The following is a 286,244-nucleotide window of genomic DNA, read 5'->3' as shown; positions in this document are numbered from 1 at the left end:
AAGACACACACACACACACACACACACAAATACTGCCGTGAGCAAGAAAGGCCCTGCTGCAGAACACTTGGCCAGTTTTTAAAAATAAAAAGAGATAGATATTCCTATTCTCACGGTCTACCCTGGTTGCAGCAATGTGCATCAGCCACGCACTGATAAAGCAGAACACGAATCCTCAGTGCCACACCATGCAAACCAAAAGGGTCTGGGCCCCACGAACAGTGGTGCCGTTTGGATTCAAAACCAGACGCGTTCAGAGTTTGACTCAGACGCCTCCGCCATTTCAGAGGCATGTTCCGGCGGTGGAAGCCCATCCGAGGGCGGCTGCCGCTTTAATTGGAACAGCCCCGTTGTGGGCTCCCCTTCCATTAGGAGGTGCTAAGTGCAGGCGCACACGTTTTCCCACGGCACGTCTCCCGAGGAACGGCCTGAAACATTTCAAGGCTCCGTGAAATTTCCAGGTCAGCCTTTGCAAAGAGACTCGGGCTTGCCGTGCTGCATCTCCCCCAACCCTTTGACTGTTTCACACTGTAGAGAGGGAAGCTTTGGAGAGGAGATGCCGAGTTTCAGCAGGGCGGATAAGCAGGGATGCTGCAGCTGAGAAAGAACCCCTGGGCAGGCATCCATTGCTAAGGTCAAGTTTCCCCTTCAGTCGTGTCCGACCCTGGGGTAATGATTTCATAGGCAAGCCTCTTTTGTGAGGTAGTTTGCCATTGCTTTCCCCGGCTATTCTTTACCCCCTAGCGATGAGCTAGGTGCTCATTTACTGACCAAGGAATGGATGGATGGCTGAGTTGACCATGAGCCAGCTGCCAGGATATCTGACCCACAGAGGGCTCGAACTCCTGACTGTGTGATTGGCAGTGCAAGCACTTAACCACTACACCACACGGCTCCTTGCATTTTTTTCCCCGCAGCAACCCCCTTGAAACTGGCAGTGTGCTCCTTCTTAACCCTGTGAACATCCAATCAGGCACACACACACACCGTTCCCTGATTCAGGCTGCTGGCCAACCCTCCGAACACCACCTGCGTACCTGGGTATGGGACGGACAAGAGGGTGAAGTCGGCATAGCGCTGAGCTTTATCCACCTTCTCGGAAGATGTCACGCTGAGGAAGGGAGACAGAGAAGTGATGCACCACACGGGTGTGGAGGTTTGATGGCACCAGAGGGCAAAGTGGGGGGGGGGGGGAAACCTAGCCTCCGTCCTGCACCAACCAGGATGTGTCCCTAAACACCCCTCCGGACTCCTCCCACATAAAACAAGCCTGCACATTTTAGGAGCTCCTAACAAACAGGTCAGGCATGACATCAGCTGGGCCCAGAGATCCCAAGTCTGCCCAGATCACTTTCCTGGCTCAAGAAAAACACTGTTTGCCCACACATGCTGGTTAGCCATTGGGTGTGGCCCACTGCCAGTGCACCAATCTACCTTCCGCCCTCCGCTGTGCTGTAGAGCCACAGCAGGAAGCTGGCTCACCTGCAACAGGCACCTTAGAGAATCCAGCTTCCAGTGGAACCACCCCAGGTCTGATCACTAGTCCATTCCGTTCCTCTCCTCTTTTACCACTTCGGAGGCTTCTCTTTCATTGGTGGGGAGGTGGGGAGAGCTCCTCTCTGGCTTCCAAGTTACTTTGCCCTTTTTCTTCCACACCCGCCCTTTTCAGCACCTTTCCTTTCACCCTACCCTCGCAACTCTCACATCAAGCCATCCCCCCACCTCCAGCCCTACACACACAGTTCTCTTAATCATCTCTCTGTTCCACTGATCTTGAGTCAACAGCTCCTCCGGGGAAAGTATACAGTCGCCCCTGGGCCTTGTTAAGCAGCTAGCACTGCCAGAGTTAATCAACAGAAACAGCAATGAGACAGATATCCCAAGTTACACACCGAGAGCGGCAGGAAAACCAGGACGGTGTGCGTTCTGCAATCCCACACAAGCATTCGGAGGGGGGGACCCCTCCCCATAGGATAATATGCTGCCACAGGAGGTGGTGATGGCCACTAACCTGGATAGCTTTAAAAGGGGCTTGGATAGATTTATGGAGGAGAAGTCGATCTATGGCTACTAATCTTGATCCTCTTTGATCTGAGATTGCAAATGCCTTAACAGACCAGGTGCTCGGGAGCAACAGCCGCAGAAGGCCATTGCTTTTACATCCTGCATGTGAGCTCCCAATAGCACCTGGTGGGCCACTGCGAGTAGCAGAGTGCTGGATTAAATGAACTCTGGTCTGATCCAGCTGGCTTGTTCTTATGTTCTTATATGTTACTGTCACAGGATTTCACTTCTTAAGAAGCTCACTTTCTTTGGTTTTCTAGTGAAATTCTAGCCTATAAAGGCATATTGTGAAAGTATAAGTGAAGTGTTTGGTGAAGGCCCATTATTTCAATGCCTTGAAGGAGCAGCCGTGGTGTAGTGGTTAAGAGCAGGTGCACTCTGATCGGGAGGAACCGGGCTTGATTCCCCGCTCTGCCGCTTGAGCTGTGGAGGCTTATCTGGGGAATTCAGATTAGCCTGTGCACTCCCACACACGCCAGCTGGGTGACCTTGGGCGAGTCACAGGTCTTCTGAACTCTCTCAGCCCCACCCACCTCACAGGGTGTTTGTTGTGAGGGGCAAAGGGAAAGGATTTTGTAAGCCCCTTTGAGTCTCCTAGAGGAGAGAAAGGGGGGATATTCATCCAACTCTTCTTGCTTCAAACCTGCATGACCCTTATAGATTCTCTTTCATTGCCTTCCCCTCTGCCGCATCAGGACACCCAAACTGTTACTAGTCAATTGGAATAAGTCACACCACTTAGACCCCTTCCACACATACAGAATAATGGACTTTCAATCCACTTTAAGTGCCCTTTGCAGCTGGATTTTACTGTGCAGAATAGCAAAATCCACTTGCAAACAATTGTAAAGGTGGATGGAAAGTGCATTATTCTGCATGTGCGGAAGGGCCTTACATTCAGGAAGAAAAGGAGTTATTCTGTCCTTAAAAGCACATTAAGTAGCACACACAACGAGCCTTGGCTGTGGCCTGTTAGCAGCTGCCCTTCAACCCTCACCCCTGCAATCAAAACCAGTTTGTATCTTGTATGGCTGTGATGCAGTGGGGTATAGTGGTTGGATCTGAGAGACTCAAGTCTGAATCCCTACTCAGTCGCAAAGCCCACTAAAGGACTTTGGAGCAGCCTTCCTCTCAGCCTCCCCTTGCTCACTGGTGTCGGGAAAATGCTAGGGAAGGAAGGACCACATGTGCAACCCCTGGGCTTCCTGGAGAAAGCGGAGGTGGGCTTAAAAGGTACTGGACAGATAAATGGCTTTTGGGGGGGGGGGGGTGGCAGGAAGGCCTACTTCATCCCTATACAATATCTAGAACTGCATATAATCCAAGAACCTTGTCTTCATCCACCCACACAACCAAATTTTCAGCTCACAGTTACCAAGCAGTAGGATGCCCATCAGTTTGTGTGAAATGCTTTACAAGAAAGCTCTCCTTCTCTAGGGAACGGTTTTACAGCACTACAAATGACGATCAAAACGTCAGGTGATATGACATGGCAGGTCATGGGTCTCAGTCCTTTAATGCTCCCTTGTGTTAAAAAAAACCCCTCCCTGCATGTGGTAAGCTAGTACATCAAAAAGGCTCAGTGTAGCTTTCTTACTCCTTCGTTATACTCAGACACTGTTCTCTGGGAGGGGGCATTAATGACCCTTTTCCCATTCTTTTGCAGTCAGGAGTGGAACAATCCAAAAATCCAACTGCATCAATTCCATGCTGAGGGCAGAATACAGCATGCACCCACAAGGTTCTAATTTCCCTATAAAACAAAAATCCCATGGAGAGCCAAAGACATAAGAACAAGCCAGCTGGATCAGACCAGAGTCCATCTAGTCCAGCACTCTGTTACTCGCAGTGGCCCACCAGGTGCCATTGGGAGCTCACATGCAGGATGTGAAAGCAGTGGCCTTCTGCGGCTGTTGCTCCCGAGCACCTGGTCTGTGCGTCCCATCAAGACGCATAGCAGCAGTGGTGTAGTGGTTAAGAGCAGGTGCGTTCTAATCTGGAGGAACCGGGTTTGATTCCCCGCTCTGCCGCCTGCGCTGTGGGGGCTTATCTGGGGAATTCACACGCGCCAGCTGGGTGACCTTGGGCTAGTCACAGCTTTTCAGAGCTCTCTCAGCCCCACCTACCTCACAGGGTGTCTGTTGTGAGGGGGGAAGGGCAAGGAGATTGTCAGCCCCTTTGAGTCTCCTACAGAAGAGAAAGGGGGGATATAAATCCAAACTCCTACTCCTCCTCTTCTTCTTCTTCTCCTCCAAGGACCTTCATCTTGTTGGGAAGAGCAGAGCTAAGGAACCACCCTAGAACTGCCTTTCTAAAAGCATCAATACAAACAATTCTGAGCAGCAGCACCCAGTCCATGATACTAAATGGGCCTTCCTCTACGTAACCCAATAGCACATCAAACATGAATGCACCTAGACTTACTTCAGGCCAAACTTGACTTTCTTGTTCTCCACCATCAGGTCACAGATGTACTTGACCGACAGGTATCGCAACAGCTTGATGTCGTGGCCCCGGACCTTGTCGAACAGCTGCGAGTCGGCGTTTCTGAAACACAAGACAAGAAGAGTCATCCTCCCAGAAACAAAACGGGGAATGGCGTCAACCCAGATGATGAATTTCCAGAATCAGACACACAGGCCCTCGGTGCCAAAGCCAATCCCCACACGCGGCAGCTGTGCAACTGAACACAGGCCGAGGCCAAAGTGAGAGACCCGATGGGAAGCTCTCCTGTGTGAGCTCTGGTCATTTTCACTAGACTTGCTTCAGAGAGCTTCCCAATGGACAGTATCCCAAGCTGGAAGAACCTCTCCCGGAAGTGACTGGCAGGAGGCTGCGCTGGACAACTGGCAAGGGACGCACTCATCCCGTCAACAAGCACAAACTCTCCTGGTTCCTCATCTCATCCCCAATCCCAGAGACAAGTTATGCAGGCCCCACTGATCTCAGCCCTTTGCAAAAACCACCCCCTCTGAAGATACCTGAACTTGAGACAGTGTAAAGCAGCAGCAGTGGCGTAGTGGTTAAGAGCAGGTGCATTCTAATCTGGAGGAACCGGGTTTGATGCCCCGCTCTGCTGCTTGAGCTGTGGAGGCTTATCTGGGGAATTCAGATGAGCCTGTGCACTCCCAACACACGCCAGCTGGGTGACCTTGGGCTAGTCACAGCTTTTGGGAGGTTTCTCAGCCCCACCCACCTCACAGGGTGGTTGTTGTGAGGGGGGAAGGGCAAGGAGTTAGTAGGCCCCTTTAAGTCTCCTACAGGAGAGAAAGGGGGGATATAAAACCAAACACCACTTCTTCTTTAAAGCATGCCCACTGATCTATCAGCAGGCAACATGCAAACCCGTGAAGGCTGATTTAACACGCCTAGATCTGGCCAAAAGGAACAGCTCTGCAAGCTACAACTGTGCTCCCCAGTACTGACAAGAATCAGGCTGGTCCTAAGACCAGCTTCCATACAAGGCTTGCTTTACTCCACCCACTCAAGCACTCTAGAACCCCAATTCTTTCTTCTTCACCCACAGCCACAGAGCGTGGCTCAATCCAACTCCTTAGATCTGAGGACCACTTCGTTTGTAGGACAGGCAGATCCTGTTCTTTGGCACAGGCCCCCTGTGCCAGGGGTGCAGAAGAGACACTCGCAAAGTCCAGCCTTCCTCATCACTGCAGAAGCCTTGAAGGAAAAAGTTATCCACCTTCAACCTCTCCCATCAAGCCAAAGAGGCCTCCTTGGGAAAGAAGTTAAGGGTTGCATCTGCCCAGCTATGTGTCAAACACAGACCTAAAGGCCGAATCCTCTTCTGACAGGTCCTCGGTATCCGCCCAGGCATCATCTGAGCCCCCTGCAGAGAAGCCACCAAGAGAGACAACAAGTTAGCAGGTAAGGCAACCACCACACCAAAAATTTTTCACCCCAAAGCAGACGCTGCTTTGCCAGATCTCCGCGTCATTCTTGCACAGGACACCAGTCAGTGTTCTACACTGAAAGAGTGGTTTCCTCAGCACAAGTGTCAGATACTTTTAAAAGGAACGGGGCATAAAAAAAGCCAAGGCTGATGAGGAGAGGGGAAGATCAAGGCAATCATCCTGACCCCAGAATCAATGAGAAGACAGGGCTCCTTGGAGAACACCCACCCTCCTGCTCACAGCAAGACTTCCTTCTCCAGCCCCAGAAGGGATTCTCCATGAGCTTCAATATGGAGACAGCACTGCACACACAAAGGAGATGGGCCACAGAACTGCACATACACACACACCCCCAACATGGTACCAGGCAGCCTTTGTTGAACGGCACCAGTATGGCCGCCGGCCTAGACAGCCCCAGGCTAGCCCGATCTCGTCAAATCTCAGGAGATAAGCACAGTCAGCCCCAGTTAGAATTTGGACCGATGATCTCCAAGGACTAACAAGGTTGTGACACGGAGGCAGGCAATGGCAAAACACTTCCCAACGTCTCTTGCCTTAAAAACCCCACAGGGTTGCCGTAAGTCAACTGTGACTTGATGGCTGCCAGGACCAAAGCCTGAAGGGTCTGATCCAGCTCTGGTCTCTGGTCTGATCCAGCAGGCTAGTTCTTATGTTCTTATGTTCTTAAGGGTACTCTGCATTCAAATGCACTTTGTTTGACGTCTGTTCTGATTGATATACAGAAGGGGCTCTTCCTTTCCTCCCTGTACCTGTCTCCTTGACCTTCACAGCTTTCACACCGATTGTAGGTAAGTAGGCAAATGATCCTGGGAAGCCGGACAACAGGATGTCCGTTGAACCGCAGGTGGGGAGGATCAGCAGGTGTCATATCTTTCTCCCTTGCGTCCTTGAGGTGCCTCTGCCTCTTCAAACAACTCTTTCACACTTTTGATGGGCAAGTGGGGTTTCAGTAGAGCAGGAGTCTGCAACATGCGTCTCTCCAGATGTTTGTGGACTACAATTCCCATCAGCCCCTGGCCATGCTGGCAGGGGCTGATGGGGTTTGTAGTCCATGAACATCTGGAGAGACGCGGGTTGCAGACCCCTGGAGTGGAGATATAACAACCTAGGAAAGCCAGGTTCCCTTAGACCCGGCTTCCTCTAGCTAGGGGCTTGTTGCCTTCAATAAATGCTTCTGATAAAAATCCAGAGTCCATTTGTTGGGTCTGAGGTCCAAGACCTAACAACGGCACATGAACACACATATGCATGGCCACGGTTCTTGCTATGTGACACCTAAGGAATCTTGCATTTCAGACCCGGAGAGGCTCCACGTACAAAATCCCTCCTTTGCATGGCTGGTGCACAGTCTTCAAACAGGGTACGTCTCCCAGCAGGAACCGCCAGGTGCAGCTTTCCATACAAGTCACCAACCCCAAGTACAAGTGGAGGCTGCTGCTCTTATCAGTCCTCAAGAAGACCCGTTTGCCTTTCGGCTGGCACTACCAAAAGGCAAGGGGGAGATAACGCTCACCTTCGCCTCCTCTCCTCTCCCTGGCCTTACCTGAGAAAATGTAGTTGTACCCCGTGCGCCCGTACAGTTCGCCCCATCCTGCCAAAGTGGCCGAACGGCAGATGTGCTGCGGAGAAAGGGACAGAAGAAATGTCCAGGAGAGCCGCTACAGAGGAATGAGACGGCGGCAAAAGTTGGACCACTTCACCAGACAGCACGCAGGGACAGGGGTATCTCCCTCAAGCTGCCCTGCACTGATCATTCCTTGCAAGCAGAAAACTAGCACGGAACGCAGAGGGCAAGGTTGCAACGCCTGTCCTTGCCGTGCTCCATTTTTACCTGCAAAGAATCACCGCGCAAGGGAGCACTAAGAACCTGCAGCCTGAAATGGTACAGCCCGTTCTACCACCCCAGAATTCTATCGGACATATAGATCCAACCTCAGAGAAGACTCTTCGAGACTTTCCACTGACAAAATGGAAAGGTCTCGCCTTGCAGTTGTGGTTTCCGTCATGCCTTCCAGACCACTGCTTGTGAGCCAGACTTCCATTACTTCCCAACTGCAATGCTAAGTGGCCCCCTTGCAGGACTGCTGACCTGTAAAGGCAGTCCCCTGGGGAAGTATCACTGACCCATGGGGTGAGATCATATCACATGTTTGCAGGAAGGGGGTCCCTAGGATCTCCAGGGAAGTGTTGATGTTAGGCAGCAAGTGTTGTGAAATACTTTTTTTTTCTGGCTTGAAGAGCTCCTACAACAGTGGTTCTCAACCTTCCTAACGCCGAAACCTTTTAATACGGTTCCTCATGTTGTGGTGACCCCCCAACCCTAACATTTATCCATTTTACGGATGGAGAACACTGATGCAGAGAGTCTTAGGCAACCCCTGTGAAAGGGTCATTCCACCCCCAAAGGGGTCCTGACCCACAGGTTGAGAACCGCTGTTCTACTAGGTGACGTAGTGTCAGGCCTGCGCCATTCTGGGCCTAGCAGTTCGCACGTCCACACCTCAGCTGCAGATGGCCCAGCCATTATCATCGTTCAAGGCTACGGGGGGGGAGGGGGGGGCTCCTCCCTGCTTGCACATAACTAGTCAATAGAGCTTAGCCGTTCATCCTTATCTGCCTTCCCGAAGGAGTGAACGGTCTGTCCTAAACCGTGCCGCTGTTCCCACCACCCTTTCACATGCTGATATTATGGGAATGCGAGGGTAGGGGGATTATGGGTTGAACCTTTCTGTATTTTACAGGTATATACCAGAGGCCAGAGAGCCAAAACTTCAGTTTCGACTATCTGAGCCTTGGGCTGGCACGGTTCCAATAAAGGTCTTGAACTGTTCCTGAGTCTAGTTCAGGGGTGGGCAATTATTTTTTCCATGGGGCCGCATAAGAAACAGAAAATATTGTGGAGGGCCGGGCCAAAAGGCAGGGGGGCGAGGTGCTTTTGAAAGCCCCGCAGAAGCCGGCAGCCAAGGCAACCGGCTTCTGCGGGGCTTTCAAAGATGCCTCGCTCCCCAGCACGGCAGGGGGGCCAGTCAGGGTCATCAGGCGGGCTGGATGTGGCCCACGGGCCGTATAATGGCCAGGTCTGGTCTAGTTGATGACTGGAGTAACAGACCCTTACATGTAGCTAGATCAGGGGTCTGCAACCTGCGGCTCTCCAGATGTTCATGGACTACAATTCCCATCAGCCCCTGCCACCATGGCCAATTGGCCATGGTGGCAGGGGCTGGTGGGAATTGTAGTCCACGAACGTCTGGAGAGCCGCAGGTTGCAGACCCTTGAGCTAGATGGACCACACTCCTGATCCCAAAAAGCAAAGAATGTTATAGGAAGAACATTTCAGTGCTCCCCTAGATTTTCATATTTTCCACACAAAAAAAATGGTGGGTGGAGGTCCTCTGTAAGAGCAGGAAAACACTCTTCTCCAGTCATTCACATCTTCAGGTCCAACTCTGCTCTAACACTGGACCCAGACGTCGGGTCCGTCCAATCCAAACCAAGCAGAGGTGCTAAGGGAGAGCTGTTTCACACGCGTAGACGCACCCACGTGAAGGGATGAAAAGGACAAACCGTCAGGCACAGGTGCACAGCTTTACCTTTCCCTTGTAGAGGATGACAGGGCAGACGAACCTCCCTCTGCACCGGGCCATTTTACTGCGATGGATGAGGTCTTGCAGCTTGCCGACTTGGACGGTGCTCTCGTACCTGTTGGGGTGGAGGGAAGCAGTCAGTGACTGGCAGGCGCATCACCCAGACGCCCAGCAGGACTCCAAGCAAATGAGCAGGCCCTTCTGAGCACCCAATGAGCAGTCGACCCTCCCCCGGAAGGTTAGGCCATTCTGATCTGAGGCCGGGAGACTGCCTGTGATTGGAGCAGGGAGGGGGAGAAGGTTTTCTGCAGAGGGGAAAAAAGCGAATTATTTTAGGCTTCTGCTCTTCTCTCTCTCTTGGGCACCCTGGCAAGAAGGCTTGGTTTGTGTTAAACCCATCAAGAATGACATTTCGCAAAGGATGGGCCCAAACTAGCCAACAACAAGAAGCCAATCTTTTAAAACTCTCTCCCCACCCACAAAGCTCCGCAAGGTTGGCTTCCCAGGGTTGGCTGACGAGCTTCATGGCCGAGTCGAGATCTGAACTCGGTCTCGCCAGACTCAGCATAACACCAGCTTGAAAGCAAGTCCGTTTGAGCCAGTTCTTTCCTTTCCCTCACTTGAAGGATGCCTCTTCCCCAGACCTACAAGAGCAATCAGTATGAAGAAAACCATTATAAATGGAAGAGGAAGGAGGAGGAAGAGGAGTTTGGATTTATACCCCACCTTTCTCTCCTGTAAGGAGACTCAAGGTGGCTTACAAGCTCCTTTCCTTTCCTCTCCCCACAACAGACATCTTGTGAGGTAGGTGGGGCTGAGAGAGCTCCGAGACAGCTGTGATTGGCCCAAGGTCACCCAGCAGGAGTGTAGCAGTGCAGAAACACATCTGGTTCACCAGATCAGCCTCTGCCACTCAGGTGGAAGAGTGGGGAATCAAATCCGGCTCTCCAGATTAGAATCCACCTGCTCTTAACCTCTACACCATGCTGGAAGGTGATGTTTGGAGGAACAGAAGCCACTCAAAAGCTGTCAGTAAAAACCAGAGGAGTAAAGCAGCAGAGGGGAGGCGGCAGAATCTACCACCACCACCACCACCCCCGACTGCTTTTTATGCTACTTCCTGCCCCAACACTGTCTGCTTCAGCGGAGTTTTGTGCACATGCACATTCTGGATGAAGAAAAGGGGACATGAGACTAGAGGAAAACATCACCTATGACACCAAGGGATACCCAACAGCGCCAACTACAGGAACTTCATCTGGCATTTATAAAACACAACAACACTCTAAGGTAGACCAATGCCGTCATACTGATGTTAGAGGCCAGAACTGGCAGAGACCAGCATGGTTACGGCAGATGTGAGATTTTATCTTGAGACTTTGTCGGTCTCTGCCTACTGGCAACCTTGCTGAGACCCCTGGGAGCATCCAACCCAAACCGTCCGAACGCTCCCAGGCCGTGTGAGTTAGCAACACTCTTCCTGAAAAGGTGCTCTTGACGTCTGAATGTTGGCGTTCGCAGAAGCCTGCAGTGCCTTTCACATTCAACGACAGAGGACCAGCGCTGAATACTCCAGTCCATGATTGCGGTGATGCCTATTTCGAGACGCCCCGCTGAAATCTTTTCGTGATGGACGAAAAAGGAATTTTTCACGGCATTAGGAGGAAACACAAGACGGTTCTCGCACAAAAAGCAGGAGCGGAGAGAGACAGCTCCCTCCTGAGGAAGCACACCAATGTTTTCCATTAAGGCCGCAATTAAGGCGGCAGGCATCGGGGAATCCAGAAAGCAGGCCTGAACGCGCTCGCCTGACCCTAATCCCAGGCTTTTGTGCCCGTTCCCTTTCTACGGCGTAATTAAAGACCTGTGTGTGAATTCCTGCAAAGGCCAGTGGCCAATTTGGGAGCCTGGGAATTCAGCTCCTGAGCGCTCCAACCGCAGCCAAGTATTCATCGCTCTCCGCCAGCCTCACAAACACACGCTGTGAAGCAGCGGAACTGCCTTTCATGGGGCCGTTTGAAAGCATCTGGGGGAAATGGGAACGGGGACATAACAGAGTCCAAAGGGCCAATGGGCTTAAACTTACCCTAATCAAAGCAACTTCAGAACAAAACCAGCGACCGGGATGAGCTCCTAATGGACTCGGGAGGGCTTGTCCAGGGTGGGAAACCTCCCTTTCTGAATGTCAGCAGCAAGCAAGCTAAAGAGTAACATTCCAGTTGTAGCTTGTGTGCCAAACTCCAGACATGGGTTGGGGAGCCCTCATCTCCTTTGAATCAAGGAATGGAAGGTAAAGTTTCCCCTTCAGTCGTGTCCAGCCCTGGGGCACCACTGCGAGCAGTGATTTCATAGGCAAGCCTCTTTTGTGGGGTAGTTTGCCATTGCTTTCCCCTGCTATTCTTTACCCTCTAGCTATGTGCTAGGTCAGTGATGGCGAATTTTTTCGAGATTGAGTGCCCAAATTGCAACCCAAAACCCGCTTATTTATCGCAAAGTGCCAACATGGCAATTTAACCTGAATACTGAGGTTTTACTTTAGAAAAAAAGGGTTGCTCCGAGGCGCGCGTTACTCGGGAGTAAGCTTTGTGAAGCAACCGTGCGACGCTTCGAACAGGTGAATCACGACCCTAGGAGGGTTTACTCAGAAGCAAGGTCAGCCTAGATGTGGGGGGGGGGGATTTTCTGCTCCCCACATGACGAACTTCTGTGCGCGCGTGCCCACAGAGAGGGCTCTGAGTGCCACCTCTGGCATGCGTGCCATAGGTTCGCCACCACTGTGCTAGGTACTCATTTACTGACCAAGGAATGGATGGATGGCTGAGTTGACCATGAGCCAGCTGCCAGGATATCTGACTCACAGGGGGCTCGAACTCCTGACCGTGTGAGCGGCAGTGCAAGCACTTAACCACTACGCCACGTGGAATGGAAACCATGCCTCAAAAAGGAAAAGGGGGGAGTGTGTGTGTGCGTGCGTAGTGCTGCCAAGTCCATGGCTGAGGAAGCAATGGTTTTCCATCCTGCCGGCCTCCCTTTCTTCTCTTTCCCTCTCTCGACACAACTGATGAAGATAGTAAGTGGAGGATGCTGGTCTTGATGGACTTGATCCTTGAATTTAACAGTGCCAGGGAATTACAAAAAAAGAGTATTGTAATTTTATGGGTTTTATTACATGATTGTTCGTGATGTTGCAAATTCTGCGTGGGAAGCCACCCCGAGCCTGCTTGGGTAAGGGCAGCCTAGAAGACAGACAAACAAATGAAAGCCCAGCTGACTTGTGGTGACCCCAGATAGGGGCTTTCAAGGAAAGTGAATGAGCAGAGGTGGTTTACTGTTGCTTTCCTCTGCAGAGCCTTTCAAGTTCTGACCCAGCTTAGAATCCAAGATCTAGCAAGGTGGAGCTGTACCCGGCCACCTTCCGCCCTCCCTTTTAGACCATATGGAATGAGAACGGTAAGAGCCAAGAGAAAAGGACCAGCTCAAGGTGAGCCAGTGAGTCCACTAGTTGTGGCCCAAGACTGGCACACTCAATGCTTCCTTGCGCTCTAAATGGCTGCACAGGAGTCTGGAAGATCATTCCCAAGAGGGACAGCCATATTGGATGAAGGAACAAGAGGAAGATGGGGATGGGAGGAGGGAGTTCGGAGTGGGAAACTTGAGGAAGAGTTTAGCTCAGCGGTTCTCACGCTTTTTCTAGTGGGACCCACTTCTAAACTTGCTGCAGTTTTCAGGGCCCACTTGCAAAGTAGCTCCTGGTTACTTTCCCCCTGCCTGACACGAAATCTCACTGGACAAGGGGACATTTCATTCTCCTTTTTTGGTATATTTGAGTGTGTTGCATGGATTAGCAAAAGGCTGCATTTCGTGGCCACCTTGCACATTCCATGGGGACAAACCCAAACTCGCCTAGAGTCTTTTCTCCCAGCTCGCCCTGCTTCACCTCTTCCCTGCTGGACTTGTGAACCACCTGCAAGGGAGCCGGAACTCACTCTGGAGGCCCATAGGTTGAGTTGATAAAGGGGGTTCTTGGGAAGAGAACATGAGTGAGATGCAAAGAAGATGGAAGGACCTGACATATTTTAAGGGGGAAGGAGAAGTGAATGCTTAGGGGGTCCCAATTAGCCCAGCCGCCAGCTTCATTCCAGGCAAGGGGTTTAAAAGCAGGCACTCCCCCTGTTTTTCCTAATGAGACACCTCATTATCCAGAGATTCCAATGGTTTGACCAAGGTAGCAGACAGCAGGACTATGACATTATATGCCTCCCTTGATGTGCCCTAAGATTGCAACTGCCTTTTCTGCCACTGAATTAAACAGCCTGCTTATATTTAACTTACGGTCCACCCACACCCCAAGATCTGTCCACCTATATTGCTATCCAGAGAGTATACCTATCCAGTACGGGTATTCATATTTTGTTACCCAGATGTGGAACTCAGCACTTATCTCTGTTGAACTGCATCTTGTTCACCTCCACTCACTTTTCTAGTATGTTCAATCTGGTTGAATTCTGTCTTTTGATGTGTTCACTGTGTTTCTCTGCTCCTCCCAATTTGGTGTCATCTGCAAATTTAACAAGTAGTCCCTCTGCTCCCTCATCCAGATTGTCAATCCCCCACAGAGGCTTTTGTTAGTTCCCCATTAAGCTTCAGTTTCCCCATAGTTAGCATGGTTTTACTTCATTGTTAAGTCTTCTAAGGGAGGGTATTTTAGTTAGCCCCGGTCCCTTTAAGACATTTCCCAAGAGGCCGTTTCCCTCTTTACCCAGCAATCCCCTGTTTTAGTTCTACCCAGTCAGGGTGAGGTGCTAAGGGTAGTTGGAGACTGGAATATTTGTGACATACATATTAGTATATGGTGGTCCATAGAGCACAAGTTAAGTTTTACAGCAGTTAGAACTAGACAAAGCCTGAAAGAACTGAAAGGAAGCAAGACACAGTGGACTTTCTTGAAAGCAACCAAGAGAAGACACAGTCTACAGCTTGCTCAAGACAAGCAAGTACTCTGACTTAGATAGACCCAAGGGAGGAGTTAGGGTCTTGATTCTCTCCAGTAATAAACCTATTCTAAGATCTGTTGAACCTGGCTTGCGTCTCCCCCACTCTGTCCTAGCCAAGTACAGGGCACAAAAATAGATTCGCTTGGGGGGCAGAACACAGATCAATGATAAAAATACTGGAAAACATCAGGCCCAGAATTGATCCCTGTGGCACCCCATTGGTCATCTCCCTCCACCTTCAGATGAAATGAAACTGACAACTACTCTTCGAGTGCAGCGCTCCAACCAATTCCCCATCCACCAAATTATCCTAAAGTCCATTCCACAGTCTTCCAGTTTATTCCTCAGAATTCGCAAGGAACCCTGTCGAAAGCTTTACTGAAATCCACGTGAACAACACTGACAGCGTTCCCTCAATCAAAAGAAGAAGACGAGATCGGTCTGCTGGGGGCAACTCTGTGCTGAGTTCGGCAAATCACCAAGCTGTCCTTCGGATGCTTACAGACCGATCCCTTTAAAATCTGCTCCAGCATCTTTCCAGGGACAGAGGTCAGACTCACTGGCCTGGGGAATTGTTTCAGGATCAAGAATCTGGATCATCTGAGTCTGGAATGTCCTAGTGCTTGCAAGTGTCTGTGAGGCATGTGTATGTGCAACGGTAGTATCACTGAGGCAAATGATCAAGGATTCCCCCCCCCCCTTCCTGGTCTTGAAACAGACTGTCCTGTGCCATCTTGTTACATGAAATGCGCACTTGAACGTAAGCCTCTCCCTTCACCCCTCCCCAACAGCTGCCGGGACTGAAGGGAAGTGACCCTGAAAAGTAGAAACAGCTGGAGACAAGGAGCCCAGCAGAAGGGAAACAAACAAGTCAAGAAGGATGGAGGGAGGGAGAACTGGGGGCAACGGCATTCTGAAGAGTCAGGGCAGGAAGGAAGCTGAGAAAGGGCAGGGAAGGACCAGAGGCACCGCAACATCATCAGCCTGACAGAAGAGAAAATCCAGTCCTGCAGGGGTGGCGTTCTTTGGCAATTAAGCTCTCCTGCTCAGGCAGCCCTTGCATGCAACTAACAGGTTTGGCCAACCTGGCCTGAATGATGCACCAGCAGCTGGGGATGCTTTCAACAAAGCTTGGTTTAATTCAAGGGATCCTTGATTGGGACTCTCAATTTGCTCACTGCTGGAACAGTAACCCTCAGCCCCAAGGTCTGATCAAACCTGGGATAAAGAGGGATGCAATACGGGGGGAGAGGGCTACACTCTTCCCACACCTTCCCAGCACTTATTCCTATGCATGTTAACCAGAAGCAAAGAGCCTTGTAAGCCCCAGATGGCACCAGAGTGTTATGAAAGGTTTATCAAGCACGGAACATTTCACACGCTGTAGCATTCTTACTTTTTCCAAAGCAAACCTGCCCCTGGGACTGGCAAAAGAAGCCTGCCCGGCCAGAGCCTAGCGGAGCAGCCAGAACATTTTACGAAGGAGTGACTGCTCTGTCCTCAGATACAGAGAAACTCTTTATAACAGGACAGCTTGTGACCCTGCGGAGAAGAGGCACCCAAAACGCAACGATTTCATGCCACCTCATTAAACTTTCCACTTTTTAAAAAAACCCTCTGAAAGCCCGGAAGTTGCCATAGCAACCCAGACCCCTGCTTTTGAAAAATACATGAAGTACAATATGCTTCCAGTGAGCAACAGAAAGTTTCGCCAGCTGAGGTACTTTCCCATAGAATATTCTATTATCCTGTACAGTTCACCTAACTGAACCGAAATACAGCCTAATTAGGAATAACCTCATCTGAGCAGGTAGCCACTGTAGGACCAGTTCCTGCTATAAGAGGGAAGGGGGGAGTTGTGTGAAAAGCATAGCAAGCGTCACTCCTTTAGACAAAGGTTTTTTTTAAAAAAAAAAACAGAAAGGTTGCATGCCAAAAACAAGGGACAAATGTGAGGCACATCTGTAAGCCTCTTGGCCTTATTGTGAGAATGTGCAGCGGAAAGTTTGGTTCCTAGAGGTGTGTGACTCCACTGGTCAATGTTGGAATCGGTAACCCGCAAAGCCAGGATTCAGTCTGGCCCCAGCAAAACCCAAAGCCTTTTTATTCTACCACCCCATTTCTGATGCAAAGGAAGCCAAACCCCACTGTGCATCCTCACGGTGCTAACAGCAGAGTGTGTTCCCAAAATGTACTTCAGCCAGCTTCCCAGGAGCAGCAGTGGCGTAAGAGGTTAAGAGCTCGTGTATCTACTTTGGAGGAACCGGGTTTGATTCCCAGCTCTGCCGCTTGAGCTGTGGAGGCTTCTCTGGGGAATTCAGATTAGCCTGTACACTCCCACACACACCAGCTGGGTGACCTTGGGCTAGTCACAGCTTTTCAGAGATCTCTCAGCCCCACCCACCTCACAGGGTGTTTGTTGTGAGGGGGGAAGGGCAAGGAGATTGTAAGCCCCTTTGAGTCTCCTGCAGGAGAGAAAGGGGGGGTATAAATCCAAACTCCTCCTCCTCAATCAGCCAGGCATGGGGGGGAGAGAGGGGAAGTAATCTCTGCCACAGCTTCCAATGCCGTTCACACTGAAGGAGGAGGGCCAATTTCTTAAGAGCGGTCAACAGACTGAGCCAACATTGCACAACCCCGGCTCAATTCTAAAAAAAGGCCCCCTACAAAAACTAGCTGCCAACTAGGCTGAAGTGCATCTGCCATGATGTTCCACATTAGATTCCTTTTGCTTTCCCTTTTTCCTATTAAAAATATATGTATATATATGGTTGAATTTTTCCAAACAAGGCAATGGGGAGGGGGGACTACAAAATTAAGGCATAAAAGCTGGAAATAGGGCCCTGGGTCTCAAATCATTTCAACTCAATCTTCATCTCCTCCTAAACACATGTGACCCCCATGAATGGTCCCCAAATAGTTCCAACAGTGTACGGTTTCAAGGACTAGAGCAGTGATGGCGAACCTTTTCGAGACCGAGTGCCCGAATTGCAACCCAAAACCCGCTTATTTATCGCAAAGGTTTTACTTTAGAAAAAACGGGTTGCTCCGAGGCGCGCGTTTCTCGGGAGTAAGCTTTGTGAAGCAACCGTGCAATGCTTCGAACAGGTGAATCACAACCCTAGGAGGGTTTAATCACTCTAGAAGCAAGTTAGTCACGCTCTTAGATGGGGGAGATTTTCTGCTCCCCCCACATTACGACCTAATCAACTAACCCCAGTTATCGCAGCTACCACAGAGAGGGCTCTGAATGCCACCTCTGGCACGCGTGCCATTGGTTCGCCACCACTGGACTAGAGCCTGCTTCAGAGATGAGGTACTCAGTAGGTAGACAGACACAGGACAAAGAGGGTAAACAACGGCTCAAAATGCAATGAAATGCAAATTGTAGAGGCCACCCTCTTTGTGCATAGCTTGACTGCACACACAGCAGCTACTCACCACAGCAGTTACAGGAGACAAACTTTTCTTCTTAGATATGCAAGTGTTACCCTGTTGCTTTGGTTGCCTACAAGAGTTCTTAATGACTGTTTTATTCTAGCATGAGTTTCTGCAAACTACAGGCCACTTCCTTAAACATGAGCACAACCTCTAAGGCTATGGTCAGGGATGGGTGGGGCATAAATACAATAAAACAAGTAAAAAATGAATTACTGTTGGTTGAAGAACAGAAGAATGTCCTGGTAAGGCAAACAGGCTCTGAGCAGCTTGTGGATTTTTGGCATCCAATTTCTGTCCATTCGTGTTTTTGCATGTATGTCTTGTGCAAGCAGCAGAAGGGCATTCCTAAAGATGATCGGGGATATCCTTCGCAACTGAAGATAGTGTCAGAGGGTAGTTGTTTTGGTTTGCAGTAGAATGGTCAGATTCAAGTCCAGTAGCACCTTAGGGACCAACACTGTTTTCGGTTTGAGCGGGGACTCTTGAAAGTCGTCCCCCCCCCCCCCCGGATCTCGTTTAAGGTGGACTCAAATCAAACTATGCAACCGAGGCGTGACTTGTTTTTTGCTGAGCAAATTCCAGAGTGATTGTCTGATCGCCTGTCCAAAGACCAACGCAAGATTCACCCATGCAGAGCTACTTCCATAGGCACTGCCATGGTGCAAGAGGAACCCCAGCCCCTGCATAGGTCAATGTGTCAGGAAGTTTATGACATATCTAGAATGGGTCTAAGCCCTTTTCAGATGCCCTTAAGCATGGGGGGGGGGTTGGGGGGAGGAGGCAGGGAGGAGCAAACTCCACCCAAACCTACATTGGCTCATTGCAAGGTATATGGAGAGAACTAATCAGGCACAAGGGTCTACATCATAGGTGTCAAACTTGCGCCCCTCCAGATGTTATGGACTACAGTTCCCATCATCCCCTGCCAGCATCAAGCTGGCAGGGGATGTTGGGAACTGTAGTCCATAACATCTGGAGGGCCGCAAGTTTGATACCTGTGGTCTACATGAAGGCCTCTCACATTTCAATGACTAGCAGTAAGAGGGAGGGAAGAGATTGCGGCCACAATCCCCACTCCCGCCCCAGTGTTCACTCAGCCCCCTTACAACACCTCAGAAAGGCGACCAAAGCAGCACTTGCATTTTTTGACGCGCTGTGCAATTTGTACACCATTCATCACACCGTTTCCCATTGTCCTCCCTGTCTCCAATACACTCACCTTTGATTTATTATAACTGGAAACGTAGCATTGGGCGAATGTAGCTTTTCACTAGAAAGAGGAACCGTCCTGGGGTGGGGGGAGGGAACCCGATGAAAACATCAATCCTAATTCTCATTTTGTGCCTTGTGGGGCTTAAGGTTCAGAGCATTGCTATCGTTTCCCCAAGAATAAAAACAGGCCTATCAGAGGCCACGGGAAAACAGACTGTGGCTGGAGAGAAGTCAACAGCAGGCCCTTTAGAAACATACGCAACATAATGATGACTAGAGCCTCCCCCCCTCTATTTAAAGACTGCCTAAACCTCACGTGACCATGAAGGCCCAAAATGTCATCTTGACTCAGCCACCCTCCCACTGAACACATACCTGTCATGAGCCAGCTTGTGGGCAGCTACCTGGACTCAGATGCAGAACCTGCTAATGCCGGGCACTCAGAAGTGCCTCCTCACGAGGAAGCAGAAGCTGACCACACTGTTCAGCCAGAGCAGGCAGCTCATGTGGAAGTTCAGGCAGCAGAGTCAGCTACCAGCCCTTCCTCACCTGATACCACGCAGCTGAGGGAACCTGCACAGTCCTCCATTGAGCCCTTTGATAAGCCAGATGTGCAAAGGGGGCGGAGACAGCGGCAGCAGCTACAGAGCCGAAGGAAGAGTGCTCGTTTCTCTGCCAGGCGTGGCACAATAGCAGAGCCTGCATCAGAGGAAGACTAACTCCTTGCAGGACCTCTGCTGCAGCAATGAAGCCTCTCCATATAAGCCCTGCTTTGAGCTTGACTGTGCCTGGATGCAATGAGTGCACTTGTGGGTTAGGAGGTTAAGAGCTCGTGTATCTAATCTGGAGGAACCGGGTTTGATTCCCAGCTCTGCCGCTTGAGCTGTGGAGGCTTCTCTGGAAAATTCAGATTAGCCTGTGCACTCCCACACACGCCAGCTGGGTGACCTTGGGCTAGTCACAGCTTCTGGGAGCTCTCTCAGCCCCACCCACCTCACAGGGTGTTTGTTGTGAGGAGGGAAGGGCAAGGAGATTGTAAGCCCCTTTGAGTCTCCTGCAGGAGAGAAAGGGGGGATATAAATCCAAACTACTCCTCCTCCTCCTCCTCCTCCTCCTCGATCTTCCAGTGCTTGCTATAGCTCCTAGTCTGCCTGCCTGGATTCCTGTGCTTTGGACCTGGGGCTGTCTGCCCACGCCTGCATAGGTGACACCTGCCTGCAGCACAATACCCCAGCATAGCAGAAGCATGGTGGTGGCACTAGGCAGCAACCAGACTCTTGGAACAGACTCGGTGTTTCAGGGAAGCACACGGAATCCTCAGTAGGGAAATGAGCCCCACTTCGTGATGATTCACTGACCTAACCAGAGAAAAAGTGAACGGCTGTCACCAAGCAGCCCTTGAATGTGAACACCCAGAAAAATATACATGTGCGTACATGCAGCTCCATGACTCCCTCTCTCACCATGAAACTTACTTCATTACCTTTCAACCCCACGCAAGCTGGCTGAAAGTTTGAGAGAGAGCACTGGCCTTCGTTCAGTATAGGGCAGGGGTCTGCAACCTGTGGCTCTCTAGATCAGGGGTCTGCAACCTGCGGCTCCAGAGCCGCATGCAGCTCTTTCAGCCTTATGCTGCGGCTCCACGTGGCCTGGAGGTCGGAGGGTAGCGTGGGCGTGTCCCTGCAGCCCTCCAGACCAGCGCTGAAAGGGAAGGTGAGTGGACGGGCCGAACCAGAGGCGGCTCCATGCGGAGCCGCCTCTCTGGCTCAGTAGATCTTTGGGGCCGTGGAAAACAGGTCAAAATGGCTCTTTGGGTGGCAAAGGTTGCCGACCCCTGCTCTAGATGTTCATGGACTACAACTGGCCGTGGCAGGGGCTGATGGGAATTGTAGTCCATGAACATCTGGAGAGCAGCAGGTTGCAGACCCCTGGTATATGGTTTCTCCGACTTAGCAAAGCGTCTTCCGGGTCACACACCAAGAGGGGGCTGTTGTCCAGTTGGAGATGCCAAGTTGCCTCCTCCGTACCAAGAAGGCATCCTGCCACTGAGCCACGGCCCATCTCCTACCAATCCAGCAGGCTAGCTATAGCCTTAGCTACACTATATAGTATAAAGACCCCTCCAAGTCAATTCAATCACAGTTCAAAGACTTCTGTCAGCTACTTGACACTCTCATTTGTGATGTGGGAGACCAGAAGAGATGGGCCTCACAGCCTTCCTAGAACTGAAGAGAAGCAAAAAAAAGCCAGGATCCCAGAGTCACACCAACATCTGGCTACTTTGGCCTCACACAGAGATCCTCAGCATTTCATTAGCTGAAAAGCAGGCCCCGTGGGTACCCCGCTCCCCTCCAACAAAAGAAAAGGAGAAATGTTCTAAACAAGTAAGCAGCAGGCTCTGACAACAATTCTGGAGCACTGACGGCCCAGCCAGCGGCAACCTATCTGAAGGTGGGTCTCTTGCCTTAGGCTACAGGAACGTCTTTCTCCACTGGCAGAAGACTTCTGCATAAAAGTGATATAGAAAGTGACAGTATCAAAAAGGAGAAGGATACTATCCTAGGCAGCACAATTGCTCTAATGTGTGCAGGCGTTAAGTGCTGTCGAGTCACTTCCGACTCATGATTGTTTTATCACCACTGCACGTCGCTAATTCCATCCCTGTACTTAGGGTGTCCTGGGTTATGTAGTTGACTGTTCTTAAATGTTTATTGACTTGTGTTGTCGGAAGCCACCCTGAGCCCGTGTGGGGAAGGGCAGCATAGAAATCAAATGATAGGGAGGAAGTATTTGTACACCCTGCAGAAAGATGAATTAATATTTTTAAATAATTTTTTCTTTGTTTTATAACTTTGTTCCTCGACAATAATATTACAGGGGAGGGTACAGTATAAGGAGAAATAGTTGATCTATAAACTGAATGTAGTAACAGTTAAAGATATGATACAATATTGTTTTGGTTTCTATATACTGTTTACCTCTCCTTTTGAAAAAGAGAGGGACTTATGGTGATTTTTGTATTTCTTTTTTATTATGTTTTTGTTATTTCTTTGTATGCTTTCTCCTATACAGTTGATATTATTTACACTTTGTAATAAGTACAATTTTATATATTGGTTGAAAACTAATAATAATAATAAAAGAAATCAAATGATAAATAAAGAAAAAAGGTGACTCTATGAATCAATGGCCCTTTCCCCACTTGCCTTAAGCCCTGCACTACTCTCCTCAAGTAGCGCGGGGTGCCGGGGCACTCCCCACTACAGGGGCGGCGACAGTGCAGCCGCCCCGACGCTGCCACTCTCGCGCCCCCTCAGCACGCAGCATCCCTGGCGCTCCTCAAAATGGGGAACCCTGGGAGCGCGCCAGAGATGCCGCGCGCTGAGAGCAGCACGCAGCAAAGGGTGGTCAAAGGTAAGTGGGGAAGGGGCCAAAGTCTTCCAAAAAGCTCTCTCTTTAACAGCCTTGCTCGGGTCTTGAAAACTGAGGGCCGTGGCTTCCTTGATTGAGGCAAGCCATCTCATGATGGGGCTTCCTCTCTCCCTGCTGCCTTCAACCTTTCCAGCGACTCTTGTCTTCTCATAATGTGGCCAAAGCACAGCAGCCTTACTTCAGTCATTTTTAGCTTCTAGGGACAATTCAAGCTTGATCTGATACAGAACCCACTTATTTGGCTATTTGGTGGTCCACAGCATCCCTAATGCTCTAGACAGTTGTAAACAAATATGTGTCAGTGGCTGAATTAAATAATTTTAGGAAGCAAATCAGTTATTCCAGTTGGCTTTTTGTGAACTGAATGCTGCTCTTGATTTAATTCGTTCTACACTGCTCCAGCCTACGTCCTTCAACTGTACTTCAAGAGATGCGAAGAAAAGGCTTGGCAGATGACGGGGCCCAGAGTGCCCCTCAGTTCCACCTCTGCAACATCAGTTGCCAACTCCTGGGTAAGGTGTGTCACTGGCTCCACTTTCTATTTTGTCTGTTTTATAATAACTGTCCACCTCCCCTATAGGTTCTCTCTGCAAACATACAGGCAAGAAACTTCTAAAAACCACCGCCTGTTGATCCCACATTCCTGGTAAAATTCCACAATTCAGCCTCAGACAAGGCTTCGGGCCACCTGCAAGTACCCAACTGCCCAACTTAATGTTTTAGCATGACTATCTTCAGCTTTCCAAGCAGCTAATATTGAAGTGAGGGGAATTAACATTTAGGAAAGTCACTAAGTAATGCAAACATCACATGAGGGTCAGCCCGCAACTAATAAGCACATAAAAAGGAAACACAGGCTATGCGCCGCTGCATTCCAAAAGCATGTGCGTGAAGGAGGCCACACATGACAGGCAAAAAGGAGAAAAATAGCACGCAACTCATATTCAGTCCAAATGTACATGGAAAGCAGAAGGGAATTATTAGTGAAGTACAGGAATAGATGGTAGACAGAAGACCACATCTTCCCTGAGAGAAAAACAGAGCAGTAGGCAGAGCACCGGAGCATAATTTTAGAGATCCAAGTTCAAACTGCTGCTCAGTTGTGAACTCTTTAAGCAACCTTGCCCAGTTGCTCTTTCATCTCAATATTCCCATGAGGAACATCAGCAACACACCTCACAGTAACATTGAACAAATGTAAAGATGTCGGTACATTTATTGTGGAGATTTTGTTAGGTACAGTTAGATCATATTACAAAATCACACGTAGCAAAAAACGGCATGAAAGCAGAGACCATGATCACGAAGCCCTATTTCACATGTGGCCCAATTCCCACGTGGAAATTACTCCTATGTAGGGACTTCAGTAACACAAAATGTAAACCCTGGAGAGATGCAAAACGCAGCAGCACCATCCAGCAACCCAGAGGGCAATTATGTCCTCCCTACTCTTTGACATCTCCAGCTCTAGAGCTGCTTCATACGACTGGATTTCCATGCAACTATCACCTTCCCCATAACTCGGAGAGGGTCTTCGGCTCAGTGGCAGATAAAAAGGAGTTGGTGGTGCGAAAGACCTCTTTCCACGACCCTGAAAAACCACTGCTAGAACAGACAATATTGATGGTGACAAATGAAGGACCTAAGTCTGCATACATCTGACGTGTTCCCTACAAGAGACAGCATGTATACTTGAGTCCAAACCCAGGTAATTGAATGACTAATCAAGTTACAAGCAATAATCTTATCCCAGTGATCAGGGCAAAGAAGGTTTTGTAAGCTGAAAGACAGAATCCTCCCTTTCAAGATAATGATGTGCAGCAAACAAGTAGGTGGAGTCAAAAGCTGTCTAGTGACCCTCTTAAACGAGACACCAACAGTGCAATCTTGAAGAGAGTGGCCCAAGTCTAAGTCTGCTCATTTCAATGTTCAGATGTTCACTAGGACTTCTTGTCACACGTACACAGCAAAAGATAGGCATCTGTCATGTGCCCAAGGTACAGGTGGTGATTTACCAGTAATGCCACATCCAAAAGGAAGGGTTATGCTCTTCACAGTACGATTCAGAACAGACGCAGTCATGACTTACGTGTGCCTCTCCTGATCAGTGCTCTCATATTCCAAGAAGACAATCTGCCGGGGATAGTGGCTGCAGATTTCACCGTTCACGTTGTGGATCAGGCTGTAGCAATAGTCCTTGGTGAACAGTTCAAGGCAGCATTTTTCAATGCGCTCGACCTGAACAAGTCAAAAAGCACAGCAACAGTTCTTATGTGGCTATTTCCAATCCAATCCAAAAACCTTTATTAGGCATAAACCAGAAGTACCATACATTCCAAGTACAAAAACAGGATCATTGTTATATATCATGTAGAACATGGATTAAAAATGTAGCAACTGCTTCAGAAATTTCTACATTAGGGCTGTTCAATAGCTTAGACATTTTTAGTTTGTCTGAGAGAAACATAAATTCTAGAGGTAGCAAAGCTCCCAGATCGGTTCTAATATCATTATACCTCGAACAGTAAAGCAGGATATGAGGGATTGAGTCCATAGTGTTGGGACAGTACCGACAACAACGCTCACTTTGTGGGATGTTAAGGAAACGACCTTGAAGATAGACAGAGGGGAATGAGTTGCACCTTGCTCTTGTCATGACCCATCCGCACTTATAATTAACAAGCTATTCTAAATATACAGCAGGGCTAGATTTCGGGGGTGTGATCCCAAAGTGGCTATTTATATTTGCAGCAACCCTAACAGAAAACCATAAAGCAGTCTTCATTGCGCAAAAACAAAATGCATTGATACATCAGATAACCTGTGGATAATGAAAGAATCGAGGCAAGGAATCAGAATCTAGGAAGGGTGCCACATCAAATATAAGACCCTCCACACAGATGACATTAATTGCAACAAAAGTTATAGGGCTTAAAAACAAGAGGCAGCCATGTATATTCTGCAAGATGTTAAGATACTAGGTTACACATTCAAGGGTGGAAGGACTGCATTCATAATACTGGGTTATCTGGCAACCGCTGACCATTTCAAACACATAACCAGCAATGTTTATCATTGGGACAGCATCATTAAGTTCATATATGACAGCCACTTCACTGGTTTCAGGACTATACTCAGATCATTTAAGGGTGAACGGACGTGTCATCTTAGGACTTATCTATCATTTCTGTAATACTGACTGTACAAAGAACACTGCGGCCACTATTTTATTAATCCCCACCTATCTGTAGAGCAGGCCTTGATTTGTGGTTTTGCTTGTTTTAAAACAGGTAGGCAAACTAAAGCAACAGCATCAACAAGCTGGAACTACCATCCAGCATTACTGTTTCACGTTTACGGTGAGAAGCTGCACAGAATGGGACAGGGAAGGTTTAAATCAGTACTACAATGAAAAAGATACAATGAAACTCCAATAGCCATGGAAAGCCTTATTGAAGTATTAAAAAATCTGATTTAATGGTGAAAAAAGCAAAGGTCAAATGACAGCAAAGGTCAAATGACATTTGTCTGGATTGGGAGGAAGAGACAAGGACAGTGGCTGGTTGATAACCAGCAACCTTGAACAGATGGCACAAGACAAGAAAGTGCAAAAAGAAAACACACTTGGGGGAACAATAGTTACTGCCTTAGGATATTTAAGCAAGCTTCAGTCAGCTGGTTGTTGTGGATTTTCCGGGCTGTGGCCCGGACAACCCATAACAACCAGTTCAATCTGGAAGTGAAAGTTTTTGACAAAGCTTCAGTCAACTAACACAGAGCATCTGCAGTTCAACACATTCTGTCAGCACAAGTCACGCCCAATTACAGATGACACACATAAAGTATGCACAGCAGCCAGGGCTTCCACTCAGCAATAACTAACTGCACAAGAGACGAGAAGCATGCACACCGTTCATTCCAACACAGTGTCATCTTCCACTTCAGTCCTTACTTGAAAATGAGTCTATAACGTGCCAAACAAGGAACACAATGCTTGTAGTAAGTGTCTTAACTACGAGGAAATGTGGGCTTATTCTTCAAAAATGGTCTAATTCTCCTGGGCATATTCTAAAATAAGCAAATGGCCATTAAAGTTGCTCATTGGACATACACAATGAGAAATATCCAGGTGTGGGCTACCCCTCCCTCCCCGCCAAAACAATGTGAGAAGTTTTATGGGAGAGAAGACAAGAGCAGGCTGACTAATAACTACACACAAGGAAAAAATATTTAGGTGGTACACAATTCCCTATTTCAGCAAGTGTTATGTGAAAGTACTTCTGGACGGATTGTTGTACTAGTGGGTAGTAGGAAAATAAATCTGAAAGGCAGGAGCACCTTTAAGACAAAGGTTGTTCCAGTGTAAGCGTCCGTAAATCAGAGTTCACCCCAAAAGCTGCACCTGCTGAGTTCAGCCTGTCGGGCAGCAGAAAAAAAGTGAAATCAGCCATGCCGCAAAGTAAGTAGCAACCCAAGCGGTAAATCTGTGGCAGGATCTTAAACTAATCCTCGCCGAGCGGTAATGCTTCAGGTCACCAGGGCGGGAGGAGTCTCGTCTTCCACTTTACCCCGGACTCACCTTCGTGTTGCTCCCGGTTCCTCCGCCGCCGCCACCTCCCGTGCCTCCTGCCGAGATACCACCGCTTCCCCCACCACCATCCCGGGCTCGGTACTGCGCCCTCGAAAACTCCAGCAACAGCTCGGCCAAGGCGCGCTCCCAAGCTCCGCCACCCTGGAGTTGGGAGGGGCCGCCCCGGGCACCCGCCATCCCCACCCCACAAGCACGGGCGCAGCCCCGCACTTCTCACCCGCGGAGCTCCTTCCCCATCCCAATCACCTTCCGCTTCCGGGAAAAGAGAAATGCCGTCATCACGGCGCGACAGGGAACGCCCGGGGCACCCACCCTATTGGCCTGAAGGCAGCACGCAAAACAAGCGGGTGGGGGGGAGAGAACCCCTTCTACCGAGGGGGCGGGACTAAAGCCCTGGAGAGGGGGCGTGTCATGGGCGGGGCGATGCTTGTCGGGACTGGAAGCTGGACTCGCCTTGGGATACTGGAGAGGGGGCGTGTCGTGGGCGGGGCAATATTTGCGGGACTGGAAGCTGCGGGCTCGCTCGCGCCAAGGGCAGATGGGGTCTTCCCGGAGAAAGCGCCCGTGTTATATTCACATTTCAGTATACGCAGTTTGTTCGTCGCAAGGCCTCTTGAGCGTCGCATCCCACAGAAAGTTTTCACCCCGCACCGCCTGCATAACAGATCTCCATAGTGAGGAACATTCGAGCTAGTCCACAAAAATTTATGCTGGAATAAAGTTTTTGTCTTGTCAGTTTTTCAAGTGCCGCGAGAAACCCGTACATTTTTGTGGAAAAGTGTTGAGAAACGTTCAAAGCTGTCCTAAGTATAGGATAAATACTAACGTTAAGATCCATTTCATTTATAATGTGCGCATGTATTTTTCTCTGTGTTAATTATGAAAATAATACTAAAAAACCAAACCCAACAAGGGGAGACTGCAGTCCACAAAAGCTCATGCTGGGATAAAGCTTTTGTCATTTTTTAAAGTGCTACAGACGCCTGTTTTAGTTTTGCAACTCAGGAAATACATCCACTAAGTGATGCTTTTGGTTTTAACACGGCTGATACTGACTCCACACATGCCCGTCTGCCAAAGAATTCACTTTACACAGCTCTCTATTACCCCCTTTTCATCTCCGCAACAGCCCTGTGGAGTTAGTTAGGCAAAGCTGAGAGACTGACTTGCAAACTTCAGGGCAGAGTAGAGATTTGAACTTTGGTCTTTGCCATCCTGCTCCAGCCCTCCAACCACAATACAATGCGTCCTAACCTATGTAACAACATAACCCCTATTTCTCTGCTCTGTATTCTTTGGTTCTGCTTCATCCAAGGTGGTGTTTCTTTTTCTGGTTGGTGAGTAAGGAAAAATCCTGCTGCAAACCCCACCACAACCTCCCAAAAATGATGCTTGAAATAGGCATATCTTGGCACTATCATGAAAATTAATTCATTTATACCTTGCCTTTTCCCCCAGTGGGGACCCAAAGCAACTGATATCGTTCTCCATTTTATGCCATCCCATTATTTCAGTAAATGGCATTTATCCTTGTTTGGCACTAGAAACATCAAAATACAAGAAACTTTATCTACATTAAGTGGACTGTTATAGAATCCAATATCTTCTGCCTATGTTTCTGAAGCATACTTAGGATGCCAGAGGGTCCAGAGAAAATGAAAGGATACCATGGAGGGCGCTGATTCACAGGAGCAGCAGTGGCGTAGGAAGTTAAGAGCTCGTGTATCTAATCTGGAGGAACCAGGTTTGATTCCCAGCTCTGCCGCCTGAGCAGTGGAGGCTTATCTGGGGAATTCAGATTAGCCTATGCACTCCCACACACGCCAGCTGGGTGACCTTGGGCTAGTTGTAACCCCCATGCCCAGAATGGGTTGGCCCAGAATGGGTTGACCCAGTAAGGGGTGGAGACTCGGAGCAGCAGAGAGGCTGAAAGAGCTCTTTTGCAGAAGAACAAGGCTACCAGACTCGGACCTTGATTTCTATAAGCCCTTAACACCTTGTTAAGGTAATTTCAATATTGTTGGGAACTACTGGGAAGGTAGTTGTTGTTTTGCTGTGTTGTAAATGTTGGAGTTTATTGTTTCAGGGTTTCTTTTGTGGTTGTAATGGGTGAGAGTTCTCCTGGAGACCTTCATCATGTTGCAACCTGTTCATCAAGCCCTTGGAGTCTTCAGGAGCCAGCCAACTTGCAAAGAAGATTTGGACTTGGCAATATCAGTAGACTGTAAATAGAAGGACTTGAAATGCAACCTGAACAGGACCTTGAATTGTAACGTTAAATGTTGATGTTTTAAAAGTGTTAATTGTAAAGAAAAGTAAACCATTTTGTTGTTTAAATTTGGTTCTTTGCAACTCATTCCAAGTTCTGCCCCACAGAACCCACAGAAGGAGGTTACATAGTCACAGCTTCTCAGAGCTCTCTCAGCCCCACCTACCTCACAGGTTGTTTGTTGTGAGGGGGGAAGGGCGAGGAGATTGTAAGCCCCTTTGAGTCTCCTGCAGGAGAGAAAGGGCGGATATAAATCCAAACTCTTCTTCTTCTTCTTTTACATGAGTCAGAAGTATTTTGACAGCACTTAACACAGCATTTAACACATGTTGACAACACTACATGCGAAAGGGATCTGGGAGTCTTAGTAGACCATAAACTAAACATGAGTCAGCAGTGTGACGAAGTGGCCAAGGAAGCCAATGCAATTTTGGCCTGTATCAATAGGAGTATAGTGTCAAGATCGAGGGATGTAATTTGTGCCTCTCTATTCTGCATTGGTTAGACCTCACCTGGAATATTGTGTACAGTTCTGGGCATCACAATTCAAGAAGGATATTGACAAACTAGAACTGGTCCAGAGGAGGGCAACACAAATGTTAAAAGGTCTGGAATCCATGCACTACAAAGAGAGGCTTAGGGAGCTGGGGATGTTTAGTCTGGAGAGGGTAGGTTAAGGGGTGACATGATAGCCATAGTTAAATATTTGAAGGGATGTCATGTCGAAGAGGGAGCAAGCTTGTTTTCTGCTGCCTCAGAGACTAGGACACGGAGTAATGGATTCAAGGTGAAGGAAAAGAGATTCCACCTGAATATTAGGAAAAACTTCCTGACTGTCAGGGCTGTTGGATAGTGCAATATACTGCCTCGGAGAGTGATGGAGTCTCCTTCTTTGGAGGTTTTTAAACAGAAGCTGGATGAACATATGTCGAAAGTGCTTTGATTGTGTGTTCCTGCATTGCAGGGGGTTGGACTTGATGGTCTTTGTAGTCTCTTTCAACCCTATTATTCTATGACTCTATGAATACAAAATCTTTTCCAGCAGGGCTTATGGAAGTGGGTTTCCGCAAGAAATCTGCAGAAACCTAGAATACAATTTAACAAGCTTTATTTAGAAAAATTAAGAAAATAATAAACATACAAGCACACAAATGATAAAAGCATACAGAGAATTCACACAGATATAGAATTGAGGGTAAAGACCTGGAATAGGTCAGGGATTGGGGGAATAAGGCAATAATTACCTATACTAGAAGAGGAGTAGTCCAAGGAGCAGAGTTCAACAACCCACACTGAGCTCCTATAGAGAGATGTGGTAAAAAGGAGTGCTGGGAATAGTAGAAGCAGACAAGAGCACAGTCCAGGAAATACCAAACACTAACTGCAAGGTGGGAAATGTAGTTATGTGGAAAATCAGACCCTTGGGTTATGCTAAGAGAGCTAATCTTCCCAGGACAAAGGTAGCTTTAGTTCTCCAGAGGAGAACAAGAGGTGGACATTTTGGCTTAATGGCTCAAGCCCAGGGAGTGCACAGCAATGGTTAGTTTGAAGGTGGAACTGATTCAGTCACAATCCCATGATAATGCAAATGCAGATTAAGGTGGTTAGTCAGGAAAGGGAGTTGGGATCAGTGTGTTGGAAGAATAATTGAAAGGACGTTCTGATTGTGTCTAGTCATTGGCTATCTGCATACCCTTTATTTCTGGAGACAGGTGTGCCACGGTCAGGTGGGAGCCGGCTTTTCCCTGGCTGTCTTTCCTAATTGCATTAGGAAAGGTGAGGCTAGCTGTTTTGAAAGTCAATGTTGGCAGAAGGCTTGTCCAGGCAGATTATTTTCCTTGTTGGTATAATTGAGCCAATACAGAGAATGGCATCCATCTCGGCACTGCATTGCTAGGTACCTCTGAGGTTGGTGAGATAGGTACAGACACTGTTGCTTTAAAAATAGCCCCCATCCACCATGCGGATTATCATATGAACTTCCTAGGCCCAGGGCAAGCATCTAGCTGGCCTCAACAGGACCTCGTACATCCTTTGAGTTTTTAGGGTTGCCAACTTCTAAACTGGTCCCTCCAAAATCAGCTTGAGCTGCAAGCAGTTACCGCGGGATGTTATCTATCTCCATCCTATAAAATTGTCACCTGCCCATTCCTGCTCATTAAACTACCATTACAGAGACAGAGAGGACATTTTTTGCTGTCAAGTTGGCAATCGAATTGACTTCATTCTCAGGGATCTCAACTAGCAAAGGCTGAGCCTGCCCTCCCACTTGGGGGGGGGCGGGGAGACCACATGACTCAGCAGATGATCTCCTCTTCCTGTCAACAGTGCTGGCTTGAAGCCCAAGCTGGTGCAGGGCACTGCTGGCTAAGCAACGGGCAACTTGTGTTGTGCTCTCCAGCTCCCAAGCAAGCCCAACCTTGGTGCTACTGTTCAGGTCACACAAATGGCTGCCACCAGCCTTTGTCACACTGCATCCCAGGCTGGATTCTCCATGACCTGACAGCCCCAGCTGTTTCCTCCACCAGTGAAATGCAGAAGTCCCCCCTTGCCCTGCAACAGAATGTCCTGCAGAGTGAATGAAATCAGACAGGCTATTTTGTTGGAGCTTTGCATGCCTCACCAGGCTTCCGTTCCGGTGAGAAGTTCTGAGTCACCAGCAACTTGGTGCCTGGCCTAAGCTGAGGAAGCAGCAGCAGTAGCAGCAAGCCCTTGTGCTACAGCAGCAGAGACTGGTCCTCCAGCGGCAGCAAATCAGCCATTGCTGGGGATGTCCCCTTGTTTTCACTGTGCACCACATGGAGCCTGAGGCTGTGGATGTCAGGGGCTGAAATCTCATGGCCGGAAAATTTGCTTCCCTCACTTGGAATAAATAATTCATATTAAACATATAAGCTATTTGGATTCCTTCCTTCCATGCGTTCAGACCTGTGCACACCATAACATCTTGTTTCATTCATTCATTCATTCATTCATTCATTCATTCATTCATTCATTCATTCATTCATTCATTCATTCATTCATTCATTCACTCACTCACTCACTCACTCACTCACTCACCCACTCACTCACTCACTCACTCACTCACTCACTCACTCACTCATTCATTCATTCATTCATTCATTCATTCATTCATTCATTCATTCATTCATAGTGGCCCTAGGATGAAGCCCAAAAGAGACTTGAGAGGATGGAATCTGTGTGTTGCCACATCTGTTTGGGATGCTGAGTTAGAACACTGGCCTATACAGCCAGAATTTTTTTGGTAGCTTATAAGAGTCTCTTCCAGTGGAGCATACTTATTAAGGACCTCTCTTCCACTGTGAGCTGGTGGCTCATGCCAGCTAAGAACACTGGCTTGGATCCACCAGAGCATTTTTGGCTGTAGAGTGCTACCTTCTCACCTCCCTGATCACACTGAAGCCCCAAATGCATTTCAGGGGCATTTTCAATGGCCGCAGGGGAGAGGGGGAAAATCATGTTCTACGGGCAGAGACATTTTTATTTGTGGAAATGCTCTAGAGCAGGGGTCAGCGACCTTTACCACCCAAAGAGCCATTTGGACCCATTTTCCAGGACCCCGAAGATCTGCCAAGCCGGAGAGGTGGCTCTGCACGGAGTCGCTTCCAGTTTGGCCCCTCCACTCACCTTTCCTGGAGGGACACGCCCATGTTACCCTCCGACCTCCAGGCCACGCGGAGCCGCAGTATAAGGCTGAAAGAGCCGCATGCGGCTCCAGAGCCGCGGATTGCAGACCCCTGCTCTAGAGGGTCCAAGTCATTATCTGCGATCCCCAAGATCTCACCTCTGCAACAAACTCACTAGAAGCTCTTAAAGTTGCTTTTCTCTCAGTGATTGTCCAGAAATAATCTAGTCAGCTTTGTGGAAAGGCAGGAATTTGAATCCAGGACTCTCCATTCTTTGTCTGACATTATCCCATACCAAGATGTCATACAATGGACACGTTCCACCAGTGAGTTTAGATCTGCCTCTGCTCTCAACTTCTTCTATCTTTGAGGACCCTTCAGTCTATCTGAGAAGCCCAATGAAGATTAGACTGCAAAGGGCAGGGAAATGATTTTGAAACAGCAAACCCTGCCCTAGAAGCAAAGTCTGTACACAGTGAGTGCACCAGCTGTCAATAAAAGCATGTGTTTAATCGTGGGGCAATAACAACCAAGCTCCATCTCCGTTTAGGCAGAGTTGTGTGGTTACCTACAAAGCCAAATTCATCAGTGGAAACAAAGGACTTCTGCATTGACCATCCACCAGGGGTTGCTACACACCTGATATTCTTTACCTGAACATGGATACAATTCCTGCATTAGAAAAAAAACAACAGTGTGAAATAGCCATGAGGCTGATGCCAGTGGAAGAAACTTCATTGGTCATATTCAAAGACTTTAATGCGCATCCTACCGTGTTTCCCCGAATATAAGACAGTGTCTTATATTAATTTTTGCTCCCAAAGATGCGCTATGTCTTATTTTCGGGGGATGTCTTATTTTTCCTGTGTTCTGTTTGTCGGGCATGCTTCCAAACAAAAACTTTGCTATGTCTTACTTTCGGGGGATGCCTTATATTTCACACTTCAGCAAAACCTCTACTATGTCTTATTTTTCGGGGATGTCTTATATTAGGGGAAACAGGGTAGCTGGACTGATCCTGACTACCGACGACGGATTGCCATTCATTCTCTTAAATATTTCTGAATTCAGCCACCAGATGGCAGTAGTGCTCTGCTTCCTTCTCACAGGGTTTCTCAAGTCTCTGCCCCTTCAGAAAAGGTGTGGAGGGATAGAGCAAGCATGTGCTATAGCCAGCCATGAGGACACCGTTTCCATGAATATATGGGAAACCCTTGATTGGTATCTCATTGATCAAGCTTCTATCCTCTCAATCTGAACCGGCCATCTGAAATTTGGCGGGGTGAGGGAGGAATAACAATAATGGCTTTGCAGGGCGTATATTAAGGCTTTGCAGGGTATTTATTAAGGCTTTGCAGGGCGTACATTAAGGTTTGCTGAGATAATGGATGTGGAGTACTTTGAACACTTGCAATATCCTATATCAGTGTTCACTGAAAGCTGCATGGTTCATAAATACCAGATCCTTATGTTTTGCACGGTCTCTTACCACCTGACAGCACAGAAGACTTATATCAGTATCAAGTGCATTATTATCTAAGGGCAAGGTGGTATTCCTGTTCCCCTTCTGCACTGTACCCTCACAACAACCCTGCAAGCTGGGTAAGGTTGAGAGAGAGTGACCACCCCAAAATCACCCAAAAGACCACTTCATGGCGAAAGTGGGTTCTGAAACCAGAGCTTCCAGATCCCAGATAAACCTCACCATATCTTACTTACTTGTCACCCATCTATGGCTGGAGGCAGTTAGATTTTATCAGAGTTGAAAATGGTATGATAGAGATATTGCCTTTATCATTCCACCTGTTGGTTTTTCTTTTTCTCACAAACCGTTCTTTCAGTCTCTAGCCCCTACTGTCTGTCAATATAATCAACAGGATGAGACATTCAGCAAACAATCAAATGGGATTTGGGTTGTAGAAACAACAAGAAATCTAAAAGGCATTACTGAAGGAAAGCATAGGTGTGAACATGACACATAAAATGATGCAAGATTACACAGTAAGATCAAACTTACAGCAAACGATACATAGTAGTATAGACCACAGTCCTCAGGGGAGATTTTTCAACCTCTAAAAAGGAGTATTGCCGAAGGCTTTCATGGCTGGATTCAGCTGGTTGTGGTGGGTTTTGGCAGATCCACCAGACCACGGCCACACAGCCCGGGAAACCCACCACAGCCAGTCTAAAAAGGAGGCTATTTAATCAGGAACATCAGAATCTAATTGGGAAAGGATCTCAGTCTTGTTCCCCAATATAGCCAGGAGGTTCTGGAAGCTAAATTTAGGATGCTAGGAAACAGGTTGAAGTCCAGGACCTCCAAGGTGGCATTCTCAGAAATGCTACCCTTTCCACGCGCAGGGCAAGCTAGGCAAGCGGAGATACAGGGTCTTAATGCGTGGATGAGAAGGTGGTGTAAGGCAGAGGGTTTCAGATTTGTCAGGAACTGGGGAACCTTTTGGGACAAGGCAGGCCTGTACAAACGGGACGGGCTTCATCTTAACCAAAGAGGAACCAGGCTGCTGGCACTCAACATTAAAAAGGTGGCAGAACAGCTTTTAAACTGATCACTGGGGGAAAGCCGACAGGAGCTGAGGTGACTTCGGTTCGGAATACAGTATCTATGGGGATGCAGACAGAGAGGGAGGTTTTTCTAAATCAACCACATACAAGCGAGGAACATAGCAATGTGCACGTGACAAGGGATAGTGTCTACAAAAGACTTGAGGGTAAAGCACATAAATCCCAGGTTAAGGACAGAGACAGGGTATACAGGTGTCTCTATGCTAATAGTAGAAGCATTCGACCTAAAATGGGGGAGCTAGAGTACAGAGTTTTGAAGGAGGACTTTGATATAGTGGGCATTACAGAGACATGGTGGAATGAGGAGAACCAGTGGGATGCTGTTATACCAGGCTACAGGCTCTATAGGAAGGATAGGACAGGGCGCATTGGGGGTGGAGTTGCCCTTTACATCAAAGAGAGCATAGTATCACATAAAATAGACAATGCAAGGGGAGCTGGTTCCCCTGGATATCAATACCAGGTGTGAAGGACAGTTTAATATTAGGAATATATTATCGTCCCCCTGACCAAAGTGCACAAGAGGATTCTGAGATGGAAAAAGAAATTAGAGAGGCCAACAAAAACAAAAATGTAGTGGTAATGGGTGATTTTAACTATCCCCATATAAACTGGAAAAATGCATGTTCAGGTCATAGTAAGGAGAGAGCATTCCTGGATATGCTAAATGACTGTGGCTTAGAGCAGATGGTTGTGGAACCAACCAGGGGAGAGGTGATCCTAGATCTAATTCTATGTGGGACCCAGGACCTGGTGCAGGAAGTCAGTGTTGTTGAGCCGATAGAGAACAGTGACCACAATGCTGTCAGATTCAGTATCTCAGCATGCGAACAAGTGGCAACTACTAATGTAGTTACATTCGCCTTCAGAAAGGGAAATTTCTCAAAGATGAGGGGGATAGTGCGCAGGAAGCTGAAAGGGAAAATCAAGAGAGTCAAAACTGTCCAGGATGCTTGGAGGTTATTTAAAAACACAGTAATAAAAGCACAGCTGGAATGTGTTCCACAGGTTAGAAAAGGCAGCACCCAGTCCAAAAGAAAGCCACCATGGTTAACAAGAGAGGTTGAGGAAATTATCAGAAAAAAGAAAATGTCTTTTAGAAAATGGAAGTCCAGTTTGACTTATGAAGAATATGAGAGGGAACACAAATGGTGGCAAAAGAGAAGCAAGTTAGCTGTAAGGGAGGCAAAAAAGGATTATGAGGAACGCATGGCTGCGAACATCAAGACCAGCAACAAACAGTTCTTCAAGTACATCAAAAGCAGGAAGCCAGCAAGGGAAGCGGTAGGCCCGTTAGATGACAAAGGAACAAAGGGTGTGCTAAAAGATGGCAGGGAGATTGCAGAGAAGCTGAATGAATTCTTTGCATCTGTCTTCACCCAAGAGGAGGTGAGGAACATTCCTGCACCTGAACCAAGCTTCTTAGGAGGCGAATCCGAGGAACTAGCGAAGATAGTGGTAGACAAGGAAGAAGTTCTGGCAGCCATTGATAAACTAAATGTTATCAAATCCCCTGGCCCAGATTGCATTCATCCAAGAGTTCTTAAAGAGCTCAAGCATGAAATTGCTGATCTTCTCACTTTAATATGCAACTTATCCCTGAAATCAGGCTCCATCCCTGAAGACTGGAAGATGGCCAATGTCACACCAATCTTTAAGAAAGGATCTAGGGGGGACCCGGGGAATTACAGGCCAGTCAGTTTGACATCTGTTCCTGGTAAATTAGTAGAATCTATCATTAAAGATAAAATTATAAAACATGTAGAAAAGCAAGACCTGCTGAGAAAGAGTCAGCATGGCTTTTGCAGAGGCAAATCCTGTCTTACAAACTTACTAGAGTTCTTTGAGGGTGTAAACAGGCATGTGGACAGGGATGAACCGGTGGACATTGTCTACTTGGATTTCCAAAAGGCTTTTGACAAAGTTCCTCACCAGAGACTGTTGAGAAAACTCAGCAATGAAGGAATAAGAGGGGAAGTCCTCCTATGGATTAAAAACTGGTTGAGAAACAGGAAACAAAGAGTGGGTGTAAATGGGAAATTCTCACAATGGAGAGATGTCGGGAGTGGTGTCCCCCAAGGATCCGTTTTGGGACCAGTGCTCTTTAACCTATTCATAAATGACCTGGAAGTAGGGGTGGGTAGCATGGTGGCCAAGTTTGCAGATGATACCAAATTATGTAGGGTGGTGAGAACCACAAAGGATGGCGAAGAGCTCCAAGCGGACCTTGATAAATTAGGTGAGTGGGCTCAGAAATGGCAAATGCAGTTCAATGTAGCAAAATGTAAAGTGATGCACATAGGGGCAAAAAATCCAAACTTCACATACACGCTACAGGGGTCAGTGCTATCAGTCACAGACCAGGAAAGGGATTTAGGCGTCTTAGTTGATAGTTCCATGGGAATGTCAACTCAATGCATGGCAGCTGTGAAAAAGGCAAACTCTATGCTGGGGATCATTAGAAAAGGAATTGAGAATAAAACTGCAAAGATTGTCATGCCCTTATATAAAGCAGTGGTGCGACCGCATTTGGAGTACTGTGTCCAGTTCTGGTCGCCGCATCTCAAAAAGGATATTGAGGAGATAGAAAAAGTGCAGAGAAGGGCAACAAGGATGATTGAGGGACTGGAGCACCTTCCCTATGAGGAGAGGCTGCAGCGTTTGGGACTCTTTAGTTTGGACAGGAGGCGGCTGAGGGGGGATATGATTGAAGTCTACAAAATTATGCATGGGGTAGAAAATGTTGACAGAGAGAAATTTTTCTCTCTTTCTCACAATACTAGAACCAGGGGGCATTCATTGAAAATGCTGGGGGGAAGAATTAGGACTAATAAAAGGAAACAATTCTTCACGCAACGTGTGATTGGTGTTTGGAATATGCTGCCACAGGAGGTGGTGATGGCCACTAACCTGGATAGCTTTAAAAGGGGCTTGGACAGATTTATGGAGGAGAAGTTGATTTATGGCTACCAATCTTGATCCTCTTTGATCTGAGATTGCAAATGCCTTAACAGACCAGGTGATCGGGAGCAACAGCCGCAGAAGGCCATTACATTCACATCCTACATGTGAGCTCCCAAAGGCACCCGGTGGGCCACTGCGAGTAGCAGAGAGCTGGACTATATGGACTGATCCAGCTGGCTTGTTCTTATGTTCTTATGTTCTCTGGGAATTCCACTTCCCTTGATCAGCGGGGCTAAGTACCTTTATCATTTAACCTAGTTTTCGAAGATCAATTTCACTTACTAGGTGTAATGCTCTGCCTTTGGCAATAACGGTGGGGAGACATCTAAAAATTCCCTATCAACAATGATTATGTGCATGCAATCTGAAATCCGTAGAGCCTGTTGATCATATATTATTTTATTGCCCTTTCTATAATGCAAGCAGGACAAAGTTATTGCTCCCTTTGTGAGACAAAAGGGAGAATAATTCTGACCAAGATAAAATACTTTTTCTATTGAACTGGTTGAGAAACATTGGTGCTATAAACAGAGTCAGTGGCTAAATTCCTATATCATGTTGTTAAGCTGCACTCCTAAATGAATGGGACTCTATTTTCCCCTTTGGCTGTAGTTCTTTTTATATTTCTGTCTAGTTTATTGCTGATATGCCAATAAAGGTTTGATGATGATGACGGCCACAGTTCCTAATAATTTGTTCAAGTAGCTTTATACATCTTTTCATGCTGTGCTACTGTATTGCTTGCCTAGAGAAGCCTTATTGAATAATTAAGGTTTGCATTGTATTGTCAAAGGCTTTCACGGCCAGAATCACTGGGGTGCTGTGTGGCTTCCGGGCTGTATGGCGGTGTTCTAGCAGCATTCTCTCCTGGCGTTTTGCCTGCATCTGTGGCTGGTGAAACGTCAGCAACTTCAGATGATCCTCTGAAGATGCCAGCCACAGATGCAGGCGAAAGGTCAGGAGAGAATGCTGCTAGAACACGGCCATACAGCCCGGAAGCCACGCAGCACCCAAGTTTTGCATTGTTTGTGGGAAACCAGGTGGGTGGGAGCAGTGGTGGGATTCAGCAGGTTCTCACTGCTTCGGCAGAACCGGTTGCTAAAATGGTGCTTGTAAACAACCAGTTGTTAAAGTATTTGAATCCCACCATTGCGTGGGAGCCTTCCTGACTTCCTCAGGCACATCATCCCACAATACTCAATAGAGCGGGGGTCATGATAACACAATGGCAAATCAAAGAATTTTTGCACTGTGAAAGGCACACAGCCAGAGGCTCACCATGGGTAAATGGTGCCCGGAGACAAATTGTCTCCAGGATGCCCCGCCAGGCTCTGCCCCACCACCACCCGGCTCCGCCCCCTGATGCCCCCAGGCTCCACCCCCCACTGACCTTGACCCCGCCCATGTCACCATGGACATGGGCAAGGTCTAGGTTGCCCACCTCCCCTCCCCCTGCCAGCTGGGCTCCCAGCCGGCAGCCTGCAGTCTCTTCTGACTGGGGAGGGGAGGAAGGAAGGGAGGGAGGGGGGAGTCCAGGGGAGTTGAGGGTGCTTGGAGTTTTTGCGTGCCTCGACTGACACAGATAGGTTGAGGCACACGAAAACGACGAGGCAGCAGGACTTCCTGGTCACGTGGGGGGCCAATTTTGCGCCCCCCACGTGACCAGAAGAGTGGCGCCCGGGGACAAGGGGTACCCCTTGTCCCTAGGTAGATACGCCACTGCACACAGCAAAGACTGTTTAACAGGAACCAGTTTACAGGGCATGTACCCCAAGATCATGCTGAAGCAGTTAACCCAGACAGATGTTCCGGTGTTATTCTTAATGAATTCTACATGCACAAACTCCACTTGAAGGTGATACATCGCACGCTGCACACAAAAGGGCTGCATAGGACATTCAGAGGCAGCTAGACAATCCGAAGCAGCCTGTGGTCCCAAACGGATTTGGCGGTTGATTCCTTGACATCTACTTTCAAAGGAAGTGTTATCCTGTGAAGAATTTTGTACGTACCACTAGCCACTGAAGTGGACGCGGGGTTTGTTATCATCTGGACCCTGACTAGCTTAGTGGTTTCAATGCCTATTTTTGAATGCACTAAGATGATAACTGCATGCCAGCTGTAAAAGACCATCCCACAAGACAGGGGGCTCAACAGAAAAGACACCTGTACAGGCAGTTGCTGATATTTTTTAGTACCTGCACAAGGCCATATCCAGATGACCAAAGCAGTTGTGGTGAAGCACAGTCTCACAGATAGGAGGGTCCAAGGCCATGAAAGGCTTCGTATGTGAGAGCCAATGCCTTAAATTAAACCTGGTAACTGATGGACAGCCAGTAGACCAGGGGTAGGGAACCTGCGGCTCTCCAGATGTTCAGGAACTACAATTCCCATCAGCCTCTGTCAGCATGGCCAATTGGCCATGCTGGTAGGGGCTGAGGGGAATTGTAGTTCCTGAACATCTGGAGAGCCGCAGGTTCCCTACCCCTGCAGTAGACTGACTGCAGAATGGAAGTAAAATGCATGCACCATCTAGCTCCCACTAATAGCTGAGCTGCAGCATTCTGCACCAGCTGGAATTGCTGGATTGATTTTGAGGGGAGACCAATGTACAGCAATCCAGTTTCGATGTCACCATGGCACAGATCCAGGTGGCCAGATCAGTCAGATAAACGTAAGAGGCCATTTCTCGAGCTAGGCTGATAGAAAGCCTTTTTTTGTAACTGCATTAACTTGCTTCTCCAGCAATACTGTTAGGGCCAGTATAACCCGAGGTTCTTAACTGAATCCGCAAGAGTCAGATGAACCTCCAACCTGAAAGACTTCCACCATCCCAACCAGCATGACTTCTGTCTTTCCGGGGTTTCATTTCAACTTGTTTACTCGTAGTTATTTAACCACAGTAGCCAGGCAGCAATTTAGAACCTCTACCGCATCTCTAGGGGACTTGGATAAGGATCTATGATCTTGGTGGTGAACCTTTGGCACTCCGGATGTTATGGACTACAATTCCCATCAGCCCCTTCCAGCATGGCCAATTGGCCATTGATTATAGCTGGTCCTGACTTGGATAGCCCCAAGCTGGCCTGATCCCATCAGATCTTAGAAGCTAAGCAGGGTCAACCCTGGCATGTATCTGGACAGGAGACTTCCAGGGAATACTAGAGCAAGCAATGACAAACCACCTCCAAAGGTCTCTTGCCTTGAAAACCCCACGGGGTTTCCATAAATCTGCAATGACTTGATGGCAGACAGACAGACAGACAGACAGACAGACAGACAGACAGACAGACAGACAGACAGACAGACAGACAGACAGACAGACAGACAGACAGACAGACAGACAGACAGACGTGTATCATCTGCATACTGATGACAGTCAACCACCAAACTATGAATGATTTGGCCTTAGGACTTCACATAAAAATTAGACAGCATGGGAGCTAGGATTGCATCCTGCGGAGCCCCACAGGATAGGTCCCAAACTGAGGATATGATTCACAATGGCAATTTTTGGGGTCTAGTCCAAGAGGAGGAGGAGGAGGAGGAGGAAGAGGAAGAAGAGGAAGAAGAGGAAGAAGAAGAAGGAGGAGGAGGAGGAGGAGGAGGAGGAGGAGGAGTTTGGATTTATGTCCCCCCTTTCTCTCCTGTAGGAGACTCAAAGGGGTTTACAATCTCCTTGCCCTTCCCCCCTCACAACAAACACCCTGTGAGGTAGGTGGGGCTGAGAGAGCTCCGAGAAGCTGTGACTAGCCCAAGGTTACCCAGCTGGCGTGTGTGGGAGTGCACAGGCTAATCTGAATTCCCCAGATAAGCCTCCACTGCTCAGGTGGCAGAGTGGGGAATCAAACCCGGTTCCTCCAGATTAGAGTGCACCTGCTCTTAACTACTACGCCACTGCTGCTCCTGAGTTGAACCAGTCCAAAGCATACTGACACCTATAGGCCCCACAACAAGATGGTATGGTCCACTATGTCAAAGGCCACAGATAAATCCAGTCAGGGCAACCAGGAGGCCTGACCTTTGCTTATATCCAGAAGTGGTCATCTAAAGCCCCAATAGCCCTCTCCACCCCATAGCCTGGTTTGAAACCAGACTGAAAAGGGTTCAGGGTAGATAAGTTATCCAAGTAGACCTGGAGTTGGTCTGCTTGTGCTTTCTCAATCACTTTGCTTTGCAAGGGCAGATTACAGAAAAGGCAATAACTAGCTTCATCATTTTTCAGCATGGATTTGGGTTAGTAACACATGGAGAATTGCCTCTGTGAGTGACTGAGGGAAGATGTCCAGAGTTAAGTCATTGATTTACAATAGATACTAAGGACATAGTCTTTATGTGGTTTTACAAGGCCGGGTGGGCACGGGTCCAGGGCACAAGTAGCAGCCTTCCTTCACCTATTCCAGGAGACTGTCAACACCCATTACAGAAACTGGGTCAAAGTGGTCCATAAACAGAACCGGTGATGAATTAGGCAGTTCTTCCAATGGACCTCGGTTACAGTCAGCATCGAGGTCGGAGCGTATTCTTGCTATTTTACCAGCACAACACTTTTGCAAGAAAACATCACAGCAAATTGGTCCTGAAGGCCCAATTTCAGAAGTCAGCACATCCGGGATGGCCGGGATCCAGTGCAGGGGTCTGCAACCTGCGGCTCTCCAGATGTTCCTAGACTACAAATCCCATCAGCCCCTGCCAGCATGGCCAATTGGAAGGCATGAACATCTGGAGAGCTGCAGGTTGCAGACCCCTTGATGCAATAGCAGCAGAGGAATCACAGCCTTCCTCACCACAACTATATAGGCTTTCATTTTTGGATCTTTGTATTTTACATCTTACTATGGACCAACTTGCAGTTTGCTTCCCAAATATGCGGGATGAAGCACCGAGTCTTCCCGCTTAGGACGCAAACTCCCCCCCCCCCCCGAAAGGAGCATCCCCAAAGTGTGTGAGAGCAGGACAGGCTCCTCCCCTTTCTTTCCCATTCAGCCCAGGGACCTCCCCCTTCCCACCCGCGGGCTTCTCCAAGGCTGGCGTTTAGATATGGGTGGCAGACTCCCAATTACACGCCAAAATAGGGTACGGTGCCAAAAGCAACAGGGGAGGGGATTGGCGGAAGATTGCAGCTCGCTATGTCTCTGCTGTGGTGATTGGTTAAGCTGCTGGCAAGCTTTTTTAAGGTGATTTTTCCCTCCTAAGCTTTGCGCAGGTTGGGGAAGAGGCGCCTCCTCGGGCTCCACGCTCCCCCTTCACCTGGATCAACCCCGCTCGCTCCGCAAACTGGCGGGAAGGGTTTCCCTCGTCTCCGGCTGTCCTTGGCCCCCTCTGCTTCTCTTGGTTTCGTTTTCATGCCCCCCCCCCCCTTCCCGGCTAGTCTCCCTCCATGCGCGGGAAAGGGACGATCCACCTTGCAAACGCTCCACAAATCCAAAACAAGCGCACAGAGGAGAAGGGTTTGCGAGGTGAAACGCGAACACAATTGGCTCGGTGCAAACTGAAGAACAGTTTGGAGGGAGCCAGCTCTTTGGAGTAGACCTTCTGCGAGTCTGGGGAGGTTTAGGATTGCTAAGGGAGTAATCCTAAAGGGGCCTACTCAGGAGCAAGCCTTGTTTATTCCAGCAAAGTGTTTTTGAAGATGCCGCCTAGGGTGCTTCCTACCCTTACAATAGTTGGAAGGCAAATCTCTTTGTTACCCCCCCCCCTTGGTTTTCTCCCCTTCCTCAGGGGACTTCCAGGGGCCGCTTTTTGCCTTCTTCCCCCAACCATTCTTTGCATTCTTTATAACGCATTCCCAAGGCTTCCAATCAACCAAAACACCTGCCTCAGGAAAACTGAGACCATCACAAATGGATTGTCCTTGTGGGTGTCACAAGGTGCTCTTTTTTTATTTAAAGACACACACTCTGGGGCTCTTTTTTATTGTAACTGTCTTGTAGGGACCTGGGTGGCTTCCAGACTTCCCCCTTCTTCCATGTTGCACTCCGACCGTAATGCTGCAGAGAGTCCGTCTCCTGTTTTCTACTCTTCTGAGCTTGCAGTAAAGGCCACAGCTGAATAGGCAGAGAGCAGCGGCAGCATCATCCCTGTATTTAGAGCTGCAAATACTCTGTGCAATACATCAACAAAGAAGCAGACCCAAACTTTGTGCTAAGCTGACCCAAATTCTGGCTCACGAAGAGCTGGATCCTGTGTCCAGCATACATCCTGTACATGAAGAATGTATTGCTTATTTGGCAGAATGTATTCCTCTCCTGTTGGTCACCAGAAGGGGCAAGGAACCATCTTTGGCTCTACATCTGGACTTCTGGAGGTCACTCGGCTCCTCCTTCAGCTTCTGGGATTTCCCCTGGCATTGCCTAATTCCGTGGTGGCGAACCTTTGGCACTCCAGATGTTATGGACTACAATTCCAATTGGCCTTGCTGGAAGGGGCTGATGGGAATTGTAGTCCATAACATCTGGAGTGCCAAAGGTTCGCCACCACTGGGCCCTAATTACACTGAAGCTTGTCCTTTCAGTCTTAAGAACGAGACTGAAACTTGCTTTTCAAAACAAGGAGCGCCGGGGCAGAGTGAGGAGGAACTGTGCCCAGGGCACGCGCGCTCCCTGCACCCCTGCCATGGTTCCCACCACCACCACCCAGAATGCCCCCACCACACCCCCTCTGCAGCGGTGCCTGGGGCATCACGCCCCCTCCTGTCCCATTGGCGCTACGCCACTGAGGAACACTGCAGCTCTCTGGATGCTTCTGTAGAGGGATGAAAGATGCCCAGTTTTGCTATGTACAGTAGTGCAAAACGGGAAGATATGAAGCACATGTCTATTTCCATTCACATTCTTCAACCTGCAGACTTGCTTCCAGAAGGGGGTTTCTTTTTCATATGCACATCCTTTCCTTGGTGAGGAGTCAATACGTTCCTCTTACCATGCATCTTGAGACAGAGTGTCTCCTCCAAAGAGCCCATTTGAAGCAAGCAAAAGACAGCTAAGGTAGCTGATCCAAGACACCAGCTTAAAAAGAAATAATGGGCACACTGAGAGTGGATTCACACAGCTGTTAGGGGGAGTTCCAACTCCCGAATGACTCTCTGTGGTCATTGATGTGCATCCCTGTAGCCACATGTGCTTCTGTTGCTAGTCAGTTTGAATGCATCAGATCTCAGTGTTTGTTGTTGGCAGCTTGAGCCATGAATGTTGGAGGTTGGATGGTGCACAGGACCAGGTCAGCAGGACAGGAGTGAAGCAGTTCTTATGCTTCATGAAGTCTTTTTGAACATAGAGATACACACGTTGCACTCTGGCTGTATATATATATATAAAGGACAAAAGGAAGGTAGAGATGGGAGCGGGCAACTCATAATGGAGAGCCAATATACCCATTAGAAGCCTCAAAGAAATGTTGGAAGTGTGATTGAACATACTGACATACTGAGAAAGATGCATGAAAAACGTTCTATACGTGCGAAACGTTTTTATGTGGATATGTAGAACTTATAAAATTGGAATATGGACTATATGAAACTGAAGCTTTATTTCTGAAAGAAGAATTGGCAGGAATTGAATGGACTGTGTGGATCTTTATGTTTAGTTATAAGTGTTGGAAGACTTATACTGTTTCTTTAAGAACTTTGTAAGAGAAACGGATGAAATGTAAAACAAATAGAAGTGTTAAGTTGATTAATTATATGCAAAATCAATATATAAGGTTGGATATACAGCCAGAGCGCAACGTGTGTATCTCTTTGTTTATTTAGGCTATTGTTGGCGTTGCACTCTTAAGAGATAGTGGTGATTGTCTTTTTGAACATGCCAGCCAATTGACTGAAATGGACCTAGAAGGATCGCACTTAAAATCCATCAATTGCCTGCTTTTTCACTGAATCACTGGAGATTCTGGGGTGTAAGAGAGCAGCCATATATTTCCATCCTGAGCCCAATTTGAACAAGGACCTGTTTCACACCTGGGTTCAGAAATCGGATTTGAGAGCTCTTAGTTCAGGCAGATAGGAGCCGCATGGCGTAGTGGCTAAGTGCTTGCACTGCCACTCACATGGTCAGGAGTTTGAGCCCCGTGTGGGTCAGATATCCTGGCAGCTGGCTCATGGTCAACTCAGCCATCCATCCGTTCCTTGGTCGGTAAAGAATAGCCAGGGAAAGCAATGGCAAACTTCCCCACAAAAACAGCTTGTCTATGAAATCATTGCTTGCAGTGGTACCCCAGGGTTGGATACGACTGAAGGGGAAACTTCACCTTTATATCAGGCAGATCCAAAGTCTAATATGTTGGAAGTGAAGTATTTTCTTGTCTGCTAGATCAGTTTTTGCCTGTTTTGGGCACTGATGCAGTGCATGAGCTTGGGGCTTTCGTAGAGACATAATGTGTGGAAATAGGCAACTTTTTTGGTGCAAATAACATTACCTGGTAAACAACAGTTAACCTGGTAAATAGCATCCCATTCAGTCTCTATTAAAAGAGGACATTTTTCTCCAAGTTGTTGACAACCCTGCCTGCTGACAGCTATCTGTGAGGATGTTGATTCTTGCCTTTTCTGAACAATCCACAATCCATTTCCCTTCCCTTTACCCCAGAGAATATTATTGATAAGATACATTCCCAGCTTCAGATACACTCTGAGATTCTGGGCTTTTGCTAAATTAGCGACTTTCCCCCTTTAACCTTTCAGACACTTCCTGCTTTCCTATGAGAACTAGACAAGTAGGAGGCATTCTATTGTCAAAGGCTTTCACGGCCGGAATCACTTGGGTGCTGTGTGGTTTCCGGGCTGTATGGCCGTGTTCTAGCAGCATTCTCTCCTGACATTTTGCCTGCATCTGTGACTGATCCTCTGAAGACGCCAGCCACAGATGCAGGCGAAACGTCAGGAGAGAATGCTGCTAGAACACGGCCATACAGCCCGGAAACCACACAGCACCCAGGAGGCATTCTATTTCCCCCCTCCCATTCACCATTAGAGTGGATTTTCTCAGAGGCCACCATTTTGTGCCAGTAAGTAAGTAAGTAAGTAAGTAAGTGTGTGTGTGGGATGGGGGATTCTTGGGTGGGGAGATTCTCAGGTGGGGGCATTCTCGGGGTGGGAGGGGATTCTCACACGAGCAGTTTTCAAGGAAACACAGTGTTTCCTGTGCGAACCATGCTACATTCTGATGCGAGGATGCCAGCAATCCTGGATGGCCCCTGCACCCAGTGGGAAAACGTCGACAAAACCAACAGAGGTTCATTTAACCCATTTGTGTTGCCTGTGGAGAAAAGGTCACTGTGACATTGTGGAACCCATCCCCAGCCACAATGAAGTAAATGTTAGATTGCTGTCTGTGAAACAGAAAGGATGCTAGCGGGAGGCTTAAAAGACTATGGCCGTTTCCGCACGGACAAACGGAGCGACGCGATGACGTCGTAAATAGCAACGCATCCGCGAAAAAGCGTTTGCACAGACAGGCAGAGCTGCGTGTGTCAGGAGCCCCGCAGAAATGTGACGGTTCGCACGGAAGCGCTGCGGAAGCGGCGTCTCGCCATGCTCCGTTGCGGCTGCGCACTCGCGAAGCTGCGCGATTGGCTGACGTGACTGCCCTGATGTCCTGCCCATCCCCCATCTGTCATTGCCTCCCCTCCCAGCTACTGTCAGTCCCATTTCATGTTACCTGTGAGACCAGAGTATGTTTGGGCAGCTACCATCTGCACAGGCGACATGGATCTGGGAAAGGTGCTTGACCATGCAGGGAAATCACCAGGGACAGATGTGTGTTGGTGGGGGGGGGGGCGGTGACCAAGCTTGGCCTTTTGGCAGTCGCCATTGTTGAGAACGGCTCCATGGCGGCGGTTCGCACGACTGCGGCGTCAGTGCGTCACATGTGGAAAAAGAGTGCTTCGAAGTGTTTTTTGAATACGGCGTCTTCGCGCCGATTAAGCGTTTTCGCGACGGCGCGACTGCGCACCTCCGCCACTATGCATGCGAACGCTCTCGCTCTGACGTTTCTTTTCCCGTTTCCACGACGTCATATTTCGCCCGTGCGGAAACGGCCTATGTAAAGCATTGGGCAGCATACAATGTAGAGCCAGGTAAATGAATGGTTTTCACTCCTTGGGTCAAACTTAAGTTGATTATAAAATACACTCTGCAAAAGTTGGGCAGGAGGGACCAGCTGGGACTGCACCCTAAAGGTAAGGCAATTTAAACCAACCGTTATGTCTAAATAGCAATAAAGTCAGTTAGAAGGAGTGTGAATGGCTCTAATCCAGTGGTGGCAAACCAATGGCACAGGTGCCAGAGGTGGCACTCAGAGCCCTGTCTGTGGGCATGCGCAGAGTTCATCGTGTGGGGGGGAAATCCCCCCCACATCTAGGCTGGCCTGGGCCGCTGGGCTTGATTATTAGCATTAAACCTGACCAAGTTTTGGGGAAGCAGTGTAGGTAACCCTGTAAAGTGCTGTTAAACCCCACTGATTTTCATGTGGAGAACTAAAGCGCGATCCTTTACCTGGGAGTAAGCTCAGTTGCTGGCAATGGGGCTTGCTTCTGAGTAAACCCTCCTAGGGTTGTGATTCACCCATTCAAAGAATTGCACGGTTGCTTCAAAGCAAAGCCACCGACTACCACCAAGCTTACTCCCGAGTAACGCCTGCCTTGGAGCCAACCGTTTTTTCCAAACTGAAACCTCAGTATTCAGGTTACATTGCCGTGTTGGCACTTTGTGATGAATAAGTGGGTTTTGGGTTGCAATTTGGGCACTCGGCCTCGAAAAGGTTCGCCATCACTGCTCTAACCGATTAGCCCTGCTTGTAGTGCTCGTTGCTGATGATATCTTGCTTCAGGAGCACACGAATCTGCCTTTTACTGAGCCAGATCTTTGGTCCATCAAAGTCAGTATTGTCTACTGTAGCAACAGCAGAAAAAAGTTTAAGTCCAGGGACCCCTTTAAAACCAATGAAGTTTTATTCTTGGTACGAGCTCTCGTGTGCCTGCTCACCTCTTCATGCACATACACAGGATAAAACTTTGCAAGTCTTAAAGGTGCCACTGGACTCAAACTTTTTTCCACTGCTTCATAAGAACATAAGAACTAGCCAGCTGGATCAGACGAGAGTCCATCTAGTCCAGCACTCTGCTACTCGCAGTGGCCCGCCAGGTGCCTTTGGGAGCTCACATGCAGGAGGTGAAAGCAATGGCCTTCTGCTGCTGCTGCTGCTCCTGAGCACCTGGTCTGCTAAGGCATTTGCAATCTGAGATCAAGGAGGATCAAGATTGGTAGCCATAGATTGACGTCTCCTCCATAAATCTGTCCAAGCCCTTTTTAAAGCTATCCAGGTTAGTGGCCATCACCACCTCCTGTGGCAGCATATTCCAAACACCAGTCACACGTTGCGTGAAGAAGTGTTTCCTTTTATTAGACCTAATTCTTCCCCCCAGCATTTTCAACGAATGCCCCCTGGTTCTAGTACTGTGAGAAAGAGAGAAAAATTTCTCTCTGCCAACATTTTCTACCCCATGCATAATTTTATAGATTTTGTTGGACTTCATGTTGGACTTCAGTCCAACATGGCTACCTACCTGAATCTGGCTGCAGCTGTTCCGGGTCTCAGGTAGAAGAAGACGAGTCTGAATTTATACCCCACTTTTCTCAACCACAAAGAGTCTCAAAGAGGCTTACACATGTCTTCGTTTCCCCTTCCCACAACAGACGCCTTGTGAGGCAGGTGGGGCTGAGAGAGCCCAGCCTAACTCAGCTTCTGAAGCAAACTTTCTTTGCCTGGCCATAGTTGCTAGAGAAAAAAAACAGGGGGGACCCCACGTGTTCCCAGTGCAAGGAGATGCCTGCCAGAGCATGGTCTGCAAGTGTGAGAGAACTCATCTCATTCCACAGCTTTGTGCACCCATGGGTGGTTTGCTTTTGGAGGCACCAGCAGCGCGCCCAACATCAAGCTGGCTCGAGTAGTGCAGTTACTCATAAACTAGAATCTACAAGACTTAGGTTCAAATTCCCACTCAGCTCACCGGGTGACCTGGGGCCAGTGCGTTTCTTTTAGCCTAATCTACCTCACTGGGTTGTTGTGAGGATAACAATGGTGAATAGAGCCACGTGTGCCACCCTGAATGACTTGGAGGAAGGACGGGATGGATGCAGAGGATCCTCGGTGGCTATTCCAAAAGGCACTCCACGCCTACACTCATAAGTGCTCTTGTTCTTAGTTTGGGCTGCTATCTTCCAGGGCTGGTCCCGAGAGCCCAGCCTCAGGAAGGGATCGATCCTTCTCTAACTCATTCTTTGCAAGGGGAGGGGGGATTAGAGGGAAGGGAGAGGGGGGGCAGGGACCCAGTCTCGCTTCCATCCTCAGACGCATGCGGAAAGCCGCTCGCCTCCCTCTCCCCTGACCTGCACGCCCGGGCGCATGTGCGTGGCGATCCCTCCCGTCCCTCCCCGCCTCCCTCCCCTTTGGGTAGCTGCCCGGGCGCTTCCTCGCCACCTTCCCCCTCCCCACCCTCCCCCTCCCCTTTCTCGCCATCAGCTCGTGCCCGCGCCTCCCGCCGCGTGCCCGCGCTCCGGCCAGGCAGGAGCAAAGAGACGGCAGCCAAGATGGAGTCGCGGCTGGCGCGCCTGCAGCCGCAGCGGCAGGGAGCCGGCGAGCGCGTCTAGGGCCAGCCCTCCCCGCAGCCCCCCGCCCCATGGCCTGGCCCCTCGGCGGCCACCCGCTGGGCTCTCCCTCCGCCGGCGCCGCCGCGGGGCTCCCGAGGCCCCCAGCCGCGTGCCCGTGAGACGGTGGTGGTGCCGCCGCCCGTGCCGGTGCGCCCTTCGCTGCGTCTCTGCGGGGGGCTGCGCGCCCCGACCCGCCGGCCAGGATGCTGCCGTCGCAGGAGGCCTCCAAGCTGTACCATGACAACTACATGCGCAACTCGCGGGCCATCGGCGTGCTGTGGGCCATCTTCACCATCTGCTTCGCCATCATCAACGTGGTGGTCTTCATCCAGCCCTACTGGATCGGCGACAGCGTCAGCACGCCCAAGCCGGGCTACTTCGGCCTCTTCCAGTACTGCACGGGCGACGACGGCAGCAACCGCGAGATCAAGTGCCACGGCTCCTTCGCCGAGTTCGCCCACATCCCCTCGGGCGCCTTCAAGGCGGCCTCCTTCTTCGTGCTGCTCTCCATGGTGCTGATCCTGGGCTGCATCACCTGCTTCGCCCTCTTCTTCTTCTGCAACACGGCCACCGTCTACAAGATCTGCGCCTGGATGCAGCTGCTGGCAGGTAGGGCCGGCACCCCCCACTCCACCCCTTTTACAACCACTCCGGCGACCCCAGAACTAAAGAAGCAGGAAGGGGAATCCGGTTCAAGGAGGGAGGGAGAAGGAGCGGAGGAAGAGCGGCTGCTTAGGAGTCTATCCAGACCAGTTCACTCTGACATCTCATGTTTTGAAAGTGAGAACTGGTCGGGATAGACCCGAAGTTTGGATGGATGGGTTACTTTTCCAAATGGGAATGGCTGTGTTTACAGGGATGATTTTGTCTGTATGGCGAGGGGAGGGAATGCATGCACGGTGAACTGTACAGGCTGTGATGACTGAAACACTCTGAAGTAAGAGGAGGCCTCGAGAATGTGAACTCTCTCTTAGATCCCCGGGCACGTACGTGATGTCTTTATTGGCACCAGTTAGGGGCGGTGGAATGAACCCCGTAGAGTAACAGCTCCATAAGGTTGGTGACGGGATTGGGCAAGACAGGGCCAAATTGGTGCAAAACGAAAGGAGCAACAGCTTTCCCTGGGAAGAGAGGGGTAAGTTTGGAGGGATGGCTTTGCTATCTCGTGGAATGTTTGTGACTCCAGAGAGCCAGGAGGTTCAGTGAGGTGAGATATTGCTCTCCTTAATGGTGTCCCCAACGACTTCACCACGTGCATTTTGTTTTAATTTCGTGTGGGGTAGGGGGCTGGGGGGATGCCGGACCTGTCACATCCGTTCCTTTCTGACAAAATTGTTGAATTCCAAAGCTGCAAAAGACAATGGCTACATCTTACATCTGAAATGTTTTGAAAAGTGTTGTGACTTGAAACTGTTGCCTCTGTGTCCATTTTAAACTGATGTGTTCTGAAAGTGTCATGATTTTAAATCGAAATCTTCGCCACAGTTAGGCAGCTACCGTATGTCACCATGGAGGGACAAGAGAAACTTCTTCCTGGCTCTGTGATCCTGTCCAAGGTGCTGAAAGGCCTTACAGAGGACACATTGGGAACGGTGATTGATTGTAATTGTCTAGGAAGGGTGTGAAGCAGAATTGATTGGACTGCCAGACTTTGAGTCATCTCAGATAGACATGGAAAGACTTGCTGGTCTTAGACTCAATTCAGAAGACCTGGAGTCAGGTCTGAAGGAAAATGGAATGGATCGGGGGCTGGGTGAGGAAAAGGGCTCTCCCCAGCTGGGAAGGAATCTCAGTGGGCATATGATGGACGCAGAGGCCAAAGAATGCATTCCCTTTAGAACTGAGGACTATTCCCTCTCAAACAAGGCTAATGAAGTCTCTTAAGTCCTGCCTCTCACCACCACTCATTCTGACTTGTATCCATATCGTTGTGGCTCCATCCTGGCTGCCAGGCCTTGCCTAGGGGGAAAAGAGCCCAATCGGAAATGAGCCAGATTGCCAGTGTGTAACAGACTTCCCTCTGTGATACACCTCTGAAGATGCCGGCCACAGATGCAGGCGAAACGTTAGGAACAAGAACCACCAGACCATGGTCACACAGCCCGGAAAACCCACCACTACCAGATTGCCTAACTCAGCATGGAGGGAAGGGAGAGTGAATATCTTATGGGTAGGAAACTGACTGCTTAAAGAGAGGGTTGGAGGAGAGATTGGGGTCCGGGTGTCTACAGCTTGGCTAAAACTGGGGGAATGGGGCTCTGGTGGGTAGGGTCCCGGTCTGCTCCTTGTGGGGGGCAATTTTGAGGGAAGGGGAGGGGCATTCTCTTTAGTCTGCCCACCCAAGTGCCCCAGCACCCATGCCTTCAGTTAGTTCCTCTAAGGGGTTCTGAACAGACATGCAGATGAGAGTCAGTAAGTAAGGTGAATTGGTTACAGACCCATGGTCCCGTTCATTTATTTAAGGTGTTTGTTTTACCACCACTTCCCAAGTTCTCAAGATGGCTATACTTAGTGCTGTCTAGACAAAATAGAGAAGCAGCTGATCAGCACTGATCCCCTTCCCCCACTGTTTCAGGGAGGGGGGGATGTTGGAAGATGTTGCACCTGAAGACACACATTGAATAACTACTTCCTTTGTAAACAGAGAGGAGATCCTAGGCTCTTTCACACTAGCCCTTCCAGTTGTTATTCCTCTTTGAACTCGGAATAAACTTTGCTACAGTTTAAGGTACCCGCCCCTTCCCAGCTTCTGTGCCCCCTTTCTAAGGGGATCTCATCTGCTGTGATGAGAGGATTGGCCTGGAAATGTGACTAGAGGTCCTAGAGGAGAGAGGCGGCCTGCCTTGATGCCTTCTCCATAATAATGTTGTTCTGGTTGCCCTTGGTGGGCAGGGAGGAGACAATGTTGAAGTTAGAGCCCAGAGTGGCTTCCACATGGGGACTTCCTGTCCTGAAACCGCTTCTGGCAAAACAAACAGCATCCAGGTTCCCTGTAGATTCTTTCCAGCATCAGTTCAGGAAATAGAGGTATCCCAGATTGTTGTGGTAAATAGTCCAGAATAAAATGCTGCTGGGGAAAACGACTGATTCAGCTGCCTGTGAAGGAGCAGGGGAGGGCTGGGAACGGCTGTGGGTTTGGGAGAGGCATAGATCAGAGAATCAAAAGGTAAGGTGGCACACGAGCATCCCAGAAGTGCTGATTATGGTTCCTTTTCAGCCCATTAGCTGTCTTCTTACAACCAATTAAGAGATTAATGAGCCAATTCCAGTAAATAAAACCGTTTCACGACGAGATGATATTTACCCAGATATTTAATGAAGGTAACAGTTCCTCTTGGAAGTCAATTCATTGGGCGGGGGGGGGGGGTTGAGGGAGGGGGAAACGTTTTCTGGAGTGCATTACTGGAACTATCTCACACTGATTGTTTGCAATAATGACAGTGGTATTGAACAGTCATTTTACACAGCGCCGTTTTATTTTCAAGGAATTAGTCAACTAACCGCACTGATATAACTGGTTGATCAGTTAATTAGACAGATAATTGTAAGGAAAACACAGCCTGAGAATATTGGGGGCTGAGAATCTGCATCGCCTCTGTAGCGTATGCATAAATAAGGGAAAGGAAGGGTGAGAACAGGATGGTATGACTGTGGAGTTGGCAGCAGAAGGCAGAAATATTGATATAAATTAAGTCAAGACTGGGATAAATCAAAGTGATGGGGGGCGGAGACAAAACGATTACTCTTTTTACATGTGTATGTATTATGTGGCATCAAGTTGCTTCTGATCTGTCATGACCCTTGGAATGAATGAAGTCAAAACATCCTTTCATCAACAGCCTTTTTAAGATCTTGCAAGCAGAGGGCCGTGGCTTCCTTTATAGGGTCAATCTATCTCATACTCTTCCTCTTTTCCTCTTGTCATTTCAGCTTCTAGTTCAGACTTGATTTGATCTGGAACTCACTTGTTTCTCTCTCTCTCTCTCTTTTGGTCATCTGTGATGATTGCAAAACTGTCCTCCAACACCACTTTTAAAATGAATAAATTTTATTCTGTCAGATTTCTTCATTGTGCAATTTCCACAACCATGTATAGTAATGGGGGATACCACAGTGTGAATGATCTTGGTGTGAGTTATTTTGGTCTTAGCCACCAGTGACACGTCCTTACACACGAGAGTCTTTTCTAACTCCTTCATGGCTGCCAGTCTCAATCTCCTCCTAGTTTCTTGGCTGCAGTCTCCGTTTTGGCTGATAAACTCTTTTGTACCCTCTTTCACACATTCATATTCCACTCCAACACAACATGACAACACTGTCTGGTGACAGTGCATGAAAATTAGCTGGTTTTTGCATAAAGTTGCTCCATTAAACTAGGAATTGGGAACCAAAACCATCCACAAAGGTGGTTACTGACGCAGACTTTATCCAGCAAAAGCTGTGTTACCAAGGCAGGCTAAGTGCAGCTGCAACAGGTTAGGCACAGCAGACGGAACCACCACACCACAAAGTAGCTTTACTTTCAAGAAGACTTTATCTTAGGTGCAGGTATTTACAGTGTAGACAAATATCAGTGAACAATTGGACAGCATGCTCCGCAGAAACTCCCAAACTCCCTAGACCTGTGGTGGTGAACCTTCGGCACTCCAGATGTTATGGACTACAATTCCCATCAGCCCCTGCCAGCATGGCCAATTGGTCATGCTGGCAGGGGCTGATGGGAGTTGTGGTCCATAACATCTGGAGTGCCGAAGGTTCGCCACCACTGCCCTAGACCAGTGATGGTGAACCTTTTTGAGTCCGAGTGCCCAAACTGCAACCCAAACCCCACTTATTTATTGCAAAGTGCCAACCCGACAATTTAACCTGAATGCTGAGGTTTTAGTTTAGAAAAAACCAGTTGGCTCCCTCTTCCTCCGCCCCACCCACTTGACCAGGGGCCAGCCTGTCCCTCCAGCAAGTCCTGCGCACACAGCTCTGTGCCTCTTTAGCATCTCTGCCTCCTCTGCGCCCCCTTCAGGCAGCAGCCACCCAGAGCACAGGCACCAGGCCCGCCAGACAAGTCCTCCCTGCTCACCGCGGTGTGCGCACATCGTACTCAGTGGCAAAGGCCAGCCTAGATGTGTGTGTGTGTGTGTGGGGGGGTGATTTTCCGCCCCCACATGACGAACTCTGTGTGTGCGTGCCCACAGAGAGGGCTCCGAGTACCACCTCTGGCACCCGTGCCATAGGTTCGCCATCACTGCCCTAGACCCAGTACCAGTGAACAGGCTTTACATTTGTACATCTGTTATCCTATCACAGTGAAGGTCAGTGATCTGGTTTGTACTGGTTCTGCACAGTTACATCTGGCTTTTGACAGGTGCTTCATTTGAAAGGAGCTGTCAACTAGATCCCTTTGATCTGCCTGCTCACAAGATGCACACCACTTTTTCTATATTCCCTGACAGTTACATCCAAATCCCTACTCTTACTAACCGAGATGTGAAAGAGGGATGCAGAGGGACGTTGAAGGGATACGGGATGAAGTCTTGTACATACCCTGTTTCCCCGAATATAAGACATCCCCTAAAAATAAGACATAGTAGAGGTTTTGCGAAATATAAGGCATCTTCCAAAAGTAAGACATAGCAATGTTTTTGTTTGGAAGCATGCCCGACGAACAGAACACAGAAAAATAAGACATCCCCTGATATAGCGCATCTTTGGGAGCAAAAATTAATATAAGACACTGTCTTATATTCGGGGAAACACGGTATCCACCTTTTGCTTCAGTCTCAAAACGGCCCTCATGGAAAAAAACTAATCAGGAATTTAAATGACTTTTAAAAAAGAAGAAGAATGTGTATTGACAAAATGTACAACACTGAATACAAACTATGGATGTTGGAAAGGCGTCCTGTGCATTGTATCAAAATGAGAGTCCAAATGGCATAGCAGAGAAGTTGTAAGGATGTTGTATTTGGACGTGCACATTTTACAAGCAATTATTTCCCCGTCTGATTGCACAATCACAGTAATATCACAGCTATTTCACACACACGGTTGCTTTTTACACCTGCGCAACAGGAAGCCAGGATGAATCCTGTTTCAATCCCTTTCTTGAACAGATGAATACAAAAACAGAGACAGATGCATTTCCTATATGGTTGACACAAAACATATAACTTACGCTACTCCTTGCATGAACAGTTACAAACCACAGAAACCTTTCTTACAGCAGCTGCATTAAACCATTTAATTGCTGCATATTTAACCTTTCCCTTCCGCCAAGGAGTCTTGGGGTGACATACGTGGTTCTGCCCTCTTCCAGTTTATTCCCACAACAATCCCGCAAAGCAGGTTAGGCTAAGAGGAGGGGAAGCAGTTGTGGCTCAGTGATAGAGCATCTGCTTGGGATGTGGAATATCCCAGGTTCGATCCTCGGCATCTTCAGTTAAAAGGATCAGACAGTAGGTCTCGAATTGAGAAACTAAAACTGCGGTTCTTAGGAACATAAATTCTGTACCAGATTCCTTGCAGAGTTCTGTAGATATGCCACTGCAGAAAATGAAAGTCCCTATTAATTATGTGTGTGGAGGTGAGAAGTAGAGGATAGTGAATGAATGAGAATATTGTGGCTTCTTCTTCAAGGATCCCCAGGTGTTTGCACCTGATGTTGGTGGAGTGAGACAAGTTTTTTTCCCTACCAGGCAAAGGGATGCTGGGGCTGGGGAGGGATTCCTATATAGGACATTTCATTGGGGGTGACAAGCAAACCCCTTTCTACCCCATGCCACAATTCTGATCCAAATCCCCTCACTACATCAAATGAAAATTAAAAGCATCCGAAGGTCTGTTCACAAGTCAGCGGATGTTGTCTAGTGAAGCCCTGAGTATAAAGGAGATGTTCTAATTCCGATTAAGGAGCTGCAGTCATTCACTGGCTGTTGTGGGTTTTCTGGGCTATGTGACCACGGTCTGGTAGTTTTAGCTCCTAACATTTTGCCCGCATCCATGGCTGGCATCTTCAGAGGGATGTCACGGTAAGATGTGTTTCTCTTCATGCTACACTGTGGAGTGGTTTGTGTAAACAGTCTGGAGTGTTTTGTGAGCCATGGAGAGAAACACATCTTACTGTGACTTGTCTCTGAAGACGATAGTCATAGATGCAGGCAAAATGTTCAGAATGAAAACTCCCAGACCATGGCCGCGCAACCTGAAAAACCCACAACAACCAGTTAATTCTGGCCATGAAAGCTTTTGACAATACGCCATTGTTGTTCAGATGCTAAAGGGGACCCATGCCTTGCTTCATTTATGAAATTCCCAAAGACAGATAAGAGAGTTTGTGAGTAACATCTGTCCAAAGAAAGGAAAGAGTAACCAAAAGGCGCCTGTCTTTTACAGATGCACCATTTGGAATTCGCTGATCTGGATGGTCAGAAACTTAGCAGGTAAATTCTGGTTCGTTCTTGGATGGGAGATCAACAAGGAAGTCCGGGATTGCTCCATAGAGGAAGGCAATGGCAATCCACCTCTATTCATCACTTGCCTGGAAAACCTTAGAAGATTGCCATTAGCCAACTGCATACACACACTTCATTGAGAATTCTGATGAAGGGAAGGGAGAACGTAAGGATCTTTCAAGAAAGCCACCAAGAGTCCCAAAATTGCTTCAATTTGGGATTAAAGGATAGGATCCCATTCTTGAGTGAAATCCCGCGTCAAGACATCAGACGTTTCTGTTTGGAAACACTGCGATGTCTAATTAGTGGCTAACAAATCAGAGGAGGCTCTAATTAGCGCTTCCCAGACAGTCCAGCATGACTGTTTTCCCACACCCCCAAAGGAAGCCGAATCTAATTAAGAGGAAAGATGCTCTTCTCTTTCCAGCTGAAACCCAGCCATCTGCCCTTTCCGAAACCTCAGTCCCTTGGAAACGAGGGGGCAAACTGTGTTGGTTTGCAACAGCCAAAGAGTCTTGTGGCACCGCAAAGGGCAACAAATTTACAATGCAGTCCTACACAGAGTTGCTTTAGTCCAGTGGTGGTGAACCTTTGGCACTCCAGATGTTATGGACTACAATTCCCATCAGCCCCAATTGGCCATGCTGGCAGGGGCTGATGGGAATTGTAGTCCATAACATCTGGAGTGCCAAAGGTTCGCCACCACGGCTTTAGTCTAAGGCCATTGAAATCCATGGGTTTAGAATGGAGTAACTCTGTGTAGGATTGCCCAGTTGTAGCCCCTGCTTCCGTGTCAAACTCGCGGCCCTTCAGATGTTATGGACTACAGTTCCCATCATCCCTTGCCAGCATCATGATGGGAACTGTAGTCCATAACATCTGGAGGGCCGCGAGTTTGACACCTGTGGATTAGAAGGTGCCACAAATCTTTTTCAGAGCTGGAGCATTTCCCCCCCTTTCACTAACTCCCCCCTTTAAAAAATAATCTCTGTTCCTATTTTTCCAAGAGAGTAAATAAAAAAAATTCAACACAGAGACCTCTTCCGCACATGCAGAATAATGCACTTTCAATCCACTTTCACAATGGCTTGCGAGTGGATTTTGCTATTCCGCACAGTAAAATCCCGCTGCAAAGTGCATTGGAAGTGAATTGAAAGCACATTATTCGGCATGTGCGGAAGGGGCCACAGAGATGACTGCATGCCAAGTTCACTCCCAAATCCTGAGTCCTCTCCAGATGACCAGATGGGAAACCCAAAACCAGAGTCTTGTAAGAGTCAGAACCGTGGAGCCTTCCCTTTACCTGTCCCCATTCATGCCTGAGTAGCATGTTGCAAACCCTTGAGGACAAGCACATACGTGTACCAGGTAAAGGTGGATCCAGCGGCAGGCAGCAGTGAAAAAGGAGCAGCAATTTGACCATGGGAACGGGCATATCGTTTATACCTTGATGGTTATATTGTAAGCCCTCTTGAATCAAGAAAAAAGGCAAGATAGACATTATTTTTCTCTCAAGCTGCAACTGGGGTTCTTTCTCCCAAAGATTCCTGTTATATGCTTTCCAAGTAAGTGGTGGGAGTGTTCATAAAATGGTTAAACCCCCCCCCATTACATGTCCGACTTGCTCGAAACAATGCATGGAATGGAACAGCCGGAAAGTCAGCTCAGTCACCGAACTCACCCCATTAAAAAATCTATACCTACGTCACTGCAGGGATTTGGTGAATGAGAGGAAGGCGCTCTGCACATGATCAGAGGTGCTTTTCTTGCTTTCCGTGATCCAAGCTTAAATTCCGGTACTGAATGCTGATTTTTTGAGGCTCTGCTTTTCAAAAGGCCGTTAAAGGAGTTTCAGGAAGATGATCTGGTGTCATGTTTCACTAATGTTGCCTGGCGATTTGGAGGTGGAATCTGGGGAGGGTGGGGTTTGGAGAGAGGAGGGACCTCAGTGGGATCCAGTACCACAGAGTCCACCCTCCAAACCAGCCATTTTATCCAGGGGAACTGATTGGTCAGCCTTTGGGGCCCTGGAGTCAGAATTCTCAAGGGGCAAGAGTGCAAAAAGATGCCTGCCTCAAACAATGTGGGCTTGTTGTAATTCCCAGTAAGTACTGAGTTAGATGGGCCAAGAAAGTTAGATTTGGAGGTCTGGTTCAATCTCTAGTTAAAAAGATCAGGTAGCCGCAGGTGATCTGAAAGACATCTTCCTGAGACCCTGGAGAGCCACGGCCAGTCTAAACAGAAAGGATGCTGACTTTGATGGTCCAGTCATCTCTTTCAGGATAAGGCAGCTCCATTGGTCCATATTTACCTGACCCAGTGAAAGGTTTGTCTCTGTATTAAAGGGAAGGCTCCTCCCTCCCCTTCCCTTCCATGCTACCCCTCCCTCCCCTCCCCTTCCATTGCATGCCACTGCTCCCTCCCCTCCCTCTCCCTCTGCTAGGGTGGGTGGGCCATGTCCAGATGCCGGGTCTCCTCCCCCTCCCTCCCCTTCCCTTCCATGCTACCCCCCCCTCCCCTTCCCTTACATGCCACCGCTCCCTCCCCTCCCTCTCCCTCTGCTAGGGTGGGTGGGCCATGTCCAGATGCCGGGTCTCCTCCCCCTCCCTCCCCTTCGCTTGCATGCTACCCCTCCCTCCCCTTCCCTTACATGCCACCGCTCCCTCCCCTCCCTCTCCCTCTGCTAGGGTGGGTGGGCCATGTCCAGATGCCTGGTCTCCTTCCCTCCCTCCCCTTCCCTTGCATGCTTCCCCTCCCTCCCTCCCTTGCATGCCACACTTTCCTCCCTCCCTCCCTCCCTCCCACCCCTTCCCTTGCATGTCACCCCTCCCTCCCCTCCCTCTTCCTCTGCTAGGGTGGGTGGGCCATGTCCAGGTGCCAGGTCTCTTCCCCCTCCCTCTCCTTTCCTTCCATGCCACCCACCCACCCCTCCCCTCTCCTACCTTGAAGAAATGCTGTAACCTCCAGTTGAGTCATGCTTAAAGTACCATTGAAATCAATAAAATGTGTCTACGGATTGATTTCAGTAAGACTTAAATGTGTCTTACTTTTTCCAGGTTGGGGTCAATGGATGCAACCCTGTGGCTGCTTGACCTGGGAATATGTCCACTTGAACTCTGCGGAGCATACTATTGGTTGGTGTGTCACTTTGTTGCGGGGAGGGTCCGTAAGTCAGTAGTGAAACATGTCCTTTGTCTACAGAAGACCCCAGATTCGATCCCTTAGTCCAGTGGTGGCAAACCTATGGCACGGTGGCACTCAGAGCCCTCTCTGTGGGCACACGCAAACAGAATCGCGCGCGCGCACACACACACACACACACACCCCCACACCCACCCCCTCTAGGCTGGCCTGGGCCGCTGGGCTCAATTATTAGCATTAAACCTAAGAGTTTTGGGGAAGCAGTATAGGTAACCCTGTTAAGAGCTGTTAAACCCCACTGATTTTCATGTGAAGAACTAAAGACCCTGGAGAACTAAAGACCCTATTACCCATCTCCTCCCACTTATGACTGTATGACTATAGCCTGTGCTGACATTTTATTTTATTTTATTTTATGATTTTACATTTTATGTTTTCATTACTACTGATTGTTTCCTGATTGCTTACTAGACCTATATGACAATCATTAAGTGCTGTACCTTATGATTAAGTGCTGTACCTTATGATTCTTGACAAATGTATTTTTCTTTTATGTACACTGAGAGCATATGCACCGGAGACAAATTCCTTGTGTGTCCAATCACACTTGGCCAATAAAGATTCTATTCTATTCTATTCTATTCTAAAGCGCGATCCTTTACCTGGGAGTAAGCTTGGTTGCTGGCAATGGGGCTTGCTTCTGAGTAAACCCTCTTAGGGTTGTGATTCACCCGTTGGAAGTGTTGCACGGTTGCTTCAAAGCAAAGCCACCGACTACCACCAAGCTTACTCCCAAGTAACGCACACCTCAGAGCCAACCGTTTTTTCTAAACTAAAACCTCAGTATTCAGGTTAAATTGCTGTGTTGGCACCTTGCAATAGATGTGGGTTTTGGGTTGCAATTTGGGCACTTGGACTCGAAAAGGTTCGCTATCACTGCCTTAGTCTGATCCAGAAGAGCTCTTGCTTTGCTTTTGTTTATTTATGTTATTTGTAGTCCATCTTTCTCGCAGGGTCTCAAGGCAGGCTACATAGAGTGAGTCAGAGCAGTCAACAGAGTGGGACTCTGAATAACCAACGTATTAGGGTTTCAGAAGCCGGAAAGCATGGCATAAGTATCCGCATGACAGATTAAACAGTACAGAAATTACATAATAGAATCCTGCTTACAATAAGCTCTCCACAGTAGCGCAGACCACAGTCCCTAATCATTTATCCAAGCAAGCTTATAAATCACTTAGTATAGTAGTGCAACCTTATTACCTCTGCAGGAAAGTCCTTTGGAATCGCTCACTTTTGCACAGTTTGCAGAAAGTGGAAGTTTTCCTGACCTCCTCGGTCAGGCCATTCCAGGAGCCACAACAGAGAAAGCACGTGTATGGGCAGTTGTTGATTTTTCCACATTTGCAGGCTGTCCCTTGCAGAAGTCCCAGCTGACTTGAGCCTAGTTGTCATGGTGGAATGTAGGGAGAGAGCCGGTCCTGCAAATAAGACGGGTCAAGGCCATGAAGGGCTCTGTAGGTTATGTATTTCCAATAGCAAAACTTTCAGTCTGATCCATGAAGAATGAGTTGTACCAGCTCAACGAACTCTGATACCTACTTCTGTCTCCAGATGGCTGAACACCATGGCACGATAATAAATCCAGCAAGTGCAACAGAAGAAGAGAGAAGAGTTTGGATTTAGAAGAAGAAGAAGAAGAGTTTGGATTTATATCCCCCCTTTCTCTCCTGCAGGAGACTCAAAGGGGCTTACAATCTCCTTGCCCTTCCCCCCTCACAACAAACACCCTGTGAGGTAGGTGGGGCTGAGAGAGCTCCAAGAAGCTGTGACGCCAGCTGGCATGTGTGGGAGTGCACAGGCTAATCTGAATTCCCCAGATAAGCCTCCACAGCTCAGGCGGCAGAGCTGGGAATCAAACCCGGTTCCTCCAGATTAGATACACGAGCTCTTAACCTCAACCTCTCTGTTGTATTTTAAACTCATGCCAATAAAAGGTTGATGATGATGGTGATGATGATACATGAGCTCTTAACCTCCTATGCCACTGCTGCTCCATTTACACCCCCCTTTCTGTCCTGTAAAAAGACTCAAGGTGGCTTACGAGCTCCTTTCCCTTCCTCTCCCCACAACAGACACCTTGTGAGGTAGGTGGGGCTGAGAGAGTCCTGAGAGAATCGTGACTAGCCCAAGGTCACCCAGCAGGAATGTAGGAGTGTGGAAACACATCTGGTTCACGAGATAAGCCTCCGCCACTCACGTGGAGGAGTGAGGAATCAAACCTGGTTATCCAGATTAGGATCCACCTGCTCTTAACCACTACACCACACTGGCTCTCGGAGAGTCTTGGCCTTTGTCTGCACTCAGACAAAGGCCATCAGCTAAAGCTAAGCAGAGCCCTCTCCATCCCATAACCTGGCCTGAAGCCAGGATGAAAAGGGTGTAGAGCAGATGAATTGGGAGTCATTACCCCTCCCTCAATTACTCTGCCCAGAAAAGGTAGGTTAGCGGCCATGTGATAACTGGCTACACTATTTTTCTGTAGGGATGATGGCTGGCAGACATCAGAGCAGACAAGCAGGAGGCTTTGGAGGGTTGGAGACAGGGGCCAAGGAGTAAATGAGCCAGTGAATCTGAAGAGACTGAGCAGCTTTCTGGAGGTTTGGATTCCATTTCCATCACCTTCGCCCCGTGGCTTCCTGTGCGCTTTGGTGGTGGAGCTCAGGTGTCTTTCTCACCCGTTGGTTTTCCTTCATCAAATATTTCAAACTCATGCTAATTTCTTGACTTACGTGGTCTTCCTTTTAATGTTTGGACACTTTTTAAATTTAAATTTTATTTTTACCAAGAAAAAAAAGAAAAAGAGAGAAGTAGGGGGAAAACACAAAAAGAGTAGTCATTACAAAATTTCAAAACCAACAAGAACAAGAGTTTGGATTTATGCCCCACCTTTCTCTCCAGTAGGGAGACTCAGGGCGACTTAAAAACTCCTTTCCCTTCCTCTCCCCACCACAGCTGTCACCTTGTGAGGTAGGTGGGGCTGAGAGAGTTCTGAGAGAACTGTGACTAGCCCAAGGCCACCCAGCAGGAATGTAGGAGTGGGGAAACAAATCTGGTTCACTAGATAAGAGTCCACCACTCAGGTGGAAGAGTGCAGAATCAAACGCAGTTCTCCAGATTAGAGTCCACCTGCTCTTAACCACTACACCACACGCGCTCTCAAACAAAATGAGAGAAACTATTTTTAACTTTATCATTCCATGGCGTTATAAACAAAGCCCATCTTTCTGCAAACTTATCAGCCCTTACATTTTCTTGAGCTGTTCTTCTCCTTGAAGAGGCCATTTTAGATACGGGAGCAATTTCCCATACTCTTATAACACTGTCATTAACATGAGGGGTGACAGAGGATTTCCAGTAATCTTGCACTGGTTAACAAGCTTGAAATAAGTTCTCTATCTGAGGCAGACACACCACATTTATCATACTAACACAACCGCAAGATCAAATGGTAAATTGTGGCCCATTAACTCTGAAAAATAAGTCTGGGGCCAAAAACATGCCCGACTTGAGTGACATCTCCAACATAAGTCTTGGTATCCAGGGTATAGACAAGACAATCTGTTGCCAGCCCTATGAAGTTTTTACAAAGGTTTCTCTCAAGTCAGCTGACCAACTCCCTTCATCCGCCAGCCAGGGCTGGAGTCCACAGGGAGAGAATTTGTTACGGTTAGAAGCTTCGAGATGCCTCACTAGTTGCTACAACTCTAAACTCCTGTTATTAGGAAGAGAGCATGTCTGGATCTGTGTGTGGCCTCTCCCGTGGCTTTCACGCGCACAGACAAATCAGAAAATGCTTGAAACGAAAGGAAGTCTGCCAAACACATTTGCAAAAAGCATTTGGAGGGGCTCTGGGAAGTTGCCTTCACCAAAACGTGGGCCCCGGGAATGCCGTGGATTTGCAGCTGAAGATCAGTCATAAAATGTGAGTTTCTGCCCACACACTCTGCTACAGCTGGAGAGGGAGGAACAGAATGCCTAGCAGCTTATGGGGAATTTTTGCTAAACATTGGGAGTGCGTCTGTGTTACAGACTTCAGCTATTTTTAGTAACCCTGAACCCTGGAAATTGTGGTTCTATGAGGCAGCAGGGCAGTGGTGGGATCCAAAAAATTTAGTGACAGGTTCCCATAGTGGTGGGATTCAAACTGTGGCGTAGCACCAATGGGGCTGGGAAGGCCACGATGGGGGTGTGGCCGGACATTCCGGGGGCGGGGCATTCCTAAGCGGGGCTGTGGCAAGGACACAGCTGCTGCGCCGGTCCTTGGGCGGGAAACGAATGCACGCAGGCGCAGGCTGCCACGCACGCCAGTGCACCTCCTGCTAGACTGCTTCAAGTTCTTCGTGCTACTGCTGAGAGGAGGGCGTAAGTAAGGCAAAAATCACGTGGCAAAATCTCCAATTAGTAACTCCCTCTCGGCACACACAAATAATTAGTAACCTACTCTCGGGAACCTGTGAGAACCTGCTGGATCCCACCTCTGCAGCAGGGGCTGGGATCCTCAACAGAAATTCTTGACACTTTATTGGATTTCAGTTCCAAGGCTGGGTTGCCAAATGATCCCAGGCTTTGGTTCGGAAATTTAAGTTCTGGGATTTCCTTTCTGGGCCCTAAAGGGTGGGTAGATATCTCAGGACCATTTGCTTGCCCACACACAAGAAGATGGCTTCTTTTAGGACTTATATGTGTGCTATTTTGTAGTAAAGCTGGATCTGGGCGGGGGGCAAGGGAGCACCTGCCCTAGGTAGCATGCAGAGGGGGCAGGAGGAACAGCAGATATTATAAAGAAAAAAATATGTATATAATATATGGGGGTCATCAATTTGCACTTTTGCCTTCCTTTAAAAAAAAGATCCAATCCTGGCTTGGGGCAGCTGCTGTAAATAAGGCAATAAGCTCAACGGCATCTTACATCTATTGCATCATTCATTTTTGTGTTACTTTCATTTTTAAACCAATTTTTATGTGTGCGAGTCCATTTCTTTAAAGCCAGATAATTACGACCCTGTATATTCACAGATACAGTTCCAAATGGGTTATGAAATTATAGGTATTCAATGTGATGTCGCTGGGCCCTGTCTCATGAGACAACCTGACCCCACGTATAACAGAAATTAGGGTACTTTGAAGCCTTGGCCATTAAAATACGGTCCTGTGTAGAGCTGCTCTAGCCTAAGGAGCAGCAGTGGCGTAGGAGGTTAAGAGGTCATGTATCTAATCTGGAGGAACCGGGTTTGATTCTCCGCTCTGCCGCCTGAGCTGTGGAGGCTTATCTGGAGAATTCAGATTAGCCTGTGCACTCCCACACACGCCAGCTGGGTGACCTTGGGCTAGTCACAGTTCTTCGGAGCTCTCTCAGCCCCACCTGCCTCACAGGGTGTTTGTTGTGAGGGGGGAAGGGCAAGGAGATTGTCAGCCCCTTTGAGTCTCCTACAGGAGAGAAAGGGGAGATATAAATTCAAACTCCTTTTCTTCTTCTTCTTCTTCTTCTTCTTCTTCTTCTTCTTCTTCTTCTTCTTCTTCTTCTTCTTCTTCTTCGTACATGGATTTCAGTGGGCTTAGACTGCAGCAACTCTGCACAGACTTGCACTATCAATTGGTAGGTCCCCAGCCCTTACCTGGAGGTTGGGAACCTCATCCCTCCCCATTGTCCCACTTCCATCCTTTCCTTGGTTCTGTCCTCCCAACAACCCTGTGAGGCAGATGGGTTAAATTGAAATAAAATGTGACTAAGCCAAGGTCGCCCAGCAAAAGTCATGGTGGAGTGGTGAATTGCACCCAGCTCTCCTTCCTCTTTGTCTAACTCTTACACCTAATTGGCCTTCTGCACCATTGGGCAGACTTTATTCTCTTGTCCTGTTTATGGAAAGGGGCTGCTTGAGGCAGAGAAGAGGGGGGAGGTCAGGCATTTTGTTCCACTGCAGACTGGAAGAATGTGATCAATGTGACCAGCAACTGGGCCTCAGAAGAGGGGATGGGTGGGGCCAGCCTGCTAAAGATGCCAGCATAGATGTCTCAGGTTTTCCTTTGATGCTGCTGCGCTTGCAATTGGCACGACTTCCTAATGTGGCTGATGGATCGCAGCCACCGGAGAGGGAATTCAGGGAGGGGGAGAAGGAGCGACACTCCCAAAACTGGCATGAAATTCTCCAGACAAACCCAACAGCCCCAGCTCTGGGTTAGCGCAAAGCCTTCACCAGCCTGTGCCTGGGCTATATTCCCAGCAGCTGCTTCAACAAAGAAGTGGGGGGTGGGAAATAGAGGCATGTTGCCCCCCGGGGAAGCAAGAGTGGGGAGCAGAGAGGAAAAAGGGGAGCTGCCATGTGGCAGACTTTTCAAATGTTGCCATTGCTGTCAGAAAGGGGCTTTCCCGTCTTTGGACCCCAAAAGACACCACAGACTCATCTTCCTGTTTCCATGAGAATTCAGAGCAAACTCTTGGGCAGGAGCAACGAGAGGTGCTTGAAACAGTATTTGCTGTTTGCCAACTGCCTCCTGGCTGCCTTTGCAACTACCTCTGCTTGTCAGAGCGCCCACTCAAAACACTGTGTGTGAAGTCCTTTGCCCTCATCACAGCAGTCCCAGGTGCACAAGGGGGTCCCACCAGAGGGACTGCTCCAAGCAACTTCTCCCAGGGCGAAGGCCGACACAGTTTATAAGGGAACGTGAAGGGTTAATGGACAGAATGCATGAAACACTCTTGAGAGGGCAACAGCAGGAGGCTGCGGAGGGAAAATTACCTCAGGAAATGGAAGTGCACCCAACACAGGAGGAGGGCGCGTCAAAGAACTGTTCAGCTCTTCCTTTTCCTCAATCTCCTCTTGTGAGGGAAATGGTGCTCAACGTGGCAGAAACAAAACGTGTAATAAGGGAAGGGAGTTGCAGCCTAGGATCAGCAAAGGGGTGGTACATGGACACCTAGCCTCTTTAAATAAAATGAAATCCTCAGGGCCAGACGAATTGTTGGTCTGGAAACCAAGTCCTATGAGGAAAAAGTTGAAGGAGCTGGATATGTTTTGTCTGAAGAGGAAGTATATGATCACCAGATCCTCTGAAGATGCCAGCCACAGATGCAGGCGAAACGTCAGGAGAGAATGCTGCTAGAACATGGCCATACAGCCCGGAAACCACACAGCACCCTATATGATAACCATCTTCAATTACTTCAGTGGCTACCATAATGTCATGATCAGCTCCTGTTTGATCCTGTGATGTCTCCTGTCTCTTGCCTGGGATGTGGGAACCTTTCTTATTCCTCTTCCCTTCTGTGCTTACGTGTTTTTTTTCCACTTTGCTTCTCAGGCAATGTCTTATCAGCTCATTAGACACCTGCTATTGTAGTTCTGTTCGTATCATGGAACGTAGGTTGTTTTGACCCTGAGGGATGCTTCTTCATCTCTGGACCGTAGGACTGGAAGGATACCATCCCACCCTTGGGAACTGGGAGTCAGAGATGTGGTGACTTGACCTGGGGGGGTGACGTGGGGTATCATGGAGGCTGCATTGCTGGCAATGCTTAGTTCTGGCAATAGAAGTCTGAATGCTTGTCCCTGATGCTGTTTCATAACAAAGAAATCAACGGAATATGGTCTTGTTATTGAACCGTCCAGGGGCACAACACATATTGGTTTCTGTGGCTGCAGAAGGCCAGACCAGAACCAACAGGTTGAAATTAAATCAAAAGAATTTTTGGCTGAACCTTAGAAAGAACTTCCTGAAACCTAGAACAGTTCCTTGGTGGTACAGGCTTCCTCAGAAGGAGCTGGGGTCCTCTTCTCCTTTGGAGGTGTCTAAGCAGAAGCCCAGTGGCCATTTGACACCAATGCTGATTCTGTAAACTTACACAGATTGTGAGCAGGAGGGCAGGAAGGGTTGCATCGGTGTTCCTTCGCTCTTACTTCACCAGTGGGCGGAGGAGAGCAGAGGCGTAGCTGGGCTGCGCAGTCTGTATTTTCCACCCCCCATGGCCCCCCGTGGCACCCCCCCTTTCCCCCCTTCCCCAACTTACCTTAGTTCCTTTCCCTTTCCTAGAACTTTTTCAGGCTGAAAAAAAGGCCTGTTCACAGTTCAGGCTTAAAAATGGCCTGATGGGAACTATACTTCCCAGGAGACCTTGTTAGCCCCAAGGTCTCCTGGGAACTGTAGTTCCTCAGGCCATTTTTACTGCGAACAGGCCTTTTGCAGCCTGAAAAAGTTCTCAAAAAGGAAAGGAACTAAGGTAAGTGTGGGAAGGGGGGAAGGAGGGCGCCGCAGGGAGTGGTGAGGGAAAGGGGGAGGGGCCTCAGGGAGATTTTCTGCACCCTCCAGGTGTGCGCCTGGTGCACGGTGCACCCCCCATCCCCTTGTAGCTTCGCCACTGGTGGAATAGCAAAATCCACTTTCAAACAATTGTGAAAATGGATTGAATGTGCATTATTCTACATGTGCGGAAGGGGCCTCAGATAAGATGAAAGGGCAGGCAGGATGGAGGGTCAGGCAAGGGATGAGAGTAGCCCAGACAGTGGCTCAGGTGGCTTGCCCTGGCCCCAGGTTGCTGTTCCCTGGAGGGGTTCCAAGCCCTCCCTGCTCCTGTGTATTTGGGTTTGCCAAAGAGGTGTGCAATCCAAGCCTTGCGTTTCCAGGGGAACCAAGTGCTGCACTTGGAAGGGGAAGAAGGCCAGAGCGTAATGGCTTTCATTTCTTTTAGCATGTGATTCAGAAGTTGTTTACTTGGCCGGGGGTGGGGGTGGGGCGCTTTGGGCCTTCTCTGGACAGGACTTCCGGGGAGGGTGACTAGCAGAAGCCAAAGTGCCAGTAGAAATGTGGTATAAGAGGGAAATTCTGCAGGTGAGGCTTCCGATGTAAAGAAAGGGGGAGGAGAGAAAGAGGTTGCCAACATTTCAACCAGCCACCATCTGTGGTATCCCCTGGGCTACAGTATTCACTTGGGAACTGGTTCTCAGGTCCATTCGGCAGAGACAGGCTGTTTATTTGCAGGGAGGGCAACGCTTGCAACCATCAGCTTGAGCCAGTGTGCTGGAACTGGGAACTGAAACCAAGATCACCCTCCAATGGGGTCAAACTAAACCACCCAGATAATAGGTGAGGATAGACTGTCCCATTGCAAACATACGTGCACAGTGAATATACCACACTGTAGTTATGTTGTTAAGTGGCCACAGACAGCGAATAATGAAAAGCTTCATCGGTATATTTCTGCACACCAAACTTGTTACAGACTCCAGAGCAGGTCACTCTGTCCTGTTCTCCCCCCTCCCCCCCCCCGGGTCCCCATCAATTTACTGAGAAAAGCTGTACTCAATTGCTTCGCTTTGCATTTTTACACCAGGAAAACATCTGCAGGGGAACTCCTGGAAGGGTGTTTTGATTATTGTCCTTACATCCCTCCCTCGGGTGCAAAAAGCACATCCTCCCCCCCCCCCAAACATGTAAATTCTTCCCTAGAGAACTGCACATGATGCCTGGGGCGGCTCCTGATTGGCTGGATTCTCTGGCTCTCTAGTTGCCCTTGAAGAGGACTCCCAATGGGTTCCCAGACTCCAGATAGAACCTGGTGATCTCCCAGTATCACAACTGAACTCCAGAGATCAGTTCCCCTGAATGGGTGCTTAGGAGGGTAGATTTTGGGGCTTTCCCCACTACAGAAGGGAGCTAAGGTTGACTCTGTTCCCTTCAGTGGAGGGCGATTCCAGGCTGTCCCCAAAGCAACTGAGTTGGCCCCCTGGAACCGAGCTAAGTGGGCAGGATCATCTTGGTGCCTGTTTCGCTCCTCGATCATGATTGGCGCTTGTGTTACTGCGGGAAACGGGAGCGTTCTTTTTTTTTTTACAGTTTTCGTATGTCGCAGCTACATATCACTAACGCGCCGAACTGCTTCAGTCGGAGCTGTGAAGCATTGGTAGCAGTCATATGATCGTAGCTTCGAAGCGTCAGAGGAAGTTATTAAAAAAGGCGCTCTTTCTGCCCGCCACGACTCTCCCGTTCTGCGCATGCCACAAAAGCAGCTCATGATTGGTTGAACGGATGAGGTGTCGTTTCGATGCTTCCCCACTTCGAAGCGGTATCGACCTTGTTCCGGCAGAAAAGTGTCGCAGTTCTGCAGGGCTGGAGACAAAACAATGTTGATCTTGTTGGCAGTGGGGATTCACTGAGGCGAACTTAGGTAGAAACCAGTTCAACTCTGTCAGTGGGGAAAGCCCCTTTGTAACATCTCATACCCACCGAGCTTTCTCCTCTTCCCTGACTCTGTCCTTTCCAGGCTGTTCCCCCAAACCCTCAGGAATTTCCCAATTGGCAGCCCTAGATGAGATGTGGAGGGAGGCTTTGACTAGCCACCTGACATCTGGCCAGCTGTCTTTCCTCTACTCCTGTTGCGCAGGCCGGAGCCAAGACACACCTGCTGAATCTCCTCTCACCGCAACTAAAAACAGAAGACGAGCCACTAGTTTGGGGTCAGCGGTTGGGAAATACTCCTTGGCAGGCTGCCTGTTCCTGGCCGCAGTGTTCTTTCTGGCTGGCTGTGTGGGGACTTTCCTCCCCACTGCTCTGCTTCCGCCCACTGGGCCCACGTGGCTTCTTCTTAGCTTTAAAAAGGGATTGGACAGATTTATGGAGGAGAAGTCGATCTATGGCTACCCATCTTGATCCTCCTTGATCTGAGATTACAAACGCCTTAGCAGACCAGGTGCTCGGGAGCAGCAGCAGCAGAAGGCCATTGCTTTCACCTCCTGCAGGTGAACTCCCAAAGGCACCTGGTGGGCCACTGCGAGTAGCAGAGAGCTGGACTAGATGGACTCTGGTCTGATCCAGCAGGCTCGTTCTGATGTTCTTATGTTCCCTGCTCATTTCTCATTCGTTCAGAATTCGTTCTGACACCTCCTTCTATGACAGCCTCACCCTCAGCACCTGAGAGGGGGATTCCGTATCTTTTTCTTTCAACATCCTCAGTGGCTCAGGGCAAAACAGAAACTCTCAAATGCATACATGCTTGCCCTCAGCCGCTCCCTTGTGTCCTAAATAACCCCCCCGGTGCACTGATTCGCGTCTAATAATCCTGCTTTACTATTTCCCTCTGTCTTGGGTACACAAATTGATTTTCTGCACTGTGCTTACAGCACAGTTCTACTGTACAAGGTGTGGACTTCTCTATGGTTTCCCAGGACCCCCCATCCTCTCTCATGAACACCTGAAACAGCTTTATACTGAGTCAGGCAACTGTTCCAGCAAAGTCAGCATTGTCAGTATCTCTCCAGGGTCTCGGGCAGAGGTCTTTCACATCACCTAGTACCGTGGTGGCGAACCTTTGGCACTCTAGATGTTATGGACTACAATTTCCATCAGCCCCTGCCAGCATGGCCAATTGGCCTGGACCCTCCAAAGGCCCGTCCGCCGGGCCTTTGGAGGGTCCAGCCGCTGAAACTGTGCCCCCAGTTGGCCCCCAGTTGGCTCTTATACCTGGGCCTATCATCTAACGTGACTCGCCACCTCCCCCTCTCTTTTCCTGGGGAGAATTTTAAAATTGGGGTTGGCGGACGCCTCTTTTATTGCTATCGCTGTTTTAATGGTTTTAGTAATTTAATTAATCGTATTTATATTTTTGTGTTGTACACCGCCCAGAGCCCTTCGGGGATGGGGCGGTATAAAAGTTTAAGCAATAAATAAATAAATAAATACATAAATAAAGCTTCGCCACCACGGACCTAGTACAGTGATGGCGAACCTTTTCAAGACCGAGTGCCCAAATTGCAAATCAAAACTCACTTATTTATCACAAAGTGCCAACATGGCAATTTAACCTGAATACTGAGGTTTTAGTTTAGAAAAAACAGTTGGCTCCGAGGCGTGCGTTACTCGGGAGTAAGCTTGGTGTTAGTCGGTGGCTTTGCTTTGAAGCAACCATGCAACTCTTCCAACGGGTGAATCACGACCCTAGGAGGATTTACTCAAAAGCAAGCCCCATCGCCAGCAACCGAGCTTACTCCCAGGTAAAGGATCACGCTTTAGTTCTTCGCATGAAAATCAGTGGGGTTTAACAGCGTTTAACAGGGTTACCTACACTGCTTCCCCAAAACTAGGTCTTAGGTTTAATGCTATTAATCGAGCCCAGCGGCCCAGGCCAGCCTAGATGTGTGGGGGGTGGACTCTATTTGCATGTGCCCACAGAGAGGGCTCTGAGTGCCACCTCTGGCACCCGTGCCATAGGTTCACCACCACTGACCTAGTACCTCGAACCTTGGACCTTCTGCACGCCAAATGGATGTTCTGCCCCTCCCTTGGCATTTCTGCTCCGTTTTGGCATCCATGCCACACCTCCCATCTCAATGTGCCAGTGTGGTTAAAACTGTGACGTTCATGGTGGAAAAATCCATCACACAGATCTCTGCCTCCAACTCCATGTGTGTACCAAAGCAAGATAGATGCCTCAGCACCCCAGCCCAGCCTGTTACACGGGAGTAAGGCTGGCTGGCTCTACAAGGTTGTTGCAAGGATTACGGAAGCAATGGATGTGAAACACTCTCAGCGTTCAGGATTAATTGTCTCCAGGCCTTTAAGCTCTGGCACTTTGCTTCTCCTTGGATGCCTCTGAGAGTAAAGTTGGCCCTGGCAGCAAAAGTAGTTCCAGCATCTTTCCCACCCATTGCTGAGAAGGCTCATATTTCTTGTGGTTAGTGGAGGAAGGTAGTAGTGGCTTTATGGAATTGCGGCCAAGAGCCGCCAGGGGAGAGCTTGGATCCAGGAGAAATTGCTAGATTTCTATCGGTGGGATTTCTTACCTCCACCTTTCCGTTGCTGCCCACAATGTCCCCTGAATGGTGATTCTTGGGGACAAGAGAGATCACAGAAACAGCATGAGGAGGACATAGGCACTGGCACCCTGGAAGGCAAGGCCAGGGTGGAAGCTCCACCCCCAGCCACGGCTGCACAGTATCCTGCACCGAAGGGGCTGGGAAATGGCAGCTACTACTGGGGTCAGGCGCTGCAGAGCTGTGCTGCTCCCAGGCACACGCATATCTGGCCCTTCCATCAGTGCACTTGCTCCTTGCGCATGGCATGGCATGGTGGCATGGTGTGGGAACCCATGCCACCACAAGGCTGTGCCAACGCCTGAGGTGAATCTAACCTCTCATCTCCCCCCCCAAAAAATTGGGATTTAATTCATGTTGTTTGCTCTCAGGCCCTTCTGAACATCAGAACATCCCATGGGTATAGAAGGGAGGGGGATGTCGCCATCTGTTGTCTCTTCGTGGTTTTATGACAATTGGTGTTTTTATGCTGTTTTTATGTTGTTCACCACCCTGAGCCCAAAGGAGAGGGTGGGATATAAATTGAAAAATGAACGAAAGAAAGCTATCTATCGTCTGTCTGTCTGTCTGTCTGTCGGTCTGTCTGTCTGGACGGACGGACGGACGGACGGACACGGGGTGAGTGGGGAAATTCATCCCACTGTCCACTTACATAAATGGAGAGAAGCCTTTGGTGTGATCCATCAAATATGGGCATCAAAGGGCATACTGAAAAAGCGAATGGGTATTATTCTCGAATACCAAAGAAGAGGGCCAAGGAGGATCTGAGCCTGTAATGTAAAAGCCTGTAATGTAAAATCGACAATGTGACACAGATCTCTTATACAAAGAACATGAGTATGAAACTCCAGAGTCTCAATTCATATCTTCCTCAGATGTACACAAAGAACGTTCCAGAAGAAACACACTGCAGAGTAAGCTTTGGGGAGGCAGATAAATCCCTCTCACAATCCAAAATCTAAAATGCTTAAAAATATATACGTATTGCTCCCTGACACCAAATCCACCTTTATATAAAATACCCCAGCAACTAACCAGTGTGGAATTTCTATAGGGCAGAGCAGGGGCAAAACCTGGAATTAAGTAGCCAGGTTGGTTTGAACCTCCAAGATGATAATTGACACCTTATTAACAACCAATGCCAGAAATCACATCCACTTATTGTTCCTTAAGATCCTACTTTTTACCCTCCTCTTGGGGTACGTCTGTCTACAGGGGGCATATCTGGCTTGGGTTAGCATGGGAAGTGTGTGATTGACAGTGGTGTCCTAAGGGACTTGGATGGGTGTGTTTGGGATGGCACTGCTAGCTGATCTGCATCATTCACGCATACATTTTAGGCAAGTTATCTTTCTGCCATCTGTCTTGCTGTTCCTGGCAGATTGCAGCTGTAATTGTACTGAGAATCTGGTCCTACCCTTGTGCTTATTTTGCACCCATGATTGGCTCCACATATGCAGGTATGTTTATTAGAAATAATGTTGTTACAATTCCGTGTTCCACACTCAGTTGCACAAAAATGCCTGATCTGGCGAAGGCTGTCCTGAATTTCCCCTTGATGAAATGTGTGTGCGTGTGTTGAGGGTGGGGGATGACATGAAAAAAATAAACAAAAGCAACCGCTCCTTCTTGTATTCGGATCACATTCCTCGAAAGAACTTATCTCTTGATTACGGTGAGTCATAAGAAGTACCCACAGTTAAATGCGGTTAAAATAAATTCCTTTTTGTCACTTAATACAGATTAGGTAGGGAATCCTCAAAGATCTCTTGGTGGAGGGAAAATCCCACCACCCTGGTCCTTGGTTCCTCCTTTCCCCACCGTCTTATCACCACATTAACCCTGTCCCCCAATGTCTTCTTGTAGCCGCAATTCTTCCCCTTCCCAGCCCACCACCCTCGGCTTCCCTCCTTGCCCACCCTGATCGTGTTTTTTAACAGTGTTGCTAGAAAATTTCAAAATGGCGGCCAAGATCTTGCAACGTTCAGTTGTGAGATCTCTTTTGTTTTTCCACTTTTAAGTTGCACTGTCAGACATCATCTCAGCACTTTAAAAAGCCCCCCCCCTTTTCCTTGTCAGATTTTTTTCGATGAGGGGGTAGTGGATGCCCAGGTTTGTGGGAGAAACTAGGCACCTCCTTGTCCGAATTTTGAGGGGAAGGAAATATATTCAGAATGAGGGCTGTAGATGCTCGAAGGGAATTTCGCTCCCCAATGTTGCTAGAAGCAGAATTAACAAACATGTTTTTAAAAGGGCTAAAGCTTCCACGTGATCCACTTTAACTCCATCCTAATAGAGAAAAGATTAAAAAGCCAGTTTGGCAGTGTGTACAAATTGCAAAGGAGGGGGCCGATGGGGGAGAGGGAGGGAGGGAGCAGGCCAGATTGTCAAGGCCCTGGAGGGGCTGGAAGATTGCTCTGACATGACCTTCTTTTAGTAATCACAGCATCTTCCTTAACTGGCTGAGCCCGGCTTGGTGGAATAGCAGATCTCTCTCTCTCCCCCGTACCCATTTAATAGCTGTAGTTTGGCAGCATTCCCTCACCAGGTGCATGGAACTTGGATACCTGGGGAATTGGTCTCTAATATCAGAACCCTCTTCTGACCGGATCGGCTTGTCTAGGAAAAGGCTGCTTATTTCACTTAACATGGACATTTTACTGATTAAAAGACCGATCAGCTTTAATAATAAGGGTGGGAAGGGCAACGTTTTCATCTAGCACAGTGCCATGAAAATTGGAAGCAGGCTTCTGCCCCACTGCTCTCTCTTTCCAATGGCCAAATACTTCTTCAGAGAGGTGGTACCTAGCAAATGATCAGTCCCAGGAGGCAAACTAAACCCTTTCCAGATGCCAGAGCTGGGAACCTCCAGACGTTTTTTTAGTATTTGATCCAGAGAAGTAGAGCAGAAGAAAAGTTTAGATTTATGACCCTGCTTTCTCTCCTGTAAGGAGACTCAAAGGGGCTTACAAAGTCCTTTCCCTTCCTCTCCCCACGCCTTGTGAGGCAGGTGGGGCTGAGAGTGTTCTGAGGGAACTGCAACTAGCCCAAAGTCACCCAGCAGGAATGTAGGAGTGGGGAAATTAATCTGGCACACCAGATAAGAGTCTGCCACTTATGAGGAGGAGTGGGGAATCAAACCCAGTTCTCCAGATTAGAGTCCACTGTTCTTAACCACTACACCACGCTGGCTGATCCATGCCTGCACAGTCCACAGCTGGTCTGCACATGCACAGTCATTTGTGATGACATGTGGTGACTGGCAGGTAAATATCTGGCCGATTACACAGAAAATGCTTACCTTGGGACTCTGCTTGGTGGACTTGCAGAGGGCTCTCCTTATATTTCTCTGGCTACATATGAAGAGGCAGTCCAATGCCTGCCATGCAGCTTCTTCCTGAAGTCTCAACCAGTCTCTTCTTTTGCTGCTTCTCTTAACTCCAGCTATCAACAGCCTTAATGGAACAGATCTCACTGATATTCTCTTCCCCTCCCTTCCCCTACACACACACACACACACACACACACACACACACACACACACACACACACACACACACACACACACACACACACACACACACACTTCCACTCAATCACTCTCTCTTGCTGCTGCTGCTGCTGTAGCAGCAGAAAGAGAGAGGCTTGTTTTTAAAATAGAAGCTTGTCTGAAAGAAAGTTTTTTAAATGCCTTTCAGATAATTGGGAAGGGTAGAAGCAGAGCTTGATATCAGTGTATTGATACCATCATTTAGAGAAGTGGGAAGGAGTTGGCAACGGGGAGGAGGGTGAGGGAGAACCATGCAAAGCAGCCCGTGGGAGAGGGAGAGACTAGGTGTGTTGATTGTGGGCAGAGGGAAGAGGACCAAGGCAAACCTATCAAATCTGCCCGCCCTGGCTGTGAAGCAAAATTAAATTTATGCTAGAAGTGGTCTTCCTTGCCACGGGGAGAATAGAAAGTGAAAGTGGGGCTTGAGGAAATACATCCATCCAAGAAATATTCTGGCAACGCACATTTGACCCCATTGCGCAGCTGATGCCTTGTGCGTAATCAGCCTCTATAATGTATGTCTTGATTTGAAATAGTCATGTCTCGCTTTTCTGTTGTGGAATCTAAGTAGTTTCTCAACATACAGGTTATACTGTAATTTTTTTTAAAAAAAAATCCACAGCAATATTTAGACAGACCATGTAGCAGCAGGTCACTTTCCAAAGACCCTTTAACGCTGTTCAGCCTTAATGTAATAAATTCAGTGAGGTCCCATCACAACCAACTTAATAGTGTGCCCTTCAAAACGAGAGATGCCCAGAAGTGGTTTGCCACTGTTTTCAATCTCAGTCTTCCTTGATTGCCTCCTATTAAAATACTAACCACGGCCAACCCTGCTTCGCTTCCAGGCTAGTCTGGGCTATCCATGATAGTTTTTCCATTAAGTCCAACCTTACCTTCTTTCTCTCTAAAGACCAACAGAGAGGACAGCCCTCACACTCCTCTAGGCAAGCCATTCCAAAGGGTTTGAACTGCTGCAGAAATGCTCCTAACCTCTCTTAGCATTGGAAATGCAAACCGCTCCTGTGGTGTGTAGAGCACAGTGGTCTCAGGGGCTCATAAAGGGAAGAGATAGTCCTGCGAGAAAGTCGGCCCAGGACCATTAAGGGCATTAATGATTAAAACCAGCACTTTGAATTGAACTCGGAAACAACCTGGCAGTCAACAGAGATGTATCAAGATCTCAGTGAGATGGCCAAGTCTACTATCTCCCATCAGCAATCAAGCGGCAGCATTGAAGAGCGACTGCTGCTCAGCGGGACGGGGTCGAAAGTGGCCGGAAGCAAGCCGGAAAAGCCACACATTTTCCAAAAGGCCACTTTCAGAATGCTAATTTTTGTTACCAGGCAGAGCAAATGTTGCTGTATTTAGGTCAGAGCCGAGTGTCACAGAAATGCTTCAAAAAGCACCAATGCACAGGTTTTCCAGGTTGGTTCTCTCTTTAGAGCTCTAGCAGCAAGACGTCTCTCTTCTGTTTGAAGCAGGTCTGTGAGTTTTCAGGCAAGGGAAGAACAAGTGAACTGGAAAGTGAGGCTGGACTGAATTACATTTGAGAGGAGGAAGAAGAAGAAGGAGGAGGAGGAAGAGGAGGAGGAGGAGGAGGAGGAGTTTGGATCTATATCCCCCCTTTCTCTCCTGTAGGAGACTCAAAAGGGCTTACAATCTCTTTGCCCTTCCCCCCTCACGACAAACACCCTGTTAGGTAGGTGGGGCTGAGAGAGCTCAGAAGAACTGTGACTAGCCCAAGGTCACCCAGCTGGCGTGTGTGGGAGTGTACAGGCTAATCTGAATTCCCCAGATAAGCCTCCACAGCTCAGGCGGCAGAGCGGGGAATCAAACGCAGTTCCTCCAGATTAAAATGCACCTGCTCTTAACTACTACGCCACTGCTGAAAGGAAGAAGAGCTGAACTCTGAGGGGTTGGGTCTTGAAATGCTGAAAAAGATGAGGAGGAAGAAAGCGGGGCACAAACTCAACCATCATTTAGTTTCCCGTCCATCAAGAACAAATACCCAATTGCTTGCAAAGTGGGAATAACAATGACTCGTCGCAGCTGTTATGAAGGCAAAAAAAAAAATTCCTAACCCCAATGATGATTGTCAAGTCCTTTGCACACCAAAAAAGTGCCATATAGAGTAGAACAGAACTGCATTTAGTACTCTGTTAATCTACAGGGCAATTGAAGCACTTAGGAATTACTCAAGTCTACAGAAGAAAAATATTAGGTCAATCCCTAAACATCTGGGGAAGGATATAGAGGGAAATGTGTTCAGAATTTTGAAGGAAAACAGCTGTATGGGAAAGGCCTGGTTTGTGTTAGGCTACCAATTGTCAAGCAGGATTGCATACTTTTTTTAAAATTTACCAATCCCTAATGAAGGGCCATTCATGGCCTCAAACAAGCTGGACCAGCTAGGTTTTGGTGTGTATGTGTTCCTTTAAAAAATGGATAACCGTGTCCACCTGCCTCTCTGGACTCTTTCCACGTTATGCTCTTCAGAGCTTTCTTTCTAGCAAGTAGACAGGTTTATTTTACGTATTTATTTATTTATTTTATAGGATTAAGAGCAAAAAAAAAATCCTGTTAACGTCAACGGGATGTACTTCCTGCCACGATGCATAGGACATGCTGAGATGCATAGGGCAGCAACTCAAACTGGACAGTGTGTGAAGTTGCACCCTGGGACTCTTTGACCTGCCTGTTGCGTGGCATGCACGGCGAGGCGAGGCACGTCTCCAGGGCTGTCAGTGTCCCCCTCGCAGCTTTCCAGGGATGCCAGGCGGCTCTCCGGGTTGCCAGGTGCCTCTGCCACTCCTGCCACGCAGCCCTGCCAGAGACGTGCAGCTGCTTCTCGTCTCTGGCATCCCGCTGAGATTCTCCAAACGCAGACAGGGCCCCTTTAGAGGCTCCAAATTAGCAAAATGCACCTTCCGCCACCAGGATTGGCGTCTTGTCGCACAGAACCTCCCCGGTCTTAATTTGCTGGAATCCGGCTCCCATTGTTTGCGCCTGACTCATAACCGCTCGGTTCCCTCCTATTAATTTATTTTGCCAAGCAGGGAGAGAGAGAGAGAGAGAGAGAGATGCGCTTCCCATTGCCAAGGGGACCCTGAGGAGGTGGCAGCGAAAGGGTGGGGAAAGCAGAGTCAGCAGCCAAGAGATTCCCGCTCCGAAGCAGCCTAGTCAAGTGCTGAAGGACAAGCAGAGGCTGGCGCAGGGAAGGCCGTCTGCTGTCGCCTTGAGGGCTTTCAGGGCCACAACCTCCATCAAAGCTTCTCCGAGGCAGCTCTGGGCTGTGGCTGCTGCTGAGCCCCAGGCAGTGGAAAGTATGCTAGGCCTGGATGGGGAGAAGGCTGGTCCTAATACCCACTGCACTTACTTATTTACTGGGAACCTAGTTCTATGCCCTCTCTCCACAGGTCCTGCCCAAGGTGGCTCGCAAAGGAGAATATGAAAAAGAAAATCACAGAACTGTATGAAGTCACTGCCGTTTAGCAAACTGGCTGTGGTTGTGGTCTAGTCGTTTTTGCTGCTAGCGTTTCGGCCACATTTATGGCTGGCACCTTCAGAGGCACGGTGAGACAGAGCCACAGAAAGAAGCACATCTCACTGGGACTGGGAGCAGCAGTGGCGTAGTGGCTAAGAGCAGGTGCACTCTGATCTGGAGGAACCGGGTTTGATTCCCCGCTCTGCCGCCTGAGCTGTGGAGACTTATCTGGGAAATTCAGATTAGCCTGTACACTCCCACACACGCCAGCTGGGTGACCTTGGGCTAGTCACAGCTCTATGGAGCTGTCTCAGCCCCACCTACCTCACAGGGTGTTTGTTGTGAGGGGGAAGGGAAAGGAGATTGTGAGTCCCTTTGAGTCTCCTACAGGAGAGAAAGGGACGGATATAAGACAGGAGAGAAAGGGGGGGGGGATATAAGTCCAAACTCCTCCTCCTCCTCCTCCTCCTCCTCCTCCTCCTCCTCCTCCTTCTCCTTCTTCTTCTTCTTCTTCTTCTTCTTCATACTTCTGAAGATGCCAGCCATAAATGCAGGCGAAATATCAGGAGCAAAAACTACCAGGCCCTGGCCACGCAGCCGGGAAAAGCTATAGCAGCCGGTTGATCCGGCCTGTGAAAGACTTCGACAAGCCACTAGCAAACTTTAAAAATCCCAGGATACAACATTTAGCAGCCTAATCTCCTGAAAGAGTCCTCCAGCTGGAATCAGATCATGAAAACAACTGAAAAAGATCAAAGCCCTCATGTGAAAGGTTTGGATCAAAAGAGAGCAGGATAGGCACCAGGCAGGAAGCCTTGAGGGTCGGGGCATCCCACAGATGAGGGGCCAACTCTGAAAAACGTTGTTTCTAGTTGCCAGAACTTTTTTTGTTTTCAAAAGTGCCAGTACTTACCTTCCAAACAAGTAGGGCTGCCAAGCATCGCCAGTTAAAATGATCGGGTTGTAATGAATGAAAAAATCCTCTACCCCAAAACCCATGAGAGCTGCTTCCTGTCAGAGTAGGCAATACTGATCTTGGAAGACCAATAGTCCGACTCAGTAGAAGGCAGCTTATAAGTTCATGTGTGAAGTACGATACTTAGCGCAGAATGTACTTAACTAAATAAGATGCTGGGAAACTTGTAACTGGATCTTCTCTCTCTCTCTCTCTCTCTCTCTCTCTCTCTCTCTCTCTCTCTCTCTCTCTCTCTCTCTCTCTCTCTGTGTGTGTGTGTGTGTGTGTGTGTGTGTGTGTGTGTGTGTGTGTTTTAAAGCAAATAGCTATGCAGAGTTCCTGACTCAAATCAGAACAACAGTACATGGGAGGAGAAGAAGCATGGAAGAGTTTGGATTTATACCCCACTTTTCTCTCCTGTAAAGAGCCTCAAAGCTGCTTACAAATTCCTTCCCTTCTTCTCCCCACAACCACTGCTCTGAATCATTATGCCATGCTTAACAACTATACTTTTGTACCTTTGCACTGAAACTGGCCTCTTGCAACTTGCCTTTTCCCCATAATGCCAGTCTTGTGGCATTGTCTTTCCCCACAATGCCAGGACTAACAACATGGGGAGGGGGAGAGAGGAGGGTTGCCAGCCTTTTAGCTTTGATTGGTAAATCTCCCCCCCACCGCCCTTTCCCAGTTCTGATCTGAATAGGAGACTCCCAACAGCTAAGATTTATGGCTACCAATCTTGATCCTCTTTGATCTGAGATTGCAAATGCCTTAACAGACCAGGTGCTCGGGAGCAACAGCCGCAGAAGGCCATTGCTTTCACGTCCTGCATGTGAGCTCCCAACGGCACCTGGTGGGCCACTGCGAGTAGCAGAGAGCTGGGCTAGATGGACTCTGGTCTGATCCAGCTGGCTTGTTCTTATGTTCTTATGTTCTTATGATTTGCCGTTAAGAAGTGCTGGAAAGATATGGTCCTGTTTGGCCCCACATTCGGAAAGGGATCTCCGAGCTGCCAGCTTGGGCTGGATCCAGATGTTGGGAGAGGCAGAAGCCCTGCCTGCTCCCCCAGAAAGAGTTTGCTCAGTTCTGTGATCTTTCATCCACCCCCTCCCTGCTGATCTTGCAGATTCTGGAAAACAGGAAGAAAGGAGCGTCTTCAGAGCCCGAGGCTTGCCTTGGAACTAGTCCCTTGTAGCATCCGTGGGCCCAGGAAGCTGCTTGATTATCCTTTTGCACTGCCCAGGATGTCTGAAGACTGGGGGAGAAAGGAGGGAGAAATACCTGGAAGGGAGGAGGGGGAAAGCAGACCGTGCTGCGCACATGCCGTTGTCATGGAGAGCAGGATTAAGAGTCATCTCGCCTGAAGAGACTGTTGTAGCTTTCTGAGGACCCAAACCCTGCTTCTCGCTTCTCATCCTGGGGATCAGGGTGGCCAGATCACATTTTGCAAGATTGGGGGAGGGGGCAGGGAGGAGGGAGGAGGGGGCCTGCCTTTGTTTTCTGTTTCCCTCATTGGTGGGCAGCACATCCGTCTCTGCAAAGAAGCATTCAACACCCTCCTCTTGCTACAGGGTAAGGCCGCCCTTTCCAGAAGCATCTGCTAAGGCCCCATGAGTTAGATGCTCCCATTTGCTGGCTCTTAAGAGCAAGTTGCATACACCCACCCACAGCCCTGCTTGCTCCATTCCTGACCTCAGTCTGATGACCAAGAGGGACCTTAGGTGGCTGTCCTGCTTCCATCCAAAAAGTTCAGCTCTGTGACCACCTTTCTTTCCTTTCCTTGGGCTTCTTGGTTTGTCAGTTCTCCTTCTGTGAGCAGCAGTGGCATAGGAGGTTAAGAGCAGGTGTACTCTAATCTGGAGGAACCGGGTTTGATTCCCTGCTCTGCTGCTTGAGTTGTGGAGGCTTATCTGGGGAATTCAGATTAGCCTGTGCACTCCCAACACACGCCAGCTGGGTGACCTTGGGATAGTCACAGCTCTTTGGAGCTCTCTCAGCCCCACCCACCTCACAGGGTGTTTGTTGTGAGGAGGGAAGGGCAAGGAAATTGTAAGCCCCTTTGAGTCTCCTTCAGTAGAAAAAGGGAGGATATAAATCCACTCCTCCTCCTCTTCTTCTTCTTTGTCTTCTTTGTCTTCATCTTCTTTGTCTTCTCCTTCTCCTCCTCCTCCTCCCCCCCCCCCAATGGCTTTTTGGTTTATCAGCCTGAGGACAAAGCGCATCTCTGTTGAGGAGAGCTGCTTTGGGAGACAGCAGCCTAAAAAGCAAGACATAAATATAATTAATTAATGCCTAATAGCACACTGGGAACTCTGCCGATCCAACTAAATGAGCTTTGGTGTGCAAACTGTATTGCTTGCACCCCAACCTTGTTACTCTAAAGTGATTTCCCCTTTGTTCAACAGGATGCGCTGGGTGGAAGGCAGGGCGGGGTGGCCAAACTGGTCAGATCTCAAAAGCTGAGCAGCATCAGTGTTTGGAAGGGAGACCCCCAAGGAAGGCTCTGCAGAGGAAGGCAACGGCAAACCGCCTCTGCTTCTCACTTGCCCTGAATGCGGCTTGCTGAGGTCACCAGTCGGTTGTGACTTAATACCGTAACAGTGCACTTGTAACTGGATGAGCAGTGCTATCAGTCACAGACCAGGAAAGGGATTTGGGCGTCTTAGTTGATAGTTCCATGGGAATGTCAACTCAATGCATGGCAGCTGTGAAAAAGGCAAACTCTATGCTGGGGATCATTAGGAAAGGAGTTGATAATAAAACTGCAAAGATTGTCATGCCCTTATATAAAGCAGTGGTGCGAACGCACTTGGAGTGCTGTGTTCAGTTCTGGTCACCACATCTCAAAAAGGATATTGAAGAGATAGAAAAAGTGCAGAGAAGGGCAATGAGGGTGATTGAAGGACTGGAACACCTTCCTTATGAGGAGAGGCTGCAGCGTTTGGGACTCTTTAGTTTGGAGAGGAGACGTCTGAGGGGGGATATGATTGAAGTCTATAAAATTATGCATGGGAGTAGGAAAAGAAATGTTTGACATGCCAGAGCAATTTTTCTCCCTCTTTTCTCACAATACTAGAACCAGGGGGCATACATTGAAAATGCTGGGGGGGGGGGGGAATTAGGACTAATAAAAGGAAACACTTCTTCACGCAGCGTGTGATTGGTGTTTGGAATATGCTGCCACAGGAGGTGGTGATGGCCACTAACCTGGATAGCTTTCAAAGGGGCTTGGACAGATTGATGGAGGAGAAGTCGATTTATGGCTACCAATCTTGATCCTCTTTGATCTGAGATTGCAAATGCCTTAACAGTCCAGGTGCTCGGGAGCAACAGCCGGAGAAGGCCATTGCTTTCACATCTTGCATGTGAGCTCCCAAAGGCACCTGGTGGGCCACTGCGAGTAGCAGAGAGCTGGACTAGATGGACTCTGGTCTGATCCAGCTGGCTTGTTCTTATGTTCTTATGAGCAGGATTGTCCCCAGGCTGCTAGATCCTAAATACGCAGTTGCAGAGTTGCCCAGCCAATTTGTGCTTACTCGGAAGTAAGCCTACCTGACTTCAGTGGGATTTATTCCCAAGTAAGTGTACTTAAGTTTGCAACCTTAGGATTCTTTGGATGCTTTAAAACATCAGATAATTTCCAGCCTGTTTCCCTGTCCCTTTCAGCTTCTTTTCCTTGAGCTCCTGTTTTTTCCCTCATCCGATTTTTCTCGTAGACCTTTTATCTGCCCTAAGTTATTTGGAGCCATTTGCCCAGCGGGCGCCTTTCCTGCGGTGCATCTTTTCTGTGCTTGTGGCAGGCCGCACAATGCTCGACTGAATTCCCCACCAGCCCGTGAGTCAGTGGCCCTTAGCTTCAGATGGTTTTCAAAAGGGATTAGAGACGTTCCCGGAGGAGAGGGCGATCTGTGGCTGTTAGCGACGATAGCGACATGAAACGCCCGTGCACAAAGGGAGCGCGTATTGCGCACCAGGTGTTGTGGGACGGACAACCAACCAAAGAAGGCTGCCTCCTCTGTGTCCTGCAGCTGCACTGCCCAAAGGTATCTGGCTGACCATTAGTGGATTAGACAGGCTTGGGTTTGTGATTCATACTGTGTTGCATTTATGAGCATGCCTAAGATGTATTGTAGAGGGTTGACAACAACCCAGAGGGGGGAAAAATGCTCCTTTAATAGAGGCTTAATGGGATGTTATTTGTTTGCCGTCAAGCCACGGCCAAGTTGCAGCAACCCCGTAGGGCTTTGAAGGCAAGAGACGGACAGGTGGTTTGCCATGACCCGTGTAGCAGCCCAGGACTCTTGATGGCCTACCGTATGAATGTCCTAACCAGGACCAACCCTGATGAGTTGGGGCTAGCCTAGTCAGTGGTGGAGAACCTTTGGCACTCCAGATGTTATGGACTACGATTCCCATCAGCCTCTGCCACCACGGCCAATTGGCAGCATGGCAGGGGCTGATGGGAATTGTAGTCCATAACATCTGGAGTGCCAAAGGTTCGCCACCACGGGCTAAGCCATCCAGTTCATGGCAGGATGTCATTTGCCGGGTGTTCTTTCAGCTGTTCATTTCCACTGAGTAGGCCCCTGTTAAAGGGGCAGGGCAGTGAAGGAGACTTCGGGACATTGGTGACCCTATGTGGAAGGGTGACTGATGTGTTTACAGAACATAGTAAAGGAGCAAACTCATGCAATAGAGGTGCTCTGCTGGTCAAGGAGCTGAGTGTAGCTGGTATTTCCTGTCGAATTTATTCTGAAGGGCAAACCGGCCTCGGCCTCTGAGTGTAAAATGGCCCTCGTTACAGATAGTTTCTGGTGTAGTCTGTTGTGGGATAAATTCGCCGGGGAGGAAAGCATATTGGGGATCTATGGGGTCTTTTCTGTTGACTTGTAATTGTATAGGCAATTCAAATTCCAAAGAGGCAACAAGAACACACACACACAGCAGCAGCAGCAGCAGCAGCAGGCCTGCTTCATGCCAACCAGCTGCAAACACTCAAATGTCCTTCTCTGGCCAAATTCAAATTTTCCTCCAGGTCTCTTGGCTCGGTGCCACCCGGCATGCTCGTTTCAGCCCCCTCCCCCACTCATGTAGATGCTTCCTGTATCCCTAGCTGACCTTGGCAACCAGGGCTAGCATCAGCATACCTAGAGTTAGGGCAGCTGTCAGGACCCAAAACCCAATAAGAACATAAGAAAGAGTCTGCTAGATCAGATCAGAGTCCATCTAGTCCAGTACTCTGCTACTCGCAGTGGCCCGCCAGATGCCTTTGGGAGCTCACATGCAGGATGTGAAAGCAATGGCCTTCTGCTGCTGCTGCTGCTGCTGCTCCCGAGCACCTGGTCTGCTAAGGCATTTGCAATCTCAGATCAAGGAGGATCAAGATTGGTAGCCATAGATCGACTTCTCCTCCATAAATCTATCCAAGCCCCTTTTAAAGCTATCCAGGTTAGTGGCCATCACCACCTCCTGTGGCAGCATATTCCAAACACCAATCACGCGTTGCGTGAAAAAAATGTTTCCTTCTTCTTAGTCCTAATTCTTCTCCCCAGCATTTTCAATGTATGCCCCCTGGTTCTAGTATTGTGAGAAAGAGAGAAAAATTTCTCTCTGTCAACATTTTCTACCCCATGCATAATTTTATAGACTTCAATCAGACGTCTCCTCTCCAAACTAAAGAGTCCCAAACGCTGCAGCCTCTCCTCATAAGGAAGGTGCTCCAATCCCTCAATAATCCTCGTTGCCCTTCTCTGCACTTTTTCTATCTCTTCGATATCCTTTTTGAGATGTGGCGACCAGAACTGAACACAGTACTCCAAGCTTTCTCATTTAGCGAAACGATGCTGATTAGCATGTTCTTAAGTGAAGTGACATCTTTCAAAGCCCATTGATTCAACAGGGTTTAGAAAGGTTTGCCTTTGCTAAGGATGGCACCAAAAGATTCCTGAATGCAGAGAGCCAATCATGCAGATAAATGTTGTAAGAATAATAGACTGCTGTGTTTCATGAGGGTCTTGTCTGTATTTGCCAGTGTATTTGCTTGATCTCATTCTAGTTAGAAGGGTACCGTATAACTCTTCTTAGGAGTACACTGAAAGAGAGGACATGGTGGAGGTTTCTAAAACTATGCACGGATCACAGAAAGTAGGTCCAGAGAGCTTCTTCTCCTGCTCCCAAAATACCAGAGCTTGTAGTCACCCAAAAAGCTGGTTGGAAGACATGAGAAAGAAGTCTTTCATATATAATTAACTTGTGGACCAAACCAACAGAACAAAATACTTACCAAAGAAACAAGGAAAATGGATAACATTTGCTCTACATCAATGATGGCGAACCTTTTCAAGACCGAGTGCCCAAATTGCAACCCAAAACCCACTTATTTATTGCAAAGTGCCAACACGGCCATTTAACCCGAATACTAAGGTTTTGGTTTAGAAAAACGGTTGGCTCCAAGGCACGCGTTACTCAGGAGTTAGCTTGGTGAAGCAACCATGCAATACTTTGAAAGGGTGAATCATGACCCTAGGAGGCAACCAATCTTACTCCCAGGTAAAGGATCGTGCCCAGGGCAGCCTAGATGTGTGTGTGTGTGTGTGTGATTTTCTGCCACCCCACATGACAAACTCTGTGCACGTGTGCCCACAGAAAGGGCTCTGAGTGCCACCTCTGGCACCCATGCCAAAGGTTCGCCACCACTGCTCTAGATTATACTAGCCAAGCCATTATATTAAATGTATAGTTCTTAAGCAATGGCACATTGTATCAGTTATTCCAGGTTACAATCTGCCTCTGCATGTTGCTTTCCAATGTGTACAAAACTTTAGACAGGAACTACTGCAGTCTAATTTTTTGTATGATTCTGTACTTGAAGTTACCAGAAGCCACTGTCCCTGTGGCCACTGTGTGAATTGTGTATCCTACAAAACAGCTGGAGTGGGAACTTAGATCTTTCTCTATGTGTCAAACCAAGATGTGCTTGTTGAAGCTGCGGATTTACTCGGAGTAGACCACCTTGTAGGACACAATGTAGACAAGAACTGATAGACACACAGTCACCAGTGCAGTTCTATTTATTGCTATCTACTAACAAAGTTCTTCGCCACACACATGTAGGCACACATCACACTGCTGTCTGTGCTAGCTATATACAAAAGTGGTACCAATCAGGTGCCCTCACCTTATCAGGTTTTGCATACAGTACAAGCTGTGCACTCGGTACTAATCTGCACACGGTACCTGTTAGAAGGAGGGTCCAGCTGTCATTTAGATTTTGCTCATCTAAACATTTATACATGTTCTGACAGTGCTTCTACCTTTTACAGTGGGTGTGTCCCAAGCTTTATATCAGAATGTGCACTAGGTCCTTGAAATTAAGAATTTCATAGATCAAAAATGAAGCACAAACATCTACATGCCCCCATATTCTAGCACTTCATTGACTGTCAACAATCAGAAAGCGATTTCTCCTTTTATGTTCTTAATAAATTCAAAGCCAAGCCTCATACACACATTGGTATTAGAAGGGCTTTATTACAAATGGAAACTAGACTAATTTTTAAGTTTCAGACCTATGAACCATATGGTTTAAATCAAAATTGTGATTTCTCTTGTTTTCTGTAATATATTTTTATTCAGTTTTAAACAAGCTCTAGTCCTTTAAATGGATTGTTAACCAATAGGATGGTTATTGCACGGTCACTTTTAAATGGTTTGCGAACATACAGCATGTTGGTCTAGGGCTAGGCGGGGTTCTTTAACAGCTTCAGTCATTTTTAGGAATGGCTGGCTCATTTAGATCCAGCTTCTCTGTTCACTAGCCATAGTTGACTGTTAACTGAATTTGTATATAAGAGGGTACTGAGTGTTGTTCATATATATGCAATGTAATTTTTTCAAGCTTAGCTGCAAGAGGCAGCATATTTATTGAGACCTGGATTTTTCCTTATGGCTTTTATGATGTTTTTGCGCAAGAGCTCTTTAAATATTAAATATTTGGTGTTTCATGAGATGTCTAGAGCACAAATTGTGATCCCAGCCACACCGGTTGGCAGTGAAGTTTTACATCAGGAAGACAGTTTGACAGCAAACAGTCCTTCTGAATGATATTTTTTTCTGCAGCTTTTGTACAACTCTTTTGTGGCTGAGTCTATTTTTCAGGGACTTTTTCTATTACAGTTCTTGGTATTGCTGAAAAAAAGGAGGGAATCTGGTTTCCCAATGAAGCAGGCTTAAATGTATCCGGAAATCCTGTTCAATGTCTGTGAACAGTTTACAATGATTTATCCATTTATGCCGTACCCATACCTAATTTTAGGATTAGGTTTCTTTAAAAGTAATATAAGGGCGTCTTAGTTGATAGTTCCATGGGAATGTCAACTCAATGCATGGCAGCTGTGAAAAAGGCAAACTCTATGCTGGGGATCATTAGGAAAGGAATTGATAATAAAAATGCAAGGATTGTCATGCCCTTATATAAACCCGTGGTGCGACCACACTTGGAGTACTGTGTTCAGTTCTGGTCGCCACATCTCAAAAAGGATATTGAGGAGATAGAAAAAGTGCTGCGAAGGGCAACGAGGATGATTGAGGGACTGGAGCACCTTCCTTATGAGGAGAGGCTGCAGCGTTTGGGACTCTTTAGTTTGGAGAGGAGACGTCTGAGGGGGGATATGATTGAAGTCTATAAAATTATGTATGGGGTAGAAAATGTTGACAGAGATAAATTTTTCTCTCTTTCTCACAATACTAGAACTAGGGGGCATTCATTGAAAATGCTGGGGGGAAGAATTAGGACTAATCAAAGGAAACACTTCTTCACACAACATGTGATTGGTGTTTGGAATATGCTGCCACAGGAGGTGGTGATGGCCACTAACCTGGATAGCTTTAAAAGGGGCTTGGACAGATTTATGGAGGAGAAGTCGATTTATCTGAGATTGAAAATGCCTTAACAGTCCAGGTGCTTGGGAGCAGCAGCAGCAGAAGGCCATTGCTTTCACATCCTGCATGTGAGCTCCCAAAGGCACCTGGTGGGCCACAGCGAGTAGCAGAGTGCTGGACGAGATGGACTCTGGTCTGATCCAGCTGGCTTGTTCTTATGTTCTTATGTTCTAATATATATTAGATTATTTGTATCTATATCTATTGGGATGCTTATTGAATAATTATTACTTTGTGAGTCTTCCTTTAAGCATAAGCATAAGCATAAGCATAAGCATTTTTATTGTCATTGTGCACGCACAACGAAATTTACAGCAGCATTCCTCGATGCACACAATTTCAGACTCATACATCATCATCCTCCACCCATCCCTACACAGCCCCAAATACATCAATATGAAGCAGTGGAGTTTAGCATAGCCACAGCTCTAGAGTAGAAGCTGTCTCTAAGCCTCTTTGTCCTAGTTCTGAGGGCCCTGTATCGTCTGCCAGATGGTAGCAGTTTAAAAAGAGAGTGTGCTGGATGGGGAGGATCCCTTAGAATATTTTGAAGGCTTTATTTGGGCTTCGGGGCATTATAGATTTCTTCAAAGGAGGGGAGAGGGCGGCCGATAATCCTTTGTGCAGCATTGATCCTTTGGGCCTTCCCTGGTCGCCACTGTGCAGCTGGAGAACCATACACAGATGCAATTGGGTTGGGACACTCTCTATAGCACAGTGGGACACCAAGAGTTTTCCATCTAGTTGTTGCTTCCTTAACAGTCTCAGAAAGTACAGTGCTTTGCTGGGCTTTCTTAACCACTGTGACAGTCTGTACTCCCCCAGGTCCAAATCCTCTTTAATCCTGCGTAAGGAAATTTAAAACTAATACCAGCTCCACTTGATCTCCATTTATAGTCAAGGGCTGAATTTCCTGAGCTATTCCTATAGTCCACTATGAGCTTCTTTGTCTTGTTAGTGTTAAGAACCAGGTTATTTTCACACTTCCATGAGAGCAGTCGGTCCACTTCATTCCGATAGGCAGACTCATCCCCTCCAGAGATGAGCCCCACCACCGTTGTGTCATCAGCAAATTTGATAATGGTGTTACTATGATAGACAGGAGTACAATCATATGTATAAAGGGTGAACAGTAAAGGGCTCAACACACAGCCCTGTGGCGTTCCCATATTTAGAGTAAGAACTGAGGAAACCCGATTTCCCAGTCTAACCCTCTGGGAACGTCCAGACAAGAAGTCCCTAATCCACAAACAGATTGAATGTGAGAGTCCAAGATCCACAAGTTTTGTCACCAGTCTTTGTGCGGTCATTTCTGATGCAGTTAAGATTAGGTGTTTTACTACCTGATGCATTTTGTCGTTTGTCTTAGACTTGGTACCTTCTGTTTATATTCAAATACTGTTCACTTTATCTTTTCTTTTCTTTTTTGCAGCCTTGAGTGTAGCGTTTTGTTTTGTTGGTTTTGGGTGTTAACGATTTATTTAACTTGTGGGACAAACCATCATAGCTTGTGGTCCTGACTGCTAATTGTCAACAGATTCGTGGAAGGTAGGTATGTCAGTGGCTATTAGCCAAGATAGCTGAATAGAACCTCCACGTTCGGGGGCATGCGGCTAGTAACTGTGTATGCTGTTGTCAGCCTCCAGGTGGGACTTGGGAGTTCTCTCAGAATCACAACTGATCAGTTCTCCTGGAGCAGGGGTCTGCAACCAATTGGCCATGCTGGCAGGGGCTGATGGGAACTGTAGTCCATGAACATCTGGAGAGCCGCAGGTTGCAGACCCCTGACTGGAGGAATTGGCAGTTTTCAAGGGCAAACTCCATAATACGTAGGGGTGCCAGGTCTCCCACTGGGACAAGGGTGTGCCTAGAAACTGGTGGAAGCTTTGAAGGCAGGGACATAAGAAGACCATGTGATCATCTGTGCCATGATGCAATTTCTAGGAAAACTTGGAAGTGACATCAGGATTGCTGAAAATTCTGGGGGATTCCTAGAGTTCCTAAACATCACGTCCAGGCTTTCCCAAGGAATGATGCCGCAGCATAAATGCAGCCAACATTGGGGGGTGGGCAGTGAGGTGTATTGGTGAGAGACCTTTCCCGGTAGCAGGAGGCCTGGCAGCCCGGTGCTAAAGGGAGAGACTTTGTACCAGCAATTTTTGTGGCCTGCCATCACTCCAAGTGGAAGTGGGAGAAAACAGGCATCCTTGTCGCATGTCATGTGACATCACTCCCAAGGAACACTGGAAGTCACTCTAGGAATTGCTGGAAACACTGTGGGAATTCTGTGGTTACAATAGACTTTCTGGTGATTTCGGAAAGGGCTGGGGCTCCATGGTAGAACATCTACTTGGCAACCAGAATGTCCTGGGTTCAATTCCTGAGATCTCTATTCGAATCTGGCAGTAGACGATGTAAAAGATGTCTGCATAAGACTCTGGAGAGCCCCTGCCATCCTGAACAGACAATACTGTGATGGACCGGGGATCTGATTCGGCATAAGGCAGCTTCATCTGCGCCTAAGTGTTCGTAAGTGCTAAAGCCAGTGTGGTGTAGTGAGTAAGACTGGTGAACTCTGATCTGGAGAGCCAAGTTCAATCCCCCACTCCTCCACATGAGCTGCGTGCTCTTATCTGATGAACTGGATTTGTTTCCCCACTCCTACACATGAAGCCTGCTGGGTGGCCTTGGGCCAGGCACAGTTCTCCCTGAATTTTCACAGCCCCACCTACCTCACAGCAGCAGTGGCGTGGTGGTTAAGAGCAGGTGCATTCTAATCTGGAGGAACCGGGTTTGATTCCCCATTCTCCCGCCTGACCTGTGGAGGCTTATCTGGGGAATTCAGAGCAGTGCTGGAAGGAAAGGTGAGTCAAGGGGCCGAACCAGAGGCGGCTCCATGCGTGAGGGCGCCGCTTTTCGCGTCCCCTCCACTCACCTCTCCTTCCAGCACTACTCTGGAGGGCTGCCATGTCCCTCCAGAGCAGCTGCCACCCCCCCCCCCGCTATCCCCGCAGCCACCATTCCCCCTCTGCCCCACAGAGCAGGCAACTGCCTGCTCCATCGGGCAGAGGGGGTTTCCCTGCCCAGTGCCTACTTTGCCTCCCCACAGCCCCATCTTTGAGAGAGTGGCGAGCGCAGACCGGGAGCGAAACGCATGGCGCATCCATCACCCCTGTGCCCCTTTCGGGCAGAAAGGGTTTCCCTGCCCGGTGTCTCTGCCTCCCAGCACTGGAAAGAAAGGGGAGTGGAGGGGCTGAACCAGAGGCCGCTCCGTAGATCTTCGGGGCTGTGGAAAACGGGTTCAAATGACCTTTTTGGGTGGTAAAGGTTGCTGACCCCTGTTCTAGCCTTACCCAGCCAGCCTCCCGCTCTTGCCTTCTCTCTCCTCTCCCCTCCCAGTGTCTATATTTTGCCATGTAGCTTCTAAGATGGAAAGTTATACTGCTTTACATCAAGTGTCTGCCGCCAGCCCTGCACTTTCCATTTTAACGGATGGGAGCTGATTTGCGAGACTTTTTTTTTGTATGAGAAGCAGGATAAAAATAGAAGGGAGAGAATTCTGAAACAGGCCAGACTGGAAGTGGATTCGAGTGGATTTGAGTGGTGTCTGTGATTTAATACGTGTGGGTGTTTCTATAGGAATTCTGACACCATTGAGGATTCTTTAGGCTAGCAAGTGAGAAGGGGTTAGAATTTATCCAGCATGCTGTTTATCCTGCGCTTCTTCCAATGAATTCACGACACCGTATATTTTTCTCCACTCCTCTGGGGTTTTTTAAATCAGTACCTTGCTCAGTAAGATAGATTAGGCTGAGAGAGATGGACAGGGTTACTGGATTTGGGTTGAAAAATACCTCGAGATTTTGGATGTGGAGCCGTGGAGGGTGGGGTGTGAGAAGAGGAGAGCCCATAGCAGGGAATAATGCTATCGAATCAGCCATTCGCGGCAGTCTTTTTCTCTGGAAATCAACTGCAATACCAGAAGGTCTCCAGGTGTCACCTGGAGGTTGGCAACTCTGAAGATGGACTGGCCAAAGGTACCCAGCAAGCCATATTTGCACAGTGGGATTTGAACCTGGATCTCCCAAATCTTAGCCTGACACTCTTAACCAGTGGTGTATCTACCTAGGGACAAGGGGTACTCCTTGTCCCTGGGCGCCACTCTTCTGGTCCCGTGGAGGGCGCAAAATCAGCCCCCCACGTGTCCTGCTGCCTCGTCGTTTTCGTGTGCCTCAACCCCGTCCGAGGCACGCAAAAACGTGGCAGCAGGACTTCCTACTGCCTCCAAGCGCCTTCAACCCCACCCTGGACTCCTCCCTCCCTTCCTCCCCCCCTGCCGGCTGGGGTCCCAGCTGGCAGCCTGCAGCCTCTTCTGATTGCAGGCTGCCAGATGGGAGTCCAGCCGGCGGTGGGCACCCGAGACCTTGCCCATGTCCCTGGTGACATGGGTGGGGTTGAGGGCAGTGGGTGTGGCGGAGCTGGGGGCATCAGAGGCGGAGCTAGGGTGGTGAGGGGGCAGAGCCTGGGGGGCGTCCTGGAGACAATTTGTCTCCGGGCGCCATTTACCCCGGTACGCCTCTGCTCTTAACCGCTGCAAAAAAGGGGGGTGGGGAGGAGAGAAACCTCTGAAAACTGAAGGGGAAACGGTGCACGGCATCACAGGTTGCAAGATGTTTCTATAACAATCAGCGGCTAATTTAAAAATGCATGATATAATTAGTGCAAAAGATGCAAAATTAAACAGATAATAGGGACATTAAAATTCCTAAGTGGCTGGCCAAAAAAATTCAAGAGCACCTAGTATATTTACCGTGAGTAGTAACATACAATTGTAAGCCATATAATGCAGTACAGTTATAACGAACAGAAACCAAACATCAGTTGTAGTACACAAAAACAGCAGTACAGTGATGGTATACTGGCCGCTTTTCCGTATCAACGTCTCTTCTTCAAACTGTGACCTTGTTATTGTGGCTATCAGCCAAATTGAAGACATTATCCTGTATGAACCTCAAATAGTGTAAATCAATAGAGCCACAAGTTCAAATGAGCGTATGCAATGGCAAACCACCTCTGAATACCTCATGCCTTAAAGATCCTACCGGGCCACAGTGAGTCAGTTGTGACTTGACACCCCCCCCCCCAACACACACACATGCACTCTGTTTGAATATCATACAGCTTGGTCTGCCCCATAGAGTCAGAATCTTCCATGCAACACACCACTCCTTAATCCCTTTAAGGCACACACGTGCATGATTCCCACCTCAAACGCAGGATGCCACAAGAAGAGTGCATGAGCAAATTTGTGCTCTGACAAAGACAAATTTATGGAAACCATCTGGCATGTTCGATTCATGTCTCCCAGGCTGCTGCTCCAGGGGTCTCCTAACTCCCTAGTTTAGGAGTTAGTACAAGAGAGCAGCATCTGTAGCACGTTCCAAGCTTTCCAAGCCCATTGCGCACATGTCATCACAAATTCTGGACTGGAATCTGTTACTGGCAGGACCGGACAGAAAGCTTGACAGTGCTGCAGAGGATTAGGCCACAGATCAATTAGTCCAGCCCTAATAGCTTGGCGTAGCCTGATCTTGTCAGAGCCTGAAAGCTAGGAAGGGTCAGTACTTGGATGGTAGACCATCATGGAAGACAAGGGCTGCTGTGCAGAGGCAGACAAAAGTAAACCACCTCTGCTCATCTCTGGCCTTGAAAACCCCATGAGGCAGAACTTCATGGAGTCGCCATGAGCGGGTTGTGACTCGATGCCACATTTTATCTTTAACTAGAACCAGGGGGCATCCATTGAAAATGCTGGGGGAAAGAATTAGGACTAATAAAAGGAAACACCTCTTCACGCAACGTGTGATTGGTGTTTGGAATATGCTGCCACAGGAGGTGGTGATGGCCACTAACCTGGATAGCTTTCAAAGGGGCTTGGACAGATTGATGGAGGAGAAGTCGATTTATGGCTACCAATCTTGATCCTCTTTGATCTGAGGTTGCAAATGCCTTACCAGACCAGGTGCTCAGGAGCAGCAGCAGCAGAAGGCCATTGCTTTCACATCCTGCAGGTGAGCTCCCAAAGGCACCTGGTGGGCCACTGCGAGTAGCAGAGAGCTGGACTAGATGGACTCTGGTCTGATCCAGCTGGCTTGTTCTTATGTTCTTACCATTAGTACAGCCAATCAGATGTGCTGGTAGGACCTTCAGCTCCAACGTCCATCCCTCTGAGAATGGAGGTTCTATGTAGTCATTGTGATTAACAACATCCATTCATGGACCTCTCTGAGAATTGATTGGAACCCATATGTCACTGATTTGCTGCCCACGGGTGCAAATTTCCTGACGCCTACTTCCTCCTTTCCTAAAGCTAATAGCCAGTCCTGGCTTTCCTCCCTTTCATTGCTGCAGGTGGTGCTTCAAAAAATGCCCGGGAAGCTTCATCCCTGGCTGTACAAGAAGCACCTGTTCAGAAACAGCTGCCTCCATCGCAGGAGGATGCATAGCGAGGAACCTTAAAACATAAGACCTTAGAACATAGCCTGCTGGATCAGACCAGAGTCCATCTAGCCCAGCACTCTGCTACTCGCAGTGGCCCACCAGGTGCCTTTGGAAGCTCACATGCAGGATGTGAAAGCAATGGCTTTCTGCTGCTACTGCTCCTGAGCACCTGGTCTGCTAAGGCATTTGCAATCTCAGATCAAGGAGGATCAAGATTGGGAGCCATAGATTGACTTCTCCTCCATAAATCTGTCCAAGCCCTTTTTAAAGCTATCCAGGTTAGTGGCCATCACCACCTCCTGTGGCAGCATATTCCAAACACCAATCACACGTTATATGAAGAAAATGTTTCCTTTTATTAGTCCTAATTCTTCCCCCCAGCATTTTCAATGGATGCCCCCTGGTTCTAGTATTGTGAGAAAGAGAGAAAAATTTCTCCCTGTCAACATTTTCTACCCCATGCATAATTTTATAGACTTCAATCATATCCCCCCTCAGACGTCTCCTCTCCAAACTAAAGAGTCCCAAACGCTGCAGCCTCTCCTCATAAGGAAGGTGCTCCAGTCCCTCAATCATCCTCGTTGCCCTTCTCTGCACTTTTTCTATCTCTTCAATATCCTTTTTGAGATGTGGCGACCAGAACTGAACACAGTACTCCAAGTGCGGTCGCACCACGGCTTGCTGCTGCTCATGTGGAGTCTGCTGCTCATGTGGAGGAGTGGGGAATCAAACCCAGTTCTCCAGATTAAATTACACCACTCTTCACCGGCAAACCATGCTTGCAGGATACAAGTCCAATAAATAACCAAACGATCTCTACCATAGCCCTGCTAGGTAAGCCAGAGTTAATATTGCCATATTGCAAATTATCTATTTGCTTGTTTGATTTTCAAACCGCCCTCCCCCAAAGGGCTCGGGGCAGTGTACAACATAAAACTATAAAAGCATTAAAATTACTTAGTTTTAATCATTTCGGATTAAAACAATTTATGACAAATGAAGTGGGGGCCCCCCCTGTGGCCCAGTGGCCATGATGTGATTTTGACCAGGGGTTTTACGGCTCAGAGGCTTTGCTGGAGCAGGGTAGGGAGAAAGGGGGGATTCACAATCTGCACAGGGCTGCGAAAGACAGTATGTGCAGGAGTGGGTGGATGCGGGAGAAATCCTTAATTCCATGCCTGCCCTTCTCTCTGTATCATTACCCATTCTAAGCAGCCATCAGTACAGAGGTCCCCACCTGCCTCAGGGACAGCTCAACCTTGGTACATGGGGCAATTTGAATGCAAATGAGGTTTTTGCAACTCCAGGAGTGGAGTTGAATTTTGAACGAGGCCAATGAGGGGAAGGCAGGTGTGGGCGGGGAGGGGGGGTGACCCTGAAGTGCACATGCTGGAGAACAGAAAAACGGGGCTTTTCTCCTTTGCGCCGCTTGCTAGCGATGCCTTCCTAGAGAACAATTCCTGTATTTGCCAGTGGGTTATATCAAGCGCCAGTGACAATATGTTTGTATATGAAAGGCACTTTTGGTCGTCTCTTCCCAATGGCTCATTACGCATTTGCCTTGCCTTTAGAGAAAGGAGGGGCGATAGCTATTTGAGAGAGCGTTTGTTGTGCATTATGTAGATCTCTGAGGATTCGCTTCCTGGCATCTCGAGTAACGGGTCTGGGAAAGGTGTCTCCCCGAGACCCTGGGGATTTCCTCCCAATCAGGAGTGACAACATATCAGCAGAGTTTAAAGCGGAGTCACTCTGGTAAGATGAGAAGGTCTTTAGTCTTCTTGTACTCACTCCAGCCTTCTATCACACTTGGAAAAGAATACTCTCCACACAAGATGTTCTTTCCATAGGAAGGCTTTTACTTTAGCAGTTGCAAGGTTACACAAGTCTATTCTATACAAGACTATAATACTATACAGAACTCTTTAGCTATAACAAAGTTCAACACACACAGAACTTAACTCTATCTATCTCAGGGGTCGGCAACCTTTACCACCCAAAGAGCCATTTGGACCCGTTTTCCACGACCCCGAAGATCTACCGAGCCGGAGAGGCGGCTCCACATGGAGCTACCTCCAGTTTGGCCCCTCCACTCACCTTTCCTTCCAGCGCTGCTCTGGAGGGACACGCCCACGCTACCCTCTGACCTCCAGGCCATGTGGAGCCACAGTATAAGGCTGAAAGAGCTGCATGCGGCTCCGGAGCCGCGGGTTGCAGACCCCTGGTCTATCTCTATCTGAACTTAGCATATACAATGCATTGCTTATACATCCAACTGGATACTTTTCCCCGCCCAGGCATCAGCCTCTCATTGGTCTAGAGTCACAGTTGAACTAACCAAAGGTTAACTGCTCCTTTGCCCCTAGACTGACTGTCTCCGGCCTCTGGGGTTGCAAACTTCTGCTAACTTAGAAGATGACCTTTTTGTGAACCTTTTACTCTCTTTTTTAATATATCATGACACAACGCAGATGAATTAATGGTCTAATTTGGTACAAAATGCCTCTTCTCGTCCTTCTGTGGCTTGGTGGGTGAGTGCTTGCTTTGCATGCAGAAAGTCCACGGTTCAATCCCTGCCATCTCCATTTGGAAAACTCAGGGGTCAAGTGTTGGGGATGATTTTTTAGCTGCCAGTCATAAGCAACGCCAGTCTGGGTGGACCAAGGGTTTGATCCAGTATAAAGCAGTGTCACCTCCTCTTCTGAAGCCATATAGTGAGATCCCAACAGCTGGTGCCTCTTGCTTGAAATTCTGAATGTATTTCCTTGAAGCTGATTAGGTGAGATAGACTTGCATTGCAATCTGGAGCAAAGTTATGCCTTCAGTGGACTGAGAAGGTTATAACTTTGCATAGGCTGACGCTGCCACCATCTCTGTTAATGTGGGATAGGGTGGATTTGCACTGATAATAGTTCATTAAACAGAGCAACTTCTGAGTATCCTCGTGAGGTGGTAATTAGGGGCTGATCAAAATTGCATATTCCATTTGATTGGAGATTCTTGATGGCTTCATACCTTCACCCCTCCTTTGCTGGGGGCTATCTCTTACTTATGATAACTCCTGGTGGGGTTTTCAAGGCAAGATACATTTAGAGCCAGTTTGCCATTGCCTGCCTCCACATCCTTGGGGGTTTCCCGTCCAAATACTTGCCAGGGCTAGCCCTGCTTCAGAAATCTGATGAGATTGGGTCACAAATGGGTACAATCATTAGCCCCATACTTTCATGGAAGATCTAGTTATCAAGAGCTACTGGTTGTACAGCGGAACCTTGGTTTTCGCCAGTAATCCGTCCGGCGACTCTCGGCAAAAACTGAAACTGGCGAAAACCAAGGCTACGCCATTTGTGCATGTGCTACGCAAACAACGTAGCAAATTTACGCAAAAAGCGTAAATTTGTGCAAATGGCGTAGGCAAAAACCAAGGCGCTGGCAAAAAATGAAGTCAAAAAACAGCCAGGGGCGACTGGCGAAAACCGAAACCGGCGAAAACCGAAGGCAACGATAACCTATGTTCCACTGTATTAACTAAGATTGGAACCTCCTGTGTTGAAAAACAAGCAACTCTCGGTGTCAGCCATTGGGGTTGGGGGCCCACTACCCTTCTTATGAGCATCCCTGAAGCACCTGTCCAGATACAGTTAGAAATGAGAAAGCTGGGCATGAGTTGACATTTGCCCTGATGCAGGCAGGCAATATTTGGGGCCTTATGGTTGAATCCTGCCAAGGTTTGGAGAAGCAGGGCTTGCTTCTGTAGCTTGTTGTGTGGTGGCATGATCGCATGACGGCTAGTGCCAGCTGCCCTGACGTTACAGAAAGTCCCAGTGTCCATATCTATACACTCATTTGACTGCCCTCTACTGAAATAGACCATTGATCTGCCATGATCAGTGTTTACTCTGACTGGCAGCCATTCTTCATGGTCTTCGGTGGAGATGTTTCTCACATCCTTTACTGCCCGAAACCTTTTTTTAAATAACTAGGGAGGTTGGAGGTTGGACCTGGGACGTTGCGTGTGCAAAACCCAGAAGTCCTGCCACTGACTTGTGGTGCATTCCTAATTTGACATAAATACATTAGAAATAAATGCATTGCTTGATGTCTCTGCTCCCTTTCTCCTCATGCTAGTCTGTATCTCAAAATGTCAAGAGGCAGGAAGCCAAGGAAAACCTTGCTTTATACCAAAGTAGTACAGATCTCTAAGGCAGATACTGAGGCCAAAGGGCGGGGGGGAGGCTGTTACTTCCCAAAAGTACTAGACCAACCAATTCTGGACACAGGATGCTGGACTAGGTGGCTCTTTCCAAATACTTCAACCCAGCAGGGTTCTTGGCTTTTGCTTCACATCGCTTCCTTTGTATGTGAGTGGGGGAGGTGGGGGGAGATTTGTAAACCCTCTAAGGGACAGCTGTATAGAGGAGTGATGGGGGGGGCTACACTATGGCTTCTTTAAGGCCGAACATTGTTGCAAGGAGTTTGGTCACTGTGGCGGAACGGGCTTGCTTTGCCTGGCAGGCCCTATCCCGCTCTCTGCACTCTCCCAGGAGTTGCCAACTTTTCCTGGGGAGGGCTGGCTTTCTCTCTGGGTCATCTGCTGCTACCACCTGATCATTTGAGGACTGCCCGCTGGGGAAGATCAGGATTTCCCAGCTTCCTGTCCAACTGTGAGGTCTCTGCTTCAGTTTCTCCTTGGTTTCCCTCTCCTGGGTTCCAAAGGGTAGATTGGAGGTCCTAGTGGAAAAGCTCCTCAGCCTTCCTCTCTCTCCTGTTTAGATAGCACATCCAAGACAGTGGGGCATTCATGGCCCAGAGAACTGTCCTCCACATCTAAGGTTTAAAAGTGTTTATTAAAAATAAAAGTCACAATTATCTTTTAGCAGAGCACCAGATGGAGCAAGGGTTTCCAAAGCAAAGGCGATATAAACGCAAATCCCCTGCCCCTATCTCTTAACATACCCTAGCTAGGAGTTGTTGAACATAGGGTAGGCATCTAAAACTTAGAAAGTTGCAATTCTCAAAGCGCTCTCATCACCTGGTCGGCTGGGTGTGCTCCCTGCAAGAGCCCATGGTCCAAAAATGGCTGCCACTTTCACAGCCCAGGCAAGAGGTCTGCTCCCCAGCAGAAGGAAGAAGAAGAAGAAGAGTTTGGATTTATAACCCCCTTTCTCTCCTGCAGGAGACTCAAAGGGGCTGACAATCTCCTTGCCCTTCCCCCCTCACAACAAACACCCTGTGAGGTAGGTGGGGCTGAGAGAGCTCCGAGAAGCTGTGACTAGCCCAAGGTCACCCAGCTGGCGTGTGTGGGAGTGCAAAGGCTAATCTGAATTCCACAGGCAAGCCTCCACAGCTCAAGCGGCAGAGCTGGGAATCAAACCCGGTTCCTCCAGATTAGATACACAAGCTCTTAACCTCCTACGCCACAAGCTCTTAACCTCCTACGCCACAGATCTCAGACACCACCCTCCTTTGACCTGGTCAGGCTGGGTCAGGATATCTTTTCCCCCTAGGTCAGGTAGCATTTCCTGATGGTTCATCTGGAATCTCTAAAGTCCTCCAAATCCTCCATACCTGATGGGAGGGGGAAAAAGGGGGGGGGAGTCATTTCTCCACAGTCACCAGTCCCATATTCTTTTAGAAAAGCAACATTTGGCATTCGTTGCCATTGTGTATTATTTCCCACAGCCCCCAAAGAGTTGCCAAGTACCGTACAAAAATAAAATACAGGACAACCCCTGCCTGTAGACACAGCACCCCATGTTGATAAAGCGCACACAGGAGAGAAACAGCTTGTTTTACAGCCTGGACATGCTTTAGGATTCGTGCCAAATCCCTCTGGCTAGCTAATGATTTGTGGCGATCAGGCCAGCCTCCTTGGCCACCGGTGAATTTTTTATCATGGAGGGAGGGGGCTCCAGCCCTCCTCAGGCTCGTCGCTGTCCCCCTGTTACCTGTGCCAAGGGCAAGGCAACGGTTCTACATCGGTTCTGTGGTATGTGTGTGTGTAAATGTCATTTGTTACTGCAGGGAACTGAGGAAGTGTTTTCCAGGACGCTGCACTCGCTGCAGCCAGTCTGCATTAGTTTCCCCCTTTTCTCTCTCCCCCTCCCCGCCCCATTCTCCCCTCACCCCCACTGTGAACCAAGCCTGAGAAGAAACTCGAAACGAGGGATCTGTGAAGTGATGCACCCTGGGAAAAAATAACTCTAGTTACAGTTACGCTGGGCTGGATTCTAAATTGGCGACTGCCACTCAAAACAAGACAAATGAGAGAGAGAGTCTTTTTTCTGCCTTGCTCTCGGCAAGCAGCTCAGCGTGCTGAATCATCAGGAAGTCAAAGCCGAAGGTGTGTGTGTGTGGGAAATATCACAACACCTCCTTGGGATATGTCACAGAAGCTGTCAAATTATAACTTTTGTCAGGACCAACCAAAATTCACAGTGCAGAACATGAGCTTTTTAATGACACAGAACTTTCCTCCGGCGGCATGTTCAAGAAATATATATATATATATATATATATATATATATATATATATATATATATATATATATATATATATATATATATATATATATATATATATATATATATATATATATATATATACATGTTGGTTATTATTATATATATATATATATATATACATATATATATATATATATATATATATATATATATATATATATATATATATATAGAATATATATATATATATATATATATATATATATATATATATATATATATATATATATATATATATATATATATATATATATATATATATATATATATATATATGCACATTAAATATAAATGACAGCTTTTGAACAAGAGCCGAGTGCTCAGTCCTGGACGACAGTTCGCCGTGGTCAGTTGGCTACTGGGGGAAGCTCTTGCCAACTATCTAGGCCACAGCTGCAGGCTTGCATTTAAGGTTTTGCGGAACTGAGTGCCAAGCGAGAAGGCACCGCCGGTGGAAAGAGAGACGGTGCCTCTGCCCGCCCCCCCGGAGCCAAGAAATGGGAGGCAGGAGGACGCTGAGAGCTTCAACCCCAGAAGAATCTCTTTTCAGTTCTATGGCGCAGCTCGGAACTATATGGAATTTGACAGATGAAAAGAGATCCTCTGAGTATGTGCAGGGTGCATTTTGTTCACACTGAATTAACTATAGCCTGGCTGGAATTAGGAAGTGGGGCTTAAGAACAAGAAGGGAAGCCCAAGGGGTAGGCTTGTCAAGAACCTGGGGGGAAAATACTGTGACCTTAATGAAGGCTAAAGTGTATATTGTTCACCTGGCAATGTTAACAACATAAGAACATAAGAACAAGCCAGCTGGATCAGACCAGAGTCCATCTAGTCCAGCTCTCTGCTACTTGCAGTGGCCCCCCAGGTGCCTCTGGGAGCTCACATGCAGGAGGTGAAAGCAATGGCTTTCTGCAGCTGTTGCTCCCGAGCACCTGGTCTGTTAAGGCATTTGCAATCTCAGATCAAGGAGGATCAAGATTGGTAGCCATAAATCGACTTCTCCTCCATAAATCTTCTCCTCCATAAATCTGTCCAAGCCCCTTCTAAAGCTATCCAGGTTAGTGGCCATCACCACCTCCTGTGGCAAGGAGGTGCTGATGTTATTTGCATCCATATGTTACTTGCATCCATACTATGTAAAGCTTGAACTGTCCATTTCCACTCATGAAATCTCTATTAAAGGGGCCGCATGTTTTTTCCTCTGGGTTGTGCGCCACCTTACTAAAGGTCTATCCTAAAAATTACAGAAGGCTAGTCAGTGTTAGTCTGTTGCAGCCAAGTCTGTGAATGAATAGCTTCCAAAAACATCCCACTGTTAACAGCCTTGCTCAGCTCTCGCAAACTGAGGGCCGTAGCTTCTTTTATAGCGTTAGTTCATCTCATTCCTATAATATAGTGGGTGAAAATAAAAAACAAGGGCATTATTCAACCCTAGTGGGGAAAGAGTGTGATGAATTCCAATTCAGCACTTTCATGCTGGATTCTCCCTTTGAAGTTCCTCTGTCGGAGAACGCTAACCTTTAAATCAGCCTCAGTGTATGCCGAAAGATTAACAAGTTCTCCCACTGCTTTCTGAATATTGCTATGCTTAATGTCAGACTTGGGTTGAATGAGTCTTCTATGTATTCCAACCTGGGTGGTCCAGGCTGGCCCAGCCTTATCAGATCTCAGAAGCTGAGCAGAGTTGGCCCTGGTTTGTACTTGGATGGGAGACCACCAAGGATGTCCAGGGTTGCCACACAATGGCAAACCAACTCTGTTTGTCTCTTGCCCTGGAAACCTATCAGGGTCGCCACAGGTCATCTGTGACTTGACAATTCTTTTGGCCACCAGTCTTTTACATAGAGACTGTCCTGTTTGTTCAGTGCAGACAGCCAAAGGGCACTGCTGATATGGGATGACATATATCATATAGGACAGTGGCGGTGAACCTTTGGCACTCCAGATGTTATGGACTACATTTTCCATCAGCCCCTGCCAATTGGCCATGCTGGGAGGGGCTGATGGGAATTGTAGTCCATACCATCTGGAGTACCAAAGGTTCGCCACCACGGATATAGGAGGATGGGCTGCTGGATGAGTCTGAGTTACGTCACTATGTCCTGTCATAGAATACTATTGTCTGCATGCCTGTGGGAACAAAGATGGCACCTAGGTTTGGTTCCTGGGTTTGAATCTTTGTTAGATGCCCCCAACCTGGGTTTGAATCTTTGTTAGGTGCCCCCAACCTGGGTTTGAATCTTTGTTAGGTGCCCCCAACCTGGGTTTGAATCTTTGTTAGGTGCCCCCAACCTGGGTTTGAATCTTTGTTAGGTGCCCCCAACCTGGGTTTGAAACAGTTTCTCACCAAGTCAACAAGGATACTACTGCTTTGAATCTGGGTTATGTTGTCTCAGAAAGGCTGCATAAATAACAACAATGATGTTCTGACCAAGACTGATTGTTTCTATATGAGAAATGGCTAAGAAGGGTTAGTTAAGGACTCCAGAAGGTAAGCACTGGTGCAGTCATACATTTGGCCATTTGCTACTGATCCTGCTTGCTTCTGGAACTTACCCCCTCTAGAATCTGCTAAAGGCAACATGCGTTTTATCCCTGTGACTTTAAAGAACCGGCTGTCTTGTAGACATTTAACAGGTGGTTGGCTTTTGACTGTTGAATCTCCATTCCTGGGAAATGTTGCAGCTGTTGAATTTGCATATTTAGCAAAGGCTCATGGGTATGTTGTTGAAATAATCACCATAACTGGAAAAGATAGTCCAAGGCAGGACTGGGCCTGCTAAAAGAAGGGAGGTGGTGCCATGCCCCTGACCTCCATGCAGACCAGGGGGCAGGGCTCGGGAGCGGGGCGGGAGCTTTTGAAAGCTAGCTGTTGCAGGGGCGGGGACACCCGGAGAAGGAGTTGTCCCTGGGTGCCATTTCCTACCCATTTGCCTCTGGGCTCATGCCACAGAGATCTTTATTGAAGAATGCTGTGATGTATGGTATCAAGTTAGTTGTTTGCATTCAGTCCTTAAAGAGGCATTAATAAGATGTAAGGTTTATTACAGTTGCAAAATCCAGGAAGCAAAATGGGTTTCTCCCACCCAGGCCTTGAGCGTTCCTTGGATCGTGTAAGCTTTCAGGACCTTGAATGGGATAGTTTCCACTCCACCATTTCTCTGTTTAGCCCATTCCAAGCCTCCTGGAGCACATTTGGTTCTCATCAGACCATTTTTTACATGTGGTATATTTTCTTCTTTTTCCTGTTTGTTGATTTTCAAAGAAAAAAATTCTGCATCTCTGAGAAGTCCCCTGAGAAACCCCAGTTCATCTCTGGATGACCTGTTGCGTTGCTTTCAAGATAATAATGAGGAGCAGCCGCTTCACTATCTACACTGTAGCTTTATATCAATTTTACACTAATTTAAATGTCATGGCTTCACCACCGTACTCTTGGAAACTATGACTTAGAGACAATGCACGGAATTCGTCTTAAGGATTTCTGCCAATGTATTGTCGAAGGCTTTCATGGCCGCCCGGATTCAACTGGTTTTTTCCGGGCTGCGTGACCGTGGTCTGGTAGATCTTGTTCCTAACGTTTCGCCTGCATCTGTGGCTGGCATTAAGATGCAGGTGAAACGTTAGGAACAAGACCTACTAGACCACAGCCATGCAGCCCGGAAAAACCACAACCAGATTTCTGCCAACTTCTCAGAAAACTACAATCCCCAGAGATCTCTGGGGAAGAACGTCTGTTGAACCAGGACTTATATCAGTGGTGACAAACCTTTGGCACTCCAGATGTTATGGACTACAATTCCCATCAGCCCCTGCCCGCATGGAACAGGGGCTGATGGAAATTGTAGTCCATAACATCTGGAGTGCCAAAGGTTCGCCACCACGGACTTATATAGTCAGAACTGACTGTTTCCCCTGGGTTAGGCTACATTACATGGGAGATTGCCGATCAATGCTTCTGGTGGAACAGATATTGAGTCCAGCACTACCTTAAAGACCAACAAAATTTTCAAGGGCACAAGTTTTTGTAAATCAAAGCTTACTTTGTCAGATACTGGCAAAGTGAGCTTTAACTTACAAAAGCTTATACCTTGGGGGAAAGTTGTTCGTCTTTAAGGGATGACTGAGTTTGAATTTTTTTTTTCTACTGCTACCGACTAACATGGCGGCCCTCCTGCCAAAATCTTCTGCTGCTTTCCTTAACATCAAAAAGCGGCCGTGTGTATGTGTTTTAATCTTTCCTCTCTTGTGCTATTCCTTATACAGACAGAATTCCTCACACAGTCAGCAAGCTAAAAGTGGTGGTTGTCTCCTTTCCAAATTGTGGGCCTGATTCAAATTCCTCCCCTTGCTTGCAACGAAAGAATGAGGAGAGACCATCATTTGTAGTTTGGCGTCCCTACCATAGCAAAGGACGAGTAATACCTGTCGTAAGACTGTAGTAGTGAAGGCTAAGTTAAACACAGAATTGGGAATCGCCCTCTCTTGGGCAAGGTAGGTATTAATTCATGTAGGAAAGACCTCCGGTGTTTGCCTGCCAATCCACTTGTCCTTGCATGAATAGCGCCCAGTTAAGAAATTCAAGTGATTGCAGGCACTCATTTGACTATTAGTGACTGAGAGGCACTGAAATAATACAGGAGACTGAGGAGAGTTAAGCCTTTCGTTCTCAGCTCTGTGACGAAGAGTCTGAAACAGATGAGACTATGACAAATTCACCACTGGATTTTCCTCAGAAATGCTCCTCAGAAATGTTCAGAGAATTTATTTATTTCAAAGAATTTGAATGTTCAAAGAACTGTTCAAAGGATTTATTTATTTATTTACTTGTAATTAATTTTATATACCGCCCCTCCCCCGAAAGGGCTCTGGGCGGTGCACAACATAAATACAGCAACAAACAGATGGAGCACACAGACAAAATATAAATTATAAAATCAGATCAGGGCTCGGGAGGAAGCGGTCTCTGTAGTCCGCCTGCAGTTTCTTTCATCCAAACTGCCTCCCTTCCCTATTCTTTCGGGGGGAGGGGGAGGATGAGTGAAATATCGGTGCCGATCTTTTTGCAAAGGGCACGACGTCTAAGCAGTTTTGGGTAGCAGAACCACGTGTAGACGGAAGGGTGAAATCTGCCGCCTCCTTTCCACATCGCTGTGGTCCAAACTGGGGCCTTGCGCAGCTGAAATTGCTCTTTTAGAGACAGGGACTTCATGATCTCCACCCACCTCTTCTCCGACCTTCAGCTAAGTGCCCGCGAGCGGAATCAGTGCCTTTCTCTCCCAGTCTTTGTTGACGTTCTTGTGCCAAATTTTAGATTATAAGGACCTCGGGACAGAGACCTTTTCAAACCTCTGCCAAGCAGCACGACTTGTGCAGACAGCATTGTGGATAAACAAGTCCCAGGTGTAGTGAATGTTGATGCGTAACTGTGTTGGCTACCTCACTCCGTGCTATTTATTATTCCTACTTATTTGGAAAACACGTCTCGTGCCCCTCCAGAGGCCTGACCAAGGTGGCTGTGTCTCTCCTGCCCCCGTTGCTCTGGCCGACTGGGGACGTTATGATTGCGTGCCCCTTCTAGGCAAGGGTTCATCTTTTTCCTTGCCTGTGAAACTCTGCAAGGGACAACACTGGCATAATAATTTGAGGGAAGGAGCAATGCCCCCTCCTCTGAGTCTGTATCTCAGGTAATCCACTGGGGAAAGAGGAGAACAGAGTAGCTCATTTGCTGTTATTGTCTGTGGCAAAAAGCAAAAAAACCCACAGAAGGTTTGAGGAGCCAGTAGCTGAAGGGTGGGGGGGAGGGAGATATTGAGCATTGACAGCCGTCTTGCCTGCACTGCCTTTACCCGATATTCCGCCGCGGCAGAAATCTTCCTCCCCTCTGTTGTACCTGAGTGTATATATAAGCATCTGCTGCAAGGTAAGAATAGCTGGAGATGACTCATAGGCCTGTCTGCTTCTAATGGAGTGTTTCTTCTCCCCTAATGTGGTTTTAATCAGTACCTAGCCTTCCCCTCCCTGCCTATTCAGACCAGGCAGAGTTTCCCCAGCCAAAGGTGTGCCTGAGAGCAGAGGAGAGCCAGAAATCCAGGGGCCAAAGCCGTGCAAATACCGTTTATCGAGACCAACCGTCGACTGTCAATTTCGGAATATCCGAACGGCCTCCAAGGAGAGAGAACGACAACCTGTCAATCCTTGAAGGTTTCGAATTAGCGAGAAACCGTACCTGTTATTTCAAAACTCTGCGTTTCCCTTCCCCGGTTTTCCTTCGTTTGTCTATTTGTGGGAGATTAGCAGAAACCGTAAAAAAAAACATTGAATGGTTGTCTTGAGACTTCCTGGGTTTCCTCCCCCGCAGTCAGCTGCTCAACTCATGCTGCTCTACACACAGGGAGATCTGGGGAGGGGGGGGGAAGTTATTGCCTTGCTGGAGGCAAGAAACATGATTGCAAAAATGTAGCTTTGCTAGTCAGTCGTATCAAAATAAAATGAAAATCTAAGAGCACCTTAACGACTAGCAACGTTTATTTCAATAGGAGCTTTCCTGGGTCACAGCCGATTTTGTCAGGTAGCCCACTGAAAGGAGGCTGTGAGGTTCTCTGTGGCTGTTTCCTCTTTTCTGAAAGCCCCCCTAGCAGGGGTGCAGCACCGTGGGCGGGGGGGCAATGCACCGGGGGCACGCGCTGTGGGGGTGTGGCGAGGGCGTTCCGGGGCGAGGCGGGGGTGGAGAACACACCAGTGCACCGGGCGCTCCCCCCTTGCTACGCCTCTGCCCCCTAGTCTTTCCCCTTTCCCTGCTTCCTTCTTTCATTTCCATCCACCAGCTGATCTGTCTTTATCCACCACCGCGATTCCCTGTCTTTAGCAGTGCTTCATTTTCTTGCCCTGGCAGCCAGCCTTTCCCTGGGGAAACTGTGGCCTAATTGCATAGTGTCAGCTACTGGGCCCGGCTGCACAGCGTAGGGCTCCAGCCCCAGCTGCAAAGTGGGGGAACCCACAAGAACTTTCAGGGGCACCCCACTTTACTCTGTATTTCCCTCTCCACACTCCTCTTTCTCTCCTCATGGCAACTCTCATGTTCTCACCTTCCCCTGCTTCCTTCTTCCCCGCTACCCTCCAGCCATCTTAACTTTTATCTTCCTCTGCCTTCAGCTATCTTAGCTTCAGAATGTTGTGGGGTTTCCAGGCTGTATGGCCGTGTCCCAGTAGCATTTTCTCCTGACGTTTGGCCTGCATCTAGATGCCAGCCACAGATGCAGGCAAAACGTCAGGAGAAAATGCTGCTGGAACACGGCTGTGCAGCCCAGAAACCCCACAACACTCCAGTGGTTCTGGCCGTGAAAGCCTTCGACAATATTGTCGAAGCTTCATTTTATACCACACCTTTCTCCCCAGTGGGGATGCAGACAGTGGTGGGATCCAAAAATTTTAGTAACAGGTTCCCATGGTGGTGGGATTCAAACTGTGGCGTAGCACCAATGGGGCTGGGCAGGGCACGATGGGGGCATGGCTGGGCATTCTGGGGGCGGGGCATTCCTGGGTGGGCTGTGGCAAGGATGCAGCCACTGCGCTGGTCCTTGGGCGGGAAATGAATGCATGCAGGCGCAGGCTGCCACGCACGCCGGTGCACCTCTTGCTAGACTGCTTCAAGCTCTGCGCGCTACTGCTGAGAGGAGGGGTGTAACTAAGGCAAAAATCATGTGGCAAAATCACCAATTAGTAATCCCCTGTCGGCACACACAAATAATTAGTAACCTACTCTCGGGAACCTGTGAGAACCTGCTGGATCCCACCTCTGGATGCAGATCAGGTAACAGATCAGCTTGCCTGTTCACGGCTCCAGTTTCTAGATTTCAGTATTTGCAGATTTGACAGTGTTGAAAATTAGATATATAGAAACACACACAGACACTCCATCAGCAGAGATCTGGGGCTGTTTGAGGGCAGTCCGTTAATGTCATAAAAAGCCCTCCCTCCAAATGACGGCAGTTCTGCTAAAAGCATAAAGGTGTTGGGGGCTGTGATGAAAGCCTCTTTAAACACAATCCCACAGATGATCCATTATACAGCTTCTGAGTTTTGTTATGGGCCTTCTTTTGTCTTTCGTTAAACAGCCTGGGTGGTGTCAGCCACGAGGCAGCAGTCTGAATCTTCTTGGGGTTTTTTTCAGCTCTGCTAAACCTTTATTGGTCTCGTGGCCCTTCTGAATTCTTCCCAGTGCAAGGGGGCACAACGGGCAGGCAGGCAGACGAGCTAGCCCCGTTGCTAATCACGACTCCTGCCTTATCCCTCCCTGTTTTCTTTGTCTCTCCAGCTCTCTGCCTGGTGCTGGGCTGCATGATATTCCCAGATGGCTGGGATTCAGAGAAGGTCAGGGACATGTGTGGGGAGAAGACGGGGAAGTACTCGCTGGGCGACTGCTCCGTGCGCTGGGCTTACATCCTGGCCATCATCGGCATCTTGAACGCCCTCATCCTCTCCTTCCTGGCCTTTGTCCTGGGCAACCGGCAGAACGACCTGCTTCTCGAGGAGCTCAAAACAGAGAACAAAGGTGAGTGCTGTCCCTTTCCCTGCTTCTGCCTTCAGCTCCCACTCCACACCTTTGTTGAGCTTGAAGCAAGCAACTCATAGAGCATCACAGGCCAAGGTGGAGATTCCTGTCAGAGAAGTGGCACCACCAGAAGTATCTTTTCTTTCCAGAAGAAAAATGGCCGGGGAGAAGGAGGGATGCGGGAAAAACATAGGCAGGCAAAGGACTGTCAGCACCCTCGTGCGATTCCAGTGCTGCCGTCCAAATCTTCCAGTGCCCAATTTATAAACATTTGGCACAACTCGCTTTCCAGCATATGGGTTGGGCTGCTAGAAATTTGTTCCTAACTCACTAAGCAGCCATTGTGTGGTTCCCACCACCACCCCCAGTGGGTAAAATGGAACACAGTGCAGCTGTGTGCATGGGCAGCGTGCCCAACAGTAGCAACACTGTGCTTAATCTTGTCCTGTCAGGGGCAGGAGTGGGGCTTGGTACATCTCAGATCCCATCTCCTCTAGCAGCTGCTTTGGCACTTCCCAGAAGTAGATAGTGCCTTAGGGCAGCTCTTTCAAGCTTCTGTCGTGGTTGTGTATCCATGTGCATCCTGGTCTTGCCAACAGCAGGTCAAATTTAGGCTTTCAATAATTGAAAGTCCCGGTAGGAATAGAGCGTATCCTGGCTGCTGCGGATTTTTCAGGCTGAGTAGCTGTGATCTGGTCGTTTTAACTCCTCGTGTTTTACCCACATCTGTGGCTGGCATCTTCATAAGCATGTCCTGGTAAGAGGCAAATGCATCTCATCCCCCTCCCACCTGGGAGATGGATGAAACAGATACCCAGCTATACACAAAACACTCTACAGTGAGCCACGGAGGAGGAGGAGGAGGAGGAGGAGGAGGAGGAGGAGGAGGAGGAGGAGAGGAGTTTGGATTTCTATCCTTCCTTTCTCTCCTGTAGGAGGACTCAAAGGGGCTTACAATCTCCTTTCCCCTTGCCCAGTGGTGGGATCCAAAAATTTTAGTAACAGGTTCCCATGGTGGTGAGATTCAAACTGTGGCGTAGCACCAATGGGGCTGGGCGGGGCACAACAGGGGTGTGGCCGAGCATTCCAGGGGCGGGGCATTCCTGGGCGGGGCTGTGGCAAGGACGCAGCCGCTGTGCCAGTCCTTGGGCGGGAAACGAATGCACGCAGGTGCAGGCTGCCACGCACGCCGTGCACCTCCTGCTAGACTGCTTCAAGTTCTTCGCGCTACTGCTGAGAGGAGGGGCGTAACTAAGGCAAAAATCACGTGGCAAAATCACCAATTAGTAACCCCCTCTCGGCACACACAAATAATTAGTAACCTACTCTCGGGAACCTGTGAGAACCTGCTGGATCCCACCTCTGCCCTCGCCCCTCACAACAAACACCCTGTGAGGTGGATGGGGCTGAGAGAGCTCAGAAGAACTGTGACTCGCCCAAGGTCACCCAGCTGGCATGTGCTGGAGTACACAAGCTAATCTAGTTTACCAGATAAGCCTCCGCAGCTCAAGTGGCCGCAGAGGGGGAATCAAACCCGGCTCTCCAGGTTAGAGTGCACCTGCTCTTAACCACTACACCACGCTGAGAAACACATGTTACCGTGGCATGTCTCTGAAGATGCCTAAGAAACCGTAGGAGCTGAAACTACCAGATCACAGCTACACAGCAGGGGGAAACCACAACAGTCAGTTAATTCTGGCTGTGAAAGCCTCCCATAATACATAAACATGTACTGTGCAGTACTCGTGATAAAACCAAACTTTTCAATACAGGAGAAGCTGAAGCACCTGCCTGCTTATAAGTCACGCAGCCCTGGGTGCTCTCTTGTTCCAAATGGGTGGCAGCCCGCTGCAGTTATTCAGGGCAAAGGCACCCTTCCTTGGTTCATGATTTCACAAGTCCCAAAGCTAAGAGCAGGGGTGTTCCTGGTCCTTGGCAGAACTGAAGACCAGGAACAAAGTTGTCTTCCAGTTTCGTACTAGACCCACAACCTGAATGCATATTAGAATCATTTACAAATCCAGGATCCGCAGAGATTTCCCTCAGGCAGGAACTGTGAAAAAAATTAAAGCCAAACAATTCAAATGACTTCAAGAAGCATTAAAGGCTGAACGGCTCAGACTCATTCCCCGTTGGCCTATCCCCCACCTCCAACAAATCCAAATCTTGGTTAGCATCCCTTCTAATTAGCATAACTCAGCTATTAGCAAAATGCAAGTAGCAGTTTCACTAGGAACCAATACAGTTTCCCTCAGGAACCAGTCGTGTTTCCCAAAGAGTGATTTTTGAAAAACTCACTGAGATATCAGAAAGGAAGTTGGCTCCACAGAGTGTTTTGGCATCCAAGTTTGCCCACCTGAACTCAGTCACTCCGCACAAAGAGAGATTCTAAGCCAGGATTCAACTGTGGCTTGGCATGAAAATAAACATTTGTGTTCAGACTGAGATATCACCGCAAATCGTGGTTAACCCTGAACCAGAGTCATCCGTATTAATTCAGGTAAGTATTTAGTTCATACTCTCCCATCAGTTCAGCATCCTTAAGGTAAGTATTCAATCAATGCGAAAACATGTATGTACATAAATATATTCAGTCCATCTTGGACGGAATATATTTATGTATATACGTGTTTTCGCATTGATTGAATACTTACCTTAAGGATGCTGAACTGATGGGAGAGTATGAACTAAGTACTTACCTGAATTAATACAGATGACTCTGAATCTATTTGTTATAATTGATAAAAATAAGTTGAACTTACCTGTTGGATGTAGTCAACAAGAAATGATTGTATTTACAACTAATGAAATATAAAAAATATGAACAATGATATAAACTCATGTATATAGATATACGTATTTGAAATATTAGTTATAGCCCGAGTGCAACAGTAGTGGTAGTTCTATTATTATTAATATTGACTGTTGCACCCCCTTTTCTTATGTAACCCTGAATCAGAAAATCCTCAGTCTTTCTTTTGGAGACATCGGGGGCCGGAGGGAGACATGACACGCAAGCCAGCTTTTTGGTTCTCCGCGGGTGAGCCTGGTAGAAAGTCACAAGTCTAATGGCAACCCTATAGGGCAGGGGTCCCTGACATGGTGTCCACGGGCACCACAATGCCTACTGATGCCTTTCCTGGTACCCACCAGGTGTTTTTAGAAAGTAGCAGGGAAAAGTGGGGCTTTTGCCCAGCAGGGCTTCTGGTTGCCATTCCGGTCTTGATTGGCTGTGCAGATTTTTTTTTTAACGTTGCTCAGGTAGCAGCTGCACAAAAAAAAAATCAAGGGCACTTCCTTTATTCCCATCTAACCTACTCTGAAGAACAATACACCCAGCTTGCATAATGCCCATTCTTTCAAATATGCACTGTAGACTGTGCGTATAGACCAGTGGTGGCGAACCTATGGCACTCCAGATGTTCACGGACTACAATTCCCATCAGCCCCCACTCATGGACTACAATTCCCAATTGGCCATGCTGGCAGGGGCTGATGGGAATTGTAGTCCATGAACATCTGGAGTGCCATAGGTTCGCCACCACTGGGGTAGATTTTGTTTTACATACCACCTTATGTCACCTCTCCCCCAGCTATTGATCCTACCAAAGCAGGGCCATGGACTACTGCCCAAGCAGCCCCATGTGTAGGATCACTCTCTGAGAATATACTGTATCCTGTCGTAGCCATGAGGGCTAGAAGCTTGCTAGCTATGATTCCCGAGCTATAAACCCCACGCATAAATGTTCCTAACTCACACAGTCAAACTGAAAAAGCCCAGAAGCCACTCAAGTCTGTTCAATCGTTATTCAGGACCAGGAGGATCCCAATGGGGTCCCAGTCCCATTGTAATCCTTAAGGACACTGATGACAGACAGCTGCATTCAATTTGCCATTGTCAAACAAACAGGGCTTATGCTGCAGAGCTGCTAAACAATCCTCTTGCTTCCTCACGATCCTATATCCCACTTCATACCTGGTGCTCTCAAAACTTTGTATGTTAAAAGGCCAGCAAAACAGTTACCAGATTCATCTGTCCACCAACATGGGACAGCTCCAGGTTGGGAAACTCCTGGGAAATTTGGGGTGGGGCCCAGGCAGGATTGGGATCTCAGAGCCAGTGTGGTGTAGTGGTTAAGAGCAGTGGACTCTAATCTGGAGAACTGGGTTGGATTCCCCACTCCTCCACATGAGTGGCGGACTCTTATCTGGTGAACTGGATCCCCCCCCCTGTTCCTACATATGAAGCCTGCTGGGTAAACTTGATCTGAGATTGCAAATGCCTTAACAGACCAGGTGATCAGGAGCAACAGCCGCAGAAGGCCACTGTTTTCGCATCCTGCATGTGAGCTCCCAAAGGCACCTGGTGGGCCACTGCGAGTAGCAGAGAGCTGGACTAGATGGACTCTGGTCTGATCCAGCTGGCTTGTTCTTATGTTCTACCTCACAAGGTGTCTGTTGTGGGGAGAGGAAGGGAAAGAAGAAGAAGAGTTTGAATTTAAGGAGATTCAAGGCGGTTTACAAGCTCCTTTCCCTTCCTCTCCTCACAACAGACACCTTGTGAGGTAGGTGGGGCTGAGGGAGTTCCAAAGAACCGTGACTAGCCCAAGGTCACCCAGCAGGAATGTAGGAGTGTGGAAACAAATCTGGTTCACCACATAATACTCTGCCACTCAGGTGGAGGAGTGAGGAATCAAACCGGGTTCTCCAGATTATAACCCACCTGTTCTTAACCACGACACCACATTTGCTCTCTAAGGCAGGGGTAGGGAACCTGCGGCTCTCCAGATGTTCAGGAACTACAATTCCCATCAGCCCCTACCAGCATGGCCAATTGGCCATGCTGACAGAGGCTGATGGGAATTGTAGTTCCTGAACATCTGGAGAGCCGCAGGTTCCCTACCCCTGCTCTAAGGAATTTGCAAGTCACCTTGACTCTTCTTACAGGATAGAAAGGCAGGGTAGAAATCCAAACTCTTCTTCTCCTCACCCAGGGCCTTTGATAATGGGTAGGCAATAAACAATAAATGAATGAACAGATTTCACCTTGCAAAGCAGCCATGATTTCCTCCAGGGAAAATGATCTCTGTAGCTTGGAGATGAGCTGTAAATCTGGGGGATCTCCAGATCCCACCTGGAGGTTGGTATCCCTACCTGCACACTCCTTTTGCTCTTCACATCAGAGTCTTCTAAATACGATTAGGGCAAAGCTGCGCTCACAGAAGAGCCTCGGGTCCCGCGGGAGGGGGATTCAGCCGCGTTCCGCCTTTGCCGGAGCTGCTCCTGGCTTTGCTGAGGCCTTGGACGGGAGCCAGGGAAGCCTAAGGTGCGTAATTGGAAATGTAATTAATCAGAATAAATCTCCTGGCCTGTGAGTTTGGGCCATCTGTTTAAATTAGGAAGGCGGCAGCCTCGCCAGCAGGAACCAGGATGCTGGAGCAGCAATAAATGGTTCTGAGAGGGAACCGAGAGCCAATAGAGCCCTTTGTGGATTTCTTTTTTTGGCTGTCAAGATGCAGCCGCCTTATGGCGATCCCGTAGGGTTTTCCAGGAAAGAGCCATTCGGGGGAGGTTTGCCACTGCACCTGCCTCTGTGTAGCAACCCTGGTGTTCCTTGGGGGTCACCCAGCCACATACTGACCAGGCCTGACCCTGCTTAGCAGCCAAGATATGGCAAGGCTGGGCTATCTTGGTCAGGGCTCCTTTGCTGATGCTCAGAAAGAAACAGAGATGCCTGGGCTGGCCTACACCGAACCTGAGGAAGGTGCAGTGAGCAAGGACCACTCCTGGGCTGCCAACCTCCAGGGCGTGGCTGGAGATCTCCTGCTTTTACAACTGATCTGAACACGGCAGAGATTAGTTTGCTTGGACAAAATGGCAGCTTCTGTTCTAATAGATCAGCAAAAAATTAGCAGACTAAAGGGGGTCATCCAGTGGTGGGATCCAAAAATTTTAGTAACAGGTTCCCTTGGTGGTGGGATTCAAACAGTGGCGTACCGCCAGTGGGGATGGGCGGGGCACGAGGGGGGCGTGGCCGGGCATTCCGGGGGTGGGGCATTAATAATTTCTCTGTTACTGACAAAACCTCTTACTGTAAAAAAAAGTTCCTAATTTCCAGCTGGTATAAGCATAAGCATGAGCATTTTTATTGTCATTGTGCACGCACAACGAAATTTACAGCAACATTCCTCGATGCACACAATTTCAGACTCATACATCATCCTCACTTTCCCCTTCCTCCACCCATCCCTACACAGCCCCAAACACATCAACACGAAGCCGCGGAGTTTAGCATAGCCACAGCTCTAGAGTAGAAGCTGTCTCTAAGCCTCTTTGTCCTAGTTTTGATAGACCTGTATCGTGTATCTTTCTGTCCATAATTTAAACTCACTATAGCAAGTCCTATCGTCTACTGCCAACAGAAACAACCACTTCTCCTCTAATTGACTGCCTGTCAAATACTTAATACTTTCAAATACTTAATTTTGTTTCTAGAAATCAAAAGGAGGATACTTACCTTAAACAAAGAACTTTACCATATTTCTAAAGCATGTTTTTAAAACAGCCCAACAGGGAGAATTATCCCGTTTTCTACCTTCGCTAACCAGCCACATAGGAAACAACAGGACTTTATGATTTTTGGACCTAATGGAATTTCTAACGGGAAAGCAGACCCAATTAGTAACCCCCTCTCGGCACACACAAATAATTAGTAACCCACTCTCGGGAACTAGTGAGAACCTTCTGGATCCCACCTCTGGGGTCATCCCCAGGTTGGTCAGAGCCTTGTTCATTCATCAAGCTTCTATGAAAAAGCACAGCTGCAGAGGTTGGTTAGAAAGTTAGCAACCCCCTGCTCAGTTGGGGGTGGGGGAGTGAAAGGAAGAGCTGCGTTCTCATTTGTCCCTGTTTAAAAACAGGTGGGGTTCAAGTGCTGGAGAGGAAGAGTGCCCAATCTTCAAAGAACTTAAGAACATTTGTTTCTTTTAAAGCATCAACATAAATAAATAAGTGATGAAGCAGGAGTCCTTCACAGCCAGGAAAAGGAATAATTTTGTTCCTCTTCCTCCCACCTCTCCAGTCCAAGGCTATTGATTTAAATGGGGTGAGACTGGAGCGAAGGTGCGTAGCATTGCACAATCAAGGAACACTTCCATGCTGGAGTTTTAAAGCTAATGAGAATCTATAAACGCATTGAAGAAACCAAAAATTGGAGAGAGCTGCAGTCCTCAGGTCACAGAATCAGAAGGAAATCCTGAAGCACTCCACAGTATCTGCTTTTGATTAATAATAAGAGTGCACAGGATTAGGCCAGAAGTCCCTCGGTGTGACAAGCGCAGAAGTGGTGTGGGGCCTCTTGCTGCCATTCTGGTCACAGACACATCAAGAGCAGAGGACCAGCGTTGCATTTCAAACACCCCATGAAACTTTTCAGTGGGGAATTACACTGAGCTAAAAAGCTAGAGAACCTCTTGAAGCCGGCCGGCTCGACCCTAATTTTCTCTTTTTTTATATTTTCAACAGATTTTGTTGGCACCGCGGTAAGTTCTGTGTGTTGGTGTGGCCTCTGTTAGTGTGGGCCTCGTCTAGGTCCGTTTACGTTCACCTGTGTCTTGTGCAAAAAGGGGATTGTGGCTCGGAGCATTTCCACAAACCAAATTATTTTTGTCTGTGAGGGCATGAGTTTCTCACATCTTCCAACTCCCCCTGTGGCCCAAAATGCCCTCTGAAAAGCTGTTCCTAACGCTGTCCCTCTGGAGAAGCGTTTCACGGCGCCATTTCGGTCTGCAGGGGAAAGGATGGAGTGAGACCGACATGCCGTAGGTTGAAGCCCTGTTTGTGGAAATGTTCAAGTAGAGATGCAAACCTGTTCTCCTTTTTTTTGTCTAGTCTTTTCTAATGTTTGTGCATAAATGTTTGTCTCAGGTTGTTTTACCCCTGTCTGTCCCTCCTCTTTGTCTGAGAAAAATGGAGTTCTGAATAACCAGAATTATTGGCCACAGCCCTTGGTTCTTCCAGCACTGTTCATCTGAAGCTCCTGAGGCCCGGTTCTACATTGCTGCAGTTTCCAGTCTTTTCCCAAAATTTCCTTCTCAAAAAGTGCCAATAATCACTTGGGGTTTGGGGGAGGCAGGGGAAGGACAAACCCACCAACCACATTATCTCTCCCCCCCCCCCCCACCCCGGCCATGGCTTTCCAAAGTCTTCTGTTTTTACATCCACACAACTGTGGTACTAAATTTTTTATTTCTCTTTTCTCAAAAAGTGCCAATAATCACTTGGGGGTTTTGGGGGGGGGGGCAGGGGAAGGACAAACCCACCATATTATATCTCCCGCCCGCCATGGCTTTCCAAAGTCTTCTGTTTTTACATCCACACAACTGTGGTACTAAATTTTTTATTTCTCTTTTCTCAAAAAGTGCCAATAATCACTTGGGGTTTTTTTTGGGGGGGGGGCAGGGGAAGGACAAACCCACCAACCATATTATATCTCCCCCCCCGCCATGGCTTTCCAAAGTCTTCTGTTTTTACATCCACACAACTGTGGTACTAAATTTTTTATTTCTCTTTTCTCAAAAAGTGCCAATAATCACTTGGGGTTTTTTTTGGGGGGGGGGGCAGGGGAAGGACAAACCCACCAACCATATTATATCTCCCGCCCGCCATGGCTTTCCAAAGTCTTCTGTTTTTACATCCACACAACTGTGGTACTAAATTTTTTATTTCTGCTTTTCTCAACTGTAAGGAGTCTCAAAGCAACTTATAAACTTCTTCCTTTCCTCTCCCCACAACAGACACCTTGTGAGGTAGGTGGGATCAGTTTCATATCTACAGAAAATGGAGCCTGGGGCAAGAACTGATTTTGCCCCATCCCCCCCGGCTTTCTTAACCCCCACATCCTCTTTGGCCAAGGTTCCTTGCCTCAAACAACCCTAAAAAAGCCTGACTCTCCCCTTAAATTTGCTGTTGGTTCTGCGTATTCCTAACTGCTACACCCCAGCGGTGTATATGTGTGGTTTGAACCCTTCTTAAATGCCTCTTAAGGGTTTAGCACAGAGAATTCAAAGAGAGATGCTGGGATTCTTTGCAGCACAGCACCTGCGGAAAAGCAAAGCAGTACAACTGCCAAATCAAGGCTTACCTTTATTTATTAGGTATTTATTTATTATTGGAACATTCGGCTAATATAGCAGAGTTTGCCCAATCACAGAAGCGTGATATTGAGGACAGTCACTAAATCTTCCAAGAAGCATATTGCAAAAAGTTAAACTTGCATCTGTTCAAGTAGATTCTGTTCACGTCCAGGTTGCAGTTGACAGGAAGAGAGAGAATCCTGATTGAAAATGTGCTTCTCCTGTCACAAGCAGCCAGCTGATCTGGCGTCTTGTGTGTAGAAGAACGAGGCCTTGTTTCTACATACATGTGACTCCAAGAAAAACCATGTGGGGAGTGGGAAGAACAAAGGAACCAGAGGAGGGGTGAGGAGCAGGTCCCAGGTTAAGACAAAAAGATGGACACCCCATTCAAGAAGATAACACTTATACCCACTTAAAATGATGTCTGCTCCCCAATGTCCAGGCATGCGGAGTCACTGACTCCAACATTTATTCCCTGCTTTTCTTCCTAAAGGGGTTTACTGCATCGTTCTCCCAGCCTCCATTTTTATTCTCCCAGCAACAAACCTGTGAGGCAGGCTAAAATGAAAGGGAGTGACTTGTGTAACCCAACTTAGGGTTTAAGAGGGATATTACCATTGATGGAAAGGGAGTTCAAGTCTCTGACAGTGTGATCCCACCTTGTGACCCATACCATTCACCAGGCTTGCAACAAAAGAAGACTTTAAATCTGTGCTCGGTTCATTATAACAATAATGTGCAATACAACCATGAAACGTGGTAAAGCAGTGCAGAAACAATGATCAACATGTAATAGTTCTGGCCTGTTGTGCAAAACAGGCTAGCAGGGTCTCAGTCCTTTGCAATTTTCTCTAGCTGTGTCCTTTGGCACTGCTGGTGGACTTGCAGCTTTGCTGTGCCCTCTCTCTTGGTTATCAAGCCTTCGAGGGAAGCCCTGAAATATGCAAATATAGTTCATAATAACAGAACTCTGTGAAGTAGGCTGGCTCCAGTCACAGACCTCTAACAGATCTGAGGGAATTGGAGCTCTTTCTTCCTTATATGGAAAATATGAGCTCTTTAGCCCCCCCGCCCCCCCCGCCCCCCACCACAGTGGACCTGGGTTACACTTGCACAAGGTAACCCTGCAATTTTCCATGCAGAGTGGGGATCCCTTCTGATGGGGGGGGGGGGGTTGAGCAATTTGTGCAGGACTCCCGTTCTGCAAAAATGGTCAGAACACGTGAGGCTCCATGCAGCCCCCATTGGCGTGGCCTGTCTTAGAGGAAGAAGAGGTGGGAAATGAAGGGGGAGATCATAGCACTGGCAAGGAGGAACAGACAGAGGCTGGTATGGGGAAAAGCGGGAAAGCACGGTGGCACAATTACATTAAGAAGAAGAGCTTGGATTTATATCCCCCCTTTCTCTCCTGTAAGGAGACTCAAAGGGGCTTACAAACTCCTTTCCCTTCTCCCCCTATAACAGTGATGGCAAACCTTTTTGAGACTGAGTGCCCAAATTGCAACCCAAACCGCACTTATTTATCACAAAGTGCCAACCTGGCAATTTAACCTGAATGCTGAGGTTTTAGTTTAGAAAAAACCGGTTGGTTCCCTCTTCCTCCACCCCACCTGCTCGAGCAGGGGCCAGCCTGCTCTAGCCTCCAGCAAGTCCGGTGCGCACCACTCTGTGTTTCTCTAGCACTGTGGTGGCGAACCTTTGGCACTCCAGATGTTATGGACTACAATTCCCATCAGCCCCTGCCAGCATGGCCAATTGGCCATGCTGGCGGGGCTGATGGGAATTGTAGTCCATAACATCTGGAGTGCCAAAGGTTCGCCACCATGGCTAGCATCTCTGTCTCCTCTGAGACCCACCCCCCCGGGCAGCAGCCACCCAGAGCACAGGCACCAGGCCCGCCAGCCGAGTCCTCCTTCCTCACCGCAGTGCGCACATGTCATGCTCAGTAGCCCAGGCCAGCCTAGATGTGTGTGTGTGGGGGGGGTAATTTTCCGCCCCCCACATGACAAATTCTGTGTGCGCGTGCCCACAGAGAGGGCTCCGAGTGCCACCTCTGGCACTTGTGCCATAGGTTCGCCATCACTGCCCTATGAGGTTGGTGGGGCTGAGAGAGCTCCAAAGAACTGTGACTAGCCCAAAGTCACCCAGCTGGCATGTGTTGGAGTGCACAGACTAATCTGAATTCCCCACAGAAGCCTCCACAGCTCAGGCAGCAGAGCAGGGAGTCAAACCCGGTTCCTCCAGTTTAAAGTACACCTGCTCTTAACCACTATGCCGCAGCCAAGGTGGGTATGAAGCACCTAGCTCCATTCATGATCTCATACTGCCTTGAAGACGCATTGTCTTCCCCAGAAAGGAAACCTGAGGAATAGACTGTCAGAGGACTTCAGACTCTGAGCTTGCACTGACAAGAGATAAAGCCAAGCGTAGACACAGGACAGGCCAAAATCAGAGGTCAAGGAAGACCCAAGAATATTCTGTCTCTTTTGACAGCCATTAAGCTGTCTGAAAAAGACTGGCTGTTTCCCAGGAGCAAAATCCCAGCACAAGGTCAAATACTCCTTTTTTCAGCTAGTGTTGATGAGACGCTCTGGAAGAGTGCCCCTCCTAGATAATTCAGTCCTTTGATCTCTTAATTCAGGGATCATATCCTTAAATGTAGGATAAAACAGGAGTTCCTATGAGCCAAGGTTGCTGATAAACAGGCTTATAATAAAATCGTAATAATGAGTCTTTTTTAAAAAAAAACAACTATGCTTTTGTCACCAGAATCCTGTAACTACTTGTAGTCGAGTTTCATAGTTCTTTATTCTGTTCAAGGCAGCTCAGCAGTCTTAGAGCGTTTTCCCACTTACCAGTAGCTGCGCGCTACTGCAGCCAAGTAGTGCGGGATCCCCCGGCACTCCCCACTACAGGGGCGGCAACAACGCAGCCGCCCTGACGCTGCCGCTGTCATGCCCCCTCAGCACGCATCATTCCTGGCACTCTTCAAAACGGAGCCTTTTGATGACCCTGCGCAGAGCGCGGGGTCGTGGGGAAGCCCGGGCGCGCGCCTGAAATGACGCGTGCTGAGAGCAGCGCACAGCATAAGGGGGTCGTGGCAAGTGGCGAAACGCCCTTACAATCCTTTAATCTTATCCAAAGCAATTCAAACGGAATGCCAGTCCAGTTCTGTTTCAGTCACCTTCATCGGGGCATATGATTCTCTACTAAACAAACCTTGCCATCACTATTCTTTTCAATAACACAAAACCACTTGATCTGCCAAACTACCAACATAAATTGACTCCCCACTACAGGCCCCTATAAGCTTTTCGGCAATCTCATTGTATAAAGAAGATCTGCTTCAAGAACTCGCACTTTCCCTGGAACAATCAATGTGGCAATAATTGCTCATCTGATGTTCAATCCCAGTAAGGATTGAACAAAGTTATAAAGAGCGAATTGCTAACAGCTGAGCCCAGCTTGTTAGTCCTACTGATTAGAGGTAAATTTACTCTTTGTAACTATTCAATACTTACTTGGGTTTTTCTTGAGGAATCAGTGCACGGAGGAAAATTAAACCAAACTCCTTTCTGTGTATGCCCAGTGTATGAGCATACCCTGCAGTCATGGGTGATTATTTGTTAGACATTCCAGTTCCCAAGAACTTCAGTATCTCATGCAGTTTGGCCCTCTGTTCTGGTTATGAAAATGTGTTTTATATGTGCTTGGGGCTCCTTGTGGGTGCAAAAGTGAGTTTGAAATCACGTGGTGGAAATGAAGCCTCAGATGAAGAGTAGCATTTTCCAGTCACCGGAAGTATAGACTGATGGGTGTACCTCTTTGCACTCCCTCAGGACTGTCACTAGCAGAAGCAGATACCACTAATACTATTCTGCTGTATAATGCCCTCTTTACAGATCTTTGTATTTTCTGGTTGTTGTGGGTTTTTCCGGGCTGTGTGGCCGTGGTCTGGTGGATCTCGTTCCTAACGTTTCACCTGCATCTGTGGCTGGCATCTTCAGAGGTGTATCACAGAGGGAAGTGTGTTACTTCTCTCTGTGATACACCTCTGAAGATGCCAGCGACAGTTGCAGGTGAAACATTAGGAATGAGATCTCCCAGACCACGGCCACGCAGCCCGGAAAAACCCACAACCACCAGTTGAGTCCTGCCTCGAAAGCCTACAAAAATACTTTGTATTTTCTGCCTTTCGTTGCATGTTTTAATTTTATACAAATTCAACAAAGAGAGCAAGTAGCAATCTGTAAACATTTAAATCTAGTCAAATGTTACATATCTAGTCCCGGCCTGGAATTTGGTGGCGCAGAGCATAATGAACAAGTGTCTGTTTCTCCACAGATTGATCAGGAGCATTACTAAATAGTTCCTCGCAATGGTGGAATCCAAAAATTTTAGTAACAGGTTCCCATGGTGGTGGGATTCAAACTGTGGCGTAGCGCCAATGGGGCTGGGTGGGGCACGACGGGGGCGTGGCCGGGCATTCCAGGTCGGGGCATTCCTGGGCGGGGCTGTGGCAAGGACGCAGCCGCTGCGCCAGTCCTTGGACGAGAAACGAATGCACGCAGGCGCAGGCTGCCACGCACGCCGGTGCACCTCCTGCTAGACTGCTTCAAGTTCTGCGCGCTACTGCTGAGAGGAGGGGCATAACTAAGGCAAAAATCACGTGGCAAAATCTCCAATTAGTAACCCCCTCTCGGCACACGCAAATAATTAGTAACCTACTCTCAGGAACCTGTGAGAACCTGCTGGATCCCACCTCTGGTTCCTCGGACCTGGCGCCATGCTAATTTTCATCATTAATACAATTCTCTTTGTTTTAGATTTTCATAGCGCTGACATCAATTAACATTGATGCAGGATGTTAGTGGGTCTTTTTCTCTTTTTTTGTGTGCATGAGTCTACGCCGCACTGCTCACGGCTGATGGTTGTGAAGCCTCGCCTGGAGCGCGTCTTGCTGACACTGTGCATTTTCTCCACAGAGGATATAATGTAGAAGAGGCAGGAGCCCCTCCCCCCATCGGTATCTGGATCGGACTCTTTCTCTCCTCCTCCTCCTCCCCCCGTCCCACATCTCCCACCGCCTTTCTTTCGCTGCCGCCAGCTGGAAAAAGATCATCAGACTCCAAAGCCTCAGAATCTGCCAACCGTCTCACCTGCGTGCCACGTCCGGCCCTCATGATTCGCCAGCTTCGGCCCCCCGCACTTCTGCTGACTGGTTGCCGACGGAGGGGAAGGTCAACACAGACACCCTCAGCTCATCTTGAACTTGCCGCTTTTGGGGGCGGGGGGGGGGGGAAGAAACACACAACTGCAATTTCGTGTTTAAAGGAACGACGTCCCTCAAATTTTTCACATTCGTCCGAAGGGAGTCAGCCCTTTTTACGAAAAGCTGCCACGATAACCCCCCCCCCGCCCGTGCCCGTCTTTCTCAAGACCTGGTGCCAGCGTTGCAACAGACTGTGTTGGGGGCCCACCTCTCTGCCTCATCTGTCCCCCATTTCTGACCTTCCGTCAACTTAGCGCACTCCCATCCCCATAATGGGGCCAAACCAGCACCTGAGACTGGCCCATTTGATACTTTTGTGAGTAAACTGAATTGTCTCTGAACAGGGTATGGTGAGCCCAAATCCTCTTTACCTTTGGGGGTTGCTGCCACCAGAACTTCTCATTCTCCACGCATCCTGCCCAGGCGGTGCAGCCATACTTTGAAATGTGCAGAAAAGCCGACTAGGGAGGGGGTGGTCAGCTAGCTTCTCTCTGCTTATCGTGGGGGCCCCACACAGTCTCAACCTGGAGGGTGACTCCTCTACCACTGAATGTAACCCTCGGTCAAGGCCCCCCACCCATAGAGAGAGAGCCAGCTGTGGAAGGAGGCCTCACACTTTCTTCTTGCCTGCTTCAAAGCATCAACACTCTCCCAGGCTGTGGCCACGGTTCAGTTCTGAGCCTGGTGTCAAAATGCTATTTTGTAGTGCTTCAGCTACTCGTGTGAAAGCAGCATTGCAGCTCCAGGTAGCCTAAGGATCTGGGGCAGATCGAGGTTCCACCACCACTATTACAAACAGAAAAATGTTCCAATTTTAGTATATGCGCTGCCGAAGCGAGCACTATTTCGAACAAAGATCATCCGGGTAAGAGAGTGTAGGCCGGAGTCTCCCCTTCTGCAGGAATGTGCTTCCTGAGTATATCCTGTGTCAGATTAAAGTATGACAACATGCTAACTTCAGTGAGGACTTGAGCCTCCCAGAAATGTGTCCTGATTCATATTTCCCATGCTCTCAGTGACCACCAACCAGGACACATTGCCTGGAGGCGTTTGGACAGCATTGTCCTCTCTGGACAGCATCTGACCAGACCCTCACGAGATGACTAGGTTCTGTACATGCAACTGTGTTGTCCATCCAACATAGTGTCTCTGGCTACCAATGCACGCCCCCCCTTGTCATTTGAACTAGGCTTCAGGCCAAGACTAGGCTTCAAACCCTCCCCAAGAGGGGCTCCCAAGCTAAGGTGAGGGCAAACCTCCTCTTGTGCCAAAATAGGCCCAACTGGGTGACGCTTCACACAGTGTCAAGCGCCCCTTCATTTCTCTCAGCTCTCAACAGGCAGCTGCTAAGCCAATATGACCACGAAGCAAGCAATAGTAGTGTTGGCAGCAGCCACCAGTGTCCCTTTTTAACAAAGCTAACCAAGACCTGGTGATGCAGAGAGAATCTGTTTCACAGACCGACATAGCCCCAGGTAAGTGGCAAGGAACGCGGGGAGGCAACGACAGAAGAAAAAGGTAAGAGGGAGCGGAGAAAAGGTCTAAGATGGAGGTCTGCGACTGAAAACCCAAGGGATACCTCGCATGATGGTAACAATCAAACAGCAAGCTAAATAATTTACTTCTAATGGTATCCAAAATATCTGTTGCCTGAGGCAGGCTCACCACACATGGTGAGAGGAACAGGGCTTGTCCTGAGGGAATGATATGAAGGCCTAGTTCTGGGCCTGCAGAAAGAATGTGTAAGTGAAGAAGAACATAAAGACATTGGGCAAAAAAAAAATGTCTGTCGGGGCTGTACGGCTTCTGGGAATGTGATGCTCTCGAAAAGGAAGCTCGAAGAATGTGGAGACCTTGTGCATTACAGTGACTTTCATGTGGACTGTGTTCACCAAGTAGTAGTAGCGCTAGGAAGACGTCAAGCAGTTGTCAGTGGAGCTAAGGGAAAGATGCGATAACCCCTAGGTCCAGCTTTACTAGAACCAGCCACGTGTGCTGTGCCACTGAAAAGCGCCAAGGGAATTGGCCGGTTCACAGGGGGAAAAAAAATCACTGTGGGGAGTGATCCTCCCTCCATCTCAAAACCCAGAGTAAAATTACGAGGAGACAGGCATATGTCAAGCGTTCAGTCCACTCATTAAAGCTGCAGTTCTAAACATACTTACTTGGGAGTAGTTTTCATTGAACCTTAGAAGGACTGAGTCGACACGCAGAAGATTTGGCTGCAAATCTCTTAATTCAGGCGCCACAACAGAAAGTGGTTCTTTGCCAAGGAGGGGTGGGCAGAAACTTTGTAAGCGCAAGGCACATGGCCCTGCCTTCCTGTTTCCAGGTCGTTTCCTCCAAGTCAGCCATTTTAGCAAAGTCCAAAACATAATGATAAAGGATTTGAGAGCTCAGAATGAAGGTGTGGAGTTACCCCCTGCAATTCCAGAAGGATACAGGAGCCACCGGATATAGATTACCCTGTAGTGGTGGGGGGTGGGGGGTGGGGGGTGGGGGGAGGACAAGGTGCACAGGATGGAACCACAGTGGATGAAAACAGCAAGATTGGTGGAGAAGGGAATACAATAGCTGTAATATATATCTGTATTTTAGTACAAAAAAAGTTTGATACAGTGTTTCACAAAAACTTATTGGAAAACATAAAATTCAAAATGGATGGATTGGAACAGAACCTCGGTTGCATCAATGAAAAGCTTTGAGACTGGCTTGAGGTCTGGGGATGGGAAATGTGGGTAACATGAAATTACAAGAGTTCATGGGAAGTAGAGGGGAACATTTGGAATTGGGTTTAGTGTTCATGCATATGAGCCTTCAAGAAAGAAAGTTGCTTAGAGCTGGCAGCGTAACTCCTTTGAAAGGCAAACCAACCCAAAGACCTGTGGGACTGAATCGTGTGACAAAGGGGGCATTGTCTTGTATGGGGGAGAGGATGCATACATCACACGACTCATAAGTCAAATCCATGCTGTCACTCAACCTATATCCATCCACTTCGCATTAACACTGTGAGAGGGTATCAAATTGTACCTGCAACCTGGCTATTTCATCATTTTGTCTATTGGTCCATACTCTTTTCCGCTGCAAGATAAAAGTGTGTTCAGCAGTGTTGTAGGAGAAGAGAAAGTAGCGTGCTTCTGCAGTAGAAAATAGTCCTGAATGTAAGAGCATAAGTAAAGGCTCCTGAACACGTGCAGAGTGCCAGCCCACAAAGCTCATGTCTTGCGGGAGGATTCTGAAGGGAATTGGAGGTAGGGTAAGGAAGGGGAGAGCGACCCCTCTACCAGCCAACAGTCCTGATCTCACCTAGGCGGAGTCTTGCTGCGCCAAACAGTTCCAATGTAGTGGCAGGTGCTGAGCTCCCGTCTCGGCATCTGCATTCATGACCCGGAGCCCTTGCAGAGCTGCTGCGTTCAGATCCCCATCCCTTTGCGGCCAAATCCAGAACAGAGAAGTACCTTACACTACACAAGTCGCTTACTTAGTGATGGAGCAACTCCCCTGTCCCATTTTGGCTGCTGTACCTCACACTTCCATCCCTTCCCCGGAGACAAGAGCCATTTTATTTAAAAAAATAAAATGGTTCAATCAGATTGGAGTTTTTAATAAATGGAGGCCGGCAGCTTCTGCAGGTACCCCTGCTACAAATAAGGTCCAGGATATGGTGGATTGATGTACTATTGTATTTTTATCTTTTGGTGGAAACGAGTATGGGGCGTTTTAATTCTTCTGGAGCTGAGGGCAATATAGAGAGTTCTCCTTTCCCCATTTTATCCTGATACCCCACCTGTGAGGTACGTTAGGCTGAGAGAGAGCGAGTGGTGGTCCAAGGTCACCTAGCAGGCTTCCGTGGCAGACTGGGGATCTGAACCGGGCCCTCCCAGGTCCAAGGTTCTAGCAACTGCACCACAATGACACACGAACAATTCTACATAGATCCGCTCAGCCTACATTCTTGTCCTGGCAATTACATTGTGCAAATCAACCCTGGTCAATCATTTTTATCCATGGCATCTGTAAGTGTTGAAACCCCCCACCCCCCGTTTGATTCCCCGTAGGTTTTATTGATGAGCAGGGGTATGGAGGGAGCACCTACTTGTTGCTGCTGCCCCGCACCACTGTGCATAGGCTTACACACCCCACTTCTCCAGATCCCTGTTTTTGGAAGCTAGGCCACCACCACCAAGAGCAGTGATTCACTCCACCCCCCCACCCCCCTTGGGGGAGAGAATTAAACAGACCCTTGAGCCTCGGTGAGAATGACAGGGTGCAAGTGATGCAAAATAAACCCCTTTTCTTAACCAATGGCAGCCTTTCGCTTTGTCTTGTAAGCTGAATGGAAAGCCGCTGAAAATGGAGATGGCCTTTATCTCGATGCCCCCTGCCCGGCCCTGCATTTCATTTCATTTCATGCCATTAGGAAATCACAGCATGGAAACTGGCAGACAAAATATGGGAACTTCTGCTCCCTGTGGGAGTGGGATAGAGGGGAAGACAGACACAAGATTGTCCCTTCTGGATCAACCCTGCAAACGTGAAGCACGGTCACACAAGGAGTGTGTTACTTTCACCTCACAATGACACTGGGAATCTCGGTGTGAGTGGGGAATCCTCACCTAAGCTAGAACATCTGCATCTTTATAGTTTCAGAAGGTAGCCGTGTTCGTCTGCAGCAGAACATCTAGATCAGGGGTCTGCAACCTGCAGTTCTCCAGATGTTCATGGACTACAATTCCCATTAGCCCCTGCCAGCATGGCCAATTGGCCATGTTGGCAGGGACTGATGGGAATTGTAGTCCATGAACATCTGGAGAACCGCAGGTTGCAGACCCCTGATCTAGATTGACCTTCGAGTCCCATATGAGTACCTTTTCTTGTGGCTCAAGATGAGACACAAATCACAGACAACACAAGGGTGGCCTACAGCCGCTTACAATATCTCCATCTTAGCCTAACACCTTGGAAGGTAACCCAGGCCAAGCCCAAAGTTACCGATGTAGCTTCCATGGACCAGTGAAGGTTTAAAGCTGGATCTCCTGGGTTTCGCCCCAGTACTTTACCTACCATACCAGATTGGCTCTCAACCTATTGCCGAAGTCAGGAGCAGGGCTTCATTCCTTTAAACCTGTGTACAAGATACTGGAGTAAGGATGTTTAGCATTTATTTTATTTAGGGTTTCTTCTCCTTTGACCCTATAGCCGTGGTGGCGAACCTTTGGCACTCCAGATGTCATGGACTACATTTCCCATCAGCCCCAACCAGCATGGCCATGCTGGCTGGGGCTGATGGGAATTGTAGTCCATAACATCTGGAGTGCTAAAGGTTCGCCACCACTGCCGTATAAGGTCAAATTAAGCTTAAAGGCTGCAGTCTTAGGACAGATCTATGAAAAGGGCCCCATGGGGCAGAGCGGTAAGCGGCAGTACTGCAGTCAAAACTGCTCACGACCTGAGTTTGCTCCTGACACAAGTCAGTTTCAGGTAGTCGGCTCAAGGTTGACTCAGCCTTCCATCTTTCCCAGGTCAGTAAATGAATACCCAGCTTCCTGGGGGTAAAGTGTACATGATCAAGGAAGGCAATGGCAAACCATCCCATAAACATAGTCTGCCTAGTAAATGGTGTGATATGACACCACCCCATAGGTTAGGAATGACTTGCTGCTTGCACTGGGTACTACCTTTACCTATGAAAAGAGCCTCTGAGGGCCAAACCAGGCATGAGGTTTTCCCAGGAGCTGGATTTGGGTTCCTCTGACCCAACTTCCCTGTTCTTAAAATCAGATGGCAGCAACAAAGACTTTCCATGACTTTTGGAGTCAGGAGGCCAACAGCGTATGACTGAAAGGCTACGGGACTCAGATTATGGGAACCCGGATCTAATCCAAGGAAAAAACCATGAATACTTTGACCCTCGAACAAGGAGATGGTAATTAAGGAAGCCCCTACAGCAACATGGTAGAGAGCTACCATCTGGTCTTGAGTCTGGTGGTAGACTGTGCCTATTTGAGGGACTGCAGCACCTTCCTTATGAGGAGAGGCTGCAGCGTTTGGGACTCTTTAGTTTGGAGAGGAGATGTCTGAGTGGGGATATGATTGAAGCTTATAAAATTATGCATGGGGTAGAAAATGTTGGCAGAGAGAAATTTTTCTCTCTTTCTCACAATACTAGAATCAGGGGGCATCCATTGAAAATGCTGGGGGGGGGGGGAGAATTAGGACTAATAAAAGGAAACATTTTTTCACGCAACGTGTGATTGGTGTTTGGAATATGCTGCCACAGGAGGTGGTGATGGCCACTAACCCGGATAGCTTTTAAAAGGGGCTAGGACAGATTTATGGAGAAGTCGATCTATGGCTACCCATCTTGATCCTCCTTGATCTGAGATTGCAAATGCCTTAGCAGACCAGGTGCTCGGGGGCAGCAGCAGCATTGCTTTCACATCCTGCATGCGAGCTCTTAAAGGCACCTGGTGGGCCACTGCGAGTAGCAGAGAGCTGGAGTAGATGGACTCTGGTCTGATCCAGCTGCCTCTTTCTTATGTTCTTATTTGCAGCCTTTGGTACTTTCAAACTCCTCACCATAGTCAGAACATGGTTTAGAACACGGGTCAACCATGAAGCCCAGGGGCCAGATCTGACTCCTTGAGAGGGCTTATGAGGCCTGCAAGCCAGCTGAGGCAACCCCTGCCCCCACTCCCAATCTGGCCATGACAATTCCAGAGCCATGACAGACTTGAGTATGCCCAGCAGGATTGTCAGTCTCCTCTGACCACTGGCAGGGGAGGCAGTTTGGTGGGGAAACCAGGTTGGGAAACCCCTGGAGATTTGGGGATGGAGCCCTCCACAGCAGCCATTTTCTCCATTACAGACCTCTGTAGTCTGGAGATAAGCAGTAATTCTGGGGGATCCTCAAGTCCCAACTGAAACCAACTTCTGTTGAGATCAGCCTCGAGTCATGAGCAGAGCTTTGACTGCAGGGACACCTTCGGGCTTACACAGAACAAAATGGCCGACAAGCTTTGAGAGAATTCCACTCATACTGCAGAGTGTGTCTCATTTCTGAAGGCTCCCTGAGTAGTGGTGGTGGTGGTGGTGGTGGTGGTGGTGGTGGTGGAGGAGGAGGAGGAGGAGGAGGAGGAGGAGTTTGAATTTATATCCTTTCTTTCTCTCCTGCAGGAGACTCAAAGGGGCTTACAATCTCTTTGCCCTTCCCCCCTCACAACAAACACCCTGTGAGGTAGGTGGGACTGAGAGAGCTCCAAAGAACTGTGACTAGCCCAAGGTCACCCAGCTGGCATGTGTGGGAGTGCACAGGCCAATCTGAATTCCCCAGATAAGCCTCCACAGCTCAGGCGGCAGAGCGGGGAATCAAACCCGGTTCCTCCAGATTAGATACACGAGCTCTTAACCTCCTACGCCACTGCTGCTCCTGGGGGTGTACCAAAGACACCCCCAGGAATAACCCTCAGCTTCTCCCTATATGCAGCAGATGAGAACATGGTGCGTGTGGGAGCTTTAACATGCTAATTTACTATGCGTAAAAAGTGAAACAAAAAAAAAAACAACCACCACCCAAAGCCCACAGGTCTTCAAAAATACAAAGCTCATTTGAAGTAGTACAGTTCTGGATTCAGAGGCTACCAACCAGTCATCTAACTCGGTGCAAGGCAGTTTTGTGGGTTGTGTCAATGCACAATGGAACGACACACTTGCTGTCAGCATGGCAGTTGTCTGGCCAAGGGTATAAGGAAGAGAAACCACTCGCTTGCAAACCAAAGCTCCTGTGTGGGAGCTCCCTGGAGCCCTCCCCTGCTCTGAATCAAAAAGGACTCTGGTTAAATCGAGCCGGTGGGTTTAGCCAGCATGCTGCGTTTTCCCAGGGATCCTCCTGGTGCTGCTCGCTGTAGTGACTCACTGATACACCTTGAGCTGGTGCCTGCTGCTGGCTTTCTCCAGCTGTTTCCATGGCAACACAGTTGGGGTAACTATGGAGACCGCTGCTCCCGACGCTGCTGATTCCAAGGGCGGACTTGTGGAAGGAGCGCGGGCAGCAGGTGAAGATGATCCTGGCCTCAGTTCCACAAAGGTAGTCTGCACCCTCACAGAGGGACGGACAGGTAAATAAGACCTGTAAATATGCTCAAGCTGAAGAAGAGATCCCTCTCATAACACAGGAGGCACCGGCAGGCTTGCACAGTCGAAAAGCTGACGGGCGTGCCGCGTAATTCAGAGCTCCGAGGCTGAACGACCCCTGGAGATTGTGGAACACACCATTCAGCCACAGTGGCGACGCTCTTGATGAACGTGCTTTCCCGTCAGGACATTAAACATGCAGTGGCCATATTAAGCGAAGCTTTCGAGGTTTCGTTCAGGTGGCAGGCACGGGCTTGTCACTTCTGGCGTACCTCCAGGGTGTTGAGCAGACCCGCTGTCGCAATTCTAAGCTGCTGAGCGGCTTCTCACCCAGTGATTCCCAAACTGCACACAAGGTCACTCTAGCATGCTGCAGGAGAGGGTGAAAAACAAGTATCCTGAAAAATAAAGAGCTTGAAGTCCAGTAGCACGTTAGAGACTAAGACGATTTGGGGGACCCTTGAAAGCTGACACCCTGGAAATCTCGCTTTGTCTCTAAGGTGCTAGTGGATTTGAATCCAGATCTTCCACTGTAGGCCAACATGGCTACTCTTCTGAAACAATCCTCATGCAAATCAAGCCGCTGACCGATGCATACCCTTGACTATACCGCAGGAGGGAGACCTGATCCAGCAGTGGGTTACAGATAGGAACATTGTTTCAGTGGAGCAGGAATGCACTGAGATCTCAAAAAGATGCTTTACTAAATAATCCTAAATTGGGAGGGTATACATGGATAGAAAACAACTTTTCTAACTAAGCCACATTTTAACTGCATCATGACTAGACCCAGAGAAGGTAAAAGAGAGAGTGAGACATGCACACTAGGGAGAATAAAGGACACACAACTTTTTATCCAAAGCTCCCCTTGGGCTCATGTCACTCAAGGGAAATCTCCATTGACACCCAATGGTCATACAATTATAATTATACCAAAGACACCCCCATTTTAGAAATGACCGTAAACTTGATGGCTCTGTTTGTTACAAGGTAATTTAACAGATCTGGTTACAGCAAACAAACAGCAAGTTAACTGGTTGTGTGGGTTTTTCCGGGCTGTGTGGCTGTGGTCTGGTAGATCTTGTTCCTATTGTTTTGCCTGCATCTGCATCTGGCATCTTCAGAGATGTATCACAGAGGGAAGTCTGTTACACACACTGTCTGTTACACCTCTGAAGATGCCAGCCACAGATGCAGGCAAAACATTAGGAACAAGATCTACCAGACCATGGCCACACAGCCCGGAAAAACCCACAACAACCAGTTGAATCTGGCGGTGAATGCCTTCGATAGCAAGTTAACTGTTTCATGACTGAGGGGGGCACACATGCAAAAGCCAACACTATGAACCTCAAACAAGTGGTATTCCAGCATACGCAGCCTTTCCATTCCACCCGGTCCTTCTCCACTATTTCCTCCAATCCAGTGGCGGGATTCAAATAATTTAACAACTGATTGCTTACAAACACCATTTTAACAACCGGTTCTGCCGCAGTGGTGTGGACCGGCTGAATCCCACCACTGCTCCAGTCCCCCCTAAGATTCAAAGCAACTCAACTCTAGCAACCATCAAAATCGACATGCATCTGCCCTGAAGAAAAAACACCCATTACTGAATGACCCGGAAGGTACTGCTGCAGGGTCAGCCCTTGGTCTCAAATATACAGGCCAAAGCCTGGCCTCTGGTTAAGAACCCAAGTTGGTTCTTCTAGGACAGTGGTTCTCAACCTGTGGCTCTCCAGATGTTGATGAACTACAATTCCCATCAGCCCCTGTCAGCATGGCCAGTTGGCCATGCTGGCAGGGGCTGATGGGAATTGTAGTTCATCAACATCTGGAGAGCCACAGGTTGCAGACCCCTGTTCTAGGAGCTACCTTCACACCAGGTGATTTTCCGAGAGAGATTATTCAACATAGGAAATGGTGTTAGGTCTACTGCAAATTCAAAATAACAATGAGGAGAGTGGAGCTGCTTTTCCTTTAAAACTCACCACGTGGCAAAGATGGAAGGACAAGACCTTTTCCTCCATCAGCTGAACCAGGAATCGCTGCTCCCCCCCCCCCCTTGATGTTTCCATGCCCTCCAGGGGGGCAGTACCACACACTTTGGGAATCTCTACCATAGACCATGTACTCTTAAGTTGTCCTGAATTCTTAAAACTTAGTCAGCTGCTGTCCCCCCCCCCCTTAGTATGATTCAACGTCTCTCACTGCTGAGACTATTAGGGCTACTGCGAAGCGAAGATGGATGGGCTACATACAGAGTTGCTAGATTCTTGGCTGCTGTAGAAAATACAGGAACATTCAAAGGCAAATGCATAAACCTGTTTACAAAATAGGCAGGTTTCCATCAAAAATATTAGTAGCTGCCCCTTCTTGATGCCCATGTCCCATCTGCTGGTCCCCTCCCAGGTTGGGACTGGGCGGCACCTACCAAGTGGAAGATGGGTCACACTGCTGCTATTTTAATTAATGGATTCCCTGGTTTTAATGATTGTTCGATTGTCTTTGTGCACTGGGTTTTATTGTTCTATTATTTTGTTTACATGTACACTGCTCTGAGCCCTTTGGGGGTAGAGCGGTTAAGAAATTGAATAAATAACAATAGCTTGTACATAATCTCATAGTGGTTGTTCTTAACCCCTTGGTTGAGTGAACAGTAAAAGAAAGATGATTTTCTGGGTAGGGAGGCTAAGGGTCTCCGTTACAACAAGAAGGGGCTGTAACAAGAAATCTTTTCTTCTGAGTGGAGAGTTTACAAAGCTCACCCCAGCCAAGTCATATTCCTGAGAGTGGAGGGCTCCCTCTTTTTTTTGGGGGGGGGGGGCAAAGTTGGTGTCTGAGGAGGCGTGCGGAGTGGGGCAGGCTGAGGAGATGAGCAAAGCTAGCAGTGAAGGGGCAAGCGGCGAGCGGTTTGGCGCAGTACATCTTCCACGGCAGGTAGAAGGTATTTGAAATACTGCAGGGAGTGGAGTAATAGGTTAGGTTATTGAAGGAGCAACACCAAAACAGAGTCCACATTCACACACCCCTTTTGGGGGGGGCGGGAGGCTGAATAGCCCTTGGCCATTCCCAGCTTTTCCCCTTCCAGGTGCTACTGGAAAATTACCCATCAGCCATTGGCCTTTCTCCACTTATTATTGTTGCTAAAGGAGGGGAGACTGTGAGGGTATCATAGAATCATAGAGTTGGAAGAGACCCCAAGGGCCATCAAGTCCAACCCCCTGCAATGCAGGGACACACAATCAGAGCACTCCTGACAGATGGCCATCCAGCCTCTGTTTAAAAACATCCAAAGGAGGAGACTCCACCACACTCCAAGGCAGTACATTCCACTGTCGAACAGCCCTTAGGAAGGTTTTCCTGATGTTTAGGTGGAATCTCTTTTCCTTCACCTTGAACCCATGATTCCTGGTCCTAGTCTCTGGAGCAGCAGAAAACAAGCTTGCTCCCTCACCAACATGACATCCCTTCAAATATCTAAACATGGCTCTCGTCACCTCTTAACTTCACTGTACCCAGGATGCTGGATTTGAATGAATGACCTTCCTGGTCAGAAATATGGCCAGCTGAATTAGAAGAATAAGGATTTATGCCCCCTCTCCCTCCACCTTTAAGGAGTCTCAAAGTGGCGTACAATTGTCCTCCCTTTCCTCTCTCCACAACAGACACCTTGCAAGGGTAGTGGGGCTGAGAGTGTCCTGAGACAACTGTGACTAGCCCAAGGTCACCCAGCAGGAGTGGGGAACAAACTCTATGCTGGGGATCATTAGGAAAAGAATTGAGAATAAAACTGCAAAGATTGTCGTGCCCTTATATAAAGCAGTGGTGCGACCGCACTTGGAGTACTGTGTCCAGTTCTGGTCGCCGCATCTCAAAAAGGATATTGAGGAGATAGAAAAAGTGCAGAGAAGGGCAACAAGGATGATTGAGGGACTGGAGCACCTTCCCTATGAGGAGAGGCTGCAGCGTTTGGGACTCTTTAGTTTGGAGAGGAGACGTCTGAGGGGGGATATGATTGAAGTCTATAAAATTATGGATGGGGTAGAAAATGTTGACAGAGAGAAAATTTTCTCTCTTTCTCACAATACTAGAACCAGGGGGCATTCATTGAAAATGCTGGGGGGAAGAATTAGGACTAATAAAAGGAAACACTTCTTCACGCAGCGTTTGGAATATGCTGCCACAGGAGATGGTGATGGCCACTAACCTGGATAGCTTTAAAAGGGCCTTGGATTTATGAAGGAGAAGTCGATTTATGGCTACCAATCTTGATCCTCTTTGATCTGAGATTACAAATGCCTTAACAGACCAGGTGATCGGGAGCAACAGCCGCAGCAGGCCATTGCTTTCACATCCTGCATGTGAGCTCCCAGTGGCACCTGGTGGGCCACTGCGAGTAGCAGAGAGCTGGACTAGATGGACTCTGGTCTGATCCAGCTGGCTTGTTCTTATGTTATTACCAGGTAAGGCTCCCAACACTCGTGTGCAAGAGAGGGGAATCAAACCCAATTCTCCAGATTAGAGTTCACCTGCTCTTAACCACCAGGGACTGGTGCTTACGGCCAACAAGCCAGACAAGGGGAACATCCAGGCAAGGCACCTCCTGCTGCCTCTGAGAGTGGGCTTTTTTCAGGGGGCTTCCTGTTGCCCGCCAGGCCCGTCCGTTCATCTTCATCACCCACTGGAGCCCCAGCAGCAGAGTTGAGCCAGATAAAACCTTAAGTGGGCCAGACGTGACCGGTGGGCCGTGGCTCAACCTGAAACGTACGTTCTCGTTCCACCTTCGCAGGAAACCACGGAAGAGCATAAAGGGTCGGCGACTTTCAAGTTAAGCAGTTTTATTATCAAAATTATTACATCTCTTGTGAAAGTTCAAATGTTACAGCACAGTGTACAACTCCACTCGAGGGCGGTGCTGCAGCCCCCTCCCGCCCCCCCTTCCTGGTGGCTCCTCCCCAGCATCTTGCGCAGGCAGAAGTGCTTCGGGTTTGCCTGCTGGCCCTCCGAAATCTCTTGCAGCCATTCACTCCACGAGACACGCTTCGGCGTCACTGAAAGGGAGGCTGCACAGCCCGGTGAAGTTGTCACCCTTTTATACAGTATATAGGACACCCATTTTCTGGGTGACAAGTTCCATCCCCCAACATGCTCACAGCCAGACACTTTTGAGGAAAGGTAATATTTCTCTTCTTCTCTGCTTTCATAATTTTTTTTTAAAGAGTCTCCCCCTAAGTCAAATGAACACCTGATTTCATTTGTGAGCGAGAGAATCTTGTAACAGTCCTAATTTTTAAAAAGAAAAAGGCCAAAAAAAAAAAAAAAAAGGGAAACCAAAGAGAGATCTGTGCATTTGAGAAATGAGGGAAGACACGCTCACAGCATCATCTTGACCGAGAGAGAAGAAGTCCATGGCGGCGCCGGGGGTTAGACCTGCCTGATATCTGCTAACCTACTATGGTTATAACTGAATATAAAATTAGATAAATAAAAACACACGCTTGATAGTACAGTAAACGAGTGAGAAAAGCTGGCAACTGTATGGAATTGGACTCCAGAGCATCCAGGGGGTCCGGCCCGGCTCCTGGACCTCGGGGGGCGGTCGGGGGGCTCCCCCATCCATTCGCGTATACTTTCAGGAACAGCAGCAGCACCACCAGATGGGGCACTTCTTCACCGTCATTCAAACAAGCCGCCACGCCCACCCTCCCCACCACGCCCACAGCACTGCCTGCTTCAAAGCTACGGCCACGCTGGCAGTGTAGTGGAGATGCTTGCCCCAGGCCCTCTGCAGCCACATGTTAGCACACTCTTTACCATTCGCCAAGTGACTCTGTGGCCATCCCCATGCGCACGCCCCTGCCCCACCACGCCTTATCGCCACACAGACATGCGCCCCACACCACCGGGCCGCCCCACCGCTCTTTGCTCAGACCCTACGGATGCTCTTGCTTGCAACTGGAATGATCAGAGTGGACTACAACCCCCCCACCCTCCCCTGCCCCAGAGGATTCTGGGAACCCAACCCTGCAGAGAGCACTTTGGGATTTAGATGAACGCCCCCCCTCCCCCCATTTCCCCTCCCCTATTTTCTTCTGATTTTGCACTGATTTCGTATTCAAGCTTTCCCACCTGCTGCCCAGATGACTACAGCTACGGGCAGGCAGGCAGAAGAAAGAGGCCATCATGCCATTCAGCACCATTAGCTTTCTACAACGTACCCAGACATCAGGGAGAGGTTTCTTTGCTACAGGCTCCGTTGCCGCCGCCACCCTCTTCCCAGGCCAGAGAAGGCTCGCGGTCCTCTCTCGCGCATGTACTCCCCCCCACCCCCAGCCCCCGGTCCTCTGCCGTTCCAGCATCGCTCCCCCGTGACCGGCAGCTGGAAGGAATGCTGGGCTCGTTTCTGTCCTGCCCTAAGAAAGTCCCGTCTGAGTCTTCACACCTGACCCCGGGAGCTGCTGCAGTCTGTACTGGTGGATGCCGCCGCCTCCCCCTCGGTGTGAGTAGTGCTGTGAGTTGGAAAGTGCTGCCGCTCTGGAGCTGGGATAGAGAGCTGTCTGCCCAGAGCTGGGAGGGTTGATAGTCCGCAAGTCCGACTGTGAGGGCCTAGATGAAGAAGTGCAGCTGGCAGTTCCCGCGCAGGGCTGAGGCCCTGGTTCGGAGGGGGGCAAACAGTCTGCAGCAGCAGCCGCCTGGGTAGAAGAACTGGGGGCGGCAACCGCCGGACAGCTCTTCTTCAGGACGCCGCCGCTCGAGTGCTGCTGGCTGCCGTAATACCCAGAGTTCCCTGTACACAGAGCCGAGGAGTCCGTGGAGGCCAAAGGAGCGGAGGAAACGGAGGATTCCGAGGAGGCGTGAGAAGGGAGGTGTCCTGTTCGCTGTGACTGAGACCGGTAACTGTACCCAGGTGACGCAATGGGATGTCCTCGGTACGGGGAGGAGCTCTGAAGGGCAGCCTGAGACTCTGCTCGCGGACTATCGGATTGCAAGAGCTGGAGAGGGAAGAGAAAGGGAACAGGTGCCACAAATCATTACAATTCCACCATCAGATGCCCCACAACCCTTCTGTTGAAGCAGACTGTCAGATCCAGAGACAGTGAGCTGCCAGCGGACTGTGACATAAAAGGAACTTGGCCTCCGTACCTGGTAATTATACCGAGAAGGACTGTAAACGGCTGGTCCCTTGAGGGCAGAGCTGGGGGAATCGGTTGTGTCTCCTTCCAATGTATCTAGAAGGCAGGACAGAGACACGTGAGAAAGGCATGGCTCCTGGAACAAGAGGGCAAGTGAGTGGGAGACACCCAAACCCTCCAAAAGCGATTTAGGAAACCAAAGACTGGAGCAAATATTGGAAAACCGGCCAGCGCCAACAGCTTAAAGGGAAAAGCTGAGGAGAAACAGTTTTCTTCCACTGCCCCACTTTTAATATAAAGATCTTCAATAAACCAACAGAATAGGCTGAGTGCTGCAGAAGCAGAAAACGATGCAACCAAAAATCTGACCATGACAACAAAGAGCAAGGCACGGAATATTATAATGAAAGGAAGGGGCTTACGAAGGCAGAGGACTTTGCCGTGAAAAGAGACATGGGACATGCAATAAACACTGCAACAGACTGCAATACTGTCCTCTTACAGAAGTGGCCTCTTCAGCTGATCCTGTTATACTACAGTTCAAATCCGTTTACAATAATGCCTCGCTTGACTATTTCTGTTTTGCACTTTCTCCACAATGACGGAAGCCTGGGAGCCTTCCTGGCCCCCTCTTGGCAGACTGTTCCACAAGGTGGGAAGCCACGACAGAGAATACGGTCTTGCCTGTTTGCAGCGTGGTACTTTCCGGAGGCTTCGCTCATAGAAAGAGGGGGTTTCTAAGAAGAACAGAGAACCAATGCTCCTCAGGGGAGCCAGAAGACTTTGCCTTCCCAAGGATGGCCACTTGTTCGCCACTGTCCCATTCCACTTACCTGCTTCTCTCTCCCCAAGGCTTTCACGAGTGGGCGAGGGCTCTCCTCTCTGACACATCTTAGCGCTGCTACGTAAAACCTTCTCCAGAATGCCACGGCCTTCACGGAGCCGCTCCACCGAGGTAGGCACCATCCTGTACAGTAAGAATGGGAATCAAGCAGAGGACAGCGACCTGATCTCCCCCGTCCCCTCTACATATTCAAAAAGAGGCTGTTGTAGGTTTTCCAGGCTGTGTGGCCTTGGTCTGGTAGTTTTTGCTTCTAATGTTTTCACCAGCTCTGTGACTGGAATTTTCAGATACAGAGGCGGGCAGAACATTAGGAACAAAAACTACTTAAAGCACGGCCACGCAACCCGGAAAACCCACAACAGCCAGCTGATTCTGGCTGCGAAAGCCTTTAATGATACATCGGATCCAAGAATCAAATCCTTTCCAGGACACTTTGAGCAGCGGCAGCCAAAAAGCAACAATTCCAGAAGGCCTCTTCTAGTCCGCCGAGGACAGTTTCTAGTTCTTCCCATGGAGATGATACATATTCTACCGTTTGCTCAATAGAAAACCTTATTACGATTTGGGCACGTGCTACTCTTTGTCCCTTAGCTGTGGTCCGAGAGACAAGCGCCTGGTTTATTTTTAGGGCAGAAGGGAGCCTACCTCTTGACTAGCCAGAGATTTCTTAGAGCAGGAATACATTGAAAGGGTAAGGCTGCAGCCTACCTCGAGCATCGCTGGGAGAACAGATGGCAATTACTCTGAAATAAAAGTCCCAGCATGTGCACAAGCGCCTGTCAGCAGAACTCCGATTAGGCCTGTCCAACTAAATCACAGCCCTTTTGAGGAAATAAAATCATGAAAACTATTCCAGTGGCCGTCTGCGGGGCGGTAGAGAGGCAAGGAAGGGGAGAGTCTGTTCTGGCTGCAGAGTCCCTGTGTGGGAATTCTCTGGCACGGAAAGAGACGTGACAGGCTCAGACTGCACACGGTGGACTCAAGTTCACATACGAACGGCAGGGGCAGAAAAGGTTCTGCATCTGCAATTCACCACAGTCACCAGTGCAACGTCAGATGAGAAATGACTTATTTCTTCTTAGATACAATACAGATTTTGCAGTTGACCAATTAAAGCACACTGAAGCGACTCTGGTCTCACTATCCTTCATCTATAGTGGTGGTTCTCAACCTGGGGGTCAGGACCCCTTTGGGGGTCGAACGACCCTTTCACAGGAGTTGCCTAAGACTCTCTGCATCAGTGTTCGCCATCTGTAAAATGGATAAATGTTAGGGTTGGGGGTCACCACAACATAAGGAACTGTATTAAAGGAAGGTTGGGAACCACTGAGCCATATGTTTATGCTGCCAATTTCCAGGTAACTCTCCCAGGATTACAACTGATGCTCAGACTATAGAGATCAGTTCCCCAGACCAAATCTCTTCAGGCTACAGATAAAGGGATGAAACGGGAACAAATGGGACCCGCTTCTCACAGCTGCTGCAGAAATGATGAAGATGCAGACTGCCCAGCAGTCTGTGCCCATTACAAATGCCACATCGCTTACAAAAATACAGTTCCAGTAAAGATGAACAATGACATCTCTGATCCAACTGCCCAAATCAAAGCTTGATCCTTGCGTTTGGTACTTTTGAGCCCACCTGTGTGGCAGAATTCCATATTTCATCACCAGATTAGACGCTCCATCCTTCCCCACACTAAATTGTCAACATTAGCCTTTAACAACAGGGCTGACCGGACCAAGGCCCATATCCAACTGAAGTGCGAGGGAAGAAAGGGCAGGACCCACAGCTCACAGAGGTGTGCAGGGCTGTGGCAGGGGCGGAGCTTTGGTCCTGTGGACGCTCAAAGCAGCTACTAGTGCTACTGTCAGGCTGGAGAATCAGTTTTGTGCAAGTCGGCATTAACAGGGCAGCAGCACATCTATTTAGCCCAGGGGTCTGCAATTTGTGGCTCTCCAGATGTTCATGGACTACAATTCCCATCACCCCCTGCCAGCATGGTCAATTGGTCATGATGGCAGGGGCTGGTGGGAATTGTAGTCCATGAACATCTGGAGAGCAGCAAATTGCAGACCCTGAATTAGCCTGTCATGGTAGTTTTGCGGCAACTGAATGAGATAGAAACTTTTTTTAAAAAGCTAACTGGGTACACGGTGCAGAATGTAGCACAGTTCAGGATACTGTTTGTGGAGAAGCACACAGGAGTACACTGTAGTATGCTAAAGTACACTGTGTACTTGCAGTAAAGATCAGTTAGCTGAATGGAGTGGAGGGAGAGAGAAGCCCTCAAAATGGAACTTAAATGCAAACAGTATTTCAACACTAACATGCAGTCCTTCCTCAAAGGGATGCTGCGCGTGAGGGGCACGACAGCAGCAGCTTCGGGGCGGCTGTGCTGTCGCCGCCCCTCTCAGTGGGGAGTGCCGAGGGACCCCGCGCTACTCTCCTCGAGTAGCGCGGGGCTTAAGGTAAGTGGGGAAAGGCCCAAAAATGCTCCCTGGGCAGGAGAGGAGAAAAATCAGACCAAGACACTGTCACAGAGACTGCAGAGACCTTCTAAGCGTGCAAACAGCACAGCCTTTAGAAGCGAGGAGCTCCTTGAAACAGAACCTGCCTTTTCCCGTTCTGGACTCGTACGCAGGCCAACACTCACCATTTGCTGCTGATGCTCTCCTGGGATTTGCAGTGTGTGGTCCCCCTTGGTTCCGGTGGGCTGACCTCTTCTAGGTGAGACAAAGAGGAATGTGAGGGGGAGAAGCCATGTTGTGGGGAGGACAGGACTCGGCTCCCGGAGCCTTGCGCAACACCAGGGTCCACATCAACTGCAGAACAGCTGCTGCCCAGTCGGGTCGGCGTCCCTGTGCATCGAGTGGAATCCCCTCCTTCCTTGGCTTCTTGCTTTCGCTTGCGGTACTCCAGCAGAGATACCTGGAAAAGTGCAAAAAACCACCATCGTCAGCCTAGGAGAGCCTGAGCAAGGGAAGGCTGAAGAATCAGGAGGCAAGATGGAGTTGTTTCCCCCCCCCCCTCCCAAATAAGAAGTCATTTACAGAGCAAGGGATCTGGACACACAGAAGCAACACAGCATGTGTTATTCCACTGCCAGCATTACAAAAAATGACCCTTGGTTCTTACCTGTGGAATGGCCTGCTCCTCTGAATTTAGGAGGACATCTTCCTGAGTTTCCCACCATTCACCTGGGAAGGAGGAAGTAGACTTTTTTCCTGCTTCCTGTATCCTGTGGGAATTACCCAGCAAACTTCAGTTCTGGCACTCCCTACAGCTGTAAAACTATACCAAATAACAGAGACCAGCGTATATCACACATAGATACTCAGTAGATACACAGATACACATAGATACACATATACACACAGCATATATTACACATATTACACAGGAAAGTGGGCTAATCACAGCATGAACATTGAGGTAATCTATTTACAAGGTTGCCTGTCTTAACTCCGACGACATGGGGAGGGCAAGATGTCCTCCTACGCTCAGAGAAGAAGGATGTTTCACAGGTAAGAACGAATGGTCATTCTCCCACTGAGCTAGGAGGACACCTTCTTGGGATCTCCCAGAGCCGTGTAGCTCAACTGTCCCTGGCGGGTGATCAGAATTTTTGTCCAGGACGTGGGGAAGTACGCATCTGATGAAGGCAGCATCTGATATGCTGAATGTATCCATTTTATAGTGACGAATACATGCGGATGCTGACTGCCAAGGGTTTGCTTTGCATTTTTCGTCTGGTGAAACATTTTTGGTCAAGGCTGCAGAGGTAACTGCGCTATGTATGGAATGGGCAGTAACACCTTTGGGAGGGGAAATGTTACTGGCACGGTAGGCCTCCAGGATATAGTCCCTGAGGCACTTGCTGATGGTAGCGGGTGAAATCTTGTATCCCCTATTTGGAGGTTACATGGACACAAATGCATCTGTCTTCCTAAAGGGCTGGGTTCTTATCAGGTAAGTCTCGGTTGTGTCACAATACCCCTTTTGGAGTTAGGGCAAAAGGTAGGTAAGCAGATTTCTTGACGTAGGTGCAGTCTAGAAGAGACTTTGGGATGGAAGGAGGGATCCGTGATTCGAACAACTTTGTCCTTGTGTAGGATGCAGAAGTTGGAATTTACCAACAACGGCCGGAGTTCTGATACCCATTGCGCAGAGGTTACCGTGATGAGGGAAAGCGTGTTAATTCAAAGTATTTTTAATGGAGTGTCCCTGGCAGGCTCAAACGGTGTCTTGGTCAGTGTCTTAAAAACTATTTAACTTCCATGTTGAGAACCAGGGCACAACTGTGGGCTCTTTGGTGGCGGTCCCCTTGGTGAAATGCAACACATGTGAATGGCCCGACAGTGGAACACCATCTAAGGAAAGTATTATGGATGCAATGGCCGCCACTAGTCTTCATAACACGGAGGACTTGAGGGCTTGTTCTACCCAATTTTGAAGGAACTGGAGGATGGTAGCGACGGAGACATGATTGACTCCCTTGCACCTGCACCACCAAACAAATACTTTCCAAGTATACTCGTATATCCTGGTGGTAGACCCCTTAACAGACCAGGTGCTCGGGAGCAACAGCCGCAGAAGGCCGTCCCTTTCACATCCTGCATGTGAGCTCCCAAAGGCACTGCGAGTAGCAGAGAGCTGGACTAGATGGACTCTGGTCTGATCCAGCTGGCTTGTTCTTATGTTCTTATGTTCTTATGAGATGACAAGCTGCATCATCCCTAGTATTTTCTTGGCTTTCTTGTCCGTGATGAACAGGGCTTTTTTTACTGTGTTTATCACTATTCCCAAATGTTCCAGCATCAAGGAGCATTTGGCACGATTCATCAAGAAGACATATCTGTGTAGACAAAGCACAACCATTTGGGTATGGATCTGTGCCAAGTGGGATGATGGGGCCCGAATCAGGAGACCGTCAAGGTAAGGGTGTTCAAGAACACCCTGCTCTCAAAGAATTACCACAAGACTGATCAGGAACTTGGAGAAGACTCGAGGGACAGTGCAAAGGCCCAAGGATATCGCTTTGTATTGATAGACTGTCCTCCGTGCAGCCTCAGGAACCTCCAATGGTTGGAAGGACGGGTATGTGGAGACAGACCTCGGTCAAGTTGAGTCGAAGTGAGAATTTCCTGTGGTTGCAGGGAATCAGCTATTGACCTCAAGGTATCCATGTGGAAGTGGGGCACTCAAATGAAACGATTTAAGAACTTAAAATCCAGGATCACTGCCAGTCTCCATTTCTTCCGGGGACAGTGAAGAAAAAGGACTCAACAGCCTTGCCGAACAATGAGACCTTCTGGTAGATGCACTGGCTGCTTGGGATCTGCTGGGAAAGGTCATGGTGTCTAGCATTGTGGCAGCCATAAAAGAAATTCCCTTCAGCATCTGTTTGGTCCCCTCATGGAAATGTTTCTGCTCCACCAGCATCAGCAGAAGCATCTTGCGCACCCAGATACTGGCTGCTCTTGCCATCAAGGAAGATGTGGCTGATGCTCAGATTGCCACTGCCATGGCTTCTTGCACCTTCTTGGCGCACTGTTCTGCCTTCTTGTCAATGTTATCCTTCAGATGCACCTCTCCGTCCTCCGAAACCAAGCCTGGAGCTGAAGCCTGTTGTAAGTCACAGGCATAAGATGGTGTCATGGAATGATGCTATCGCTACAGTAAAGGAAAGTCACATATGACTGTGAAAAGCATCTTTGCCTTTTGATCTCCTGGAGGGAGGACAGGAAACTATGCATAGGTGCTAGGATGAAACTTCAAAGGCCTAAGTTACATCGTGGCCTGAACAGAGTTTTCCTGAGAAGGGGAAAACAAAGGTTTTTTAATTCCATCTTGAGACGTGGTCAGAGAAGTATCTCTGGGCCATGGGTTCCCGGAATGGGGACAAGGAACCAAAAGGAATGTGACCAGTTGAGCAATCTCTTACTGCATTTATGTTTTATTTCTTTGTTTTGAACTTTCACAATAAATCCTTGAACAATCAGCTGGTCCGGAGTTTAATAGGAGGGAAAAGAACCCGAGATTGAGGTGAGATAAGAGTGGATCTCCTAAGCTTAATCTCAGCCTCAGTCGTCATATGGTGGCAGCGGATTCTCCTATACTCCAGGGTGAACACCTTCTTGGCTTTGCAGCCGGCTTGCAGTAATGGAGCAAATTACTGGCAGCTGTTGTGGGGAAGGAGAGGTGCAGATTGAGGACCATGCAGTGGAGGTCACACTGCATGAGTCTCATCTGGCCTGTGAAGTCCAAGAGGATGAACTGGTGACCGCTGGGTCTGATGCAGAGTCAGACGCTGAGGGGATCTACCAATCAGCTGGTCTGGAGTTTAATAGGAGGGAAAAGAACCCGAGATTGAGGTGAGGTAAGAGTGGCTCTCCCAAGCTTAATCTCAGTCTCAGTTGTCATAGATGGCAAGACACAGTTTCTTAGCTGTTGTCAAGACTTGCTTATTTGCCATAGGTTTGCCCAATCCAGGTTTCATCTGGGTCTCCAAGCACTGGGGGAAAGGGAAGACCTTTCCAGCTGGTTGAGCCACTGGTAAAAATTCCCCTTTCCCAACATGTTTTGATTTCAGCTCAGTCTTAATACCCTCATCCCTCTCTTGAGGATGATTAAGAGCAACAGCTGCCATAATCTTTGACAAAAGATATTGGTCATCTACTCCATTGAAGAACCTGGTAACAGGTTCTGGATCAGGTGCTTCTGCACCTTCCTCCTCGTCTTCAGTGATAAATTCCCCCTCCTCCCTGACCTTTCACTGTCAGAGTAGCTATCTAGATGTGTAAAGGGGTAGGTGGGGGGTGGGTGACTGTGCTCCTTTTTCTTCCAGGTTTAGTCAGCCAGGGGGATTTTTTCCTTTCCGCTTCTGAAAACCCTTTGGAGGCAGAGGGAGGAGAGGACCCAGATCATACAGCCTTAGCCAAAATTGGAGCCGCCTGCTTCATAAGGGCATCACACTCCTTCCTCATGGAGGCTTTAATAAACCTCGCTAAGTCAGAAGAGGACTGAAATGATTCAGCATCTGAATCCTCAGAAAGTCGATCCTCTCCTACCACCCCCGTGCTGGCTGGAATCGACGTCCTGGGGGTTCCCATGTCCTCCGCAGCTTGATCGACACCTTCGACTCGGAGGGACGTCTTTTTTGCTGTGGCAGTCCCAGTGGTCATCTTGTGTGTCTTGTTGATTTTGGCACGCCTTGAAGAGCACGAAGATAGCGGCGCCACTTGCATGCACGAGACCAGAGCAACCCATAGCTTGGACTTGCCTGCTCTGCAGTAATGTTGAGCGCCTCCTGCCTCTGCCGCCGGATTGCCCACATGGTCCAAAAGGAGGCTGGCCTCGCTACCCTCTCCTTCGTACTCCTCCATGCCCATTTATCTGCTGACTCTGGAGGTCACAGATCAGCCGATCAGGCGGAGTCCTCCCTCCCACTCAAGCCAGGCAGGCTACTGTAGCTGGGGAGACGAAGCAGCAGCGGACAGCAGACAAGGCAATCAGGGAGACGAAGGAGCCAAGCGAGAATGTGGAGGAAAAAAAATTAAATTGGAAAAAAAGGAGTAAAGGAGGTAAACAACAGACGTTTAGTTGTCAGAGCTCAGGCAACACACAACTGCTCTCCCGCCAGGCAGGAAAAGAACTGAAGCTTGCTGGGTAATTTGTTCAGGAAACAGAAGCAGGATACAGGAACCTGGCTCCCAGGTGAATGAGGGAAATACCCAGGAAGATGTCCTCATAGTTTAGCAGGAGGGTTTTGGAGAGCCTGAGGAAAGGCCGACAAATCAGGAGACTGGAGAAGGTTGTCCCCCCACCCTACCCCAAAATAAAAAGTCATCCACACAACAAGTGATCCGGGCACATAGAAACAATAGAACCTGTGTTATTCCACTGCTAGTATTACAAAAACATACATATCAGATTTAATTCACCATGGGGGAGAACAATTTTATATTTCCTTGCACCTTACAGATACCAATCCTGACATAACATACAGTGTTGCCAAGTTTCGTGCAGCAGCAGTTGAGGTAAGTTGCAGGATGGTCTGTGTTACAAAGCAGGCTTAATGATAGTTACAGATTATCCTATCGTTTTATATTTTCATACATTCTTCTGATTTCAATTGACTACTGATAGATCCTTTTAAATATATCTCTACAATTTTAAAACATTTTATCTTTTTTAATCCTTTTAGTTATATTCTATTTACCTTACGGAGGTGTACGACAGTAATAAAGGTTGACTGAGTAAGGGATATTTCCCACTCACCCCTACTAAGGGAAATTGGACTGAAATGTGGACTTAAAGGCCCCATAGGACCTTGTTGAACAATTCTTGGGCTTTGTACACAAGCAGGAAATCTGCTTTGAGCCTATGATCAGCAGGAGCCAACAAGACTGATGTAGCCAGTACTTGTTCTTTTTTAGAAAGCATCTGAAATTGCAGCTAAGCCGAGTAACGAGGCATCAAGAGGGGGAAAATACTAGAGAGCACTGATACCTCTTTGCCCTGATCTGGATGGTCCAGGCTAGCTGGATCTCGTCAGACCTCATAAGAACATAAGAACAAGCCAGCTGGATCAGACCAGAGTCCATCTAGTCCAGCTCTCTGCTACTCGCAGTGGCCCACCAAGTGCCTTTGGGAGTTCACATGCAGGATGTGAAAGCAATGGCCTTCTGCTGCTGCTGCTCCTGAGCACCTGGTCTGCTAAGGCATTTGCAATCTCAGATCAAGGAGGATCAAGATTAGTAGCCATAGATCGACTTCTCCATAAATCTGCCCAAGCCCTTTTTAAAAAGCCATCATCCAGGTTAGTGGCCATCACCACCTCCTGTGGCAGCATATTCCAAGCACCCATCACACGTTGCGTGAAGAAGTGTTTCCTTTTATTAGTCCTAATTCTTCCCCCCAGCATTTTCAATGGATGCCCCCTGGTTCTAGTATTGTGAGAAAGAGAGAAAATTTTCTCTCTGTCGACATTTTCTACCCCATGCATAATTTTATAGACTTCAATCATATCCCCCCTCAGACCTCTCCTCTCCAAACTAAAGAGTCCCAAACCTCAGAAGCTAAGCAGGGTCGGTCCTGGTTAGCACTTGGATGGGAGCCCACCAATGAAGTCCTCTACACAGAGCCAGGCAATGGCAACCCACTTCTGTCTGTCTCATCTTGTAAATCCCATGGGTGGTTGCAGTAAGCTGGCTATGACTGGAAAGCCCTTTCCACCACCAGTGCCTCCTTAAGGAAAGGCAGTATCACCACATCATTTGTTTCTGACCCAAGAGACAGTGGCGCACCTGCTTTCCTTCTGCCCCTATTCTGACAAGCGACTCTGCCTAGCCAGTGGGGTAGGAACTGCTGGCATCTCTGCATCCTCTTGTCCTGGGTTTCTCCCCATGCACCTTAAGGACCCCTCTGCTCATTTTCAGTTATGCCAGATACTTGCCTTTTTCCTCTGCGGTGGGTTCTGGGGGGTGGATTTCACTCCTTCGCAAGCTCTCTCGCCACAGGGGGCCATGGATCCATGGGGCAACTCTTTATGAAGTGCCTGGTCGTGCCTGCAGAAATACCCCTCTGCGGGACAACTGCAGCAACACCTCTCTGGATTGAGAGGCTTCCCGTCAGCCATCTGGGGAGATTCTCGCAGCAGTCCATCCGCCCGGGGCATGGCATTCAAAGGGGAGAAGGCGTACATTAAGTTAAACTCTGTCCGAAAAGCCTGGTCAGAGCTTCTTAGCAGCGTCTGTGCTTCCCCGCTCTTTCCGGGGAAGCTGGTCTCTGAAGGCTGGGAGGCTGGATCTGAATGCCCTGATGTGAGCAGCGACTGTCTCTCCGGGCAGCTGTTGGTGCTGGCCTCCAGGTATCCTGGCTTCGCCGTGTCAAGATCCGTCCTGAGACAGAGCTAGAAGAGCCAAGAAGGGTATTGGGGGGAGGGGGGGGGAGGATATTGAACAGGGCAGAAAACCAGGTGAAAGGGGCAGACAGAGAAATACTTTAAGTCAGGAAAGACTCCTTTTCCCCCAAAGACAACACAGACTGTTCCCCACATCTTGCCCCCAGCCCACTGCAGCCCGTTCCCAACTTCCGGGGTTCTTCTTCCTGCTTGTTGCTCTATTTGCACAGTTGCTTTCTTCCGCTGTGCTGCAGACTTTCTGGAGGTGACTGAGATGGGAAGGGCCCCCCCTTTCCCTCCCTCCCCCCCTTTAGATGGAGACACTGGTGCTAAAACGAACACCCGTGTATTTCCATAGTCACCATTTAACATATAATGTCACAACCATTTCAATAAAAGGTGAAGAATCAACAACCAAAAAAAAGGTTCAAGGCAAGCAAGGACACCACACACCAAAGACTCGGTTGCCAGCCAATCATTCCACAGAAGCGTCTCAGTCGCACACTGCAGCCACTCACTCGCACTTCACAACGCCTAGAAATAACCTCTGAGAAATGAGGCAACAAGTCCTCAAGGTCCGGTTTACTACGCAGTGAAGGAGCTCTGTGTGTGTGTGTGTGTGGGGTTTGTGTGTAACAGCTTCTATTGTGTTCCTCCTTGCTATTGCAAGAAAATGTTGCCAACCCACTAGTGCAAGGCCTATGAAGCTGGCAAGGACAGGTTGAGCGGGATCTATATGCTGGCAGGGGCTGATGGGATTTGTAGTCCATGAACATCTGAAGTGCCACCGGTTGCAGACCGCTGCTCCAGGCCAAAGGAGCCTTCCTCCAACTTATCTGACTCTTCCTCTGGCAGAAAGAGCCATGTGAGTTGGAGGAAGATTTCAAAACTTTTGGGGTGGAGGTGAAGGGGTCCAGGTCACTGCCCCCAAACCTGGGAGGTTTCTCTTAACCATCATGGCTAATAACAGCCGAGTTGGTCTACTTGTCCCCTGAAGCCATTCATCACTACATCTCATAGCATCTATCAAAGATCAATTATGCCCTGTGTGAAATTATGTTCCTGTTTTACCAGCCCTAAGTCTCCCTCAACACTTCAGTGGACAACAGACTTCTGGTTTCACAGGAAGGGGGAGGAAAAACCTCCACATGGCACTCCACGCCACACATAACTTTATACAGGGCTATGTGGAATCGTTAGGGGTTGTGGTAAACTAGATTAGCGCCAAGTGCTTGTGAATACAGCATGGGGGCCATTTAGGAACATGGCCTGTTTTCATAGACAGAGCTAGGTGGTTCGGTAGCTTGCAAACAAAGGGCTGGATCCAGCAAAACCTTGCCACTAATGGAAGGGGTGTGTGAATTTTGACAATTCCTCCCTCCTACTGCAGACCTCCAACTGCCCCCTGTGTTGTTCCTGTGGGTCTCTGATAGGAGCAACGTTTCAGGGGTCGTTTTAGGTTGCAGTGGGGGGGGGGGGGGCTACTTCCACCAGCAGAGGTTTTCCATGAGATCCGAGCCAGTTTGTGCAGTTACAATGAAGCATATTTGCCCTTTTCAAAAAGTTCCTCAGCTGGACAGTGCATGTTTGTCAAAACCTTTGTCTCTTACCCTGCCCACACACACAAATTTAGACCCCAGGCATACAGTGTGTGGCCGACTAATTACAGCACGGGAATGTCGTAAGGCCTTTGTTGGAATCCTGAGACTCCCCATCTTGTAACTTATGTTTCCAAATAATAAATGGCACAGGAGTGTGGACAAGGCTGTCCAGACTGATGCTCTGTGAGTCCAGCAAGAACTCCCTTTGTCCACTCACTGCTACGCTATTTAGTGGCTTTTTTCAAAGACTTCTACTGCTTTGAAAGCCCTATGAACACCCATCCTGTGTAGGAAGGCAAATGCTGCTCTTCCCCCTCAAAACATTCACGCTCGGGCCCATTCGCTTTCCAGGGATTCCAAACAGAACTGGCTATTTGGAAGACTGTTTGAATGGTGTTTGGGGTAACTCTACAGGGCTACCACTTAAGGACCCAGAGGTATGACTCAGTTTCTATCCCTTAATAACTCAGAAGAACATATGCCCATGCAGGGGGGGGGGGGGGGAGAAAAACTCTGTGACTTTAGCACCTGAGGGCCATTTGCCCTGTCCTTTCCTCTTGGTCTATCATAGTGGTTCTCAACCTGGGGTCGGGACCCCTTTGGGGGGTCGAATGACCCTTTCAGAGGGGTCACCTAAGACTCTCTGCATCAGTGTTCTCCATCTGTAAAATGGATAAATGTTAGGGCTGGGGGTCACCACAACATGAGGAACTGTATTAAAGGGTCGCGGCATTAGGAAGGTTGAGAACCACTGGTCTATCATATTTTGAAGTTTTTCCTTTCCTTCCCTTTTCCGTTTTGGTTTAGCTCCTATTGTGCAACCCACTCGTGTACTTTTCTTATAGAAATCTGTACGTTCGCTTTTCCATGAAATCTATATGCCCTGTCTTGTCATAAACCATCCCAGAAATGTAAAAAAAGAAACAGACCTAACCAACACAATGAAGCGTATCTGTGCCTATCGTATGCCCCCAATCCTTTCCCCAGTGCTCTCCTAAAGCCGTGGTGGCGAACCTTTGGCACTCCAGATGTTATGGACTACAATTCCCATCAGACCCTGCCGGCATGGCCATGCTGGCAGGGTCTGATGGGAATTGTAGTCCATAACATCTGGAGTGCCAAAGGTTCGCCACCACTGTCCTAAAGCCACCGCCCCTTGCCTCAAACTCTGAGAAGGAAAAAAGAGAATGGTAGTTCCCACGTCTAACTGATTTGCATAATTCAGCGGAGCACAGAATTTGTATCTTGAGGAATGTGGACTTTTGACACAGGAGAAGCTGGGCTGTATATTTTGGCACGGGAATAAGGAGAAGGGCTCAGCCTGAGCGGAAGATATACAAGCTCTTGCCCAACCAACAACTAAGCAACTGCAATTCTGACAACTACAGGGTTCCTTCCCCTTCAGAAGTGTTTCCTGACTAGATCTGTGAGTTTCTATGGAATCTACTTGACTGCAGCTCCAAAGGAATCTGCCTTGACTAGCCCTCCCGCCACACCTATATTTCCTCTCCTCTGTAGCTCCCCCCACATTCCTCCCTCCAAGCACGCACGCACACGCACACAGACTCTGTCACCCCACACAGACACACCACATATGCTCTCCGCCTCCAATTGAGATGGTGTGATAACTACCTCGGGCGACAGGGACTCGGACCTATGCGCAGGGGAACTCTCGGGGGAGGATACGTTCTAGGAGGGAAAAGCATCTTGTTATTCATCTACTTTTTTCAAGTCAAGAAGCAAAATAAAATAAAGTAAAAAAAAACAAGCACAGAGGTTAGCCACAGCTATTCTGAAAGGCAGACGCTACTCTAGAGTGGCCTCGGTGATTAGAGGGAACGGAACACATCGTCTGGTTTCTAGAGGTTGAGGGAAGCAGAAAGACAGGACAAGAGTTACGGTGCCTCATGCCACAACTTTAGTAACACAATCAGAAAGAGATAAAAGAAGTTAGAAAGCAGCATATTGCCTTTAAGCTCTGTGCATGTCTGGATCAAGGAAAGTTAGCCTGAAAACCGTGAGAAACCACGGCAGAAGAAACCTGGCTGTCGTAAGCAAGCCACCATAACTCCGCCCACCCATCCACCCCGGCTGCCCAAGAAAGCAAAAAAGCAGAAGAGAGGTATCCTTGTCAGAAATGTTGCATAGAGGACATACTCTTTCCTCCTTCACAGCAGCTTTGCCGGAACAAAGAAACAGGCATGGGTCAGGTAGTGTAAACCATACTTCGGCCTAACTACTCCTGGGAATCCCCAGAGCAACTGACCCCTTGTCAAGGGAAACCATGGTTTTTCTCTTGCATCTGAACCACTAGTTATAGCTTTTTGTTCTTTTCCCAACAAACCAGGAGCCTAAACCCGATTCAATCAGGTTGGAAGACTTGTCTGTAGAAAAAAGAGCAAAACACAGCTAGTGGTTGGGATGGAGCGACCATCTACAGTTTTCCACAAAGGCAAAAGTCTAATTAGATCAGGCTGGGAGTGGGAAGGGAGCATGTGAGCCTGAGGGTAGCCCAGGAATGTCCACACAGCTATAAGTCGTGGTTTCATGCCAAATCTAACTCAGACTCCTGTTAATGCTAGGGACGTTCTTCCTTGCCAAACGTGGCTTTATGAGGGGATTCCTTCCTGTCATCTTGGAGGTAAATAGTGGCTCCGCCCTGGATGAAGGATGCAGCTACGGAACCACAACACCACACTGGCTGCTTAAGAGCTGGCAAATCCGTAGCAGGCAGCAGAGTGAGGTCTAAAACCTGCCATGAGGAACAGGACTAAGCCCTATATCCATTGATTAAGTCCTATCCCCTTTATTTCTTGCAACAGGGCTCAAGCATCATGAAGGAATCCACACACCCTTCCCCCTGATACAATAAAGCTCCTTAGAGACAAGTTCTTTCCTCTGGACATTCTCTGCAGGCTGATCCAGCTGAGCAAAACCCAGGGAAATTCCCTCCTTGGGTGGACCTATTTCACTAGGTCCTGCTTCCCTCTGGCCAAGAAACGTCATTCTATACATCTTGCTGAGTAATGGACACGATTGAACTCCTCCATGGCCAGACAACTACAGACTGTGACAGCGAATGGCCCCTTCGAACAAGTCTTCCCGAGGATCACGATGGGCATGCTGAGAAGTGTATGGAGGATGGGAGCTGAAAGGGACACCAAGACGACAGGAACAGAAGTTGCGTGAATGAGGGGAACAGAACAAGCCAGAACAGCCTTGGCAAAGACGTGGAGAGGGAACCTGATGGGACAGCAAGACTTCTCAACAGAGAAGAGTGTGAGGGGTGGCCAAGAGATTCAGTCAGACACGACCAAAACCGTCCGCCTTCTCACAGGGGACAGATGCTTCTGCAGCCCAAGATTTGCTATGGCAGCAGCCGTCAACTGACAGAGACTGAGCAAAATACGAACCTGGGGGCCAGCGTCCAGTTTCAAGATGCAAATCCTTGAGGTAACCCCACTCCACAGTCTCATAGGGCTGCTGTGGTTAAGACACCTAGTTGCTATTTCCCATTTTTTTATTACCCACAGTGCACTGCATCGGGCCCTCCGCCGATCCAAGTATGTGTGGACAAGAAGTGGCTAAGCAGGGTAGGGCCCAGCGAGACCCAACAGACGCTGGAATGTAATCAAGATGCCCAGCCACACAAAAGAATTTCTTGAGCAGATTATTAACATCTTGTTGCTACTGCCAGGGCAGCATATGCACCATTATTCAACAGGAGGGCAAGACGCCCTCCTCCCTCCCCCGCCAACCCCAGAGATTGCAATCGTGGTGGTATTCAAGCTCCCCTGAATCTCAGCTTTCATTTTTCTTCCAAAAAGGTAACTTCCTAGCTCTTGTGCCTGAGAATATGTAGGCAACTGACAGGGACATTTCAGGAGCTGAAGCTGTGACGGACGAAGATCCCTGGCAGCCAGAGGGTCAGGCTTCACCACCTCCGAATAGCTGCTGGAGCTTCCTTCTCTTCATCTGACTGGCCACAGAAGAATAAATTATGTAAAGGGTGTTTTTTTTTTGAAGTGGCAGAATTATGGAAAGCAAGAGAAACTGCACACATTTTCCTAAACTGCACAGCAAGAATGGCAGAATTTCAGCTGGATCACAAGTTCATATGACTGCGCTGATATTCTCAAGCAACGGAGAACGGAGACTGCAGCTTCATGATCAGCCCAACCGCCATCGGAATAAAGACTGGCTGAGAGCCAGTGGGGAGAGTCTTGGAGTTAAATTTGGAACTGTGGTCTCAAATCTTCCTCCAAATCCTCAAGGCTTAGAAGAAGAGGAGTTTGGATTTATACCCTGCTTTTCTCAACCATAAGGAGTCGCAAAGCAGCTTAAGAACTCCTTCCCTTCCCCTTGCCACAACAGGCACCTTGTGAGGTAGGCAGGGCTAAAGGAGTTCAGTGACTGGCCCAAGGTCACCCCCGCAGGCTTCATGTGGAGGAGTGGGGAATCAAACCTGGCTCTCCAGAGTAGAGTCCACCTGCTCTTAACCACTACACCATGCCGGCTGGGGATTGGTGACCAGTCATTACCACATTACCTTGATGGCTGTTGTTAGGACAGGCCAGGATGGGGGAGCCCGCGAACAGAACCCAAGCTTTTCGAAGGGGAGGATAAAAATATGAAACATAAACAGACGGGCATTTCAATGGGAAGGCCAGCACCAGATCTAAGAATTTAACGACCTACATTTTCCAGTACTGAGACATTAAACAGACAGCCCCTCGGATGTATGAACAAGACACAATAAGAGAAGAAAATGGGATGCTTCAGAAAGAACGCTCCAGGGCCTTCTCGTCTGGGAGGAAGCCCCAAAATGAACACCACCCCTGCAGTCCACCCCTGCCTTGTGGTCTAAAAGGCAGCTGTGAAAAGATCTGGGAAGAGTCAAATGAAGCTCTAGCACCACACAGGGGGAGAAATCCTTGGATGCAATATGGCCAGTGTCACTCAAAGCTTGGGGTCTGCTAGAAGTTGTGTGCAGGACAGGAGCAACCTCAATGTTTGTATCCCCTTTGGATGCCTCCAGCAGGAAGGGCAAGAGCACAGGTTGAAGGAGCAACGGTGCCCTCCAATAGCACGTGACCCTTTGGCATAGAATGGCAGCGATCCATGGCCCGTGATAGAAAAGGAGAACGAGCCAGAGCCTGATTCTCTCAGACAGCCAGGCGTTCCTTGAAACTCTAACCACTCAGCTGGCTCCTCTACTGGGTTTTGATGCACATCTCATAGGTGCGCAAAGTAACGGTCCCACCACCTGCTGCCTGCTCCAACTTACCTCAAACTGTAGTGGAGTATTGCAACGACTGGCAGACAAGGAAGGGATTGGTGAGAAGATCACTCCACAGCCGCTGCGACACTCCTCCTCGCCCGGCATAGATGAGGAGGACAGGGTGAGCTGCGGGCTCAGGGAATCCAGCACCGAGGAGGGGGCCGGAGGCGGGGGCGTGACTGGAGACAGCGGCCTCAGCAACTTGGTCACACTCTGCTCCATCAGGTAGCGAGACTTCCACTTCTTCAAGGGGCTCAGCAGGTCTGAAATGTTACAAAGTCCAGATGGTGACACCACTATTACTTAGCCCTGGGTCTACCACTCAAGGGTTGCTCCCTCTATATGAACCCTCAAATCTCTACCTATGGCCCTTGAAGCGCTGGCAAGCCCTCAACTGAAGCAGAAATCTGTCTTCTGAAGAAGGGCTGTTCGACAGTGGAAGGCACTGCCTTGGAGTGACGGGAGTCTCCTTCTTTGGAGGTTTTTAAAGAGAGGCTGGATGGCCATCTGTCAGGAGTGCTTTGATTATGTATTCCTGCATTACAGGGGGTTGGATTTGATGGCCCTTGGGGGGGTCTCTTCCAACTCTATGATTCTAAGACCGATACTGAAGCAAGGCAAGGACAAACCTCTCAGCCTGTCGCACAATTTTAGAGCTAAAGAGGCAGGCAAAAAGGCAGGAGCTCAGGAAACAGCCAGTTTTACCAGGGCTGGACCAAAAGCAAAGAGAAGGAACTGACTGCTCCAGGACCGTTACAGGTAGTGGAAAATCCAGATCCCTTCGCATCACCTGTGTATTTAGACAAATTTCAGCACTTTCCCCCAATTCACAAAAGGCAGGGTGACAGCCAAGATCCCCAAAATCAATGCTGCTCCACTTGACTGTGAACCTTCTTCGATCTATTTGCCTTCCAGAGGTAGCAGTTTGGCTTCTATTTTCCACATGCTCATTTGGCGGATGGAAAATTGGGCATGCTTTCCAAGAAAGTCTAAGAACTGAGCATGAAGGCAGCATGATCTAGTGACTCCTGCGTTAGCGCTTAGAAGCACAGCTAACAACAAGCCCTTTCACAGGGTTCTTGTCTCACACAGCCAGGCCTTCCTTTTCTACCCTTCCTCACAAGTTGAGCTCACCACCAGTGGAAGTTCTAAGGCTGTTGTGGCAAACCTATGGCACTCCAGATGTTCATGGACTACAGTTACCATCAGCCCCTGCCAGCATGGCCAATTGGCAGGGGCTGATTGGAACTGTAGTCCATGAACATCTGGAGTGCCATAGGTTCGCCACCACTGCTCTAAGGTGTTCCAAATGGAGAGCAGTCCAACCGAATTTCTAATCCTTTTCACTACCCATTTCATCAGCTGCTCCAAGTATTCTACACAGCTGCTGGCATGCTGACTTCTGTGACTCCCAACATCCTTGGGCAAAGACATCTGCTTCTGAAGGCATGGGATTCCCACCACCCAACCACTGGATGGGTTCTTCCCCAGATCTTCTTCCTATCTTGCAACAGACTTCGGGAGACTCACGGGAACATCCCCAGAAGTCAGTTGCACGTGCAAGGGGTCTTCTGAAGGGCAATTCTTTACTTTGCATCAAAGCCATCAACCCCAAATTGACTCGCGTCTCTTAGAAAGAACCAGGGAGAGCCTCTTCTAAGCTTTTTGCTCACTCGGGATCGTAAGCTTGTCCAGAGCTAGGGCTTTGTCCACTTCAGGTGCCTCTAACCTTTGTGCAACAAACAGTTATCTGTACACTGCCTAGGGCCTCGTCTGCCGTCCTTGGAAAACTGATCCCTGACTTGGACAGATCGTCACCCTCTTCCTCTGCAAAGACAGATGCAAAGTTACGATTTTTAAAACGCAGCCTTTTGCTTTGCTCACAGATGTGGGCTGCGGAGTGGCTGCTTTGTAACTGGTGGCCTATTCTTTCACCCACGGTCGGCTCAGCAAGTGCAAAAGATACAGTACAAGGAGGCCTCCCCAGGAAAAGGGCACTGTGTTTTCCACATAGCACACTGAGGGGATGGGGGTGGGGAACAGAGATGTGGGTGACCGGGAGCCTTAAAGGGGACAGGTCTTGGAGGTACAGAGGACCCCCTTGCTAATTCCCCTCCCCCCGCCCCCCGCCCACCACTGAAGGAAATGTCACAATGAGCAGCCACTCAGCAAAAGCAATTCCACTCAAACAGCCTGCACACACTTCTGATGCTCCTTCCCCATGACTTTTTTCCCACAGCACACTAAGAATAGAACTGAAAGATGCAGAACTGCTCCAGGGCCAATGAAGGGAAGGCGTATAAAAGGGAAGCGAAGGCACTTCTGAGTTCTCACCCATAGCAAACAGGAAACGGCAGCAAGAGCAAACCCATTGGCAGTTATCTGTCCCTACCGTTGCTCACCGGTACCGTTTCAAGAGTCTTATCTGAACTGGCGTATACAGGTGGGCCAGTTAAACAGATATGGGTGTTTACTATAGATTGCATTTAACTTCGTCTTTCAAAAACTTGCCCCTCAAAACAGCGGGAGACAGAAAGAAACGCCCCACTCCAAAGCACTGGTGGGGTGTGGAGGCTGTTCAACCAACCTGCGTTCTCTTTGCAGATGCCAGAAGCGCCGCCGCTGCTGCTCTCGTTGCTTTGGTATAGACACTGGGCTCTGTTCTCCTGGGAAGGCGCTGAGGTCTGAGTCATTCCTTCTTCCAGAGCTTGCTTCATCCAGCGCTGCAACAACAAAACTTGCTCAATGCACAAGCTCCCTTCCAGTATTTCCCATGGACTTGGAAAAAGATCACCGTCAGCAATTTCCGCCCAGGGCAGTCAATACCCACTCAGGGCTGGGGGAGGAGGAGGGGGGCATGCTGTTATCTCCATTCCATTTACGGGCAGGGCTGTTTAGGGCCTGCAGTCAAATTCTGCGCCCCCAAAAGAGAGACTTTTACGCAAATACCCTTATTTTGCCTGAGGATGCTGGATTTGCATGCTTCAGGTCGAACCCGTATTTACTAGCACAATGTGGACATTTTTCAGGCAAGCCACAACATGATAGCAAGAGGAAAGAAGCGCAGGCCACTGAGGGCAGAGCTTTGGGAATAAGGGAGTCTAGCAAGCGATCATGAGATTGGGAAAAGTAACCACTGCAGGCGGCAGAGAGAGACACACACAGAAAGAGAGAGCGAATGTGAGGGGAATGACTCCACCGTCCTCAAGCACTACTAAGCCATTAAAACAGGAGAACTAGAAACATTTTTTTTATTGAAGACGAGTTTGGAAGTCCACGTCTAGCAGATTCTGTATCAGGGAACTAGTATTTTTGTGCATGGAATTGCCAAGACAACTATTCCCCCGGCTGTGGGCTCGAGCAGTTATATTGCATACGCACCCCTGTTAAACGGAGAAGATGCCTTGGCTGGTTCGAACGAGACACACAACAAAGCAAAGAGGAAGCCTTGCTCACTTTGTCATAAAACTAACAGAGGTCTGCTGGCCAAGGGCTCACACAGGGAAGTGAGTCCAACTGAGGTCCCAGTTAGCCAAGGGAGTGCACCAATTACAGCCCCACCCGCTGAGTCAGAGTCAGAGATGCCAGAAAGTGGCTTGACGGTTTACAGAGGAATAGTTGAAGATCGTTTCTGGCGGAAGTGTAGCATGGAACATACTTAACAAACAACATATACGACCACAGTGTGAAGGCTTATGGCCAGAGGTGCCTCCAATGCCACCCTATCACAGGATCACAGTACATTGACAAACTGACACAAAATTGTAATCCCATCTCCAGGACACTTGTGTCCAGTCCTCACATTCAGGAAGATTTGTAAATGCATCCAGCAGGACCTGAGAAAGACTCAAATCAGAGCAGGCTTTGACGAGAAATTCCAGTGGTCCAAAGCCAGGGTTATAATGCTCTGTCCAGCTTCTTGTCCAATAAGCACTCTGTGCTTTTACAGCCAGTTCTTCCGTTGCGTCACCTACTTTTGCTTGTCCTTGCCAATATGAGAACAAAACAGCCACATTTATGTTACAAAGCTGTCACCTTATATCATGAGAACAAGTTTGCTTACTCGCATGAACAGGACACACTCACTCACTTGCCAGAGGGATTATATTGCCACCAAGGTTTTCTCTATAGCCAGGTGACTTGGGAGGTCTGGGAAAATGCATAGCAGATCGGGCTCTCCTGTGCCTACAAGCAGTGGATTTGCCACACCGAGCCCTCTGAATACCCACCTACCAATCCCATGAATGAAAGTCTTTGTAAAGCGTGAAACGAAGATACTTTAGACGTCTCGCCAGAGAAACAGATACTCTGGCAAATATATTTGAATATATTTAGAGATGTAAATCACTACGATTAGCTCACAAAACAGCCGGGAATAAAATGCATTCCTGTGTTTTAACAAGAAGCCTGGTTAGAAACGAGTCACCAAGTCTTTGTTCTGTAAGGAGACCAGAAGTGCCACATTTTCAAATCCAGTCATGGGCCATGCAAAGAGTTTCGTGAAATAGCTACTCCTCATATATATGTGTGTGTGTCTGCAAAGAGGTCTGCAAAGAGGAAAAACGGCTAAGAATTGTGTGCCCCCACACAAACTTAGAAATGTCATCCGTAAGTGGAAAGGTTAGTTGCAATTCCAGGCAAGATCTGAACACACAGACATAAACACACACAAAGCTGCTTCAAGGCCAACCAGCCCATCCCTCCCTTCCTTATTCTGTCGCCTTTTCCCTTATTCCTTCCTTTCCTCCTCCTTTCCTATCCATTTCTCATTTCCTCTCCATTGGTTTTCACTACTGTCCCCATCCAAACCCAACTGTAACTGCTAACAGGAACAAGGGGCTACTGAATTCAGATGAGACAGGAGTGTACTGCTCAATTTTCTGAGCTAGATTTTAATCTTAAATGTTTAATTATATTTATATTGTATTTATTGTGATGTTTTATACACGGTGGAAACTACCCAGAGCCCCAAAGGGGTATAGAAATCGTATTGTAAAATATTTTAATTTTAAGTATTTTTCAACATGTATTAGAGCAGAAAAAGGGTAAAAGAAGTTAAGATGACAGAATCTACCCAACATTATATTAAGTACCTTTTACATAACGGATCCCAATATAACATTTTCTGATTATTAGAGACTTTAGAAGAAGAAGAAGAAGAAGAAGAGTTTGGATTTATATCCCCCCTTTCTCTCCTGCAGGAGACTCAAAGGGGCTGACAATCTTCTTGCCCTTCCCCCCTCACAACAAACACCCTCTGAGGTAGGTGGGGTTGAGAGAGCTCCGAGAAGCTGTGACCAGCCCAAGGTCACCCAGCTGGCATGTGTGGGAGTGCACAGGCTAATCTGAATTCCCCAGATAAGCCTCCACATCTCAGGCGGCAGAGCTGGGAATCAAACCCGGTTCCTCCAGATTAGATACATGAGCTCTTAACCTCCTACGCCACTGCTGCTCCAAGGTCTTAGAATCTTTGTCATTTGTTTGCTCCAAAGCATTTTTACTAGTCCTATTATAATATATTGTTTTAACACAACCGGTTCAGATCCGTAAGACTCCATTTCTCATTGAATTCGTGTTTTGAGCGCCGACTTGCAAGATCAGTCAGTTTGGCCCTCGCGGCCCATTCTCTGATTTTGTCTTCCCAGCATCCTACTGTGAGACCTTTATCAGCATTGTAAAATAAATAAATAAAATGCTGTCCACTCTGACCGGCAGCTGCTCTCCGGGGTCTCACGTAGTGGACCTTCCACATCTCCTACCACCTGATCCTTGTTTAGCTGGAAATGTCAGGGACTGAACGTGGGACCCTCTGCACGCCAAACAGATCCTCTACCTCTAAGCCACAGCCCTTCCCCCGACAGCTGACTTGGTATTAAGGTCTGGCCGCATTAACAATTCACCTAGATTTCTTTTTAATCTCTCTCTCACACGCGCACATGCGCACGCACACACGCAGATTTAACCAAACTTAAATTTCAGTAGTGGCCATCTACCACCAACTACAGGTGAGATCTGTAACACTAAAATGCAGCCAGTCCATAGCCTATTTGTATGTGGGACTGGTAGGTGACCTATGACGACGCCACCCGTGTTTACGGTAAAGGTTTTTTAATGAGTGGGGTAAAATGTTGCTTGCTTTAAAGGGGGAAAAAAGAAGGTAGGAATTGGCTGTTGTGGGTTTTCTGGGTTGCGCAGCCGTGGTCTGGTGGCTTTTGCTCCTGATGTTTTGTCCCCATCTCTGGCTGGCATCTTCAGAGGCATGTCATGGTGAGAAGTGACACACCTCCGAATCTGCCAGCCACAGATGCTGGCAAAACATTAGGGGCAAAGATGGCCACACAGCCCGGAAAACCCACAACAGCCGGCTGACACCAGCCGCGAAAGCCTTCAAAGGCACAAATTATTCACCATAAGCAAATGACAGAAGCTTTGAACCGTCTCTTCAGAACAATTTATTCTAGGGATGTTGGCAAGTTTATCTTGAATTTTTTGGTTAGAACCGAGTGCAGAGCACGACTGAAGCGACTGACGCCACCAAGAGAAGGCCTCAGCAAGGAGCAGCCATACCTTTTTACAGGAGCTGTAGTTCCCGTCTAGTTGAACTGGCCGTCGCCGTCTTTCTGGGGTGAAGGGAGAACCAAAGCGGATGTAGTGTTTAGGCATGGTACAAATGAGCGGGGAGTGGACGAGGCCTGGCAACATATTGAGGGTGGTGGCCAGCACAGTTGGGTCAGTGGTGATGCGTAAAGGACACTCGATGGGGCACTCCTGCTTCTCAGCTTTGTCGTTCAGCCACTCTGTAACTAGATACTGAAGCAGAAAAAAGACACACCTTAGTATGCAAGAATCTGATAAGACACAAGGGAACTGTGTTACACCGATTCTGACAAGGGCCCCTTCTAACTAGTATGGTCTACCAGGGGTCTGCAACCTGTGGCTCTCCAGATGTTCATGGACTATAAATCCCATCAGTCCCTGCCACCATGGCCAATTGGTCTGCAACCTGTGGCTCTCCAGATGTTCATGGACTATAAATCCCATCAGTCCCTGCCACCATGGCCAATTGGCCATGGTGGCAGGGGCTGATGGGATTTGTAGTCCATGAACATCTGGAGAGCCACAGGTTGCAGACCCCAGTGGCATTCTAAGTGCTCTGCCAGGCAAGGGTAAGATTCTCTTTCACCATTATCTTCAGTTTCATCAGCATAGCAGAATATACACACAGCCTTCTCGGACCATAAAAGGACATTCCAGGGATTAAAACTAATTAGCAACCAGTACTTGCAGTGCTGTGTTGTTTCCATCCAAAACCTCTGACCTTCTGCACTGTTGCAATTGATGAAATACTTTGGAAAGCTGTCCAGTTATAAAAGTAACTGGAGCAAGACAGGCTATGGCAAGGCTTCCCTTCCCAGCTGCCTGGGAACTGGCAATTCCAATCGCTGTCTGCAGCCATATCAGAGGCAATTCCGATGGCTGTCTGTACCCCATATCAGAGGTCAAAGACAAGCAAGACTCCGTTTTGAGTCACTCTGTTAAGAAGAAGAAGAAGAGTTTGGATTTACATCCCTCCTTTCTCTCCTGTAGGAGACTCAAAGGGGCTTACAATCTCCTTGCCCTTCCCCCCTCACAACAAACATTGTTAAGAAAACAGAACTCTAGCACTGAAGTGTGAAAAAATCATACACTCCAAATCAATATTCTCCTGGACTTAAGAGCTTTGCTTTACAGTGTCTCTGAAATCAGTGTAAGGTTAATGTCTTCTTCACATTCACTGGAAGCCCCAATTCCACAGCACAGCTGCAGCCATGGAGGAAACATGAGCCAGAAAGAGGATAATGACCTACGTTTGGGAACTAGTGAAAAAGCCCTGGTCTAATTACTGGAACCGCTTTGTGGGCTGGAGTTGGTCTCGCAGATAAACCTACTGTGTTTCTCCGAAAATAAGACAGGGTCTTATATAAATTTTTGCTCCAAAAGATGCACTGGGGCTTATTTTCTGGGGATCTTTTCCATGATTTTGCACCCCCCACATGACCAGATCAGCTGCGCTGGGGAACCTGTAACTAGGGTTTATTTTTGGAGTAGGGCTTATATTTCAAGCATCCTCCAAAAGTCCTGAAAAATCATGCTAGGGCTTATTTTCAGGGTGGGCCATATTTTCGGGGAAACAGGGTACTAAAATCAACTGACCTAGACTGGAGTAACTTTGAACAGGACTCTGCTTTCAAATGTAGTAACTTGGCATGATGCTTTGTTAAGAAAAAAGCATTAGTTTCTAAAGATCCATTATTCCCCAGGGACATGTACAACTGAAACCAGCAAAATGGTTTCGCAGCTTTGCAGCTGGGCAGAGTTAAGCTAGTGACACTCTACCCAACCGTGTGTAGTTCCAAAGAGATCAGAAACGTCCATATAATATGCAGAACCTAGCTTGTGTGAAAATCTTGATTTCTGGGTTACATGGGAACAAATATAGGAGGTGAGGAAGAGCGGGTTAACCAAAGAACTTTAACTCTGTATTAACCAGTCAGCCCTAATAATGAAATTTTCAGTTTTGTGTTGGATCTATGGGCAGCCCAATTCAACAACATCACACTAGGCCAGGGGTAGGGAACCTTTAACACTCAAAGAGCCATTTGGACCCATTTTCCACGGGAAAAGAAAACACTTGGAGCCGCAAATAATTTTTGACATTTAAAATAAAGATAACACTGTATATATTGGGTTTTTTTACCTTTTACTCCGCTCATTCTGAGAAGCGCATGGATGCGGCAAGGATGGGGCCAGCGGCTCGGCCTCGCTGGCTGCCGGGAAAGCGCCCGCCCCGCTCCAACGGGGCAGGCGAGAGGGGAAGCCCGTGGCACGGCCCAGCCGGCTGTGGGCAAGGATGGGGCCAGCGGCTCGGCTCATGGAGCCGCAGTGCAAGGGCAGAAGAGCCGCATGCGGCTCTCGAGCCGCAGGTTCCCTACCCCTGCACTAGGCTCAGATACTGTTGCAGGAGTTTGGCTAATATGGAGTCCAAAACTATCTTTTATGTTTGCCTTCCCTCTAGACCAGCTCAAGACTGAGGCAAACCTTAAACCTGATGTGGGCTCTTCCAGAAACAACTGGGGTTCAGGATTCAGGACTGGAGAATGTCAAGGCAGGCTCCTCTGGAATGACTGGACCGGACTACACCTATGCCACCAAGTAAAGTCAGTCTCCTCAAAAACTCCGATACTGCTGCCGCAGCCTGATTTGCTCCAATTAATTTTGTAATTTGACCAATCTCCGAGCTGGAGAAACTATTGCATTGGTGATGAGATCAAAAGTTTTGGATGGGGAAAAAGACAAATAGCCAGACCATTAACTATACATAGGAGTTTGTTTTTACCTCTGTTGCCATTAATCCCTTGAATCTATTAGCCTTCCATTAAATTTAATAAAACTTTAATCCTCCCTCCAGTGGCGGAGCTACCAGGGGACAGGGGGTGCACCATGCACCGGGCGCACAGCTTTGGGTCACGTGGAGGGGGTGGAAAATCCCCCTGGCCCCTCCCCCTTCCTCCTGCAGCGCCCCCCCCCCCCACACTTACTTTAGCAAACCGAGCAGGCTGGAGTACAGGCCTGCCTGTTCCCTTCCAGGCTGCAAAGGACCGGGTGGGAACTACATTTCCCAGGAGACCCTGGGAAATGTAGTTTCCACCAGAACAGGCAGGCCTGTTCTCCAGCCTGCTCAATCTGCTAAAGTGGGGAGGGGGGGTGCCGCCAGGGGAGGGGCAAAAAAGCCACCCAGCTATGCCTCTGCCCCCCCCCCAAAAAACAACCCCGTGCCATGGTAACCGAAAATGGATTGTCCAAAGCCAAGGCTTTATCAGAGCCCTGGTAGAAGAGGTCACGCCCCTCCCTCCTGATGTGGCTTTTTTGGCCCTGGCCCCAACCTGGTGGAATTCTCTGTCCAGCAAAACCCAGGCCCTGCGGAATCTTTTGCCTTTCCACAAGGCCTGTGAGACGGAGCTGTTCCACCAGGGATATGGTTGAGGCAGCTACGGTTTTCCATCAGCCTGGTCTCCACCTCCCCATCCATTTTCCCCTCCTAGAACATATCCTGAATATTGTTACCATCAGGTTTATAGCACAGGTGTTAAAATATATTTAAACTTTTGTTTTATGCAGTTATTGGAATCTGTTGGAAGCCTCCCTGTGCCCATCGGAGGAAAGGCAGAATAATAAAACTAATAAATAAATCAAATAATCCAAATACCTTTTTTGTTTTGGGGTACTTGACTGTGACCCGGTTGGCCTGGGATCCTGGAACTGCAGCCACAGCCGGGTCAGAGCCAGACAGCTGCTTCCCTTCTCCTGGACCCTCTGTGCTGCTGACTTCCGCCACTGCCACGGTGCTCACGCAGCTCCCTTCCTCCGGCGCAGCCTGCGTGAGCTCAGCCTGCTGGGCACTGGCTTGCTTTTGCCTTCTCAGCCGCTGCGCCGAACTGCTCCGGTAGCGAGAAAACCGGCTCTTGGGACGCGGCCTTGTTGGTTTGGATGGTGCTGGTTTAGAAGTTGGCTTGTCTGCAGCAGTCTCCTGCAACATAATTACACATACGCCCACACCCGGGGTAAGGTTTGGATTGGTTAAGAAGCTTCCTCACTCCTTTACCCTTAAGCTGACAGAAAAAACAGGTGAGTTCTGGCTATACAGGCAGGCTTCGTCCCAGAAGGAACCATGACCCTGGGAAAAGTGCCCTCAACTTGTATCTTGATGTGACGCTTCTTCCAGTACGCTGCTTCCTTCCCTGCTTTTGAAGCTCTTCCAAGAAGAGGCCAACGTATATTCTGAGCCCAAGAAAAGAGTTATCCAAGGGCACAAGGATACAATGCTGCCTGTTTGAACAGCTGTGTTGATTCCTAGCCTTTGCTGGCCGCCATTCAACACCACCACTTGAACAGTCTTCCCTTTCTCTCCCAGCTAGCCAGCCAGAACTAGCCGACTTTCAAGTCAAGCGCAGGCATGGTGACACTAAGTGTTCACCCCTGCCTACCACCACCGCAGCACCACGATGGCGGCTCACAACACTAGGTAGGACTACCAGAAATAAGATCTGCTCTGCTGGGTCAAGCCCATCATGACATCATGTCTCCCGGTGACTGTCAGGCACATAGGAACGTTCCCATGCATACTGTGATAGCAACAATCACCACCAGCTCCTGGCAGCCAGAACAGGGTATTGCACATTTGGCCACCAAGGCTAAAAGGAATGTCAATACTTGAAACAAAAAAAGTAACCAACAGACTTTCAGATCCTCTGAAGATGCCAGCCACAGGTGCAGGCGAAACGTCAGGAGAGAAGGCTGCCAGAACACGGCCATACAGCCCGGAAACCACACAGCACCCCACTAACCAACAGACTGTCCAACACACTCAAGTGATTTCGTGTTAACTCCACAAAAGCCCAGGGTTAAATCTCTGCCGTTCCACCATTTCCTCTTACCCCAGCCTGTGAAGACCTCCGGGTATTCACTCCAGTGCTGACACACGGAGGGGTAACTGGGGCAGGAGGGTTTAAAGCCAAACTGCTTTCTTCGGTTTCATTTGGCTCCGATTTTACTTCCTCCGGTTCTGGCGTCTCGGCGGTCACCACCACTTCTGCGTCGGTGCTGCTCCGGTCTGACGGTAGGTCTCTTCTTCGCTTTCGCTTCTCCAGGTTTTCAAAGACGTGCATGATGGCTTCTGCTTTCCTATCTTCTCGAGACTGGACGACAGAAATGGAAATTAGCATCCGAAGAACAGCCACGGGCGGGACAGAAAACAAAATGGAGGGGAAAAGAGGACAGTAGCAAGCCCTTTAAGGAGTTTCCAGAGTCCCAATCTGTTAGGTGTTTTTTTTTTTTTTAACAAAGGAATATTAGCTCCTGAACTCACAAAATTAAGGTTGGCTGAATTAACACACATTGAGCTACTGGGCAAAAAGTGTTGTCCAATACAGAAGCCAAATCTGAATTAGACTGCAGGTTCACATGACAAATATTCCTAGACATTAATTACTATAATGTATGATAGCTGTTCATTCACTCACAGAAAAGCTAGGGTTTTGCCTTCCCCTTCCTTTCCTCATCCAGCCTCAATTGTGTCTTCCCTCTGGATATTTTGTTCTAGCTTTTGTTGCCATTTTAATCCATGGTGAATATTCTGGGGTTTGTTTTTTTCAATAAAACTGCTAGTTTGTTAAAGGCTAGGATACGAAACACTGGAGAGATCTGAAGCGCCCAGTTTCCCAGCTCACAGAAGACTCGGATGGGAGATCTGATGAATGTTTTAGTAAGAGTAAAAAACAGGAGGCTAGAAGGGTAAAATACACCACTTCAAAGGTGACAGAAATGTTATTGGGACACAGATTTTTATGGCTTACTAGCGTACCCGGCCTCGTGTTGCTGTGGCTCAGATTACCTCCGCGTTTCCCGAGGAGGGCAAGCTCGCTTCCTCCTTCTGCCCCTCCACCCGCGCTTCCCTCCGCCAGCGGCCACCTGACCTTTTTCCCCCCCCCCCCCCCCAGCGCCACTCATCTCAGGACCAGGACTGGGTCCAATCGCCTGGGCCTCCGCGTCTTCCTACGGCGGCCGGCTCGCTTCCTCCTTCCGGCACTCCGCTCGTGCCTTCCTGTTGCGGAGGACCCCTGACTGTCTCCAAACGGCTCAGAGGAGTCGCGCATGCGCACCGGATGCCACCCCTGCCTATCGGATTTACCTGCCTCAGGTGTGGTACCTGAGGCTTCCAAGGAGCGGAAAACATGCTCGCACGGATGAGCAGCGTTCCCTGAAAGTTTCAGGGCGTTTGCTCCAACAGTTCATGAGTTAGACCGTGAGTAACAAACGCACGGTTAGCTTTTTATATATATAGATGAGACAAGTAGGACAATGGTGAGCGATTCGGAGAAGCTTCTGCCAAGGGAACTTTTTAGAACAAAGTTAAGCGACTGGCTCTTTAGAAAAGGAATCCGCTCACCCAGCTTTTTCTCAGCACATGAGAGCAGAGTTCTCATTTGGGTCAGACTAACAACCCACCGAAGGATGATCTTTTTTATTCTATTTTTTTGCTAGGGAAGTTTTCTCGTCATCTGTTCCCTCGTAGATCTGGCATGCAAGCCCTGATACAGACCAGGCAACGGAGGCTTTATACTTGCTATAATACTGAGGGTCAAGCGCTATGGAAATAAATGCATCCTGCCAGATCAATACATTTCAGTTCCCTTGGCCTTCAATGCCGCCTCCTCCATTCCTGGCCAGCCTCTTCTTAGGCTTAGGATGAACCTTCCCGATTTTTACCAGGCTGGGCAGTTCTGTTTTTGGTGGGCTGCTCCACAGGAAGTCCTTCTTCCACAGGGCTCCCAACCAAGCCTGAGCCCAGCTTCTGCCTCTTCCTTGCCACCCTCACCAACACTTTTGCACTTTCCTGCTATTTCTCCTGCAGCCACCGTTGGCTCAGGCCTGGGTGCCAAACTCTTCTCCAAAGCTTCATATTTACTACTTGTGTGATGCTACAAGTAGCCTGTGGCATGGCTGTGCCCACAAGCGCCAGCCAATCTACACTCGAGGTCCCCTTTCTCTTACACCAGTGGTTCCCAAATGGTATTCCAGGGAACCCACAAGTTGCTTAGAAGCTTACCAAATGAAGAGATCTGAAACGGTGGCCCACAGACTGATGTGGCTTGCCCATTGCAACTGAAAATTAATAGCCCTGGGTGACTTCCCTTTTTATCACATGGCGTCAGTTCAAACAGAGGACTGGTGAGGCCCAACACATTGAGTCTAGTTTTCTGTACGAACAGAGTGTGCACTCTTATTAACATGCTCAAGGACCTTCTGCAATGCGCTGACACTCAGGGGTCCATGGCGGACAAGCTGATGCGATCCTCTGAACACACAACCAATTTCTAGGACCGTTAAACCAGCTGCTACCACTAGGAACAGCAGCAAGGAAGTGATGACATCAGGGTGGAGGATCAGACCGGCCAACTTAGGAATACCATGCGGGGGTAAGTTATGAGAAGCTTTCTTCTAGCAGGAGAGTTCATATTGCAGCACAAGCAGCAGTTGAACGGGAAAAGGTACTTGCCCGCCTGCTCTGCATGAGGCCACCCTGCTCATCCGCAGCTGCTTCTTTCTCCTCCTCTGGCTTTTCCTCTTTGTCTGCAACCTGAAAGGCACAAGAGCAGAATTCAATAGCAGTCAGTACTGCCAAAAAGGGACATGAGATAATTAGTGAGAAATGTCAGCACCCAGCTTTGCCTGGAGAATTACTCCCTCCAGGAAGCGGTGAAGTCCTCTGGAGTTGGGGACCAAACAGCCAGCACTTTAGGATCTCACGGACTTTACCTCATTATCACTGGCTGCAGTAAGTCCCTCGGGGACCTCCTCTGCCTGTGGATTACTGTTCTCATCTGACGCGGCGTCACGCTGCTCCAGCTCCTTCCGACGGGCTTTCCGACGCCTGGTCTCTGCTCCGATCAAAGTGTCTAGAATAGGTGGAGGTAGCTGGTCTATAGCGTTTGGGCTTCGTTTCTGAACGGGACAATTCCGGTTCCCCTTGTGACAGGCACAATCCACTTTATAGTTGCTGCTCCCCCCACAAAAAGAGACACAGTATTAGTATCATTCTTCATTTCTCAGAGGCATCCGTTGTCTTGTGTTCAGCATACAGGAACGACACGAGGGCGTATTCCCGCTGTGCCTTCATCATACAGGAAGGTGAATAAGCAGCCAAAAAAGGGGAAGGCACACACGAGGAACACAGAAGAGCCCTGCTGAATCAGACCAGTGGTCCTTCTAGTCCAGTCTCTTCTTTCACACAGTAGCCAACCAGTTGCCCTGGGAGGAAAACAGGGCACAAAGGACGAGGCTCTCCGCCCGCTGCAATCTCCCAAGCACGGGCAATCAGCAGTCTGCTGCTTGTGGATATGGAGGTGCTTTTCTCCTGACTACAGCCAGTGATAAGCAAGGGGCATCAGCAGAACTCACCAGACGTTGTATTCGTAGTCAAAGGCAATTGTGACCTCCACATCCTTGGCAATGGATGTAACAGCGTATATACATAGGTGAATCATCCCATCAGCTATCACGTGACGAACCTTCAACACAAACACAAATCTTCAACACCAACAGAACTGCCAGCACACCAAAAACAGATGCCACACTGCAGCAGTGAACGTCTTAACGACAAAAGAAAAGTCAAGCCGGATCAGACCAAGACCCATCGCGTCCGGCAGCCTGTTCACAAAGCGGCCAACCAGGCGCCTCTAGGAAGCACACAAGCAAGGCAACTGTAGGAGCAACATCCCACCTGTGTTCCACGGTACCTAATATAAGAAGCCTGTTCCTCTGATATTGAAGAGAAGAAAGGAAAGCAGAGATGACTTAGACCAGGGGTCTGCAACCAATTGGCCATGCTGGCAGGGGCTGATGGGAATTGTAGTCCATGAACATCTGGAGAGCCACAGGTTGCAGACCCCTGACTTAGACACTCTAGAGCACAGGTGTCAAACTCGCAGCCCTCTGGATGTTATGGACTACAGTTCCCACAATCCCCTGCCAGCATTATGCTGGCAGGGGATTATGGGAACTGTAGTCCATAACATCTGGAGGGGCGCGAGTTTGACACCTATGATCTAGAGCCTGAATAATCTGACCATTCAGACAGATACGCTCAAGAACGAAGATCATATTTCACCAAAAGGAAGGCAATCCTTATGTAAGATAAGTCCCTTTTAAAAAAGTTACACACAAAATTAATCTGAATGTGAATTTAAAATTGTGTCCGTTCTGTCCCCGCCCCCAGTGCCCCTTTTCTGGAAGGCCCATCTAGTCTTCCGTTCAGGTAAGTAGGATAATTTGCCATGCCACAGTATTGGATTTTTGCCACTGCGGGAGGATATGCAGCATACATGACTAGTTTCCACGCATGCCAAAATGTTGTATGTTTACCTCTGCATTTGGTGTGCAGGAGCGCCTGATGAATCTGGCATCATTGCCGAAAGTGCGAGCGTCTACGCACATCTCAACGCTACTGAACTTGGAGTAAAACAGCACAAAGGGATACGGCCTGAGAAAACAAGCAAAGCACATGAAATCCTCATGCAAGGGATAACCAACATGACCCTGCCTCCACGAGCCTTAGAAAGATCACTGCCTACATATTTCATTTATGAGGCTCCCGTACCACACGGAGGTAAGCCGTGACTGAAGCAAACTTTTCCAGAAACACACTCCCCCTCCAGGGATGCACTCTGTATTTTTTCTTGAAATCAGCCCCAGAAATACATCAGGCCTACGAAGTGCCCCAGTCCTGCCGACCGTTTGGCGCTCTTACTTTTTGAAGAAATGCCCATTGACCTCGAATTGCTGCCGCAGCATCACTTTCCCACGATACTCAATGATAAGGGTGTCAGGAGCCAGATCCCTGGCAGCGCGCAGGATCTTCCGGTGCTTTTGAACTCGGGTCACTCTCCCCAGCTGCAGCTGCGAGGGGAAAGCCAGGAAAACGTGTGAGAATCCAGGCGCCCGCTCCGCTGCGGTCAGCAGCATGTGTCAGGCTGCGTTTCTCAAAGCAGCTGAACACAAGCAAGATCGCTGAGATCTGACCGTATTGATGTCCACCACAATGCGTGAACCAAAGTGGCAGGCATACATGGCTCAAGGAAGCACTGCTGGCTGGAACAGGAAGGTTTTATACCTGAAAAGTATCTTATCTAATGAGCCAGAAAGGAAGACGGGGAGCGAAGGACTGTAGTTTCATACCTCCCTGAGATCACCTTATCTGCTCTCCCCTATGTATAAGCTTGCTTGCATCTAGGAGCAAAAGAGTATCTTTCAAACCTGGGCTTCAGCAATACTCCCACCCTATCACAAAACTGGCTGGACTGACCACCGCTTCTGGGCTTATTTGTTTACCTGCATCTGGGATCCAATGACCGTGTTGTTACAGGCAAGTTCCGTCTTATTGATGGTGTCCAGCACGGCTGCCTTGCCCACAAATTCTTTGTTGGCATTGAGATGGCGTTCTAGCAAGTTCTGCACATCAGCACTGTACTGGTTCGTGAAGGCTTCTTCATACTGATCCGTCCAGAGCCTTATGCGGTTCTCCCAGCCTTCTGCTGTGTTCTCATCTAAGGCGTGGGCTTCTGAAGGAGAGTTCTGCACCCAAAAGGGGGGGGGGAGGTGGGTTCCAGAGCAAATTGAGCCCAAAATGTCCCTAGAAACTAAGCTGACTTAACCGAAGGTATTGTACTTTGGCCACATTATGATAACAAAAAAGTCACTGGAAATGACTATAATGCTAGGAAAGTGTGATGTTAGTAAGACCCAGCATGAGAGAGATCAATTCCATAACGAAGCCATGCGCATCAGGCTGCAAGACCTGAGATGGGTGTTAACCATCGGACGTTTGGGAGGACATTCATTCATAGGGTCGCCGTAAATCAGAAACAACTTGACGGCTTCCACTACCCAGCTGATTGGGTTGGTGGCATCTTTCAGTCTCTCGTACTTTGGTACTTGCTTCACAGAGCTCAAATAAATGGTAAGTGGCACGGGAGTGCTTTTGAGACAGTTCCAACCACATTACACCAAACGATTCAGTGTTGCATCATCTACCAGTGATTTCTAAGAGTTTTCCCTTCTCTTAAAAGGGACAGGGAAAGAGTAATCATGTGTTGTCATGCGGAGGTATCACATGCCCAGTCCCCTCCAGGAAATCAGAATAGAGTTCACCAGGCAAGGCCCAGTCCTGAAACTACTGGCAGCCTACTGAAAGGTGGGCTACGCACCGAGGGCTTTTTTCAGTGGCTATGCTAGGCAGATCAATTACCCTCAGAGCGAGCAGCTCCAGATCGAAGCTGCAGGTGCTCAGAGCTACATACACAGCCCTACTCACCTTCATCCGCAAAGACTTCCGTGAACCTTCTCTAAAAGCCTGTCAGCAAAACAAGACAAATGGCCATCAGTATTCATGCCCTGTAGAGTTGAGTGGTGCCTTCAAACAAAGGCTGCAGTGATGGGAAGGGCTCAAGAAACTGAGTATGCATAAGGCGGGAATTGGGATTTATCTGAGCACACTCTCGGCAGCAGACTCCCTGAAGGCTGCTGCTGCTGCTTCCATACTTCCGCCAGTGGCCAAGCATTGATTTTCTCCATTTCACTTGCACTGAAGCTCAGCCAAATGATGTTCCTCCAGGGAAGGGGTGTGGGGTGGGGGGGTTGAGATCAATCAGGCAAGGAAAGCCTGCAAGCACTGCAAGGAGGCCACACAGAGCGAACCCACAGCATCGTGCAGATGGTTCATCCCAACACACTTGGACCACAGCAGAAAAAGAAGGCTTCCCCTTTAAAAAGTCCTCTGCATCAAACAGCCCTTCCAGATGTTGGGGAGAATGTCCCCCACAAGCTGCCATCCTGCCTGAGAAAAGGAAAACCCCACACTGGCCCATTCACTTCCCAGCAAGAAGTCGAATAATAGGCGACCCCTGAAGCATGCAGAAGCTGACCGGTTCTGCAATATTGCTGCATTTAAACTCAGGCTAAAGTCTGTGACTGACAGCCCTTCAGATCTGAAGCCTGGCATTTTCTCGCAGGGACCAAACGGTTGGGTGGCAGGAAGTGGAGGAAAGGCCAGATGTGAGGTCGGTATGGGGAAAAACACCCTTATTTTAAAAAGACTGCCCCCCATTTCCAAACTGCCAAGTACTCACACTTCCTCTCAATGTGTGCGCTGTTTAACGAGGATGTTAAAAGTGACTGACTTTTTACCAAGTAATTGTGTAAAAGGCTGCTCATATCTACGTAAAATAGGCACAGAGTACCCCCCCCAAAAAAACCTGATAGCTGAAAATTCAGAGATTCCTCTCTCCCCCATGCTACAGGGACTAGATCACGGGCGGCCAACCTATGGCGCTCCAGATGTTCATGGACTATAATTCCCATCAGCCCCCTGCCACCATGGCCAACTGGCCATGGTGGCAGGGGCTGATGGTATTTGTAGTCCATGCTGGCAGGGGCTGATGGGAATTTGTAGTCCATGCACATCTGGAGGCCATGCACATCAGCAGGCCGTGCTGGCAGGGGCTGATGGGAATTGTAGTCCATGCACATCTGGAGCGCCATAGGTTGGCCACCTCTGGTCTAGATGATCTAGAGACAGGGTGGTAGTATTTTACAGTGGTAGTATTTTACCTTTTACAGTGGTAGTATTTTACAGGGTGGTAGTATTTTACAGTGGTAGTAGTATTTTACAGTGAGTGGGCTCAACATCAGGCCCAAGATGAGCCTCCCAGTGGCCGCCCTGGTAATATCTGTCTGCAGCATGTCACCACTCAAGAAACAAGGAGCCATTCACATGTCCTCATAGGACAGTGGTGGTGAACCTTTGGCACTCCAGATGTTATGGACTACAATTCCCATCAGCCCCTGACAGCATGGCCAATTGACCATGCTTGCAGGGGCTGATGGGAATTGTAGTCCATAACATCTGGAATGCCAAAGGTTCGCCACCACGGTCATAGGAGAATAAGATCTGGACATTAGCAAGCAGGAAAGAAATGGAAAGCTGCCAGGCTGCTCTTGACAAGGCCTGCTGGCCTGAACTGCTCACAGCTATTCCCATTGACACACACACACCTTGATTTTTTTGGCCTTTGGAGCAGTGCGTGCTCTCTCCGTATTCCTTTTCCTCTTCTTGGGCTTGGTTCTGCAGACCCGATTTACTGTCAGGGTGATGCTCGTGGGGGTGTGCTGCGTAGCTGTGTACAACACTGTGGATGGAGACAGCTCCTCGTCCCAGCTCTCAGTCGCACTGCTGTCTCCTCCTGTGGTGAGAAAGGCCGCGTTGGCAGCTTCCCCTTTGCTCTGAATTAAACCTTTCCCTGCCAAAAAGGCCAGTGGGCAATGCACTCCTCACCCAGAAAAGCCTGGAAAAACCAGCCACTTCTTGCAGTGACCAGTTGATTTCTCAATGGGACTACCCTAAGTTTTCAAGATCCAAAAGGAAGCTGGGCAAGAGCACAAGGTAGTAGCCAGTACCACTGCAGAAATTAGTTATTAGAGGCATTAGGCCAAACTTAACCCTGCATCTGGACACTTGATCCCTCCAGTCCTAAAAGCCTGTTGACAACAGCTGGCTCTGAACGCACCTGACACGTTATCTTGCTTCCGGCGGTGAAGCCTGATCACTTTTCCCCTGCCGATACCCCTGCAAGAGGAGGAAAGATACCTGAAACTTGCACCGTTAAGAGCCACACAGCTTAAAAATAAATTTGGACTGTCTCAGTCTTTGGTTTTCAGTGGCATATCAGGTGATTAGACCTTCAAACGTTAAATAAACTGAATGTATCCACAGTCCAAAGCCATATGTTCAGCGAATAATGGATTTTGCAACAAATGCAGCATCCAGGTCCCCAGCTTTCAGATTTAAATTAATAGCCCGTATAATTTTAGAGATAACCTGAAAGAGAAGGCAGGCAGTATCAGTTCAACCCTTCAAGTCTAATGGCTGGGAGGGGCTTCAAAAAGTCAAATCCAGCTGCATCCTCTGGATGGCTACAGCCAGCCTACACCTGATCGGTCCTATCTCCCCTTCACAATCTCTACCCATCACTGTAAGAGGCTCACTTTCAAACAAGCTTCTATCAGACGTTCCACAGTTTGACCATCTATTTGGTTGGTGCAAACAACATTCCGACTATCTGGCATGTGCACAATACACCTTCTGTCTGCAGAGACCAGGCAGGAGGCAACCAGAAACAGGGCTTTTTCAGTGGTGACTCCTCACCTCTTAAAGACCCCCCCCCCTCTTCCCTTTTGTGATCTCTTTGGTTGATTCTCCTCAACAAGTAAATCAACTAATACATGTATTTGGGTTTTGATTACCTTTTATAATGTAGCTTGTTGAGTTGTGACCAATGTTACTTTGCCACGTTGCATAGCGATACAATAACGGCTGAGCCGACAAGAGGGTAAAGAACGGCAGTGAGGGCTACACTGAGCCACCGAAAGCCTCCTTCAATCTGCCACCCCTCCCTGCCCTGGACAGAGAATCAAGAGACCTCACCTGCACTTCTCGCATTTGATGAGGAAGCCTTCCTGGGAGAGGCTGCAGTGGCACCAGCTGGGGATGGACTCGGACTCTGAGGAGCTCTCTGTATCCCCAGAATTCTCCTCATCGTGCGAGTGGAGGCCATTCAGTTCTGCACGGGGGATGATGGTCTGGACAGGGGGAGAAGCAGGAGGGGTCGGAGGAGGAGGGGCTCCGTAATTATGATCCTGAAAACAAACGTTTTGCATCAGTGCGATTTTGGACAGGGGAAGGAGGGAAAGGAGACGGCTTTCCACGGCTCGGGAGCCTTTGTGAAAAGCCAAAATTACACTCAGCATACAGAAATCTGATTTCAAGCTAACACAGCAAGGACTTGCAAGATATACTAGAACTCCCCCACAAGACTGATTTTTTTCTTGGTCCAACTGCTCTGTCCAACTTCTCATCAGAGTCCTCGATCCCAGGGGATCACAGTATACTCTACTTGCAAAGTATCTTCCCTCAAAGTGACACTGTACACAATTACAGACGGTATTCAGCACTATAGATATAAAAGTTTGGTGGGGGGAACAATCCCCTCCCCAAGGAGGATTTTTCAGATGCCCAATTTCAATGCCCAATTCTTGCCTTCCCTGAGATGTTCTACAACTTTTTTGAAGTGCGGCGGGACACAGTACTCCAAACATGACTTATAAGAAGTGAAAATTCGGTGGACTAGATAACGTTGTTCCTAGACAAGCTAAAAATCACATTAGCCTTTTTTTGCAGTCAGATCACACTGCCGGCTCATTATTAGCTTGTGATCGACAGCTCCCTGAGCACAACAGTTCCAGTGTCAGAAGAGGATTTGGGAGACCTGGATTCAAATCCCCACTCTCCCATGAAGCCACTTGAACATGGGCTGATCCCTCTTTGTCAAGACTCACGTACCTCACAAGGCAGTTGTCAGGATAAAACGAGGAAAGGCGAGGCAAGTATGCCACCCTGACTTCCCTGAAAGGAGGACTGGATAAACCTGGGAAAGATCCTTCTCATCTGTTTTTCTGTCGAACTAGGTGCCCCCCATCCCACACCAGTATATTTTATTCTAAGTTTCTATCTGTGGTATCAACTGATTTACCCTGGTTCTGTGTCATCTGCACATTAAATAAGTACTATTTCCAGCTCTTCCATGTCATCAATAAAAACGTTCCAGTCCAGGATACAGCTCTGCGGAACCCCACTCAAGACCACCACCCCCAATGATAAAGTGCCACTGATGAATACTAAGTACATTTTCCAACCAGCTATGAATCCACTTGAACCATCGAACTTGCATTTAATAGCTGTACATTTAACAGATTTTTTAAAAAATCAAACTGTTGCAGAACTCTTGAGCAGCATCAGACACACACGGAGGTGTCCTTTCACCTTCCTGCCCCACCACATTTTTACAAAAAGCTGTCTGCAAACACACAAAAAGCTCCCAGTACCAGAAATTCAGTTCCCATAGGCCACTTGGCAATGCAGCCGTCCTCCAAGATATACAGCTCAAGCCTGCACAAGGTGGCAGAGGTTAAAAAAAATGCAGTTTGCTGCAGACAACAGGGACGGTACTCACTGCATAAGGCAGCCCTCGGTAGCTGTGCCTCTGGGAGGCCCCGTAGCCGTGACTCGAGTACACATTCTTCTCACCAACAGCTGGGCTAGCTTCCACAGACTCTGGGCTGTGCAAAGGGCCAAGAGCAAAACCAATCAGTACAGGAAATCGTGGTCTTTGCAAATAATTAGCCAGGTCTCAAACCTTTTCTCTCGGGCCATACAGGACAGCGAAGAATGGACATACCTTAGGGCGGCCGGGGTGGGGTGGGGATGGGAATGGAGGTATGAAAGCAGCATGAAGGCAGTGACTGCACCAAAAGAAGCGTATAACTGCGTCACGTGACTGACCGGCAGAGTGGAAAAGAACCAAGCCCAGCTGGCGAAGCGCTGCCTACTTGTGTAAGGGATACCCTGAATAAGCAGCTTGGCGAGCCTCGCTTCAGCACGGGATGGCAAGGGGAGAAAAAGCCGCAGACAAGCTGGCAAACCACCTTCCTAGATTTCAAGCTACCCGTCGGCTGACGCCTCTGAGCGGCTCCCTGGATTACCACTAACAACGTTCCCTCTCGTCATCCCCGCTCATTCCAATCAGCTGAAGCTGGCTCCAGAATGACAATGTCTTCCAGGCCACAACATCGCACCGCTTCGCCAACTATTATCCGTTCCTTCATGCAGACACGAGCCTGGACACAGTTTCCCAGTGATGGAGGCTCTTGGGAGCACTTGGCAGGAACGGAGGGACAGGTCGTGCAGTGAGGAGCTGCAAGGATATCTGTGATCTGGACGGGTGACAACTCCAGGAAAACAGCAACACATGCTGCCCGTTTTTGCTTCCTTACGGGAGGCCGTGGGGACAGATCTGGCCGCCCTGCCACTGACTGTGCAGCTTTCCACCACAAGGTGGCAGGAAAAATCAATTCGAAGGACGCGACAAAATGGGCAATTAGTGAAACGCTGCGGGAGTCCTTGTTATAGAAAAGAAAACAGGAAAAGCTTTAAATGATGAAGCCAAGGCCTGGATACCAGAAAGAAAACATGCTCGTTGGGATGGGGAGAGGGAGAAGAAAAGAGAAGAACGCTCAAAGAGGAGAGGGAAGAAGAGTTACTCCTGCAGGCACGCAATTCCTGACCGCCTTCGACTTTTCGCTCAGGAAATCAAGGTCTTCTTTGCCACAGCGGTCAACCTTCAAAGCCTACAGCAGGAAAGAGGATACAAACCTAGCACAGCGTAACACTTGCCCACTTGAAATCCTGCCTCTCTCTGCACACAGGCATTCTCAGCTTGCTATCTGCTGCATTAGATTCAGGGAGAAACCTCTCCAAAGACAATGGAATTGCGAGACTAGCAAGCACTCCACTTATCAAGCTCTGCCTTGAACCTATACATAAAAGCAGCTGCCCCCCACCCCTTCTTCACTCTGATGCTCCAAGTCCCCAGAGCCTGCTCTTGGCAGAGACCCTTCTCCAAAGTGCAGCCTCTGTTTGGTTATGAAGGGCTGGAGGACTTTATTTACCTGATTTCTATCCTTCCATCTCCTACCAAGGCGGGCTGGGAGCAGCTGACATCAGTTTTACAATAAAATCATGGACAGGTTTTGTCTCAAACAGATTGCGTGTCTCAGTGCCGCAAAGCCAACAGGTTGTAAAACCAGTCAAAAGGAAAAGGAGGACACAAAGAGCAAAACGAGAAGAAAGAGAGAAGGGGATGATCAAGTAGGGATCAGCAAGCCCACTTAGCTACCTTTTCAAAGTCATACAGCACAACAAAGCAATACAAACACAGGGATCATTACAGCTGCTTCTCCCCCAACACTCTTAAGACAGGAGGTTCAGCAGCCATCTCAGGCCATATGGCTGAGAACTGCAACGGGACAGTATCATTGACTGTGAACCTGAAGTTTCCTGAAATGAAAGTGGAAGAGCTGGTGCAAAAAACAACACCCAAATAAGACTTGGCTGACCCCAATGGCAGGGGGGAAAACGCCTATCCAGAACAGAACTGACATTTGACCAAAAGGCCTGAAGGACTGATTCCAAACAATGGAAGGACAAGGGTTCTGCAGGGAGCTGAGCATACCCCAGCTGCCCACACATCAACAATGCGTTTTGCACCACAAAATCAGCATGGGAAGTCTGTCTCCACTCCATGTATCTGAATATACAAAGAATGCAAAAGAGGAAGAGATGTCCAATATAGACCAAAGCCCTGCAAAGGAAAGTGAAGCAGCCTCAAATACTGAACAGGTCAGCCAAGCAGTTGGCTGGCCTTCCTGCCCCACTTGTGACAAAATCACTCAAAACAAGGCCATGAACTCAAACAAGGCATAACCCTCTCCTCAGGTCTTGACTCTGCTTGCTGATGAAATCAGCTTGGAAGATTTCCCTCCTGTAAGCACTGCATTAGGGTCCTTTAACTATTGGTTATGGTATATACCACAGGAACATTTCCTGCCAGCCAAAGGGTGGAGGGGAGGGGGTGAGAAACAGAGGCAGAAATACTAATGAGTAAAAATCCACCCAAAAAAATTGTGATGGGAAAATGGCGGGTTCCAGTCTCGATCGGGGCTTGCTTGTCGGTTCTGTTGGCCTTCTTCTGGGTGGGGACCAGTTTATCCCGGTCCGCGCCCTTGGAAGCCGCCCATGTGCGTTGCGCCAGCGAGCGGACAAATACTTCCTTGTCCGGTGAGAAGGATTTGGCGGCCATTTGAGGCTGCTTAGGTCCTGGAGCCCCGCTGGGTAAATCTGCCATGGAGGGGAGGGAGGTGAAGAGGATGAGGGGGGGGGGGGGAAGCGAGGAAAGGAGTTAATTCAGATGAGGTAAGGTAAGGAAAAAAGGTAAATTAAGAGCAATGTAGCAGAGCCTAGATAAGGAGCTGCTCTCCCTGATGAGGCAGGAATTAAACTGGTCCAAGATGGGCGCCCAAGCAGTTCCCAGGAAGTGACAAGTTTCAAGTTCCTGCCTCCCTGAGAATGGGTTGGGTAACACCCATCAAGATGTCCTCTGCCTCCAGTGGAAAGAGCCTTTTTGCTCCCATCATGCAGGCATCAGCATTAGTGCCATGAACCTCAAGCTATAGAGGAGGGATACCAGAGTACTGCCAAGGCTCCTATTCGGCTTCACGCACATCAACCAAACAAATGTGAAAGATCAACAGGGAATTTGACAGATTTTTAGGAAAGCAGCACCCTGTGCAAGCACTTCGTCTCGGATGCAAGTTGAAGCGAAAGGAGCTGAGATCCTCTTCTTGATCTAACAAGCACCGGGCATCTCTCTGTAGGCGCCTGATCTGTGGCAAAGAGAGCTATTTCCTTCCACCCCAGGCAAGCTGGAGTCACGCCCCTGGCTCCATCATGCCCTCCGTGCACTAGCAGGCAAAGCAGCACTTACTCAGATCCGGCAGCCATATCTGAATAAGATGTATCTGGTGTGGTGACTCCCAGAGGGATTGCAATGCTCATGACGTTCGTCAGGGATCACGGAGTCCAAAGGGTAGCAACTAGCAGCTCCAAGGGCGGGGAGCAGCCGCAGAGCCTCGGCCAGCACGTCACGGACATGGGGAAACCTGTCAAGGGGAAAAGAAGCAGGGCTTTGTGTTGCTGTTTACCACTGCCACAGACACACGGTTTATTCTACACATTATTCCAAACTTGGCGGAGGGCACGCTAAAAAAAGGGGAATGACTTCAGGGGGGTGCCTGCTGCCCCCTTATCTCCGCATTACTTTGACATCGTCTCCTCTCAAACATGGCCACCTTCTTCACGACATGCAGAGGTTTCCTCGTGCCACAGCTGAGCACAGGCGAGAGGCCTGCAGGCCTGTCTTGCAAGAGACAGTCACGTGGGCAGGACTGCCAGTAGGGGAGGCAGAGCACAGTACGGAAGAGGCAGACGATCCCACAGCAGCAAGACAGAAAGGACATAAACAAAAAAAGAGAGAGAGAGCAAATCATTCACTTCTACAGCGATTATTATTGTTCCCAAGACAACCCTGTTGATCAGACACGGAACTCATCCTCCCAAACCCCACTTGGGACCAGAAGGCGCATCTGAAAGGGCAACAGGCTGGGCTCAGAAGGTCGCAGTGAACGGAATCCCAAGAGATCAAAGTGGCACCTCCACTATACAACACACCTGTGCTTCACAACAACCTGGGCACAGTACGTGGATTAAAGCTGCTTTTCTCAGAAAAAACACAAAGCAGACGCGATTTTTAAAAAGCCGGGGCTTCCCACTTCCATGCCCTCTGCACGGAAAAGCAGCAATTCATACACACAGTTACACATCCACCCAGATCTAACACTGTGTACACTCTGGCATCCGTAACTAAGCACAAGAAGTCCGCAGAGAAGCCGCCCCGACACAGATGCCAAGGTGAGATCAAAGACAGCAGGGCCACAAAGGCAGTCTGTCATGGGTGGCAAGTCTCGCCTTCAACCTGTTCAGTCCTGCCTCTGCAGAGCTCGCAGGCTCGTCTCCATCTTGCCTGTGCCTCACGGATGCATCCAGGGCTGGGCAGGGATTTTGCCCTTTGGGGATAGCTTCACAGCTGCAGACTTCGGAGCACAAACCTCTGAATGCTCATGGGAGCCACGCCTGCTCACAAGCTTTTTTTTGGGGGGGGGGGTGCGGGGGTGCGGAGAAGGGCAGTAACTTGTAGATTAGAGCAGGTGGAGACAGTTCACAGCCAAGTGTGGCCGGGCTTGAGAAAGCTCAATTAAAACCCCTGCATGACACCCTACAGCACCGAAAGCTGTTTTGCCAACTGAGTAATTCTTTTTCCCATGCTAAAACATTGCACGCTCTCCATGTTCCTACCACAAAGAACAGCTGCTATCATTTTAGTAGCCTTTCAAGAACCTCTCCTTCCAAAAACTACCCATGTGTGGGGGCAGGGGTGCTTTTCATGCAACTCGTCGGGGAAGAAAGCAGGCGCCACCAGATGGCCTATTTTTTTCTCTCTCTGGCTGCATCCCTCTGAATTTCCTTCCCAGTGTTCAGGGAAGTCATGCCACTGACACAGCTGAGGGTGAGAAAACAAGACTGGCAGTTCTCCGTATCTGTCGGGCAGAGGTGACGAGAAATGCTGACAGCCTGGAACTTCAACTCCCATCTCACAGCAAGTGAGCCACGTCACGCGCCACTTTCTCTGATAGGCCGGCCTAGAAAAGACTATGGCTTGTTCTCCTCTGAAAGGGGGCGGGGAGGCGGGGATCACATCATTCCGTCGGGAGGGGCCGAGAATTCGAGTGTTCCTGTGCAGACAAGAGAGCCATCTGCAGCCATAAAAGGAACACCCAGGATCAGGGGCTGTGCTCCGTGCGCTCGGCAACACTCCTGCGAAGGGACAATGTAACTGGCACGCTAGGGCCGGAGCGTGAGTATATCCGTTTGCTGCGAGAATGGATGATCACAGACTTGCTTTGCAGGTCCAAGTCCTGTATTGAGTTTCTCACGGCTGTTCCACTGTGAATGTGAGCCACCCGGGCACTCAGAATAATTGCACTTCAGCCTGCTAAGCCAAAGGATCCCTTTCAGGTTTGCCAGTATACACATGTGGATCCACGAAGGCACTGAAAGGAAGTTTGGAAAGGGGGCCATGGCACACAGAATGGTGGAAACCCCCCCTCTTTGAAAGCCACTTCTTTCTCAGAGCTGGGCACACAACAACAGGAAGTCCTGTTGGTTTTGGTTTAGCGGCTTTGACTCATCTTGACGGGGAATCAGGAGGACTGCAAAGCCAAAGCAAACATCCAGAATTCCCATCCCCTTTGCCCTATTGAACATGCTCTTCTGCAGAATGAAAGAGCGAGAGTTGCCCCTCTCCTGGATCCCCTTTTTTTCCAAAATGCCACTTCTCTGCCACCTTCCTCCCCAGTGGGAACCAAAAGCAGTTCTCCCCTCCTCCCTTGTATTCTCCCTACGACCCTGTGAAACAGGTTGGGCTGAAAGTGTACCGTCGGCTCCTGGTCACCCAACACACCTCCATGGCGGAGTGGGAATCTGAAGCTGGGTCTCCCAGATGTGAATCTGACACTCTCATCCAATACGCCACACTGGCTCGCCTTCCCTGCCAACCCCAGGCCCCAGCAATGTGCTCCACACCACTGCCCAGAGCACGGTGACTCCTGAACGAATAGTTCACCATTCCAAAGGCGAGGAAGACAAACAAAAGGCTTGGTAGACAAACAAAAATCCAGAGAAAGCAGGTGAGGAGTTTTCTGGCTCATGAGGACAGAATTATGTAGCGCAGGCAGAGCTTATAACCGATAGCAGCCAGGATTAGCGAACTTACTCATTCAGCGGAAAGCCTCATCCATCCTGTGCAATCGTGCTATGCCACAGTGCGGGCAGGGGCAGGAGACGGGCAGCTCCCCTGCAGCCACAGCTGTGGCTCCTGCCGAGCACCAGTAGCATTTCTGCCACAATTTATGCCTTCTGTGGGAATCTGACAAATTTTCCAAGGCCTCGGAGTCGCCTCGGCTGCAGCTGGGCAAAGCTAGCAACCGACACAGCCAATGAGCAGAGGCTCCAGACATCCAGGGAGGGGGCTGCAGAAGTGGGCATTGAAAGGTTTTTGGAAGAGGGAGACTGAAACGATTTGACGGATAAATTTGGGGAGGCCGGCGGCGGCGGCAGCATCAATTCACGCCTAGAGATGCTGTGTGAAAATGGCCTGGCTCAGAAGGAGAAGCGAGGCATCTGGAAGCCAAGACCACAGCTACCAAACTGGAGGCAGCCTCCTCAGTGTGCAAGACGCAAGAGGAGCAGAATAGTGCAATCTCTGTTTCAAACCTCGCCCTTTATTCTGAACTCTCATCTGACCGATGCTGCTGAGCCTTTGAGGGCGAAACGAAGACATGGCTGAAAAGTTTTGTCCGTAAAAACAATAAGACAATGAAGGCGTGACCCCGCCCCCTGCTCTGGAATAGTCTGGGTTTGAGCCAAAAAAGGGCTGCTCTGTGGGGGCTTAATCCTTTTCTGCTAAACATCATGAGTTTTGTGACTGAATTCTCAAAAAGAAGGGGCAGGGCTTCCAACCTACCCTGAGTCCCAGATAGGGACTACAGAGGGATGCACAGTCATTAGAATTCTCTTTAGTGTTCCTAATGTATCAAATACAAAGCCCTGACCATTCTTAGACGATTCTAACATTGAGCAACAACAATACCCTGATCAATCTTGAAAAGAAAGGAGGGAGGGGGGTGTTGGCCATTGCAGTTTTCTTCTGATTGCTCCTAGAGAGATGGACAGGATTGTTTTCAAAACGATGGGGAGGCCTCTCTCTAATCTGCATGACTCCCCCCCCCCATCCCAGCATACACAGTGACTTCACTTCCTCATCAGACATGACACAGGAAACGGTCACTCCAAGAATTGTCCAGCTGTGTGTGGCGGGGAAGGTATTGAACTCATCGTAACATTCACGTGGAAAAGGAGGGCGTAAGAAGTCCACATGGATTTTGCACAGCCGTCCTCAAAACACATATTTTAACACAAGGACATTGTAATCATCGCCTTGTGGCTGGGAGAATGGAATTGAAAGAACCCATTCATTTTTTCCCCACTGGGGGAAACCATGCTGATACTTGTGTTACAAGATCACAGAAGGCAGCAGAAGCCAACTGAAGGGATGCTTACCCTTCAGTTTGTGGTTAGCAACATTTTTACAGTTTCACACACAGCTACGCAGATAACCTATGATGTTAACCCACAATCCTGGAGCTCTTACATCACTGCACTCAGTGGCTCCCATGCAGTGAACGTGTTTCTAATCAATAATATCCCAGCTGTTTACAGTTTTAACCATGTACTTGATGCCAACCACATGAAGCTATAGATACATTAGGAACTTATTTGGAGAAAAATATAAACCTAAGAATTGGCCAAACTTCTGTCACTATGGCCAATTAAGTCAATGGCTTCTGTCTCTTTTAAGATAAACAGTTATCAACTGAAAACCTAACAGAGAGCAGAACAGTCACTACTAACAAAGCCGGTGAAGGCAGAACCAGACTTGAAACGTGAAAGTCATTCATTGCAATACCAGCAGCCCTAGGTGTCCTTCAGAGAAAAGAAATGTAGGAAGGCAAACGTACTTTGGAGGTCTGGGTTTATATTCACCTTACTGCAATAGATTGTAGGGATCTGCCAGTCACCCTTGGATCTCCTGATCACATTCTACAATTAATCAGGGAAACACATTATTCAGAGCTTGTCTGTCTGGTTGTGTATGAAAAATGAATAGAATTATGTATTAACAGCATAAATAGGGTGGTGACAGAATGCGCGAGTCACATGTCCCGAAGAATTTCTGTGAGGCCTGAAAGGGCTGTTCCAGAGTTGTGAATATCAGATTTTAAAACAAGTTTCCATCCCTTATCCAGAGGTGAAGATTAAAGAGGAACAGGCTCAAATTTGTTGCATTCCCCCCCCCCCCAAAAAAAACATCCGTGATTTTTAAACCCATCCATTAAAAAGTTAGGTGGCACCAGTTCTTTCACATCTGAGTAACAGCATTATGCAACCAACCATTGTTCGAACGCATTGTTGTGCACATGGAAAATATACTGGGGAAAAAACTGTTAACGAGAGCAGAACTTTCTGATTTCATGGGAACACCCACTGGTATCTCACACTCACACAGGGGCTCTACACTCCAAAGCTTCCTTATCTGCTTCACTCCCCTGTCCCAGAAGTTGGTATCCAGGATTTCCTGCATATTTTTATGAAAGTATTTCCCCCCCTGGTTCTCCTACCTCAGCTCCTCTTTCCCTGCCCCTCCTCCTACTTCACCTCAAACCCCTTCTTCTCACTACACACTTTCCTTCAGCTACGCACTTTCCGTCATTTTATTTCAAAACATCCAGATAGCAACTTATAGCTAAACAGGTCAGTTAAGGGAGGGGGGGAAATACCAACTTGAAAAAAACAGAAACACATTCCTATCCAATCATGCTGGTTGAACAGCCTAAGCTGGAACTATAATGCAAACTTCACGTGGATGCCTTTTTACGGCATACAACCAAACTGAAATTATAAGCAAGCTTTGCCTTTTCACAGCGGAGAACCAAGAGCCACTACAATGAAATCACTGCTGAGAAGACTAGGCATCACAACGACATGTCTAGGAACCATGGCAGGCAACCTGACATCTGGGATCTGTCGAGCCCTGAAGAAAACATCAGTGCCTGGATAAGGGCGCTTGATTTGATCGTGGACTTTGGCTTGCTTTATATTTTTAATGCTGTGGAAGAGGAATGCTCCGACCAGATTTAAGTATTTATATCCCACCTTTCTCCCCCACCAAGTGGGACCCCAATGGGGAGGGAATGTCATAAGCTAAACAATAATAAGGGAATGTAATAAGCTAAACAATAACAGTGGACAGTTCTTTAGCAGGAGGATGGAGTGGGAAGATGCCTTTGACCACCTTCCCTCAGAGGTGTCGGGGCAGCCTTCAGGTTGCTTCACAACTCAGCTTGCTGGTGAGGAGAAACAGTGGCCAGGGGCTGATACTTGACCTCCCGGATGTTCTGGGCAGCCAAGGTTCTCTACAGAAATCTCGATACCAAATGAACCTGTGACTCCTTGTGTGTGGACTAAGAACTCTTTGGCTTGCACCTCGGCGCTTCTCCAAGGTACCTAAAAGGGGAGCAACAGATGCTCAGCAGATTTTTTCCAGCTGGCTCAGGTGGCCAAATTCCTCTCCCTTAGCACCTCTGCAGCAGATTTATGCTAAATTCACTCACTGATCTACAGAACCCCCCTTTTCCTATACACCAGCAGGTCCCAGCAGAGTTTTGAGGGGGGTGTAGGAAAAATACTTTGATGGTGGTAGGGAGGGAAAGGGTGGCCCATGTCTTCCCCTCCTGTGTGCTGGCCATCTTCAGTGCCTCTGTCACCCTTAAGCCACTGCTGCTGCCCATTGCTGCACTGTCCTGGCCCCACCTGCTCGCCACCACCTGTTCTCCTGCCCTCCCAGGTGAGCTTGCCTCGTCCTCCAGCCTGGGGACAGGGGAATAGAGTTCCCAATGCTGCAGCCCCAGGGGCAACATGGTGTGGTGGACTGTCAGCAGCTGCGGAGGGAGGGCCACCCGCAGTTCACCCCAAGCAGCAGGTCCAGCAGTGGAGGTGGTGCCTGCCACCATTGTGGGACTATTCAGAAGCTGCTCCACATAGCCATCAGGAGGCAGATGGGTGGGAACTGGCTGAACTCGAAGGCAGTTTTTCAGAGGCAAGACTCTCAAAGCTCCTGTGCCAGAAGTCTTGTGGGTCTCCAAGGTGCTCCTGGCCTCAAATCTGGATGGTGAATTCAACAGGGATGGGGGAAACGCAAAAAAATAAAAGAGGGGGACACACCATGAGGTGAGGTTAAAGAGCACCACTAAATCAGCTTTCCGCAATGGGTCCCAACCCCTTGCATCAATGCCTGGGCCCTATGCGAGGAACCAGGAGATCCCTTCAGTGGGATTGGCAGCAAGACCCAAACCCAGCACCTTTGGAAAGTGGACAGGGCTCAAATGACTGCAGGCTTGAGACACACTTATGGCGGAGAGGCAGTTGCATGAAAGAGAGGAAAGATGAGGGGAGACAGAACAAGCAGAAACAGAAGGAGGAAGGGAATGCTGGGGTCTGGTGGAGAAATTTGGGTGGGAGAAGCATTGAGTGGATGCAGAAAGGTGGGGAGAAGGAAGGGGCTGAGGGTGAGACTTTGCAGGGAGGGGTGTGGAACAAAGGGCTGAGGGAGCTTGGAAGGCGAGTATTAAATGGGGAGATTTGGGGTGGTGGAAGGATGGGGCAGATACAGCAGGGGTGTTGAAGAAAGAACTAAGGAAACCGGGAAAAGGGCTTGTTCAGTAAGCACCAGGGACTGGCACTCGACCCTCCTAAGACCTGTACGAAAGAGGATCTAAACAGCAGGAGGCGGGATTTTCTGAGGAAATGAGGGTAGAGAAATTCCTAGAGACTTGGGGGGTGGAGTCTGGGGAGGGCAGAATTTAGACGGGGAAGGACCTCAGCTGGGGGTAATGCCACACAGAGTCCCCTCTCCAAAGCTGCTGTCTTCTTCAGGGACATTAATCTGAGGAGATTTGTTTGCAAGACCAGGAGATCTCCAGGGTCCACCTGCCACTGGCAACCCAACCTGTCGGGAGATTTGGGGTGGGAAGACAGCACCTGTGATGGGAGATTTGGGGTGGTGAGAGGGCAGGGCAGATAAAGCAAGGGTGTTGAAGAAGGGTTAGTGGTGGTGAACCTATGGCACTCCAGATGTTCATGGACTACAATTCCCATCAGCCCTGACAGCAAGGCCATCTGGAGTGCCATAGGTTCACCACCACGGGGCTAGAGGGTAATGTTCAGTAGGGAACAGGGACTGCAGGACTTGACTCATCCAAGACCTATGTAAAACAGAAACTAGAGACTGGAATGAGGGACTCTTTCTTCCTTTTCTGAGAGCCGTTTCCTACTCCTATTGTGCCCTTTTGGGTTTGGGAAGTGGAAACAGATGTGTTAGACCTTTGCCATGCAGGTGATTTCCCTGAACTCTGATGCTTTTGGAAAGCAGCTTTTCCCCTACTTCTCCACAGCATCCATGGAGCATTCAACACTTTCCTCCAGCTTTTGTCTGATCTTTCCCAGACCTAATAGGCGGCAAAGGTCGAAATTCCCAATCGTACTTTGATAGCTGCCACTCTCTCCGGAACTCCCCACCCGGCAGCCATTTTTCCTTCCTTGGTCAGGGAAGGGGCTCTTAACCAATCAGGTTGGAGAAGTGTTATATTATTACAAGAATGTGCCTGTCAGGTTATACCAGGGGTAGGGAACCTGCGGCTCGAGAGCCGCATGCGGCTCTTCTGCCCTTGCACTGTGGCTCCACGAGCCGAGCCACCGGCCCCATCCTTGCCTGCTCTGCAGGCAGCTGGGCGGGCACACCAACTGCCCACGGTTGGCTGGGCCGCGCCGCGGGCTTCCCCTCTCACCTGCCCCGTTGGAGCGGGGCAGGTGCTTTCCCGGCGGCTGGCGAGGCCAAGCCACCGACTTCATCCTTGCCTGCCCTGCAGGCAGCAGGGCGGGCGCATCCATATGCTTCTCAGAATGAGCGGAGTAAAATGTAAAAAAAACCCTGTATATATAGTGTTATCTTTATTTTAAATGTCAAAAATTATTTGCGGCTCCAAGTGTTTTATTTTCCTGTGGAAAACGGGTCCAAATGGCTCTTTGAGTGTTAAAGGTTCCCTACCCCTGGGTTATACCAATTATAGAGCAATATTCAATGGCTGATTTTAAATAATGAGCGGGGAGAGAACCTGTGGCGGTGGGAGTGTGCGCAGGGGGACTCACAGCAGGGAGCCCGTGTCAGGGAGAATGGGAGGGAATCCTGCCATGCGGAAGCTTTACTGCCTCTGAACTGAACTTGCATGGCAGCAGCAATGCGGAAATCACTCCAGCCTCTTCCCTGCAGGAAAACTCCCACAGCTCCCTCGCCACTACCTTTTCTCCTCCTCCTCCCTTGTTCTGGTCGGTCCCCCCCGAGTTTTTCTACTCTGCTGGATATGTGTGAAAGGGGTATTTTTCCTTCAAGTTCCTGTAGATCGGTGGTTTCCAACCTGGGGGACGCGGGAAAAAGTTACATAACGGATCTGTTAATATGGGGGGTACAATTGTTGGCAAGGGGTATGTGAGCAAAAAAAGTTGGGAGCCACTGCTGTATACTTTGGGAATGGGTTGAGGCTCCGTTTTACATGAATAGAGGATAGAGATTTTCTACATTACAAGTTAAACTAGGCTTCACATTTTGGGCAGAATGAACAGTCTGCTCAGTCAAACCTTCAGTGCTCTTGGAGGCACACAGGTTCCATTACTGATGTTTAACAATCCCAGGCTCCCTAGGATAGGGCCCCACTGGCTCTGCTACCCAGCAAGAAACTAGTGAAATAAAGATACTGAGCCCTTCATACCTTATTCACGCTCCACAAGGTATTTTAGTAGGCAGTCAAATACACACAGACTGCAAATGTAAACTAAGCTTTGTTCAAATGTATTGTGAAGGCCTTCCTAGGATCCACCCGTTGCAGAGAATGAAATCACAAGACTGCATGTTCCCTGACATCTCCTTCCCCTGCAAGACCTCCCAAGACCCTATGAACAAGCTAGGTACAGTATTGTGGAACAGAAACTGAAATCCTCTGATCTACCAATTTTATCCAAGACCTACATCACTACAAGCATTACTTCCTCATAACTCAGTTCCAAAATGTGGAACACTGTTTGCAGGCACCTTCCTTTACAGCAGTGGTTCTCAACCTGGGGGTCGAATGACCTTTTCACAGGGGTCGCCTAAGACTCTCTGCATCAGTGTTCTCCATCTGTAAAATGGATAAATGTTAAGGTTGGGGGTCACCATAACATGAGGAACTGTATTAAAGGGTCATGGCATTAGGAAGGTTGAGAACCACTGCTTTACAGGCTTCACCTATCTAACAAGGTATTGAAATCAGTCACAAAAATAGAACAAACAAAAAAACCCAGACATTACCACACTTTGTCCCAAAACCTCAAGATCAGGGTATTCTTATGTCATACTTCCCTCCTGAGATAAATTAGGCTGAGACACAGAACCAGTCACCAGTTCAACCAATAAATGTCAGATGACCAGGGTCTTTGAACTGGCACCTCCTACAGCCCAAACCAATCCATTCTGGGGACACCGTGGCAACAACCATGAAAGGGGATGAGGGAGGAGCCATTACTAGCCACAAAGGCAGGCTTCATTAACCTTCTCAGAAGCACCCACTGCATACGGTTTTCGCAGCTCAGCAGAAATTAAGAGGACATGAAGAGCAACACACAATTTTTAAAAAGTCTGCCTTCCTTCTAAAGCTTGCTTTGAAAACATACTGACTAGCCTGGTTGGGGGAACACAGGCCACACCGAATCCGAGAAAGAGGCAAATGGCGTTAACCCGAAGGACCAGATTGGGTTCAGCGGCCAAGAGAGAAAAGACATGTGCAGCCATTAAACTTCAATTAACAAGAAACAAAGTCAGAGGAATCCTGCATAATATTAGAAACACACCACAGACAAGAATCAAACAGGAAAAATGCAGCCAACGCTTCTGGATTCATTTTCCCCAGACCACATTCAGTGGGAGGGACGACAGCTACAGAGGAGGCCAGCACAAGGTGGCCTAGATCTTAGCTTGATATTAACTACAGCTACACAACCACTGGGGTGGTTTTAGAGCAGCAGGAAGCAGCAAAAGAGGCTGCCTGCATACAGTTAAAAACGCAAACACAAGGAACAATGCACCTGAAAGACCCTCACGGAAGAGGCAGCAGGGCAGAGAACAGCCCACTGCTTTAGGCCTTGGAAGCTCTGACAGTACCAAGTCTCTGCACCTTTTACCATTTTGTTACTGTCACTCTGTAGAGCAGCTTTCACACTTGGAATGGCTGCCCAAAGTAGGCATTGCCAAGCTGAGAAAAAAAAATCTGGGAGCACAGATATAGCCACTTCCCTGTTGCAAAACAGGCACATCCTCATACCTGCGGGTCCAGAAACTGAAGCGAGAAGCAATACTTATGGCTGTCAATCTAGCTGCAAAGCTGAGAATGCTTTCTGCTCAAGACAAACACCTGAAATAAGAAATACGAAGCTATGCCTCAGCATAAACATTATTGAGGATCCCTGGGTTTACAGACCCATTTTGCAATTTATCAATGAAAAATTGACAAGTTGGCCCTGTTTATTTAGGAAGCAAAGGCATTTAGCAAAAGCAGAAGACCGATTAAAGTAGGCAACAACTTGGAAAGGCTGACCGGTAAGAAAAGTGAAGAGCAAGCCGGATAAAACCAGAGTTGGCAGAGAACATCAATACAGGGGGAGGCGACTTGAGCACTAAAGGCTATGCTGGAAATAGATTACATACAAGCCGGAGGACTGCAGCTAATTTGCATATTTTAGTTGCATGTTGCCAGACGCACTGCATTTTTTTTCCAACAGGCTCCTTGGTGCAGTAGTCGTTCTCCTCAAACACTGGAAAACCTGAATAAGCTCCTGAAAATTCTTGACATCTGGAATGAATTTATGGTCGTTGATTTTTTTTTTTTTTTGCTGCTTTGCAGCCTTATTTCTAATATTCTGGCAATGCTCTCGCATCATTTTGTAGCCACAAGAGAGAAATCTGCATTTTGGGAAGCAGGGATTCACTAAATCACAGGCGCTGGCCTCCAACCTCTCTCCACGATACACACAGGGGTCAAGGAATAATGTGAAGAGAGTTCCTAATGAGTCAGATTAATGGACCATCTAGTCTAGCAGATAACGCTGGCTGGCTGGCTGGCATCGGGGCTGGGCTCTCCAAAGCGTCTGGCGGTCTTGCTACTGGAGTCCTGAACAGAAGCGCCAGCCATAAAACTGAGGACATCTCACAAATGAGGCACATATTCTGCTGCTGAGCTACAGTCCAACGCAGTGATCAAGAAAATAGTCATAAAAATTAACAAGAGTTTTTTTAAAGTAACTGCTTAAAATAAGGGAAATGAAGGAAAACTTTTTTTAAAAAAAAAAAGCTGACATATCACACTGTCTAAAGCAGGGGTGTCCAACACTGGCGCCCCACTTGTTCATGGACCAGCAGGGGCTGATGGGAATTGTAGTCCATGAGCATCTGGGGCACCAGAGTTGGACACCCCTGATCTAAAGCTAAAGAGGGGGTGGGAAACATATGAGGGTGATATACAAGCCTGTCCAGGAGAAAATTAATGAAGATCTTTGCTTTTAAGGTGTTTTTAACCCGTATGAACAGCATCCCCTAGTTAATTAATATGCCCATTTTATATACAATGTGATTGGAAGAACCATGCAGTCCACTGGATCATAGAAAAACAGGGGTATCAACAACTGTAACTGGACTGGAACTCTCAAATCAACGTAAGAATTCCCAGGATAATTCACACAGATCAGTCAGTTTCTGGATACAAGGCCAAGGGTGGTCGCACACATCCACCACCAACTGAAGGCCGGCCACAGACAAAATCTGTCCAGAGGCGGCAGCTGGGCTGAAAGGAGGGAGCTCCGCATCTGCAAGACCAGTTGTATGTTTCTTGTGCCTCTAATTCAAGGGCGTCATGTGACAGGCACACTCTGGCTGCTTGGCCACTCCCAGAAAAGGCAAACAAAACAGCTCCAGAGTGAATTCCAGCAGGGGTTTCAAAGGCAGACATTGCATCAGCCAGGTGTACAGGAAGCAGCTGGGATTCAGAGTCCAAAGGGCAGCTGACCCACTGAGAGGCGCTCAGAGCGAGCTCTCTTCCTGGAATCCTCTGGGAAAGATGAGCAGGAAGGAGGAGGAACGCTTCAGAGACAGAACAGGCCGCATCTGCCTCATAAAGTCTTTGTACGAGTGCTCCGGACCTGGCTGCTCTCCCAGAGATGATGCAATCCCGAGGAACAAGGTCTGCGCCAGAGAGAAGAATTCACAGCCGATGCAGATGGCAAGTCTGCCAAAGATCTCTGATGAAAACACGCCTCGACCAATCCAAATGCAGCAGCCTCCCTTCCCCACAGCTACCCCACCCGCTCTTTGGTAAAGGAAGGAATCCCACACTTCATGTCATCATCCTGGGACTGAGGGGCAACGGAGAGGGAGAAACCAAAAACCTGTCCCATTCGAACACTTCCCACTTTGCTCCATTTGGGGAAGAGGGAAAGGAACAGACACACGGGATCTGGGGTGGGACTGCGGGGAATACCCAGCCTCAACACCAAAAGCACGGTCTCCACTCACTTCCTTGTCAGCGCAAGTCTGAACTCCCCAAACACACACGCACGCACGCACACACACGCGACAACTCTGCTGCGACTGGCTGCTTTGGCCCCACTCTCAGAAACCATGCAGAGACACGGCACAGGGAACCATGGCAACACGACACAGTACGGCAATTATGGAGCAGTGGCAGCTACTCCATACTTAAGGTTCAGCCTCTGCTTCCATTATGTCTGTTTTTAACTCTCCCTCCTCTTAAAAGTTACCAGTAAGGCACCTTTTTGCTGCATTGTGCTTTGAGAACATATAGGGATTTCATCGGGGGGGGGGGGGAGTGTGGCATTGCAAACTGCAAGAGACCTTCAAACCAGTTGCAAAATTCCACGGACAGGAAGGGAAGATGCGACCAACTGGATCAACAGACGTCCTCTTGTAATCCCACGTGCCTCTGGAAGCCTCCAAAGCACAATTTAAACTGGAACATGTTAGCATGATTTCGGACACGCAGACAGGAAAGAGTCCAAAGCATTTGAGGGAAAGACAGAGAACTGACAGAGAACTAGGTCCAATCCTATTCATACCACTGTATCAGTATTACCAAAACCTAAAACTGCAGCCTGCTTGAAGTATGTAAGAAAAGTTGACGTGGGACTTCTAAGGTCACCTTTATGACTCATCGATGCAGTAAACACAAGGCAGGGGCACAGATGGGTGGCAAAAAGGGGGCCACGTTAACAGCCCAGGTAAGTCAGGAATAGTGCCATGCTTTCTCAGCTGTGTTGGCAGAAGGCTACATTCTGCACAGCCGGCTTTCCCCTTCCCACCCACACGAACCTTTCTGTTTAGAATGGTGTTCTGGGGCAAATTTAAGCTTAAGGAGCAGCAGTGGCGCAGTGGTTAACAGCAGGTGCATTCTAATCTGGAGGAACTGGGTTTGATTCCCCGCTCTGCCGCCTGAGCTGTGGAGGCTTATCTGGGGAATTCAGATTAGCCTGTACACTCCCACACACGCCAGCTGGGTGACCTTCTGCTAGTTACAGCTTTTCAGCGCTCTCTCAGCCCCGCCCACCTCACAGGGTGTTTGTTGTGAGGGGGGAAGGGCAAGGAGATTGTAAACCCCTTTGAGTCTCCTACAGGAGAGAAAGGGGGGATAGAAATCCAAACTCCCCTTCTTCTTCTTTTAAATATGCACAGCTTTGCCTTCTTTAATACGTACATGAATGCTGTATGTTCAGATATTTTGACCACTCTGCAATTAGACCTCCAGAACTCTTCGCACACAAGCTACAGTGCTGGCGCAGCTAAGCACAAACAGGTAAATCAAATATTAAACAACTATGGGGAGTGGTGCATGCCACGTGTGGGAACAGGGAAGGCTGGGCCCTTGCACAGACTTAATGTAAAACGATACAAGCAGAGACCTGCCCGAAGTTCTGGCTCCAAGCACAGACCTCCACTGAAACAGACTTGAGCAGACTACTGTATTTTCCCAAGGCTGTGAAAGCACTGAAATCCTTTGGGTCGTTTAATGCACCGAAAAAGACCAACAAAAGACTCAATGCCAAGTAAAACTTTAACCAAAACACTGGTAGACACCGAAATAGGAAGACACAGCAGCCTCCTTAAAATAGTGTGTTTCAGAAAACCGAACAAAACGGTCACATGGTCTGCTGGACACAGATGAAATTCCTTCTTGGTTCCATTCTTGTGGCCCTGCATATTATCCACCCAAAACTCATTGTCAGTGAGACCTCTCTGTTACTAGCAGCTGTGTACAGAAGCTGGATTTCTGGAAGACTGTACAGCTGTGAGACCACAGCTTGCATGACTCCTTCAGAGATCTTCAAGCTTTGGAATAGCAGCTAAAATCAGCCCTCCTCCCACCCATGAACAGTACAGCTGGGATATGTTAATGTATTTTATGTTGGTACCTATCAAACAGTGATTGTGACAGATACCTTTCCTTCTTCATGCACACCTGCGAATAGACCTGCGGCTCTCCAGATGTTCAGGAACTACAATTCCCATCAGCCCCTACCAGCATGGCCAATTGGCCACGCTGACAGAGGCTGATGGGAATTGTAGTTCCTGAACATCTGGAGAGCCGCAGGTTCCCTACCTATAGGCTATAGCCTACCTATAGGCTACCTATTTCCAGCGTGAGAGCTAGTGTGATGCAGTGATTAGGAACAGATGGACGCTAATCAGGTTTGATTCCCCGCTCCTCCACATGAGCTGCAGACTCTTATCTGGTGAACTGAATTTGTTTCCTCACTCCTACACATGATGCCTGATGGATAACCTTGGGTCAGTTACAGTTCTCTCAGAACCCTCTCCGTTACACCTACCTCATAAGGTGTCTGTTGTGGGAAGGGAAAAGAAGCTTGTAAACCACCTTACAGGAGAGAAAGATGGGGTATAAATCCACTCTTTTACATCTTCTATTTCAGCAATCCAAACACTTCCCTTTCAGGAGCACTGAAAGGAACTACATGGCCAAACAAACCAGCTTCTAAAAATATTCACCAGTAAAACAAGAAATCCAATGTATAAACAAGGCCTACAATACTGTTAAGATGAAAAGCTGCAGTACAGCTACTGCCATAGGAAGCAGCAAGGGGAAAGCAACTTCTGTTGTTTGTTAAAAAAACAATTCGTGCAACAATTTGAAAAACAGCAGTTCACCCAACTATTTTGCCATAAACCTCAATTTTTTTAAAAGAAAAAATTCTTATCAGATTTTTTAAAATATGAACATAGCTAAAGATTTAATGTGGAAAAGAGTCAGCAGGAATGGCTGTGCCAGATCTGACTCCTGAAACCACTGGTACAGCTTTATTTTCATGTCCATGACTCTCACTTCCTTAACCATGGACTATTTTTCCATTCTGTTGTAATCCATTTGTGTGGTTCCCTGTTCTAGAAGGCAAAATATGTAAGTAATTCATCTGTAGGCACACTCACTTGGGAAATGGCCACAGTTCCAGCCCTTTGCATGCAAGGAGAAGCAATCACACACACACATTTGTGTATGTATATATGTATATTTAATACACATATTCACACACTGAGTTATAGAGCACCCCTTGTAACTCAGAAGTGGAAGTGTGTAGCGGAGTTTTCCCTCATATGCTAATATCTGAAAAAGCAGAGAGAGAGAAACTAACCCAATCAGCACAGCGACAAAGGAAAGACTGAAAACTTACCTACCATAAAATTAATCAAATGTTAGGCTTGGCTGCGAGAGGTTACTTTGCAGAGTTCCTAAATTGCAGAATAGAATGTTTGAGCTTTTTTATGACTTTGGGGACTGTTCAAGGGACTTTATGACACAGTGTATCAACCAATGACACTGGACCTGGTTCAAATCTCTGGAATTACTTTCTTACAGTTACAGCAAGGACTATATAAACTGACATTTTCATGGGAAGGGGCACTTCTATCTTGGAAAAGGTGGAAGAGCCGTGCAGAAGGACCACGTCCAAGTGTGACTGGTTGGTCTACTGAGCCTACAGCACATGACCATGAGTCATGAAGGACGAGCCACCACTGAATGGAGTGCCTCAGCAAAAACAGAAAGCAAAAGCAGGGGGTTCAAGTTCCAGATGAAGGACCGGAAGTTGCAGCCAGACAAGAAAGCTTAAGATAATCACAAAAGATTCTGCAGTTTAGTTTCAGAACAGCCATAAAATCATGAGGCGCTTACTTGGGTCCAAGCATAAAAGAAAGGGAAGGGGAGACAACAAGAGACCACGTGGGAACTAAGGCAGTGTACTATTTCTTTGTCTCAAATTACACTTTGATAACATGGTAATACCTGTGAAGCAGTCTACTGTCCCAATTCAATTCAACAGCCTCATAAAGAAAAATTCCTTACAGGACTAGAGCAGCTACTCACCAGAGCAGTGGCCAAAGCAAGAAGCTAAAAGCTTATAAATGTACACATATGCAGACTTGATGCACTCTGCACCTGCTCTATGCACCTGGGAAGGAAGCACAACTTGGGAACGTGCGCTTTACTGAACACTGACATCAGGTCTTGAAACTGAACGTTGGATTATAACTATTAACACCTCCCCTTATCACCTTACCTTTGATAGTCCCAGGCTCCTTTACTATTCTAGAGTGTGTCTTTTACAAGTAGTTTCATGGGCTTGATAGACCACAAATCTTGTTCACCATCCTCATCTTTAAGTTAACCTTAGTAATCTTTATTATTTAATGTCTTCATCTGACACCCAATAGCACAATAAAGAGTCATAGGAGCAGTGCCTTCCTGTAGATTACATCCATTGAAAAGGTAGATTTCCTTCATGGACAGACATAAGAAAGAGCCTGCTGGATCAGACCAGAGTCCATCTAGTCCAGCACTCTGCTACTCACTGTGGCCCACCAGATGCCTTTGGGAGCTCACAAGTATGATGTGAAAGCAATGGCCTCCTGCTGCTGCTGCTCCTCCCGAGACGCAGCAATGGATTACAGAGGAGCTCCCATGCCAGTTCTGAATAACCAAACTGACCAAACGTTTATGACTGACTCCTGATCATTCTGCCAATTTCTGCCATACTTCCACCCCACCCCACAGTGCCTTTACCTGAGAGTCCTGTGACACACATGTCAAGAGTCCTACATTAATCAGTCTCCCACAACCTCCCAAAAGTTTACGTTCTGCAATGTCTTCCTCCTATTTTTCTGTGAGGCTCTGGTGAACAAGCGGAATCCATTAACAAGGATTCAGCATCGTGTTAGGGACAGGACACAGACCTATTCTTCATGTTTCACATACATAAATATACAGCATTTACCAGCAACAACCTGCATTTCATGGCTACTCTGCACATTACATTGAGTTGACCATCTTTGCCCAGTTGAGATCCTTGAGATCCACTTTTTAGTCCCTTGCAGTTTGAGAACTCCTATACTAGGGGGATTGGAGACACAAACTTTGGGAAGGATGTCATGTGAATAATCAGGTTTAGTGGAACAATTATGGTAGGAAAAGGATAAAGCTACTTCCTAAGCAGATGAACTAATTCCTACAGCTTCAGGTAAGCAGATTTCACCACACAATTCTTTCCTGTACTCTAAAGGGAGATATTTTCTGCTTAGAGTAAAAGTCTTCTTCCTGGGGAGAATAAGAGGGCGGCATCGCGGCAAAACAATTCAGATGCAGCAACACCACTGCACAAGAGGCTGTGTATATCTTCTCATGCCTCCAGATCTCCTAATCTTATGCCCTTGCCTTCTTTAATACTGCCTCGTTAACTACTTTCTTATTCAACTGCAATGCTCAAAAGAACCCCCAAACCTTCAACAAGCAGAAAATGCAACAAAGCAAACAGTGGGGGGTCAACTGGCTGACTTTTAACCACATCAATCCACAGGCCTTTTCACAATCCTCACAAAACCATCAGAATGCTTTTCAACAACCCAGAGCAGGATATCAGCATATATGGGCGCTGCTGATAGAAAACAGACTTAAGAGATACAAGCAGCTTAGTAAAAATGAAATTCCCGAAAGCCAAGGATAATGTATTTTCAGATCCGCACATGCAAGATTGGTTATACTGGATGCAAGAAATGTAACTTCTTTGGTTAAGCCTTCTTGCTGGCAAGATGTGTTTCTGGTCAATAGCTGAGAAAACACAATGAGTTGAACAGAACTGATCGACTGTTGTCAACTAAAAAGGTGGCATGTAAAATACATGTCAGTAAAATGAGGGTTTCCTTCAACAATAACACCTTCCGATATAATGACTCTAACAAAATTGCACTAAAGTTCTTGCAGTAATAAAGTGAACACCCCCAAAACCTAGCGAGAGTCTTAAGAGACATATAAGATTACAACTAAAGCACAGAAGCAACTTGAGCATAGAGAGCCGTTAAAGTCAAATGGTTAATTTTACTTGTAATGTGGAACTGAGAACAGTGAAGCCTACATGTCCCAGCATGCAATATGATTTAAGGTGGAGTGCGGCATGTTGGGGTTTATGGTGCACGCTAGCCAGAAACGCTTACTGAAAACAAGCTGCTACTGAGCTCACAAATTTGTGTAACACAGATCTGCTAAACAAGTTTCCAGTGCAAGCCTGCCTGGACTACGCCATAACTGATCCAACTAGGCAGACATCTTTTAAAAAATTCTTACCATGTAACAACTGAGATGCAGCCTTGAGCTCTTCCAACTTTTATCAAAGTTTCCTTGTGCAGCAATGCACAAGTTAGCGACAAGATGACTGATTTATAAAAAGGCAGTAGGCGACTGCAAAAATACTCCACAAAATTATGTGCTTTGCACAATAAAGTTAATTAGAACAAACCACTCTGGGCATATTTTATTTGTATTATACCACCATTCAAATGAAACTAAAATATTACATGCGTTTGTATACATGGTGAGAGAGAGAGAGAGAGTGTACACACCCCAAGCAGGTATAGAAAAACACACAAAGTTTACAGAAATAAAAGTCCAAATTCTAGGACAAAAATTGAAACTGAACCCACACTTATTGAAACACCAAAAGGAAGAGCACTCATTCTAAAAACTATTGCCAGCTGATCTGTTTCAACTAATGCAAATCTTTACATCAAGGCTTATTTTTGTTTTATAGGAACTATTTCAGTCTTAAGTTAAGTCAATTAGGAACAGATTTAAGCTAATCTGAAATAAGCTGTTCTTAACACCAAAGTAAGTGTCCAGACAGGGCTGGCATCGGTGGAAATCGGTAAACCAAAACAGTGTCCATTACAATATTATAAGTCTCAGGTGCAAGTTTTAATCACAGATCTAATATCTGAAGCAACTGAGGCCCATAACCGCTGACAGCTCTCTAATACGAAACACTGTGTAATGGCTGCCATTTAACAGGTCAGAGAAGTGGGTGCTCTTACAGGACTGCAAGTTACAGACTTGCTGCATGCATTCAAGCAGACTTGTGTACACCCAGCCTGACACATTTTTTCCCATCAGGAGTTGTAATCTATGTAATTCTGGCATATACTGCCAAAAAAAAGACACAAACAGATATGTGGAAAAAGTGTAAAGGAATCTCAAGAAGGCTTTAAAAACTGAAAACACATCTGGCTATATGATGTCTACTGAAACTTAGTTCTATAAAGTGAGAGGGGGAGGGAAGGAAATAGACATTTATGTAGTTATAGGTCTCTTTATTTTTAATTGTTTATATTATACAAAAATGAAAAGTTTTTAAAAATGAATTAAGTTTTTTTAAGACATCAAAAATGAAATCCCAGAGGTAATCAACTTGAATTCCAAAGCATTTATTAAAGGCAAACAGTTGCAAATATACACACACAGTGGTCTGACCCATGTCTGGATCTCACTTCAACAGGTTCTGCTGAGCCATAGATTCTTCGCTGTATATCTCCAGTGGGAACGAAGGCCTGCTCCTTTGCACGCCCTTGAACTCTTCTCTTTCCACACAGCCTCTCATTTGACTTTCACACACACAAAAAGTGTTACATTACAGAAATTTGAAATCTGTACTGGACTATATCATAAAGGGGGGAGGGGAGAGAATAGCAAGGGAAGGGAAAGTTGGATTTTTGTAACGTATCACCTAATCAGTCCTATACAACCTACATGACATGGGGGGAAAAAACCCTAGATATGTTTCTCCAGATTCAGTCAATTAGAAAGTCGTAAATTAGGAACCCAGTTTTCAAACGTACTACCATAACCTGCATCTAAGGGACTGATTCCCCAGGGAGACCGTTCCAAGCCAATCTGGGATCTCTAGCAAGCAGCAACAAATTTCTACCTTGAACTTGGCCAACAATCTTGACAAGAACACACAATCCAACAGCATGTAGCTGACATACCTTGAGGTTCACAGGCCCTGAAGGACTAACAGGAGTAAACGTGTTCATTTCCGAAAGCATGGCTTAAACATGAGGTGCCCTTTTTGTACAATTCTCTAATGGTGTATACACAACTAGTAATTTTTCAGCACTTTGGTTTATCATGCAACCCACAATGGGAAGATGACAGAGCCCTTTGGGGGTTGGGCGGTTTATTACGTCTAATAAAATAATAATAAAAAAATAATAATAACTGTCCAGGTTTCCAACATTTTATTTTAAATGTTATTCAAAAGATTGGATTAGACAAATATGATCTTTACCAAATTTAACCTCCAGGCCTACAACCTGAATGTACAAAACTTTCCAGTACAACTATGTTATATGTTGCAAAAGGAAGATAATAAAAACTAAACATAGGCTGATTCCGCATGGGCTAAAAACAGCAATGTGAAAATGGTGTGAAAACTGTACAAACCCTTTTACACTGTTGTAAACCCTTTTACACCATTTTCACACCATTTTCACACTGCTGTTTTTGGCCCATGAAGAATCAGCTATAGTTTAAAGGAATAGTCTTTTAGCAACTTACTGAAGCCACATCCCTTCAGAGAGCCAAGAGAAGAACAAAAATGACTACAGAATATTATCAGTGGAGATAGAAAGGAATCATTTGATCTACAACAATACAAAAAGTCATGTTATTTCAACAAAATTCTAATGCTAAGCTATTCTAATTTAGGTAGCCATCTAGGAGTAAACCGAGGATATATATTCTTGGGTACAAAGAAGTTCTATAGTACATGTCAAGGAATATACAGCCCAACTGCTCAAAGAGGTTATCATTCACAGAAATCTCACTAATCAATCTTCTGGAAGCAACTGACATGAAAGGCCCAGGTCTAATAAGACCCTTATGAAGTAGATGGAGATGTTTCCACTTATGGATTGAAGTAATAGCTGCTAGCGAATACCTCCAATTTCACTGGTTCTGACACACAAGTATCCAAGGCTGCATTCTTAATTTAATAAGTAAATAGATACTAGAACATTATATATTTCATTGGTACAAATAGTATGACAGTCCCGTTAACACAGGTGCACACAAAAAATTCCAGTATAAATCCAGTATGCCCTGGGTTTCTACTACAAGGGACAAAAAGGACATAAAAATACATTCGAATAAAGAGCATCAAAAAGTCCTTCTGTATAAATATGTCATAATTGTATGGAAAGCATTTGAATTTATCCTGTTATCTCAAGGTTCTCCCTGGCAGTATTCGGTATTTTATTTTTATGAACCTGGTATCATGAGCAGGTCACTTAAATCTGATGTACAGTAGGAGATGCTACAAATCTCTAGGGCGAGGGTATAAGCCTGTGGTGGTGAACCTTTGGCACTCCAGATGTTATGGACTACAATTCCCATCAGCCCCTGCCAGCATGGTCAATTGGCTATGCTGGCAGGGGCTGATGGGAATTGTAGCCCATAACAACTGGAGTGCCAAAGGTTCGCCACCACTGGTATAAGCGAATAACAGAACTGCTGCCCAGGGAATCATTTCAAGAACCTCTTGTCCTTGAGTATTGTCACCACTTTCAAATGGGCACCCCCCCAAAAAAATGCTTTGTAACTCTCAAACATGAGTGGAATGTGTTGGGGTAAGGGAGAATTACCTTCTCAACTTCCTAAACTCCCATGTATTTCTTTTTGGTGATTTTATATTACACTATGGTGCTAAAATCAACAGAGACTGAACAAAATTACCTCAAAGTCATTTGCTTATTGGTTATTAATAGCTTTGAATTCATCTTCTGCCACTTCCTGGACCTCCTTCCACTTCCTCCCACCAGGCCTAGCAACAGCCTCACCATTATCCCCCCCCCCCGCCCCAGCCCAAACACCTTACTCTCTTCAGCAACATTTTCCCCAAAACTTCCCTTAGCGTTTTCTCCCTCCCTCCATCCCTCTTTTTTCTCCCTTCCCTGTGAAAAAGGAAGGGGTCATGTACAGTAGCTGAAGCTGATTTCTAGGGAGGTGAAAATAAAGAATAGCTCCCACTCCTTCCTCCCGAACCTGGAGGGGAAGGGGGGAGGAAATATGGGGAGGGAAGAAATTCTTCAATTTCTCCCTCAGGTATGGCTGGCCCACAGTAAGAGCCAGCCTTAAACTTCTTGCAAATTCACTGCACCCAGAGCAAAGTCATGCCATGCTGTTGTCCTCCAGGAGAGAGCTTGTCTTCTCGCCACCACCTGCTTCCTTCGTCTCTTCCTGTCTTAAAAGCTCCTTTGCTGGCTTCCTTGCTCTGGTCACCCCAAGACCTGGGCACTGCCTTCTCTTTCTGAGCAGTCAATGGCCTCCTCCTTAATGCTTGCTCATAGTCCTTTGGGACTATTTTCTACTGCGGAAGCGCACACTGCCACGGCACCACTGACGACCACACTCAGATCTTTTGGTGGGACAGGGCCTGTCTTACCAATTGCAGTCTTCCACATTAGAAGAGAAGCCTGTAGTTAATGACCCTACTGTCCATGGAAATTATTTTCTCCAATGCTGGTTTTTTATTGCCCTAACCACTTTCCAAATATGGTTAGAACTCTTCTAAGGTCTCCTTCTGAACAACTGAGAACATCCTCACTGCATTAGAAAGCTTTCTTACCATCTTCAATAGCTACAGTGAATCCCAAAAGAGTTGGTCGAGGTAACACTGGTTGAGAAACAATCTGAAATTCTAGTAATATGGGATATTACAGTAGGTCTTCAGGTACTTCCACAGAAATGCAACGTCATTTTATTAGCAGGGAATGATCTTCCTATCTCTCAGGCATGTCCAGTTCCAATGTACTGTCAATATGTAAGAAAAATCCCATGGTGCACAGGTGGGGTGTCAAACTCAAATGGACTGATGGACCAAGTTCTCCACCCAGCAGTTATAGATGCCCAAGGGCCAGATCCATACTTTTTTCCATGAGACATCCATTCCACCCGAACTGACTTTCATCACTGCTCCAATGCGCTATGCTGATCTTCACTTTTCCTTATGTGCTCTTTGACATCTGGATTCTAATTTACACAAAAGAAGCAAGGGGAAAAACAGGCTGATATTACGGCATCCAAGCCCTGAAGATAGTTCAGTAATTTGAGTCCAAGGCAGAACAAGTGCCACAGACCACAAGGACCTAATGACCCACAAACCTTTGGGTTTGATGCCTGCATAACTGAAGATTACCAGGTACTTTGTGACTGGAACCAAGAGCCTATTCCAGATGTTACGGGTACATCTGAACTTACACTACAACTATTCTGTTTGTACCTGCAATAGGAAACAGCCATTTGCTGTGTTTCAGTGATATTCTGGAACAAAATACAAGTATTAAAGAAAATGGGCACTGCAAAGCACCAAGCTCACAATTCCCCACTCATAGCAACTGCTAAGGGTCTGGTAGCTCAATTTCTGTGCTCTTACAGCCAGTAAGAAGCAATCTTCAAGCTGCTTACTCTGAAGTATTCTTTCAATTATATCACTCCAGAAATGGTTCCAAGGGTTAGCAGCCTTTAGGACTGCAGCTAGAGTTCACACCCACAAAAAAAACCAACACAAAACTGCCTGCAACATAAGTCAAAAATGTTTTGGTCAAATCATTCATTTTGATAGAACCAATCAATATTCTTGAAATGAATGACCCTATTAAGTCAAACCATACTATCACTGCTTCATCCACTGTGCGATTATCACATAGTCCCGGATGCCTGGTAGCCAGGGTTACTAACATTTGAAACTATTTCTAAGACCGGGGTTTTAGCTTTCAGGATCCTGAATGGGTTTTCCACTCTATCACAAACATTTCTCAATTCAGATACTCTATATTTTCAAGGTTTTAAGGCACACTGGTATTTAGCATCTCTGGTACAACATATGGAATTGTACCAAATTACCAGAACAAATATACACCAAAAATTAGTTAACATCCCAATCTACTGGTGCTGGAAAAGATACTACAGGTAAACCCTGATTTCAAAAACATGCAGCAAAATAATCTTCAATCTACACTGGAGTAAATTTCTGTTGAAAACAACCAAGTCACAGGTTTAGAAAGCAGCAGCCTCCAAGGACAGCCAAATCAAAGAGTGAAGGGGAACACACACAAATTGATGAACATGCCCTGTAGGGCTTGCTAAAAAAAACACTTCTCTGGGCCCCAACACTGTCCATCATATAGCCAGTCAGACAACTATGCCCCCTTCTTACTGGTACCACATAGATGCATGCTTTGCCAATGAGGAAGGGGTATATATGAGCACTCTGTCTCTTGGCACAACAAAGTACATAAGCAACTGCAGTGGAAGAACTTATACCCCCCCCCCAATAAAAACTGCCTGTGACTCCCCACACAACAAGGAAGAGGTCTGATTGAGGCAGCTATCAGGTTTTGAAAATAACTTGCACTATGTAACAAGACCAAGGCAGAGAATAATCACTTATAGCCATCAGCAATAGAACCGAATACCCTCAGCACTAGGAAGCTGATGTCTGAGGAACACACCCATAGCACAAAGCAGAAATTCCTGTCAATAAGGCAATTGGGGCCCAGGCAATGAAAGGGGAGGAAAGAGACCTACAAACAATAAGGAAAGCATCTGGCTCTCTGATTTACTGGAAGGGAAGGCTGAAGGCAGACCCAGTCTGCAGTTGCAGAGCAAGGCAGCATGTCTCTCACTTCAGGAAGATCTGATCAATTTCCACTCTCTTGGAGAGGTAAAGGGTGGAAACAATATGAGATATTTCTGGATTTTCAGGCCACATCCGAGAGAAGGGAAAGCAGCCTGTTTCAGTTAGCTGGACAACATTCATGCTCTTCCAGTTGGAAGCTTTCAAGCCCCAGAAAGAAGAGCCCCTTCTCAGACCGTGAACCAGCCACCTCCTAAGTGCAGCACTAATGGAGGTTGCACTGCTGCCCATCCCTGGAGACGGCAGCCAACACTACCAAAGCTTCTCACGTAGCAACCAGAGCTCCAGAGCCAACATTAGCTGCTTGTCACTGCCTTGAATGCTCACCCACAGGATCCAAGGCAAAGCAACACCCTCAGTCACCTCTGTGCTGCAAGACACAAGGGTGACAAGGAAACAGACTTCCTCGGCCAGCTTAGAGGGTGGGGGAGAATGCTGATGTCACCTTCACAGGTGAAAAAGGAAAGTCCTGCTCGCTGGCCATTAAAGAAGTAATACATCTTTGTCTAGGCTGCAGCACTCCCCAAGTCTCCACAGAAAGCTCTCTTGGAAAATATTTTTGTAATCAGGAATATGCTTCCGCTGCCAAAAACTGTGGGGTCTGATGCTGTAGCCCCCTCCCCCTCAACACTAAGACAAAATCAATTCATTCTGCTGCCCACAGCCTCTGCCTGAATGAACCTTAAATACTCCAATTACATAATGGACTAGAGAGAAAACCTGCAGGAGGCCACACTGCAAGGGCTATTATCTCCTTAAAGTAACACCACCAGCCTCAGCAGAAGGAACCTCAGTTAAATATTTTGTTCTGGTCTACAAAGATCTCCCCAAACCTGCCCTCCTTAGAGCACAGGAGATTCTTCTAACTAGTTGGACAAACCAGCACCTCTGCCATTTATACCCTTGCCAAGGAACAGGCTCCTGACATCCTGTACCCCCACAAACCTCTTCCCAGATTACTAGGAAAGCCAAAAGATTTGTCTCACAAAGCAACAGAGCTCTGTTTCAAGCAGCAGGCCACTGGCACCTCAAGGACAAGTGACTGCAGACAGGGGCTATGACGACCTTGCCACAAGACTGTTATTATGTTTACCAGGAATGGTATTGCCAGTTAGGATGGCAAGGTAGGAAAACCAAAGGGGGGGGGGACCCTTCCAAGAAAGCACATCAGCAACAGAGGGCGAAATATCAGGAAGGGGGAAAAAATCCACGCTGCAGCCTTCAACAGCAGGGTAAAAGCAGAGGATTATAAAGTGCACCACCATCGCCACACAAGCACCATGAGAAAGCAGAAAATGCAGGTCAAACACCTCCTCCCCCATTGCCTGGAGGAGCCAGCAAGTCAGAAGCAGACAGCAGAGGAAAGGGAAGGGGGGGGCGGGAAGGAGCAGCTCAGGGGAAGCTGCTTCAGCACACGAAGGAGGAGGGGGGTGGAAGGAGAGTGGAGGCAGTGGAGAACTCGCACCAGAGCATGAATGCACACACACACTCACGCACGCACACCCTCTTTCCTGGCCAACAGCTGCTTTTAAGTAGGAGCCGCCGTCCAATAAAGGGATTTTCCCACATTCTTGCAGCGGGTCTCCCACAAACGCCTCGGCTGCCTCTTTCTCCCCTCTCGGACCACTTCCCTGCCTGGGAACCCAAACCCGATGCGTTACTTGGGTTCTTGCAAGCCACCCGCCCACCCCAGCCCGCACACACGCTTCCCCGTCTCCCTTCCCAACACAGGCTGCCCTCCCACCCCCCTATAGCTCCTCCATCCTCCAGACCAGAGCAGGATCGCCATGAGCTCCCCTCCCCGCCACCCCAGCCCTCCTTCACCTTACAAGGAGCCAGAGTGGGGGATGGGTGGGAACGACACAGTGAGTTCTGCTCCCCCCCCCGTTCCCTCCACTCCCTCCTCCCTTCCCATACTTGCCTGCGTGCAAAACTCGACGGGGATTTCCCCCCACTCACACACCCCAATCCCCACACGCCCCCACACACCCCCCTCGGCCCTCAGACCCCTCCATGGAGAGGGCTGCATGCCAGACTCCAAACTAGAGAGCCCCACTTCTGTTTACTCCCCCACCCCCGCCCCAAACTCTGGATCTGCCTCGGTATCTCTCCTCTCCCCACCCTCCCCAGAATACAGGACCCCGATATAAGAGATACTGGAAGGGCATTCCGGGGCTGAGAAGGGCGAGGAAACTTAAATTGAGGGGAGCCTGGGAAAGAGGGAGACCCAGAGCCCCCAACCGTCCCACAGGCACAAGTTTCCCGCCCCTCCCCCTGCACGAATTCTGGTCCTCCACCCCCGACCCTCACCTCAGGCTCCGAACCCACACGCACACCCTCCCCCTTTCTTATTCGCCTCGGCTAACCTGTCCGGCCCGTTGCCCGGGCCCCCGGCACTAGGCCCTGCTCGGCGCCACGGTGTTTCCTAGGCAGCAGGCGGGACCAAGAGCGCTGCTCCGCGGAGCGGCAGCCAGAAGCAGCCTCGGCCCCTCCCCCTCCGCAGTAATCGTGAGCAGCCAACGGCTCTTCCTCAGCAGGCCGGGCGGAAACGGCACTGAGCACACGGGGATTCCCAGCGCTGGCGCCAGGGGCACCCCAGCCACGCCCACAAGTTCCTCTCATTGGCTAGGCTACTACACGCTCTCCGACTACCTTAGTTCTCTAGACCTCACCTTCCTGGGCTCCTCTCCACTCTCTCATTGGCTACGCTCGCCGCTCTTCAACAAAAAGGGCGGCCGCTCTCACCCCGTCCCCTGTAACCCGACCGCCTCAGCGCCCTCCCCCTTCCACGGGCGCCACTAAATTATTGGCTATTAGAGACGCCAATTTAGAAACGTCATGGTCACACCGGTTATAAGAATAAGCGCCGCAGCAGAGAAACTTTAGAAAAGAACTTGGGTGGCGAGTGGAGGGATATGGGGGAATGTTCGTCGGCCCAGCGATGCTTGGTGCTGGGGTGCTGTTCGTGCTTGTGTGCACGTGGGTCTGCTGTTCTACGTGCTCATGGGCGAGACAATCATTTGATTGGTTCGTCGCGGCTAGTCCCACGTGGGGTTAAGTGCTTATTGGGGACACGTGGCATCGGGGGAAAGAAGGCGGAGGGGGGAAGGGCTGGGTTCACTGCTGGTTCTGGAAAGCCCTCCGTGCATGCGCACTATGGCTCTGGCCTCGGAGGGGGATCGGAATGTTGCATGGCGCATGCGCTCACTTGGGTGGCTCGACTGGGGGAGGGGGAGACTGCAGGGGAGATTCGCGCCAGGGAAGGGGGTGGGTGCAATGCTGAAAGCGCTCCAGTTACTCGGGGCAGGTCACGGCTCGCCTGACTGCAGGATCTCCCGCTACCTTGTGCCAATCACCGCGTGCATCTTGCCGCCCTCCCCTGCATGGCTTTCTCTGCTACCGCCGCCAGCTACGGTTGCCAACTCCCTGGGGAAACAGCCTGCTGTCTTTAATAAAGGCTTGCTAGGGTGTTATTTACCAGGTGATGCCATTTACTTCTGCGCCATCAAAAGATTCAGCTGACTACCTGAACGCGTTAATCCTCTATTACAGGGCCAAGTCGGTTTTCCAGCTCTGGTTTAGCAGCCCCGCTCCCAGCTCATTTTGCAGATCTCGAATCACACACTCACCAGCAGCGGAGGCACCTTTCTCCCTACCCCCTTGCCCCTAATATTCCTTTCGTATGCATATTTTCTCCCCACCTCTTTGCCCCTTAATGTGCCTCCCTCTCGTCTGCATGTTTGCTGGGAGGGGAGTCCCACTGAGTTCTCTGGGATTGGCTTCCCTAACCAAGCACGCGGTGGACTGTGGCTCTGATATCTTCTGTCGTTCCTTGAGCAAGCTGACTGGGACGTGCATCTTTTCCACGTCCCCCTTTTTCAGTCCCCCTATCTAAAAGAAAACTGCTCTGGAAAGGGTGCGTAAATCAAGGTAGGACAGCGCATGAACTGAGAAGCAAAAGGAGAGGCGGAGGCGCCTTGGTGCAGTGCTCTTACAAACAAAAACCACCGCTAGTGGTTTGACTCATAAGGAGATTCTGCCTCTAACCTTACTATCAGCAGTCTCCAGGTGCAGAATTAGGAGAAAATCCCAGCCTGGCTGAGGGAAACATCCGGAAACTGCAGCCACACCACGTGGGTAAAGATGAAAATTGACCTGCCCCACAAAGTGCCCTGATTTCTTCACTGGGGATTTTGCATCTTGTGTTGGTGTGATTACTGTTGATCTGGAAGCCTGCATGGCCGCCTCTAGAGCGGGAAGGAGCTGTGATCATACTTCTATATATGATGTCTCTTTTTCCATTGATAGTAATTTGACTAGGAGAAATCCCAACAGCTGATTTCCCCCCCCCCCCCCGCCTACAGCTGCATGCTGGTACAGGGAAAGACCCACTTTTGCCAGCTGCATTTCTACCCCAATTGTTAATGGCGCAGGAGGAGCCTGATAAGGCCAGAAGCGCTGCAAACCTTTATTTAAAAAAAATTAATGCCATCTTGAGCTTCCTCAGAAACAGTAGCTCCTTTGTGCATGGCAATATTCTGTGTACAGACTGAAATGAGTAACTCTCCCAATACTGGTACAGGCCTTCCAGAAAACTGACATTTCACTGTCCCGTTCTCTCTCTCTCTGCCATACGCACACCCTTTTATGTTCAGGGAAAGAGCCAAGCCAGCACAGCCCTGTTCCTGTAGCATCAGCCCCACAATGCATCAGTCCAGCCTTACTCCTCCGCCAGGATGTGGAGAACAGGAAACTGGCACAGCTGTTCCTCTGTCTGTGCCAAAGGGGTGTGTGTGTGTGTGTGTGTGTGTGTGTGACGGAGCCATCTGGTGGCAGAAATGCCAACTGACACAAGTAATTCCGAAAGCAACCTGACTGCAACTCCCCGTCTGCGGGAAAAGACAACTCTCTCCACATACCATTTTTTATCCAGGTCTGTTGACCGTTTTTAATCAGCAATCGCATTAGAGGCCGCCCTAACCTGATCCGGTCAGAGGTGGTTTGCAATGCATCTCCCCCGCCGCCCCCGCCGCCCTGCACCGTTCCAAGATGAGAGTTTAAAGCTGCATTGCTTCCCTCGTCGTTTTAACCTCCCCCAGCACAGGTGAGGTTTGAGCCTACTGCTTTCCGTTCCTACTGAGAACAGAAGTCACGCGGCATGACCCTGCTGTCTCAAGATGGAGCTTACTAGTGTTGCTTTCTGTGGAATTGCTATGCTTACTTGTGCTTAATTTTGCAGACATAAGGCACGTGATCTCATCTGTCTTGTCACCTACGGCTTCCCTAAGAATCTGTGCCCCACAATTGGCTAAAGCTGTCAAGATTCTCACACTCCCTTATTTCTGCACTCGTACATTTAAAGTTTGCATACGTTTCTGCTGTGTCTCCCCCCCCCCCCCCAAAGCAGAACCTATTTCTAAACGCTGTCCTATTTTTGGCTTCCACTGACAAAGTGATGCCTCACTATTTTCCCTCTGCCCCAGTAAATCCATATCACATGAGTTATCGCTGAGCAAGTTCATAATTTGTCTTTCACGCTGAATACTGATAAATATGTAGCACTATTGAGCGTCGCTTCTCAGATGCGGCAAAGAGAAACCCAAATGTGAACACATGAAGTTGCCTTATACTGAACCAGAAGGTGCTAAAGGGCAAGCTAGCAGAGCGCAGTCCCTTCATGAGCCTTGAAGTTTCATTATGAGGTCGGCTTTGAGCCTAGATTTCCGGCTGGCTTGTTCTTATGTAGATGGCTGGTTTGTTACATACTTGTGTACGTTTCCATTTAAGTTTGTAATGAAATATGTAAGTAAAATGTCTGTTGTTTTTGCACTCCGGTTGGAGGCTTTATTTGGCCAGCATTAACCTGTAGCCTTGTACAGTTTTGTCCTTCACTACCTTATGGTTGTGTACCACCCCTTTTGTTCATTGTGGTGGTTATACTGAACCAGAGCATCGCGACTGGCATTGCCTGCCTTGACTGGATTCAGCTTTCCAGGGTCTCAGGTCTCTTTAATCATCTGCTATCAGATCCTTTTTCACTGGAGCTTCAGGGGTTTAAACCTGGGGCCTTCTGCAAGCAAAGCAGATGCTGTAGCACAGTGGTTCTCAACCTGGGGGTCAGGACCCCTTTGGGGTCGCCTAAGACTTTCTGCATCAGTGTTCTCCATTTGTAAAATGGATAAATATTAGGGTTGGGGGTCACCACAACATGAGGAACTGTATAAAGGGTCGTGGACAGGGGTCGCCTAAGACTTTCTGCATCAGTGTTCTCCATCTGTAAAATGGATAAATATTAGGGTTGGGGGTCACCACAACACGAAGAACTGTATTAAAGGGTCGCTGCATTAGGAAGGTTGAGAACCACTGCACTAAGTCTTGGCCCCTCCCTCGAGTAAATGGAATAACCCCCCCAAACAAACTTGTATGGGATCCATCTAATCAGTGCTTGACCCCAATCATACAGGGAATGCCAGACCAATCCAGATGGGGGTGGGGGCCAAATAGGCTGTGGGATTGGCGGAGGGCACTGCCGCCGCATTTGCCCCCTCTGCTGGCATGGAGGTCAAGTGCGCCAATGGCTGGGTGCCCTTCACCTCTGCATCAGCAAAGCCCAGAAGCTGGGGCCACTGTGGAGCAACATGATGTCCAATCAGACGGCGGTGCGCGGGGAGGGGACAGGCCAAGGCGTTCCTGGTGATGGAGCTGATTTTGGTCAGCTTCCACTCAGGCTTTAGGACTGGGAATGCCACAGCTTGGGGCTTAGAGGTACGCCACCAGAAAAGGTGGCATGACTCCATTAAGCTCAGTGGAGGGCTTCCTCATGGTGGGTTCCCCGCCCCCTTTTGCCTGCCTCCCCATGTCACCAGGAGGCTTTCTGGAGATGACGGCACAGCCGCAGCGCCATCCCCGGCCACCTGAGGGATCTGGATTGGGCAGTGTGCCTCAGATGCAGCGGTGGGATTCAGCAGGTTCAGACCCAGTTGTTAAAACGGTGCTTGTAAACAACCGGTTGTTAAATCATTTGAATCCCACCACTGCTCAGACAGGACACTAGACTAAGCAGATCTTCAGTTTCAGCAGGGTGGCTTGATGTGTAGTGGTTAGAGCATCAGACTAGTATTGGGGTGACCCAGGTTTGAATTGCTACCGTGTTTCCCTGAAAATAAGACAGTGCCTTATATTCATTTTTGCTCCCCAAGATGCACTATGTCTTATTTTCAGGGGATGTCTTATTTTTCTGTGTTCTGTTCGTCGGGCATGCTTCCAAACAAAAACTTTGCTACGTCTTACTTTGGGGGGATGCCTTATATTTCGCACTTCAGCAAAACCTCTACTACGTCTTATTTTCAGGGGATGTCTTATATTCGGGGAAACAGGGTATTCAGTGACCTTGGAGAGGTAACATCTTTTCCCCCCGACTTACCTCACGAGGTTCTTAGGAGGTGAAATTGGAGAGAAGGATAGAAGCCACTTTGGAATGCCATTGAGGGGGTGGGAAAGGTGGACTATAAGTAAAGAAGACATTACCACACTTCTTGGGATTTCTGGCACAATTTCCTCCAAAACCAGCTTTCCCTGTCCAAAGCTCTTGCAACGATTTTGTATTGTACAGCATTGTGGAGCGAGGCAGCCCCATCAAAGACGACAACGTTTGCCAGTTCTAAAGAGCAAAGCTGTTTGTTTCTTTACTTTGCTGGAACATAAACTTAGTAAATTGCACGCTCGCCCCAGGACCCCGCATTACAAGTCACTCCAAACCAACAGGGGGTTTATGGCTCAGCTCTTAACCCAGATGCAGCTTTTTGTCTCCCCCATCCCTCGGCAATACGGGCTTGTGCCAGTAATTTGTGTAATTGTGTGGCAAAACACTAGATCTAAACGCTGGGGTTTGAGAGACGGGAGAACAAGGGTGACAGAAAAGGAGATTCCCTCCCTCCCCCAATAACCAGTTAAACTAGGCCAAGCATTCTAGACCAAACTGCAGTCTTCTGCCGCTTTTCAAAGGATGGAGCTCAGCTCCGACCCAGGGAGCTCCTTATCTGTGGCTGGATATTGTTCTGTTGAATGTTTATAACCCTGTGGAAGCTCACCTGACAGGCAGTGCTGGGAAAGGTGCACAGAAACAGTATTGTTCTTGAATTCAAATAGGGCTGGCTGCCTTCCCAGAAAAGGGATCACAGAAGTTTCTGCTGTGCATGAAGAGGCACACATACGAAGGCACACACCGCTGGCAGACGTTTTTTTTCTGTCAACAAAAATGTGCAGAGGATGCAAGCCAATGTCTGTAGAAGTCATTTTCTTGCAGATGTATTTGGGGAGGGGAAGCTGTTTTCTAGTCATTGTGGTGCATTCTGGGGAAAACTTACTTGTTCAACTCTCTGGCAAGCTGTAAAAGGCACAGGTGCCAACCTCAAGGGAAAAAAAGAGTAGAGCCCTTGTAAGCAATGCTCCATCTATTGCTCATTGCTTCTGGTTCAGGAACCTAAATCCCACAGAAGACATGCTAGTCCATGGTGGCGAACCTTTGGCACTTCGGATGTTATGGACTACAATTCCCATCAGCCCCTGCCAGCATGACAGGCAGGGGCTGATGGGAATTGTAGTCCATAACATCTGGAGGGCCAAAGGCTCGCCACCACTGTCCTAGGTGTTATTAGTGGTCTACTGGGATGCGTAGGACACAATTCATGGCTGATGTGTGCGTCAAACCAGCCGATTCTTTAAAAGCACAGACCCACACAGCGGCAGCTTCAACTCTAAACTGGGTAATTGAGAGTGGCTCCAAAAATGCGCCCCTTTTAAAACCATGGTATGCTGGTTGTGGCAGTGAGACAAAATCTAAAATGGCTGCCTTTGCCTCAGCAACCAGTGCCAAAGAGGTAAAAACAATTTATACAAACCCTCTACAAGAGGAAAACTTACAAGTAGTCAGGTTGAGGCAACTTTGCTTAAAGGAGAGTCCTGCTCAAGGAAAGCTTGGTGGTTTTCCAGCTAACGAAAGAAGAAAAATCTCACCCTAGGGGACACAGGTTCAATCCCAGCCTCTACCACAGGTGCCCCGTGCGATCTTGAATCTCTCAGCTCCAATTCAGTATTTGTAACAAACAGTAACCTATCCCAAAGAGATATTGCAAAGGTAGCCACTGAATGTTAAGCAGGTGCAGTGAATTGCCATGTTTTGTCACAGACCAAGCAACTGCCCTCCTTTCACTGTACAGTTCATGTGTCCCATATCATGATAATTCCAGAGAAGCTACAGTCTTTTTTTAAAAAGACCTATTCCAATGTAATTTTTTTCCGAATTAGTTAGTATCCTTCATCCCACGAATCACTCTTATTTAAAAAACAACAACTGGTTTACAGAGATGTAAGATTTCCAGAAATTTTGATGCCATGGGATGGGGGAGAGATTTCAGTGTTTTTCACCATTTCTTCCCCTCCACATGTCTTCATACAAAAAGCATGCTTTTTCCCCCAAGAAAAACATTTGAATGTTTACAGGTATCGTGTTATTCTATATTTAGCATCTATGGTACAGTTTAAAGACTTGACATTTTTTTACAGAAGCACAACGGGTAATCCTTGGCAAGAAAGGGTAATCAAAGACTCTAGTTGGTGGGTACAGATAACGGGATTAGCAGAAACACTGAGGGTCCAAGATTATCGCTAGCGTGTCAGAAGGTCACAGATGGACAATCTCTGGCAAGTAGGGTCTGCCAGAGAAGGCATGTTATACTTGCAGGACGACATGGGGACTGAAGGAGAGAAAATTCTTTGTAATTGTTATGACAAACCTGCATCCATCCTACTTACATGTCCCACCAACGATACCACTTACAACCAGTTGAGAACCACCTGACTGGAGTCCATATCTGTGCACCTGAAGAGGTGGACTGGAGCCCACAAAAGTTTATGCGGGAATAAAATGTAGTTAGCTTTTACTATGCCATGAGACTCCTGTTTATTTCTCCATACTGGGGAACTACGAGCATCTCAGTCACCTCTTAGCTAGTGCTTGATCAGCTGCAGCTCCGCCTCTTCCTTCCTTCTTTCCTTCCCACCCACTCCCTTTCCACAGTCGAGCCCCCCCCCCCCCCTCTAAAGGCCAATATTGTAGGTAGCCCTGCCAACCCATGCGCAAAAATCCATGCCACCTTTTTACGAGGACCCATAAATTTTTAAGAAGAGATTGGACATCGTCATATCACAACAGCAGGAACATTCAGTCAGTCTTTTAAAGTGGGAATTAGGGTAGGACACAGAAAATAGTTGGGAACCTTTCACACAGGCAGTCCCCGGCCACCTATGCTACCTTTCCCTCTACGGCTCTAAACCCTGCTTCATCCCCAAAGTCTCTTTATTGCTCACCTTACCCAGCACAAATTTCCTCACCACACAGTTCGTCCTTGCCCACTTGGTAGAAACAGGGCTAGGTAGAACAAATACTCTTCTGCCCTCGAGTATACATTATTTTTTTTCAAATCCTTCAAAAAGGATGTCAGAAAGAGGGAAAGAGCTCACTGCTGAGGATTTGGGATAGCGCAAGATGCAAAGGGAAAGGCAGATCGGGGGGGGGGGGGGGGGGGGATGATCCCGTACTGTTTTTCCTAAGCAACAAGCAATGGAATAAGTAGTTTACAAAAGTCGTGGCATCTTTTCCTTCCTTTTCTTAAAAAGGGTAAGACAACAATTAGGGATACTTTGGGTCTTAAACAGCCTTCCGCTGCAAGGAGTCCCTGGCAACTCCATGGGTTTCTCACAGTGCAAAAGGAAAGCCAAGGCAACATTTGTACAACATTTTACGTGGCAGGTACATAACACAATAAATACAGACTCCATCTCTTAGAGAAACACTCTGGATTCTCCTCTAATCCAGCTGCAGGCTTAAGGAGAGCTGCCCACTTCCATGCGCCATGCTCGGCAGATGGGTTTCCAGTTGCTGTCGGCAGGCGCTTCCTTCTCCTTCCGGACTAGTGGAGCAGGCAGAAGGGCAGTCCACGAACTCCAGGCACAGCCGACAGATCCGGGTTGTGAATGTTGCTCAGTTGAGCAGTTTTAGCTTCCCCGTCACCATATTCACCATCTCTTCTTCTCCCATAATGGCAAGGACTGTATGGGACCCAGTCGGAACCTGGAACAGAGAAGCCACGACACAGGTGCTGCAAACACCGTACTTAGCACAAGGAAGTGACTTTGTAGGGAGCGGAGAGGAAGTCCAGGTAACTTTTCCTGGGTGCTTTTTTTGGCCAACAAAACCCCAAATGGTCCAGGACTGGGGCATTCACAGGGCCACATGAAGCTGCCCAGGAAATCAGACCCTCTCTGGAGACCCTTTTCTGGATGTCTCTACCTTCTGAGGTCAGGCAGGCGGCTGAGATGGCCTCGTCTGTGGTAGCACCACACTTTCAGAATTCCCTCCCTGGAAGATCTACTGAGCACTGCTATTACTTAGACATCAAGTCAAGTCCACTTTCATTTCCCAGATTTTAAATAAGAATTAGCTCTATGGTCTGTATGGCTAATTATTGGTCTGTATGGCTAATTATTTCTTTTTGGTAGGGTTTTATGTCGCCATTCTGGCCTTTTTGGATTTAATGATGTTTCACGAATCTATTATTATTATTATATGCTTTGTAAAGCTGCTTTGAAGACTCTTTGAAGACTTTGAAGAAGGCAAGGCATGGATTATTTTAAAAACAAATACAATGATTGCTGGAGGTGAGGGCAGCTGTCTTTCGATCCAAATGTTCTTCAGAATGGGACTGCCGGAACACGTCTCAATGCAACTGCTTTGTAATCAGGAGAGGATTGGAGAAGTATCGCTTTGCACTGACGAGAGCCCAATATTAATTTGGAAAAAACAATTCATGCTCTTCTTACTCAAAAATGTCCTGCAAGAGATTTGATGTTTCCTTTTACATTCGCAGTTACGAATGCTGGTTTATGAGGAAAGTAGAACATAAAAGGTCCTGAACTCCACGAGACAGTTCTCCGTATCAGTGCCCTAGGGACTTCCTGCAGTTCAACAATGTCAAGAGAATTTATATTTTATAAAAATATGACCAATGTTAAGTGTGTTTCACTGGTAGGTGGTAGCTTCAGGCACAGGATTCAAGAGGCTGAGATTTTTAGAATGTGTTGCAAAACATACTGTTTGGGAGGTCCAACAATTTGCTGGTGGTTCCTGGCCCCTCAATGATGCGGCTGGCCTCCACTTGGGCCAGGGCTTTCTCAGCCTTGGCCCCTGCCTGGTGGAACACTCTCCCTCCAGCTGTCCGGGCCCTGCGGGATCTTGGTGAATTCTGCAGGGCCTGTAAGACTGAGTTGTTCCACCGGGTCTTTGGAGTGTCCAGCCGCTGATAGTGCCCCTTCTATTCCTCCGACTTGGGAGTTCCTCTGCCATCTAGGGGACCCACTTCCTTGCTCTGTTTCCCCCCTCTCTGGGAAGGTTTTAATTGGGGTGTATTGCTGACGCCATCTTTGTTAATTACCGCTGTGTTTTAATTTAATCTAATTTTAATAGGATTTTGTTTGTATATGCTGTGTGAGGAAATTATGTTGTGCACCGCCCAGAGCGGTATACAAAACCCATAAACAAACAAACAAACAAACAAACAAACAAACAAACAAACCATTTGCAGAAAAAAACCTGAGCAGCAGTACAAGGTCCAAGAGATCGTCCTGGTTCCACATGAGGTACTCCAGGCAATTAGAATACAAGACAGTTTCAGAGTGGGAATTAGGGTAGGACACAGGGTAGGGTAGGACACAGCCAGCATGCTTACCTGAGTCCTCCCTGCATCTTGTACTAAGTATGTTGGCAGTTCCAAGCTCAAAGCCAAGGCGTGCATCTCTAGCAACTGGTCAGTGCTGGATCCCTGAAGTACCACTTTCTTTGCTCTGAAAGGGCAAAGCAAGCTGGGATATAAGATCAGCTTCCCCTCCCAAACTCGCAGCCAGCCATCCTTCCAAAGACAATGTCCAGAACAAACAAGCTCAGAAGAACCAAAAGTACATTTTGCAGACAAGCAAAAACGGGGGCCATGTTAACACCTAGGCCTATTATGCATGCTTACCTTGGGGCTCTTCGCTGCGCAATGGGGTCGTAGTGGGCTCTCCTCATGTTTCTTTGTTTACATGTGAGGAGGCACACCACTGCTTGCTGAACTCTCCCTGGTGTCTGCTGTTCCTGGTTCTCTTTAACTCTATCTATCAACTCATGCTTAAAGGCACAGATTTCATTACTCAGTAGTTGCAAGATTGCTGGCATTGTTAAAGCCCTTGAAATTGCTGTTATATCGATATTGCTGTTATTGCAGTTATGTTGATGTCGTATCCCTTTTCAAAAACAACAACCACCCAAATGAAAGAGGCAAAATAATTCCCTGGACCCTATTCTGCTGAAGAAGGGGACCATGTCCTAGAACTGATATTCTCTCTCCTCCCCCACCTCTTCCTGCTGCTGCTGCTGCTGCTGCTGGAGGAGAGAGAGGCTTGTTATTTTGATATTCCTTGATATTCCAATATTCCTGTATTAGAACTACCATAGACCTCATATGCCATAAATGCTTGAAGTTGAGCGGTGACTAATCCAAGGTCATCCAGCTGGCGCGCATTGGAGTGCACAGGCTAATCTAGTTCCCCAGATAAGCCTCCACAGCTCAAGCAGCAGAACGGGGACTCAAACCCAGTTCTCCAGATTAGAGTGCCCCTGCTCTTAACCACTATGCTGCTGTTGCTCCCAGGCCCAGTTTGGAAAGCTGGAGTTTTCAGAGGACGGGGTCCATTTCTAACCAAGCCCACCTGTTGCTGGCTTACCCGTGCTCCTCCCACTGGGCAGTCATGTCCTTCTGAGTAGATTTCTCCTGCATCAGCTGGAAAAGGCCAATTGCTGCATGGCCTACCTGGGCAGCAATCTGAGGAGACAAATTACAGTGAGAAAAAGCCACATGACGCAGACACAGTCACTGAAGGAGGGCATCTCACATCGTGGAACAGCAGCTTAGCCTCCAGGCAACTATCCCAACCAAGCTGTACTTGTATGCATTGATCAGCGATACCAGGACAGCTTTGTTCAGTAACTGCTGAATCCGTGTCATTCTCTGGTATTCCCCTCAAACGACTCGTCAATATTTGGCCCCAAAAGAGGAGAACAAAATGATGGGTCCCAAAGGATTCAAGTCCTCTCTTCCCTGCTTTCTACCTACCTTTCGAGCTCAGACAAGTTTTCTGCATCATTCTAAACAAATCAGCTACTGAAGCCATCATCCTGGCGGGAGGTTTACCTTTCCTGTTCCCATGGAGAGCTCCATGTTCACCACAAAGACCATCTTGAAGTAATCGGCCCCTTGGGCGTCATCTTCTTCCTGGAAAGACAGTTTCAGCAGACCCCCTTCCACTGTAGGCACTTGCCTCAGCTGCAGTGCTGCACAGTGGTTAGATTGCCAGACGAAGATCTGAGAATCCCAGGTTCTAATTCCCACGGAACCTTGCTGGGTAACTTTGGGCCTGCCGCTCTCTCCCTCTCAGAATACCTTACCTCACAGGGCTTTCATTGTGAAGGTAATGTGGAAGAGGGGGAGAAGGTTGTTTCAAACCTCACTGGGGAGAAAAGCTGTGCACAGTGGAGTCATTCAAGGAGCATTTTTTAATACTGACATCTAATTGTTGTCGAGGGGGCAGGTAGATCTGTTCACTCTGGATAACCAGATTTGATCATTCTGGTGTTTAACTGTATATTGTTCCTCTTTAACCCACCCTGAGTCCAGTTTTAGAGAAAGGCAGGCTAAAAAGGCTGTAAATAAACACACTTGTTACTAGGAACAAGCATCCAAGAGAGGCTTGCTTCTTTGACATCTAGTCCTACTGACTTTAGTAACCGAGTGCCCTTGGGGGTAAGCTCAATCATGTTCTTCCACCACAGCCAGAAACCCCCTCAGATCAGTTTCACCAGTTCTGGCCTCGCCACCAGAAAAGCCAGCAAGAAAATTCCAGAGTTTCCGACCTCCACTATAATCCTTACACGCGAAGTCGCCCTGACTGGGTGGATCTGTAAATGCCACTGAAGAGTGCAGAAATCTCCTTGGACAATCACTGTCTGAAATGGTATAGTCCAGTGATGGCGAACCTTTTCGAGACCGAGTGCCCAAATGGCAACCCAAAACCCACTTATATATCGCAAAGTGCCAACACGGCAATTTAACCTAAATACTGAGGTTGTAGTTTAGGAAAAAAGGTTGGCTCCGTTACTCGGGAGTAAGCTTGGTGGTAGTCTGTGGCTTTGCTTTGAAGCAACTGTGCAACTCTTCCAACGGGTGAATCACAACCCTAGGAGGGTTTACTCAGAAGCAAGCCCCATTGCCAGCAACCGAGCTTACTCCCAGGTAAAGGATCACGCTTTAGTTCTTTGCATGAAAATCAGTGGGGTTTAACAGTGCTTGATAGGGTTACCTACACTGCTTTCCCAAAACTAGGTCTTAGGTGTAATGCTAATAATCGAGCCCAGTGGCCCAGGCCAGCCTAGATGTATGTGTGGGGGGGGGGGGGGCAACTATGTTTGTGCGTGCCCACAGAGAGGGCTCTGAGTGCCCCCTCTGGCACCCGTGCCATAGGTTCGCCATCACTGGTATAGTCCTTCCAAAGGGCTGTGACACATATTCCACATAAGCAGACTATCTCTTACTAGAAGGAGCAAGGATTTCTTCCCATCTAAAGGAGATTCAGGCTTGATTTACAGACTCAGGAAAGAGCTGGCAAAGCATTAAGAAGGTAGAACGGAATGTATTACTCAAGATGGGCAGGAGAGAGATTCCAGCTTTGAATGACCCATTCACACACTAAGTTCCACCCAAGTAGTGAACCAGAATGGGAGGAAGAACACTTCTGTCCTTTCCCACTGATATGAACACGCAAGCTGCCTTCGACTAAGACTCACAGGTGTCATGCTCGCGGCCCTCCAGATGTTATGGACTACAGCTCCCATCATCCCCTGCCAGCATGATACTGGCAGGGTATGATGGGAACTTTAGTCCGTAACATCTGGAGGGCTGCGAGTTTGACACCTATGTGTATTGTCTCAGTCTGTCAAGATCAGCCTTGTCTGTCTACTCTGACCGGCGGCAGCTCACCAGGTAAGACTTGCACCTCACCGACTGCTTAATTGACTTTACTGGAGATGGAACCCGGAATCCTCTGCATACAAAACAAATGCTCTAACACTGGGCCACAACCTCTTCCAAAGGGACAGCGTGGCATACTGGTTAAGAGCAGGTGGATTCTAATCTGGAGAACTGGGTTTGATTCCTCACTCCTCCACATGAGCTGCAGACTCTTATCTGGTGAACTGGATTTGTTTCCCACCCCTACATTTCAGCTGGGTGACCTTGGCCCAGTCACAGTTCTCTCTGAACTCTATCAGCCCCACCTACCTCACAAGATGTCTGTTGTGGGGAGAGGAAGGGAAAGGTGTTTGAACACCTCTTTAAATCTCCTTACAGGAGGGAAAGGGGGGGGTACAAATCCAAACCCTTCTTCTTTTCTCTCCTTGCAACAGGATCAACGACCTTCTGTCCTGCAAGCAACAGCTCAGTGAAAACCAACTGTACACCACCCAGGGCGTTATGTGGACTGAGCTGGTGTTCTGTTTGCAAGGAGCTGTTGATAGAGGGATGCGCTCCAAAATGCAAACCTCCATACCCTTCCCTGTGCAGTCTGAAGTGGTACAGTTCCATTTTACTACTTTACGCCCTCCTCATTCTCCCGGAGGCATAAGAGGAAGGAAAGGGGTACTGGATTCAGGCACTCCCCAACAGAGGCGTTCCTCCCACTGGGCAAAGTGGGCAGCTGCCCAGGGCGCCACCTTGTGGTGGGCGACAAAATTGCAGGCTCGTTTTTGGGGGATTTTGTATTTTCAGTGTTTTTTCCGTTTTTGGCCTGCAGGGGGTGCAGATTTTAGGCTAGCAGCACCAAAATTTCATGAATTTTTTGGGAGACTCTCCTGATGATATGACCTGGGTTTGATGAAGTTTGGTTTAGGGAGTCCAAAGTTATGGACTCCCAAAGGGAGTGCCCCATCCTCCATTGTTTCCAATGGGAGCTGATAGGGGCTACACCTTTGATATCCATAACTTTGGACTCCCTGAACCAAACTTCACCAAACCTGGGTGGTATCATCAGTAGGGTCTCAAAAAGATACTCTGAAATTTTGGTGCTGCTATCTTAATAATTGCACCCCTGACAACAGGCACCCCCTAAATTTCCCCAGATTCTCTTTTTAAATCCACTCCCTTCCTGCCAATGCTTGTTTTCTTTCTTTTATTCTCTCAATGCCTAATAAAGGTTATTATTATTATTAAATCCACCCCCTTCAGCATGGATCTAAAGGGAGAATCCGAGGTCCCCAGTTTTAATATTGAAAGGGATGCTGTTTCAGGGTGGGGGAGAATCCACCCCAAAATAGTATCACTTTCAATGTTGTTTAAACAGGGAACCCCAGATTCTCCCTTTAAGGTGGATTCAAAAGGAGAATCTGGGCTCCCTAGTTTAAACATTATTGAAAATGATGCTGTTTGGGGGTGGACCCCAGATTCTCCTTTTAAATCCACCTTAAAGGGAGAATCTGGGGTCCCCAGTTTAAATAACATTGAAAGTGATGCTGTTTCCCCCAATTGGGGGGACTGGATACAACACCATAAAATGTTTTCATAGCAGTAATAAAACATTTTGAAAGCATTTTGAAAATGTTTTCCAAAAATTATTTCTGCTGTGTGGCATGGCCCATTGCTGTGTTCAGTTCTGTGAGTTGGGGGATGTTCTATGATGTGATGGTGACTTTGAAACGACCTGGTGGGAAAAAATCATTGTTTGGTCACGGTGGGGGAGGGTGACCAAACTCAGGTTTTGCCCAGGGCTCCAGTTTGCCTAAGTACGCCTCTGCTCCCCAATCTCATTTTGGTTTCAGCAAGTCACAGAGTACAGCCAGCTCATATTCTCAGTGGCAATATTTAACACAGGATTGAGCTCTGGGATTCAGGCTGCATCTAAAGTCTCCTCCAGAGGCCTAAAATATTAGGCTATCCCCCCCCCCAACCCCTTGATGCTTCTCTCCAATCTGAGCTTTTCAGAAAGGAAGAGGGAAGAACAGCGCTGTATTTATATCTGATTTACAAGGTGGAGGATACAAGAACAGATGCCCCTGTCTTTCTATAAATGGCAAGGCTTATACATACATTATGCTGTATAGTTCATAAAGTCTCGCCATATATGGGAAAAAAAACAGAGCCTTCTATCTGCCTAAGTAACATTTCATAAAGACAGACTGCCCGTTTTCCTTCCATTCCCTTCCCAGTGAAAGAAAGCACCATGATGAGTAACCATAAATATGAGCAATACATTCATTCCTCTCTCGCTACTGCTTGCCACTGCTGGAATTAAGCACGCTCCTTGGGGCCGCAGCCCGTCTATTTCTGCTTACAAAACACTACAAGGCAAATTAGTGGCACCAAGTTAATATTAAGATTATGTATGTAACACAGAGATAGATCAGGAGCGTCGTTGCCAAGCTTTATATATATACCAATAGTTCTCAGGCCCGGCTCACAGATGCAGGAAATTGAGATAATAGAATGGAATGTACCCCATTCAGCTGCATCCCTTACTCATTCATAAATCTGATTTATAACCCTGCTCTTTCCCGACTTAGTCGGGCTCAGGGCGGTTGATAACAAAATATTACCATTTAAATTTAATATAGTACAATTAAAACCGTCATCAGTAAAATCTCAACGGCGTCTTTAATATACAAGAATGGGGAGACCAGTCAGAGAGAAAAGAGAAGCAGCCACTGAGCGGTTTACAGGGACTACAAGGACTGGAAATAAGGATTTAACCATAAACACGGGAGGAAAAGGAAGAAGTGGTGTTTGGATTTATACCCCCCTTTTCTCAACTGCGAAGAGTTTCAAATCAGCTTACAAACTCCTTCCCTTCCTCTTCCCACAACAGACACCTTATGAGGTGGGTGGGGCTGAGAGAGAGTTCTCGGGAGAACTGTGATTGGCCCAAAGTCACCCAGCAGGCTGCATGTGTAGGAGCAGGGAAACAAATCCAGTCCACCAGATAAGAGTCTGCCACTCATGTGGAGGAGTGGGGGATCAAACCTGACTCTCCAGATTAGAGTCCATGGTTCTTAAACACAACACCATGCTGAGGTGCGAAGGGAAGTGGGCAACAAGGAAGGCCAGACTGATGAAGCCGCCTCTGCCTCACCCAAAGGCTTGGCAGAACATCTCTATCTTTCGAGCTCTGATGAACTGCATCAGATCCTGCCGGGCGCTGGTCTTACTTGACAGAGAGTACCACCAGCCTGGGGCCACAACCTAAAAGGCCCTGGCTCTGGTTGAGGACAGAGAGATGATCTTTGAGCCAGGGACCATCAGTAAGTTGTTTCCAGCAGAGCAAAGTGCTCGCGGGAGGGGGGGGGGGAGTATATCGGGAGAGGCAATCCTGCAACTATGAAGATCCCAAATTGTTTAGGGCTTTAAACGTTACAACCAAAATCTTGAACTTGATTCAGTACTCCACCTGGAGCCAGCGCAGCTGACGGAGCACTGACTGGATATGTGCTCTCCATGGGGGCCTCATGTGTACCCACGCCACTGCATTCTGGAGTTTCCAGAGCAGTCTCAAGGGTAGCCCTGCATGGAGTGAGTTACAGTAGCCTAACCAGGAGGTAAAATCTCCCTGAAACAAAGCAGCAAAAGCAGATGTGTGGAGGAGGAGGTAAGAACTTGTCTCAATGCTAGGCTAGATTTATACTTGCACTGAGTTTTTCATGCTCGCCAGGCCAGTCTGCTACCTCATTCTTCTGGATGTGTGAACCAGGTCTTGTTAAGAGCAAGTATCTTTATTTTCTTTCCACCTAGAGTACACAAATCCAGCACTGTGCCCTCAAAAGCAAATCACACAGGTGATACACCTGGTTTTCTATTCATCAGCCACATTCGGTATGAACCAGCCAAACGGCTAGAAACCAGAGCACAAAGTAACAACTGAAATAGATTTGCATTTGGAAGAGGAGTCAAGTAGAGTATTAGAGTGGGTACATGAAAAATAGTAGCAGCCAAAGAATGAGGAGTCACTTGGGTGCTGTGTGGTTTCCGGGCTGTATGGCCGTGTTCTAGCAGCATTCTCTCCTGACGTTTCGCCTGCATCTGTGGCTGGCATCTTCAGAGGATCCTCCACAGATGCAGCCACAGATGCAGGCGAAACATCAGGAGAGAATGCTGCTAGAACACGGCCATACAGCCCGGAAACCACACAGCACCCAAGTGATTCCGGCCGTGAAAGCCTTCGACAATACAATGAGGAGTCAGTTTCCATTGCCTGTTCTAGACAGCCAGCGTGATTGTAGTGGTTAAGAGCAGATGGACTCTAATCCAGAGAATCAGGTTTGATTCCCCAGTCCTCCACATGAGTGGCAGGCTCTTATCTGGTGAACTGGATTTGTTTCCCCGCTTCTACACATGAAGCCTGATGGGTAATCTTAGGCTAGTTCCAGTTCTCTCAGAACTCTCTTAGTCCCACCTACCTCACAAGGTGTCTATTGTGGGGAGAGGAAGGGAAAGGAGTTTGTAAGCCGCCTTGAGTCTCCTTTCAGGAGAGAAAGGCAGAGTATAAATCCAAACTCTTCTTCTCTGCAATAATTGTGTGTTTTAATGTTTTATTAGAGATCACTATTCACAATAAATGCAAGGGACAAGATGGGGGCACCGGACGGTTGGGCTTAAAAGCCCCAGCCTCAGAAGCTCTGCTCCTCAATACCAAAATATGTTGGGGTGGCGGGTGGGCGAGAGATCCTTTCCCCCAATGCTAGCCGACAAACGCTGCGGGGCGTCTTCACTGCAACTGAAGCAGGATCTGCCGAGGTGGCCTTTCTACCCTAACTGGACGCACAGATGAAACAGGGGGAGCGGCGCAGGCCTGGGACCGAGTGCCGGCAGGACCGGAAAGAAACCGGGCACAACGATCCGAGGAAGGTACCTGGGAATCCAGGCCACTCCCGAAATACAGCTGCGCGGCCGCTTCAGCGGATCGACCACCGGTGAGAGCCAGAGCCTGGAGTGGGGGGGAGAGGGGATCGTCAGCAACCGGCACCGCCGGACCCACAACCGACCCACCCCCCACCGTGCTCGCGATCCAGACCCGATCCCCGTCCAGGCGCGCAAGTGGGACCCACCCTCCGCGCTTCAGCTTCGGGGATCCCCAGTTCCACCAGGGGCGCCACGAGGGTCTCATCGACGCCCGACTCCGAAACCAGAGGCTGCGACTCCATTCTTTGCGGCTGGCGGCGCTCTGCCCTCCTATTGGCTTTTTTCGACCAGTGCCGTCCAATCAAAACTACCCGCCCATGCCATCCTTTCCCAATAACCAATAAGCTTGCCCGTTTCGGAGACTGGCGCCAGTCGCCCATCCTCCGTCTAGAGAGAGAGAGCTTTGCGGCTTTTCATCTTTTTTGACCCCGGAATTCCAAATTCGTTGATCTGCTGGTTTTGAACCCCCGAGGTGTTTCCACACGTGACGCGAAGCACGCGTTGGCGCCTGTTTGAGTGCAAGCGTTGGAGCCGTTTTCACGCGAGTTCGAAAGGGTGGGTTTTGCTGAAATACTGCAAATGTCGAACATGCTGCAAATCTGACAACCATCTGACAACTCCGATTATCAAAATCTCATACAAAATAGCCGCCATTCCTCGCACCCATTCCAGCAGACAGCTCTCTACCTCCCATTTGTAACCTTTTCTTTCTGTAAATGTATTTGAAATATTTATGTCTGACACTTCCTACGTTAAAACATAAGACAATACGATCATTGAAACCAGGGGGTGTATATGTTGTAAGTCTCCGTAGGAGCCAGTTTGGGTGGATTTAAAACCTAACAACATAATTTTTAAAAAAGCCAAAATGAATGACGCTGGGAGCTTTGCAAAAATGCAAAAATTGATAGAAAGCGGAAGAGCGCCATTTTTAGAATGAAAATCCGAAGGTGGCCCAAGACATTTTCGTGTGACTGCAAATTTGGCTGGTGCCCCCTCGTGGATAAATGTGCGATTTATTTCCAAGTAAATGAGCATAGAATTGCATCCCAAATAAATTTTATTTATTTTATTTTATTTTATTTTATTGATCTTTATATACGCCATCCCCCATGAAGGAACTCTGGTGACGTACAATATATAAGGATACAATATAAAAACAAGTAGACAATTAAGAGCAGTGATAAAAATTTACATAGCTGTGGTTCTAATTATATAAAAGCTCAGTGGGTTAAAATGGCGTCCAACATTCCAACTCAATAAAATCCCTCCTCAGAAAGGGAGGCATGGTGAGAGTCCCAGTTAGTGACAGGCGCCCAGATGTCGGGCCAAGAGAAAGGCACAATTAGCGGCTGGATCCTCCAAAGCGTCCAGTGAACAGCTCCGTCTTACAGAGCCTCGCGAACTCCCCTAAAGGATCCCAAGCCAAGGCCCGGACAACTTGAGAGGAGAGCTGCCCATCAGGCTGGGGCCAGGGTCATAAAGGCCCCGGGCCCGCGGTGGGAGGCCAGCCGCATTCACCGGGCAGGGGTCAGGGACCCACCAGTGATTCAGGCCTCACGGCCGCATCCCGAGAGAGGCCTGCATGTGACATATGGGGTGATCACCGGTCTCTCAAGATCACCGAGTGTCCCAGGCCGCCAGAGGCCTTTAAAGGTCAACACCTCAACACCTTGAAGATGGACCGGAACTCCGCACTGGAAGCCAAAAAGTGCAGCCAGACGAAAGTATAGGCCGGATGTGTATGTGTTCTGCAGGTAGGCGCTTACTCCGTCAGCAAACGTGTCAGCTGCATGCTGGACCAGTTTCAATCTCCGATCAAACGCAAGGGAAGGCCCGCCAGAGAGCGAAGTTACAATAGTCTAATCTGGAGATGACCGCTGCATGGATCACTGAGGGGCTAAGTCCGTCGAGAGGGAGCCAGGTAACGCCGGGCTTGGCGTGGAGATGGAAAAAAAGCAGCCTGGGAGCCAGGCGGCCACCTGGGCCTCCATTGAAAGAGACAAATCCAGGTGGGACTCCCCAGGCTGTAGAGACGGAGGGGCCTGCCACAGGACCCTCTCCGCCCGCTGCCGGAAAGTCCAGCCCCCCCCCCCTCTTGGCCAAGAGGATCTCCGGCTCGAGTGGATTCAGTTTTAACCTGCTCTGTCGCAGCCCACCAGCTTAATCGCCTCCAAACAGTGCTGTAGCCAGAGCTGCACCGAGGCTGCTGCTCCCCTCCATCAACAGAATGAGCTACAAGTGCGGTCATCAGCGCATTGGATGGCAAATCAGCCCAAACTCCTGCACTCAGCTTAGAGTAAGGGAATTCGCATATAGATAGTTAAAATACTGAAGCGACAGTAACGCTTCTGGGGTAATGCGACGCTGAAGGGCACTTGGGAGGCCTGGTCCCCTCGCGACCTCACTTGCTGATTCCGGCCCCGGAGAAACGAGGTTATCCATTGAAGGACAGTGCCCCGCACTCCGGCAATTTGTTGATGCCTAAACATGCCAAAAAATGGCAATTTGTTGATGCCTAAACATTTGCCTTGTGAAAAGAGTCCTGTCTCTATGGCTGCCAGATCTCTCTAGGGAGATTTTGTGGGGCAGAGCCTGAGGAGGGTGGGCCTTGGGGAGGAGAGGGAGATCAGTCGGGTAGAATGCAATAAAGTCCACCTTCCAAAGGAGCCATTTTCTCCAAGTGAATTGATCTCTGTCACCTTGAGATCAGTTGTAATCCCAGGAGATCTTCAACCATCACCTGGGGTTGGCAACCCTATCTGTCACCCTGTCTAATATGCAGCTTGTTTCTAGCCTGTCTAGGCATTAACACCCTATGGCAGCCATACTGTTGGCTGATTGATGCAAATGTAGATGCGAAATTCAGCAAGCTCATACCGTACCCCCTCTCCACCACCCCATTCTGATTCTTGGCTACCTTGAATTTGCCAGGTTACAGCACAACTGGAGTATGGTCTAAATGTACATGATGCAGCAACCACCCTTGTTACCAGCAGGAAAATAGGAAAAATATTTTCCTGAGCCTGCCACTGAACTACACTGGCTAAGGATCAGAGCAAAGAGACCAGTGTTGTCCAAAAGCCCCCACAAGTCCTGGAAAGAACATGTATATACAAATTTGCTGATATTTCACATGGTTTCCCTTTCCTTGCCTTTTTTCCTTTTAAGATTTTAATGTGTTCCTCAGTGTTGGATTTATTATTTGCCAAACGTGTTTAGGATTATACTTTAGCTAGGTTCTCCAGTTGCTTTGAGGTTTTGTTACTGTTAATTTAGGATTCTCTTGCTTATGTGTTTATATGGGCTTGTACTGTATTGGAGGTTCTTTGTTATAAGGTCAAGGGATTCTATAGAGTTACTTTTTAAGTGATAGACAAGAAGAGAAATGGATTAGAAATATTCTTCTTTACTTCATTGGCCATTAATAGAGAGAAGCCTCTTAGATTTTTAGTAGTTTTATTTTAGCTAGGTAGCAACAAAGGAAGTAGATCAGAAAATGCAAAGTAAGGACAACTCCTTCTTACAATCTGATAAGTTTGTCCAACCTCAACAACAAAAAAAATACCTTTTTGGACTTTACAAAAGGAGTGCCTTAGCTGTTTGAAGAGACATCAATCTACTTCCCATTGGACTATTTGAATTTTCACTTCTAGGATCCTCAAGACCCATTGGACTATTGAAGCATCCACACTCTAGGATCTCAAGACCCATTGGACTATTGAAGTTTCCACTTCTAGAACTTTTCAAGATTCATTGGCAGCCTTTTCTTCTGGGACTTAATCCCACTCAGCAAAAACAAAGGAACTGTCTTCCTCCTCTTGTTTTAAATTGTTCGTATTATGCGGCTTGGTACTGCCCCTTCCTCATCTGATTGGGTGAAAAACTGTATAAAAAGGGCTGTGTTTCGTTCTGTACTGGGCAGTCTGGCCTGGAAAGAGCTTGAAATCACAATAAAGAACCTCTGCTCTGAAGGCAGCCTGCCTCTGCATCCACTCATTGCTGCCAAAGCTGAAATCACTCTGAAATCACTATCGCTCATTGCTGCCAAAGCTGAAATCACTCTGAAATCACTTTCTAGTTACCCCTGGCTGTGGGTAACAACCTGAGGCTAAGCAAGTTTGACTGTGTCTCAGTGGGAATCATATTCATACATTGATTACATGGAAAATGCTACAAGGTCTACGTTTGGCAGAGTTTCCGTTACTACCTTAGGAAGTCTAGATTTGGCTCCTTCCCTTTACCGCCTATTTCCTTCATGCCGATAATGCATATTGTGTTTCTGTTCTCTAGGCCCTGGATTTAGGTTTGTCATATGTTACCTACAGATCCTCTTTTCTTCAAATCCGTGACCCCGTTTTCAACTCATTGCCTTCCTAATCTCCTCTCTTGACCAATTTCCTATTATAGACTGCCAACATCCAGATGGTGACTGGAGATCTCCTGGAATTACAAATGATTTCCAGGTGACAGAGATCAGTTCTCTGGGAAACAACAGTTGTTTTGAAGGTGGCCTGTGTGGCATTGGGCGTTTTCGCACACACTTTTTATTCTAGAATAAAAGCAAACCGCATTGATTCCTGACCTTTTTGATGCAGTTTCGTCGCTCGATGGCATTCACACATGGCCAGGTAATCACATTATCTTTCTTAGTTTCCTGTTTCAAGCAACTCCCGGTTTCTGCATGACGCTTCGTGAATGCGGGCAAGAACGACATCATTTGATTGGCTGTCGCATTCATCATGGGGTCAACGGTGAAGGGTCAAATTGCTTCCCATCCCGCTTCCGTGGACAGGCTGTTGAGCTACCGTATTAACGAGTGAAAGCTAAACGAATCAATGAGTCACCGTAAGCGCAAATGTCTTATCAAAGCAACGGTGCCAGCAGGGACTTGGTAGCTCCGAGCTATCAGGTTAATAATGCTCAACCCGATGTAGGAGGAGGGAGTCGAAAGTGAGACTCCTCAAGCGGAACAATGGGATGTGGCGTACAAGAACCGCAAGCCCAATCATACCGTTCCATTGGCTTGATCAAATCACAGCGTCACACTGTATAGCGTCACCCCTGACTGTTGCCTTACCCCCAGATTTGTTTCAAGCACCTAGCCACCAGATTGTGGGGAACCGGTTTTTCTAAGAAAGTTGCAGAAGTATCGAGCGACAGGAAAAATGCGGAACAACAGCTGGAATGTGGCACAGAAGGGGGGTCGGGACACATTTCGGCTAAGTGGTGTGCAAAACAAATGTAGGGAAACAACATTTAACTCACATGCTGGATCTGCAACAAACAGTGTGTGCGAAAACGCCCATTATATCCTGCTGAGCTCCCTCCCCCCCCCCTAAAACCCACCCTTCTTAAGCTCCCCCTCCAAAATCGCCAAGTATTTCTTGTCTCAGCGCTGGCAACCCTAAGCTTGGAGATCAATCTGAATCACAATTGAGCTCTGGACTAGAGAGATCAGATACCCTGGCGGTAAAAGCTAATTCACCTGGTAATGTGTATGCCCTTCTGATATCTCTCCCCAAACCTCGTTCCCCGCCACGCGGCACCAACAAATATCCAGGCATTTCCGTATCTGGCATTGGCAAGCCAACTTCCTGATGGTCTCTCATGTGGCATTCTGCTGCTCTTATGTGGATTTTCTTCGGATCTTCTTTCTGCCTGGTCACCCTCCTGTTACTTCCATTCTTAACCTTCTGCGTCCTCTTCTCGCTTCCTGTGTCCCAGGACCTCTTCCCAGCCCTGAGTTTGCTTGTGATGTTTTCATCCCAGGCAAACTAACAAGATTCCCTGCCCTCACAGGAAGTGGACCGCAAATTCCTTATAAACAACTGAATATTCGATGCTACTGCACCAGCTTAACCTCAGAAGGTTCTCCATAGCAAACATGGCATAATCAGAGGTGGGATCCAGCAGGTTCTCACCAGTTCCCGAGAGTGGGTTACTAATTATTGGTGTGTGCCGAGAGGGGGTTACTAATTGGGTCTGCTTTTCCGTTAGAAATTCCATTAGGTCCAAAAATCATAAAGTCCTGTTGTTTCCTATGTGGCTGGTTAGCGAAGGTAGAAAACGGGATAATTCTCCCTATTGGGCTGTTTTAAAAACATGCTTTAGAAATATGGTAAAGTTCCTTGTTTCAGGAAAGTATCCTTCTTTTGATTTCTAGAAACAAAATTACGTATTTGAAAGTATTAAGTATTTGTCCGGCAGTCAATTGGAGGAGAAGTAGTTGTTTCTGTTGGCAGTAGACACAGGGACTTTGCTATAATGAGTTTAAATTATGGACAGAAAGATACCAGCCGGGTACCAGGGAACTTTTTTTTTACAGTAAGAGTTTTTTTTACAGTAACAGAGAAATTATTAATGTCCCATCCCCGGAATGCCTGGCCACGCCCCCATTGTGCCACACCCAGCCCCACTGGTGCTACGCCACTGTTTGAATCCCACCACCATGGGAACCCGTTACTAAAATTTTTGGACCTCTGGGCATAATCAAGGGGGAAAACGCAGAAGCACTTTTCATAACTACTTATTGGGATATAAAATCTCCACTTGATACATATCAGCAACTCAGATTTTCTTGCTGGGAATCTAGGAACCTTCCTTGCTTGTTGTAAATTCCCACAGTGTGATACACCTCATTTATTGGGAGTCGTGCTTTGGCACCCTTGTAACCCACGTTGTGCAAGTTAAACAGGGAAAAAATGTCTTTTTATTGGAAATGCTATTGTTTAAGTGCCACACGGGTAGAAAGACAGGAAAGAGCTGAATACTTGCCTCAATAAGTAAAACTGGTCTAAAACACAAACAAGTTTTATTCCTCTACACCTGCTACATGGCTGACAGTTTTACCCCAGAGCACCTCCACGTTGATGATTCACAGCAAATCAATGTGGACACGAGGGATCCTACAACGTAAGTTTTAGCTTTGCATTCAATCCTTAATTCACATCATGCATGGAAAGACAGTATTAAAACCAGCAAGGCTCAGAAACTTTGCAAACTGGCGTGAGGTGAAGTTAATAATAAAGATGATGTAGTTTTGCTTAGCATCAGGAACAACAGGCCCAGTACATTCGGGACTAGGAAGAAGTCATTGCTGATATTTCCAATGGAGGCTGTTATTTCCAAAGTGGCCTTCAGCCTTTGGCATCAGTGGTGACAAAACTTAATGTCTGAAAGGCATGATAACTTACTCAGCGTGTGTTTTAGACATTAAGCTCCAAATTTGTCCCCACCCAGTTTCCTGTGCAGGCTCATGCTGTGTCGAACAGACCATGTGGGACAGATGGACCAATCAGCAGGCCCTTGTGACTGGCAAGGTTTTTAAGGGCCTATGAGGGAAGGGAGAAAGGAAGAAGCTGGTGTTCCAGTGTTCCTGTCCACAGCACCACTGAGAAGGGAATGTCAAGATTCTGGCTCTTTGTGCACTTACAGTCTGAGGGTGGCTGTGTGTGTTTTGCAGCCTTGAGCATTTCTTCATGAGGAGGTGCCCCGTTGCTTTCCCTTGAGAGCGTGGTGAGTTTTGAAGAGGGGGAAACACATGCGTAACTGAGAATCAGAACCTGAAGGAAATGTACGCTGCAAGAGGAGACCACAAGTGCGTAAATGGTCACAGTGAAGGGCTCTGCAAGACCAGAGACGAGCAAAGGCGGACAAGGAGTCTATATGGACTGGTAGGCCATTGTGGTTAGGTTAGTCCTGGTTTTATGAAGTACTAACATTCACATTAAGAAATCTGAAATTGGAGCCCCGGCTAAATCAGAGTCAGGGGTGAGGTATGAAGTGTTCAACAGTCACAAGATTTCTCACAACATCACACAAGATCTGTGTGGAAAGACCATGAGTGAAGACAGATGTAATTTTTTTTAAAGAGCAGGGCTGCTTACCGAGTTCAGTCTTTCCTCTGCAAAATCAAGTTCTGGGCGAAAAAAACCCAACTTTGTAAATCTGAAGCAGCAACTGGCTGTGTACAGACATCCGATTGGGTACCAAGAAGCCTCTTCCCATTCTCCAAAGCAGTAAAAGTAAAGTTAAAAAAAAGAACCCTACCTGGAAAAGAAACCTCCCCCCACAATGCTTTCATTTTAAAAGCTATTAACCTGTTTGACCCACGTGGGAAAAGGCAAGCTTGGCACCTGAGCCTTTGTTCAATTTGCTAGTATAATAGCAGACATTTTGGTGGTACAGGTGGGAGGAAGCCAACATCATGCCCTGGCTGAGGAAGGGGGTTTCTTTTCCTGTTACATCTGTCTTCACCTTTTATGGTGCCAGTGGAAAGAAAATCCCAAGGGACTTGCAGGCACAGCCAGGTTTAACTCATCGCTCCACCACTTCTGAGCAGCAGATGAGCATCCTGGCACTGCAGTGGTGTATTTACAGTGGCGTATTTACCTAGGGATGAGGAGTACCCTCTGTCCCCAGGAGCCACTAATCTGGTCACGTGGGGGTGCAAAATTGCCTGCCCCCCACGTGACCGGGAAGAAGGCAAGGCAGAAGGAAGTCCTGCTGCCTCATCGTCTTTGGGCACCCTTCGCCCCGCCCATGTCGTCATCAACATGGGTGGGGCCAAGGGCGCCCTAGGACATCGCCCCCCTGCAGCCTCCCCCCCGGCTCCCTGCTCCTAGCCAGCAGCCGGCAGTCCCTTCTGTCCTCACCTCTGGGGAGAGCAGAAACTACTGCTGTCCCCCGTCCACCAAGAGCTGCTTTTATAAGGGCTGAGGCTGGGGGCGGGACTTAAGGTGAGGTCACACCTCCATGCCTCCTCAAGCCCCACCTCCTTGCCCTCAGTGCTTATAAAAGCAGCTCTCGGAGGATGGGGGAGGAAAGTAGGAGTCCCGCCCCCCCAGATGCAGTGAGGGGCGGCGCCCGGAGACAATTTGTCTCCGGGCACCGTTTTACCTCAGTACATCTCTGCAGCATTGCAACATTCCCTGAGGATTGAGAATTCATCACGAGAGCCTGTCCCCATCATAGTCACAGCCGACAGGGGCAAAGAGCCATGGGATCAGGATCTATTGGTAACTACGTTCTGAGCCATGGATGCTGAAGGCATCGCTCAGCTGGTGCCCTTCTCGCTGGCACGTACTCCAGCATTGGCAGGAGAAAGCCGGCAAATGGAGCTGCCTGGTGTTTTGGCCACCGGTATTTATCAGTGAGGAGATGGTACAAGTCGTAGGAAGAGATCCGAGACAGCCGCAGAAGGGCACCTGCCAATCAAGACAGAAAACACTGACTACATCGTTCTTAAAAATAAAAAAGATGCTGCTTTGCCTATGTATGAAGCGACTTTTAAAAATAATTAATAATAACAGCACAGCATAAAACAGTAAAAACAATCAGAACACAGACTACAGACACAGCTAGGAACAGTAAATTTAAGATGTATTAGGGTTTGATCTCAGATTGCAAATGCCTTAGCAGACCAGGTGCTCAGGAGCAGCAGCAGCAGCAGGCCATTGCTTTCACATCCTGCATGTGAGCTCCCAAAGGCACCTGGTGGGCCACTGCAAGTAGAAGAGCTGGACTAGATGGACTCTGGTCTGATCCAGCTGGCTCTTTCTTATGTTCTTATGTTTTTTATTATTTTGTTTACTGGCCTTTACAGATCTCATCCTATATGTGGCTTCAATTACTGTTGTTATTAGACCTCATTTGGTCACCTGAAAGGGATTCCCTGTTAGGAAAAGAAGCAGTCTGGGGCAGGGAGGGTACTCTGGGCCCTCCTTAGGCCAATACCAGAGTGGTGGCAGCCTGTAAAGGTCCTCCCTCACGACAGATGAACAGAAAGACTGGGTAGGTTCATACTGGAGAGGGAGTCCTTAAGGGATGCTGCCCCAAATATGTATAGCACTTTAATTGTATAGCAACACTAGCACTTTGAATTGGGCACAGAAACAAATTAGGAGCCAATCCAGATGGAACCTGACTGGAGTGGTATGGTTCCTATTACCTACTCGATTCAACATTATGACTGCAACATTCAGCACCAACGGTAGCTTCCAGGCACTAGCCAAGGGCAGCCCCAAACAGAGTCCTTGCAGTAATCTAATTTAGAGGTTATTTTTTTTAATTTTATTTTAGATTTTTATACCGCCCTATCCCCGAGGATCAGGGCATGCACCCAATGCAGAGTCATTAGATAGGGGAACTGCAGCGCTTGGGGTGCGTGTGCTCCAGTGCCCCCTGCCACGCCCCTGCATCAGCATGTGCCCGGGGCAAGATGCCCCCTGGCCCCCTGGGCACTACGCCACTGACCCAATGGCCATATTTTTCCCACCCAGGAAGGGCAGCAGCTGGCTCACCAGCTGGTAAAAGGCATCCGTAGCCTTGTGACAGAATGACAGATATCCATAACATTCATGATCACACCAAACAAATGTAGAATTTAACATGGAATGTAAGAAGGGTAGGCATGCAATGCACGCACTCATTTACAAAGGAGTCCCATCCTCACTTCCACATTCTCACCTTTTCTGCTGAAGAAACCTGATGCCTGTTGCCAGAACAAAGCAATTTGGGGGGGAATTCTGCCTAGGAGTTCAATGATCCGAGCCACGTGATCTGGAATGGACAGAAAGCAAGGTGGAAAAGTTTCTATTTCCTGCAACGGAGTCACAGAAGAAAACCTAGATTCTGACTTACCATCATCTCTAGAGAAATACCGTCCAGCTTGAGGTTTAAAGAGATGTTCTCCAGTTGCCAGCTCAAAAGCCTAAGATGGGAAATGGGCCTCAAGTCAGTCGGGTACGAGGCAAGATAGGTAAGACATCCAAAAAAGGCCTACAGAAATTCCTCTAGAAACTCAAGTGCAGTGACAGAATTCCCAATTCCGATCCAAATATGAACTCCCAGAACGTCAGTATTTAAAGTGTCGGACAAAGGAAACTTGGGTTCAAATACCAGCCACAAAGCTCTTTGGACACTCATTCTCACTCAGCCTCACCAGGGTTGTCGAGAGGACAAAATGGAGGAATGGAGAGTGACTTATGCTTCCGCAAGCTCTTTGAAAGAAGGACAAGATACAAAACATGACAGATGTTTGCTCATAGGAAGATCTGCATTCTTTCAAGATTGCATGAATTTGAGAGGTTTCTTTGAAGGACATACATGAAATCAGAGGTGCACTCTCTGCAAGTTCCTGCAGATTCAGCGTCTTTTGGAGATCTCAACTGGCCTGCTCTGCCTGTGCAACAAATTTAGTCATTTATTAACATTTGTCTCATTTTTACTCTGCCCTTTCTCTGAAGAATAACAGCAAGCATACATGGTTCTCAGGTGTTTGGGGATAGAAACATGGTAAACATCATGGCAGAATGGAACTTGGAGCCCTGTCTCTTATCTGACCAGTAAACCACACTAGATATGGACAGACCAGAGGTGTTTCATACTTTTTAAGGCACAAGGATCTTAAGACTTGTATCTCGGTGATAGAAAGTGCCAGCACTAAATCGGGTCAAAGCTAAATCAGCCAATGTATGTGCACTCTATAGGTTTTCCAAGCAAGAGGCAATAGAATTGTGCCGTGGCCTCCGGCTGTATGGCCGTGTTCTAGCAGCATTCTCTCCTGACGTTTCGCCTGCATCTGGAGCTGGCATCTTCAGAGCATCCTCTGAACGTCAGGAGAGAATGCTGCTAGAACACGGCCATACAGCCCGGAAACCACACAGCACCCCAGTGATTCCGGCCATGAAAGCCTTCGACAATAAATAGAAGTAAGTTTGTCATTGTCTGACCCTGTTTACCAACCCTGGACTTCCTTGGAGGTCTCCCAGCTGAGAGTGCATTAATGTAGTTTCTTCAATTTTGTGCTTTTCTAATCCTTTGCTGCTAGGAGAAGGCAACCAGTCCTCTCACAGAACAATCTCGTGGAGAGTTACTCCAATTTAAGCTTATAGAACTGTGCTGTTAGTCACTCAGTTTCACAACAGCATGAGTTACAATCAGCCGAAAGACTGACAACCGTATATCACTGACAAAGTCACCACGGAATCAAGATCCAAGGGGCCTGTAGCGTTTAGGCCCTGAGGATGGAATTATTCAAGTGGGACATTCTCTTTACAATTAGATTGATTCATGGAGGTCTATCAGTGGCTGCTGCCTTCGGCAACTAAAGGGAACCTCTACATTCACAGGCAGTGAATTTCTGAATTCCAGAGCTAGGAATCAAAATCAGAGGAAGGCCTTGGCCCCTATGCTGATTGTTCACCCTCCAGAGTAACTGTTTGGCCATTGTGTGAGACAGTCCCTAGACTACATGGACCACTTGTCTGGTCAAGCAGGGCTTTTCTTGGATTCTTATTTTAATGGCCAATGCCCTGCCTAAACCCAACTACTGTAAAATTTATTAAACTGTTATGGATGGGGCAGCTTGTCCTTTAAGAGCATAAGCATGTAGCCAAAGGCTGAGTTTGCTAAATTGGCTCAGAGCACAACATCACACATCTATAAACACTGCAACATGAAGATATCTGGGACCAAACTAGATGTGATGTCCAGAGGCGTAGCAAGGGGGGAGAGTGCCTGGTGCACCGGTGCGTCCTCTGCCCTTGCCCCGGAACGTCCTGTTAATGACTTCACAGGGGTGGGCACCCGGTGCATCACACACACACACACACCGCCCTCTTAGAGCTACGTCTTGAATTAATCAGATCATATTCCTTGAACATTCAATCCTGAAATGGGGCAAATAACCCCCCTTGGGTTCAGATTTTTGTAACATTATCAGTTGATTAGAAATCAACCATCTAGCATTTCTTATCTCTAAGGCTCTCCTATAAACAGATAGTTGGCATCCCAAAGTCTGACTGTTGGCTGTGCTGCCACGGCTAATGGGTGCATCCCTACCAAGCACGCAGTGCTCCAGATATCAGCCGGGGTGCCGTAATCCAATCCAAGAAGGACCTCCAGGGCTCTGTAGGGCTGGGTCTGGATCTTTTTGGAGAAGGACTTGTACTGAAACAGAAGAAACCCACCACTGAGAAGTCAAATCTTGCACACGCCTGCTGTTACTATAAACTATTTATTTTTGTTTACCAAGACTTCTTCACCCACACTCTCCACTACGAAGCATAAATAGTCACCCCGTCATGGTGGCTTATGATAAATAAATATATTTAATTATTTAATGGTGCATTACATTAGAACCATAAAATAGGTTGTCCCCAGTAGGTTGTTCTGTGGGTGAAAAACAAGGTTTAGTCCTTTATGCAGAAGATCATAGGGTTGCAGGGAGCGACTTGGAGTATCTCCAGATGTGTTATGGATTGAGCAGTTCCCATCAGCCCCTTCTGCCAGCATGGCCAACTTGTAGTAGGCTGATGGGAATTGTAGTCCATAACATCTGGAGTGCCAAAGGTTTGCCACCACTGTCATAGGACCTAACTGTACAAAAGTCACGTGGGACAGGAGCTGTAGTACGAAGGGGAATGAGGTGAGATTGAGGGGAAAAAGCTGGCTGGAAGCAGCCAAAATACATAGTCAGTGCTGACGTTCTATGCCACACACTGCCACACCGTTGTGCCAGGCAGTGGAGATTTGGGGCACGCTAGACAGGGCAAGGCCCACAAGCTTGGCCACTAGGGGTCCTGAGCTGCATTGGTGACTCTCTGTACGCAGGCCCGCCTCTCTTGCTGCCTGCTCTACCTGAGATTCTTGTTTGTTTATTCTTAATTTGACGGTTGATAGGCCGCTCCTCAACCTGACCAGACTCAGGGCAGCTTACAACAAAGATTCATAATTAAGATTAATCATCAATCCCTATAAATATTGTCCACCGTAAAATAATTCCAACTAAGGGTGGGAATGAATTAAAGGAAGAGGAAAGGGGGGAGAAGGGCAAGGGGAAAAGGAAAGAGGAAAGGGGAGGGTGGAATGAAGGAGGCCAGCTGTGTTAGAATGCTGTTGCTTTCCTCAACCAATAGGTCTGGAGGAATAACTCCATCTTGCAGGCTCTGCTGAACTGCAGTAGCTCCGGCAGGATTTGATTCCAGGCTTGATTCGTGGCTCGATGGCAACCTACTGAGTTTGGCTGTCGACTGTGCGCTGATTGCATCAGCAGGATTAGAAACACGGAAATGGTGCTCCGAAGTGCCCAAAATGGGGGAAAGACTCACCGTCCAGCAGGCGCTTCCCAGGTCTGCAATTTTGACTCCCATTTTCATGAGGTTGCAGCAATCCAAGAGAGCAGCCAGGTCATCTTTTGCACAGAGGGAATACAAGGAAATAAGTGCTGGGACTTCCTCACTGACAGACACCCACACACCCCAATCCACTCCCCAGATGTCGGCCGCACTGCTTTGCTCCAAATCCGGTGGCAGGAGTGTGAGATCTCATCGTAGCTTCAGTTGAGGACTGCAATGGAGATGCGGCTTAAACCTCTAGAGTCAGCAGGTGGAAGCCCCTTCCTAGTTGCAAGGGCGGGGAAATTGAGAAATGGGCAAATTTGCAGGAGGTGGTGGAGAGGGTTCAGGGCTCTGAGCCTCAGCTCTGCTTCCAAACATCTGTAAGTGACATCTGAGGGGCAGCCGGAAGGAATTGTATATAAACATGTGCGGCTGTGGGCAGTGGTGGGATCCAAACATTTTAGTAACAGGTTCCCATGGTGGAGGGATTCAAACTGTGGCGTAGCGCCAATGGGGCTGGGCGGGGCATGACGGGCGTGGCCGGGAATTCCGGGGGTGGGGCATTCCTGGGCAGGGCTGTAGCAAGGACACGTTTCACCGTGTTCTTGGGCAGGAAATGAATGCACGCAGGCGCAGGCTGCCACGCACACTGCTGTACCTCCTGCTAAACTGCTTCAAGTTCTGCTGAGAAGAGGGGCGTAACTAAGGCAAAAATCACGTGGCAAAATCACCAATTAGTAACCCCCTCTCGGCACACACAAATAATTAGTAACCTATCGGGAACCTGTGAGAACCTGCTGGATCCCACCTCTGGCTGTGGGTCATAGTAGACAGGATGTGGGGAGTTATTGCATGTGTTCTGCCCTTTAAAAAAGGCATCATGGAGGATCCTCATATGGGCAAGTTAAGGCTTTTCCCTCTGTGACATTTTTTATATTTAAATAAACTCTATGCAGTGTGTGTGTGTATTTAACTTGCTGGACAAACACGAGACTTGATTTGGAATCTATGTGTCTAAACAGGGCAAATGGAGTCAGCTAACCTGTCTGTGCTTCTGCCCCCATCCCTCCCAATTAACAGCCTATGTAAAGGTTCCAGAGATTGCACATGGGACCCTACGCACACAAGGCATACATGTCGATAGTGGGCCATGACCCCTTCCCCAACAGGAACAATGGAATTCACACCAAGCTTCTCTGCCTCAGGTCCTCAACTCCACCCCATCATAACCTTCCGCATCAGAAGGGTGCCTAATATGACTTTCCTTCACATCTACCTGAAGAAGTGAGCTGTGTCTCATGAAGGCTCCTACTGAACACTGTTCAACTTCAAGGCGACACTGGACTTTTCTGCAGCTTTATGCGCACTGTCCACAAAGGATGTACAACCTGCTTCTTGTGGGTTTTCCAGGCTGTGTGGCTGTTGTAGTTTTTACTTTTAATGTTTCGCCCACATCTGTGGCTGCCATCTTCAGAGCATGTCATGCTAGGATGTATTTATCTCTGTGGCACAGTCAGATGTACAACATGTTCAGCTGGAAATGCAACCTGAGCATTTGGGGGGGGGGGGTGCTGCTCCCCCCCGCCCCCATGCTTTTTTTCCCCTCTAAAGGGTCCAGAGCAGCCTTCTAGGCTCACCAAAACTGGTTAGGAAGGTCAGGCGGAGAAGTAGGGACAGACACAAAAGAAACACAAGAAGCATGATGTAGGAGCACTAAACACAATAGGAACAAACCACCACACTTCCGGCTGCTGAAGTCTACATAGCTGGTTCAAGATTTTTTTGCACTTTTGCATGTTTTCATTAGAACTACACATTGTGCATGTCAGTGTTTTGTGCCATATTTAGCAGCCAGTAGTGCAGTGTTTTTTTTCTGTTATGTTCCACTAAGGGTTGTGTTTCACTATGGCCACACCGTAAAAGTCAATAGCAGAGGAGGAATTGTAGCCAGGAATATTCTAACCCAAACCAAAGACTTTAATTTCCTGAGCACAATAGTGCCTTGTCTGAATTGAGCTGCCCCGTGTACTAAGCAACAATGGATATTTTTTTTTTTTTTTTTTTAAAAATTTAAAGGTTCGCCATCACTGGTGTAGTTCGACACACTTTGGTGCCACATTCATCTATGACCCTGTCACCTTTCAGGAAAGTGAGAGATACTACTATTAACAGTGATACCCCTCATCTGTAAAATACCCCTAAAACATCGGTGAACAGGGCAATGCCTCTGCCCCCTAAATAGATGCATTTTGGATGGTTCTGTGATCCATCTTGTGATTAACAGGCAGGAAGGGAGAGGGCAGCTGACCTGTTTCCATGGCCTAAAGCTGTGCTTGGCTAAACAAAGGAGCCAGGCTAAATGCTCGTTTGTGTCACCTCAAAGATGATATCTGCTCTGTGAGCAGACCTTTCTCTCACCTCAAATCTGCATCCCTATGGTGGCGAATCCTTCTCTTTTGGTCCAAAGCAATCAATCATTATCTTTGATCGCCTTATCTTCCTCTGTTTTGACATCTCATGTCACTGCAGTTATCATCTTAGGGTATAAGAATTGGTCCCATGTCCCTGTGTGTGCGTGTGTGCGTGTGTGTGTGTGTGTGTATGTTCTGGATCTTCTCACTCACCCTACTTGAGTGGGTTAGCTTTTGTTTCTCCAAAACGCTGGTCATTTTCCCTCCACAGCACTGTTCCCATTGATCCCTCCTTTCAATACCGGTAATTTTCACTCATTCCCACACTCTGTCCCATCTCTCTCTTTTCTCTAGACAGCTCTTGTGTGCTGTGAGTGTGTATTTCACTAGATTTAATATACGATTTCCCTATTCTTTTCCTTTTAATTTTTATCGCTTTATTTTGTATTTTATTATTTTTCAATAAAACTTTTCAACCAACAACTGCCTGCTTATTTGAGAGATTCCACTTGGGACTATTCTGGAGTACTTTAGTTATTGATCTCAGTTACCCCCTCTTGCTCTGTCTGTCTCTAGCTTATCTCCCCGATTTAAGTGAAGACTGCCTATTCAGAGTAACGTTGCCTTTGGGAAAGAATAGAGAATTACATATTTCCACTTTTACATCGTTACTATGCCTCAATGGATATTTGGTTAATACACCAGAAACTGGTAGCTTGAGTGTTCAGCTAACTAAGCATGTGTAAAAGTCCCACAGGTGACTTATTTTGCCTTGCCAGCATCCCTCTGACATGAGGCACGGCCTATGTAAGCTGCTGAACAGGCACTAGAAGTAGAATGGACTGCACCATTTCGGGGGGGGGGGGGGCATAACATTTTCAAATGCTCCCCTACGTCAAAATCTCTCTGTGTGTAAAAAAATTGTATGTCAAAGAGAAAGGTTTAGCCCAGAGGTGGGATCCAGCAGTTTCTCACAGGTTCCCGAGAGTAGGTTACTAATTATTTGTGTGTGCCGAGAGGGGGTTACTAATTGGTGATTTTGCCACGCGGATTTTTTGCCTGCCACGCCTCCTCCTCTCAGCAGTAGCGCGCAGAACTTGAAGCAGTCTAGCAGGAGGTGCACCGGGCGCAGGGCAGCCTCCGCGCCTGCGCAGCATTCGCTTTCCCGCCTAAGCGGCCGGGCGTATACTGCATCCTTGCCACAGTCCCACCCAGGAATGCCCTGCCCCTGGAATGCCCGGCCACGCCCCTGTTGTGCCCCGCCCAGCCCCATTGGCGCTACGCCACAGTTTGAATCCCCCCAACATGGGAACCTGTTACTAAAATTTTTGGATCCCACCACTGGTTCAGCCCTGCTTGCTCCCTGCCATATTCTTCTTCCACCTGCTGGGCATTGTGTACGCAAGGGAGCAAAGATGCACTATGTCTTATTTTCAGGGGATGTCTTATTTTTCTGCTCCACAGCTGCATGCTCTGGTGTTCTGTTCGACAGGCATGCTTCCAAGCAAAAACTTTGCTATGTCTTACTTTTGGGGGATGTTTTATAATTAGCACTTCAGCAAAACCTATACTACATTCTCAGGGATGTCTTATTTTAGGAGAAACAGGGTATTATTACAGAACTTTACCGCCCTAGCCTGCAGCCAACATAGACCAGGCTGGCCTCTTGCCTGGCTAGAGTGAACACAAGGCTCGTGGGAAGACGTGCCCTCATCTCACCAACACGCTCAGCAGCTTTCTGTCCTGCTCAATGCGTACCTGACCTCTGTGGCTTTGTTTCTTCACGGGGTCCTGAGGAGACCATGTTGTGCAAGAGGGTCTTCAGGCTTTCTTCTGTGACATACAGCAGGATGTTCTCCGGCTTGATGTCCGCGTGGATGATGCGGCATTCCTTGTGCAGGAACTGTAAGCCGGTGAGCACCTACACGAGCCAGAGAATGACTTGCCGTTGATGCGGAACGTTATGAGCGCCTTCAACCAAGTAGGAACTACACTAGAGTAGAGTCTTATGGGCTTCAGCAGGATTTTATCCTCTTATCTGGTTGCTGCCTTGACCTGGATGGTCCAGACTAGCCTGATCTCATCATATCTCAGGGGCTAATCAAAGTAAAATAAAGGAAAGGGACAAAGTAAAGGGGGAGGCCAAAAGATGGTAAGCGCTGCTGCTTCTTCCGTACGCCTGGTGCCGAGGTCTGCAACCTGTGACTCTCCAGAAGTTCATGGACTACAATTCCCATCAGCCCCTGCCAGCATGGCCAATTGGCTCTGAGGAACTACATGGAATTGTAGTCCATGGACATCTGGAGAGCCACAGGCTGCAGACCTCTGGCCTGGTGGGAAAGCTCTTGTCTTGCAGGCCCTGTGGAACTGTATCAGGTCTCACTCAACAGAGCATCCCACCAGTTTGGAGCTAGGGCTGAAAAAGCCCTTGCCCTGGTTGAGGCAAGCAGAATTTCCTTTGGGCCAGGAACCACAACCAAATTTTCATTGGCAGATTGGAGATTCCATTGGGGGATATAATGGAAATGACGGTCCTGTAAATATACTGGTCCCAGACTACTTTGGGCTTTGTATGTCAGTAATCCCATCAGAGGCGTAGCTGCAATGGGACATCAGGGGCAGCTCGCCCGGGGCACCACCATTGCAGTCACATGCTAGGGGCATGGGCAGGAGAGGGTGCGTGGGCAGTTCCCCCTCCCTTCGGCACTGAATCTCATAGAATCCAGCCTCTCCAAATTAGCCATTTTCAGCTTCAGTTCTATGTATTGTCAAAGGCTTTCATGGTTTATCGCATTTAAAAGGGAGCTGTGTGGTTTCTGGAGCATATGGCTGTATTCTGGCAACAGTATTTCCTGGCGTTTGCGATGCCAGACCTTCGTGGCTGGCATCTTCAGAGGATCTTCAGAAGATGCCAGCCACAGATGCAGGCGAAACGTCAGGAGAGAATGCTGCTAGGACACGGCCATACAGCCCGGAAACCACACAGCACCCCAGCTTCAGTTCTTTCAATGGGGTGGAAAAACAACAGTTGGAAGGAAATAATAAAAAACGGGGTCCGCCCTTACCTGATGTGTCGCTTTCTTGACAAAGGGCAAGGGGAGACCTCGGACGCCCGGACAGCTCAGCAAGGACTGCAGCGAAGGGCCCAGTAGCTCAAACACTAAGCACACATGTAGGGGTCCGAGTCAGGGATCCATGAACTGCCAAAGTTCTGGTCTTAATTGTCTCCAGCAGCAGATCTTAGACCCAGACCGGGATCCTTCTGAGCCACATTCCCTATAATCTGCTTGTTCAAGAAGGCCAAGAGAGCAGCAATCAAGAGGCCTCCCCTAATTACACTAGGGTTAACCAGACGCCCCAGCTTTTGGCGGGACTGCCAACGCCTTTTAAACACTTCTTGTCTCCTGCTGCCCCGGCCGGGATTTCTGCAAATTGTCCTGATTTTTGGGAGGCTGCCGCACTGCCTTCTGGGGCGCAAGCGTGACTCAAGTGTGACAGGGCGCAAGCGTGACAGGGCGGCAAACGGCAAGCCCCAGAAGGAAGTGCGCTTCTGCGGCTGCGCGTGCGGACGCTTCCCCGTCCCGGATCACCAGATGGTCACCTTACACTACACACAATGCAGGGAAGCAGGTGTGAATCCGATGCTCCCAAGCCGTTTCCCCAAACAGGGAACCACACAGCACCCATTTCCCCATTTCTAGAAGTAGCTGCGTGCAACTGTGAATGGAGACCATGATAGCTCAACAGCAGGGGAGTTTTCCCCTTCCCACCCTGCTGTTTTCCTAACAGGACATAGCTTGATGATCTACTTGCAGGGAAAATGTAAAGGCGCTGTGTATAATACCCACATCTTTGCATCAACAAGGGAAAAAGAGCTTCTCTTCTGGTTTGAAAAATGGTGGTGGGGGGGAGGTGAACAAAAATGCTGCAGGGAAGAGGGAAAGCCCTAGTTCAAAAGAAAAACCACCCCTGGGAACTCCGACCACAGAGCGCTCAGCATCATTTTCACAATTGTGCCCTAGCCTTCAGCTGCTACGCCTTCTCCCTGTGGAGTCTCTGCTTATCTACACAGAAGCCAGAGAGAAGGAGAGTCAGTTTGTGTTCATTTTCATTGTGGAATAAAGTCCCGGCGTACAAAGAAGAAGAAGAATTTGGATTTATATCCTACCTTTCTCTCCTGTAAGGAGACCCAAGGTGGCTTACAAGCCCCTTTCCCTTCCTCTCCCCACAACAACCTTTTGAGGTAGGTGGGGCCGAGAGAATTCCAAAGAACTGGGATTAGCCCAAGGTCACCTGGCAGGAATGTAGGAGTGCAGAAACACATCTGGTTCACCAGAAAAGCCTCTGCCACTCAGGTGGAAAAGTGGGGAATCAAATCCAGGTCACCCGATTAGAATCCACCTGCTCTTAACCACTAAACCATGCTGGCTTTTAAGAGTGTGCCACGGCTGCTGAGACTCCCCTCCCACAGCCTGTTTCATTTTCTCTGCTCAGCTGTGATCTTGCTGCTGCAGGAGGGGGTCCCACCCCCACCCCCACCGCTGAGCCATGCTCTTGCCCAGCCATTGATTAGGGTGAGCAGCCAGCTTTGCCTCAACAGGTTTGCCCCGTCCGTCTTGGAATCTACTTCCGCCAAGCCAAAGGATATGGAAGCCATTCTCGCCCATCATTTTGAAATCGTCAAGCATGCGGATGACGTGGTCTCCAGCTTGGTCTTTCCTCCTCTTGCTGTTCACCTGCGGAAAGAGAACCAGGCTCAGCCTTTGAACAACAACGGGGGAGGCTCTTTGGAGGCGAGGACACGTGGCGGAAGGGAGAGGGCGATGGGTCAGGTGTGGGGCTGCGAGACCACCTGTCGGGTTCCACAAAGGCTCACGCTCATTGGCTGGCTTGCCAGTTGCCCATTGTGGTCCAGGATGAAGAGGAGAATAGGGTAAGGCTGAGCCACTTTTCTGGCTGAGCCACTGCTGCTTCCTCACCAGGGCAGGAAAAGCCACCCTGTCTGCGGAAGCGGAAGCAATCAGGGTCAGCGGCGTCTGCACAAATCCTTCCCACGTAACTTGCTACTCTCTCCACTCCCACCCCTCACTTGCGTCAGGCATAAAAGCACCAAGGGACATCGACCACAGTAGGCCTCCCTGTGACCTGGCCACCAACTTGCCCCACCTCACAACTGAGGGCGTTTCCCCACACTCCACGATCCCCACTATGCCGCGCGCTGCTCTCAACGCGCAGCATCCCTGGTGCACGCCCGGGAGTCCCCACGACCCCGTGCTCTGCGTGGGGTCATCAAATGGCGCCGTTTACAAGAGCGCCAGGGATGCCGCACGCTGAGGGGGCACGACAGCGTCAGCGTCAGGGCGGCTGCACTGTCACCGCCCCTGTCGTGGGGAGTGCCGGGGGACACCGCACTACTTGAGGAGAGTAGCGCGGGGTTTAAGGTAAGTGGGGAAGGGCCCTGAACCACCACTCCCCCTTTGAGCACAAGACAAGAGTGTGTTGGGTTTTCTTCCCTTTTTACTCTGGTCCAAAGGGGGAAAAGTGTAGGAGCCATGCTGCATCGTGCTGTGAGGGAGCAGGATGTCATCTGGAAGCTCCCCCAAAGTGTGGTCATCCAACTGGCCTCACAGGGGGCCAGAGCAAACCCCCTGGGCAGCCTCAGCCTCTACATTCCAACTGGTACCAGTTCAGCATCTGCCTGTGGAGAATATCTATTGTTTTTCAGCTCTTGTGAATAGGTCCGTCAGCTCTGTGCTGGGAAATACCTGGAGGTTTGGGGAGTGGAGCCTGGGGAAGGTGAGGTTTTGGGAGGGAGGGGCCTCAGCAGGTACAACACCCCACCCTCCAAGGCAGCCATTTTCTCCGATGGAACTGGTTTCTGGGCTGGAGATGAGTTGTGATACCAGGGGATCTTCAGGCCTCACTTGGATGTGGGCAACCTTAATTTATGAAGTTGTTCTAGACCAGGGGTCTTCAAACTATGGCCCTCCAGATGTTCATGGACTACAATTCCCATCAGCCTCTGCCAGCATGGCCAAATGGTAGGGCTCATGGGAATTGTAGTCTATGAACATCTGGAGGGCCATAGTTTGAAGACCCCTGTTCTAGACATACAGACTGAATGGGGGGGGGGGCAGGGGGGGATAACCAGAGGTGGGATCCAACCAGTTCTCACCACTTCTCTAGAAGTGGTTACTGATTTTTTCTGAGTGCCGAGAAGGGGTTACTAAAGCAACCTCCCTGCCCAATAGGGACTGGAAGTGCGTGTGTGCAGTGGCGCCACTGTTTGAGTCCCACCACCGTCGGAACCTGTTATTAAAATGTTTGGATCCCACCACTGGGGATAACCCTGTCTGTGGATAACTGAGGGCCTAACCCCATGTTCTGAAGTGATGTTAGCACTGCCTCCACATCCACTTGGCTGCAAACAGAGATCCTGGGATGACAGAGTGCCTCTTTCATGAACAGAGCTGGCTCATAGGAGGCCTTTCTGCTGTGCTGTCAAGTAAAGTAAGGTGACCAGATTGTCACCTTTTAAAACTGGGACGGGGGGGGGGGTGTGCACGCACGCGGCCGCAGGAGCACACTGCCTTTTGGAGCGCCCCAGAAGGCAAAATCGGGACAGGTAAAAAACCCCGAGGGACACGGGACAGATTGGTGTAAGGCGGGACTGTCCCGCCAAAAGCGGGACGTCTGGTCACCTTAAAGTAAAGGGAAGGGAAGGGACTTGCCTCAATGTGGAAATCCTAGGTGAGGCCGCTCACTCTGCGAAGAACTCCAAGAGTAGAAGAAGAAGAGTTTGGATTTCTCTCCTGTAAGGAGACTCAAGGTGGCTTACAAGCACCTTTCCCTTCCTCTCCCCACAACAGACACCTTGTGAGGTAACTGGGGCTGAGAGAGTTCTGAAAGAACTGTGACTAGCCCAAGGTCACCCGGCAGGAATGTAGGAGTGCGGGGACACCTCTGGTTCACCAGGTAAGCCTCTGCCGCTTAGGTGGAGGAGCGGGGAATCAAACCTGGTTCTCCAGATTAGAATCCACCTGCTCTTAACCACTACACCAGTAGCTAGAACGTGTCGTGTGAAGAGTTACATACGCAGCGCAGGAGCATCACTTCATCCAGGGCTGCCTCGACAAAATCCTCCCCTCCCTTCGGCACCTTCACAGCCACACACCTTTTCCTCCTGGAAAAAAAAGACACCACGGATTGGCTGCAGAGGAAGCAACAAGGACCCACCCTGGCACTGATTGGCAGGAATCGGGAGACCCTGCTGGACCCTTTCTGGACTCACTAGTTCAGTGGTCTGCCACCTGTGGCTCTCCAGATGTTCATGGTCTACAATTCCCATCAGCCCCTGCCAGTCTGACCATGCAAATGCTTTGCCCTCTCACTGTGCAGTTTTCTTCCAGCCTCCCCCTAGCTGAGTTTTCCCCCTAGCTGATATTGGAGACTGGGCAGGGGAAGGAGAGAAAATGAGCTGAAAAAAAAACAGTCTGGGTTGCATTTCAAGGAAGGTAATTGGTGAAGGCAGGAAGAGTTAAGTGCCTGGGCTGTGATTTGCAGCCTCCTGGGTAATTTGCAAATTCTACTAGCAGGTGGGGCCTAGAATACAAACGTCACCACAGCTCTGTTTCTGATGTCCACAAGATTCAGGCTGTTGTTAGGACAAGGGATAGAGATGCATAATTTAGACAGGGAAGAGCTACAATGTTGTTGTTGCTGTTTTCTTCAATTATGCTTTCTCTTCAGGAACCTTCCAAAGGCGGCTCACAAAAATAAATATAGGTAAAACAACATCAAAAGGTGTTAATTAAAATTCATCATGGGCGGGGATGGGGAGGCCAACATAAAAACATTGACCGTAAAAACAGATTCACATCTTAACAGAAGGTTCCAGGCTGAAACTGTGTTTTTAAAAAGCCCTTCATCAAAAAACACTTTCAGCCAGGTGCGAAAAGAAAGCATTGTGGGGTCCAGCCAAGCTTGAAGGTCAAGGGGAAGGGGAAGGGCATTTCACAGGGGATGAGGCCCCATCTTTGGATACCACCTGCCTCGCATTACAATGGCTTTTAATGTTGTTAGAAGATTTTGGTATTGATGAACCTTCACCTGTACAAACGCTAGAAGATAACCAGAGTTGTATAGCTCTTTCTCTTTCAGAAAAGAACAGTGCACGTACTAAACACATTGGAATTAAGGATCAATATGTAAGATTCTTACAGGCAGAAGGAACTGTGAAACTTCACTACTGTCCTACTGATATGATGACAGCAGACATCTTGGCCAAACCACTGCCAAGAGACAAGTTCCAAAGCCTGCGTGACAAACTGAACACTGTAGCGTCTGAAGGCAGGGGCACAGAGAGAAGGGCTTGTGGAGAGGAAGAGGAAGAAAAAGAGGAAGGAGTTTGGATTTATATCCCCCCCCCTTTCTCTCCAGTAAGGAGACTCAAAGGGGCTTACAATCTCCTGTCCCTCCCCAACCCCCCACGAAAGGATCTTAGTTGCTGAGCTGGGCAACATGGGAGGTGACGGTCTTTCAGCTACTTTGGCCCCAACCATTTGGGCTTTAAAGGGCAGAACCTCCACTTTGAACTGAGCGAGGAAACAAATGAGAATGGGATGGATTAGGGCTCCGGCAGTAAAGAAGGGGAAGAGGTTCATTTTCTCCTCTGCAGCCTTTTGCCGAGTGGGAATGGCCCCCTTGGGCTCCTGTGATCTTGGGAAAGGGGGAAGGAGACATACATACTGTGGCTGTCTTTTCTCCCACTGGGGTTTAAGGCAGCTTAGTGGGGGAGGGGGTGCTTCAGATCAAAGAATCAGCTCAGCAGGGGGGTAGAGTTAAATGTCTTTTCCCCCTAGTGTCGCTGTAATCCATGTCAGTTGCTTTTAGAAGCTACGTGCAGTGTGGCCCGGCCTCACCTCCAAGCATGCTCCCAGTTTCTGTCCCTGGACATACTTGAATGCACTGACATGTTCCTCCTTAACTGCCCCATTGCAAACCACTGACAGCCACGTAGGGCTGCCAACCTCCAGGCAGCAGCTGGAGAACTCCTGCTATTGTAACTGATCTCCATGCAATAGAGATCAGCTCCCACAGAGAAAAAAATACCGCTTTGAAAGGCGGACTCTATGACTTTATACTCTATTGAAGTCCCTCCCCTCCCCTCCCCAAACCACTCCGTCTTCAGGCTCCGCCCTCCAACATCTCCATGCATTGCCCAGCATAGAATTGGCAACCCAATGGCCAGAGCTCTGGGTATTTCCTAGTCTTTTATTTAGTTATGCTAAAGTTAGTTATTTAGTTATACTTTAGTTATTTAGTTTATTTATATCCACTTCCCACCCCCGCAAAAGGGACCCAAAGCAGCTTACAACATTCTGTCCTGCCCTCATAACAACCACCCTGTGAGGTAGGTTAGAGTGAGAGAGTGTGACTGGCCGAAGGTCACCCAGCAGTCTTCCATGGCAGAGCTGGGAATCCAACTCAAGCTTCCCAGATCCTAGTCTGGATCATTACGCCATACTTGCTCTTATGGGTTTTTGTCCCATCATGCCACTGGGCAGAGGAAGCCACTCCCATTAAGAGCTTCCACTTTCATCCTCGGAATGGATCTCTCCAGTCTAGAGTTGCCAATGACAGGGGATGGAGGGTTTCCAATGTCTCTTGTTAGGAACAGACAGTGGCGTAGCCAGGGGAAATGGAGCCTGGGGCAGAGTCCAAGTCCCCCCCCCCAGTTTCCTGTGCCCCCCCACCTCACTTACCTTAGCCAGAGGCAGGGCCTGGCAAGGGGGGAATGAAGAAAGGTGTGGGAGTGATTTTCCATCCCCCACATGACCCAAACGGCCTCCACCCGGGAGATATGACCCCCGTGGGCTATGGGAACAGACCATTTTGGCTTACTCACCCCATGTCTTGGCAAAGCCAGACTGTTGAGAAGTAGCCACACCCCAGATTCTGTACCACTTGGTATCTTCCATTGAAGACTTCTCCTTGTGTCGCTGGATAGTGACCTTCTGCATGAAGAGGAAAGGGAGGCGTCAACAAACGTGTTACTAAGGCCCCTCCTGCATATGCAGAAGAATGCACTTTCAATCCACTTTCAATGCACTTTGAAGCTGGATTTTACTGTGCGGAAGAGCAAAATCCACTTGCAAACATTGTGAAAGTGTATTGAATGTGCATTGTATTGTATTGCAGGTGTATTGCAGGTACTGTATTGCAGGTGCAGGTATTGTATGTGCATTGAAGGTATTGTATTGCAGGTGGGGCTTATCAGTCCAGGGAGTGATTCAGTAGTATTAGTGAATACTATACAATACAATACTATCAACCACATCTTTGCATAACAAGTTCCACCCAAACACTTACTGATTGGTTCCCCACCCTGGGACATGGACAATATATACCCCAAACATTCCCTTCTCACTGGACACAGTGTGTAACAGACTTCCCTCTGTGATACACCTCTGAAGATGCCAGCCACAGATGCAGGTGAAACGTTAAGAACAAGATCCTCCAGACCACGGCCACACAGCCCGGAAAACCCACCAGAACCATCTGTATACTCTGTTGATCTGAGAGGAAAACGAAAGGCGAGGGGAGAAAAGGAAAGCACGGAAACTGGATGAGCTACCTCCAGAAAAACACTCGCCCAAAACAGGGAAGTACAACAAACTGATTTATAGCCTGAATGACAAGTCTAAATGCATTAATAGTATTATAAACACATTCTTATACATGAATAGAATTGCACTGGAATCAAGTTCATTCATTTGCAGAACGCTTTGCGCGCTGTAGCCACTTTGATGACTAATCATAACAGTATGAACGCAAAAGAATATATACACTGAGGAAGGTTATTCTTTCGAAAACACTCTACAGCCCGCAAAGCGTTCTGCAAAGGTGATGCAAAGGTGATTGCAAAGTTTATTCTGCATTCTTTGTATTGAATCCAACGTTCTTCCAGAGTTTGGAAAGGGCTTGTCTTCTCCAGCACGTCTAATTTACAATCTTCTTCTGGTGGTTGGTAAGCAACTGGCTCCCACATGCCCACATGATTTACCTACACCATCACAAACTGACTTTTGAAACATTGCCTCTACTCATGAATGGTCTCCTGTCTGTGGGATTTATGAATGAACTTGATTCCAGTGCAATTCTATGCATGTATAAGAATGTATTTATAATACTATTAATGCGTTTAGACTTGTCATTCATGCTATAAATCAGTTTGTTGTACTTCCCTGTTTTGGGCGAGTGTTTTTCTGGAGGTAGCTCATCCAGTTTCCGTGCTTTACTCTGTTGATCTGACAGGCAGTTAGGTGCCCTCTTCTAGCAATACCTGCCACTCACCTGAACAAGATGCTGGGGCCTCTTCTGACCATTCGGAAGTATCCATGTTAGGAACGCAACTCCCTGCGTCGCAGGATGGACCAAAACTTGAAGCTGTCTAAGGCAAGGAGACATGACAGCTAAAGGCCAAGGAAATCATTAGTATCTTATGCTAGTTGATCGATTCTCTTCCATTGTAAGCCAGAAGAAAAACCAGTCGAAGACACAGAGGGATCCAACTCACAGAACCAATCACGTGAGGAAAGCCAGAGAAATATAGAAGTTCAGTTGAAATACGTTGCTAATTTCACATTATTTATATGGAGCCTATAGATGGTAGTGGCAATTGGTGGATTTTTGGACTGGTAGGGGCTGAAGGTAGACCATGCTGGACAGTACCAGGACAATAGAGAGTGGGCACAGGAATCCTACCCAAGCCCAGAAGAGGATTGGAGAATTTTTTTTGTGCCATCAAACTTATAGCGACATTGTAAGGCAGTGATGGAGAATCTTTTTGAGACCGAGTGCCCAAATTGCAACCCAAAACCCACTTATTTATCGCAAAGTGCCAACATGGCAATTTACCCTGAATACTGAGGTCTTAGTGAAGAAAAACGGTTGGCTCCGAGGCGTGCATTTCTCGGGAGTAAGCTTGGTGGTAGTCGGTGGCTTTGCTTTGAAGCAACCATGCAACTCTTCCAATGGGTGAATCACGACCCTAGGAGGGTTTACTCAGAAGCAAGCCCCATTGTCAGCAACTGAGCTTACTCCCAGGTAAAGGACCGTGCCCAGGCCAGCCTAGTTGTGTGTGTGGGGTGTGTGTGGGATTTTCCGCCCCCCCCCCCATGATGAACTCTGTGCGTGCGTGCCCACAGAGAGGGCTTGAGTGCCACCTCTGGCACCCGTGCCATAGGTTCGCCACCACTGTTGTAGGGTTTTCAAGGCAAATTACGTTCAGAGGTCACCCAGCAAGCTTCCATATCAGTGTGGTGATCCAAACGTGGGTTTCCCAGATCCTAGTCTGACACCTTAACCCCTACAACGTAGTGGTAGAATTTTGCTTGGCCACGATAGCAACACTCACCTTGAGTTGCTCCAAATTAGGGTGACTAGCAAGCATCTCATAAACTTCACCGCCACACACACACAGAAAAGAGAACTGTAAAACAGTCTACAGCAATGTCAACGGGCCAGTCTGAAATGTCCAACAGGGGCTCTTCCCGTAAAAGAAACAAAAATCCAACTGACTACACAACAGTGCTTAAAATAACTATCTTGTTGTGGTACTTTCTGTTGCACAATAGTGATGTTGGGCATCTAAATCCTGAAACGTAATCAAGGGAGGCACATGACTGTTTGCTCCTACCGGTCCGGGGTCTCCACAGCCGAAGTGGCTCCCCAGAGCCTCTCCCGGTGAGCTCAGCTAGCACATTCCTGGCGCATAAAGTCCTCTTGGATTACTATTTGTATCATAACTGCATAAATCCTGTCACTTTACAACATTAATCAATTCTCTTTTCTTTATAAAGGGCAAGCTCTGTTTATACAATTTCCTAAACTTCCTCAGTGGGTTTTCTTTTTAGACTCCCAATTCTAAACAACTCTTGATGCATGCACCGTTGACTAAGAAACCACCTGACTGAGATGAAGGGGATATTCTAGCACAGTACCTGAAATATGACCAAGCCGAGGAGGCTCCTATAGCAGGTCCAGGTGGCCTTCTCCCCTTTCCACAACAACTCTTCTGGTAAGTTCAGCAACAGTTCAGGCTGATCAGCAAAGCCCTCCCCCCTTCTGCTGTAGGAGCTCAGCATAGGTGACTACAACCATCCATCCATATAGGTAGCCAATAGCACAGTCTTCAGCTGGGGCAATGAACTCTCCCAAGCCGGTTCCTTATTGACACCCAGTAGAGGGAGCTCTCAGGGAATCTTGGGTGTGGAAGGCTGTTTAGACCTAGCCAATCACTGCCTGACTCCCACGACTGTCGTGAGTAACCAGGCAGACTCTGGTTTACTCCAATATGAATGGCTAATAGGGCTGGATTGTGGAATTCCTGGAGGATGAGGCAGGGAGGAACCTGGGTTTGGAACTATGAACTTTCTGCAGAGCCACCAAGAACTTCCCTGCCCTCTAGACTGCCGGCCTTTAGATGGGGCTTGGAGATCTCCCAGGAATTAAAATTTATCTTCCAACTACAGAAATTAGTTCCCCTTTGGAGCTTTGGAGGGTGAACTATGTGACATCACATCCCCGCTGAGTTCCTTCCACATTACAGACTCTGCCCCAAATCTCCAGGAATTTCCTAACCTGGAGTTGGCAACCCTAGGGGGCCTGCCTTTCTCAGTGTATAGTTTGTACACTGTGCTTAGATCACCAGCCTTCGTGGAAGCCCGGGCAGCAGGTGCCATCCGGCGCTCTCCCGCCTCCCTCTACAAGTCGGTGAATGTGTGAAAATAGCTAGGATGGAACTGGAGGGGGAGAAATCCAAGATGGAATCTCTCTTGCGCGGTGTTCTAGGGAAAAGAACCTTCTAGAATCTGGATGGAGGTATCTGGACCCTGAGAAAAACAACTGGCTATTTATGATTATGATTGCATTTGCCGGGCCCGCTTCCCCTTGCAGGCTCCGGGCAGCTTCCATCGCAGCCACATTTCTTCCCTTCCCTGTGGCTTCTTTTCTTCAGCATTCTGCCTGAGAAAGAATTCCAGATAGCTGAAGAACGTGACTCCCGTGGAGTCAAACTCATTCCTCTTCCGTATCGCTTCCCGTCGTCTGTTTGTCCCTCATGCCTTTCCCCTTCTGGACCTGAGCAGGCAGGAAAAGGGTGTCTCCTACCTGCCTCCTGGACTCCCTTCTTCCTACCCACATGCCTTTCCTTCCTTGGATTCTCGAGCTGGGCTCTTACAAGAATTCCTGGCGTTTCTGCAGGGGTCAGGGCAGAAATTATTTCATGGGTTTGCACTGGAGATGTTCAAAGGATGGCACCGAGCCAGCGAACCTGCTGTGCTGCACAGCGTTGGAAAGATGCCAGGCCAGCTCTCAGGTTCCTGGCTGCCCTTGCTTGGATTTTCAGATGGATTAGGGAGGATTGTCTGAAAGGACCAGGCATCCTCTGGTGAAAGTTGACCTGGCCTCTGTGGGGAGAGCACAGTCCCCCTTGTCCAGACAGGCAGAAAGAAGAAGTGGTTCTCACGCGTTCTCACTCGAACATGTTTTGGCATCTTTAAGGGAGGAGGAGGAGGAGGAGGAGGAGGAGGAGTTTGGATTTATATCCCCCCTTTCTCTCCTGTAGGAGACTCAAAGGGGCTTACAATCTCTTTGCCCTTTTCCCCTCACAACAAACACCCTGTGAGGTGGGTGGGGCTGAGAGAGCACCGAAAAGCTGTGACTGGCCCAAGATCACTCAGCTGGCGTGTGTGGGAGTGTACAGGCTAATCTGAATTCTCCACATAAGCCTCCACAGCTCAGGCGGCAGAGCGGGGAATCAAACCTGGTTCCTCCAGATTAGAATGCACCTGCTCTTAACCACTGCGCCACTGCTGCATGAACACTGCACTCAAAGCCTGCCAGATTCCAAGTGCCAGACAGCCACATTTTGGAATGTCATCTGTGCGCTTCAGCAATCCTAACATTTTGCAAATACATGTAAAAGCAGAACTTTCAATCTTCATTCCCACAGGAGCATTTGAGCTCAATGTGGGATTTGTAGCACGGGTGCACAGAGCAATCCCCTGCTGTCTCGACAGAGCATCTCCCTCCACAAATATAGGTCATTATACAAATCCATCAAATCAGCTCTTAAGGGGGGGCAAAGGCTTCTTTTTCCTGGGAGTTGCCAGTAGGGTCCCTGGCATTGCATGTATGTTGTATCTTCAACTAGAAAGGCATCCAACTTTCAAATAATTTAATGGGTTAGCAAAACAATAAGAACATAAGAACATAAGAACAAGCCAGCTGGATCAGACCAGAGTCCATCTAGTCCAGCTCTCTGCTACTCGCAGTGGCCCACCAGGTGCCTTTGGGAGTTCACATGTAGGATGTGAAAGCAATGGCCTTCTGCTGCTGCTGCTCCCGAGCACCTGGTCTGCTAAGGCATTTGCAATCTCAGATCAAAGAGGATCAAGATTGGTAGCCATAAATTGACTTCTCCTCCATCAATCTGTCCAAGCCCCTTTTAAAGCTATCCAGGTTAGTGGCCATCACCACCTCCTGTGGCAGCATATTCCAAACACCAATCACACGTTGCGTGAAGAAGTCTAGACTTCCCAACAAACTGTTACCCAGGATCATGCAAAACAAACCAGGTGGCAACATGAGAGTTCTTCAAAGTCTCTTAAGGCACGAGATCCCTTCCGGCATTTCCTAAAATTCCAGCACTGAGCACCATCGTTATATGCTGCTCCCCTGAAAACAATATAACAACTGCTTCAAACTTACCTCCATGGTGCATCAGGACTCCCCTCCGGACCCTGGTAGGGATCACCCTCTAAGCAGCCCACAACCACACTGCTTGTGAGTCCTTGGGAGTGCCGCCCAACACATTCCCATGGCTTCCCTTTTTAGTCCCTGTGGCTGGAAAAGGGGGCGGAGGGGCGCCCTTCTGCATCAAAGGTATGTGGCAATGAAAGAGGGACGGGATCGGATCGCCTTCTGCTGTCCCTGGAAACGTGGTACCAACTTCGGAACAGTTCAGGGACCCCGGACAGCTGGAGCAGGCTCACTTTACCCGGCCGCTTTTTGCCTTGCACCTGTTAGAGCGGTTTCCTACGTTGCTCCCTAATGCTTTCTTGGCTGCATCTCCGCCCAGTGACCAAAGCAAAACCTGGGCTCTCCAGGGTGCTTATTTATAGATCAACATTTGCAGATTGCTGAGATGGAAATGCAAACTTTTGCAGTGTGCAGTGGGCCCCCGCTGCCTCGTGTAGAGTCACCTCATGCAGACATACAATTTTCCTGGCAACGAGCCTGTTGCTGTGGAAATTAAGGCTAGCCCTACCGTGCCAAGCGGAGCTCTGTGCAAAACAACCAGTGGTTCTGATGGGGGAAAGCTGAACGAGGCAAAGCTGGGTGGAGTTTCTTGGAGCTTGTGAACGCTTCAACACCTGACTTCAAGGCAAAGACTTCGGAGGCGACTTCAGTCACCACCGCACCTGGTTGCAAACTGTGAGATCTCCCCAAAACAAAGAGAAGTCTGGGGGCATCTCAAAGTCTCAAAACTGCTTCTTATTTTTTGCTGCAACAATACAACATAGTTTCTGGAATATAAAATATGCAGAGAACACCTTTGTAAGAGTACCATCTGTGGTTACCAGCTGCCCCATTCCAAGAGCTTAACCAATCATCATTATGTCTAATTCTGAACTGAATCATAAAAACTACACGGTGGGGCCAGGGACAGAAAGAGGTTATTGTTCTGTAAACCCAGTAGAAGTCCCAGGTTTGCAGGAAAAAAATATGACATGTAGAAAAATACAGTAGAAGCAATGTCTGCTTTGTTAAGAAAAATGTGCTGCTGAGATCTCACAAGACTAGTGTTGTGAGATCTTGATGACCATCGGTGGGGTTGCTAAGCAACCTGCAACCAACTCCTGCTGAGGATTCCTTCCAAGCCTTGGTTGGTGTCGATGTGGTGAGGGAGAAATATAGACCAAAAAGGGTTTGAGAGAGAGAGAGAGAGAGAGAAAGAGAGAATGAATGAATGAATGAATGAATGAATGAATGAATGAATGAATGAATGAATGAATGAATGAATGAATGAATGAATGAATGAATGAATGAATGAATGAATGAATGAATGAATGAAGATAGAGCTGGAGGGGGAAAATCAGAAAAGATAAAAGAGGGGGAGATGAAAAAGTGGGAGGGAAGCAGTAAAAGGTGGGTAAGGAAAGGGTTAACAGTGGTGGCAAACCTTTGGCACTCCAGATATTATGGATTACAATTCCCATCAGCCCCTGCCAGCATGGCCAATTGACCATGCTGGCAGGGGCTGATGGGAATTGTAGTCCATAACATCTGGAGTGCCAAAGGTTCGCCACCACTGGGTTAGAGGCTGCTGAGGGGGAACAGGAAAGGGTTATAGGTGAGAGTGGGTGAAGGAAAGGAAAGAGGCTGCAGGCACTGCCAGGGTGAGGCAAATGAAAAGCAAGAGGGAGAAAGGAAGTTGGAGGGGTTGGCGGCTGGGGTGGGGGTAAGCTCCCCCTCACTGACAGTCTTCAAGCAGTGACTGGAGGAACACTTGTCAGGAATGCTTTAGGGTGGCTAATCCTGCACTGAGCAGGGATTGGACTAGATGGCTTGTATGGCCCCTTCCAACTCTATGGTTTTATGATTCTATTACATGAGATTCCTCCACACAAGGGAGCCCCACTTGCAATAAAATAATTGCCATTGAGGGCCCTTTAATGACACCCCAGATTAGCCTTCTGAGAGGGCCATCTCAAGTTGCTTGCCAATTGCTCCCTCCTCTGTTTTAATATCAAATTTAAAATCAATCACATGGCAGATTACTTGAGTTTACTTCAGGAGCCCAAGCATAGATGGATAATCACTAGGGCTCGATGTAATTCCTTCCCTTGCTCTGTGCTACAAGGAAGGTTCCGAAAAATCGACCTGCAAGAGCAGAAATGTCCCCATTGTATCACAGCAATTCAAACCATGGAACATATATTGCTCGACTGCCCCAAATACGAGGGATCTAGGACCAGACTTTTTGCTCTTTGTCCTGTAATCTTTAATGAATACTCTACTGTGGGGAAGATTACGTTTCTACTAAACAATTCCGCTTCCGAGATTTTAACTTTTGTAGCTAGGTTCCTTATAGAAACTTTGAAATGATTACCTGCAATGGTTCTCATGTATAGGATACTTGTTTGGACAATGTTGGCTGTTATATGGATTCTGTGCCTAATAAAGGTTTATATATATAAGTTGCTTGCACACAGATCTTTTGCTCCACACAAGTGTCTTTACTCCACGCTTCTTTTCAAATGTGATTTTTATTTGGTCTTATGTATGACAGCATCGCTGTGGAGATGTCCATAAATCTGCTACTAGCACCAACGGAGCCTTAAAGCATCCACAATCCTCTGCAAAGCATTTGGCTGTCTTAATTATGGAAAGGCAGAGGAGCTGATGATATGTTGCGGGCTTCCGACCAGGCGGCCACCTGGCGCATTTTAAAAAGAGTGACTTGTCAAAGTTTGACCTTTAAGGAAAAAAGTCAAATAAGAAACATTAGCAGAAAGTGGTGTTGAAAACAAGCACTGACCTTATTCAACTGCAGCATTTCAAAATGAAGGACGAGCCATTTCTAAACTGCATTGATGCACAAATCACACTTTTACCCCAGGATGGAGTGACCAAGGTAGAGTGAGCCAGTTACTTGAGGTGGCAATTTCAGAGTATCATTAAGAGCAGCAGAAGGGGAGACTTTGGTGGGAAGCTGATCTCCATAAACCACACTGAAACAAACGCAAACAAACGCAAGAGGCACAAAAGTATGGGGATTCCTCTTGGTTCCTTCAGTGAAGTATTGCTATTGACTGTATTACACAGAGTTGCCAGGTTCCCAAGATCCCAAGCCCTGAGATCCAAGGAGAGGGGACATGTGGTAGGGCTTTTTCTGTGGCAGGCCCCAAACTGTGGAACGGCCTCCCTGCAGAAATTCAGCAGGCACCGATACTTTATGGATTTCAGGGCCTGGTTAAAACCTGGTTAAGAACCTCACAGAGTGTTTGTTGTGAGGGGGGAAGGGCAAGGAGATTGTAAGCCCCTTTGAGTCTCCTGCAGGAGAGAAAGGGGGGATATAAATCCAAACTCCTCCTCCTCCTCCTCCTCTTCTTCTTCCTCTTCTTCTTCTTCTTCTTCTTCTTCTTCCTCCTCTTCCTCTTCCTCTTCCTCCTCCTCCTCCTCTTTACCCAGGCCTTCAATGTGTGATCCTCAGGGTCTCCTGGGGTGGTAATTTTAATGGATGTTTTAATTGACTTTTAAAGGATAAGAACATAAGAACATAAGAACTAGCCTGCTGGATCAGACCAGAGTCCATCTAGTCCAGCACTCTGCTACTCGCAGTGGCCCACCAGGTGCCTTTGGGAGCTCACGTGCAGGAGGTGAAAGCAATGGCCTTCTGGATGTTTTAATTGTGGTTTTTATGTTTTAAGGATTGCAATGCTTTAATGGGGTTTTAACCTCATTATGTAAGCCGCCCTGGAACTTTGGCGTAGGGCAGGGAACAAACAATAATAATATTGATGATGTCATGAGGTGAGGCTAGTAGTAGTATCAATGGCAGTGCTCCAATTCCTAGAAGGACCAGGTTTCCTACTTCAGTAGGAGATGTCCCAGCTTCCCTTTCAGGAGGTATGTAATGCCATTTGTGCCGACATAAGGGGCATTTACACTGGTGCAGAGGCTGGGGCGGCGGAGCCATGCAGCAAGGTGACACCTGGGCACCGGCACTGCCGATACTGCTGTAGCGCAGGAGCCTATGCCAGCACTGTAGGGGGTGTTTCTGGGGGGCATGGTCAGCTTTAGTCATCTTCCTGGGCTCTTTCAGCTTGGGAACACCCCTATTTGATGATGAAGACCTACGCTGGCAAAATCATGGGCATGGCTTCAAAGGCCTCTTTCACAAGGGAAGGGGCAGCATCACTTTGGGCTTGCTGCCCATGGCACAGCAAGCCTCTTTGGAGGCAGCGTGGCTGCACCATCCCCAGTGGTGTCGCAAACACACACACACACACCCCTCGGATTGTACTGTTAGAAACCATCAGGTGAATCACAAATCCTTTTAGAGCAGTGGTTCTCAACCTTCCTAATGCCGCGACCCTTTAATACAATTCTTCATGTTGTGGTGACCCCCAGCCCTAACATTTATCCATTTTACAGATGGAGAACACTGATGCAGAGAGTCTTAGGCGGCCCCTGTGAAAGGGCCGTTCGACCCCCCAAAGGGGTCGCAACCCACAGGTTGAGAACCGCTGCTTTAGAGTATAACATTCCCACAGAAGGTCGGGGTCTGGGCTGCCTCTGTCCCCCCAAATCAATTTTATCTGGAGGTCCTACTCATTTCAGTCAAGAGGTGAAAAAAGAGTCAGTCATGCTTTCACACCTGAGGAAACCAGGACACTTGCCTTGTTGTAAGGGTTAACAGTTTAATTGTACATCTCTTTTGCGCATTTCACGTGTAGGGAAATGTACAAAGTTTTCATAATAAAAATATTGGGCCCAAGCTCATGTGCTCTCCAACTGTAAAATCATTTTTTTCCTGCTCGCTGGCAACCCTTTTATTATGAAATTCCAGTCCCTGATTACTGTTTGGAGAATAGAGAGACCCCTCCCCCAATATAGAAGATGGCCATCCCAACTCTTTGATTTATTCCCACTATTATTTCTTACCATATTGAAAACCGAAAGAACACAGAGATCAAAAGATAATGGGAAAACCTGGCCAGATGTGGCGAAGTGGTTAAAAGCATATATCTGGAGGAACCGGGTTTGCTTCCCCGTTCTGCTGCTTGATCTGTGGAGGCTTACGTGGGGAATTCAGATTAGCCTGTGCACTCCCACACACGCCAGCTGGGTGACCTTGGGCTAGTCACAGTTCTTCGGAGCTCTCTCAGCCCCACCTACCTCACAGGGTATTTGCTGTGAGGGGGGGAAGGGCAAGGAGATTGTCAGCCCCTTTGAGTCTCCTACAGGAGAGAAAGGGGGGATATAAATCCAAACTACTCCTCCTCCTCTTCCTTCTTCATCTCCTGAAGACACAGAACATTGGGCTCTGTGCAGATGACCTCTCTGGATGTTGGATTACCTCAAGGGTAGGAAAAGCGGGTAAAACTGTGCTGGCTCTGCCCTCCCACCCTGGCCTTGTCAGTCTGCACAGCTGGACATGCAGAGGAAATGCCCACGGGTTCCCAGGGCATGCCTTCCCTACCTTAGATACTCCACCGGCCCTGAGGCATCTTCAAACAAACAACATAGAAATGTTCAAACTTTTATTTTTTTTCCTAACGAAAAAGAACTTTTGCCATGAAAAGAAATGCAACCAATAGCAGGAGACCATTTCAGAGTTATCCAGTCTGCATGAAGCTGCTGAAAGAACCGGTCATGGTATCAGTGTTCCAAGACCAGCACAGACTTCAGACAGACATTTTGGTGAATATGTGGCAGCCAGACTAGCCAATCCCAAACCCTTTATCTGCATTGTGCTATAAGCAGACCTTTCATTGAATGGGGGAGATCAGAGCCAAGGGTGTGATCACAGGAAGCTTCATTCTGCTGATCCAAACCTTTGGCTTATCCAACTCCATGTTGTCTACTCTGACAGGCAGTGGCTCTCCGAGGCCTCAGGCTGACGTCTTCTACATCGCTGTGATGGAATAGTACTGTAAAACTAGCAAAATCACACATGACTGTGAAAAGCATCTTTGCCTTTTGATCTCCTGGAGGGAGGACAGGAAGCCATACAAAGGTGCCAGGATGAAACTTCAAAGGCCTAAATTACCTCGTGGCCTGAACAGAGTTTTCCTGAGAAGGGGAAAACAAAGGTTTTGGGATTCCATCTTGAGACGTGGTGAGAGAAGCATCTCTGGGCCATGGGTTCCCAGAATGGGGACAAAGAACCAAAAGGAATGTAACCAGCTGAGCAATCTCTTAACTGCATTTATGTTTTATTTCTTTGATTTCGGTTTTTCAATAAAAAAAATTGTTGAGACCTCAGCTGGTTGGAGTTATTGGAGAAACGACCCTGGTCTTTACTGAAACAAGCATTGGCTCTCCCAGGCTTGCTTTCATGATAATCACCTACAAGAAATTCAAGTTCCTCATACTTTGGACATTAGCATACAAACATTGCAAGCCCGATGCTCCGAGTCATGGTCCTTTAATGGGCGTTTCAATTACTTTTATCTTCTTGATCTTTTTAACAGGAGTTGCCCGGGTTTGAACCTGGGACCGTGCGCATGGAAACAGATGCTCTGCCACTGAGACCTTTCCCTCCTCCAATCTTCCCTATTTTCTTTAAATTGAAAATGAGCAGCATATGTCTCTGCCAATACTAATTCTCCCCTTGTTATTTACATTTTTTCTTATATTTTAAGAACTTCCGACAAAGTAGGGGACTGGTCTCTGATTACTGGTCCGCCATTACAAGAAAGCATCTAGCCTAGGCTGACCAGACGTCCCGCTTTTGGCGGGACAGTCCCGCCTTTAAACAATTTGTCCCACGTCCCGCAGGTCCTTCAAATTGTCCCGATTTTTGGGAGGCTGCCGCACTGCCTTCTGAGGTGCAAGGCAGTGTGGCAGCCTCCCGCGCGTGCGGCCACAGGAGCACGGCCTTCTGGGGCTTGCCGTTTCCTGCCCTGAAACGGCAAGCCCCAGAAGGCAGTGCGCTCCGGTGGCTGTGCGCGCGGGGCCGCCTACCGCCCCCCCGTCCCGGTTTACGAAGGTGACCATCTGGTCACCTGAATCTAGCCTCTTCACAAAGAATAACTGCAATGGGATGGGGGGGGGCAGAGGTGGGACATCCTTGCAGTCTGACAGAGTCCACTGGCAGGATATTCCAGCCTTGTGTAATTCTAGAGAAGCTTAAGGACAAATTCCTGTAGGGATGAGCCGTGTGCACATTTCCCTACAAGACAATCACTAAACAGAACCTCCATACTCAGACACAGTATAACACAGGGCATGTCAGGGGTACCCAGCCTTTTTGAGCCTGCAGGCACATTTGGAATTCTGACAAGGCATGTTGGGCGCGGCAACAAAATGGCTTCCGCAAAATGGCTGCCACAGGAGGTGGAGCCAGCCACAAATGATTGCCACAGTTTAACACGGAGTAGAAGATCCTTGTCCTATGGTGGCAGCTACTGCCAAAGAAGCATTAAAAAAAATTTGCGCAGCCAATCGAATCTCCAATAGTTAGTCAGAAGCCTTGCTGGGCAAAAGCCCTCCCCAGCCCCACCCACTTCCTAAAAACACTTGGCAGGTGCCAGAAAAGTTCTCAGTGGGCACAGCACCATGCTGGGCACCCCTGGGGTAGGTGATGCTGGATATCACCTGCCTGCCAGGTTTGTGGAAATTCCAGCAGACTTTGGCTGATCAGATTCTTGGCCAGGCAGGCAAAGTTTTTCTTGAGTCCGGTGCCCAAGAGACAGGCAAAAGTGACGAGGAAGAATATGACGCATATACACAGCCAGCCTCTCCTGCTTGAAGAGCTGGGTTCTCCCTCCCACGTGGCAGAGCACTGAGACCCAAGTTGAAAGATGAAGCTTGGCTTCTAGGCAGGGGAGACAAAAAATTTATGCCAAGCAGCTTAGCCTTCCAAGTCCAGAGAACCATCCCAGCAGCACAGGAACCAGGGCAAGCTAGGAGTGGCAGCTCTCCAAGTCTCCAGCGTACAGCTTGTCTGACAAAGTCAGGTCCTCAAACATCAGGTACTGCTTCAGCGCTGGAGGAAGGTCAAAGTCCCTGACGGCGTGCAGCCTCCTGTGGCCGAGCGCCATCCGGATAGAGAGGCGGCTGAGGTGCTTGAGGGAATTCGGCTGCCGCCGGCAAGACTCCATCCAGGAGATCAGGGCGGGCTGGGAGACAAGGCGTTTGGGAGGTGCTCCCGTTCTCTGAAGCAGGAAGCAAAGAAACAGCATTGGTGTATTATCGAAGGCTTTCGTGACTGGAACCAACCGGCTGTTATGGGTTTTCTAGGCTATGTGGCCGTGGTCGGTAGTTTTAGTTCCTAACATTTCGCCTGCATCAGTGGCTGGCATCTTCAGAGGCATGTCTTGGAGAGGCCAGCAACAGATGTGGGAAAAACATTAGGAATAAAAATTACTAGACCAGGGGTAAGGAACCTGCGGCTCTCCAGATGTTCAGGAACTACAATTCCCATCAGCCCCTACCAGTATGGCCAATTGGCCATGCTGACAGAGGCTGATGGGAATTGTAGTTCCTGAACATCTGAAGAGCCACAGGTTCCCTACCCCTGTACTAGACTATGGCCACACGGTCCAGAAAACCCCAACCAGCACTGGACTTGTGGAGGAAAGAGGCTCAAATGGGCAGCTGGGGCAATCCGGTTAGGAGGAGTGGTGGTCTTCTAGAATAAGGGCTCTTATATAAAAGAAACCAAAATGGAAGCTTTCAATCAATTTCTTAAAGAGCCCTTAGTTATCTCTCTTATTGAGATGTCTTTTGAGATCATGAAGGATGTGCAGAATTGACTGACAGCTCAATAAACTAAAAAAAAAAGGTCCCCTGGTTGTTAGAAGGAAAAGCCTTCAATATTTTAATATTTTCTTTCAAATTCCATGTTACTACCAGACACCGATGCCAAGCCAGCTTCAAGCATTGGTGCACTTCCAGGGCCATTAAATGCTACGGTAGTCTCCCCTTTCATACCATATTCATGGCCTTCTAAAGGCTTACCAGGTGCCTGCTAACAGCGGGCAAACTCCTAGAATTTATTCTAATGTCTGCTGATGCTCATCTGATCAGCAGGCAGAAGTAGGCTAGCAACACCATAGAGCCGTGGTGGCGAACCTCTGGCACTCCAGATGTTATGGACTACAATTCCCATCAGCCTCTGCCAGGGGCTGATGGGAATTGTAGTCCATAACATCTGGAGTGCCAGAGGTTCACCACCACTGCCATAGAGGGAATTCTTTGTCACCATGCAATGATGTCACTTCTGCTGGGACCCAGAAGCACACTCGAGGGACACTCTGGCACTCGCTCAGAAACTCTAGTGCCAGAGTGTCCCTCTGGTGCAGTGCTGGCACTTATGAGCCTTGCAGGAAGTGACGTCATTGCACCCCCAACAAAGATCACTGCCCCTCCCCCACAGTAAATAACCACATTCCCTCATCTCCTACCAGCCTGGCGATCCTCATGCACATTCAGAAGACCACATATTAGATTCCTCATCAGAGCAGCTATCCTGCTACTATCCTCTAGTAGTCTGGCATCCTGGACCACCCTCAAAGATCTGGACTTCCAGAATTTTGTCTTCCTAGCTCACCAATCTTGGGCTCTTACTCCAGAGCCACATTGATAAAAATTGGCCTTCAGTGGTCAGTTATAAATTTAGAGGATTACAATCAATTAAAGCTTGAGGAGAAACTTGTTATCAGGGATTCCCACATTGGGGGATCTGATGTTATGCATTTGCGATCAGAGGCGTAGCTGGGCCAGAGTGCTCCAGACGCGCACTCTGTGTTTTCCGCCCAGGGCCCCCCCCCCAGCAGTGCCCCGCCCCCCCGTCCCCACACTTACCTTAGTTCAGCCTGGAAATGCAGCCTGTTCCCTTCAGGCTAAAAACGGCCTGGTGGGAGCTATACTTCCCTTGAGACCCTGGGGCTTGCAAGGTCTCCTAGGAAGTGTAGTTCCCACCAGGCCGTTTTCAGCCTGAAGGGAACAGGCTGCTTCTCCAGCCTGCACTGTTTCAATAAGGTAAGTGTGGGGGTGGGGGGGCTGCGGGGGGGGAGTGGGGTGCCATGGAGGGGATTTCCCACCTCCAGGCATGCGTCCGGTGCAACGCGCACCCCCAGTCCCCTGGTAGCTCCGCCTCTGTTTGCGATTATCCCTAGCCCTAATCCCTCAGTCTTACTTGCTCATTTTTCCAATGAGGGAAAGGATGAAAAGCACATTTCCCATATAATTCCATATTGTCCCACAAGTGGGTGGAGAACGTTCCCTATAAAATACTCTTCACACTGCGGGCCAGGCCTCCTTACATCAAGTGTTCTGAATAGATATCCTCTCCGTCCACCAAGTGAACGATTTCTAGGGAAAGAGTTGACAAGAAGAGGATTTGGGATGATAAACCCAAAAGTCAATCTACAGTGATGTTTAATGAAGCAGTCCTTTGCTTGGGAACAGGCATTTAAACTGAGCCTTGTGAAACAATAACAACTGCGGAGAAAGTGAAACTCTAAACCAGGGGTAGGGAACCTGCGGCTCTCCAGATGTTCAGGAACTACAATTCCCATCAGCCCCTGCCAGCATGGCCAATTGGCCATGCTGACTGGGGCTGATGGGAATTGTAGTTCCTGAACATCTGGAGAGCCGCAGGTTCCCTACCCCTGCTCTAAACTGATGTGAGGTGAGCCATTTCTCCACTGGGGGCAGCTGATGCCTACAGGAGGAACTGGAGTTTGCACAGGCCAAATCTGCTACCCCAGATGTCAGCAAGGGGTTACCTTGTTCCTGTAGGAGATGTAGGCACCTGCTTGTATCAGCAACCGGATGCATTCTGTCTGTCCGCTGCACGCAGCCAAGTACATGGGGGTCACTCCCCAGTTATCCTGCAGGTTCACATCTGCACCGTGCTGAGAGAGGAAAGCGACTCATCAGAATTTCCGCATCGCAAGCCCCAAACCCCCAATCCCGTCGGTTCGCAGCTGCATTACAAGCCCAGAAACTGGTGCCGAGTGTCTCTCAGGAAGATGAGAAGTGGCTTTTGTTGGCCACATAGCAAGGTGAACTTAAGCAGATGTTACCTGGATCAGCAGCAGGGTGCAGTCTGGGAAGAGGCCAATGGCCGCGTGGAGGGGGGTCCCTCCGTGTTTACAGCAAGTGTTGACATTGGCCCCGTGTTCCAGCAGCAGTTCCACCGAACGCCTCTGCCCTTTGTAGGCGGCCCAGTAGAGCGGCGTCTTGCCATAATAATCCTTCCGGTCCACCAGTTCCCTGCCTGAAATTGAAGGCCAAAAGCACCCCTGAACAGCACAGAAACAACACCTTGGGATAGTTTAACCAGGGGTAGGGAACCTGCAGCTCTTCTGCCTTTGCACTGTGGCTCCACGAGCCGAGCCACCAGCCCCATCCTTGCCCGCCCTGCAGGTGACAGCAGAGGCGAGCGCATAACTTTGCCCACAGGTGCGGCTGGGCTGCTTGGCGCGGAGCTTCCCCTCTCTGCGCCGCCCCATTGGGCCGGTGGCGGAAGCACTTTCCTGGCGGCCGGCAAGGCCGAGCCGCCAGCTTCATCCTTGCCCGCCCTGCAGGCAGCAGGGCAGGCGCATCCATGCACTTCTCAGAATGAGCAGAGTAAAAGGTTAAAAAAACCCTACATATATAGTGTTATCTTTATTTTAAATGTCAAAAATTATTTGCGGCTCCAAGTGTTTTCTTTTCCCGTGGAAAACGGGTCCAAATGGCTCTTTGAGTGTTAAAGGTTCCCTACCCCTGGTTTAACCTTTTGGACAGGCAGGGCACGTTTCAACATCACAGACGAAGTCTGCCAAACTGGCAAGTTTTGCCACTGACATGACTGATTTTCTCCCACTTTGGGCTAGTTTCCAGATGTGAGTTTTTCATATATTGAAGGGAATAGGAGAGAGGCTGTTTTTCAACTGTTTAGTGCCTTTTAAGGCAAAACAGTTTGCTTCGATTGCACCTTTAAGATGTCTGCAGACCCAGGCGGACAGCCAATTTTAACTGTCTTAGCTTCTCACTTTAACTGCCGTTTCTGTTTCCCTTCTGAAATGTCTTCAGTTGGAGGGAGAGAGAACAGCCTGCCTTTTAGACACATTAATAAGAACATAAGAAAGAGCCTGCTGGATCAGACCGGAGTCCATCTAGCCCAGCACTCTGCTATTCGCAGTGGCCCACCAGGTGCCTTTGGGAGCTCATGTGCAGGAGGTGAAAGCAATGGCCTTCTGCTGTTGTTGCTGCTGCTGTTCCCGAGCACCTGGTCTGCTAAGGCATTTGCAATCTGAGATCAAGGAGGATCAAGATTGGTAGCCATAGATCAACTTATCCTCCATAAATCTGTCCAAGCCCTTTTTAAAGCTATATAAGAACATAAAAGTTTTCTCCCTTCAAACTCCTGGGTCCACCCCTGGGCTCATGGCCTTTCCCCTTCCAATTGAGCCCACCAGTCCTGTCCCTGGATGGTTGCCTAGGCCCTGAATAGAAACCACCTACATCAGGGGTGAACAACTCTGGCACTTCAGATGTTCATGGACTACAATTCCCATCAGCCCCTGCTAGCATGGCCAATTGGCGGCAGGGCTGATGGGAATTGTAATCCATGAACATCTGAAGTCCCCGAGTTTGACACCTCTGACCTACATCCAACTTGTTAACGCACCTGTGGTTTCCAGGAGTTGCCTCAACTTCTCCGTGTTGCCACGGCTGGCCTCGTAGTGCAGCTCTGTCCACCGGTAGTTGTAGCTGGGCACTGCCTGGTAACGCTTGACTGGTGGGCGTGTGTCCAGTTGGACTCTGTTGCCATAGGGAGCTCTGGAGAGGGAACTGATGTAGAAGCCCATCTTGCCAATTGGACAGCCTCCCTCCATCCACGTGGAGAGGCCTCCGGCACATGGATTTGGGCAATGCAGAACTCTGGGTCGATGATATTAACTGATAGTGAAATAAGGATGGGATGAGAGATTGTAACAATGGCAGAGAATAATAATATTTAGCGAACTAACTTTCAAAGCACTTGATATTTATAAATCAGAGGCATAAGAACGTAAGAACGAGCCTGCTGGATCAGACCAGAGTCCATCTAGTCCAGCACTCTGCTACTCGCAGTGGCCCACCAGGTGCCTTTGGGCAATGGCCTTCTGCTGCTGCTGCTGCTCCCGAGCACCTGGACTGTTAAGGATCAAGATTGGTAGCCATAGATCGACTTCTCCTCCATAAATCTGTCCAAGCCCCTTTTAAAGCTATCCAGGTTAGTGGCCATCACCACCTCCTATGGCAGCATATTCCAAACAACAATCACACGTTGCGTGAAGAAGTGTTTCCTTTTATTAGTCCTAATTCTTCCCCAGCATTTTTCAATGGATGCCCCTGGTTCTGGTATTGTGCCAGAGGAGGAAGAAAAATTTCTCTCTGCCAACGATTTTCTACCCCATGCATAATTTTATAGACTTCAATCACTTATCCCCCCTCAGGCGTCTCACTCTCCAAACTAAAAAAAAGGAGTCCCCAAGCGGCTGCAGCTTCTCCCTCTCATAAAGGAAGGTGCTCCAATCCCTCAATCACCCTCGTTGCCCTTCTCTGGACTTTTTCTATCTCTTCAATATCCTTTTTGAGATGTAGCGACCAGAACTGAACACAGTACTCCAAGTGCGGTCGCACCACTGCTTTATATAAGGGCATGACAATCTTTGCAGTTTTATTCTCAACTCCTTTCCTAATTATCCCCAGCATAGAGTTTGCCTTTTTCACAGCTGCCATGCATTGAGTTGACATTCCCATGGAACTATCAACTAATAGGCACTAATATGGTAGCCTAGTATTATTATCCAGTATGATGAAGTGGTGGTGTAGTGTACCTCAGAGGAATAGATAGCCTCCAATAATATATTCGGAGGGGAATAAATAGGCTTTAGGAAGAGCTTTGCTCGACAAGATCATTGTTTAATTCTAGCCAATTTAGCTGAAAAAAAATACCTTCCCACCAAGATGTAAAATATATGTCGCGTTTATAGACCTTAACAGAGCTTTTGACACTATATCTAGGAGAAGACTGTGGGGAAAACGGGAACATACATCAATTGATAAACGACTGCTTTGGGTAATAAAAAGAGAGAACTCATGAAGTGTTTTCAACTTGATAGAGGAATGAAGCAAGGCTGTCTCATGGAACCATCACTTTTCAATCTGTATTTGAATCCTCTTGCAACTGCTCTCTCCTCAGCAGGATTTCTCCCTCCATATTTATGCTCAAAGGCTCTAACCTTTATGTGGATGATGCCATTCTTGTGCCACGTATCCAGATGAGTCCGAGAAACTACTGAACCGTTTCTTGAAATACTGTAAATCTGAGGGACTTCAGATTAACTACTCAAAATCAAAGGTGATGGTCTTCTCTAAAAGTAAGAAAACTATCTTTATGACCTGGAAAATAATTGGCATTCAATTAGAAAAAGTTCCCAAATTTCCATATTTGGATGTGGTCTAAAATCGGCAACCCCATTTCAAATCCATAACAAACAATATTAAACCTTTGACAGCAGCAATTTAATGTTTCTATCTGTTCCAAAGGAGGCAAATACATTCCAGGGGGTGGGGGGTGGGGTAGCAGCTATACAATATGACAGTTATTCCACAGGTCCTATATGGAGCCTCAGGATGGATCCTCTGTGTTAGTGAGAACTTAGACCAGCCTCTTTGTCAATTTTTGCGGCGAATTACAGAGACCCTAACATGTGTGGCTGAGGTTTCTGTAAGGTAAGAACTGGGCCAAGGACCTGTTGAAACTCAAGCATAGTTGCACACATTCAAACATAGCATAAAGCTCATTTTTTCAACAAAGGACTACCTATTCAATGAACTTAATAAAAATCAGTTCTATTCCTGATGGATACAAGAAATAGATAAGAAATTGCTCAACCTTGGCATAACAAAGGACGATGTATTAAGGCTTGGAAGAAGTGAATCTCTAATAACTATTAAGAAATGTATGAAAGAACGTGATTATTTCAGTCTAATTACAATTCTTTGACATTCTCCCACCTTTAAATATCCCATCTTACAATAGAAACCTAACAGCCCCCTGGTATCATAGAGCATTCATACCTGCAAGTTTGAATGCTGTACCTTTGGAAGTCTTATCTGGGAGACACCATAAACTACTGTATTCATATAGGACGGTTGTCAATGCACTTTGAACAACGTTGGTTCTCTACCCCACATGATTTTGGAACGCCCTTATTATAATCCTTATTGTAATTTATGGATTGTTCCTATTTTAGCTAAGATATCTTCTATCATAATAAAACATAACGTTCTCCCCTACTCGTTGGTGCATAGAGATCCAAGAATCACGCTGGCAGCGACTCAGTATCTCTCTGCCATATTTTGCTTAAAGAAATAAAAGCTCCCTATTAACTGCTCCGGATCAACGGAGCTCGAAAGAAGGAAAGGATCTTTTGGGCCTTGCGGTATGCCTGGCAGCAGATGGTTCTATCCTTTCTCTCATCACTGCTCTAGGGGTGAGAAGGTATGACAGGAGAGGGTATCCACAGTCACCTGTGGAGGAATGGGGGCAAGCAATCAGATGGAGTCCCGGGGGCTGGCTCCCCATCCTGTCTTTCAACCCACCGAGGAGCCATCTGAAGCCAGAGGCAGCAAATATATGGGCACTGTTGATTCTTCTGGGGAATTGGTGAAGATGCCATAGTGGTTGCAGAACACCTGGACATAGATGCTGTGAAGCAATGCCAGTTTGGATATACCTGCCAGTGTAATATGGGGGCTAATGTACTTGATCAGGTAGGGGAGTTCCAATTCTCTACACACCCGTGTGAGTCAGGGTTTTCAGGACTTGTTGCCGTTAAACCCAAAAGTCAACCCCGATTTGCTGTGAAATATTTTGTATACATTTACAGGCAGGGGGAGGGGCTTTCATCAGGTTCTCAAAGTTGTCTGTGGCCCCCCAAACTGGTGAATAATCACTTCTTTAAAGGGAGAGTGGATTAGACCAGATTTGTAAATGCAAGGTCTATCGGTGACTAAAATTCTCAGCCTAGGAGGCATCATTACAGGAAATATTTGAATGCTATGCCCTCCCCCCACCCCTCCAGAGGAACTGGATGGCCAGTGCATGAAGAAGAAGTTTGGATTTATACCCCACCTTTTTCCTCCTGTAAGAAGACTCAAGGTGGCTTACAAGCTCCTTTCCCTTCCTCTCCCCATAACAAACACCTTGTGAGGTAGGTGGGGCTGAGAGAGTTCTGAGAGAACTGTGATTGGCCCAAGGGCACCCAGCAGGAATGCAGGAGCATGGAAACACATCTGGTTCACCAGATAAGCCTCTGCCACGCAGGTGGAGGAGTGGGGAATCAAACCCGGTTCTCCAGGTTAGAATCCACCTGCTCTTAACCATTACACCACACTGTGAAGAAAGATGCTAGAGACCAATCCAGCAGGGTTCTCCTCCTGTTCCTAGAGATGATGCCCCAACTCTTTGGGCTACTCATTTTGTTTTATTTTGCAGCTTTCTCAATTCCACCATATTCGTCCTGAGGGGGGGGGGTCAACCAAAACCACAGGGAATGTCCCCCAGCTGTGGCTGCACTGAGGAGAAGAGCAAAGCGGCGCTAGGCAACCCACTCGACCCCGGGGCGAAGCAGCTGGGCCTGGCTGGCTGCCCCAACCACGCCCTTGCCCCGCTCAGCTCCCCCCGTAGCGCCTTGCGCCACTCTTGGGCGCGATCCTGAACGGAGTGACTCCAGTCTAGGCCGATTCATTTCAGTGGGTTTACGCCGGTGTAAGTCTGCAGGGGATTGCGTTGTTGGGTTCAGGGAGCGGCCACAAACCTCGGGGGGGCGGAGGCGTATGAAACGCACCTTTGACCTTACGGCTGTTGTTTCTCCGGGCGCCAAGATCATGGGACCAAGGCGGCTGGGTTCTCGGCCCGGGTGTGCGAAACCCCCCTTTCTTGGATCCCCTCCCCAGCCCACCTCATCTTCCCACGCTGCGCGCATCTCGCACCCCCCCCCCGCTTCTCGAGGGCGCACCTGCACTCGCCACCGGCGGCGCTTACCTGCCTGCCTGCACGGCTGCCAGCCGGCCTCCTCCTGCCCCGGGGATCGGGTGGCAACCTCGCCCAACGCGTCGCTGCCCGAGGAAGCTGGGAGATGTAGTCAGCCTGCGCGGGAAACCGCCTCCTCTTCCTCGTTGTGTCTCCCTCTACGACGGAAATCTCGCCAGTCGCTCCCAGCCCGGGTGGGTTCCCCTCGCCAACCGACTGCTGGGCTAAAATCTGCTACGCAACCCCCATTAAAGGCACCGATGTTTTTTCCCCGCTGCTGCCCGTTTTAGTTGCAGGGGAAAGGCAAGATCACGTTCAGGTTTTTTGAGATACCTGTTTTGTTTTCTTTGGGGAGAGAAACCGTCCTGCAGGGACAAGGTCCCGTCTGTCACAACCAAGGCGTTTTATTCCTTCTCCTAAGCTCAGAGCTTTACTAAACTTACTAAACTGGTTGTGGTGGGTTTTCCGGGTTGAGTGGCTGTGGTCTGGTGGATCTTGTTCCTAACGTTTCGCCTGCATCTGTGGCTGGCATCTTCAGAGGTGTATCACAGAGACACAGTGTGGAACAGACTTTCCTCTGTGATACACCTCTGAAGATGCCAGCCCAGGGACGTAGGTATAGATTTTTTATGGGGGGGGGTGGGTTCGGGGGTGGGGCCACACCCCACCTGCCCCTAGGGCACGGCCACGCCTCCCCAAGCCCCGCCCCTGGCCTAGCGCTTATAAAAGCAGCTCTCCGAGGTCGGGGATAGCAGACTCCCCTGCCCTGCCCTGCCCTGCCCTGCCCTGCCCCTCCCCTCTCGGCAGAGGCATAGAGGGAAAATGGAGCCTGGTGCAAAATCTGAGTTTTGCGCGCCCCCCGGGCAGCTGCTGTGATGCTGGAATCCACCCCCAAACAGCATCACTTTTAATGGCTTTTAAACTAGAGAGCCCAAATTCTCCTTTTAAATCCACCTGAAAGGGAGAATTTGGGGGCCCTAGTAAAAGAACATTGAAAGTGATGCTGTTTTGGGGTGGATTATCCCCCACCCTGAAACAGCATCACTTTCAATGTGGCGTAGTGGTTAAGAGCAGGTGCATTCTAATCTGGAGGATTTCCCCGGGTTTCCCTGCTCTGCCACTTGAACTGTGAAGACTTATCTGAGGAATTCAGATTAGCCTGTGCACTCCCACACATGCCAGCTGGGTGACCTTGGGCTAGTCACAGCTTTTCGGAGCTCTCTCAGCCCCACCCACCTCACAGGGTGTTTGTTGTGAGGGAGCAAGGGAAAGGAGATTGTAAGCTCCTTTGAGTCTCCTACAGGAGAGAAAGGGAGGATATAAATCCAAACTCTTCTTCTTCTTCTAAACTGAGGACCTCAGATTCTCCCTTTAAATCCATGCAGAAGAGAGTGGATTTAAAACGAGAATCTGGGGAAATTTGGGGGGTGCCTGCTGTCAGGGGTGCAATTGTTAAGCTAGAAGCACCAAACTTTCAGGGTATCTTTAGGAGTCTCTCCTAATGATGCCACCCAGGTTTGGTGAAGTTTGGTTCAGGGGGTCCAAAGTTATGGACCCTCAAAGGTGTAGCCCCCATCTTCTATTAGCTCCCATTGGAAACAATGGAGGATGGGGCACCCCCTTTGGGAGTCCATAACTTTGGACCCCCTGCACCAAATCTCACCAAACCCGGGTAGTATCATCAGGAGAGTCCCCCAAACAATCCCCGAAAGTTTGGTGCTGCTAGTCCAAACAATGCGCCCCCTGCAGGCCAAAAACCGAAAAAGCACTAAAATGCTTTAAAAACCCACAAACGGGTGGGAGGAGCTTCGGACATGAATGGGGGGGGGTTTCAAACCCGAGAACCCCCCCTTACCTACGTGCATGTGCCAGCCACAGATGCAGGTGAAACTAGGAACAAGCTCCACCAGATCACGGCCACACAGCCCAGAAAACCCACCAGAACCAGAGGCGTACCTAGGCAAACTGGAGCCCTGGGCAAAACCTGAGTTTGATGCCCCCCATGGGCGGCCACCCTCCCCCATCTTGACCAAACTGATTTTTTCCACCAGGTCGTTTCAAAGTCACCATCACATTGTAGAACATCCCCCAACTCACAAATCTGAACACAGCAATGGGCCATGCCACACAGCAGAAATAATTTTTGGAAAGCATTTTCAAAATGCTTTCAAAATGCTTTATTACTGCTATGAAAACATTTTATGGTGTTGTATCCAGTCCCCCCAGTTGGGGGAAACAGCATCACTTTCAATGTTATTTAAACTGGGGACCCCAGATTCTCCCTTAAGGTGGATTTAAAAGGAGAATCTGGGCTCCCTAGTTTAAACAAGTGATGCTGGAATCCACCCCCAAACAGCATCATTTTCAATGGTGTTAACTGCCCACTTTGCCCAATGGGAGGAACGCCTCTGACCAGAACCAGTTGAATCTGGCCGTGAAAGCCTTCGACAAAAGTTACTAAACATTACTAAGCATTCTAATCCTGAGATTTAGCTTTAAAACATTTCTCAGATAAGAGGAAATGTTTTGCATTTTGCCAAGTCTAGAGTTGGCAGCCAGCACCAAGAGGGAACTCAGAGAACTCTACCTTATTAGCATGATCTTACTCCAGGGGAAGTCTGCAGGATGTTTGGGGGGTGGGCCTGGAAAATCTCATGGAACAGAAGAGGCTAGCAGCCAGCCCCTGAAGTAAGGTATATAAACACAATGTAAACTTACACAAGATCTGGAGGCAATTCCCTTAGATCACGCTATTTTCCTAACTGCAGATTAAAAAAACCAGCAACTTGGCTTTTCACTGCTTTTTCGTGATTAACTGGGCTAAATTTCACACCAGGCGAAAGGGTCCACGGGACCAACAAAACCTGTCATTCTCGGAATGCTGAATTCTGCACTGGATCCCAAAAATCCAGTGCTTGCCTAGTATGATTTCAGAGGGACAGAACTCATACAATGAATAAACTCTGCTCAGTTGCCCTGTAACATGCAGCCCGCTTCATTCCAGGGAGGACTGTCCAATTCTGTGAAAGAGGTAATCATTTAGTGTCCTGTTGTTTGGTTCAAAAAGACAGCCAAGACAACCAGAGAGAAGCGGACAGACGGCTCCCTTGTGCCGGAAGGGCGGCGGAGCTGGACTGCACTGCTGCGGGGTCAAAGGATGGCATGGTAAAAATTCTACACAGATGCACACGAAGAATTCCCGCATGTG

The 286,244-nt window shown here is 48.3% G+C and overlaps 6 protein-coding genes across 13 annotated transcripts in view; 1 reads left to right on the top strand and 5 right to left on the bottom strand.

Annotated features, from left to right (window-relative positions):
- MTMR14 (myotubularin related protein 14) overlaps window positions 1–27,458 on the bottom strand; it is a 91,572-nt gene extending 64,114 nt beyond the window's left edge. The window contains exons 1-7 of the mRNA XM_048487303.1: window positions 27,236–27,458; window positions 24,746–24,894; window positions 9,584–9,692; window positions 7,537–7,612; window positions 5,848–5,908; window positions 4,489–4,611; window positions 1,038–1,111 (exon numbers count right to left, since the gene is read on the bottom strand). Of these exons, the coding sequence (XP_048343260.1) occupies window positions 1,038–1,111; window positions 4,489–4,611; window positions 5,848–5,908; window positions 7,537–7,612; window positions 9,584–9,692; window positions 24,746–24,894; window positions 27,236–27,424 (781 nt within the window). The 5' untranslated portion in view covers window positions 27,425–27,458. The remainder of the gene's footprint in view (window positions 1–1,037; window positions 1,112–4,488; window positions 4,612–5,847; window positions 5,909–7,536; window positions 7,613–9,583; window positions 9,693–24,745; window positions 24,895–27,235) is intronic.
- A 23,727-nt stretch (window positions 27,459–51,185) lies between these two features.
- Window positions 51,186–130,398, top strand: LHFPL4 (LHFPL tetraspan subfamily member 4). 2 transcript variants are annotated; one of them, XM_048490085.1, is made up of 4 exons: window positions 51,188–51,965; window positions 113,081–113,317; window positions 120,842–120,858; window positions 127,440–130,398. In XM_048490085.1, the coding sequence occupies exons 1-4, from the start codon at window positions 51,560–51,562 to the stop codon at window positions 127,446–127,448; spliced, it is 669 nt and encodes a 222-aa protein (XP_048346042.1). In that variant the 5' UTR covers window positions 51,188–51,559; the 3' UTR covers window positions 127,449–130,398. The 2 variants fall into 2 exon arrangements, with proteins under 2 accessions (XP_048346043.1, XP_048346042.1); XM_048490086.1 differs by lacking the exon at window positions 120,842–120,858 and having other exon boundaries at window positions 51,186–51,965.
- A 10,288-nt stretch (window positions 130,399–140,686) lies between these two features.
- On the bottom strand, window positions 140,687–215,134 carry SETD5 (SET domain containing 5). Of its 4 annotated transcripts, none has more exons than XM_048488132.1 (24): window positions 214,959–215,134; window positions 186,662–186,836; window positions 183,293–183,398; window positions 181,708–181,919; window positions 180,791–180,849; window positions 180,279–180,466; window positions 178,540–178,578; window positions 177,558–177,800; window positions 176,977–177,125; window positions 176,592–176,709; window positions 175,629–175,738; window positions 174,987–175,227; window positions 174,727–174,807; window positions 172,106–172,366; window positions 170,878–171,198; window positions 167,199–167,441; window positions 163,219–163,354; window positions 160,638–160,894; window positions 156,983–157,039; window positions 153,303–153,758; window positions 146,499–146,773; window positions 143,832–143,965; window positions 143,009–143,094; window positions 140,687–142,857 (listed from the first exon to the last, which is right to left on the bottom strand). In XM_048488132.1, the coding sequence occupies exons 2-24, from the start codon at window positions 186,730–186,732 to the stop codon at window positions 142,279–142,281; spliced, it is 4,422 nt and encodes a 1,473-aa protein (XP_048344089.1). In that variant the 5' UTR covers window positions 186,733–186,836; window positions 214,959–215,134; the 3' UTR covers window positions 140,687–142,278. The 4 variants fall into 4 exon arrangements, with proteins under 4 accessions (XP_048344089.1, XP_048344091.1, XP_048344090.1 ...); XM_048488134.1 differs by having other exon boundaries at window positions 181,708–181,862; XM_048488133.1 differs by lacking the exon at window positions 156,983–157,039.
- Window positions 215,135–222,086: 6,952 nt separating this feature from the next.
- LOC125429595 (probable peptidyl-tRNA hydrolase 2) lies at window positions 222,087–234,076 on the bottom strand. The gene is made up of 6 exons (XM_048490831.1): window positions 233,828–234,076; window positions 233,632–233,706; window positions 226,878–226,958; window positions 226,411–226,508; window positions 225,378–225,492; window positions 222,087–223,723 (listed from the first exon to the last, which is right to left on the bottom strand). Exons 1-6 carry the CDS (start codon window positions 234,059–234,061, stop codon window positions 223,634–223,636), a joined length of 693 nt encoding a protein of 230 aa, XP_048346788.1. The 5' UTR covers window positions 234,062–234,076; the 3' UTR covers window positions 222,087–223,633.
- Window positions 234,077–242,321: 8,245 nt separating this feature from the next.
- LOC125429882 (SRSF protein kinase 3-like) lies at window positions 242,322–266,241 on the bottom strand. Its single transcript, XM_048491431.1, has 12 exons — window positions 265,990–266,241; window positions 261,571–261,667; window positions 260,123–260,231; window positions 257,311–257,398; window positions 254,864–254,951; window positions 253,281–253,387; window positions 251,974–252,136; window positions 247,796–247,878; window positions 246,528–246,635; window positions 244,326–244,395; window positions 244,152–244,244; window positions 242,322–242,890 (listed from the first exon to the last, which is right to left on the bottom strand). The coding sequence occupies exons 1-12, from the start codon at window positions 265,993–265,995 to the stop codon at window positions 242,706–242,708; spliced, it is 1,197 nt and encodes a 398-aa protein (XP_048347388.1). The 5' UTR covers window positions 265,996–266,241; the 3' UTR covers window positions 242,322–242,705.
- Window positions 266,242–272,231: 5,990 nt separating this feature from the next.
- LOC125430257 (ankyrin repeat and SOCS box protein 8-like) lies at window positions 272,232–283,493 on the bottom strand. 4 transcript variants are annotated; one of them, XM_048492133.1, is made up of 6 exons: window positions 283,049–283,493; window positions 280,239–280,398; window positions 278,639–278,910; window positions 277,047–277,240; window positions 276,747–276,875; window positions 272,232–274,169 (listed from the first exon to the last, which is right to left on the bottom strand). In XM_048492133.1, exons 3-6 carry the CDS (start codon window positions 278,844–278,846, stop codon window positions 273,918–273,920), a joined length of 783 nt encoding a protein of 260 aa, XP_048348090.1. In that variant the 5' UTR covers window positions 278,847–278,910; window positions 280,239–280,398; window positions 283,049–283,493; the 3' UTR covers window positions 272,232–273,917. The 4 variants fall into 4 exon arrangements, with proteins under 4 accessions (XP_048348090.1, XP_048348093.1, XP_048348091.1 ...); XM_048492136.1 differs by having other exon boundaries at window positions 280,239–280,370; XM_048492134.1 differs by lacking the exon at window positions 283,049–283,493 and adding an exon at window positions 282,852–282,917.
- Between the last annotated feature and the right edge of the window lie 2,751 nt (window positions 283,494–286,244).

This window comes from Sphaerodactylus townsendi, linkage group LG03 (assembly GCF_021028975.2).
Source record: "Sphaerodactylus townsendi isolate TG3544 linkage group LG03, MPM_Stown_v2.3, whole genome shotgun sequence".
Classification (NCBI taxonomy): domain Eukaryota; kingdom Metazoa; phylum Chordata; class Lepidosauria; order Squamata; family Sphaerodactylidae; genus Sphaerodactylus; species Sphaerodactylus townsendi.
Note: the sequence above shows the minus strand (reverse complement) of the source record. Positions and strands in the feature narration are given on the sequence as shown.

Bases quoted from the DNA above. Each gene is read 5' to 3' on its own strand.
- SETD5 (XM_048488132.1), bottom strand. From the start codon at position 186,732: ATGAGCATTGCAATCCCTCTGGGAGTCACCACACCAGATACATCTTAT. The intron at 157,040-160,637 runs GTAAGTTGGAGC...TTTCCCTCCTAG, and splicing joins ATACTCCACTACAGTTTGAG to AACGTATCCTCCCCCGAGAG. The intron at 146,774-153,302 runs GCAAGTATCTGG...GCACTTTTCCAG, and splicing joins ACCCACCGCAGAGGAAAAAG to GTATCTCTGCTGGAGTACCG.
- LHFPL4 (XM_048490085.1), top strand. From the start codon at position 51,560: ATGCTGCCGTCGCAGGAGGCCTCCAAGCTGTACCATGACAACTACATG. The intron at 51,966-113,080 runs GTAGGGCCGGCA...TTGTCTCTCCAG, and splicing joins CTGGATGCAGCTGCTGGCAG to CTCTCTGCCTGGTGCTGGGC.
- LOC125430257 (XM_048492133.1), bottom strand. From the start codon at position 278,846: ATGGAGGGAGGCTGTCCAATTGGCAAGATGGGCTTCTACATCAGTTCC. The intron at 277,241-278,638 runs GTGCGTTAACAA...CTTCAATTTCAG, and splicing joins GCAACTCCTGGAAACCACAG to GCAGGGAACTGGTGGACCGG. The intron at 276,876-277,046 runs GTAACATCTGCT...TTCCTCTCTCAG, and splicing joins GCACCCTGCTGCTGATCCAG to CACGGTGCAGATGTGAACCT.
- LOC125429595 (XM_048490831.1), bottom strand. From the start codon at position 234,061: ATGGGCGACTGGCGCCAGTCTCCGAAACGGGCAAGCTTATTGGTTATT. The intron at 233,707-233,827 runs GTGGGTCCCACT...CCCCCACTCCAG, and splicing joins CCGAAGCTGAAGCGCGGAGG to GCTCTGGCTCTCACCGGTGG. The intron at 223,724-225,377 runs GTAAGCATGCTG...TCTCTGTTCCAG, and splicing joins AAGATGCAGGGAGGACTCAG to GTTCCGACTGGGTCCCATAC.
- LOC125429882 (XM_048491431.1), bottom strand. The intron at 247,879-251,973 runs GTACGCATTGAG...TCTGTGCAAAAG, and splicing joins AACAAAGCCACAGAGGTCAG to ATGACCTGGCTGCTCTCTTG. The intron at 246,636-247,795 runs GTGAGTCTTTCC...CTTCTGTTTCAG, and splicing joins TGGGAAGCGCCTGCTGGACG to TACAAGTCCTTCTCCAAAAA.